The following is a 278,587-nucleotide window of genomic DNA, read 5'->3' as shown; positions in this document are numbered from 1 at the left end:
TGAGGGTCTCCCTCCATTACCATGCAATTTCCCTTTTCTCTCCCTTTCCCTCCCACCTAGTGTATCTGTTTAATGTTGATCTTTTCTTCCTGTTCTTCCTCCCTGCTCTGTTCTTGGTAGTTCTCATTATATCAAAGAGGACATTTGGTATTTGTTTTTTAGGGATTGGCTAGCTTCACTAAGCATAATCTGCTCTAGTGCCATCCATTTCCCTGCAAAATTCATAATTTTGTCATTTTTTAGTGCTGCGTAATATTCCATGGTGTATAAATGCCACATTTTTTTAATCCATTCATCTATTGAAGGGCATCTGGGTTGGTTCCACAGTCTAGCAATTGTGAATTGTGCCGCTATGAACATCGATGTGGCAGTATCCCTGTGGTAAGCTCTTTTAAGGTCTTCAGGGAATAGTCCGAGAAGGGCAATAGCTGGGTCAAATGGTGGTTCCATTCCCAGCTTTCCCAGGAATCTCCATACTGCTTTCCAAATTGGCCACACTAGTTTGCAGTCCCACCAGCAATGTACAAGAGTACCCTTTTCCCCACATCCTCGCCAGCACTTGTTGTTGTTTGACTTCATAATGGCTGCCAATCTTACTGGATTGAGATGGTATCTCGTGAATCAGGCGGTATAGCGATACCAGATTTCAAACTATATTACAGAGCAATAATAACAAAGACAGCATGGTACTGGTACCAAAACAGGCAGGTGGACCAATGGTACAGAATAGAGGACACAGAGACTAATCCACAAAGCTACAACTATCTTATATTTGATAAAGGAGCTAAAAGCATGCAATGGAGGAAGGATAGCATCTTCAACAAATGGTGCTGGGAAAACTGGAAATCCATTTGCAACAAAATGAATCTGAATCCCCTCCTCTCGCCATGCACAAAAGTTAACTCAAAGTGGATCAAGGAGCTTGATATCAAATCAGAGACTCTGCGTCTGATAGAAGAAAAAGTTGGCTTCGATCTACATATTGTGGGGTCGGGTTCCAAACTCCTTAACAGGACATCCATAGCACAAGAGTTAATAACAAGAATCAATAAATGGGACTTACTTAAACTGAAAAGTTTTTTCTCAGCAAGAGAAACAATAAGAGAGGTAAATAGGGAGCCTACATCATGGGAACAAATTTTTACTCCTCACACTTCAGATAGAGCCCTAATATCCAGAGTATACAAAGAACTCAAAAAATTAAACAACAAGATAACAAATAACCCAATCAACAAATGGGCCAAGGACCTGAACAGACACTTCTCAGAGGAGGACATACAATGAATCAACAAGTACATGAAAAAATGCTCACCATCGCTAGCAGTCAGAGAAATGCAAATCAAAACCACCCTAAGATACCAGACTGCAATTTATCCATGATCTCCCTGGCCTGGATGGGCAGCCACATCTGTATCTGAGGGTCCAGCATGGAGGGTGCTGACAGAGGGCTGTGGGCAGGAGACCACCAGTGAAGATGGAGGTGGAGGTCAAGAGACAGGGCGGAGACCAGGGGCTTGGTTCAAGAATTATCCTGGAATCCACTCAGAGATGGGTGCGGTGAAAGGAGCTCATGGGGAGAGGGCAACAGGATCAGCAGTGCTTAGAAGATGATGTTGGCCATATATCATGGATGCCACTGTGTGCAGTGCCTTGCCATTGTCACCTGTCACCCAGGAGATAAGCTCCCAGGGGCAACTCCCACTTTGTCTTGCCCTCCACTGTATTTTCAGTTTGGCATGTATTGGGTGCTTCATGGATGTTTTAATGAAGGAGTGGAAGCAAGGATAAGAAGCGAGAAAAGGACCTCCCTTAGGAGACTTGGCTATGCCAAAGTTCTCTTGGAACTTTATATACAGAGATTTATATACCAAATATATCCCCACATATTCTTGAAAAATGTAAGGTCCTTCAAGCTGGGGTAGTCTTATTCCTAAGTTTTGATTTCTTATAGTCTTATTCCTATTTGATTTCTAAATGACATGGTAGACCTGGCCAAAGGTTGAAAATGAATGAATGAATGAATAGAAGTTTCAGGGATAGATATTCTGGCTTACCATTACCTTGTTCCTCAGTATCCATTGGGGATTGGTTTTAGGATCCCCCAAGGATACCCAACTCTGCAGATGCTCAAATCCCTTATATAAAATGGCACAGTATTTACATATAACCTTCACACATCCTCCTGCATAGTTTAAATCATCTCTAGATTATTTATAATACATTGGAAATGGTAAAAAAAAATAGATGTTAGACTGTATTGTTTAGGGAATAAAGATAATAAAAAAGTCTGTACATGTTCATACAGACGTGTTTTTTAAAAGCTATTTTAATCAATCATTGGTTGAATGTGTGGATATGGAATCCACAGATATGGAGATTTATCTGTATTCATTATTTTAAGGCCATCCCTGAACCTTGGGCCCACAGTGATGGACAGTCTCTTAGATCAAGAAAGCCACAGTCCAGTATGAGGATCCTGACTGCAGTGCCTGCTTCATATGCCTTCTCAAGGAGGGGTCCCAGCCTCCCTCTTCAGCCTCCTGCCTTGGGCCCAGCAGTGCTTATGCTGCTTCTGCAGATCCCACTATTCTGCCCTGACCCACAGTCCTCCTGGCTTCTTGCCCCCTCACTTCACTCCTGGCTGCTTCACCACAAGAAGCCTGGCCCCAACCCTAACTTCTTCCAAGCTCTCTGGGTTTCAGCCCTGCATGTGATGTTGGGTAGTTATCTTCTGCTCTCCCCCAAACCCGCCAGAAGCTGCGTGCCAACAAAATATGTCACTGTTCAGTCACTCATGCCTTCACTGTAGGGACAGGCTTGGGGTACCTGAGGTCAAGACTAGGAGAACCGAAATAAAGAGAAATGGGGGGAGGACAAGAGTGAGGCCTATTATTATATCATCAGATCAATTCAGTGGATTGCAACAACTATTAAAGATAAATTAACTAAATAAACACACAGAGTAGAACATTAAAGAAAATAGGAATGCCTCACCTAGTGTAAGAGTCACGTTTTGTGAAACTTTTCTTCAGTTTTACGTATGCATGTATGTACTGGCCTCAGTGTGAACACTGGGCCTCAAGGTATAGTTAGCAATGAATAATTTTGGGGAAAGACCATCCATGTGGCTCCAATTTTGGTCTGTGGGCTCCTTTACCTTGCTGAGGTCCCCAGCTACCCACCTGAGGGAAAGAAAACTAAGTGAAGTTGATGCAATGTAATTGCTTGAAAGTTAGGCAGAGCAGTCGGGAGTTTCAGATCTAAACTTTGCCAACAGCAAGGTCACAGCTTCCAGAATAGCAATGGCCACACATGCTCAGCCAATCAGATTTCCTGGAGTAGCTGCCCGCAAAATCTGTCCAAAATGATGGGAAAGGAGTCCCCATAAATGGAGCACCTACTGAGTGCAGCACTGAGCTTCCCTACCTCTTATTAGATTGCGTTCCAAGGGTCAGGCCCACACTGTATTGCATATCATGGATGCTCCAAGCTACAGAGTGTAGTAGATAGTCCACACATGGGAGTTCAGTGTTTCTGGTCCTTGCAACAATCACACAAGGCTGTTCTATATGTTTGGGGTAAAAAAAAAAAAAAAAAAAAAAACCCACAGAGTTCATGAATTAGCAGAGCTAGGATCTGAACCCAAATGAGTCTCATACGAGGGCCTGGAACTTCTCTGCGATGACATACCTCTCCCAACATTGAGTGTTGGAGGGGGCACAACCCTTACCCAGGGCTTCCAAAAGGGTACTGCTTACAAGAAATTAAAAGTATAGTAAGAAAGAAAGGTTAGGGATATTATGAACACCGTTGTGGTTTGTTTGAGAGAGGGACAGATCAACGGCTTTCTTCTATCAAGCATCCGCCCCATGAGGACAGGCACTGTGTCTGCCCTGTCTACCACCAGATCCCTAGCTTCAAAGACAATGCCTGGAACCTACCAGCTCCATAAGTACTGTTTGGTTGGACAGAGGGTGGATGCACGGAGAGATGCGTGTACACATGCATGGATGGGAGAGGACTGTGTTATAGGTTTGGGCTTTACAATGGCTTTACAATGGCTCACCAAGCAGACTGCACCCCAGGCCTTAATTCTGCACCTGAGGGTCCAAGTCAGCCTGTGCATTCTGGAACCAACTCCTTTCAGGCAGGTTTGGCAACTACTCAGGGCAGTCTTGCTGGACTGGATCCTTTCCTCCTTCCATCCCCACCCCGGCTTGGAAAAGCACAAAATTTTCAGGCTGTCCAATTTTGCCTCCTTGGGTAGTCCAATTGGGTGTTTCTAGGAATTCATATAAATTATGAGTGTGATGAATTCCACCCTGGGTAGTGAGGGCTGCCTTGATTCAACATTTTACACACATACACACACATGCACGTGCACATATAGTCTGAAGTGAACTTGGCAAATATATTCTGAATCCTTCAGAGTAGAAAGCATGATGGTTAAATGTACACATCCCACAGCCAGATTTCCTTAGGTTCCATTCCCTGATGACAGTAAGGCAATGCCCTTGACTGAGCTTCTGCTTCTTCTCTGTAAACTGAGGATAACATCAGTCTTTCAAAATTGTTGTAAGGGTCAGATGACCACCTGAAGGACTGTCATTGCTGGAGCAAAACTCACCATGTACTGAGAGAGAAGTCAGTACAAATTGTACCAGCAGCAGGGTCTCTCCAGCACAAATTCAGTGCCATCCCACCAGAAATAGCAGTTTAGTGTCCAAGAGCATTGCGAAGGGGTGGCATATCACATGAGGAATTAGACTGGGTTCTGGGGCAGATGTGAGGGTTGCTCCTGCAGGGTATCCCAAAAGCAATAAAGCAAGGTGCTGCATTCTTTATGTGTGTGTGTGGTGCTGGGGATTGAACCCAGGGCCTTGTGCATGAGAGGCCAGCACTCTACCAACTGAGCTATATCCCAAATGCAAGGTGCTACATTCTGATATGCATTTTTACCCCTAAGTAATACTGACTTTCAAGCCAAAGGAAAGAGAGATATAAAGCCTGTATGGTCCCAGGCCATAGGACATGGGAAGTTCTTGAGCAAGACGGTCTGTCGAAAAATTAGCTGCCTTGCCATTTTTGGGTACTCACCTGCAGTCTTTCTAAGACCTTTGTCAGGTCCAAGTTCCTGGCTTTCCCCAGTAAGTTCTTTTCTCAGGTACCCCACTCCTTCTTTCCTCTAACATCCACCATCCTTTTTCTTCCTGCCTGTTTTTCTGAGAGATAGTCTGGCCCTTCCTTCAACCATCATTTCCTTAAACCTTGTCCTCCTCTTTTCCTTTCAAGTGAACTTTGGTGCTGCCTTACCCTACAGCCTGGGTTATTAGCAATGGGGAAAACAGTACCCCTCCCTAGAAGACAACGGTGGCTTACTTATTTTACCCTCCCCAAAGATGGGAGAACATGACAGTCGTGTAGTATAACAAAGAAAGGGAAGAAAATGATATTTGTGTAGCACTCACTGTTTTCTAGGCACTGCTCTAAGAGCTTCATTAATTCATTTAATCTCTGTTTCTGGAAGTAGGTGCAATAATTACTCTCAGGAAACAAGGCATGGAGAGGACAAATGTCTGTCTCTTCCAAGGTCACAGTCAGTGATTAGGCTGGAGGTAAACTCAGTCCAGTTTAAGAACTCTCTGTGCTGTGTCCTCAGTACTTCTGCTTTTCATACCCAAACCAAATATGTTTCCATATTTAAATACTTCAGTCACAACACATGGTGTTTCTCAGGTCTGACCCTGCAGTGGATTATGAAGACCTTCAAGACACTGAGTAGAATTCATTCCTCTCCTCATCTCCAGAGTCCAGCTAGATTCTGTCATGGAGCAAACACTCTAGAGTTATAGGCTGAGAAAAAGAATGGTGAGTGGCCATCCAGACTCTTGGTGGTGGTGTTGGTTTCTGTTCTGAGCTAAGAGAGACCATGAGACTTTCTGGAATGCATGCTTCATATATATCTGAGTAGATTCTAGACAGCACAGTAAGAAGCAGTCTTGTAAGGAGGAATCAAGGCAAGAATAGGCCTAGTCTCTATCAGTTTCTGAGTGCAACAAAGGCTGGTTCCTGAAGATTCCCCTTCACCCAGGGCCAAGATGAGTCACTGCATCTGATTGGAAACAAGGCTGCCAGTATACCCAGGCCCAAAATGTCTCCAGACCTAGCAGATTTTTTTCTAGTTTGGGGCTTCAGACCTTGGATTGGGTTCAGATCAGCTTTCTTTTGTAACTGGGAGAAACTCTGCAAATCCCTTTTCCAATGTTGCTATCTTGGTCTGTTGTGCTGCCATAATAAAATACTCAGGCTGGGTAACTTACAGAAATAGAAATTTATTTCTTACACATCTGGAGATTGGAAGTTCAAAATCAAGTTGCCATAAAGTTCAGTTATCTGGTGAAGGATGCTCTATACTACTAAAGGTATTGCATCCCCTGGAGGGAAGGAATACCCTGTCCTCACATGCTATAAGGTGGAATGACAAAAAGGGGACACATTCCCTGTCCAGTCCTATTATAAGGACACCTAATCTCCTTCATGAGAAGGCCACACCTTCTGATACTGTTGTTCTAGGGTTTAGATTTCAGCATGAACTTTGGAAAGGACAAAATATTCAAACAACAACCGCCTACATTCTTTTATTTAAACCCCATTGCGCAGTCCGGCTTCAGCAAAATAGCTGGGGGGTGACGAATACCTTGTGTAGGTTGATACAGCAGGAGTAGGAGCCGTTTATTGTAGGACAACAGAGCTATTTATACATTCCACACAGCTTATCTTAATTAGCATAAACTAGATACATCAGTCAACCAATAAGGAATCTCAACACTTAATGGCTCGCTTTTGCTACTTCTCAAACCACTCCCTCTGGCATTTTGCCAGGCACCATCCAGACTTGTTTACGAACTCTAACATTCCCCTGGCAAAATACCAAGTGTTATTTTGACTTGTTTACAGACCTTAACACCCCATTGGTGCAGAATTTTTGCACTCTTGTTCCATCCATTCTTGGCTCCAGTCCATGGAATTTGGAGATTTACTGATGCTACATGTGGAACAAAAATAGAGCAAGAATAACATCAGTCTTTCCCTGGGACAAAGAGGTACAGTGGTTTGTTGTTTTCAAACCTGGGTATACATTAAAGTAATTTCAGGGAGTCTAAAAAGAAATCCAGGAACTAGTTTCAGTATCATCAGAGAAATAAAATGGTCACATGAACCCCACCATATATAATAGTAATGCAAACTTGGTAGAAAGAATGTATTTTAAAGTATGTGAAAGTATCTTAACATGAGCAGAATACAAGCAGTGTTTGTCCACAATAAGCTGAACCCTTTTGAGTTTGTGGCTTTGTGGTCAGAGATTGTTCTCCAACCACACAGCCATGGCTGCAGAAAATGGCAGTGAAAAATTAAAATCTTATTAGATAGAGATTCTAAAGATCTGAGTTCCATCTTAAAAGTTTGAGGAGGGAAATCCTGGGAGTAGATCCTGTGTATATCTCCTCTCTCTCTTTCTCTCTCTCTCTCTCTCTCTCTCTCTCTCTCTCTCTCTCTCTCTCTCTCTCTCTCACACACACACACACACACACACACACACACACACACACGACAAAGGGATCCCAGAAAAAAGCAAAGAGAAATCACAGAGGAATATGCTCATGGAAGAAAGAGGTCCCCAGGAAAAGTCTGTGAATTTGATATTTTTAAATCAAGTACACACATCAATGTTTATAGTAGCTTGACTCACAATAGCTAAGCTATAGAACCAACCTAGAGGGTCCTTCAGCAGATGGATGGATAAAGAAAATGTGGTATATATACACATGGAATATTACTCAGCCACAAAGAAGAATGAAATTATGGCATTTGCCAATAAATGGATGGAAGCATGCATTCCATCCAGATTGTCATGATAAATGAAATAAGCTAATCACAAAAAACAAAGGCTAAATGTTCTCTCTAATATGTGAATGCTAACAAAAAACAGGGGAGGGGAGGAGAATGGAAGTTCATTAGATTAGACAAAGGGAAAGAATAAAAGGGCATGGGGATGGGAATGGGAAAAACAAAAGAATGAATTGGACATAACTTGCCTGTGTTCATATATGAATACACAACCAGTGTAACTCCATATAATGTTCAACCACAAGAATGGGATCCTAATTAGAATAAGTTATACTCCATGTATGTATAATATGTCAAAATACATTCTTTCATGTATATCTAAAAAGAACAAATTTAAATTAAGTGTACACCCTAGCCATGGACAGCTCAGGCAGGAACAGAATAAAGATGAAGCATTACAGATTCAAAGTGAGAGAGGTCAAAGCCTAAGACTGGCAAGATTTTGCACAGAAGAGAAATCCCTAGAAACAGTGAAACCAGACACCAGGTTAAAAATCACCTCACCTTTGCTAAAATCATTGGTTGACCACCAAATTACACAGGCAGAAGTGAGGGTACTCCAGGGTACCAGACCAAATGCCAGTGTAAGGGAGAAAAATAGATGGAATTTATTCTGTATAGAAGTACTGTGTATTATAGGGGAGTCAAAATTTGCAACCTGAGTCCAGAAAAATTAATACCAAGCATAATACAAATACATATACACATACACACATATAGAGATCTTCAAACAAACACAAAGGAATTAAAATTCACTAAAATTTATTATCTACAATGTCCAGTTTTCAATTCAAAATTACTAGACATATAAAAAAAAAAGGATAAAAAAACAGTCAATAGAAACTTTGACTTTATTTGACCCAGATGTTTGATTCAGCAAAGACTTTAAAGCAGATATTCTACATATATGAAAATTTAAAAAAAATGTTGAAAAATATAGCAAAAAGATAATGAATATTAACAGAGAAAACAATTTTTAAAAGAAATTCCAGAGCTAAAAAGTACAATAATTGAAAAATTTAAAAATTCATAATGTAAGCTCAAATGCATACTTTAACTGAAAGAAAATGTCAGCAAACTTGAAGATACATCCATAGAAATTAATATTAGATGCATAGAGAGAAACATCTGAAGTAAGTAAAAAGAAACTCAAGACACGTGTGAGACAATGTGTGTGGTCCAACCTGAACATCATTAGAATCCCAGAATTAAGTATGTGAACAAAAGGGAAAGAAAGTATTTATAGAAATAATGTTCCGGTAAGTCCTAATTGTGGTTGAAAACATTAATTTACAGATTTAAGAATTCAAAGAATCTGATGTACAGTAAAAAAAAAAAAAATCCCTTCTAGACATATTACAGTCAAAATTCTGAAAGTCAAAGAAAGAGAAAATCTTGAAGGCAATAAACAAAACAGTAGCTAAAGTCCAGAGGAAAAGTTAGTAAAAATAATGGCTAACTTCTCAGCCATGAACACCAAAAGAAGTAGAAATAATGTAATTAAAGTACTCCAGGGCAGGAAAGAACTGCCAACTAAGAGTGTTATTTTCAGAGAAATATCCCTCAAAAATGAATATAAAATAACGATACTTTTAGAAAATGAAAATTGTGATAATTTTCTACCAACACACCTGCACTACAAAAAATAGTGAAGGGTGTTCTTTAAGTTGCAGAAATACAAAGCTCTGGAAATAGTAGATATGTAAGTAAATATAAAAGATCACTTTTAACATTTTCCTCTTTTGAAAAATACATGACTATTTAAAACAAAAATTTGGATACTTCATTATAATATGTAGTTTATAATATATAGTGTGTATGTGTGTGAGAGCAAGCACACATGTACTTAAGAATAGGGCAAATGGAAACATACTGATAAAGTTTCCCATATTCTATGTAAAGTAACAATATCAATGGTAACATAAAGTGGGTTAACTTCAGGGTGGATATTATAATTCCTAGAGGACCCACCAAAAACATAATCCAGAACTACATGTGTTAGTTTTTCATCATCACTGTGATCAAAATACCTATCAGTGAAACAGAAGAGGAAAAGTTTATTTTGGCTCATTGTTTCACGGGTTCAGCCCAAGGTTGGCCACTCCATTGCTCTGAGTTCAAGGTGAGCCCGAACATCATGACAGAAGGGCAGGGTGGAGGAAAGTTGCTCAACCTGTGGCCGTCAGAAAGCACAGAGGACGTGAGGGTGGGAGGAGGAAGGGATAACATATACTCCTTAAATAGCCAGGCCCCTAGTGACCTACTTCCTGCAGCCTCACCCCACCTGCCCACAGTCATCACCTAGTAATTCATTCAGATTATTAATCAATGAAAGGGTCTAATCCACTGATGAGATCACAGTTCTTGTCATCAAATCATTCGACCTCTCAACATTCCTGCATTGCTCCCTTAGCTTTTGGGAGGCATCTTCAAATAGATAGAAATCCAAAGGGGGAATTTAGAGGGAGTACTAAAGTATTTTAACACAAAAGAAGGTAAGGAAATAAAAAAAGAAGAACAACAACGAAAAGATGGGGCAAATAGAAATTACATGGGAAAATGGCAGAACTTAACACAACCTGTTAATAATTATATTAACTCTAGAAAGAATATGCCCTCCAATTGAAGGACGGTATATACAGAACCAAGCAAATACTGTCTGCAAAAGACACACTTTAAATTTAAAAAGTAAGATAAGAAAGCTGAATGGCTCTAACAATATTAATCCAAATGGACTTCAAAACAAAGAGTATTACCAGATGCTATAGGTTAGATTAGACCCATGTGTTGAAGCCTTGGTCCTCAGTGTGGCACTACTGGGAAGTGGTGGAACCTTTAAAAAGGAGGCACTTGGAAAGATTTCAGGTCATTAAAGAGTATGTTCTTGAAGGAGATTTTTGGGACCCTAGTCTCTTCTTCTCTCTTTCTCTTCCTCTTCCCAGCCATGAGATGAACACCTTTATTCCACCATGATCTTACCACATATCCATAGGCAACAGGGCCAACTGGCCACGAACTCTCAAACTATGAGTTAAAATAAACTTTTTATCTTTATAAGTTGATTGTCTCAGGTATTTGATACAGTAACAGAAAGCTGACCAACAACAAAGTCAAAGAGGGATCTTCTGTTACTACAAAACAACCCATACAATGAGGAAAATAAGGGACTTAGGATTGTGTGCCTAAAAGAAGATCTACAAATTTTATGCATGAAAAGTTGACAAAATTCAAAGCAAATAGACAAAGCCACATGGCTTCCTGAGGAATTAATGAAACTACTAAATAAACAAACAAACAAAACCCAATAAAAATGGAATATCTGAAGAACATTATCAACCATCCTAACCTATTTGACATTTATAGAACACTACACCAAACTACTGTAGAATAGATGTTCTTTTTTAAGAACAAGTAGTTGTTCACCATAAAACAAATTTCAAGATTTGTTGAAATCTTACAAAGTATATTCTCTGATTAGGAAAGTAAATTAGAAATCCTAGCAGAATTCAGTTGGTAGCAGAAATCTTACACTATCAACATCCTTGGAACTTTGGGGGAATATTTTTCTCTGCTACAGCTTTCCAGTAATCTCTGAACTAGGGCACTTAAAAAAAAACATTTTTCTATTAAAAGTAACTGTCCTGTTTCTATTCTGATAAGCATATGGTTATCTATTCCCCACTTTGAGCTAATGTCAGGAAATGCAACTCCAACTGAGGTTAGGGAAAAAAAATGAATGCATCAGCTCATGTAACAGAAAACTCCAGCAAAAGGACACGATGTCACCCTCTTCCTCCCTGCACTGCTTTTCTCTGAGTGAGCTCTTTCTCACACAATGTCCCCTGGTGTGAAGATGGCCACCTTCCACTTTATGCTGGGCAGAAATAGAACAAAACAGAACTTCCACCTCCCAAGATGCACAGCGAGTCTTTTCAGGATCAGGGGCTCTGATAGGCTAAGTCTGGGTCACCTGACTGCTGTTGACTCTGGGATTGGAATCAGTCACTCCACCCATTGCAGAGCTTGATAGTGAGTTGATGTTTTTCCAAAGGAATATTGAGGTTAGGAGGACGGAATGAAAGGTGGGCAGCTAATAACAGCAAATATGTACTTCCTGCACCCACTGGGTTTAAAGGCAATGGAACCGGGTGAAGAGTTCAAATGCACAGAGAGCAAAACTTACCCCAGAGCCTGGCTCAAGCCCTACTGTCTTTCTTGGCAGTGACCATCTTGAAGTGGAGCACTGATTAGTAAATATATATACACACAAACACACAACTTTATGTTTTCCTTTATTCATAATGAATAAGAGTTACCTTTGAATAAATATTTTCTTTTGAAAGCACAAAGACTTATGACAAAAGTTATTTGGGGCTGGATATTTTTCTTTTGAGAGGACAAAGAGTCAAATATCGGAAGGGTGCTTATCTTTCAAGTCAGACATGTCTACTCTACAAGTGTTGCTATCAGCTGTAAAACATTTTGCAAGTCCCTTCTTTTAGCCTTAAAATAGGCATAAGCCTTCCTCTAATGACTTAATAAGCTGTGGACCAATACCTCACCAAAATGGGGAGGATTTGAGTTAGTGCAAGTAAATAGATTTTCTACTAGGTAATATTTTATAAATGGGGAAAACACTATTTGTATTTTGCTTCTGAAAGCCACAGGGAAGTAGCTCATGCCTTGTGCCTTTCAGGATAGATACTTTCCCACCCCTCCGCATCCCGCCTTTTCTCACCAAAGGGAGGAGACTTTCTTTACCTGTTCTGTCTCCAGGACTTAACTACTAAGCAAATAGAACTAAGAAGCCTAGCATGGAACCATACCGAGGGATAGAAGCAATTAAAAATAAATCAGGCATCTTGGAAAAAGTCATTTGCAGAAACAGTTGTGTCCACAGCATGAAATATGGAGGAAATACATTAAAGCAGAAATTAATTTAATAAACATTCACCCTCATTCTTTTTAAAGGAGAGAATACCATAAAATACTTCATTAGGCAAAGTCTCAGCAGGAAAATAAAAACTTTTTTCTTAAAAAAGAAGACTTCTTTGTAAATTAGAGATGGAAGTAAAAAAGAGAGAGAGAGAGAGAGAGAGAGAGAGAAATTGAGTGAGAGAGTGAATGTGTGTCCCAGCCAGACTGTGCAACTTTTTAAGAACAAAGCAAGAAGGTAAGAGTGCTTAGGATCCTTACCTCCTTGTTTATTGATATCCCAGTGGATCTACCATGCTGGACCTCACAAAGCCATGCGGACAGACAGTAAGAGTTTGTCTATTCAGAAAATCCACAGGGGTAAACTCAAACCTGACTCAAGAGGAGAGTGCCCTCTCCTACCCTTGGCTCTGATATTTGCTTTCTTCAAGTGACCAAGCATGCCACTGAAAAAGGAAATTGATTTCTCACCAGATGATCCCAGACCCTTACGTGGTGTTCTGGAAGACAATGCCAAACACCTGCTAATTGACATTTAGCTGGCATTGGAGGGGTGGTAACCTACAATTCTTTCTAGGTTCCTTTCCTTAAAATACCAAACTTTTTCTTCAGATATCCACTTTTAAGCTTATGGCTCCACCCATAATTCCAGACTGGAGTTACGAGTCATGTAAAATAAATCTGCTTAAATCTACACATTCTACTACCCAGTCCTGGCCTGGTTCTGAGGTGGCATATAAACAAATCCTATCCAATCATGACAATCTCTGGACCTCTCTTCAATATTGAGACAAAATACCCACCAACAGAACTATGTGTTGTGCAGGAAGGAAATCTAGAATCTGAGAATTTACTCTGTCTGTAAGAAGGAAGGTTAGCCCAGGGATAAAGCCAACGCACAGAAAAGGAACCAAAGAGAAGGGAAATAGAGCGCCCTGATCATGCCATTCCGGAAGCTATGGTTCTTTAGTTTGTTTTATAAACTGGGTGGAATGTGCACATTAAGAATTATGGCACCAAGTCAGATCAAATAACGGGAAAGACGAAGAAAAGAAGAGATGATGGGAGAAGGATTAAGAAAGAAAGAAGAAACCAGATTAAAAGATAAGAGGCAGAAAATAATAATAATAAAAATAAGGGCTGGAGATGTGGCTCAAGCGGTAGCGTGCTCGCCTGGCATGTACGGGGCGCTGGGTTCGATCTCTCAGCACCACATGAAAATCAAGATGTTATGTCCACCAAAAACTAAAAAAATAAATATTAAAAAATTATCTCTCTCAAAATAATAATAATAATAGAATAATAAGAGGAGCACAAAATAGTAGAGGGCTATACAGACTAGTATGTCCAACTTTCTCATTTTATAGATGAGGAAACTGAGGTCCCAGCAAGTGAAGTGACTCTCCTGGGGCCACACCAGCCAGTGTATGCCAGCATAACCCAAGGGTCCTGGTGCCCACCCACTCTTTTCCTTTCTGCAAGTTGTAATTATTTAAAAGCAGCTTTTATAACTAAAGTACCTCTTTTGGTTTGGGTTTTCCTTTGTTTGTTTGGTTGGGTTTGTTTTGGTATTGGGGGTTGAACCCAGGGAAACTTTGTCACAGAGTTGCCTCCCCAGCCCTTTTTTATTACCTACATATTTATTTATTTAGGCACAGGCTCTTGCTACCTGACCCAAGCTGGCCTTAAATTTGCAATCCTTCTGCCACAGCCTCCCAAGTCACTGAGATTACAGGCATGCACCAACTACACCCAGCCCAAGGAGCTCTGCTTGTTACAGAAAATTCTGGATGTGCATGAAAAGTAAGAAAAAATAAAAGCCATGATTTTACCATCCAGATACAACCATTCAATATTTTACCCATTTCCTTGTCAGATTTTTTTTAATTTAAGGATTTTTACAGAGTTTTAACCCTCTGTTTATGTAATCTTATTTTCCAGTTTGTTTTTCTTATAAGTATTATAACAATTCCCCATGTTATAATATATTCCTGGGAAAGATTGTTTTTATGACTATAATATTCAATCAAGTAGATATATCCTAATTTAATCATTTCCCTAACAGTGAGAATATTGTGTGTTTGTAATTTCAAGCATACATTTTTAAAACACTCTAAGGAAAATTTTCTTGCATAAAATTTCTCTGCATAAACGATTGTCTTAGAATTTATTTCCAGAACTGAAATCTCGGAGTCAAAGGGCAGGAATTGGGTTGCCAAATTTAGCAGCTAAAAAGGCAGGATGCTCATTTAAATTTTAATTTCAAATTATTTGTTGTTATCTGAAAATTCAAATTTAACTGGGAGTTCTGTGTTTTTATCTGGCAACCCTAGTAGGAATAGCTTAAAGGTTTCCATACAGATTTCCAGCGCCTCCAGGTTCGAAAGGAGGGGCAATGAGAGAATACTATCCAACATTTTATTCCACAGCATGCTCCATTTTAAACACTTTATGCATCGTACTTAATTTAAGTCTCATGTTGACCTTTGTGGTAAAGAATTATTTTTAGCCCTACTTTGCAGATGAGAAAGCTGAGGTCCCTGAGGTTAAGTAAATGTTCACGAGTTACATAACTAAGATTTGGGAGTATGGACCTTAAGTCAGCCTGCTTGGAGACTAGAGTGGACCCAAGAAGCCAAAGAATGAGCCATGGGAGAGAGATGCAGTCTATCTCCTGGGAATAGCTCCAGGAGACATCTGGCCTGGACCATCTCTAAGTCAAATTCAATTATTTGAGCAGCCTTCCCCATCTCCATAGACCAGAAACCTTCACGATGCATTAAAGAATATTAATAGTTCATTGAACATTTTGTGGCAAGAGAGTAGATAGACTTTGCATTGCACATAATGGAAACAATTTTATCGAGTTAATTTTAAAATTGGTCAAATCTTTAAACGCCTCTCCAGCTTCTCGCCTTGGTTCCTATTTCCTTCAATCTTCTCTCCCACCTGTGTCTTCATCCTCTCTCAGGATCTCCTTCTTTTTCCCAATTCTCTCATCCCCTGACCCCACTCCTCTTTGAAGTATGATGAACATTTGAAGCTCCTTCACCTTCTTTCACATCTTTATACCCTTTACTCCACTCAGCAAACAACACTCTGCCACCTAGACCCACCTTTCTTGGAAAGGAGGGGAGAGATTACACTTAATAAAATTTCCTTGCCTTCCCTCCCCCACTTCTCTGCAGTACTGGGGATTGAAACCAGGGTGCTTTACCACTGAGCCACATCCCCAGCCCTTTTAATTTTTTTTTTATTATTTTGAGATGGAGTCTCACTAAGTTGCTGAGACTAGCCTTGAATAGAGAATATTGTATGTTTGTAATTTCAAGCATATATTTTTAAAACACTCTAAGGAAAATTTTTCTCAGGCTCCTCCTGAGTGGCTGGGATTATAGATGTGTACACCATGCCCAGTTATATCTCTATTTAAAAAAAAAACAGTCAATAAAGGGTTTTATTTCTTCTCTCTTTTCTTTCTCTTATGCTCCCCTCTGACCTCCTTTCTTCCCAACGTGGCCCTTACCAAGCATCAAGTAGGAGTGGATCCCAGGTCAGTGTATCTATAAGTACCAGGTCCTCCTCAGTCCAGCAGGCAGGAGGGACATCCAGTCACAGTCCTACATAAACTCAAAGTGCTTCAAGATCCCAGAGGAGAAAGAACACCTGGGTATCAAAGAATGCTTCCTGACAGAAGATGTCATTTGGCTGGGTTCTGAAGGATGGATAGATTCTGCACAGGTGGAGATGGGTTGAAATGAGGGGCCTGCCCCTTCAGAGATAGAGCATTTTGAGGACACAGACACAGGAAAGAGACAGTGAGGCATGGGTCCAAAGCTTATTAAATTCTCTGGAACTTCCTCCATGGACTTACCAGGACTCCTCTTGGTTGATGTCGGAAGGGTCAGGGGCAAAGTTATGACTCTGGAATCCGATTTCTGGAATCTCCATTTGGGGAATATCCTGGCCCAGCCTGTGTTCCTGGCCATGGTTGGGACTGTCCACAATTGATAAGCACGGTTCACCCTGGCCTTATTTGAAATGATTCACAAAATGCAATTTCAAGAATTTAAAACTGCTCATAAAAATGGATCAATCAGCACAAGGCTGAAATAATTAGTTCCCTTTGCTAGGAAAAAATAGTGCTTCTTAATTATTGTACTGATTGCGTGAGAGGTTTTTAAATACAACAAAGAGGCCTCTGAAGGCTCTGTCCTTCTACCTGCCTATAGGGGAAAGAATCTAATTAAAACAAAGAAAATACATTAATATTTAATGGTGTGATGTTCCCCCACATCTTTGTACTCCTCAATTCAGTGACAGCTCGAAAAATCCTCCCCCCACCAAAAAAACCCACACAGAATCCCACCAGTGTGACGCTGTCAGAGCACAGCTTTAATAAATGGCTTTGTGGTTCAGAGCCCACAGAAGAGCTCTACCAGCCATGTCACCCTGCTCTCACAAGCCCTCGGAGGGGACCCTGACCTCCTGCTTCAGCCACCACAGACCCTCAGATGCACATTCGAGGGTCAGTCTTGATTCTGTTCCTTTGTTATGGGACCCCTTGTGAGGTAGTGGACAGGTGCATGTGAATGCATCACCTAGTGCCCAGCATGTAATAAGCATCAATAAATGTAACTTGATGTCATGGTTACTCTAACAGACTCAGAGACTAAGGTCCAGAGGAGGGAGAAGGTGGCTTTTTATGGAAGTCACACATAAGTTGGTGGCAGAGCCGGTGTGTGAATTCCCTGCTCATTGTCCCTCCTGGTAGTCTGGGTTGCCTCTCATGAATTGTCCTCCAGTGCTGGCTACTTGCTCCATCAGTGGTAGAAGGGTCCTTGCTGTCTGCACTCTGTGCTCATTGCTTTTAGCTACACAAACGCCTGTGGCCAGAGCTGGGTGGGATGGCACACACCTGTAATTCAGCAATTCAGGAGGCTGATGGAGGAGGATCATAAGTTCAAGGCCAGACTGGGCAACATAGCAAGACCCCCCCATCTAAAAAAAAATAATGCCTGTGGCCCTTCTGTATCTACCTTCATCCAATTCTAGATTTTTCACTTCTGTGACCAAAAGACCTGACAAGAACCATTGGAGGAGAAAAGTTTACTTTGAGGTATACAGTTTCAGAGGTCTTAGTCCACAGACGGCTGACTCCTTCCTTCCTTGGGGCCCAGGATGAGGCAGAAAGAACATCATGGTAGAGGAAAGCAGCTCAGGGCATGACACCAGGAATCAGAGAGGAAGGGGGGGGGCACCCTCACCAAGATCAAAATATAAACCCCAAAGGCAATATAAACCCCCAATTACCCACCTCCTCCAACCACATTCTGCCTGCCTACAGTTACCACCCAGTTAATTCCTAATAGGGGATTAATTCACTAGAATTAGGTTAAGGATCTTGTAATCTAATCATTTCATCTCTAAACTTTCTATTATTTTTTTCTATTATTTTTCCTTTTTTTTCCTACAAAAAAATGTAGAACACCCCTGGGTTCAATCCATAGCACTGCTGAAAAACAACAAAGGTGTTTAGTGTCACTATTGTTGGGCTCTCTCCTGCCCCACTGGGGCCACATCTCCATATAAACTTTTCTTGACCTCTAAATTTCTTGCATTGTTTCACACATGAGCTTTTGAGGGACACCTAATACCTAAACCATAACATTCCATATCTGCCAGTTTATTCTGAATCCCAAGAGATAGAAAGCTCAAATAAACAAAGCTCAGATAAACCAAAAGGGGACTTAGTCACTGCTATATCTGAGGGTTGGACTTCAGGCATAGCTGGATTCAAAAGTTAGACCAATGTCTTTAGAATTTGGCTTTTTTCCGCCTCTCTTCAATTCTCAGAGAAGCTGTCCTCTAAAAGTTGCAAGAAGCTCTCACTTCCCATCTAAGCTCATTCAGAGTGAATTTCACATATCAGGGTGCCCTGAGAAAACCTCATCGTATCTAACTGGCTCATGGAGAGTGGGTCACATGCTCATATCTTAAGCAATGACAGTGTCCAACTTCCTGTGAGTGTTGTTGATGCCTCCACTCATGAATCCCTCAGAAGGAAGAAAGAGTGGGTTGTTCGGGAGTAAGTCAGCCAGAACAAATTTCCACCAAATAATCTATATTTCAGTCCTGAAGAACAAGGAAATGTGACTTGAAGCAGTGACTTCAAATGGAGGCCCAGAGGCCAAATTCACCCTCTTCATATGGGCTGTGTTTGGTCTACATCAGTGTCTGAGTGTGAATCCATTGTCAATATTAAATATCAGCAGGGCTCACATACCCATTGAAGCTCCTAGTTTCCTTGGGAAAAATTGGACCTCTGGCCAGAGGGACATGCCCTGACCCTGCCTTGGCTAGTCCCCACAGTCAGCCTGGTTGCCGTGGTCAGCTGAGTTTGCAATCCCTGGTGTAAGTCTGCTAGAGATTAACATGTACCCCTCAACTTCAAGTGCCATTCACTCAGCTAGCTCCTCCTGTGAACCGAATCATACAGAAAGAAGAGTCAAAAGAGGGCCACAGCAGACCTGGGAAGTCATGGGTGGAGTCATTGGCCCACTCTTCAGGAAAGGAAGCTGAGTTTGAGGTTCAGGGGCACTGCAGGAGGAGCTGGGGTGAACCGAGTAGCCCGGCTAGTGGAGATTAGAGAGGGGTGAGCTTCCTCAGACCCTGTTTCTGTGCCTAAAACTGAAGAAATTCAGACACGGGGCCTAGAAAGTCCAAAGGACAAGTAACTAAAGGTGAAGAGGCAGTTTCTTCTTCTCTCCACCTTTCCCATTTCCCTGCCTTAGGGTGCGCTGGGGGAATCCAGATAAGGTATCTGCTCTTCAGGGTGGTTTTCACCTGGGGGTAAGGGACTCCCCTAAAAATCAAGTTCTCAGAGTGGGGAGACCGGCCTCTTACTAGAAGCCAAAAGAAGTTAGCATTTATAAGATAGGCTGTGGTTGACATTGCCTTGATATTGACTAGTCTTCAATTACTGCAAAAACAGGCATTTTGAACATAGCCACAGCTCTTTATATTTCTTCTACATTCACTTTTGAAAACTGCCCTTCCACTTTCTCTTTCTTGCCTTCTGAAGACAGGACAGTTTCGCTATTGTTTCAGAGGCGAATCTGGATTCCTTTTGTGTTTTAAAACAGAATGTGGCTGCGTGTGGTGGCATGTATCTGTAATCCCATGCCTGCAGGGAGGCCGAGGCAGGAGGATTGAAGTCGGAGGCCAGGTTAAAGCAATGTAGCAAAATAAAAATAAATAAATAAAAAGGGCTTGGGATGTAGCTCCGTGGTAGAACACACCATTCCGTATGTGTGTGGCAGGGTCGGGGGGTGGTCATCCATGTAAGCAGGCCCCATTCAGGTCAAAATGGAATCCATTTCTCTCTTGTGAAAGAGAGCCAGGAAAGAAGAGGAAAAGAAAAAGAGGTTGGGCCACCACATTGCCTCTGTGGCATTTTGCTTCTGTATACACCCCAAATCTGTCCACTCCTCTTTGCCTCCCTGGCCCTCAGCCCACCCTCAGCCCCAGCCCTTCATTCTTAGCTGCTCCTTTTTTTTTTCCTTCCTGTGGGGCTCCAGCACCCACCTGTCCTGCCTAAATCTGCCAGTGGCTTCCTATTTAATAGGGATGAAATCCAAACTCTTTGCGGAGGCCCCGAGAGACCTTTTTAGTGAAGTTTCCTCTTTCTCTCCATGGGACTTCATTTCAGCCATTCTCCTGCCCAGTGGCAGATGGGGTGGCTGTCACCACCTTAGGGAGGACCAGGGACGGTGCCCTACCCCACGCTCTATCCCCATAGCTAGAGTCATGCCGTCCCCATGGTCGGGTACCAAATGATGACTGAACAAAGGAACACGGTTTGAAAACAATCTGAACAGTCTGAGCTTCTGTTTATCAGTAGTTAAAGGCAACTATTTGTGAATCCCTATAGACTCCATTAAAAAATTTAACTGGGGTACAAGAATGGCAGAGGGAAAAGGGGGGAAAGTTCGCATTATTTTACAGTTTATTTAATTCACTCCTCCTGCTGGCACTAATTTAATTCATCTCCATGGCTAACGGAAGGACTGAATTGAAATATTAACCTCAAAGGCAGCGCTGGAACAGATAATGGAGCTGTGCCTGCGAGTGCCGAGCGGCAAGATAAAAGAGAAAGGAGCCTCTGCTTCCACAGGAGAATTAAAGCAAGCACGGAGCGGGGTGGGTGGAGGGGTAATAGAAGCCTTTTTTCTAATGGTTCATTTTCTTTCTCTTTAGTCCAAAGTGATAAAAGCAAATAAATTTGTGTTTAGAATCACAGACACAGTACAAGGCCATTATATAAAGATATTATCTTTGCAGTGAAACTTCGTCAGAAGTTCTAATGTCGAAAGCATGCAAAGTGGATTAAAATATCACAGGCAAGCAGCAGAGATTGTCAAAATGACAGAATATTATTAAACCTGTATATTTATCCCTTAATTTTCATCTCCACACGAGATCCCAGCGTGGTGCTGTTTCCGCACAACGATGACGGTCGCGTGGCCAGCGGATGGGTGGGAGGGGAACCCTCTTGGGCAGAGCCCCAGATGCCTTCCTGGCTCCCTGGCCAGTCTCTTGCTGGAACAGAGAGTCTAATCTAAGAGTCTAAATAAACAGAAAGGTGGCCCTTCTGCCTGGATGACATTTGCTGGCATTCACTCCCTCCTGAGACAGCTCTTGGGCAGCAACAGTAGAAAACTCTCCAGAGAGATGGGATCAGGGTACAAGGCCAGTTGCAAGAGTGCAGCTGTGTGTGGTGGGGAAGAAGAGCGGGAGGTCTCTGTCCCTCTTGGTCTCCAATTTCTCTGAGCAATCACTAGCAACTGCCACGGATGGGGTGTTCTCCGTGCCTGGCTGCATACCCGGGTTTTCCCCACATTTCCTCTGCTAATCTTCACAACAGTCCCAGAGGAGGGGGCTCTCATCCTCCTGGTTTTGTAGCTGAGGAAACCAAAGCCCAGAGACCAAACAGCTTGCCCAGATCCTACAGCTGGCACAGGATGTGGAACCCAGCTCTGCCAGATTCTAAAGCAAAGCAAAGCATTCCTCCACGGGGCCTCTGCCAAGGCAGCCCAGGGACAAAAAGACTTGAGTCCACTCACACACACTGATAGGGAACAGTCTTGATGGGTTGTTCAGGACACAGGGCAAAGGGTTCCTGTTGTATGAGGGAGCACAGACACATCTGCACACCTCAGCTCCAGAAAGTTGGACAGCATTTGCCTCTGGGGTGGGAAAGAGACCTATGTTCTGCTGTCAACTCTCCAGTGCTGTTTGACTATTTCTTTACATATGCACGGACTAAAAAGGAAAAAACAAAATGAAGATAACGTGGAAAAACAGCTTAGCCACAAGGGGAAAAAAGATCTGGAATTGTTACCTCCTCACCCAGCCCCCTCCAGCACACACAACACCTTCCTCATATATGTTGGGCTGGTGTCTTCAGGACCCCTGCCTTCTTCCTGGGCCAGAACCTACTCAGAGCTCTTCCTCTGTCCATATGAATGCCTGTTCCTTTCTCCCTTCCAATGCAAGTCCTGCTTTCCCTCAGCCTCAACTCCAGCTCTGCCTCCTCTGGGCAGTCTTCCCTGACCACTCTAAGCCCTCTGTACTCTCTCTCTAGAAGGTCTCCATTAAAGAGGGCTTTCCTTGCCACAACCCAGACCTGTCACCTTGCCATCATCCTGCCAGCTCATCAGGGTAAGCCAGACTCTACACCTTTCCTCCTCTGCATGGTGTACGGAGATGTTCAGGACAAACATCTGTTAAGGCTAAAAGGGGCATCTACCATGCACAGTACTCAACACACTGAGCTTAGTGTGTGCCAAGAGCAGGACTAGCGGAAGAGGGCTCCATGAGACAGGCAGGGTGGGGAGCATCCTGGGGACTCCCTCATTTATTACAGATGAACTGAGTCAAGTCAGGGCAAGGAAATCCAGGTTTGTGAGGCATGAACCTTAGACATTTTAGAAATCCACTCTAAGAAAAAAATAATTGTACAAAACCAAAATTGTGTTTAAATGAATAATCAGAAAAAGAACATGAAGCATAACAAATACTAAAGGTTTAGAAATTCAAGTCCCTTTTCATATTTCTTTAGGCGATTTGCCAGAAATGCTCTGTGCCCCTAACCCAGAGTGTTGCTCAAGTCCCAGGCTCCCTGCAGACAAGAGGGCCTGATGCTTCATTAGCTTTGCAATCAATTCATCTCCTTGGAGGAGACCCACAATGCCCTGCTGCCTTCCTGAGGAATGAAAATGACAAATCAACAAAAACCAACCACAACCAGTGAAAACAGCCTATATGATCAGCCCCATTCCCTCCTGACCTTGGGAGTGGGGGTGCATGGAGCAGCTCAAGGCAAGGGCCCCCTTTGAGAAGCCTGGGTTAGAGTCCCAGGCACCTAGGTCAGTCCCTGCCTCACAAGGAGTGATGCTCGAAAACAGGCTTGTGAATGGTTGTGGAGAAGAACTAGCTGACCGTAATCCCAGAAGAGATGAGGTCAGACCCAGGTATCTCCACCTGTGCATTGTATCAAACATGTAAAGAACAAATGCCTGCAATTGTATACAATGGATCAAAATGCATTCTGCTATCACATATACCTAATTAAAATAAATTAATCAATGAAAAAATAATAAAAATAAATAACAAATGCCAGATCTATACCTTGCACATGCTCTTCTAGAAAACACAAGGAGGGAACTTCTTAGGAGCATTCTTGCTCAGCTTTGTGAAACCAACCTGGTTTCATAGCCAACCAAAGATATTTTCAAAGAAAGATCAATATTATTCACAAAGTAAGCACTTTATACTTATCAGAATAGCTAACATTTAAAAATGCAAACTATTGGCAAGAATATGGAGCAACTGGAACTCTCACACTTCCCAGGGAGAGCACAAAATGGTGCAATCACTTTGGAAAGCAGTTTGACAGTTTCTTAAGAAGTGAAAAATACTGCATAACCCAGTAATTCCACTCTTGAGTATTTATCCAACAGAAATAAAAACATATGTCCACAAAAATGTTCCTATGAGCTCAAACTGGAACCCCTGTAACCTCCCATCAATAAATGGTCGGTAAACAAATTGTGGCATATCCACATAATGGAATGTTACCTGGTGTTTTAGTCAGCTTTTTTTGTTGCTGTGACCAAAAAGATAAACCTGACAAGAACAATTAGAGGAGGAAAATTTTATTTTGAGGCTCACTGTTTCCGAGGTGATGGTCAACTCCATTCCTTGGGGCCTGAAGGACATCATGGTGGAAGAGTGTGGTGGAGGGAAGCAGCTTAAGACATCAACCAGGAAGCAGAGAGACACTGCGCTCTGCTCACCAAATATATACCCCAAAGGCATAACCCCCCATGACCCACCTCCTCTAGCCACACCCTGCCTACCTACATCTACCACCCAGTTAATCCCTATCAGGGGAGTAATTCACTGATTGGATTGGGGCTCTCATAACTCAATCATTTCTGCTCTAAACCTTTTTGCATTGTCTCATGCATGAGCTTTTGGGGGTACCTCGTATCTAAACCATAACATTCGGCAATAAAAAGGGAAATACTGGAAATAGTGTGGAAGAGTCTCAAAAGCATTATGCTGAGTGAAAAAAAAAAGCCAGACCTAAAGAATGCAGAGTCATTGAATCCATTCACCCCAAATTGTAGAACAGGCATACTATCCTACAGTGACATACATGTATCAGCAGCTGCTCAGAGCCAGGAGCAGAAGGTGGGATTGTGAGGTGATGAAAATTCACTACATCTCACTGGGGGAAAGTGGCCACAAGGGGGTGTGTATTTGTCAATAATTAGCCAAATGTGCAATAAAGTTCAATTTAAATTTGAAAAAATACAATTAATAAATTAAAACAGGAGGAGCCTTGGCATTGATATCTTATATTATAACACTTCCCCAGGGCTTCCAGGGTAAGACCCAGGTAAGGGATGGACTTAAATTTTGGAAAGGATAGTCAGAGTATGTCACTCCCCCACTAAGATCTGTATCCTTGTGTCCCTTTTACTCCGCACATTCCGTCCCTCTCTCACTGTGCTTCTGTCACTTACTCCTCTCCTGCCCCTGGACCCTTCATGCTCCCGGCAGCTCACGTGGCTCACACTGCATGCTGTCCTCCTGCCTGTGATGCTCTTCTCTTCACTGCACAGGATCACGTGATTTCTGATGTTAGGCCTCCCTTGACCTCTCCATCTGTGGTCACCACCTTCAAGCCCCTGTTCTCCATCATTCTGCTTTATTTTTTTTTTCAGTGTTTAACCCTTTGTGAAATAATCTTCACTGCTTCAATACTTGCTTTTCTCTCTCCTTAGTTTAAAAACTCTCAGAAAGCAGAAGCGTTGTCGACCTGTCTGTCTTGTTCACTGCAGTACACAGCCATCCAAACTGGTGCCTAGGACATAGTAAGTACTCCATCAAATCTGATGGTGGGGAGGAGATAACCTTTAGGAGTAGCTGAAAGTAAAAGATTCACCACTGACCCACTGAAGAAAAATTATGGAAAGGTTGAATAAATTATAAAATGCTACAATAGGCGATGAAGGAAAATAAATGCTTCATATTTCCTCTTCCTCTCACCCTGGTATTTTTGATAAGTTTTTGCAAAGAGAAAAAATTGTCATGAACTCTTTTGGGCATATCTGTGCAGTCAGTGAGCTGCCTTTCCCTTCCCCAGGAAGATTTACAAGGAGAAATCTCAGGCAACATTATTGTACCCACGACGCTGCCTCCCTGGTCACATTGGAGGCATGGCAGACACTTGAGCCTACCTGGACCAGCCGGATCCTCTGCAGGTGGCTAGACTGCTAAGGTGGGAAGTCAGCTGTCTCCTTTTAGAGGAGGAAGAAGATATTTAGAAAGCTTGGCTGGGTTGCACCAGAGGGAGGCAGGAGAGCAAATACTGAGAACAGAGTTAGACCACTGTACTTTCCTGTTCCAGGACCTTCTTGGACTCCAACACATTCTCACCCTAGAATTCCCTTTCTTGGAAACCATTTATTCTGTTTTGCTTGCTTTGTTTTGTTTGTTTTCTTTATTGCTTGGGTTCACTTGAGTGTTTCTATTATTTGGTACAAGAAGGATCGTAACTAATCAAAACTGTATTGCTGTAATAATAGAAAAAGTAGCACTGTAAGAATTCAATTTGCATACAAAGATTTTCAATATGAATACCCACAGTTACAACCAGAATGTAGAGGTTCTCTTGCAGATTCTATCTGACCATTCTGGATTTCCAGGTTCTATCTCTTGTTCTCTCCCCTTTGTACAACCCAGACTCACTGCATCACTACCCTTCTGGCAGACTTCCTGGTCCAAGAGGCTCTTGGGAACTTCAGATTTGCTAACCAAAGTCAGAGTTCAAAGTGGGGTTGCTGATGGAGATGTGGGTGACTGTCCTGGGTCATCTCAACCATGCATCAGAGCAGCCGGCCCTGAAGACATCAGTGCCCCATGCCTGCTCAGCACTAATTTGAGCTGTGACACCATTTTCTAAGCTGTCACCATCTCAGGCCACAACAGAACCTCTCTTGGGAACAGGAACGGTTGGTATTCAATTTCCTTCCTCCACTTCTCAAGAGCTGAGTTCCCAAGTTCAAAGACATCTATCATGGTGAGTGATGGATTGTATTTCAGAGCAGGTTGGCAGCAGGAGGGAATTGGATTCAGAAACAACCATCTGGCTTTTGCAACTGTGTGCCCTTTGCCCCACTCAGCATCAAGCGGGCTGTCACACAATCCAAGTGGCCACAGGAGCAGAACCGGCCCTCTTGTCCAGCCCAGACAGGTCTCCTCTGTGCTAGAGAAGCAGAAGGCACTCAGGAAACCAGTGGTGACCTCTCTGGGAGTTGAGGGAGTTGAGGGCTGAGCATGGAGATCTGCTGTCAGATACACTGACAAAATCTCTGCCCACTAGAAGACTCATTCATTCATTCATTCATTCATTCATTTAAAAACTCTTAGATATTTTTGACGCCTAATTGGTTCAGTCATTGTCAGCTTATTTCCAATTGCAAAACAAAAGCTGTTAGTCTCTGAAATCACAAACTCAGGGGTTGGATCCCAGCTGATCAGCTGCTGGCTGCATAATGTGGATAAGTCCTACTTGCTTTGAGTCTTCTTTCTCTAAGGCTCTGAACCCTCACTCAAAAATTCAGGATAATAATACCATTCATAGAACTACAGTGACTAAAGCAATGTCTGTAAGGTATCTGTGAGTAGTAATTGCCCACAAATATTTGCTGCTACTAAATTTTTAGAGTTTTGTTGTTGTTGTTTCTATTTTTAGTGTTCATGCACTCTCTATTCAGGCATCATATTCTGAGAATTTTTAACTGATTGATCAAATGGTATAATATTCTTGTAGAGTCCATTTTAGTAGTCATGATTTTAATGCAATAGCCCACATGAAGGACTGTTCTTATTTGAATGTGATCTAACCAAAACCCTCATGAGTTGGGGGCTCTGGATGGTTCCAAATCCTCACAAACTAAGCATTCCAACACCATCTGTCTGATCAGGAGCTTGATCTCAGGTTGAGATTTCCATTTTATGAATAGATTGGGAGGCAACCAGTATAAACCCCAGTTTTTAGCCTACCTGGTTAGAGACTGTCTCTCCTTCCTGCTCCCACAGAGCTGGAGAGGCAACTGATCAATAAGCAACAGGCAATGACAGCACTTGCACCTGACAAGCAATGTCACTCTCTATCATGTTTTCAAAAACACTTCAGGGGTGGCAGGCTCTAGAGATTGTCAAGTTATATGTGTTTAATAGAAGAAACTTGGAGAAGCAAAGAACTTGTAGAGTGTGTGTGTTGGCCATTCATCCAGACAAATCTAAAAGGAAAAAAAAAAAAAACAAGCCAAAACAATTTGAGAGATTCTTTACCCTTGAGAAAATCTCTTCTAGGTCGTCAGAGAATACAATTATTTGAGAAAAAGTAAGAAATAAAAATTTAAGCCAGGCTGTGTGTGGAGGCCCTTGTACACGGGCACCTGAATGTGTGTCTAACAGAGACAGGGATAAACAATGGATGAGATCAGATGATATAATCCACACTGAATACAGAGTAATTACATTAGCTAACATTTATGGACTTTACTAAGTACTTTCATGTACATTACCCTCATTTACATATTACAACTGGTCCTGAGAGGGTAGCACTCTTATTATTGTTGTTGTTGTTTCAACCATAATTCCCAGTTTCCACATTAGGAATTAAGGTTCAGAGGTGCATGCTTTTTTTCTTTTTGGAATCTAAGATTGAACCCAGGGGCACTTTAACACTGAACCACATCTCCAGCCTTTTAAAAAAACTATTTTGAGACAGAGTCTCTCTAAATTGCTTAGGGTCTTGCTAATTTGCTGAGGCTGGCTTTGAACTCACAATCCTCCCGCCTTGGCCTCCTAAACTGGGATTATAAGCATACGCCATTGTGGTGGCTCCCTTGCTTTTTTTTTTTAAGTCATTGGTGGATCTTATTTATTTGTATATGGTGCTGAGAATTGAACCCAAGGCCTCACACATGCCAGGCAAGTGCTCTACCACTGAGCCACATCCCCAGCCCTTGCTTTTTTATTGTAAAAAGTTCTCAAAGATGGTGTGTGTGTGTGTGTGTGTGTGTGTGTGTGTGTGTGTGTGTGTGTGTGTTTTCTAATCTACGGGCAAAATGAATGGAAAATATTCATTCCTCCAATATCCTAGTGCTAAATACTGTGGTAGGCAATTATTCATTCATTCACTGCATTTTGTTTCTTTGCCTGAGATTACTGATCAGGACACAGGAGGATGGAGACCTCAAAAACTTCCCCAAGGTCACAGAGTGAGAAAAGTGAGAAGTTGAATTATAAGATGGGTAAGCGTGATTCAAAAAACCCCCTCTCTTGGTCCATTTATGCCCTTGGACTCAAGTTGCTCAACTATGGAGTAGGACTAACGTGACCCCTTAGCCCTCAGAACCATCAAAAGCCGGAAGAACCTATGCATGTAGACACTTTGGCAAGGACAGAGTGCTGTGTAGATGTCAGAGGGCTTGCTCGAGAAAGGCTGCTCCTGACAGCTGGACAGTTACAAAGCTCCAGTCCCCTGCCCTGTGCCCTGGAGGATGAATGTCCAAGTCCCCCCGTCACCCAGCAAAATGATTTTAATTTCACAATTAGAGGGAATGGAGAGGCTTCCTGGGTAAATACAAGAAGAGCTAATGGTTCATTTTCTGTCCTGGATCTCCCTCCTCCATGCATGTGGAACTCTGTCTACGGGTATCTTCCTGGCTTAGATGTATATTCTCATGTCTATGGGACACATTCCAGCCAGTTGGGACTGGGATTAGTTCTTTATGAGTAGATTGGGAGGTAACCAGTGTAAACACCAGTTTTTAGCCTACCTGGTTAGAAATTGGCACACAGTTTCTAATACACTCCTCTGCCACTCATGGCAAGGTTGCAGTTGCCACCAAATGATGGCTTTCCCTTTCCTTTGATACTGTCTGGGACCTAGCCAACTCCACACTTCGCTACTTCCTGCTTGCTGGTGATAAGAGCAGCAACCACAGCATCATTCCAAACCCCTCCAGGGTGAAGGATGGGGCAGATGTCACCTTGAACGCCAATCCCAGGCCTGGAAGCTATGGAATCAGTTTCAGCAACCATCCTTTGAAGAGCTCTAGTTGTGAAAGTCAAGGCCAGACTTTGTCCTGCTGGCTGAAATTAACATTCAGTTTCCTGGTCCAGTCTAGAAGGACTCGTCAACCCTCATGGTGATTCATTATCCCCATTTTGCAGATGAGAAAACAGAGGTAAATAATTGGCCCAAGACACTACTGTACTTGTTGTGCCCAAGCCAACCCCTCCAAATCTCTCTCTTGTTCCACAGTACTGCCTAACTGCTTAGATGTTCTACATCCTAACCTCCCAATGCTCCCTTTCCATGCCTTTTGTTTCAGTAAATACACCATTTGTATTCCCTTGGAAGTTTCTCTCTGGAGGGAGTATCTTTTGGCAGAGGCATGCTGCATACCCAAGATGCTGTTCTTCTTCTGCAGGCGTGGTGATGCGATCACTCATTAGCTCACTGATACATGGCATAAGGTCAGCTCCCTCCTAGCTTTCCACAAAGGAATTCCTCAGGGATGTAGCAACTGCACATCTAGACTTCCAAGCCAGGGAATTTCTGCCTTTGTGCCTCCGCCTGTATTAATTAATCATTCTTTTAATGCTGGCTGTGTCTACACGCATTACCATAACAGTCAATTCTGTTCTCCAAAATAAGCTAATTTAAACAAGTGATATGATGACCTTTTTTTTTTTTTTTTTTTTGCTAGGTTTTGGTCTGAAAATGGAATCACTCTTAAGAATGGAAAAGTCAGTGTGGCCAAAATCTTAGAAGTATCATTCATTCATTCAGCACATTAGGTGACAAGGCTGGGCTAGCACTATGGCAAGTGAATGAAATATAATTGATACCAAAGGTCCCCAAGTGAGTCTAGTGCAGAGAAGACGACAAAGACACACTCCCCATAAAATAGCGAAGAAACACATCACACAGGTGAAAAATTATTGCATGTTCCCATTCTTAACCCCTGGACCATAGGAAAAATAAATATGCATCTATCCTGCAGGGCTTGAAAAAGAAGTCTACTCAATTAGGAAACGTAGAGAACCTTGACAGTAGGGGCAGAATAGATGCCAATGGGTTTGCCATTAAGTGCTGAGTGATTAGGACAAACAGGAGGCACTTTGGGGAGTGGAGAGAGGGCTGGGATTAGCACCATCAGGGAAATGCAGCGGTGGCTTGCTTTCTTGCCAGTGAGTGAGCAGTTTTTAATTGGCATCCCCTAAACCTCAATTGTGAGAGGATATGGATAAGGTTAGGCTAGCATTTGCCTTTTCCCTATCTATAAAGAAAGAGCTCTTTAATAGTCCTTGTGTGTCTACAGGGTGTGACAGATTTAAACTAGTTAAGAGAATAGATTGTTTTCAAGGGCTAATTAAATGATAAAGCTATAGATATTATGAATCACTCTGAGCTATCATTAAAGGAGCCTTCTGATGTCACCCAGGAGGCCCAGCGGGCTGCTGCATGGCCCTGTGCACCAACTCTGTAGCCAGGCCACCGGGCCTCCCACCGGGACTCCGATTCTCACTGACTGAGAGTCTGCTCATGTTGCCAAACGTTGGTGTTGTCTTCTTGTATCAGAGAGCTATCTCCCTTCAGCTCCTGAGAGTGAGGTCACGCGTGTGATGTCATAGATAGTGCACAGTAAATGCTGTTGACAGTACACACAAGGTGTAATCAATCACACAATCTAATCTAATCATTCACTCAAGCCTGGGGTGGATGTACTTTGTCTGTGTCACCAATCCAGTGCCATGGTGACACATGATGGCCACCAACTCCCATTAGCCCCCAAGGTGTTCTGCTGTCAGTGGTCTCACTGCTTTTTGGAAGAGGCACAGAGCCCCAAAGGGAGAAAAGAAAGCCAGAGGACTTGTCAGGGAGAACAGACCATATCACATCTTGTAGGTCGTGCTTCTGAATATATCCACACTTGGGACCCAGAAGGAAGGAAAATCCCTGTTCTATGTCCTTCCCTTCTTACCCCCTCTACAGCTGGGTAGAGACATAGTCTTCCTGTCTCCTGAGGGTCCACCTCTCTAAAGGGAATCCATTCCTCCCAGACTGAGGTGTTGGAAAGAGTTTGCTCTCATCTTTGTGCATCTGAGACTCCTATATTTTGTCTCCCGCTTTGGCCTCTGTACAAAGGATGGTCTCTCTCACCTTGGTGTTCTGCCCGCCTGATGCACTTTTTTTGGTAAGTCTCCAACACACGGCCACTTATACAGCAAGGTAAGTGGTAGTTAGGACCCGACTGAGGGCCCCTATCCAGACTGTGCACTTCCTGGGGCAGGGCCTTTGGGGATGTCTCCTCTAGGGGCCCATGAACAGATCCAGCTCAAGTGAGGGTCCACAGCCAGTGCTCAAAATGTTGAATAAACACATGCACGAAGAGACTGAGATTCTTCCCTTGAACTTTCCTGAACTCAACCTCCATCCTCAAAGATGGGCCACCCTGTTCAAAAGGTCATCCTCAAGTCAAACTCTGTACCTCTTCAGGGACCCATTCCATTTCCTGCCCAGTGTGATTAATACGCATCCCACTGGCTGTTCCATTCGAAGCTGGGAGCTCACAGTGTCCCTGGAAACCACCCTGGCAGAGAATTTGTCACTGTCAGACAGGCGGTTCCTCCTCTGGCCTCAGATCCCAGCTGACTTGGAATGTGGTCTGCATCTGGCAGCAGAAGCCCCAGGACTCATCGTCAAGAAAATCCAGCCTTGTGAGTAAGTTTCCAGGAAACAACTCGATTCCCTGTTTTAGTGTAGAAATGTACCCAGTGCTGTGCTCAGAGAAGCAGCCTGTCTGCAGATTGAGGTTTCATCCATAGCAGGGGAGGTCCACAAAGCAGAGCCTGCAGTTCTGGAATCCACAGGGGGCCCTGACCTGCAGCCCTCTCTGCATTATGAGGTCACAGGACTATAGGTCCACGTCATGTGCCAAGTATTCTTTTGGGGTAAGTGATGCATATGTCAGCATATGTACATTAAGGCCCTAAGAAGCTCTAGCCAAATAACAATCCAGCACATCTCAGATGGTAAAAAGAGCGATGAAGAGCACCTAGAGTGGCTGGGTGCTCATAGACAAGCATCCTGAAGAGGAGACATCCCAGTTTGGCCAGATTGATGAAGGCAAATTGGCAGAGAGAAGGTCTCAATTATTGTGATCCAGCCAGAAAGAACAACACGGGCAAAGGTCCTGAGGCAGGAATCAGATTGTCACAGTCCAAAAACAGAGAGAAGCTGAGTGGCCAGAGCCCAGTGTACAACAGGAAGAGGATGGAAAAGGCTGGCAGATGCAGGCCTGTGAACCGCTAAAGGAATCTCAATTTTAGGCTGAACGTGGTTAGCCAAGACACACTATCTGATCCAGGATGTACAAAGATCCCTGGGCTACAGTGTAGGAAGTGAAGGACAGGACCCGACACAGAAAGTACAGAGATTCCTATCTACCATTGTGAGGGTGGCAGGTATTGATATGTAGGAGAGTGGTCATTTAAGACACTGTGGTGGCCGTCTTGGAGAAAGGAGTGGTGGCTGGGCCTCCAGTTATAGAGATGGACAGAATGTGACCCATGGGACAGACTAATATGGTGGCCGTGGAAAGTAAGGGCAAGAGAGAAATTAGGGGGACTCTGGTGTGACTAGTCTGAGCAGCCGGGTGAATGAGGCAGCCCTTCCTAACGCGGGATCTGCCTACAGGGAGGTGATTTCCACCCCATCACCAGGTCAGTTACTCTCCAACCAAAACCAGAGGAAAGAGCTCCCCAGCGTGAGGCTTCCAGGTGGGACAGGCAGCAACAAGCCATGGGACCCCCGGCAGATAGTTTTTTCCCTGTGTTTTTAGAAAACAATTTTTAGAAAGCAATTGCCTCCCTCCTTCTTACTGCCAGGAGGGAAGCATCTCAGCGAGGGCCCCAACACAAGCCCGTGGTGGTCACACGCTCCTGTTTTCTATGCATTGCTAGAATGCTGAATAGTCTTTAAAAACATGAATTGATGTTCTTGTCAGCAGCGACAATATTTACAGAATATACTGTTACATTATAGAGGGAAAGGGAAAGTGGCGATATGGCAGCTCTGTGCGAGCCGAGGGCACAGCATAAGGGCCTGGAGACCAGGTGGAAACTCCTTCTCCCTCCTCGCAGCCCCACCCAGCTCCCTCACTCCCAATTCTCCTGGTCCAGATATAGCCCTCTGGGTTCCATGCTCTGTGGGGAATGGGGAGGAAGGGGTTGTGGCCATGGTGACACTGCAGGCATCCTCCCAAAGCACTGGAGAGGAAACTGGAGGTCCCAGGGATCCCCTGGACCTGACACTGGGAAGCAGACTCCTGGCCCTGCAGGACATTTCCCTAGAGTGGAGGAAGCTCTGGGCTTTCTCTGAAGGTCACAGGCTCATTCAGCCCATGTGAAGGCTGGGAAAACTGCTTTGCCAGGTGAGGAGCTCCTCATCACTGGAAGCCAGCTGCCCCACTACCTTCCTCCAACAGGGACCCACTGGGCAAGTCCTGGTGCTATGCCTGGACTGGGAAAGACCAGGGACACAGTGCTAGCAAGAGTCTCTGCCCACAATCATGGCAGAGAAAGAGAATAAACAAGACAAGGGCCTGAAAACAAGAACAACAAAAAGGCCCTGTGACAGAGGCTGTGGGGAGAGGCAGGAGAGTTCTGTGGCTGAGTGGGCAGGAAGCGGAGACCCACATGGTGGGATGACCAGCCCTCACCAATGGGACTGGAGCAGAGCCACCCCACACAGAAGCACTGGCCACTCACAGGCTCGGCGATGGGACCTTTGACCACAATTTCCAAAACCCCACATTTGATGATACCAGGTTGACATCTGGGGCTTAAGGACCAGCAGGGAAGCGAGGGTGAGGGGCTGGGTGGCTCTTTCCGAGGATATTTCCAGGAACTGGACTGTGGCTGGGCAATGCCTTGATCATAATTTCCAAAACCAAGGGGTAGCCTCACCTCAGAATTCCCATTCGTTGGAGATGGTGAGCACCTTCCTCTCCAAATCCAGAGGAGGAGGTAGGGTCTCATGTGGGGGTCTCTTGTCCAGAAAGGAACCTCTCCAGGTGAGATTTTAGTCTGTGGCCAGGTAGGATAGGGATGGGGGAGACAGGCCAGAAGCCAACATAGAGCAAATGAAGGAGTTGGTCAAAACCAAACTTACAGTGGCAAGTGTGTGGTGCAGGACTTTCCCTCCAGCACCTCCCTGTGTGGCAGGTGAGTGGGGGACTCTGTCCTTCACCTCTCCTATCACCTTCTACGGTCACTGTCAGCTCATTGGACATAGGCTGCTGGGTCCTTATTTTAGATACTATGGAAATTCTTAAAAAGGCACCAAAGAATAGTCACAGAGGGGCAAACATCTAGTACTTACTGCTGGGAAGATGGGCACTGTTTCTTTCGTGCCTGTGCCAGGAGCAGAGTTTTAAGGTTGAAAGTTTAAAAACTGCCGCAGGACTTCACGAAGACCCTACACATAAGCACTTCAGCAGAAAGCGCCAAAGAAAAACTACAACAAAGATGGAGAACGAACTCTTTTGAGAGAAGGAAGAGTGTTAATTCAACAGTTGACCCAGAAAATGTTTGGGCTCATGGGTCTGGGATCCTGGGAGTCCAGATTCCCACAAGATCATGCTTGTGAATGGAGGCACAGCACATGTGTGGGAGCTTCATAAATTTAAAAATAAAGGTCCAATTTGAGTCACTAGAACCCCTTGATCGTGCTGGCACTACAACTCCTCTTCCAGGGTTGAGTTTTAGAATTCCTAGGCCACGCAAAGATCGGCAGGACCCTGGCTAGGATTCTACCAGCTCTGGTGACCTGTCCAAATAGATGCATGGGTAAGTCATGAGGACGCCGGCCTACACTTCTCCTGGGGCTTTCGAGGAGCACCACATCCAGACAGAAACCAGACGTTATACAGAACTGAAGCTTCCGCTCTGCTGCTGAGCCAGCAAACAGAGATAAAGACCCCACTTCAAGAGCCCCAGAGTCTTTCAAGGTGGTGGGCCTGGGCCCTGTGTGGCCCTTGGCACATACCAGCCAGGAAGTCACTGACAGAACATAGAGATACAGAAATTCCTCTAGTCATCTTGTCAGTGAAAGAAATTAGAAGAAAAGGCACTTTGCCCACCCAACTTGTGGTATTTGATGACCTCTCAGTTAACTGGTTTTTCCTTGAAACTCTGAAAGTCGAAGTTCTCCCAAGGTGGACCACTGAGCCTCCCACCCTCTTTCATTCCTAGAGAGTGGGAAAGAGGCTTTGAAGTCAAACAGCTGAGGTTCTTGTTGTCTGTGTAGCTTTGGGCAAGTTACTTAGCTTCTCTGGGCCTCAGTTTTCTCATAAAACAGAGACAAGGGTACTCTGTAGAACTATTGTGAAGACTGAATGTTCTAATCCACTTAAAACACTTAGCACAGGGTCTGGTACACAGTCAGCAACTGACACTTGTGATATGTTGATGTTATCTATCACGTTTCCAGGGAGGTCTTGAGGGGCGTGTATGTGTGCACACCATGTTTATGTGTGTTCTCATGTATATGTGTATGTACAGGAGTGCAGAATGTGGTCACAAGTGCATGCATTTCTCGCATGTGTGTGTGTGTATGCCTGTGTATAAGGGTGTGTATGTGCACAATTTCATGTGTGCATGTGTAGAAGGAAGGACACAAGGCCCAGACTCAAGAGGCCCCAGTCCAAGTTCAGCCATTAAGAAGACATTTGTACCTGGCATTCCCTGCATCTGGCATTCAAGCCCCTTCCATTTCTGGACCTCAATTTTATCATCTGCAAAATGAAGATTGGATTAGATTGTCCCTATGAGCACATGTATTGATAAAACTGCACTAGTTCATGTGGAGAGCTTCCAGAACTTTCTTCTTGTTGATTTAATAATTTGCCTACATATTTTTGTACACACCCATTAGGTTCTCCAAAGAAGCAGAACCAAAAGGGTGTATGTACATATACAGAAAGAGGTTTATCACAAAGAATTGGCTCATGCAATTATGGAGGCTGAGAGACATGATCCAGGTGAGCTGATGGTGTTAGTTCCAGTTTAAATATAAGTCCAAAGACAGGAAAAGATAAGTGTCTTGGCTTGAAGACAGACAAAAATAATTCTTTCTTTCTTAGCCTTTTATTCTATTTTTGTTTTCAACAGATTAGGTGAGACCCATCCCCCCTTGGAGGAGACAATCTGCTTGCTTTGGTCTACTGATTCAGGCGTTAATCTCATCCAGAGACACTCCCATAGACACACACAGAAATAATGCTTAACTAAATATCTGGGCACTCCATGGCCCAGTCAAGTTGGCACATAAAAATGAACCATCTCACATATGTTATATACATTTGTGTACACAAAAAGTACTATTTTTTAAAGATTCAAAAACAAGAGAATGCATTCAGTCACATTCATGGAGCCAACACTTGGTAAGAGGGCAGTCCCTGATGTGAAAGACCACCATCAAACCCTTTATAACACCCTCCCCAAGAACCTTCCTCTATTCTCTTGAATTACCATAGTTCTTGAGTCTTCCGATCTGAGACAATGGTCCCTATTTGAGGCAATCGGACATGATCTCAGACCATAATGTATTGTAGCTTTTAACTGTTCAGCCAGAGTTTCTGATTCAGCACATTTTAATCAATTTTATTTGCTAAGATCAGGGAGATGTCATCTGTAATAATCCCATCTGACCTCCCAAAGTCAGGCTGATAAAAATATTAATGTCAGCTTCTTGCAGCCCAGCAGAGAGCAACACCCAGCTTGACAAGCAAACAAATGGCTGCGAGCTGTCTGGGGACGCTGACGAACCCCTATTAATGAATAGCTTCATCAGTGAAAGCTGCCCTCTGGGCAACGCTGCTGCAGGCTGGAGGCTCACCAGAGGCTCAGCTGCCTTCCTGGGCGAGGTCCTCCTGCCCATCGACTGGGATGTAGTACATCAATCAGATGTGTCTGCTAGGCCGAGTCACCCTTCTGCATAACATGCTCCAGTGGGAGTGCGAGGACCACCCAACACAGCTCTCAACTTTATTTTCCCTCACTATTATTCACACAGGTATTTCCAGTGGTGAGTGACATCAGAGGCTTTGGGACCTCTAAGAATGATAAGCATTTCTAAATAGGAATAAAGCGTTATTTTCATGGGTCACACAGCCTTATGACCTCTGGCCCTACCCAGCCTTGGAGTGTTTATTTGATCATTTTATTTGCTCATGCAGCGTCTTAAAAGACAATTACCAGGTGCAGCTTGTGAGTCTTACAATATAAGCTGTTGAGCATCTGTATTCTAACTCATATCCATCTATGAATATTTATGCTTCTTGTCTGGCTACTGCAGGCTCTGAGTTTCTTGCTCTTTATTTAACTGGAGTCACAGTACAGCCAGGCAAGTGTCAATATTAGTACATCAAAGATGCCTGTCACTTGCCCAGAGCCAGGTTGGAGAAGCTGCACAGTGGTCTCTGGACTCCTGCTGCAGTAGTCATCACAATTTGTCCTCTTCCCTCAGTCCTCAGAGGTGACCACTTTCCATCAAGATGGAGGAGGAGACAAGCCAAACCCATGCAGCTGAGCGGGAAATCCAAGTAGCCACTCTTCACTCTACAAAAGTAGAAACGTTTTCATCTTGCTCCAAAGAGAAATGTGATCTGCAAATAAAAGAATCATTTGAGAAATTGTCAGCTCAAGAAGTGGCTCTGGTGTCATGTTGGTCACAGTGATGCAATGGCTTAATGGGTAGGTAACATAAGATACAACAGCCTCCCTGCAGAGAACACTCCCAAGTAGATCTGCTGCATCCAAGCCCACCCCACAGCCAATCTCCACAGCTACAGCTATTGGCTTTGCCCATTCAATCCCCCTCAATATGATCCATTTATAGAACTTGAGCACTAAACAGAGGCCTCAGAACAGCAAAGACATGGCCAAGGGGCTGCTGTTACTAAATTACTAAAATTTAATGCCTGACTGGGTTGGATGCCCTGCATTGGCAAGTTTGCTTAGCTTTTTGTTGCTGTTTGTTTAGCAAAATTAGCAACCAAAATGAAGACTACATCACTCTGATCAGCCAGAAACTTGAACAAGAAGACCATTGACCAGAGTTGAGCCTCTCCTTTGCAGAATTTTAGCAATGGAGAGGATGGGAGATGATCTAGGGCAGAAGGGGTCTTCTTTAGTCAGCACAAGGTTTTTATTCAGACCCAGGATTGGGAGATGAAAGAAAGCACGGCGACATCATGGTGTTTTCTTACTCTGCTTGGAACCTTAGTGAAGATGAGGAGGAAGGAGAAGGAAAGAAAGATCAAGGTCAGAGGAAGGGATAAGAAGGGGAAAGGAAGAAAGAAACATCTTAGAGAGTTTGTTGTCAACTCAAAAAGTGACCCAAAGAATACCTGAAGACCTGCACCTTCCCTGCTCCCTGAGGACCAAAGAACACTTCCAGACCCTGACAACCCCAGGCCCTATGGGTAGGTTGGGTAGGGTAATGTCATATTGAATTGTCTGTGAGGCAGGAAGGGAGCCGTTAGGAGCAGTCTCTGGAATCAGATCTCAGTCAAGTTACTGGATCTTTCTCTGCCTCTCTTTCATATTTATCTCAAGGATGATGATAATAGCTTATACCTCCTAGGTGGCTGAGAGAATTCAATAAAGACAAGTGTGTAACATACTTACCATGGAGACTGACTCATAGTTATATGCACAATGAATGCTAGCTGCGTTGGTGCCGTCTGTCAAATGTGAGATAAAGCTGGTTTGTCCCTGAAGGCCTCTACTCTTTCTAGGATGTGGCTCCCTTGGGCAATGAGTATTCCCAGTGCTGGTGCACAGTACCCCTGAACAGCCGGCAAGCAAGCTTGGATGAGCTCAGATTGCTTTCCCCACTTGCATTTGAAAAATCCCCTATTGCTCTCTATTAAAAGTAGAGCAGCTCGGGGAGAAGGAAGAGCACACTGCTACTCCAGAGCACAAGCCAGCTGTGCCCTGGTGGCTGTATGCCCATCATGCTACGATAAGAGACCCGAGACCCTGTGAATGCCTTCTTCTCCAGCAGTACCTGTACCATCTGATGACAGAGTGTTTGCCTTTAGCAAATGCCCCTCACTTGGTATTGTACCTCATTAATCTACTACTTTTTGCTTCCCCTTGAGGAGAGAAGGAGAGTTTCTCTCAGGTTGGGTAGAGGTTGGAGACCCTGGTCCCCAGAGGTAATTTGGGAGAAAGACTGGACCCTGGACCTCCCTGCCCTACCTGTTTCCTTTTTTAAATAGTGATATAGATAGACTCCAGGCATGAAGGGACCTCATAAGACAAGAAAATGCATCATAGAGGTAACCACGGTGAACTCTGGAGTCTTGATACCACATGAGATCCAAGGAATTTCCTATAATTCTGCAGAATAAGCGGGAAATAAGGAGGACAAAGTTAATATTTGAGGTTGCCTTTCCCCCCCAGCAAGAAGGTGGAAGTGGAACTTTTGGGGTGAAGTTTCAGTTGACTTAAAGAAAATTAAGAATTGTAATATTATTTCATGTCCGGGGTTGTGAACTGTATTTCATAACTCCTACCTCTCTAACCAGTTATATCTTCCTCTGAAGCCATCTGTAGTCCAACAGGAAATCTACTATAGTCACTGAGCTGGTCTTCCCATATTCTCTTTCTCCTTCAACCTATTCTGCATATGGCAGCCACAGTGGGGTTTTAAAATGCACATCTACTGGGCCTCTCCCTTGATAAGACCACCATATCTTGCCTGGCTTACAGGCCCTCCATGGTCAGCTCTCACCTAACTCTCACCTAACTCTCCAGCCATCCTCCCCTCCAACCTCGCATCTTCTGGGTCATGCTGCAGTTGTTTTCATCAGGGCCAATGCTAACGGAGTTCTCACCACGTATCAGGCACTTTCATACATATTTTATTGCCCCTTCCTACCTTAGGAAGTAGCTTCTATGATCATCCTTACTGTGCTAATTATGTCACTTGAGGAACAACAAAGTGACTTGGTAAGAGTTACTAAGCCAGGAGCCCCAAACCTTTTGGGAAATGGTACCACCTGTGACCCATTCCCATCAAGTCCTAGGAGCCATCCTTGGTCTCCTTCTTTCAAAATGCCTCAGGTTTTGACACTTCTTCTTTTCCCTGCCGTCACACAAGTCCAGCTTCCTGGACACAAGTCCTCTCACTGGAATACTCCAGTGACTTTCTCATTGGCTCGTCCAACTCATCCCCTGCATGCATTTCCTCTTCCTCTGTCTTTCCTTCCTTCCTTTCTCCCTCCCTTTTTTCCTATCTACTTCCACCTTTTTTTCTTCCTTCCCTTTTATTTTAAAATGTAGATTTTACTATCATTTGCATCTGATGAGATCAGGAGATAATTGCCATTAGAAAGATAGCTTGTCACTCACAATTCCCAAGAAAGGATATATTGTGCCCTGCAGGGCCACATAGGGATGTGCCTGGGTTGTTCAGGAGTCAGAGAGAGCAAAGGCAAAGGGGGACAAGGGCTTTTATTATGGTTTCTGTAGGAAGGAATAGGCACAGCAGGGTAGGCAGGATGCGGATTGACTAGTCTGAAGAATCTTAGCAGACTCTGGGGTACAGGGGTATCTCTGGTTGACTGGTGCCTGGTCTGGGGTGTCTGGAGTGACTAATGGCTAGAAATGCTGCAAGAGAAGTGACAGACCAATAAAGGAGGTGGCTGCAATGTGGGATGAGGATTGGTCAGTCCATATGTGCAAAGAGTGCTCTGCAGGTGAATTGTTCACCATCTCCAGGGCATGTCCAGCCCTAGGAGGAGCAGTCCCTCCAGGGTCTGCAAGGCCCCAAACTATCAAAGCATCAGAAACACCAAAAATGAAAAGCCATGATTTAAATTTCCCCCTACTTTTCTTCTTTACTTCAGAACAGTTTTTTAAGGAAATCATCTTTCTAAATACAGTTGAAATACATGCACATTCCTCCTACAAAAGGTTTCACTCCCCATACAATGTCTGCATGGTTTTAGACCTTGCAAAAGTGATATCATTAGTGTATGATTTAAATGTGTGTGTACATTTGTCTTTGTATGTGTGTGTGTGTGTGTGCACATGTGTGCGAGTCTCTGAATTACACATAAAAAAGGCAAAAATAGATGGTTTTGAATTGAACAATATTCAACTGAAGAGAAATTTCCAAAATTGAAGATTTGGATCTTCAGTCTAATAATGCATCCTGAAGAAACACTAAGGCAGTATTGAATGAGAATGAAGCCAACCCAACACCTCACAGTGAAAGCCAGAAGCCATGTGAAGGGGAACGATTAACCACACAGAATGACCATTGATTGGGTGAATAGCGGACTTCTGATTCGTCGGGAATAATCACCACAAACAAAGCGATAGTATTTCAGAGAACCAAGAGAAAATCTAAAATCAAATTAGAATTCTTTGACCAACAAAACTCTTTCAACATAAAAAAGTTTACTACTCAAGTACTCTTGCTAAAAACAAATGAAACCAATAAAATCTGCTAACCAATATACCCCAGCCTACAGAAACATGAATCCAGAAGAAAGTAGAGGTAGGTAAGAATAACAGTCAAAGTAATTTTTTTATTTATCACCTACTGATTAAAACATCTGTTTTCCCTAAATTAACAAAAGATGGGACTAAAACAAGGAAGAAAGGGAGAGGTATTCCACAAAGCTAAAATATGTTAAAAGCATGTTAGATAAAGTCTGATTTTTTTTAAGAGGATGTAAGCACATAAAGTATCTTTAGAGAATTTGTAAAAAAAAATATATGGCATATAAAATGTACATATGATATATGTAGCCATAAGTATGATTAAAATTTATGAATACATATACACGCTTTTCTTGCTTTTACAAAAAAAAAAAGGGTCATAACAAATTTATTGCTCTTCAGTGTAATGTTTCCCTTGATACAGGCTAGTCTATCTCTAGGATGATCATGATCTCCTAACGTGGATATTCTGGATTTTACAGTAAGAGTTCCTTGTTGAAGAACAGGCAAATTCTTTCCAATTTCCACATTTTAAGAAAGTTACTTTCACTGGGCATGTGGCCCACATCTATAATCCCAGCTATCGGGAGAATGAGGCAAGGATGATCATAGGTTCAAGGCCAGCCTAGATAACCTGTCTCAAAACAGAATTAAAAGGGCTGGGGATGGAGCTCAGTGGTCAAGCTCTTGCCTAACATGTGTGAGGCCATGGGTTGAATCTCCAGTGACACACATACAAACACACACAAACACACACACACTCATGTCCTTGCACATATGTTGTGCACATTTTAAGAAACAGATTCAAGTCGCATTCACTTTGAGGTTTGCTTGTGGAACAAAACAAAGCTAGTGAGCATATTTCCGTGAAATTCAGGATATTCCACATAGAAATCCAGGCTGCCATCTCTCCCTGGGCAACAATGATACTCAGAAACCCCCAGATATGGCATTTCCTGAGCGTTGCCAGCAGGGCACTGACAGCCGCTGTCCTTGAGAGGGACCAGCACACCCTTGTTTTCCTTGACCCATTTCTTTACCCATGCCCTAAGACCCATCTGACCAATATGTTGGGGCCTGTTCTCTTCATAATCATTTTACTTGAGTATTTCTAAGACTAATTTTTAGAAATAGTTAACGCAAAATGGAGTGATGAGATATCTCTCTCTCTCTCTCTCTCTCTCTCTCTCTCTCCCCCTCTCTGAAGAAATACAATAAATTCCTGCTCCCTGTGAATGTCCCTCACTCCAGAATGGCTTGTGTTCCTCTCTGGCCCAGTCACTTTGTGTTCTGCTGTAGCCAAGAGCCCTACATGTTCCCCCAGGACTTGGAGAGAGACTTCACTTTTCTGAAAATCTCTGGTCATCTTGCCCAGCATTTGGGAGTGGGATTCATGTCAGATTATTCAGTTATTGACTAAGTAATATGTTCACCTGGTTGAAAGCTCAATAAATTGATGCATTTTCAGGAAAATGGATGAGACCAGATACCATCATGTTAAGCAAAATAAGTCAAACTCTGAAGGTTAAGGGTCCTGTCATTTGCAGAAGCTAGAGAGGAAAACAAAGGTGGGGGTGGATCTCCTTAAAAATCAGAGGGAGAAGAGCAGAGAAAAAGGGACCAAAGGGTAAGAGGCAGGAGGGAGAGGAGAAATGCTAGGGAGTGATGTCAGCCAACTTAAATTGTTATATTGTGTGCTTATACAAATATGCAACAACAAATCCTATCAATATGAAAAAATATATAAGATAAAATAGTGAAAGTTATAAAATTATATAAAGTTATTCAGAGAATTTTCTTTCTCCCATCCTTATCACCCTCCCTACCACCATTCAGGTCCTGCTTCCCTAGAAAATAAATACATAGTTATTAGTTTTTCCTGTATCCTTCTAGAGATTTTTAAATTTACATACATAAAAAAGCATTGCAGTCTTTCCTTCATCTTTCACTCAAATGGTAGCATGGTGCATCCCTTTCTACAATTACAGAAAACACACAAGTTGCTGGGCATGGTGTTTAGGAAGCTGAGGCAGGAGGATCACAAGTTCAAAGCCAGCCTCGGCAATTTAGTGAAGCCCTAAATAATTTAGTGAGATTCCTTTTCAAAATTAAATTTGAAAAAAGAGGGGGCTGGAGATGTGGGAGATATATATATATATGATGAAGTATTTCCCTCTTTCTTTTAGATACAGCAAAAGAAGATTCCATTGCATGTCTGTTCACAACACATTCAACTGCTCCCTACTGATGGACTTGGCGGTTGTTTCCAGATGTTACCTATTACGAACACTGCTACAAGAAGTAACCTTGAACATATGGACTAATCTATTCACCTCATCAACGAGCCACCCTTCTGCAGAATCTAAACCAGCACAAAATTTCCATCCGTGTGCAATAAATAAACCCCATCTTCTCTATCGGTCATCTGTTTCTCCCCATTCACAGAAACAGCACCACAGAATATTGAGATGCTTGACATCTAAACAATGTGAAGACCTATTGCTTTTTCTGCTCTCCAGTGGCTTTTGCAGATTAAAGCAAGAAAAATTACTTAATCCATATCCCTCCCTATGGCGATGTTATAAAATGTGGGTCTGAGAGAGTATGGCAAATTAGATGATTTTTTTTATGTTAGTTGTCCTTTGAATTATTAGCAGTATTAATATAGTACAATATGCACATAATTAGCAAGCCTGGCGAATTTATTATATATACTTATTCTTGTTCTTTTTAATTACCCAGCAGTCTAGATGGAGGTAGCATGGTGATTCAAATGATGGTTAAATGTGTCAGATGATGACAAAATGCACCAACCTGCCAGAGTGGAGAGAAGCAAAGTCTAGAAATGCCATAAGATTTTTTTCATCCCATTAAATGCACAAAACTTTCTCAATGTATTATTCATGTTATAACCATGGCACAAACACAACATGATTTATTGAGTATTTTAATACAGGCTGCTAATGCTATGCAATAAAGTGTATTTTAATATTTAATATAATCTGTGAATTTTGAACTTTTTCAGGAAAGATTTTGTGGTTTTAAACTAAATTAAATACAGTAGGTGACAAATGAGTCCTTCTCAGCATCCCTAGAGGCAGGTTGAGCTTTTTTAGAAAAACCAGAAATCAGAAGCCAGTCTTTGTTTGGTGTTGAAATTATTGTGGAGTAGGGGGTCATGTGCCTATTATTTTAGAAGTGAGCTGATTAGAGAAGCTCATCTGTTTATGCAAATCAGATATTTGTGAGGTCAAGATCATGGGCCAGGTTTCTGGGTAAATCCTGTGACCACAAGAGTGAAGATCTGTCTTTTGGTTGTGAAGGATACATTCTTTGTTCTTTTGGTAATAGTATATCTGGGTTTTTTTTTTGTTGTTGTTGTTGTTGTTGTTGTTGCTGCTGCTGTTCCAGGGATTGAACCCAGAGCACTTAACCACTGACCTATATCCCCAGCCCTTTTCATTTTGTTATTTATTTACTTTGAGACAGGGCCTCAGCCTCCCAAGTCACTGGGATTACAGGTGTGTGCCACTGTGCCCAGCGTACATCCATTTTTTACGACATAATTAAATGTCTTCCATTGCATAGAGCTTAGTGGGACTATAGACATTCTGCTCTCCTCTAGGGGTGAACATATGACCCAAAGCAGGCAGTGAGTAGCCTCCTGTATCTGTCTTATTTGGTTTGATAATATAAGCAACTCCCAATTCTCAGTAGCTTAAAGTAACAGTTTATTTCTTTCTCATACCACGCATCCATCCTGAGTTAAAATGGGGCTTTGTTAATTGTTGTCTCTCAGTCCAGTTTGCTGCAGGTTGCATTTTAATACATGTTCTCATGAGGGCCAAGGCAACAGAAAGAAAACTCTGCAGGGTCTTCGCTCAGCATGAATGCCCCCAGTGTTCACAGGTCATTTCTGCTGTAAATTCACTGGACAGAACAATACAGAGAGCACCAATCAAACACAAAAGATCAAGAGGCACAAGCCGGGTGTGGTGGTGGACACCTGTAATCCCAGCAGCTCAGGAGGCTGAGGCAGGAGGATCTCGAGTTCAAAGCAAGAACCTGAGCAACTCAGAGAGACCCTGTCTCTAAACAAAATATATAAAAGGGCAGGGAATTTTGTTCAGTAGCTAAGCACCCCTGAGATCAATACCAGTACCACAATAAATAAAAGGAAGTACATACTCTTAAAATCACCCATGGCAGTAGAAAACAACATTTGGTCAATAACACTAACTCCTGACTGCCAGAAGAATTCCAAAAGAAAACCTCTCTTTGGAATCCATTTGTTCCATAGTGGTAGGTGCCTGGACCATTCTCCAGAGCATCTCCAGCTGCTGGAGCTCCCTGGTGCTGCTCTTCCTCCCAAATTCTTGCATAATACTATGTTCTTCCCATGAGTCCCATTTACACCTGAGTAAAGCAGAGTCAGATTCTATTTCTCACAACCAGAAAAACCCCAGGGTTTCCAGATATTTTGTCAACATGGCTCAGCATGGTCCTCCCTTCCATCTCTGGAGCTTGTAACACAAGCTTTTGTCCTAAAAAGCAGCCCTCATGGCACTAACTGAGCAAGGGGGAGAACAGAGCATTGTGGGGTTCACCTACAGACAGTCATTAGAACTTGTCCAAACCACCACAAGCTACCTCCAACAATTGCTGAGAGAATATCATTTAGACACAGGGAGGTTGAGGTCCCTGCACACACCCTGTTATGGAAATTGAAAAATATTTGAGTCAAGAGACCTAAGAGGTGATCTTTCCTAACACTTGTCAAGAGGGTGAAAGACATTTGATTAAAGCCACATGGTAGTTTAGTAGCCGAATCTTAACTTACATCAAAGAAGGGTATACCTAAGAGTAAAGTAGAACATAAAAAGTAGTCACACATCTGCGTATTCCCGGACTGCTGGTGCCTAGTAGGAAACTCCTTCAGCCTCAATCCGGCTTGAGCTAGTCCTACTTTGCCTCTTGCTTTTCTCAGAGAAGAACCAACATACAGCCAAGAAGCTCAGCATTCAGCTAAACCTCCCAGAGATTAGTTCCTTTCTGTCTGAACCAATGAGTATTAAGAAAGATCACAAAGTATAGCCCATCATCTTTCAAAATGAGAGGTCAAACACTTAGAAGTTAAACTTCTATTTAAGTCAAAGTTTACAACTTAGCCCTAAGAACAGGAAGAATCTTCTCTCCCAATGACAGAAGCTTATATATGTCAACCCAAAATATATTATTTCATGTTGCATGATGGGAAACTAGTTTATATACACATGTACACAAATTGCCACACATCAATCAACAAAAATAATGTGTTAGTTCTGAATATGAACAAATAATGAAAAATATAGATTTTCCCTGCATCTTCTGAGATGGGAACAGCAAAGTTCTTCTATTGCAAAATTAATCACTGTATTGGCACTTATGACTGCTTTTGATAGCACAAATTCCATTTCACACCCTGTCTTCTGGAAGGTGTGTCCCAGGTAGATCATAATATCTTGAGTTTCCTCCACAAACTACAAATTTTGCAAAGCTATATTTTTATTACTTCAATTAGTAAACCACCTGGTATTTCTTTTTAATTTGAAAAATATAAAACTGTAATGTTAAACATGAGGATCTTCATACCCCTTGATTTCAAGGAAAAAATATGCTAAATATTGTAAATATTTTTGGGGGGTTAAGCCAATTTCCAAATAATGAAGTGAATAGAGAAACTGAAGCTAGAGAAATTAAAATGTAAAGCTTTAAAAATTATTTTAAAGATATCATCAAGAAAATTAAACGATAACCAACAAAATGGGAGAAATATTTGCAAATCATATATTGTAACAAAGGTTTTACATCCAGAACCTATAAGGGATTCTTCCAACTCAACACTAAAAAGACAATCCAATTTAAAAATGGGCAAAAGATTTGAGTGAATATTTCTCCAAAGAGAATGACCATAATAAGCCCAGGAAAAGATAATCTACATCCTTAGTCATCAGGGAAGTATAAATCAAAATCACAATGAGATTCTACTTCATACCCAGAAGGAGGACTAAAAAAATAAAAAGACAGACAAAAGGTAGTATGATGAACATGTGAAGAAATCAGAACTCCCAGACATTGCTCATGGGAATGTAGAATGGGACAGTCACTCAGAAAACAGCTTGGTGGACCCTCAAAAAGTTTAACATAGATTTAATTCCAAGTAAACATAGGTTTTCTCCAAAAGCAAGAATTAACAACATGTACACACACAAAAGAACAATGAACGAATATTCATAGTGGTATTCATAATAGACAGAGGGGGAGTGACTCAAATGCTCATTAAATGCTTTGATGAGTGGACAAACAATATGGTGTCTATACCTTTGATTCAGCCCTAAAAGGATACAGTGCATACAGGTTACACCATAGGTGAATCTTGAAATCATGATGCTAAATGAAAGAAGGCAGACATGAAAGGTCACATATTGTAGCATTCAATTCACATGAAATATCCAGACTAGACAAATCCAGAGATAGAAAGTAGGTTAGTAGTAACCCAGGGCTAGTATAAGGAGAAAATGAGAGTGATTTCTAATAGATATGGTTTCTTGGGTGGGTGATTAAATGCTCTAGAATTAGTGATAACAGCAGTACAGCCTTATGATTCTACTAAAAACGACTGAACTGTAACCTTTAAAAGAGTGAATTTTGTACCATGTGAGTCATATCTCAATAAATCTGTTATTTAAAAAATAATTACAGTCACTTGCTCTGTCTCACATTATGGTGCCAGGGCCATGTTTTGATGCAGTGAGATCCTCAGCAGGTGCCAGAGCCTATATTTTGGACTCTCAGCTTCTAGAACTGTAAGCCAAATAAATGTCTATTCTTTATAAATTGATAATAATTTTTTTAAAAGGAAGAAGAAAGAGAGAAAGAGAAAGAGAAAGAAGAGTGAGAGGGAGGGAAGAGGCAAATAAGGACAGGGAAAAAGAAACAATTGCTCCCACTAGTTGATTCCAGAATATTCCAAAAAGTCTTGCACATCTGGAGGCTGATGCATCTTGCCCACAAAGGTCAGCTTCCTAGTAGAAGTGTGGTTGGGAGATGCCCACGCTACATGCTTCTGCAACTGGCTGACAAGCGCTCCTCCAACACCAGCTCTGGACAGGACCACTCCAGTATGGAGCACCACTGCTCCTCAGGAAACAGTGGCCACCAGCAAAATGCACCACTCACCAGCCTTTCTTTGCACATGGCTCCCCTTTGACTTTCTGCTGGGGGAGTTTGCACCTCTTTTCTCCTCCCTTTTGCATATCTAGTTGCACCTCCTCAGGAGTTATAGTCACTTTAAAATCCAGTAAACCCCTTGAAGTAGTCCTCAAAAAAGGGGGTCCTGTGTAGGGTTGCCAGACAAAACAGAGATGCCTGGTGAAATTAAACTTTCAGATAAACAATTAACATTTTTAGTAAAAGAAGGTTTGGGTTTTTTGGGGTTTTTTTTTCAAGATTTAGAGACATTAAATAATGCCAGTGAGCATTTCAAATTTCAGAGAGTGGTTTTGGTCCGAACACAATTGGGTAGTTTCCTTCTGTAATGGTTAATTTGAATTCTCAACTCTGTTGGAGTAAGAGATGTGGAAGATTAAGAGGCTTCTGGGTGTGTCTAGGAATGACTGGCATATGGGATATAGAACTGAATCGGAGACTCTCCCTAGGTGTGAGCAAACTATCCAATAGGATGGAATAAAAGTCAGAAATACAAGGAAGCAACAGTAGATGGATTCTTCCTGAAAGGTTCTTGATTGCTGCTGTGATATTCTGAGGCTATCAGACTCTGCCTCCTTCGCTCTTTCAAAGTGGACTCTGCCAGTGATTCTCAGGGGAGTTTCCAGAAGCCTTCGGTCTCCGACTGGGGTAGTACCATTGATCCCTCTTGTTCTGAGGCTTCAGCCTCTTGACTTATCCAGCTACTAGTTCCTCCAGCTCTCCAGCCTGCAGACGGCCTTTGTGGGCTCTCCAGCTTCTGGTCATGTAAGCCAATCTAATAAATCTCCCTTTTTATAATCACACTTTCTGTTGATTCTGTTCCTTTACAAAGTAAACCCCTTGAAATGCCCTGGGAAAAAAAAAAGTAAAACCCTTGAACCCTGACTAATACACCCTCAATATACCAGACCACAGGACTAGAGTTGCCAGATTAAGCAAATGAAAATACAAATAAAAATTTGAATTTCAGGTAAATTATATTTAAGTATGACTCAAATAATGTACAAAACATATTTGTACTAAAAATTATTTTTTTTATCTAATTTGACATTTTACTGCGTGAATTTTAATGGACAACCCTATTTAGGAGCTTAGTAATTTATATTTTGCTAGGTCTCAAGTAGAGGCACAAGAAACTATATTTGTAAAAAGGCCCTATTGCATGAACCTAAGAGTAATAAAATTAAAAAGGACTCCAGTGTGCGTGTGTAAACACATGCATCTGTGTGATGTGGGGATGGGGGTGGTGTTTGGGGTAAGGATTACCCAGAAATCCAGAGCTCTGATCCATAACTCCTAATTACTTCAGAATTACTGAAACCTCAGCCTCCTTTTCCAATAATTTATTCCACACAGATTCATCTTTCAGGAAGCCTTTTGACAGTCAGTGCTTAACCACTACCCACATTGTCCATGCTCATAACTAAAAGACAAGCCCCTGTCTACCATTCTGTAGCTTAGAAATGCACAAGTTATACAACATCTGGAATCTGCCCAAGGAAAAAAAAATGCCAGTCTACAAATCTAGTCTGCTGGAGGCAGAAACCATGTGCTTGGAATCATTAAAATTACATCTCACTTTGCCACAGTGCAGCTCAGTCCCCCTGCCAAGGGCCAGATAAGCTTGCTGGGAAAGATCCACTTTTGTGGTGCTGAATGAAGGGGCCACACACCTCTGGGTTGGTACCTGTCCAGGTTTAATACCTAATTACCGTCCTCAGATTGCCTCTCAACACTCATTACCAGCACGCAGCAGTTTCAGACAAGATGATGGGATTTAAGATTAGGACAAAAGAGAAGTCACTTTTTGGTTTCAAGTGCTGGTCTCCTTAGAACATTATCGTTCAGCAAGATTTGGGAAGCGGCATTCTTGCTTACTACAGAAGCCTCTCCTAAGAATCAGAGAAGTATTAAACATTTCAAAATACATCTGGGGGTGGTGGCACACATCTGTAATCCCAGCCACTCAGAAGCTGAGGCAGGAGGATCACAAGTTTTGATATCAGACTTGAAAACTTAGTGAGGCTCTAAGCCACTTAGTGACACCCTGTCTCAAAATGAAAAAAAAAAAGAAAAACTGGGGATGGGGCTCAGTGGTTAAGCATCCCTAGTTTAAATCTGCAGTACCAAAAAATAAACAATATAAATTTCATTTGCCCTATTAGAGTAAAAGGGGTTAATCTATTTGGGTTTGTGGGTTTTATTTTAGACCTGCTGTGAATTTAACTGTCCATCTTCAGTTCCAGGCCTAAAACTCACCCATGACCACTCCAAGCTACAGTAATGACTAATCTCAGAAGCGACAGGCTCATTTGGAACACAAGGTAGACTGTACAGAGTCCCAGGCCTGTCCTGGGGTGCCTTGAGTGGACTCCATTTCTACTGGTCTGTCCATGATGGAGTGAAAGGACTTTTCTTAATCATGATGATGTCTGTTGTGGGGAAATGAGGCAGGTCTCTTCCTCTCCCTGTCTGCCTGCTGGGTGAGCTGCTTCCCAGAAAGCTCGAAGGAAGGGGAGAAGAGAAGAAAGAGGGAGGGGCAAAGGAGAGGAGGACGGGAAGAAGGAAGATCACAGGGAAAGGAGGGGGACAGCGAGGAGGGAGAGACCAGCTGTAAGACAATAGAGAAGTGATCATTTAAAGTCATTATCAACTTACTGTGAATTCCAGATGGAGTTTCTGGAAGCTGCAGCCATTTTTCTTGTTAGGAATTCATTTGTGTAACAAATGCTCTATGGGACAGGGCACTGTTCTAGGGGATGCAGGTACACCCCTGAAAACAACAGTTTGCATTCTAATAAGGTGGAGCAAACAATAGACAAGTAAATAAACAAATAATACAATTTCAGACCCTGTTGTGCTGGAAGGAAATAGCACAGACATAAGATAGAATCAGGAGGGGAAAGAAACTTTGTTCAGGGAAGAGGGAGGCCACTTTGTGTGTGTGGGGGGGGGGGGGTCAGAGTACAAAGAAGAAGGCAGCTGTGTGTGGCCCTGGGAACCAAGAAAGGCCTGAAAGGAGTATATGCAAAGCCTCTTGGGAACTGAATAGCCTGGCAGATAGGGCAATGACACAGAGGTCAATGTGGCCAGAGGGTATTGTGCCAGAGGACCAGTTAGTTGTCCAGTTGTATGCAGCCTTAAAAGTGCTGACATGGAGCTTGGATTGCTTTAATTTGAGGTAATATGAAAAATATGCCTGTGACCAGACATATGGTCAGCCTCTCTTGATAGGAACACATTGGCCCTGATGTGACTTGTTCAATGAGGCCTCCAGTCTGGGATTTGTTTCTGAATGACTGTCATGGAAAAGGAAGAGGGAGAGGCTCTGCTTCGGTACAACATGTGTCTTTCCCCAACATCAGGGAACACCTGCTTCCATATGGCAGAGGAAAGGCTGGTCTGGGTGTGTGTTACAGATGATGAAATTCACACCTGCTGTTGCCTAGGGGGCTGCTTCCAAAGGGACATCAGGAGGCTGATGGCTGCCTAGACCAGGCCACAGAGGCAAGGAAAGGGGAGTCCACTCCTGTTGGGGTCACTCTGATTAGGCCAAACTATGATCCTCACCTCGAGGGTCCTCATGCTTGGTGAAATCCTTCAGCTATTAGGTGCTAGATGCCAACGATTTAAGTCTCCCAGGGTCAACCCTAGAGAATGGCTAAAACCAGAATTCTCTTGCCTCATGGGCAGGACAACCCCACCTACCCTAGGGATAGCTAGGAAACCATGTGGGAATTAGAAGGGCAAGGCCAAGAGACTGGCAGTCTCACAGATTTTAGTTAGTTCCAAATGGGTAAGAGTCTATTCCCCAGTGAAGTTTCACATCTTGAGTGGATATATGGAATTCCTACCCTTGGACTTTACACACACACTTACAGATTCACATCACCCAACCTCCTTTCTTATCAACCACTGCACGCAGCATTGCCTCCAAGGAAATATATTCTGCTGGAGAAGACACTCATGAGGACTCAGAGACCTGGGACTGCCTTTGAGCTTTACCATGTATTAGCTGTGTGACCTCAGACAAACAAATCACGTTCTCTCTCATTTTCTTTAACTATAAATTAGATCTAGCAATTCCCATCTCATAGGACTTGGCATTAGGATTAGATTTAATGTACACACTGTATTGAAGAGTATTTGCTAACTGCAATGTCCTGCCTCGGCTTTGTGGTCAGATGTGGAGAGAGAGCCCTCAGGCTTCTCAGCCATAGTTATCCTAGGGTATTGGGGATGAAAAAAAAAATAGAAGAAGTTTTGCAGATGTGAGAGTTCCAGTAGAGAATTTGATTGCCATAAGAATCTCTGAAGACTCAGCAAAGAGGACGTTCACTGTTTTAAAAGAACCCAGATGTACAGATACAGAGCCACTTCCCTGGTAGAATTTATGAGGCCAGGAGGTCCCTGACTGGGACAGGCATCTCATTCTGGGGGAAATTAAGTGTCAAAAGCAGTGTTGTAGAATTCTTCGGGCACCCATCGGCAGAGTTTTACAGTCATTCTGGCTCTGGGCCTTAGTTTGCTTGTCAAAACATTGACTTTCCTATGCGCCTCCTAACAGGGCAAGAACTGGGCAATACCAATGAGTAATGGATCTCTTAACACCTCGGTGGGAAAAGATTAGACACCTCAGATCCTGATTCTATTTGAGTTTGGGGGCAGTAATGTGACACTGAAGTCATTTGCTCCTTGTCACACCAGGAGAACTTTATGGGTTTTCAAGCTAGTAAAAGACTTTCCCCGGATGAATCAAGCTTCCAGAGTTGAGGTGTTTAACATCACGCTTCAGATGAGAGAGAAGATATACGGGCAGATCCATCACACTCGCCACTTGTCCCCACAGAAACAGGAGCCAGAAAGGTAGGAAATGGTCAGTGAAGTTCTGCAGAATGGCTTTAAACCAATGGGCAGCCGGCAGAGCCAAGCTCAGCAGCTGGAGTTATTATTAAAGGTAGCTAAACACATGACCACTGAGTACCCATAGTCGTTTGAGTCCCCTTCAAAACCTGTCCCTGAGACTGACTCCTAACTTGGACAACCCGTGGGGGTAGGTGGCTGATTTGGGATGTGATCCTAGGGAAAAGGAGTGAGGAAGCAGAAGAATATGGATGAGTATGATGGAACTGTTCACCATTGGGAGAAGTGAGGACCAGATCCTGTTGGGGACTTCGGGAGAACTGGGTAGGATGGATCTCAGAAATGCCCCTCTGACCCTTCTTGGTAGAGGGTCATCCCTGAGTGTCAACCCTCCTGCACTACCAGACTATCTGAGCATGGCTGATAAGATTCATAACTTAGAGGACACTTGAGTTAGAAAAGCAAATGCTCCATGATGCCTCCCTGAAGTGGGATCCTGGGGAAGTGCCTGCCAGGCATGGCAAACCAAAGTGCTGACGTTAGCTGGGCCTGGGAATGTGGCACTGAGCACAAGAATCATCTGCAATAGTATATGTGTCCCATGATGTGTTGAGCACTAAATGAGGGCAGAAGATAGTTTTAAAAAAAATGAAAAATAAAAGTTGAAAAAAAAAATCCCACAGTTTGACCAACTTTTAGGACAGTTTGGAATAGACAAGTAACCCTCAGGGCCCTAGATCATAGCCCAAGTTAGAACTGAGTAACAAGAAAAGAAAATGCTATTTTTTAAAACAAAAAATTGAATGCAATGGCTAAAACACTCTTAGGAAGAGGCCAATTCTTCTTAGGGGTGGGTGGCCTTTTTGTTTAGAAAAATACTTCAGAGGATCTTTTTGTGTGTGTGAAAATATAGGCCTCAGGCACAGCAGGAAGGAGAGAGAAAGAGAGAACTAAGCTCTATATTCACTGCGATTTTTGTCTTCTTTGTTTGAAAGGACCTTGGGATGGGAAGAATAGAGAACAGGAGAGGAGAAGATGAGGAGCTTGGGAGGTAAAGGATGACTGCACCCAGCTGGCAGGGATGGGTCAGATTTCAGAAGGAAGACAGCCAGGTAGATGGTCCCTGTTGAGGAGATGAACAGGAAAACTACAGGGCCGTGATAGCTAATGAAAGACCCATTTCAAGTTGATACTCATTCTGTGATATGCTGACATTAACTATCTAGTATTCCTAAACTGTCAGTGTGAGACATCCCAGCCTCTTGTTAGCAGTACTTTGGGGAACAAAGAACATTTAGAGTGATCTATTGCAGAAAGAAGGCTATGGATATGGGAAGAGCTAGAGTGGGCAGTAAGAACTCAGCAGGGCCAAGTACCCTGCAATTGTGGGTTCCTCTAAGAACCCTTAGAGAAGTTGTAACAACAACGGATATCTCACATTACAGGGAATAGGGGCTTGAATATTCTTGTTTGAAGTTGAGTAAAATCATGACCCTGTAAGCGTGAAGAAAACAGGACTCCTTAGGATATGATTCACATCACTTTGCACCACAAGTACTACTACTGAACACCCGGCCAAGTCAGACTCATGCCTAACGGTGAGAGTTCAGAGGGCGCCCGGTGTTGCCACTACCCTTAGGTGATACCAGTGTCCTGGGGTGCTAATGTCAGCACCTAACATGGTCAATAAGTCACTATGGAGGCCAGGAGGGAGGCTCAGTAGACTAGAATGATCATGGAAGACCTCTAGAAAAAGGGTCTTTGGATGAATGACAAGAAGAAATATCGACAGGCAGAGAATGAGACAGAAAAAACTATGTGGACAAAAGAAAGAGAACACCATCTGGAATGGAAATTCCCTTATGTGGTTTTCTCTAGTCCACTAATGACACACAGATGTCACCTTCTATCGCCATCTATCCTAGCTGGCAATGAACCTATGCTGGGTTCTTAAATCTGACTATTCCAATAACTTAAGAAAACGGCAAAGAAAGCACGCAAACACTCAGAAGTCCCTTTTCAAAATCTGGAACGGCTCTCTGACCTTAGGGGTCCATGAAAAGAGAGAGCCACTGGAATTCTTTATTCTTATACAGGGGACATACAAGGGAAGGTTTTATGAAACATTCTATCCCCAAAAGGGCAAAGGGGTAGGATTACAAAGGAACAGGTGAGTGTAACTCTACCCCACTGGGTGACACCTACTCCTGAAGCCACACCTCATTACCCCAGTGGAGATAAAGCCCAAGTTCTTGTGGGATGCGATGATTGTTCAGTATCTCTTGCTCAGGACTTAAGGGCATGTATTTCCAGAGCAGCTCCCTGAGAACTTTCTGAACCAGTCATGGGCCTGGGAGGAAAATGAGGCTCAAATAGTTCTTGAGAAAAGTTTAATGAAAGGACTACTCACATAAAGTAGGGAAGAGTAAAGAGATATGGGTAAGCACCCAAGGCCAGCAACTGTGCCAATTTCTACTGCCTAACCCCAGGGTACAAGGGCAGAAGATGTACCACTGGGGAAGAGGCTACTAGAAGCTGGAGATTTTATTCAGCCTAGCAGGAAGGGAGCAGAAGGAAGCCCCTGATCTCTCTCTCTCTCTCTTCTATCCTGTCAGTGCTGTCCACTGACCAAACCCAAACAGGAGGTGGAGGCCATGTGAGCCAGTCCATGCAGTCTTAAGACCTGGACTTAATGAGCAGGAGGGGCTTACACAGAAAATCCAGCTCACTTACTAATGAAACAGCCCTCACCCCTCTCCAAGTCGTTCAACAGGAGCTGGTCTCAAGCACTAAAGACCCATCCTGCTTTTAGGGAGGTGATCAGCACAGTTTTAGATTTTGGGAAGACTGTATTGGCTTTCACATGCTGTGACACCCTTTGTCCAACTCCTGCAGGAGACCATACTGCTCAGGGGAACCAAAAAAGAATCTCAGCCTGTGTTCTTAGACAGAAAACTAGGATTATGAAGAGAAAATGTATATGTGACTTGCACAGATTACAAGCAGCCTAGAATTTTAGAAGCCAATAGTAAAGCTTTAACATCAACTGAAAATTGTATCAGAGTCCGACTAGGGGTGCCCTTAAGGAAACCTGGGAGTCTATATGGCACCCAGAGCAAGCACACAAGTCTTACGGTAAGGTCAAGTTGCCCCAGAACTGACTCTGAGGTGACAATTTGTGAACTCTCATGAGAGAGAAAACAGTGGGCCAACAGGACAGCGACAGAGAAGAAACCAAGTGAGAGGCCAGTTTGGGTAGAGTCCCAGTCTTAGCCTGATCCCGTGGGGAGCTGTGGAGCATAAATTGCCCTTCACAGTTTGTGCCCCCTTAAAGCCAAATAGCTAACCTTTCTAGCCCTGCAGCAGTCAGTTGGCCACAGACCTGGGAAGGAAGGTATGGAAATCACTGGATACTTTAGGTACTTTTTTGCTTGCAACTGAAGGGCCTCCAGGAGCCCTTGGGGAATCCTTAGGAGGCTGGATGTGCTCTCGTTTGAAGCAATGCCCCCAGCTGCTGGAGGGTGGGTGCACAGCACTCAGAAGAATAAACCAAGGGAAGGAGACAGGAGGCTCCAAAGAGTGTCAGCTCTGAGGCCTGTCACCCTGGTGGCCTGGAAGCTGGGTTTGTTCTGCTAGGTTTATTTCTGCAGCCGTTTAAAAGGTGCTAAGAGGCCACAGTTTCACACTACCATCAAACTTATTAGGGAGGGAACTTGGGCAAGGACTTAACACTGGGCATCAATTTTCTCCTCCACTAAGCAAAGATCTACAATTTCTGCCTTATCTACCTTATGAGATGATTATAAACATCAAATGTGAAACTTCCATGAAGGACCAAAAACATATGTATGTGACTTTTTGGTCTGCATCATCAAAAGGTCACTTTAATGCCAGGATTCCCTGACTGCTCCAACTGCAAAAGAATCTACTGCATTGTAGAGCTTGTGGAAAGTCTTCCCATTCCACCCCACCCATCACCATCACTCAAAGAGGTACCAGAAGTATTTTGTTATAACACAATCTCACTCAAGAAGTCACTCAAAAATGCACACAGGATTCACTCAAATATTTGCTGAATTAAAAAAGAATGACTTGGCAGGACATTTCTGAACTATAAAGTCACTTCTTGAATGTCTAAACACTGATGATGTCCACAAAGGCCAAAATGTGTGAGAATTCTTCCCAAACCAGGCCAAAGTTTTCTTCTGTGCTCTGCATTAAAAAAGAGGATTTGCTCAAAAAACATGTAGTTTAACAAAGAAGTAGGATGACAGTTAACCCACTGGATTCTGGTCCCACAGTCCCTTTGTGCTGATTTCATTCTGCATACTTGTCTTCTACCTGGGACGGAAGAAGATCTCCGTGCACCTGTCAGTTTCATGGAGTCGATGACCTTGGGGAGCACTGCTGACTGATTGCAGAGTTGGAGACCGCCTCCAAGAACAACTGGTGCGTGAAGGCAGTTCTGACAAAAGTTGAGAACTTAAAAGTGTAAAAGATGAAGGAGATTTGCTGACTCAGCAGTGAGAACCAGCAGCATTTAGACACTGGCAGCCAATAGCCCACTGATGCCTGGGATCAGAAGGACAAACAGCCACCAATTTACTAATGGGACCAAATAAATCCCAGACTGGTACAACCTGGAATAAGATAATACCCTCCCCATAATTGTCTCCCCAGATAAAACCCTTCTGCATGTTGGCAATAAGATAAAAAGGGAATATCTGTATTTCTATTTAGCTCTTCAGATTGGAGACCTGGCTTATTAAACTGCAGATTTACTGTAGCCAGTCTTGGATATTGCCTACCACTTAAAATGAATTGTTACCAAAATGTTCAGAGAAAACCATAGATTACGTGTATTGACTATGTTTCTTCTTTAAGTAATAGTTAAAGGCAATAACAATGACAGAGCAGCCAAGTAGATATTTTCCCACCCATTATTAATAACAGCTTCTCAGCCAACTGATGGATGAGGATCCCCATGATGGAGAACCAGCAGCACTTGCTGTGTGGCAGGGATATGTTACTTGGAAGGCTTGCAAGATATTTGATTTGAGAGATGTCTGGCTGCTGATGGATGAGGACAGCCTGGAATAAACACAGGGGCATCGACACGGGACTATAAAAAGAGAAGAAGAGTATAATTATCTTGTTTGTCCCCTTTCTCCTCTCACTCCTGAAAGACCCAGAGAGGGGCAAACAGAAAAACCACAGAGGTCATTCTGTCTGCCTTCTGTCTCCTACTCCATCTAGTCACTAAAGTCATGGAGATGAAGGCAGGGAAACATGGACATTGAGAAGGAAGAGCTCCGTGCACCTGACAGTTTCAGGAAAGGAGGAAGGGGGCTGTGCTTCATCCACATGCTCACTCAGGATCCAGGCTTATGGAGGCTCCACCATATTATAGCAATGAGCAGCCTCCCTCTGCACAAGTGGGAAGTAAGAAGGTAATCTAGGGGTTTTCACTGTCTTAGTTCAGATTCGACACATTATTTACTTCCCATTCAATCTTCAATTGCTCCAATCTGGGTTGGTCTCTACCACTCATACCAACCAACATCCTTATTCCAAAAGTCAATGTTAATTCTCATTTTACCAAATCTCTGAGCAACATCAATCCCAAACAACTTTAAACACCACCCTTGCAAATCTATCCTGCTCTCAGCTTCTAGGACGCCACTCTAAATGTTGGTGTTTTCTCAGGACAGGTCTTGGTCCTCCTCTCCCTCTGTCTGCTCTCCCTCTAAATATCAGAGTTATAGCTTTACATACCAACTATATGATAATCCGTCTTAAACACAGACCCCAGGACAGGTTTCTGTTCTTAAGAGACCTCTCTGAGTCAATATTGCCTCATTGTCTGTTAGAAATCTAGATGAGACACTGGTGGATAACTCCCTTTTGCTCAGCCCCAAGTATAAACCATCCATCTATCTGGTCAAGCCAACCTCCAAATACATCAAAATAGATTTTGAATTACAATGCTTGTTTTTATCTCCACTGCTATAATCAGTACCAACATCCTGGCCTTAGAACACTAACTGCTGCCTAGGGTCTCCCTTCTCCCACAAGAGCTTTGTCAAATCCATCTTCCAGAAGCACCCAGGTTTTTCTTTAAAATGCAAACTGGACCATGCCAGTCCCTGTTTAAATCCCTGGGCCAACTTTTCAGTCCTCAAGTCTGAACTCCTTGCCATGTTCTGCCTGGCCCATATAACCTAAGTCCTTGACGCTGCTGCTGCCCAGCCTATTGCTCCAGCCACAGGGGCTCTGGACCCATCTCCACACATAGTGGCCCGTTTTTCTCATGGGGATTCATCACACTCATGGATGTATCATTGAGCATGGCTGGTTCCTTCCCATCATTAGGATCTCAGCTAAAACATCACCTCCTGGGTGAGCTGGCTGCACAAAGCTGTTAAGGTAGATTGTGGTGTCTTCCTCACAGTCTGCAGGAGCACACTGTCCCAGCTGCATTCACATTCATCATCCCAGCCAGAGTGGATCTTGTCACATGGTGGTCTCACCCACCACCCTGTCCAACTACTAGAAAGCAATGTGGTGGGTGGCAGCCCCTAGTGGCCTCTCTGGCATGAAAAGAGGCTCTTGACAGCCCTTCTGCCAAGTCAGGTAACTGTCCCTGTTTCCTCTTGGGACTCACATGACCTGTTTGATTCTGAATACTTGCCTCTTGTTCTGAGAACTGTTTCTATCTCAAGATCACAGACTCACTGATGGAGAAATTTTGGATTTAGAAATTGAGGTCAAAATTAAATTTCACCTTTCACTTAGTCTAATCCTCATGGTGATCAGAGGAGAAAAAAAAATGCGTCAAGTTGAACACTCCATCTGTCAGTGCAGCAACCTTTGGCATTTAGGATATTTTTGAGTATACAAACCATGTGTTCACTCAGAAATATCCCCAGAGAAGTTCTGGGGGATTTCTCAGGTCCTCTCCACACCGCAGATGCAAGGCAGCTGCCATGGTCACAAGAGCAATGCCCGCCTGCTGCCAGCCCCACTCACACAATCCACGCCAGGCTCCTGGCAGGAAGGGGGACTTCCACAGAAGCTTATGCATGCTCCATGTGCTGGGTTAGAAGGAGCTAGAGACACTGCAAAGGCCTCAGGCCAGCTGGCATTCCCAGGACTCAGTTCCCCTGGGGCAACTCATCTCCAATGCCAACAGGGTCATGTACCATCAGTAGGGCAAGCAGGGAGCACCGTTCCCAGAGCTCAGTGTAGACTGTCAGTCTGTTTTCCATTCCTGCACTCAGAGAAACAGAGAATAATAGCAGGCAGGCAGCAGCCTGAACTTGAAGCACAGGGAACTGGGAATAGGCATTGGGGGCCAACCCCCAGACATGTTTGTGCATACCACCATCCTAGTTCTCATTTCTCTGTTCTTAAAAGCAGCACCTAGCTTTCATTTGGGAACCTCTCTCCCCTGCCATCCTGCTCTGAGGTTTGGATACCTTGCCCTAACACGCTATCCCAACTTTTTTCCCAGGGTGGACCCAGGTCCCAAGACAGGCCAACAGGACAATTCATCCTTTGGCCAAACACTTAGAAGACAGAAAGGAACATGTGCTCAGGTGTAGAGACTAGTAGCTGCTACTTAGGAAAGAGTTAACTAGAATCCCTTGCAGATGGCTGTTCAGGCTGGGGTTTCCAGTGTTCACCACATGGAGGGACCCACCTGCATGGGAAGCTAACACGGAAGGAAGAAGAACCAAAAGAAGAAAAGAACTGAGTCACAGTTTTTTGAGTCCCTGGAGCCAGTCACATCTGGTAGAACTTTGGTGACATGTGCCAACATATTCCTTTCTTTGGCTCCTAATACCCCAGTAGTCCTTCACTCAGGGTAAAACAGGCCCATGCTGAAGCAGACTGGGTGCCATGAGCTGGGAAAACCAGGGCATCCTGGTACCAGGTATTGAGCCTGGCACTAAGAAAGATGCCTAGGGATTGAGGCTTGGGAAAGGCAAGTGAAGCCACAGCCCCAATCCCTGGCTGGCTGGGACCACAGGTGTGAGTCCAGGGTTTCACTGGACTCCCCGGCAGGAACCGAGAGAGTGGCACAGGCAGAATCATCCCTCTGTGCTCTGGCCCAATCTCTCATGTTCTCCTATAGCACCATGTTCGCATCCTTCCCTCCACCCCTGTGTTCACACTGGACCCCTAACCTCAAGAGCCCTCCATTTGCTTTCTACCTATTATACAAGATCTCCCATTTTTCTAGACATGGCTACCATGCCCCTTCCTCCAGGAAGCTTTCCCTGACTAGGAAGCCCCCATCAGGCAGGGGGGGCCCTTATAACTTTAGTCACTGGGACATTAGGATGATCACCTAAAACACACAGTGCACCTTGGTTTAGATTCTGCTCCAGCCTACGGTAGGCTGGTTCTCCTCTCCCCAGAGCAAGCAAGCTCAGTTAGCCGGCCAGAGCCAGAGAGAGGATTACTGTTTACAGGAAGAACAGTTCTGCCAATTCAAGGAAAAGTCTTCCCAAAGGTCAAGAGTCGTTCCCAGGACTTTTGTTACTATGAAGTATCATGTTCTGGAGGCAAGGAGAGTTAGGAATACAAGGAAGAGAAGAGAGAGCTCAGTCTCTGGAGCCATGCAGGCCTGAATTTGAATCCTGCCTCTGTCACTGGCTACTTGAATAACCTGGGTAATTTCTTGACATCTCTGAGCCCAGTTTTTCATCTATGAAATAAGGATGATAGTTTCTCAATGGCCTAATTGAGATAGTAGGACTGGAATATGACAGGTAATACATACATACTCCATGTTTTACTATTGGAAGTGCAACAATAGTCTAGTGGTGGAAAATTAACAGCACCTGATCATCTTGAGTATGGTCTATGTGCCTGGCACCATGCCAAATGCTTTACATTGCAACCTCATTTAACCTTCATTGCAATTCTATAAAGCAGCAAGATTCTTATTATTTTCAATGAAGATGGGGAACCTCAGGTTTAGGGTGACACCTAAATTCAAACTCCTAATGATGACAGAGCTCGTTTCAATTCTAAGCCGATGCTCCACCTGTCTTCTATTAGGAAGCTGAGCTTAATGACAGGGCCACCATTGTAGTGGCTTGGTAGTGAAGAGCCCCGACTCTAAAGTCAGACTCTCATACTTAACTACTGGGATCCTTAATCTCTGTGCCTCCGATGTTTTCATTTTCCTCTATAAAATGAAGATAATAACACAAGATGTTGTTGAACTCGAGACACCATCTATTGTAAGATGCAATATTGTTTTACATACCAATAAAAAATACACAATAGGTGTATCTAATAGGAGTTCCCACATAAAGCCAGAACACCATGAGTATATATATGAGTAAATGAGACATAAGACCATCTCCTAGAAAATGTGACAAAGAAACTAGCTTGTCTCAACCTTGGCACCAGATAAAGGGAGGGGAAAAACATTCTCCCCTGAGAGTTTGAACCATCAACTGGTCCTCAGACAGGTTTGTAATCTCAATTCATACTACTCAGTGTTGTCCAAAACACTTGAACCAGAGAATTTCATTTAAAGAGACCTCAAGTGGGCAGCAGCCTCAAGTAATGGAGGAAAAATGCAAATTAATTCTCTTAAAATTAGACTTCAATTGAGGCCAGCAGCAAGTAGAAGATGCTGGGGACTCTACAACCTAGCCCAATAATTTCAGAAATGTTCAAAAGTGGAAAAAACGTGTGCTATTTATTCATGAAGATATGGTAATATCTAGCTATACAAATTAAGAAAACGCTAAGCTGCTGGCTAAGCTGCTAATGTTGCAAATTGTTCCTGTCTCAGTGGATTCACACATCAGACTTTGCCTCTTGCTCAGGCAAAACCCAAGAGTTCCTAAATGGTGGGCAACTCAGGGAGCCAGGTTCCATCTATCCTATGGCACCACCATCTTCAGCACATGACTTCCCTGCCCTCTAATGAGGGGAAAAGATATAGGGTCATGAAGAGAGGATTTTTACATGCCAGTCTTGGATGTGACATCTGTCACTGTCACCCTCAATCCATTGGGCATAATTTAGTCCCATGGTCAGTCTCACTGAAAGGAAAGTTGTGAGATGTGATATAGTCCCATATGCCTGGGAAAAAGCATAAAGAGGTCTAGTAACCAGGAGCCAGCCCCTGCCACATCACCTCATGGAACCATTGAGCACTAGAAAATATTTGCTAGCATCAGTATATTAGTATAGTGTCTGACATCACGTCGGAACTAAATGAATAACTGTTCAAGTTCTGATTAATAAATAAGAACGTCTTTTGATTTGTCAAAGCAATGTATTTCTGAAGATGGAGCTCACTTAACAAAAGGCATTTCCCCATATTATCTAGTGACTTCCCATAATAGATGTCAAACAGATTTGAATTTCAAAAAAAGGAATTATTTGCAGAAGTATATATTTAGTAGGAGTTTAATATTTATATAAAAAATATAGCATTCATTTAAGCCAGTCATCCTCCAATTCAGTCTCCACAGAGAAGTGTGATACTTGAGTTCCAGAATTAGAGGAGTCAGCCTGGCTTTGAACCCCACTTCTGTCATTTACTAGTTCCATGTCCTTGAGCTGACCCCTTGGTTTCTTGCTAAGCTTTGGTTTCCACAGCCATAAACTAATAATGATATAGTTTTCTCAGAAGCTGTTGTGAGAATTAACACAGCACAATGTAGGGCACACCAGGGCTTCAGCAGATGGACCCTTTGTTTTTCTTGAAATTGTTACTACTGCCCTGGACACCATCTCTTTAAACCCAACGTTGGAAGCCACAGGTTGAGTCATCCAGAGTCCTGTGCATTCCCCAAAACAGCCTCAAGTTTTCAGAAACTGGTGGTGTGAGCATTTAAATGTCCATTTTTACCAACTCTATTAATAGTTTAATCCTGAGCCATAACTCAAAGAATTATAGAAGCCCTCATGTAAAACCTCATACCACTCACTTCTCTCAGCTGAGCGGAGGCGTTGGTTTATCCATCCGGTTTCTTTTCCTTAATGTCGAGCTGAGGCCCATGGAGACCAGCAAATGTCTCAGATTTATAACCAATTGTAAAATGCAGCTACGTCCTGTCTGTGATGCAAAACCCACAGCTTAATAGTTGGACAACCGCACCTTTCCAACAATGTCAAGAACCACTTCTGAATTCTGAAAATTCAGTGTTTAGTTTATGACTCCTTAATACATTTTTCCCATAGCTCCTGGGACAGAAGCCAGGAATGCTGCCCTGTAGATCCCAGCAAGGAAGAAAAGCTGATGACTGGGCTGACCCAGAATCAGCTTCCTGCTGTGCACAGTAGGGGAGAAGTTTCCAGCATCCCAGTCTTTCCTCATCCCACTCCTCTACTCAGAACCTTTGAAGGGGAGAAACCAATGTCAAGAACTCTGAGAGTAACATGCCACATTCCTCCATTCCAGATATAGGTCAGCTTCCTTTCCCTGCACCAGACAGCCATTGGCTTTCTCTCCCCAAATCCATTCACCTGAAAGTTTTCCTGGAGAAACACTCTCCTGACTCTTAATGTCTTGTTTGGGATGGGGGCATCACTCCCCACCACAATGATGATTGACTGAGATCATCATGATCAGCACAGGATCTGATAAAGCCACCCAGTACTTATTCTGGTGCCTTACTGGAGCATCCAGGAGAGAAAGGACCTCGTTTTGTCCTGCTGGACCTAGAAAGACAGGAGGTGTCTGCATTTGTGACAGCCATCTTTTCCATCCATCCAAGAGAGCAACAGAGAATGGTTCCCATCCAGAGGAAATGAAATATAGAGATGAAGGAAGGGAGACAGGAGAGTAGATAAGAGATTCAGATAAGGGGGGAGAGAGAGAGAGAGATGCCTGGTCCAGACCACATAACATTAATTGAGCCCTTACCTAGATGAACCTAGAGCTAAATGGACTTTCAAGTTTAGTGACCTGATAAAGTTCCTCAAAGACATCAATTGAGTTTTCTAAGCCATGAATTATGAAGGAGACCTGACGGATCCTGCTACAGACTGCTTGCTGATCATATTGACTCTTACACCTTCCACTGTACAGATCCCCCAATCCACCAAAACTCCTCCTACCTTTCTCTCTACTCTCATCACCAAAAGCAAGCATAGGGCAGGTGTCATAAGTCTAACGTTGTGTGAGGTTTGAGAGAAGCTCAGCTTCCATCAACCTCAACTTTAAGGAAGCTCAATATAGCCACAAAAAGACAAATAGAAGGATTTCCAGAAGGTAGAACTAGACATGTGCTAAGGGTACATGCAGGGTAGAGGAGGCCACTGTCATCCAGCCCGGGGAAGGCTTCTAGAGGAAGTGACACTGACATTTAAGGGTATATGAAAGTTTGGAGAGTAGGCATGGGGAGAGGCACAGGACATAGACACCCAGGGACCACAATCCCTTAGATGGCCCTTCTCCTGGATGGGCTGGGCTGGACACTTCATTCCTAAAGACACTCCTGCCTGGTTTCCTCCATGTTTCCTGGTGTCAGCCTGGTCTCCCCAGAATTTTCTATGAACTTCCTTAGGCTAGGTATAATGTGGTGTGTTTGAGAGATTGAAAGGGATTCCACAAGCACAGGAGATGTCCAAGCTCTGGCTTCTCCCGCACTCTGAAGACAGCAAGACTGAGAGGTGGGAGTTCAGGCCCGCTGTGGGGCTCCTCCTTCTTTGTGGCTCTCTTCTTTTAATTTTATTTTTATTTTTATTTTTTTTTTAGAAAGAGAGAGAGAGAGAGAGAGAGAGAGAAAATTTAATATTTATTTTTTAGTTCTCGGCGGACACAACATCTTTGTTGGTATGTGGTGCTGAGGATCGAACGCGGGCCGCATGCATGCCAGGCGAGCGCACTACCGCCTGAGCCACATTCCCAGCCCCTCTTCTTTTAATTTTAGAAATTTGAAATTTATTGAGATAAAGAAAACAATAACCATGTGCCTGCCATCCATGATTAACAAATGAAAATATGTCCTCAACTTTGCTAACACACACTTTTGGTGAAAGAAATAGAACTCTACAGATTTCATTAAAAATGCCACCCCACCCTGCAACCATCCTTCTCTTTTTATAAATATTTTAATTTTACTTTGGTGAAGAGAGATACTAGTCCTAATTTTAGATGGATGAATAGATAGATAGCTGACAGACATACAACAAATACATTGCTATATGGGTCTCCTCATTTACATAAAGGCTATCGTAGCTTATTTCTCAACTTGATTCTTTCCTCAGGATTAATTTTTTTGAGATGAATTCATGCTGGCATAGTTGCTACAGAATAGACCAAAACTTGAATAGACCACAAGTTTCTTGGGCCATTCTCCTATTCAGGGCCATTAAATGGTTTTTTATTTTTTTACTGAATCAAACAATACTGCAAGGAGTGCCCTTGTGCACATCTCCGAGACATGCTGAGGCACATAATCAAAAGCAAATATCTGAGTCATAGAGGACACCCGTCTTCAATTTTATCAGCTATTGCTACAGTGCTGCTGGCCACGCCTGTGCACATTCACCCTCTTGACAGCCAAGTAGGAGTTTTCCTGCTTCTCCTCTTCTCCACACTGAGGATGAATTGTCTGACTCTCTGAGTTTTTGCCCATTGAATGGGTGTGAAACAATATAGCACTTTTGTTTTGCTTGGTTTTCCTTTGATAAGCAATGTGGCTTTGCAATTTTCCTTTATTTTAGTCCACTGATGCTTTCCTCTTCTCTGAAACACCAAGTCTTTACCTTCTCCTTACTTTTCTTTTGGTTTATTTGTCCTCTGCCAAAAAAAATGCACATATAGGATTTCTTCCCTCATCTGCATGGCAATTGTCTTCTTCTACTCTGGTCTTGTAAGTTAACTTGGTTTACAGTGTCTTTTCCCATATAGATTGTGTATGTGCATGTGTGAGTGTGTATGTGTATGTGTGTGTTGTAGTAGTAGCTGTAGGAATAGTTGTAGTACCAGTAGTCACATAATAATCTTTTCCTTTTGGAACCGTGCTTTTTTTGCCTTGTCTACAAAGGCTCTCTCTACCGGAAATGATTAACACCGATCCTCTGGTACCTTTACAAGGTTATGAAGTTCTGTTTTTTGCATTTGGATCTTTAATCCACCTAGGATTTTCATTGTTGTTGTTGTTTAAAGAATGAGGTAAGAATCTAAGTTTAACTTTATTGGCAATTCCTTCCTGTCCACTAATTTGTAATTTGTAATAATACCATCTCCATCCTCTACCAATTCCTGTTAATGCTGGGGTCTCTTTCCACAGAAAGGATTGGCAAACACTTCCTACAAAGAACCAAATAGTAAAAATTTTAAGCTTTGCCAGTAAGATGACCTTAATCACAAAGACTCAATTCTGCATTTTGGGGTAAAAGTAACACTTAAGCAAATGTTCTACTAATATGTTTGAGATAATAATAAACTTTTTGCACTTATTATAACTTCATAATATATCTCAATACCTAATAGAAAAAGTACTATCCATTTCCTTTTCACTTTTTCAAATTGCGATCATATATATATATATTTTATATATATATATATATATATATATATATATATATATATATATTTCAAGTGAATTTTAGAAATGATCTGGATAAATTCCTTAAAATCTTACAATGGAATTTTTTTGTTTGGAATCATACTGAATTTCCAGATTAGCTGTGGTAGGAAGTGCCATCCCTCTCATGTACATGCATTTACACATGCAACAAATGATTGCTTGTGCCAACTGGGGACACACAGAGTTGTTTTGTTTTGTTTTATTCTTGTGGAGGGTCTTGTTAGACCTTTGCATCAGACAAAGTTCAGCCTCCTTAACATGACTTACAAGACCTTTTTCATCTAGTTTCTATCTTCCACTCTACCATCCCCACTCATCAACCCCAAAGGCACTTGATGCCCTAATTGTTCAACACCAGAAGGTCCTCGAGGGCCCCCACCTTTCTCATACTTCAGTGAGGCTACCCACCTGGAAAGTACCTGTGCACAAACACACACACACACACACACACACACACACACACACACACACACCTTTTTCTCTTTAAGTATCTCCCAAAGATAATTTCTATTCAAGACTCACCTGGCATCATTATCTTTATGAGCCCCCTCCCTTGACCTAGCTCCATCATCAGGCTCCCCCTGCTCTCCACACCACCTCCCACGTGCTGTGTCTGTCACCCATAAGAGAATGGTCTCCATAAGTACAAGTATAGCTCAGGTCCTAGACGCTAGCAGGCACTTATCAGAATGGGTTCCATACTTGAATGAAAGGACCAATGTAGTGATCATCAAAAACAGAGACAGGGCACAGAGGGGCAGGTGTCTTGTCCTGTGTCTTAGATGCACACGCTCCCTCCCATTTCTTCCCTTCTCTATGCCTCTACTGAACACCCCATCCCTCTTGCCCCTGAGTGAGCAGAATGGAGCTGACAGAGAACTGGAGGTAATGTCTGCCTGTGTGAAAAGAAGGCAGGCATAAAAATGCAAATGTAGCCTCCCTTCCTCCCCTCCTTCTGCTCATATATCCCTCTCAGACAGATAAAAAGGAAAATGTGCCGCTGAGGACAGAGCCCCTCTGGGTAAGAAAGCAATAGCAAAGTGACAAATGTCATGTGGGTTTAAGTAAAGTCCCCCACGGTTACAAACCCGTAGGGAAATAACACTGACAAATGCACCACCCCCCCCACACACACACACACCCTCTCTCTGCACCCTATTCCTTTGAAATAACTTTGGCCCTGAAAGGGGAGAAAGAAGGAAATAACTCAAAGACTTTAAAAGCAAAGTTTCTGTCTGCAAACCAAATGGGCTGAATTTTTATAGGCTCGTTTGGAAGAGCATGAAAAATCCAGTTGTCGCAGGAGCCTCTCTCTCTGGAGAGCCTCAGGCAGAGGCATGAAGGGACTACCTGAAATCTAAGTTCCTCTGCTCCTTCCTCTCTCTCCCAGAACTCAGTCTGCTCTCTGTGCCCTCTCCCTTGTCCTGGAGGCTGCTAAACCCAGGAGAGAGGGCTCTTGCCCAGGGCCTTGTCTTATGCAAGCTGCTGTGTTCAGACCTGTGGAGGGCCTCGTGGAGGCATGGGAGGAGGACAGGGAGCACCCCAAAGTTCTAGGGAAGCTCTAGCCCATTAAATGAACCAATCAAGGCAACCTGACCAAGTGCCAGACACTGCCCTAAACCCTTTGCACATCTTTCTTCCTTCAATCCTCACAGCAACTCTATGGGAGGCATTTTATTATGCCCATTTTACAGACGTGGAAACTGAAATAGAAAGAAGTTAAAGTTGTACTACTTCAAAGTGGAGGGTTTAAACTTAGTCTGGCTCCAAAGCCAACTACAGTAGATTCTACTGGGACTCTATCCAGATCCTCTTTCCTGGACCACAGTACCTCCCTCCTTCTGCCCCGAGTGGGCAGCTAACAGCTCATAGTTACCCCTTTTCCAAGAAACCAAGCTGCCCAAAGACACCTGGGAGATTATGGACCACTCTCTAAGGAACTTGCAGCTAAGGACTGACTGATGGGGGACACGAAAGTCCAGGCGCCATGCCTCAGGATGGAGAAAACTGAAAGTGCCACGCTTGCTCCTGAGTTCCCTGTGGTGAGATCAGGCAGAGCAGAGACTTCAGCAGAGCCCTCATCTTGGCCCACCTTCCACCTGCCCTGCCCTGCTTCCCTCACTCTCCTTCAGGTTTCTTTCTAAGGTCACTCCTCCCCCAATAAAACACCTGCATACGGCTCCCTGTCTCAGGGCCTGCTTCTAGAGAACTGGACCACTCAGCCACTCAGCCAGGACCACTCAGCCAGGCACATGATGAAATTAGACTAAAAACACTGTCCCTGGCACACGTGGGGGCTCACAGGAATATTTTGTGGGAGAGTCAGCTTTATTCTCTCTCCTCAAATGGTACACAGTCTGAAGTCCGACTTATCACACCTCACTCAAATGTGATGATACAAAGATTCAAAAAATACAGAAGCCACAGAATGCATCTGTAATACAAAGATATAAAGGGCACAGAACACATCCATGTGGCATCTCCTTTAGCCCCTTCAATAACATACACCAAGGTGAGGAATGAGGGATAAGAAATAAAAATAGAAATTGATGAGATTACTTTATTTTTTTTTTTACTATAAATACTTCAAAATTAAGAGACAGTGTGCTCCTGAGAGGCATAAGCCTGTGCTGGTTTTCTTCCTTCTTCACCCCAAGTTAAAGACCCCACCTCCAGAAAAGACATTTCCATGATTACCAGCCTAGACTACAGTTGAGGGTTTACAGTGAGCAGGTGTTTACCCGCCTTGAACAGTGAGGAATCCTGCTGATTGAGGGTTTCAGAGACCTGCTGCTCTTTCCTTTTGATCAAGTCTGTGCGGCAGAAATGAGAGTGCACCCAGCATCAGCATCCGGACTCAAACCCACGCTTCCCCATTGCCCTGCAGTGCGCGCCCTAATGAATCTCATTTACTAACAAAGACAATGAAATTCCCCACATGGCACCTGCAGGTCTAATAATGAATGTCCTCCCCCAACTGCTGGGATCAAGGCATCCAAGAACAGGGCTCAATCATTTGGCCAGCATTTACAAGAGAACCATTTCCACTGGGGGATATTGAAAGACAATTGTCCCAGGGATTTTGTAAGAGGTGGAAAAAAAGCTGTTTTCAAGGGAAATGAATAGTTCTTGACAGAGGGATATGAAGGCCTCATCTCCCAAAGCAAAGACTCTTAGCCAAAGCTCTGCCCACGGCAAATACCACAGCTGCACTGGCTTGGGACAGACAGTCCCCACAAACTCCTGGGAATATAGATGTTCTCCTAGAGAGGCACAGGACCACGTGGCTGAGGACAGTAGGAGTCTCCCACCACCACCCTCAGAGGCCTAGAATTGCAACATTAAGTGAGTCATCTCTTTGCAAGAGAAGCTTTGACAAGGCAACACCTCGCTTAGTTTAGCATGACGCTGGCCTGGGAACCAGATGACCTGATGGGAGGTCTATTTCAGCCCTGATCTGACAGTGGATTGGGGGGAATCTCTCTTCCTGGATTTCTCAGAGTGTGGCACCTACAGAGAGAAATACAGCACCAGGGCACTTGCTGCTACATCTGAAATCAACACAACACTCTATAGCTTGTAGAAAGGGCAAGGTCAGTGGAGTGGGATCTTCCAGCAAACAAAACTGTAAGTACAGGAGTCGATATGGACATGGCCAAGGTTTAAGGGTTCAGACATTGTACAGTTTGTTCTGATTGAATTTCTTCCCTGAAAGTTTCTTTTTCCTTAGTAGAAAAGATGGGCAGGCTCAGGTCCTATGAACAGAAAGGGACACTCCCCTTTCAGACACTTCAATCCAAGACTCTCATTGGCCCAATTTAAACTGCATAACCATCCCACAGTTGCTCACTGCATCAGGGAATCAAGCATTTTGGTAGCTAGAATGGGGGTCAAGGCAAAGGAGAGATGCCAGCCCCTCCCAGCTACATGTGTGGAGCATGAGAAAGGTGTTACTCTCAAAGAAAAATACTGAGAGTGAAGCAGAAACTGCTGGTCAGGGAGGAGCTGAGACGTCCACTGCTGGGCACTCAGTGAGGGCTGCCTAGAGGCATGCGTGAAGAGGCAGGAGTGGAATCTCAGGGCATCCTGGACCAGCTCCATCAGCTTCCAGTTGGCCATGGGACAGCTTTGTTCCAATCAGGTCTAATCTTTCTGAAATCACCCGTCACCCCAGCTGCCAAGCCACAAACTTTCCTATGATAGAACTTACTGTTTGAACGTCTTTACCTCAGTTGATACACACAGAAGGAAACCCTACTTTCAAATCAAATAGATTTGATTTAATTCAGCAGCTATGTGTACGGTGCCATTAAGTTCCAGGCAGTGGACAGAGGTAATGAGGGTGGCTTTTAGGAGACAGAGCTGCAAAGACATGAAACAGAGTTTTTCATCTCAGAGGACCCAGAACTGGGAGGGAGAAAGGGAGGACAGGAACTCAGTTAGAGAAGAGCTGGATCGTAACTCTGACACTGACTTACAGAATGGAGGGGCATGTATGTCTCTGGTGTTTCTCTGTGTGTTGGGGAGTGGGGATGGGGAGCACTAGGAGAAAGCATTGGCTGTTTGAAAAGAGCTATTTGGAAGCTGTTTCAATGTACAGGAGAAATAAGGTCTGGCTGAGAGCATCCAAAGTGCTAGAGAAAGGAAGGGAAAAGAAGAACATTTTAATATGGCCTCAGCATTCCAAAAATGCTTTCATACCCATCCTAAATCCCAGTGATACCAAAGTGCTAAGAGTGAAGCAGAATGAAGAGCAGAAATTTCTTTTTAAGGAAAAACTGAGATCAAGGGGGCAAGAGTAACAAGGGCCAATCCAGACCAAACTAGGGCCACCAAACCCCTTAGCCTCTGGGAAGCAGCAACTGAAGCCCAGTGGATGGCTCTTCTCCCCGTAGGATGCAAGCGTAGGAGGCCACCTCAAAACTTCTGATGAGCTACCAGATAAAGCAATCTGTGCTGCTAATACTAATATGAAGTATCGATTATCTCACTGCAGGAGTCCTGAGATGGTCATCTTAGGCTGCTGAGGCTGGCGGCAGCAGCTACTAAATTGTGTTTATGGGAAGCTTTTTACCTGAAGGGCTCATAATTCACTCTTGATCAATAACCGATCAATCCACCTGCTTTGCACATTGCAAATCCTCCAGATCCGTCCACAGAAAGGAAAGAGAGAGGAAGACAATTTGTTTATTGAAAAAAAAGATGACAGAAGAACAGGCTAATGCAACCACTTAGGCTAGTGATTAAATAACCTTTGTCTTTTTGTTGTTGTTCTAATTCAAGTGAAGTATTTTTGAGTGATATGCTAAGTCTGCTAAAGTTATAAAATAAAATAAAAACTAAAAGTCTTGGTTTGAAAGGACCAGGTAAGAAGGATCTCATATTCATCAAGCACCTGCTCTGTGCCTTACACTTCACAGGACTCTTGCATTTATCCTACAACCACAAAGAAGGTGTTATCATTCCCAAGTCCAAGGGGGAAATTTGAGACCCAGCAAGAGAAAGTAACTAGCTCAAGGTTAGGAGTCAAGTAGAAAATGAAAAACACAGTCTTCCAACAGAGAAGTATGTTGAATTCAAGGACAACTGGATTTGAAGATTTGCATCCCCTTCTGGGACAGGGATGAGGCCAGGTTGTGGCAGGAACTACTAAGGAATGAAGAGAGGCTCTTGGAGGCTGGCCTGAGCCCTTGCTACCATAACTCACCTCCCCTGCTGTTTGCTGATGGTGTAGTAGTCCTCAGATTTCTCCAGAATGAAATAAATAACTACCCAAAGCATGCAGCTTTACTCAGGCCAATGCCCAGTCCTCTGATGCCTGGTAGCATCCCAGGGTACAGAGGATGATATCATTGAGCTTGGTAAACCCCACTGTTTTTTACCAATCCAGAAACTTCCTGGCACAAACCCACCTGAGACAGCCCTGCCAGATCCTGCTGTAGCAGACTTTGTATGGACCCTAAGCCTAAGCCCTCTAAAAATGCTTTCTCCCTTCCTCTGTCAATGACCATGTTTCCCCAGCAAACAACTTTCAGAACCATCAGCTTAAGGAGTGTCTCCTGAGCACTTCACTCCTTGCTCGGAACTCCAGTTCACTTGATGCCTCACTTGGTAGAGTGGGTGGAGGAGGCTGGGTCCTGGCCAGCGGCATCCTGGTCCCCACGGTTCATGTGTCTGGGCACAACAGAGCTCCAGGGGCCAGCAGCTCCACCCCCTCCTCTGGGCATCAATATACATCTAAAAACACACCTCCCTCTGCAGCCATCAATAGATTATCTCTTGAACCAGTGCAGATGTCATTACAGGACTGTCCCATATGTGTCTCCATCACCACCTCATCTGGTCACCTCGGGCAGAATGTGAGTCCTCAGAGACAAAATGATGAGCTAGAGGCTAGGGTCATGTTCAAAGCAGGAGTTGCACTCACCCTGCTGAACCCTTGGACCTTACAAAGCTGATGTCTCAACTTAGAAGAACAGCTTTTTAACAGAACTTGGGAGGCAGCTGAGATGACAGTGTGCCAGGACTCAGGGACCTCTCCATTGTGAGAATTAGATGAAGAAAAACAGTTTTCCATTAACAACACCTTCTTCCTGCTTTTTACTGATTTGATGAAGATTATTTTCCCCCACTATTTCCCAGCCAATGCATTTTCCCTGTGGAGGTAACTACTCAGATTCCAGAGACAGTGACTAAACTTCCTAGGAAATGTCTCTATTTGGGTGTCTCTCTCTCTCTCTCTAATAAGTAATTGCACGTGGCATTGATCATCAAGAAATCCCACAGCACTGGCTCAATTAGCAAACAGTTAAAGGTGACATATTGTATTTAAATAGTCTCCGTGGGAGTGACAGATGTCTGCAGTAAACACAGGGAAATTACTCCCAGAGGCAGCAAAGGCAAGGCCCTACCATCCGCTGGTGGTTGGAGCAAATATTAAGGGGACTCAGGCCCCATTCTCTGCACAGGGAGGTGCCACCAGCTCCAATTTCCAAAGGGAACTTTTTACCTCCCCTGGGAAAATCTCGGAGACCAGGAAAGCTCTGTTTGTCCCAAAGAGTCTCAGGACAGTTGGAGGGAACCTTTCTCTGTAGAAGGCAAGGGCTGGAATATTGCCACAGATGTCTGTCCAATGGTCTGTACCTCTAGGCCATGCCTACCCTCCTGTGACAGCAGTATAGACAGCTGCAAGGTGACACTATCAACACTTTTCTGGTTAATTAACTAAATACGCACTGTCTATAGCCTCAGTGTGAGTAGATTTTAGGATGAAAAGTGCCAATTTTCTTACATTTGTGTGTCCAAACTACTTTTCTTAGCAGCTCTTACTCTCATTTTCTCATCCTTTAAGTCTGATAAATGTGTGCCTCAGCTGAAAGGCTCAGAATGACAGAGACATGGAACCATTAATTTAGGTAAATGACAGAGTTCCTGGTTCCTGGAGACATACCTCTCTGTGTCTTTCCAGAGCCCAAGGAACTAGGAAGAGGCTGACGGGAGGGGCTCCTGGCTCTCTCTTGAATAGGGAAATTAAGTACATTATCTGCTACACATTCCCCAGAGCCTCTTTAGATGGTGCTATGGTCTGAATGTTTGTGTCCCTCCACAGTCGATGAACTGAAACTTAATTCCCAATGTGTTGGTATTAAGAAGTGGGGCCTTTGCAGGGAGATAAGATGGTATCATGAGGGCAGAGGCCTTGTGAATGGGCCTATAAAAGAGGTCACTTCTATCAGGTGAGGACACCTATACAGTACAATTTATGAGAAACTGGCCCTCCCCAGACATGAAATCTGCTGGTACCTTTGACTTAGATTCTAGAACTATAAGAAATAAATGCCTACTATTTATAAATTACCCAACCTGAGATATTTGGGCACGGCAGTCCAAATGGACCAAGGTAGCTGTTTAGAGGACCTGACCTACAGGAAGTATCTAAGCACTCTAATATTTTCACCCAAGGGCATTTGGAAGGAAGTCTTCTGTTGGTTCCCATCTCTCCTCTATTCCGTGTCCTGTCCAACAAGACTGGGCTTCACCACCAGCATCCCCTTACTTGTTAGCTTTCACTCCCCAACAGGTCCCATGAGTGTCCAAAGTCAGGAAGAGTGGTCAACAAAGCTACCTGCTTGGATTGAGGTGGCTTATGTCCTAACTCTCACTGTTCCAATGGAAAGACCAGGTCCTGAGAAGGGAAAGGAGTCTCAAAAGAGATCAGAAGAAAGATTCTGGATTGAGCCTAAGATTGTCACAGATCAGAGGAAAGAACATACCCACCTCTCTGTGTACCACCTGCTTCAGCATTTCCTTTCCAAAGAGAAGTTACCTTCTGAAGAGTCCTCACTAGTTTTGATTTATCTCTTGCTCAAACTGTGATTTCCTTCATCTCTGCAGCAAGCAAATTCTAAGCCCAACCCCTCTTGGGCAGCAGATGTTGAAAAGTGCTGACTATAGAAACTCAGACCCTCACCTATAGTTAGAAATGATATAGTGAGGAGGCTTTTGCCCAGCTCGGAATAAACAGAAAGTATCAGAAGGAGTGGAGGAGATAACATTTTAAGAGGAAAAATTAAGAGCATTTATCTGCTATACACATTCCCTACAGCCTGTTTAATGTTAAGATACTTAGAGGATCTATCTGGATTTAACACAATTTTCAGCATTCCTGCTAAACATAAAAACATAAACTAGACCCCCCAAGCTGCTGTTTAAAAAAAAAAAAAACCCTCTTAAAATCCAAACACCAACCTCAGTTCAGATGCCAATGAGTAGTTTCTAACCAGTAAGGAGTAGAGAGGCTATGGAGGATGGGACAAAATTGTACATGTAGCAAGTGGTTATGCACCTGACAACACTGGACTAGGGTACTACTGTCTGCATTTTTGTGGGGAAGTATACCCACTCCCAGGGTATGGCTGCTAGGTCAGGTGAGGGCTGATGAACAGTGATTTGTATTCCATGCATCTGCAGAACAGTTCAACTTGGTGATGCTGGGCCTAATTCTGCATCTTGCAGGGAAGACAAGGTAGTTAAGTCTTGTGCAGACTTGAGACCCAAATCCTGGAAGGCACATGTAAGAATCTCACTGTGCTTCCAAGTTTACATTGAGAGACACCAACCTTTGCCTGGAAAGCTTAGCGTGATATCAGCAAACACCCTATTCAGCCAAGGAGAAAGAACTCTTGCTTCAGAAATCTGGGCAAGCATATCACAAAGGTCAGCTGTGAGCTCAGAGAACCAGGTTACAACCTTAACTCTGCCTCTAATGCAACATGTGACCCTGAGAATCCAGAGGCCCTGCTCAGACCCTCAGTCTATCCACCTTCAAGTATAGAACAACCTACTTTGCAGGGTCTTAAGCTGCATCATATCCTGATATCCCAAAGCCCTTTGGTTCCATTCTGCAAGGGTTTCAACCTTTAATTCCAAGTCAGAGCACCCAGCTTCCAATTCTGAAGGATGGTGCCTGTGTATAGAGAGCTTGGCCTGAGGGACCCCCAGCTTGATTTTTCTAATACTTCAGCAACAAGAATGGGTAATTTTAAATAAAATAGTTATAATAGCAATAAAAGAAGCATCTTTATTGTGCACTTACTGTGAACCGAGTACTATTCAAGTGCTTTCAACTGTTAATTTTATAACCCTCCAAGTATCTCCAGGTGACTGATGAGAAAACTAAAGCAGAGAAATTAGAGAATGGCCCAAGGGCAGGCAGCCAGCACTGGCAGAGCTAGGGTTAGGTGCCTATTAGTCTGACAGGACCCTTCGAGGCAGCAGTTATTATCCCCATTTTTAAAATGAGGCATTGAGCCCAAGAAAGTTCAGGTAGTTTGCTTGAGGTGGCACATGCCCTGGAGCCAGATCCAGGCTTACCCCATCACCTTGAGGTACCAGTTGTGCCTTAGTCATGTCCACACAGCAAGGCCATCCTGGATGTTAGAGGACCCAGCAATCAGTTGGTAACTTTCCCCTTCAGACCCACCCATCAGATCAAGCTGCTAAGTCATTGGCCTGTCCTACCCCACTGAAGCCCAAATGTCTGGGTTGTTGATTCTGCTACAATTCCCCAGGTAAATTCCTATCTTCTGTTCTTCTCTGGGGGTGCTGAGGATCCTGGATATTGTTTAACCCAAGACAACCCTTTTGTTCTTGGTGGAACTTCTATTTTCCCACTGATGACAACCCAACCATCCCATGCATCTTTTTAATCAAATATTTCTCAATGATTAATGCAACAATAGAGGATGTCCAAACAGGCTCCTTTGCCAGATTCCCCAGAAGGAAATTCTGTCTCTCTCCTCGAGCTTGGGGAAGATTAGGGACAATCCAACAAAATGAAAACTAAGACGCATCTAGTGCTGGCTTAGTGGCCAGCCCTGTGCTCAGTCTTACCACCTGCCACCTCCTATTATTTTCATAAACCCTGGAAGGCAGGCAGGATTGGTTTTAGTTTATGGGTAAGGATACCAAAAATATAGAGAAGTGAGATAATTTTCCCCAGATGCTGCAAAGGGAGAGGAGAAGCCAGAAGTAAACACCGGGACCACCAAATGTATCTAGCTTCAAGGCACCAGGTGTATTTTGAACATTGACTCTGTGCCAGTCGTGTGCAGATGGATTGCAGACAAACACCAGAAACAGCACCATTCCTTAGGAGCTGCCAGCTTAAATGAGAAGACAACACAAACAAGAACCCATAACACAGACAAGGTGTTACTGAGTTCTCACTGGAGAACAGCTGATGTGTGTCCTCAACTTCCCACGTGGACATTCCTAGAGGTCCCAGTCATGACTGGAAGACCATGATATCCACCATCAGCAAACCAGCCTTGTCCCTCAGTCCAGATCATAAGATCTGGTTACATAAGGTCTATTCCCACCACTATTGCAGGAGAGAAAGCTAGATGCCAGCATGAGTATCATTTCCAAAAGAAAGTTAGAGTCAACTTAAGGGGCCTATATATAGACAATCCATGAGCCATGACACTTTACATATGACCTGAATTTGCTTCAGCTCATGAAATGACCCTATTCCAGTCTATGCAGACCTATTTTTCTCTAATACATTTCAAAGACACGACTCTATGGGAAAAGTTCTTGGTGAGGCACATAGGGATGGGGTGAACAGGCAGCTCTGTTTTCTAAACTTGCTCCCAGGGCCGGATCACAGCAGTTTGATTCTGTCTCCTTGAAATCGCGTCCACAAACACAAGACAAAGTGGAGAGTTGAATGGAACATCTCACCTGCAGGTATCTGCAGCCAACACACATAACCCTCTGATGGAAATTTTCAAATAATAAAAGCCAAAGGTTAGCAGTGAGGATTTTCTCCGTTCAGTTCAAAATGAATTCCTTTGCCTCCTGCTCCCTGCTCAGTTTCCCATAATTAGATCCTGCAATGTGTTCTTTTTGAATTCCAAGGACTGGGCCTTGATTGCATCACAGACTGCAAGTCAGGAGTGTTTTACTTCCATTCAGTTACAATTGTATTGCCTGGGATAGTTGTATTGAAAATTAAGCAGTCATCTGGGGAAACCTCTGGAAAGTAGTCACAACAACCACATCTTAGCTCTAAAAGAAACCAAAAAAAAATAGAATGTAGCGAAAATGTCTCTATGTGATGTCTTCGGTACCCCCAAAATGCAATCCCTACCCCACATACACACACATACGCAACTATAGGCTCGCTCTTCTCTTTTTATTATAAAGATGATTTCCCCCAAAGTATTTTTAAGCTGGAGAGAGTTCCTAAAAGCTGCTGAAAAATCACTCACTGCAGGAGATCCAATTTATTGGCAGAAATCCAGCAACCCAATGTATTGGTAACTAGCTTGGTAATGAGTCTCTTCCTTGTAAATTGGCTCATTATTATCAATTTTTGTCAGCTCTAGAGTAAGTCTTGATCTGCTTCCCCACGTTGGCTCAGGTGCCGGCATGAGATGAACGGGAGTGTCCAGACCCACCTTCCACACCAGGTGCCTAAGACTTCACATCTTAGGAAAGAGAGAGACAGTAGAGATGACAGCCTCCATGTCATTAGAGCTTTGAATTTAACACTCGGAACAGAGAGATGTTAAGGAGACTTGTAATGAGGTGTTATAAAAACAGAGTTTGATTGAAAGAGCTGGCACGTAATGCAAATGAACACTTTGTCCCATGATTCATTGCTATCAGGAGAACTAAATTTGTACAGCCCAGAGGAGAGATGACTAATGGGAGGCATAATAATTGTCGATTTATACCTGCAAAGAATTAATCAAGAGGCCCAGAGGAGACAGTGCTCGGCGGCTACTACAGGTGTATGTGCTAGGGGTAGGCAGTGTGATGAGGAGCCAGAGAAATTAGACTAAATAGCAGGAATGGCTATAATAACACCAAAGCCCATTAGGTAGAGGCATCACTGCCACTGCAGGATGCAGAGGGATTACTGCCGGAGAAACCTGCATGGGATCTTTTTGCAAAGATCTGTGGATTTTATGATGCCTCTGGAAGATTTCCCCATCCTCGGACTCCTTCTCATGGGTCTCTGAGAAAACTCTTTTGTTTATACAGATAAAATTTCCTCCACTAATTCAATTCACCCCATCATAGAGCACAAATTGCAGAAAAGTCCCCCGTGCCCTGCATACTGTGGTGGACAGAGACTCTTCCTCCTTATGGTCAGCAAATATTTATTGAGTATCTAGTATATGCCACATGGTGAAGTGGCATGAGCTTGAAATATACCCCAGGGGGAGAAAATAACAACACAGGTTGGAAGAGACAAGCCCCAGGAGTGTGATACTATCATGCTAGAATTCAAATGGTGTCCAAAGAGAACCAAGTCAATGGTGCACATCTCTAGTCCAGGTTGGGAAAACGGGCCCTTCATAAATCAATCCCATTTCCTGTAAGAGATGGGCAATTACCCAAAGGTGATTGGAAAATTCAGAAAACCTAAGAGACCTCTCATCTGCTTTCCATATCTCTTCATTCTTGCAGTTCAGTTAACACACTCTGGTGGTTCACAGGCAAGTGGTTTGACCCACTCAGTAATGTATTAAGTTGACTCTCAATGTTCAAAAATTGGGAGATGTCACACAAATTCAAAGATTTCCAACTTCTTTGGAAAAGTCAGCTAGCTATGCTGAGCCTGCATCTCACATGACAATAATCAGCCATGGGTGGGTGGCAATAGCCCCTTGAAGCTCTTTAGTTTGCCATAGTTCCCACTGCTCCCTTTAGTAGTATAGCTAACTCTTTTATTCTCTTGCTTTCCCAGGTCAACTTCTATGGGAATTTTATTTATTTATTATTTATTTATTTATTTATTATTTTTGCTGCCTGAGCTAAATGACCATAAATGCAAGGTGGCTAGCCTGTGTTAACTTAGGTTCCAACAGAAATGCCTCCAACCAGTTATAATTCAGTGTTTTAATTTGGTGAATGTCCTCAATAAACAAAAACTAAGAAATCACAACTGTCTTTTGTAAAGGACTTGACTATTCTTATCTCTTCCCTTTGGCCCCAGGCTCCGAATTCTTCCTGCTCACTGGTAGCACAAATCAAATCAGTAATTTTAGAGGAGCTTGTTTGCTCTCACTTCACCTATTTCTCCCTTCACCTTGGCCACAGGAAGCCGAGACCCTCACGGGATTGTGTTGACTGCTGGTCACGATTCAGCTCAAGAGCTGGCTGCAGGTGTCCCTTGCCTTCTCCTGATTGATTTTTAACCTGTATTTCTGACAAGTAACTCTTGCATATTTATACAAATATTACAAGCTGGACTCAATTCTTTCAGGAAAACAAAAAAGCAAAGGGAAGAAGAATTGGAGCAGCAATGATGTCCAAGAACATGCCAGAAGAAAAGCTGGTGGTCCCTGCTCTACAGCTGGGTGGCACTTAGAGGAAGGGATGAGGCAGGACGCAGGCAGTGAGGCATCTTGGGGGAGATGAGCATGTGAGATAAAGAGGATGAAAGCACCATTGATGTGATTCATCCACTGAGGTGTTATCTACTGAGGACCTGCATTATGGGGCTGCAGGGAGTCCAGGGAAGAGTCAAACCAGGTTTCCATTCCCCAGAAGCCCAGTAGAAGAAAAATGTCCTTCACAAAGAAAGCTGATAGCCATTGCCTCAATGTACCATGCATTCCTTTGTTCACTAGATTTTAGCACTCTGCCTGACAGCGCTCCATATCAAGTATGAAGTACAGCTTCTCCAAATCTATAAAGGGCTGCTCATCTGTGCACGGGACTCCCAAGAAAATAGAGGGGAATTGATGTCAGAAAATAGCTTCAGCCACTAGGAATACAGCATCACCCTTTTGGTCTCCTGGTGGGATGATCCTGAGACACATTCTGCATGGTTGTTCCTCAATGGCTCAGAAAGTTGGACCCTAGGTGCCCACAGTGGTCACTTGCTCCTTAACACTCTTCTCCCTTTCCTATATCACTTTCTCCTCTTCTCCATTTCCACTCCCTGGGATCACCTCCAAAATAAACCACCTGCTTCCAGGTCTTTATTTCAGCATCTGCTTTCTGGGGAGCCCACACTGCCAGAGGAGTGTGAGACTAGATTATGAACTTAGGGATCAGGAAAGGCTTGAAGGATCAGGAGACGTCTGCCCTGCAGAAGGCTTTGTGGACAAGTGGAGAGAGACATTCCCAGTGGAGGCCCAACATGAGCTGCAGAAGGAAGGCACACAGCAGCAAAGGAAAGGTAAGAATCGTTTTGGTCAGATCATCGGCTGCCATGATGAATCATGGAAAATGGGCCTGGAAAAATAAGGCAGATCTTGAATCATCCGTGGGCGCAAATGTCCCACGGCGGTGTGTGGACTTCATTTTGTAAATGATGGTGATGACGTGATTTGGGGGAGGCAGATGAGGAAGCAAGAAGATATTGAATGAGAGATGAGCACAAAGGTTTTCTGAGAAATGTGGGTGAGAGCCCCGGATTGTTGCCATTCAAATGTACATTTGGGGGTATGCAATAAAATATTGTTGGTGTTCTTTGTCCTAGGTATCCCTGTCTCCAGGCTGGGCACTCACAAAATATCCATACAGATGGCAGGTATGCCCAGATCTTGCCAAGTTCATGGCTGTAAATCAGAATTGGTGAATAAAAAGCTGTTTCCTGCAGTCCCCAAGTGGGTGTGTGGGTGGTAGTTGGAGCAGGTCCAGAAAGACACATCCCACCATGCCACCAGCCTCCTGGGCTTCCCCATAACTCTTCAGTTGTGCCACTTGCTAGTCTTGGGATTAGAATTGTCTTCCCTGTCTAAGGGAGTACCTGAAGGTCCAGGAGGCCAGAATAAATAACTCTAAAAAGGGGTTAAGAGTTTAAAAAAAAAAAAGAAGAAGAAAAAGAAGAAGAAGAATAGACTTTTAGAAGCAAATCAACCACTTGCCTATATGACATCAAATGACTCTTCTGGCTTTTCTCTCTCTCCATTTAAATAAAGTGACCGTGTTTTGGAGCAGCCTGACTCCATGTGTGCCAGTGATGGAAATGCAGCACTGGGTCTGAGTCCAAGGTCAGCTTTTCTGACTGCCTGAATCCGCATACCCCTCCTGACTTCCGCAGCATGCATTCCTCAGAGAACTGAAGGATGACTTTAGGAACTCCAAATTAAATCTTCCTGTATTCACACATGCCCATTTCCAGCTGCTTTCATTTCAATAGCCTAGTTCTTACTTAAGGAGGCCTTTTATTTTAAAAAAAAGTGTCTTCTAAGTGGAAAAAAATTTTTCAAAGGTGATTAAATAGTTATTCCTAGAAAATAATGACTCAAATTTCCTTTGTACTGCATGTTTGAGTCCTCCAGAACAAATCACATGTTGAAATCCTAACGCTTTGTGATGTTGTTAGAAGGTAAGGACTTTGGGAGGTGATGAGATCATGAGGGTGGAGTTCCCATAATGAGATTAGTGAGGTTATAAGAAGAGCCACCTGAGAGGTTGCTTCTTCTCTCTGCTCTGATATATGAGGACACACAAAGAAGACGGCCATCAACAAACCAGTAAGTAAGCCCTTACCAGATCTCTATTTTTTTCTCTACATTTTTTATTGGTGTATTACAGTTGTACACAATGATGGGATTTGTTGTTACATATTTGTACATGCACACAATATAACAACATGACAATATGATTTGGCCAATATCACTCTCCACCTCTTCCCCGCCTAGTTCCTTTCCACTACTGATTTTCCTTTGATTTTCGCGAGATCCACTCCTACCTTTCTTTTCATTTTTCCTCTCTATCTTCCTCATATGAGAGAAAACATATGACCTTCTGAGTTTGATTTATTTCACTTAACATGAGGGTCTCTAGTTATATTAATTTTCCTGCAAATGACATACTTCCATTTTTCTTTAAGGCTGAATAAAATTCCATGGTATATATATTCCACATTTTCTTTATCCATTCATCTGTTGATGGACACCTAGGCTGGTTCCATAGTTTGGCTATTGTGAGTTGTGCTTCTATAAACATGGATATGCATATGTCACTGTAGAATGACTTTAATTCTTTAGGATAAATATGGAGGAGTAGCATAGCTGGGTCATATGGTGGTATCTTGCCTAGTCCTTTGAGGAACCGCCCTACTGATTTCCCCCACAGTGGTTGTGCTAATTTACAATCCTACCAACCATGGAAAAATGTTCCTTTTTCTCCACATCCTATCCAGCATTTAATATTATTTCTATTCTTGATGACTGTTATTCTAACTGGTGCCTTACTTGATGTCTTGATCTTGGACATTGTAGCCTCAAAACCTATGAGAAATAAATGTCTGCTACTTAGGCCACTGGGTCTCTGTTACCTTATTATAACAGCACAAACTGACAAAGACAAAATTCAGAAGACTTCCGGGAAATGGTATGTTGAGCAAAATTAGGTGTGTTTTGACCTCTCGGATCCCTCAGTGTGCTCTGATTTAGCTTTATAATTTGTGGACTCTGGTGCCAAATGAAAACACAGTACCGCTTGTTCAAAAATTAAGAATTACAGGATAGCAAGAGCAGAGCATGACAACATAAATATAAAAAGTTGCTACCCCCAAGCAGGTTCACTACTAGGCAGTACTTTGAACAGATCCTAGAAGGGCACTTCCCCACCATCTCACCAGACTGCTGGACTCCCCCAGATTTCTTTAGTCCCCAGAATAGCATGTGACACCTCTAAAGTTGGACTCCTTGTCTGAAGTGGCAGCTGAAAGGTTTAGGAGCCAAAATAAACAACCCCCAAAGGGTGGAGCCCTGTGGACTGCACACATGTTAAAGTCATTGAGCATCCCAAAGGGTGCACAGGGATGCAAGGGCAGGACAGAGGTCCTGTGTTCCCAACATACTCCACCATGCAATTAGAGTTTAGGAAATCCTGCTTTAAAATGAATTCCCATCTTCCTCTTATCTCCAAGCTCCCTCACCCCATTACTCCATTACTCTCTCCATACGGGGAGAATGTGTAATTTACAAGGCACCTCTTGGGACAATTGTACTTTCTAAGAGAAGACCCTCTTTTCTTTGCTAGGCCTCTTTGATTTATTAGGTCAGTTCAAGTTTTTGTATTTGTTTTTGTTTTTTTATTTTTTTTATAAAGTGAAGTCCACTAATAATTCTGCTTATTGCTTATTTTCTTCCATCCTTTTAAATAAAGCCCAACATCCCTGAACTACAAAAACAAATTTTAAGCAATAATGGCAGGCAATTTACAGTGATAGATGAACATAATGAAAAATGGTACTCTTCCACCAGGGGTGGTGGGTAATATTTGTACGTAGAATGCCAGCATTGTTAAAGAGCTGTCAAGCCTCTCTGCTTTATTCCGCCTCCCCAGGAGGCCCCCCCATGCACAAGGAGGGCACTCATTTCCCAGATTTCTCCTCTCTTGGCTTATTTATGACTAAAGAGGGAGTTGGGGGAGGAGGTAGGAAACCCAACGCTCAGCTCTGTGAGAGTGGGTGAAGCAAGGATTGCCCCATTAACTCCTGCCCCCCCCACCAGCCCTGCCTGGCTGAAGGGCCCCAGGCCCACACTATCTTGGCTGCTATGACTCAGAATTGCTATGTTGTCACCACTGTGATTTCTGCCCCCCCCCTTCCTGCAGTCCTCTGGGCCTCAGGGCTGATTTGCATATCAAGCATCTCCACCCCCTCTTTCTTCCCCACTTTCTTTGTTAGGATGTCTTGGCTCAAGAAACCCCCACCCCCTCCATACTGCTCCTGCAGAAAGTCTACTCTCCAGCTCTGAGCAGCACAAATGCTGGCTCTGGTTCTGCCAGCTCTTTGCATCTGGAGTGTTAACCCTTGACATGCACTGTGCTAAATGGATATGCTGTGCCTTTACCCTTAGGTCACCGGCAGGCAAGGTTTTGCAGAGGAGCCTCACATAAAGTACACAGCTTCTTCCCTTCCAGAGAAACTCAAGTCTGGTCAGTGGAAAGAAGGTGACTCCCCATAGAGCCAGAAAACAAAGCAACCGAAACCCAGATCTGCCCACAGCACACACCTACCTCTGTTTTGGTCAGCTTTTTCACTGTTGTAACTAAAAGACCAATTGTAGAGGAGGAAGGGTTTATCTGAGGGCTCATGGTTTTAGAGGTCTCAATCCACAGACAGCAGGCTCCATTTCTTAGAGCTAGAGTGAGGCAGGACATCATAGCAGAATAGTGATGTGGAAGGAAGCAGCTCACATGATGGTCAGAAAGCAGAGAGAGAGACTTCACTATCAGATACAAATACATATCCCATAGCCACAGCCCCTATGAACCACTTCCTCCAGCCACACCCCACCTGCCTCCAGTTAGGACTTAGTTAATCCCATCAGGGACTAATTCACTGATTGAGTTCAGGCTATAACCCAATCATTTCTCCTCTGAACCTTCTTGCATTGTCTCCTATGTGAACTTATAGGGGACTCCACATCTAAACCATAACACCTACTTAACCCTTTCAATGGCTCCTCACGTCTTCTTTAAATCTACAACTCTTCAGAGGGCCTCTTCTAGGCTTTTCAAGATCTGGCCTTGTCTGTCATTGCTTTTTCCTTAACCTCATTTTTACGCATTCCACCCCACACAAAAGGTACTCCAGTGAGGATTTTGCCAATTCTCTTCCCTTGACTGCATGCCTAGAAGACACCCTCTCGAATATCAAGGCACACATCAAGCATCAACTCCTCTAGGAAGACTTTTTACTCTCTCCACCTCCCAGCCAGGGGAAACTAATCACTTCCTTCCACCTTTGTACTCTGCTGGGTCCAATACAGACCCAGCCAGCTTCATCCAGCAAAAGTGTGTTCCTCCCACCAGACCATCAGCAGCCTGAAGGCTGTTTGTACTTCTTTCCCCAGGACAGGGCTCAGCACACAGCAAATACTCATATATAATGGTACCATGAAGCTCCATGGCCTTAGTCCTAAGGGAATGGAGTGGTTTCCCCAAGCTGAACCCCAATCTGGGTAGTCGCAACTATGACCCTCTTTCTCCTCCCTCCCATGCCCTCTTGGCAGTCTCCCTTCCTCTCCCTTCCCTGCTTAGTTTTCATGATGGTAATCTCAGAGTCAACATCAGTGTGTGAGAAGGCAAAGAGAAAAAGGAAATTGCGATCTTAAGGGTGACAGCCCTGAAATGTGGAGTTTGAAAACTGCCTGGGGATTCAACTTCACAGACTTGGCAAAATAGATGCAAATACATATTCAAATTCAATGCAAATTCACTGGTGAACTTCCTCACTCACTGCTGGTAGCTGGTGAGCCTGGCAGTGCTTGGATGGCAGGACCAGCCCTCCTCCTTGCAGCTCCCTCCATGGTCCCACAGCTGAACTCCATACAGTAAGAGATCAAAAAGGAAGAGCTCCCAGGGAGGGGTCCTCAGGGAATCACTCTGGAGGCCCCACCTGGAGTTCAGTCTTTGGGGGCTGGGGCCAAGGGCACAGAGAAGTTGGGAGAGCATTGACAGAGGGATCCTTTGTCATCCTGAGGAGTCATCCTTCATTGCAGGGAGCAGACATTGCAGGGTGCATCTCAGAGGACAGAGGATGGGACGATGGTACAAAATTGAAAAAAATGAGGCAGACTAGCTCCAGGACCCAGCAATGGGGGAAAAAAAAGAGAGAAAATTCCCGTTTACTCAGGCTCCTCCTGGAATTTCTGCAGTTATCTAAGGAACCTGTGCATCACTAAGTCTGGGAGAGTTTAACCTTAGCTCAGCCCCAAGCACAGGGATAAATAACATTACTCCAGGTGGAGACCATGGACCCCAGAGCCACAGACCTCGTGTTCAGGAGGGGTAGACACCGTTCTCTCAGGTTCCTCTGAGAGTCAAGCCCTCGTGGCTAAGAGCCTGGCAGGCATGTTGTACTCTTCTGCTGACTTAGCACAGCAGGGTCACTCAGCTGGGCTCACAATAAAGCCCAGCTCCTAGCAAAATGTCTCAAAGAAGGCAAATGCTTGGCTCACGTTTGAGTCCTGCACTCCAGAGGATTGCCTGCTTCAGCATCCAAGACGGCTCTGTCCCTGGTCTAGAGGCAGTGAGGGTGCCAGAGTGTGAAATCACGCTTAATCCAAGAGGTCTCTGGGAAACTGGAGCCAAACTGGAGGGGGCATATCTTAATTAGGAACTTCTAGGCTCAGCTGGGTTCCTTTTTCTAAGTCTAAGCATCACTCAGCTGGAACATCCCTCCACCAAGTATGTATATATGTTTGTGTATATATGTGTGTGTGTGTGTGTGTGTGTGTGTTTGTGTGTGTGTGTGTGTGTATATATATACACAACCAGGGTGCTTTAAAAATTGAGCCACATCCCCAGCCCTTTTTATTTTTTATTTTGAGACAGGGTTTCACTGAGTTGCTTAGAGCCTTGCTAAGTTGCTGAGGCTGGCTTTGAACCTGCGATCCTCCTACCTCAGCCTCGGAAGACGCTAGGTTTACAGGCATATGCCACCATGCGTGGCTCCATATTTTCTTAATGGCAGAATAAACATGATTATCACTTGCCAAGCACTAACTACAGGCTGAGCATTGTTCTAACTATTGCTACAACCCTATAAGTTAGACATCATGGTTATTCTCATTTCACAAACAAGGAGACCAAAGCTCAGAGTGATTAAGGGACATATCTAATGTCACACTACAAAGAAAGAGGTTCCATAGACCTATCCAAAGATTATTGGCAGGGAAAGGGGGTATGGAATCTTTCCTGTCCTACTCCCTCAAGGTGGCGCATAGACCTACCTCAAACAGAGTTTTTGGAAGTCGTGGGAAAGAAACATTTCCAACATTAGCAGTAAGAGAAAACTTTTATCCCATCTGAGCACAGCAGCCATAGCCTTAGGATGCCATTGCAAAGACTCAATAAAGGATAATATTCTTTCCAGGGTACAATTAAATACTTGGTCATTTTCATTTTTACACTGAAAAGGAAAGGGGAGGATAGCACCCAATGAACTTGGTTTATTGGGATAATTGTTGAAATTATTAATTATTGGAATACAGATGACCCACTGCCGTGAGAGGCAGTAGGCTTCGGCTCTCAGAGTTCTGGAGACATTAGAAGAGGAAGCACATTTCCTGTGAGACTGCTTGCTGAAGGACACCATGATAACCGAGAACATGAATGAAAGCAGAACCAATAGGCAATCCTGGTGGCTCTGCTTGAGCTTTCGCACCCAGCTTCCCCAATGCCATGCATACTGGGCTTTCCAAGAATGTGAACCAATGAAATCTCCTGGTTTGATTGCACTGTCTCAAGCTTGGTTTCTATCAAAGGCAGAAAAAATATTTTGAGAAAGACCCTTTTCAGGCATTTGCTCCTGTTGTTGTTGGTTTGTTCTACTCTAAATTTCTAGGATACATAGATCCTATTACTTCCACGGCATACTTTCTACCTTCTCTATTATCTCAACTGCTACCAGAAAGTCTGGGTCTTCCTCTGTGCATCTTGTTCCCGCATCTGAGACCCCATATCTCCCTTCTCTACCTTGACTACAGCACCCAGTCCAATGTCTGTCATAGCAGTTATGCAAACATGACTTAATTGTGCTTCCAGACCTCCACCTTTCTCTCATTCTTTCCCTCTCCCTGCCCCCTACCCGGAGATAGTAGGTGAAGATCATGGAATATAAGCTCTTTTTAGGGAATGAAACTCTCTCCAGACCACCTGGCCTTTCCTTCATACCTACAATCTACTCAAAGGTAAGCATGATACATAGTGACATCCCACTTTATCTCTCTTTATTAGTGGAATAAGAGGGCATATCTGAAGACCTATAGAGAAAGACTCCCTTCAAAGACTCCAAACATGCAGGAAATAACTTACCTTCCATCTATAATAAGCTGTTTCCCCCAGAGGGACTTTGCCAGCTACTAGGATATTCTCTCTCTCTCTCTCTCTCTCTCTCTCTCTCTCTCTCTCTCTCTCTCTCTCTCTCTCTCTCTCCCTCCCTCCCTCCCACCCTCCCTCTCTCTCCCTCCCCCACTTCATTCTCTTCTTGGGGTGGGGAAGAAGAGGAAAGAGACAATAAAAGATTAGAGGATTGTGTATACCAACACATTCAATACATTTAAAGTTACCAATTCACCACCAATTATGCAAGTTTCCATTATAATGGAATACAAACCAATTCCTTTGTGTGTATATTCAATTTAAAGAAAAAATCTTTTTTTAAATATTCATTTAGTTGTAGATGAACATACAGTATCTTTATTTATTTTTATGTGGTGCTGAGGATCGAACCTAGTGCCTCACACTTTTGAGGCAAGCACTTTACCACTGAGCTACAGCCCCAGCCCCAAGAAAAATTCTTAAATAAAGAACAGCACAGATTTGGACTGATTATGATGGAAAGAGAAGCCTGGACCCAGAGATCCACAAACTATTCTCACTTCCTTGCTGAGTGGCCTGGGATGAGTAACTTAACCCCTGAGCCTTAGTTTATCTGTAAAGCAAAAATAATGCAGCTTCCCCACCCATTTCTGAACTAATAGGATGAGCTAGGCACTATGTTGCCAGAGGAGCTATGAAATGATTTCTAAGCCTTGACCCTAGACCACTACCAGAAAAATCAAGGTTCAGTCAAGTAGTGAGATTCTTATTCGTGAGGTTTTATGGTCTCCTTTGGGCTCTGTGCCAAATGACTACAATTAATTAATCTCATGAAGTTTTTTTTCCCAAAATTATCTTAAATTTATGCCACTGCTTATGATAGAGGACAAATATTCAAATGCCTACAGGATTAGGTGGTCCCATAAATGAGTAGAGATGGCAAGGTGTGAAGCAATGGGAGGAGAGGAGAGGAAAATGTTTGAGTGCCTATGTACGCCTCATGGGGGGGGGGTGAATGGCCACTGAGCTCTAGGAGAAGGCTGCCATGTGGAACTGAGGCTCAATATTGACAAAGAAATTAATACTTTTAGTAGGAAAAAGGAGTGCTGATTTTTATGTGAAATCTCTGATGGATTATTTTTTTTGTTTTGTTTTGTTTGTTTGTTTGACAGCCACTGTTTAAAAGAAACACTTTGTGAGCACCAAAACACTGTCTCTGCAGGCTGGGTTTCACCCACAGTTCACCTAACTCTGTGTAGCAATATTGCATTTTTCCTGCTTTGATGCCTTTTCGAAAGTTTATAGGTCATGCTGATTTTGAGCCAAAAATAAAAACAAATAACCCAATAAGTGCTCCCAATTTGAGCAGGGGCTTCTCCTGTCACCCTACACCTGCACACCATTAGCCACCTGCAGAGGCAGTGACTTCTGCTAATTTCCAGGCCAGTAACCACAGTTGGCTGCATTGTTCCTGCAACTCTCTGTCCCCAGCCAGCTCTGCTGAATCACCTAGTCCTTCCAGCAAAGATCTTCAGAGATGAAGAGGAACACTGGGATATAATTTACATGCTGTCCTGAGGTAATATTGGATGTTTGTGGTCAATTCTTGTTTCCTGAATTTTACAAGCTCTGCAAATTAAGGGCAGAATACACCATTGCTGCCTGCCTGGTTCTGTGACAAGAAAGCCAGAACTGCTGGACCTCAATACGCCACTGGGGACAAAAAAATATTAATCGAAACCACATGCACTGCTTGTCCTCAAGTCCCTGCATGGACACAAACAAATCAATGCATCCTGCCTTGACTCTGTCACTACTATCAAACCCGCCTTCAGGTGAATGGATCCCTTTTTCCTGGACCCGCTGCTGAACTGTAGCCCCAAATCCTACTCCTGCAGCATCTCAAGAGAGAAGAGAAGCCCCATTTGGGCAAATGTTCAGATCCAGGGACATGTTTATAAGAAGATTTCCCAGATAAAATTTTTACTCCTTTCTTTAAATGTCAGCAAAAACAACAAATTGTCCTTAGAAAGAAAAAAATTATAAAACAGATCAGAACCTTAATACCATTTCAAACAGCAGGATGCAGAATGACTGAAGCAAGACTCTTAGCATCAGACTGTTAGCAAAGTTCATGATGCTAGTTGGCAGATCTCTTGAGACCAGCATCACACCTGTGCCTCAGGCAGCACCTGGGTCCTCAGCACCCAGCACAGTCTAGTTCCCTGCCCTGGGTCAGCAGAAACACAATCGACATCAAAGAAATGAATACTTCAATGGAGAGAGGAGGGTTTCTGAGAGCACCACATCTAGCCCACCTGTCTCGGCAGATTAGGCATAAATTTAGGGTCCAGGTGAATTGCCGTGGTCGCTGCAGAAGACAGTAATCACTAGAGATGCTTTCTCTTCTTTGCACATAGAATGATTGCACCCATCTGCCCCCATGTCGCTTGCTTAGAGCAATCAAATATGAAGGTATCACCTCTGGGCAGAAAGTTTAAGGACCAGTGTGTGATTTAACACATTTTCTTTTATGATCTCTGTGCTGTGGTGACTATAATTGCTCTATATTGTGGGTGAATTGTCCTCCTGGATAACAGAGGACAATGTAGAACAGAATCCCCAGAATCCATGATGGACATGAAGCAAATCAAGGAATAATTCTTTGTGGTTGTTTCTTGATCTTGCTGTTTCCCACATTCTCCCTTGCATGTGTCTCCTTTCCTAAATAAATCTGTCTGTACCTAAAAAGAAAGAAAGAGAGAGAGAGAGGAAGAAGAAAGAAAAGAAAGAAGGAAGGAAGGGAGAGAGAGAGGGAGAAATAAGCTGGCTTTGTTATTTTAAAACAGGGAGATGATTTGGGGTGCTCATGGCCACATTATTTGTCTTATCTTGACTGACAGGAAGATCTGTTTGGCACTATCAGAATTTAAAATGTTAATACTTTTCACTTTGTAATTGAACTCTTATGATTTTTTTTTGAAATTTCTTTTTCATGTCATCAAAGCATATACATTTTTATTTCTACACAAGCCAGCTTGGTTTGTTTTACCACAAAACGTGAAATCTTGGGCAAGTTTCTTAACGTGTCTGAGTCTCTGATTTTTCATCTATAAAATGGAATTAACTGATTAGTGTAATACAATGACTCATATAGCCCAGGTCTGAAAAAAGTTGCATTTTTGAAGAAGTACAGGGCTGATAGAAATTGAAAACTTTTGCTTTATTCTTTCCCAGATACCTCAAAGACTGTGTTCCAACCAGGAGGAAGTGCCTGCTATAGACTAGAGTGAGGAAGGGAAATCCCTGATTGTCTCCCTGTTCGTCATCTGGCTGAATCCCTTGAGGGTCTCAGTTCCTGCCAGCTGTGCTCTCCAAACCATCCTCCCTGCCCCTACTCCAGATATGGAGCTGATGACTATGGAGAACTGTTCTTTCTAGATGCGGCCCCTACCCTATTGCTGGGGTTTCCCTACACCTTTGAAAACATTCCCTATTAAAATCTCTTCATATAACCCAGATTTGAGTGTTCCAAGTGTCTTCAGCTGAGCCCTGATTGACAGGACTCTCATATATCAGGCCTAGGGCTAGTACCTGGGGATACAATGAAGAGGAATAAAAAGATTGTTACCCGACCCTGTTCAAGATACCCTTATCTTATGGGAGAAACAGAAATGCAAAAGAAAATTACAGCATAAAATCTCAGGTGACACAATAAATATGCACTCAGAGCGACAACCACATAGAAGAAGCAGATACCATGGTAGAAATGAATCTGGGTAAAATACCAGGACAGGCTTCTTGAAGAAAGCGATCTCTGTCTGAGTCTTGAAGGGTGAATACAAATCCCCTTATTTGCCCCCAGCAAATAAATCACTTTTAAATACATGAAAGTTCAAGAGTACTACGGAAACGTTTGCCCAGGACCCACATCGGGGACAGGAGTGGCCAGAGAGCACTGAAGTAAATTATGGACTGGCATCAAGTTGCTCACTACTTCGACTCTGCTAATCCAATATTTTTTTTAAGTTGCTATCTATTATCACTCACCACCAGAATATTATCTTGACATAAAGGAAAGTTCTTTATAGCAAATTTAGCTTTACATGTGTAAGCTCTACTTGTTCTTGTTTTCCTTATTTGGAAAGCTCTGATCCCATCTGACCCTCTAATTCTGCCCACGAAGAAGCCGTGTCATTTAAAAATGAGTTTAATTCTTGTAAGTATTTATTTACTGCTAGTCCCTTCGTGGCTCCCCCACAAACAGAGCCCTGAGCCACCTCAGGTCCTGTTAGGCACTTGGGCTCAGACCACACTCGGTCCAAATACTATAGGGAAAAGCACTAAAGTTCCCAGATTATTTTTTTTTCCCGTAAGTGATTAGATAATATTTTCTGCTCCTAATGACTATTATGACAAGCAGCAAATTGGTAATTGCAGCCATCTAAGAATAGACACATTTACAGGATTAATGACCAAAAAAATTCTTAAATTTAAATAATACTACCAATTGGCAATCATTCGTGCATTATGTTCAGCTTTATTTGCCTCTAGGGAGGGAAAAAAAGCAAAGGAGAACATGGAGGTAGGGAAGATCTGGATAAATTAGCTGCCTTCTCCTCCCACCCCACCCCCTGCCACCTTCTCCTCCTCCTGCTCTCCGTTCTTCTTTTCTCTCTCTCCTCCCTCTCCTCCACTATTATTTTAGACATGATATAGGTCATTTCTTTGTTCACATGGATAATAAGAGGGCAGGTGCTCAGGGTCCAAGATTGTGTCAAATAATTTCCATAGAGCTATACCTTAAATGGCAGTTAGATGCTAAAGTCATCGCAGAAGGTGAAAACTGATGTCACCATGATCTTTGAAAACTTCCGGCAGATGTTGAAATACAGGGTACTTCTGTGAAGCACCGGAATGTTGGTTTATACTCAGAAGTCACTTTATACAGAAAACACAAAGATTCAAATGCAAGAGTCACCCTCTGCTCAACCAGGGGATCACACAGTGAGAGGGCTGGGAGGAGGGGGTGAGAGGTTTCATTTCATCCCCTGCCCACTCTGGGGTCTGCCCAGGCTGAGCATAGCTGCAGGGAAACCCCTAACTCTCTTTACATTGCTCACCTTATGGCTTCTCTCCCTCCCTTTCCCCTCCCACCCACCCACTCCAAGAGTGAGTGAAGTACACATGTGAAACTGCCCTATATGTCTACTCAATGCCAAAGGAAAGGGAATTTTCTTATTTATTTATTTTTTTTATTGACAGCACCTTCTACAGATAGGGTTGCATTGATGGGAGAAGCACCGTGATCTGATACAGGGTCAGAGAGCCCCTCCATCCTGTTCTCCAAAGACCGGGCCTCCATCAAGAGAAGAAAGAGCAAGATGAGGAGAAAGAAGAGGATCAGGAAGAAGGAATGAAGAGGAAGGAGGACGAGGAAGGGAAGAAGGAAGAGGAGAAGAGGGAGAAGGAGAAGAGCTACCATCAAGATCAAATGAAGCCCTGGTGTTAGGTCTTGAGGGCAATAGTGACTGCGGCCCCATATATCTAGGCCCATTGTAGCTGCAGTGATTGAGAAGGAAAGTCCAACCCACACTGCCCTTCAGCACTGCACCCTGTGATGTGGTTGCATGTTTGAAAGTCATTACAAATCTCGCGATGCTTGCAGTTTGGAGATTAATTTTTCCTGAAATGAATTCATCTTTGAAGATTATCCCTCTAGGGCAAAGAAAGCACATCTTTGCAAGCTAGAAGACCCAAGTTCAAGCTGAAATTTATCCTGAGCTACCATACGGCTTGGCAAGCCCACCTGACTTGTGCCACGGTTTCATGCCCTATTATTGCCTTAGCCATGGAGAATTCTTTTACCTTGTGCAGCTCCAACCAATGTGAACTCTTCAGGAAAGGCCTTGTCAGTTAGTGTAACTTTAGTACCAGGACGTTCACCCAGTGTATAATAAGAAAATTGAAAATGGGATGTAAGCAAGCACAAGGAGGCAGGAAGGTAAACCTCGTGACCTTTCTGAGGAGACTTTGGACTCCCAGAGGTCAGCAAGAAGACCAAATATTTGATCATTAGATAGTTCTTCAAAATTAAGGATTGGGAGAGATATTTTATCAGTCTGTACTAGAACATACCAATAAAAAAAAAAATGGGTATTGATTCTTCCCCTAACATACATGCTGAGTGAGATGGTCTTAGGGGATTTGAAAAGCTCTGACATATTCCTGGAAAACTGAAGGCCACACACATGCCAGGGCTGAGCATGTTCTTAAGAAGGACTTGAGAGGGGCTAACTCTTACTTCTAGCCAACCATGAGGCTTTGCAGAAGCAGGAATGATTTGGAGAACAGCCTTCAGGTTTATACCCTCACCTCCTCCAGGAAGCCTTCCTTTCCTTCTTTGGCCCATCCCAGGCTTGCTCTGCAGATTTCTGAGTCATTTATATCCAAGCTGGCATTGGCCAATTCTGTGACTGAGTCTTACTTCTCAGAGTCCACATGTTCCACAGATGCCCACAAGACATCAGGCCCAGAGTGAAGGGCCAGAAAGAGCTAGCAATAAAGCACATCACACTCACTGGCCTCCTCATTTGTCCCTCTGACATCTCAGACAGGGCCTTTCCTTGGGGTCTTGGCACATGCATCTAAACCACTTTCCCAGACGCATCTGCTTGGCTCATAACTTCAGCAACCTTCAGGCCTTTTTCAAATATTTCTTCTCTCTAAAAAAAAAAAAAAAAAAAAAAAAATTAAAATAGTACCAGAACGTTCACCCGTTGACACACTCCATCCCTTTTCCTTGCCTCATTTTTCTCCTTAAAACCCATTGCCAAAATGATGTCACCAACAACGGTAGAGTAAAAACCTCCAAGAATTTTCTCCTCCATAAAAAGAGTGAAAAAAATCCAAGTCAACTTGTTCAGAGCTCTGGAAATTAACCAAGAAGTTGCAGGAACCTAGGGAGTATTTATTCATGAAAACTGGCAGAATCTCGGCAAGAATAGCAAACTTTATGGCATTTTTTACTTACCTTATTCCCATGCCCTACTCTCCAGCTCAGTGGTAACCTGGAAAAAAATCATAGGCCACGTACCCAGTGCAGCCTGGCAGGAGGAAGAAAAAGAGAACTGGAACTCTTTCAAAGCCTCATTCCCTCACGTAGTCAATATTTGACCTGGGTGAAGGTTCACAGAAAGTATCCACTTGCGTAGCTGTCTGCATTTGACCTGACTTGAAGCTTGCTCAGTGTGAAAAGACTTACCCCCTGGGGATATTTGTTGAAAACAATTTAGAGACAAGTGTTTTACAGCTCTCTGAAGTGATGGATACGAATTAGGGCAAAAGATAGATTAATCATAAAGCTTAAAACAGCAATGTGAGGAGAGGGAAGTGAGATGCTCCTAGGGGATTTGAAAAGCTCTGACATATTCCTGAAAAACACACGTGCATGTTCTCAGGAAGGACTTGAGAGGGGCTAACTCTTAACTTCTAGCCAATCATGAGGCTTTGCAGAAGCAGGAAGCGAAGGAACATTTGTCATTTGCCTGGCTGAGTGCTGAGGGCATAGAATTCCTTGGCACACACTGGAAGTTTTACTGGTCTCAGAAGTTTAAGGATCATTTTCGGATCTCAAAGCTAAGTGGGCAGAGACTTCAGTAGCCACACACAGTGAGAATACAGACTCTACAGATTTCAGTCAGAAAAATTCATTAAAAAAAAGCAACAACTTCAACAAACAGCAACAACAAATCTTGGAAAGTAGAGAATCTTATTTACAAAATATAAGATATATTGTATTATTATAGTATATATATATTCATAGTATATATAATACATATACATGTATTATATATGTATGCATATTATATATGTATACAGATTATATATACATAGTATAAATAAAATATATAATACATATATATTATATAATATAATATACATAGTATATATTATGTTATTCAGTATTCAAGGAAAAAATTATGTTACATACAAAGAAGTAAGAAAATTGGCCAATATACAGAAAAAAAAGTAATCAAAAGAAACTATCCCTGAGGAAGCCTAGATATAGGACTTAAGACAAATATTTTAAGTCAGCTATGTTAAATATTCAGAGTAGTTAAATAAAACTATGTTTAAACACAAAGGAAAGTCTGAGAACAATGTCTTAAAAATAGATAATATTAATAAAGAGATAGAAATGATAAAATTAATCAAATATAATATTTAAAAGCACAAAGACAAAAAATAACAAGTGCTGGCAAGAATGCAGAGAGAAGGGAACTCACATGTAGGAAGGCAAATTACTATAGCCATTATGGAAAACAACATGGAGGCTCCTTAAAAAAAAAAAAAAAGGCTAAAAATAACTACTATGTGGTAGAGCATTCCCACTCCTGGATATATACCAGATGAAATAAAATCAACATGCTAAAGAGACCCCTGCACTCCCATGTTTATAGCAGCTTTAGTCACAGTAGCCAGAATATGGAATCAACCTAAATGACCATCAATGGATGAAGGAATAAAGAAAGTGTGGTGTAGATGAACAATGGAATATTATTCAGAAATAAAAAGCGTGGAATCTTATAATTTGCAACAACATAGATGGACCTGGAGGTCATTGTTTTCTAAAGTCATTCAGGAACAGAAAAACAAATACTGCGTGAGCTCACTCATATGTGAAATCTAAAGGGGTTAATGCTGTAGGAGTTGAAAGTAGGACAGTGATTACCAGAGACTTGGGAGAGTAAAGGGAAAGAAAATGGAAAGGTTGGTCAATGGGTACAATGGTACAGTTAGATAGGAAGAATAGGCTCTAGTGTTTTATGGCAAAGTAGGGTGAATATAGTTAACGGTAATGCTGTGTACATCTCAGAACAGTTAAAGAAAAGATTTTGAATGTATTTACCCTAAAGAAATGACAAAAGTTTAAAACAATATGTTAATTACCCTGAGTTGATTATTATCCAATGTACACAAAAATGAAAGCATCACATTATACTTCATAAATATATACAAATGTATGTGTTAAGCAAAAACATAAAATTAATTTTTAAATTATCTGTTAGGTAGGATTTTTGCTACTTAACAGAAATCTATTTCTTCCTTTATTATTTTTAACTTATTTATTCATGATATCCACATATGTGCATAAATAACAAAGATATAATTTAGAGCTATTTAAGAAAAAAAGTACAACTGATATGTAAAATAGAATTTAGAATGCTAAAGAAAAATCAGCCTTCAATAGAGATTACCTAATCTGAGGAAAAGAAAGGCGGGGGAAAAATGAAGTACAACAGCCAAAGAGCCCTGAGGGATACTAACAGGAATACCATCTTATGCATAATGGGAATCTCAGAGTGGAAAGAGATAAAGGGACAGAAGAGATAACTGAAAAATATGAACAACATCATCCTAAATTTGATAGAGAACATTAAGGTATACATATGAGAAGCTCAATGAACTCCAAATAGAATCAACTCAGATAGATCAGATCCTAAGCACATCATAAGGCACTTGTCAAAAGACAAAGATAAAGAAAAAATTTTGAAAATAGCAAAAGAAAAGTGACTCATGTTGTACAAAGGATTCTCAATATAGTTGACAGCTGATTTTTCATCAGAAGGCCACAAGACGACAGGTTCAAAATAAGGGGGTGGGGAGGGGGAAACCTGACAGTTGAGAATTCTATATCCACCAAAATTATCCTTCAACAGGAAGGAGAAATTAAGACATACCTAAAACAGCTATATGCAAATGAATTAGATAACTTGGATGAACTTGACAATTTTTTAGAAATACTCAAACTACCAAAATTGACTTGAGAGAGAATAGAAAATCTAGTATGCCTCTAACAAGCCAAGATATTCAGGTAATAAATAAATACATAAATTTGCCACCAAATAAAGCACAGGACCCAGTAGATTTAGAGGTGATTTCTGTCAAAGATTAAAAAAAAAAAATACCAATTTTTCACAAACTCTCCCAAAAAGGGAGAAGGATCAGGAACACTTCTGAATTTTTTCTATGAAGACAGTATTATACTCTTGTCCAAAAACTAGACAAAGACATAACAAGAAAACTATAGACTGAAATTTCTTATGAATAGAGATGCAAAAACCTCAACAAAATTCTGGTATGTGAAATTCTGTAGCATACAAAAAGAACCATATAGAAGAATTCTAGAAATGCTAAAGTAGAAAGCACCAGAAATACGTCTTCCCACTGGAACAGCAATTGCATTGACAGAATCTGTCTGAAGCAACAATTTTGGAACTCTGGAGCCCATTGAAGACTTACAACTTCCAAATAATCTCAACAAACTCCAAATAAAATGAACTCAAAAGTGACTCTCATCAAGACACATTATAATCCAACTGCTGAAGGCCAAAGGCATCAGAAACTTTGAGGCCCCAAAGACAGCAGGCTGATGTATCAACATGTTAAAACAGGCAAACACCAACAAAAACCTACAGGAATTATGAGACACTATCGAGAGATCAAACATTTGCATAATAGGAAGGAGAAGGGAAGGGAAAAAAATGACTAGAAAAGGTATTTTTAAAAGTCATGGCTAAAATCTGGGGATACATTCTAAAATCCAAGTATAGAAAGTGCAGAGGACTCCAGTAAAATCAACCAAAAGAGGGGTTCACCAAGACACATAATAATCAAACTACCAAAAATCATAGAAAAAGAAAAAATTCTCAAAGCAGCAAGAGATAAGAAATACATCAGAAACAAAGGGTGCCAATGTGACCATCAGTGGATTTCTCAGAAATTCTGCAGGTCGGGAGAAGGTGGGATGATACATTCAAAGGGCTGAAGGAAAAAACTGTCAATGAAGAATACTTTGCATAGCAAAGCTGCCCTTCAGAAATGAAGGAGAAATAAAAATTTCCCCAACAAACAAGTGCTAAGGGAGTTGACTTGCCTCCCAGGAATTGCTAAAGGGAGTTCTTTAAGCTGAATCCTGCTAATTAATAACATAATACACAGGAAGGCACAAAACTTAATAAAGAATAAGTAAAACTGACTCATACTCAGAAAATGCTACGACTGTCATGATGGTGTGTAAAGCTCCCTTATCCCTACAGTGGTTGAAAGACAAAACTATTAATAACTACAGCTAAAATAATTGTCAAGGGATATACATTAAAAATTAATGCAACTTCCAACATCAGAAATTTAAAACGTAGGGGAAAGTAAGTGTTGAGTTGTGTGCAAGCAAAGTTAAGTTTTTAAGCCTGAAATAAAGTAAGTAAAGGATGTTCCATATAAGTCTCACAGTAATCACAAGGCAAAAATCTTTAGCAGATGCACAAAACAAAAATAGAAATGATTTAAAGCATACCACTACATAAACCATCAAACCACAGCGGAAGACCCAATAAAAGAAGAAATAAACAAAGCATCTACAAAACAACCAACAATTGACAAAATGGCAGCAATAAGTCCTTGCCGATTGATAATTACCTTAAATGTAAATTGATTAGTTCTTCATTAAGAAGACAGGGTATCTGAGTGGATAAAAAATGAGACCTAAGTCTGTATTGCCTTTTAGAGATTCACCTCACTTTTAAGGACATATATAGACTAAAGAGAAGGGATTTAAAAAAAGGTATTCTACATAAATGGAAACCAAAGGCCATCAGAGATGGTACATGGAAATCACACAAAATCAATTTTAAGTCAAACACTTTTAAAGAGGTAAGGACAGTGTATAAATGATAAAGGGGTCAATTCATCAAGAAGATACAAAAATTGTAAATACATGTGCACCTAAATATGTAAAACGAATATTGAAAAATCTTGAAAGAAAGCGCAAGAGAGCAATACAATAATGTAAGGGAGTTCAATACCCCACTTTCAACAATGGACAGATTACCCAGATACATAATTAAAGAGGAAACATTGGATTTGAACCACACTTTAAACCAAATGCATTTAATAGATATACAGAGACCATTCCATCCAAAAGCAACAGAATACATGTTCTTCTCAAGGACACACAGAACATTCTCCAGGACAGACTACCTGTTGGTGCATGAAACAAGCCTTAGAAAGTTTAAAAGAGAACTGAAGTCATACCAAGTATCTTTTCTAATCACTGTGGTATGGAACCAGAAATCAATAACAAGTGAAATTTTGGGAAATTCATAAATAGTTGAAAACTAAACCACATGCTCCTGAACAGTCAACGGGGTCAATGAACAAATAAAAAGGGAAATTAGAAAATATCTTCAGATACATGAAAATGGAAACAAAACATGCCAAAATTTATTGGATATAGAAAAAGCAGTTCTAAGAGAAATATTTATAGCAATAAATGCCTATGCTAGAAAAGAATTCATAATTTCATATAAACAACTCAACATTACTCTTTAAGGTAGTAGAAGAAAATACTAAGCCCAAAGTTAGCAGTTGGAAGAACTTAATAAAAATCACAGGAAAAACTTGATATAGAGACTAAAAAAAAATACAAAAGAGAAATAAAACTAAGAGTTGGCCTTATGATAAGACAAACAAAACTGATAAACCTTTAGCTTGACTAAGAAAAATAGAAGGCCCAAATAAAATCAATAATGAAAGATATTACAACTGATACCAAAGGAATACAAAACATCATAGGAGACTACTTTGAAATATGCCAACAAATTGAATAACCTAGAAGAAACAGATTCTTAGACACAGACAATCTACCAAAATAGAATCATGAAGAAATAGAAAATCTGAACAAACCAATGAATAAGGAGTTTGTAATAAGGTCACCCATCAAAGAAAAGCCCAGGATCACATAACTTCATGTTTGAATTTTACCAAACATAAAAAACTAATATCCTCAAACTTCTCCCAAAAAATTGAAAAGGAATACTTCCAAACTCTATTTATAAGATCAGCATAACCTTGAAACAAAATCCAAACAAGGACATAAGAAGAAAAGAAAATTATAAGCTAATATTATTGAACAAAGATGCAAAAATCCTCAACAAAACACTACTAACCAAATTCAACAACACAATAAAAGGGTCATCCACTATTATCCCTGCAATGCATGGATGGTTCAACATATGCAAATTAATGCATGTAATCCATCATATTAACAGAAGGAGGAACAAAAACCATACAATCATCTGACTTGATGCAGAAAAAGAGTTTGACGAAAATCTTTTCAAAAGGATAGTCTCTTCAAGGATAGTAGATTAAAGGATAATCCCTTCAACCCTATTAAGAGATAGTCTCTTTAACAAATGGTGTTGGGAAAACTGAGTATTTACATGCAGAAGAATGAAATTGAACCCTATCTCACACCATATACAAAACTCCACTCAATATGTATTAAATATTTAAGACCTGAAACTATGCAACTATAAAAGAAAATTTAATAGAAAAAACTACATGCCATTGGTGTTGGGGCAATGATTTATTTTTTTTAATCTGACCCCAAGAGCATAGGCAAAATGGGCAAAAGTAAGTAAATGGTAAATGGGATTGCATAAAACTGAAAAGATTATGCACAACAACGAAACAATGGTGTAAAGAGACTTACTAAGATTGAGAGAAAATAATTCTAGGTTACATATCCAACAACGGAGTTATATTCAAAATATATAGGGAACTCAACTCAAAACAAGAAAGTAAATTATCCAATTTAAAAGTAGACAAGGGACCTGAATAGACATTTCTCAATAGAAGACATATAAATAGTTAACAGATATTTGAAAAAAAAAATTATCAACATTGCTAGTCATTACAGAAATGCAAATTAAAACAAAAAATCATCATTTCACATCTTTAAGAATGACTATTATCAAAGATGAGTTATAGCTGAGTTGTGGTGGTGCACACCTGTAATCCCAGCAGCTCAGGAGGCTGAGGCAGTAGGATCATGAGCTCAAAGCCAGCCTTAGCAAGAGAGGTAGGTGCTCCACAACTCAGTGAGACCCTGTCTCTAAATAAAAAATTTTAAAAAGGGATGGGGATGTGGCTCAATGGTCAAGTGCCTCTGAGTTCAATCCCTGGTACCCACCCTGCCAAGAAACAAAGATTAGTTGTAACAAGTTTTGGTGAGGAGAGAGAGGAAAGAGAACCCTTATTCACTATTTATGAGATTATAAATTAGTATCACCATTATAGAAAACTGTAAGGCAATTCCTTTAAAAACTTTAAAGAGAGCTACCATATGATTCAGTAATCTCCCTTCTGGGTATTTATCCTAAAGATTTGAAATCAGTCTGTGAAAAGATGTCTGTCTCCTGTGTTTATTGCATCACTATTCAGTCACCAAGCTATGAAAACAACATAAGTGTCCATCAACAGATGCATGGATAAACAAAAGGAGGTCTTTCATGCAGTAGAATACTATTCAACATTTAAAAAGAAGAGTATTTGTCATTTGCAATAATGAATAGAATTGGAGCCATTATGTTAAGTCAGTGTATAATAATAATTTTTAAAATGTTAAATTTGTTTTTAAAATTTTTAAAGATCAATTCAGAATCAATGAAAGACTCACATGTAAGATCTAAACTATGAAACTACTAGATGTAAACATAAAGAAGTTCTTTGACGTCTGTCTTAGCAAAGATTATTTGAGTTTGATCCCAAAAGTAAATACAACCAAAGCAAAAGCAAGCAAACTGCATTCATCAAAATAAAAAGCTTGTGCACAGCAAAGTAAATAATCTATAGAATGAAAAGACATCCAATAAAATAGGAGAAAATATTTTCTTTTTTCATATTTTTATTGATGAATTATAGTTGTACATAATGGTAGGATTTGTTGCTATACTTTGGTACAGTGCACATAATATAACAATATAATTTGGCCAATATCATTCCCCAGTATTTCTCCTTTCCCTCAAGAAAATATTTTCAAGTCATCTGTCCAATAATGGGTTCATATCCATAAAATGTAAGAAGTTCAAATAAATCAATAGCAAGGAAACAAATAGTTTGATTTAAAAAATAGATAAAGAACCCAAAAAGTCATTTCTCAACAGACACGGTATACATGGCCAACAAGTATGTGAAAAGGTGGTCAACATCACTAATCATCAGAGAAACACAAGTTAAGTCCACAATGAGATATCATCTGTTAAAATGACTATTATCAAAAATGCAAGAGGTAAGCCAAATTGGCCAAACTATATTGTTCTATTGTGTGCATGGACTGATATGTAACAACAAATCCCACAATTATATATAACTGTTATGCATCAATTAAGAATGTAGAAAAATTGTAAGAGGTAACTAATGTTGTAGATGATGTGGAGAAAAGAAAACACTATTAGTGGGAATATAAATTAATATAGACATCATGAAACCTTTGTGGAGTTTCTCTTAAAAATTACAATTAAAATTGCCTTATGATCCAACAATTCCCCTTGTAGGTATCGCCAAAGAAAATTAAAGTAGCGACAAGGAGATATCTGCATTGTTATATTCATCGAAGTATTATTCATATGAGCCAAGGTATGGAACCCACCTAAGTGTTCATCAACGAATGGACAGATAATGAAAATGTGGATGTATACACCATGGAATACTATTTTTACCTTAAAAAAATGAAAGAAGAAAATCCTGTCACTTGTGACAACATGATTGAACCTGGAGGTCATAGGCTAAGGGATATAAGCCAGGCACAGAAATAATCAGTTCTATGTAGAATCCAAAAAAACAGTGGAACTACTGGAAGCAGAGAGTAGAATGGTGATTACCAAGGGCTGATGTGGGGTGGAGAAAGGTAGGAGATAGGGATTTGGGATAGATGTTAATCAAAGGACACAAAATTTAATCTAGACAGGAGGGAAACATTCAGGAGATCTATTGTATGATATGGCAATTATAGTATGTATACTCAAAAACTGCTGAGAGCAGATCTTGAATGTTCTGTTACAGAAACAAGGTGATAAGTATGGAGATGACAGTTAATTAGCTTGATTTCATCATCCTACCATGTATCCATATATCTAAACATTATTCCATACATATGTATTGTCAATTGAAAAATAAATAACAGTAAAATATAAATAAATTAATAGATAAATTCACATGACATTTCATTTAGTTCTACTTGGGAAAGAGGGAAGGAAGGAAGGAAGGAAGGAAGGAAGGAAGGAAGGAAGGAAGGAAGGAAGGAAGGAAGGAAGGAAGAAGGGAGGGAGGGAGGGAAGAGGGAAGAAGGAGGGCAGGAGAGAGATTTTTGTGCTCCTGGGTGGCAAGAAGACAAACTTACTACTGAAAGGGTAAAGTTTCTAAGCTGCAAAGCCTGAGTTAAAATGTAAAGGACCAGGCATTGTAAACCTGCTTCTAAACTGCAAAGCATGGGTTAAATTCCTGAGGCAGTTAAGACAAGGCCCTACTGGCCATTTAGTTGATTTATGGCCTGGGATCCTGTGTAACTCCTCACGTAAGCATTCAAGACCCTCTGCTGCTTGTCACGTAGACATTCAGGGTCCGAACCAATCAGTTTAAATGTAACCCCCTCCTTAGGAAAGACCTATCACTCCAGCCAGCCCTGTTCCCGCCAATGAATGTACTAATCAAGTCTAAGAATTGTTGTTTGATTTCCCCGAGGTGTAAGGTGATTTGTTGAAGGAGACTATGATGTATGCAAAGCCCCCGCCCTCCCCAAAAAGTGTACTTAAGCATTGTTCAACCCCTGCTCTTGGCTCTGGGCTGCTTTCCCTTCCTGAGTGAGCCTGGAGTCTCAGCGCGCTGAATCAGGATCCTCAATAAAAATCCCCTTATGCTTATTGCATGAAGCCAGTCTCTTGTGGTCTCTTCCTCCAACGTTTCGCTAGTCCCTTACACTACATATCATGGTTAGGCTCCAAATTGGGTCTAAAAGTCACCACTAGCACATAGTAGAGATTCAGGAAAGTTCTGTTGAAGGAAGGACTTAGTGAGCAATCTTCTCCCACTTCTTTTCTTAGCTAAGGCCACTTTCCTTTTATTCCCTACCCGTAGGGGGCTGATAATGGGGTTCTTGTGTATTCACCGAACTGCAGTTAAGAACTACTTCCTTATCTCCATTTCCTCCTGAGAAGAAGGTGGAGCAAATCCTCTGTGCATTCCAAATCCTCACTCAGATGTACCTTGTCAGGGTTAACACAGGCAGGCTGGTGCCCTGAAGAGACCAGTAAGCCGCAAGATAATAGCTCCAGTTCTTGGAACGTAGAATAGCTGTTCAAATAGCTAAGTCAGGAACTTTTTTACAAAAATAAACTTCCATCAATTCTGGTTTTATTTTACTTTGTCTGTAAGCTCAAGGATGGTGTTTGTTTTGTTCAAAGCAGCTGTCCTAGGTATCCATAGAAGGACAAAAATGTGGATTTGAACATTTTGTTTTCTATGCTTGCCTAAATTAGGGAATCACAAGTTCAAACAACCTCAAGGACCCGTCGTGATGTGTGGGGAGGAGATTGTCATGAATTAGGCCATCACCCAGCTCCACTGATGGTATTACAGTAGGGGTCTTCATGTACAGTTGCCAGAGTTGCTAGATACCTCCCTCTTTGTCCCCTCCTTCCTTTTCCTTATTCCACTGTGGTTTGAAGGTGTCCCCCAAAGTTCACAGAAAGTTAATTCCCCAGGCAACAGTGTTGGGAGATGGCCCTAATATTAGGTCATGATGGCTGTGCATGGGTTAGTCATTATCACAGAAGTGTGTTAGGTATCAAGAAAGTGGATTTGATTATAAAGGCTAGATTAGCCCTCTCTCGCTTTCACCCTCTTTACTCCTTCCAGCTTCTACCATAGGATAATTCGGTCCAAAGAACCCTCACCAGTTGCCAGGGCCATACTTTGGGAATTCCCAGCCTTCAGAACCATGAGCCAAATAAATCTCCATTCTTTATAAATTATTGAGTCTCGAGTATTCTGAGATACAATACAAAACAGATTAAGGCTCTCTTCCTTCAAGATAAGCTGAGTATCCAGATTTTCTTTGTGAAATATAATTTTAAGTGCTACAAAAAGATCCAGTTTGCTTTTTAAATATCTTTATTGAGATATGACTTAGATTCCATATCATTCATGTATTTACGTTATAAAATACAGTTGGGCAACCATCACTGTGATCAAATTTTAAAACATTTACATCATCCCAATAAGAAATCATGTGCCCATTAGCAGTCACCACCTCATTCTCCTTCCCCTCATCCAGCCCAGACAGCCACTACTGTGCATTCTGTCTGTAGATTTTCCAATACTGAACATTTCATGTAAACAGAATTGTACAATAAATGGTCATTTTTAACTGGCTCCTTTCATTCACACGGTATTTTCAAAGTTCATCCATGTCCCAGTATGTATCAAAAATTCACCTTTTATGACATAGTTGTTAAATAGTATTCTGTCAAATGACCACATCACATTTTGTTTATCAAGTCACCACACATAGAACACCCACACCGCTCAGCCTAAGTAACCCATTTGTCCTCCTGTATCAGTCTCCTGGCTGGTCCTCCTGTTTAATACTCCCTACCTCCTGCTGACAGGGGACGTGGATGCAACCAATCATATGGCCCAGGTTGGAAACTTTGAGATAATTTTTCTAAGATAAGGTTCTGAGCAGGTCACTCCTCTATATTCTCCCAGTGAGGAAATTGCCCTCCTCCCTGGCTTTCAGATCGAGTCTTGTCCTCTAGGTCCAGCACATAAACTCCTTCAAGACTTGGCCACCCCATCCTCCCCTGGTCACAACCCTCCCCATCACTCTCTGCCTTTGAACACTGAGGATCTCCATTCCTCCATTCCTTTGCTCATTCTGTGACATTAGAGTGGTGCTTCCTTCATGCTGGTTCTTCTCCTCCATTGGGTGGTAAACTCCTTCTGACCAGTAGCTGCTCCTCCCTATTAGAGTCTCTATTCTCAGGGCTTGGGACACAGTAAATACGGGATAAACATCTGATCATGGAACACACCCAGACTGTTCCTCCATCTAAATTACCCTTCGGTGCACAGTCCAGCTCATATTTCACAGTAGCTCTTCTTGACTTCCCACCATTTAAAGCAACACTGATTAGTTAGTCTCCTCCTGTGCCCAGATGGCACTTAGTTCCATTGTGTTATACTCATACCACAACTGTCATCATGGTATCACCCCAGAAAGTCGCATTGTGCTCCTTGCAGTCAATATCCTCACGCCCACCTGAGGCAACCAGCAGTCCTTCTGACAGCACAGTGTTGGCTGTTGTCAAACTTCATGTCATTGGGCCGAGGCAGAACACACTGTTTCCTATCTGTCTTCATTTGCTCAGCAGAACATCTCAAAGATTCATCCATGCAGTTGGGTTTATCATGAATTCACTCCTTTTGTCCCATTTCCAGCTCAGTGACTGGGGAATCAAGTAGAATCAATTAAACAGATTCGCTTATTAAAAGTGCTTTAAAACAAGGAGACTGATAACAAGTCGTGCATTATTCATTAGGAAAATAAGATAAAAAAAAAAAAGAAGCCTTGTTATTTGTCAACAGTGCTCTGGGAGATGAAAAAAGAAAAGGACCTACCACCGTCTTGCATGTTGTAGGTCTCAAGATCAAGAAAGAAAGGAGTGAGCCGGGCATGGTGCTGCAAGCCTGTAATCCTAGCAACTCAGGAGTCTGAAGCAGGAGGATCACAAGTTCAAAGCCAACCTCAGCAACTCGGTGAGACCCTAGGTCAAAATAAAAAATAAGAAGGGATACAGTGAGTGGTTAAGTACTCTGGGTCCAATCCCCAGTACCAAAAGAGAAAAGAAAAGAACAAACTGTGGAGGTAAATAGGCACCTCCAGCTCAAACTGAAATGAACTATCAAAACTTCTGGCTTAAATCAAAAATTAATAACACTTCCCTAGGTAAACATCACATTTAAAAGTGAGTTCATTTCATTTTAGATAATTAGGTTAGTAAAAACTAAATTTGCAGCCTGAGCTGTTTTGCATTACCTTGGAATTGTAGAAATTATGCAACCTAATGCCTAATGGAATTAAACAGGAATCTGTATTTTTCTCAAATTTTTGTTAAATGAATGGAACCCTACTCTATGGTTTCCAAATTTTTTTACAAATCAATTTCTCAAAGGTACATATGTGGTAGTTGAATTAATGAAAGCAAGTTATTTTTAGGGTGTGTGGAGTATACCTTACCTCCTTGAATGTTTCCTTTCTCCCAATAGTATACTCAAACAGAGAAACCAAAATCTTCCCCTTTTTCCTCACTCCCTACCTCCTCCTTCTGCTTTAATCAAAAGGGAGGTCTGTTTTCTCCAATGTCTGCATGTCATTAAGTTTGGAATTCATCTCTGTTTATTGCCCTAATATGAATTCCACCACCTCCCCCAACTTATTTTTTACAAGTAAAAGTCTTTGAGAGCCGTGCATCCAAATGTCATATTTCAAAACATGTTGTGAACTAAAGAGTCAAAATCAAGAGCATCAAAGCCAGGCATTCTGATTGATAGCCCCTTAATTAAGATCTTTAAATATACACAGTCACTTACTGGGTCCAGGCTTTCAGAGGAAAACTCCTGCTTAACTGGTTGAAAATGTGAACAGTGGGGTGTAATTCCCTAAGCTGCAAGGAGCCCCAGATCAGAGAGAATGCGAGAGAAGCTCTAAAGATGCTTGAGTATGAATTTTATCTTTTGCAGATGCTATCAAAACTGCAAGAGGTGAGACCACCAAGACAAGGAGAAACAAATGTTGTTTGTGCTCCAAACTGACACACAGTTTATTTGCCCGTGTTTGGACTGGTTTGAAAGAAAAGATAGCAAAGGAATAATAGGTTTATGCACTCGGGCAGGATGTGCAAGCTGGTAAGGGAGAGGTGACTCAAACAGGGTTAGACAGAAACAGCACAGTCAGTGGAACACAGACTCCCGTTACCCCAGCGGTGACAGACGCCATTTTTCCCATGGCTGACACATCGTGCCAGGAGGCCTGTGTCGAAGAGACTCCTCCTTGAAGCTCCCAGAAGCAGGATGTGCTCTCATGGGTGGTGCAAAAGTACATGCAGGTCACTTCTCCTCCACCAAATTTCCAACAGCCTTTGATGGGTGGCTCTACTCCATGTTGAGGTCTGAGACCTCATTTCTGTATTCCCACCATGTTCTCAGTTAACAAGAATGACAAATTGGTATTTTTGATACCACAGCTCCAGTTTGACAAGGAGGAGTCACCCTGAGGTGTAGTTCAGTGACCAATTGAGCAGGAAATTCAGCACAAAACCAGCAAAACAACCACATCAGAGCAGATTTAAGTCCTGACACTGCCAATTAATATTCGTCTGGTTGTGACCTTGGGCTAGAGTTGCCAAATAAAATACAGAACATCCAGTTCAGTGCGAACTGCAGGTAAACAGCATTTTTTTAAACATATTTCAGGTAGTAAGAAATAATCCAATTTTTTTTTTCTGAAATTCAAACTGATCTGGGTGTCCTATATTTTATTTGCTATATCTGGCAAATGTTTTCCCTCCCTATACTTCAATTTCCTCCTTCATTTCCAAGTGGATAGAAATGCCTTTCTCAAAGAGTGACTGAGGATCAACTAAGATTACCTCACCTCAGTACAGTGTCCATACACTTGACTGTAAGAGATCGTGATCGTGATAAAGAACTCTTAATTACTCCTCTCTTGCCTCGTGGTCTTTGTCTGCCTTTTAGCTGTTTCTAAATGTTAAACTTTTTCATAGAGGCCATTCATTGTATGTTTTCCTCCGGGTTGACCATTTCTTTGCTCATCTTAGAAATAGTAAGGAACTCGGGGTCAGATGTAGAAAAGGAAAGTGGGGTTTAAAAGTGGCCACTGTGTCTCAAGGCTCATCTGGTGCTGCTGCCCTTCCCTCTCTAGCTGTCAAACAGTATTCTTTATTTCTCAGCCAGAAGGTATGACCAGGGCAGTCATAGTGTACCTCTATCTAATGCCCCTGCTTTCTAAAGGACTGAGGAAGGAAATACTGTTGACCTAAGGGTATCGGTTCAGAAGTCAGAAGCAGAAATAGGCACTGACTTTGTTTAGTCCACTCATCCCGTACCTTTAGGCCAGGGAGTCCCATTAACCACAGTCGGCAAAAATATGCTTCGGAAAAGCTCCTGCTGCATTTGTATGCCATTCTGCTGCATCCAACATAATGTCTAACTGCATATGTGCATCAATAATCTTTTATTATGTCATAATGCATTTTAGTGTGCGGATGGCTATTATCTTTTAGAGGCCCCCATTTAGATTTATGGAGCAAAAGAGAAAAGTTTTTTAAAAATGTAATCTAATTAATCTGAGTGCATTTGTATGCCTATTAAAATTCACCTGTCCAGGATTTTCCATTTATCATGATTACAAGGGAACAGCCATACTGAGAAAGGGGGCTGCCTTTGCATTCAATGTGAAATAATGATTTATTATCCAGGATGCTTTTTGTAATGGTTTAGATCTAATGGACAGTTCTATGTGATAAACCCTCCATCTACACTGTGAAGTTAGACATGTTGTCTTTTCGTGTAGAATGTGTCCCAGTGAAGCCTTAGAGACGTTCATCATGCACTGGGGACATACTGACCACATGGATCCTGGGGACCATCCTTTAGGTAGTCAACAAATGGGCAATTCCACTCTGACTGCAGATGCCAGGGCCATTAGTCTCCAGAACAGCAGCCTGAATCCATCTATGGAGTTTGAAACCACTACAGGATGGTCCAGGGATAAGTGCTCCCTTGGAGTCATCGGTGTCTCATGGTATGTCCCAGTTCTATTGGAGGTCCAAGAGAAGTTTCCAGGTAGTCCTTCCCAGGTCCTCTTCTTGATTTTTGACTGACAGCAGGATGACATCAGACTTTAAAGTCCCCATTGTGCATAACAACTCTAGGTCATTTTGGTCCATGCTGACTGGTTCTGATTGGAACCTGTCCTTACAGATTTTATGGTTAGGGGGAATTATTCTTATCTCCCTGAGTTCTGAGATCTGTGCTATGTAAGGGTCAAAAAAGATCTTCCCTTCAGAGTAACCTGTTTTCTTCTTATCAGCATTTTGGTACCTAAATTTCTCCTGCAGATAACAGGTAGTTTGCTGAGGAAACTTCTTGTTGACTACCTACAGGGAAATAGCATGTGGGTGGAGAGTCAGCAAAGTGAGTCCAGTTTATAGAACTATTCCCTTAACCTCATGTTCCCACTGCTCACATCTGTCTGTTACCTACCAGTTGGTACCCCTTGCTCTGGGGAGAAGTGCTCTTCCCCTTTATGAGTACAAGCAGTACAAACTTGACCTGGGGCCTTCCTCCCATATGAACCTAGGGAGCAATTTTTCTATTCAATCCAGACCCGAGGACAGCGTTGCCACACACTCACCCCAACCTGCAGTCCCCACAACTGGAAAACAGGAAGCTGATACTAGATTAAGCAAAGCTACCAAAATAATTCTAGTGAGAGGCACTGGGCTCCTGGGAAGACCTGCCCCCCATGGTAAGACATCTGACTGCACTGACATTCTCATTCTCCATCCAGATCTCTGTAGAATTCTAAATCCCCCTGATAAACACAGCAAGGTCAGGGTGGGCAGAGGAAAGGGCCTGGAGCTGGCCACCTGCCCAGTTCCACTGGCCCAGTAGAGGAGTTTCTTGGAGGGATGGCCTCACTTTTTTCTGGCTGTTAGTTCTCCCCTGTGACACTGCAGGGGTGCATGCTTGGTAATTACAGCCTGAGGAGTGTGTGAGTCTTGCTCCTCACACTCCACCCACAATGAGCTCCTCATGGCTGATTTTTCTGTGAAAATCAGGATTCTCTCAACCCCGGGGAGCATAGGCTGGATCACCAAGAAAGGCAGAAAGCGCAGAACATTCTAGCTTCAACTGTGGCCCCCACCAAGTGTGACTCCAGAGGACCAAGCACCCAACTCCCAACTCAAGTTCAGTTCATGGTAATTTCTACCCATGACTCTGAGCCACTTTGAAGCGGGAAGATTTCCTAAAGAGGGGGAAATGTAGAAATCCCTCTTGGGGTCTGAGATAATTGAGGTAGAGATGGAGAAAATTTGGGTCAATAAAAAAAAAAAACTTTAAATAACATAAATCATCAGATGGAGAAAGTTTCTCCCCTTTTGAAGTTCTTATAGCTGCATCAAGGATCTCAGCTGGGTGCTAGTGAGTCCTTAGCAGCTCTTTAGCACTTGCTAAATGAGAGAGAGAAAGAGAGATTAAGTCCACTTAAGAAACTTACTAAGTAAATCACTGAGCTAATAGGACAGAGTGGTAAACTCTGAAGTTACTGAGCTCTGGGAATTATCATGAGTTCTGACCCTGGAGCTTTCCTTGAGAACTCTGACCCAGAATCAGGAGGTGCTGGTGAGGAATGGGAGGGGTAAAAGCAAAGGGGATGACTCTAATCTGCTAGAGGGCAACCTCCACTGAGCCATTGTCAGGAAGGGGGTTTGGGGGGAAACCCAAAGAACCATTGTTGGGTTTTGGGACTCGTTTCAAATAATCCCAGTTACCAATACAGAAATTACACCCATCCACATGGCAGATTCCCTGCATGGCGATGGCTTGATTATGTTTAGGAAAGATATGAGTTTTCCCTCTGAGAAGGTGATGAGAAAAGCTCAGATATGTTCTTCTACACTCTCCCAGATCTTGCCACAAGGCCCCCAGGAATCAGGTCAGCCCAGACTCCAACACCTGGATCCACATGTAGCTGCTAAAATGCGAAGGAGACAGAAAAACCCCCAGTGACTGAAACTCTTGGCTCTATGTGCTGCTCAGACAAGACTCAGTGGAAAGAAGGTGAACAGAGTGTCAGTAAAAAATAGTGCCCTCTCCTAAGAGGCCTGGCCCCCTTGCCTCCCTGAACATGTGCCTAAGTCAGGGACAAGGGACAGAATCTTTCCACTGAGGTTCCTTCCTCACTGTAGTCCCTTAACTCTTTCCGTCATCACAATCAAACTGTTAGAACACACCCTGTCTAGCAGGGACTGTTGGGTCTTGGGGCCACAGTGTGTTGAAGAGACAAAACCTCCGCCCTTAGAAATGAAAACTGCACCTTCATTTGGTTCAACACCCAGCCCATGGTGTTCTGAGTTTACGAGGCCCTGTTTTTTCTTTCTTTTCAATTGAAACCTAGGTGAGCTCTGTTTCCTAAAGTCAATATTTTGGCAATGTCCAGATGATGAAGTAGAGAGGAAAGATTCCATGAACTCAGGAATCAAGGTTTTCTACGTATGATGATGGAGACTCATCACCAATCAATTAGTTATAGAGTTTACCTCTGCATCTTTGAGAGTTGACTAGTCCTGTATTACTGACAGTAAACTCCAAACATTCTTAAAGAAATTCAGCACATTCATAGTTCTTGACAGGCAGAGATAGCCTGTCAAGACGGTTCATCTTGCTCATCTTGACGGGATCAAAGGATCATTTCTGAGCATTGACTAATTGAGTAATTAGTCTTCTCACTGTTTAGCCTGGAGACTTGGATCCAACACAAATTTGGGGGACCTTAAATTGAGATCTGGTTTAATCCTCTCAATGCTTTGCTGACTCTCATCAAAGAATTAAGGGCTCCTTGTTCCCTTTATATACCACTACGTCAAAGTCCGGGGCCTGAAGGTCTCCTTGCTGACCTTGGACCTTGGTTAGCAACAGAGCATCTACCTTCTATATCCTACCCCTGACCTCAGAGTTATACCAGTAGGATGAATGCAGGCTTTGCCAAGGGAAGGTCTTAGGAAAGTCAAATGCCATCATTATTAATTCCCTGCTGTTTGGCTGGGATGGAAGCCACTGGTACACCGATGGGAGAGGCTTGACTCCAAATAAATAAACACATGTCCTTTGGGCAGATGTCAGGCCAGCTCCGGCTGGTAACTGATGGCCCCTCACCACAGCAGCGGGCGCAGCACAGGGAGGTGAGGTGATGCTGGCAGCCCGGAGTCTTCCGCCTCATCACAACAAGCAGTCTGGAACCTTAGCCATGTTTGAATATCCATCTCTTTGAGCGGATGCAGACAGCTTAATGAAGCAATATTTATGGAACTGATACCACGGGGGATGGTTGCTCCTTTTCTCCATCTTCTATTTTTAATATTTGATCTGGCAAACATATTATTAAAGGAATATTTCAAATCTGATTACTCTTCTGTTTGACTGTGTGTGTTATTCATGCACAGAGGGTGTCAGGGGAAATTATACCGACCAGTTTGGGAGCTTTATTATGTCATTCTTTCAACCAGCCCTTTGCTCCAAGTATAATTACCATTCACATGCAGGGCTGAGGGCTAATCGCAGCCACCTTGCCTTAATTAAGTGGCCTCCTCCTTCCCCTCCAGTCTCACTCTTGGCCCATCCAGACTCCTCTACTAGGGATCAGGAACTTACTTTCAGAGAGGTGCTATCTCTGGATGTCTGAAAAGTTGTTTTGTTTTATATCTCTGAGCTGTTTATTAAGCTGCAGGTTTCTTTATAAAAGACAAGTTGCCCTGTGGTGTGCCCTGTCCTTAGTTATGAGCCCTTGGTCCAGCCATAGCATGAGATTCACTCTCCCAAAGACCACAGAAATTCTGCCACTCAGCCTTTCCTTTCAATAGATACTAGCTCTATCTTGAACCACCTAATCAATCTCCCCTCCCCCAGGATGGAGGGGCTGGCCCTGTTTCTAACTTGGCCTCTAACAGGGAGACTTTGAACCATGCAGGTAGGGCAAAACGTGGATCCAACAAGCCAGCCATGGCCCAAAGCAGAAGGCTGTGTCTCCAAGGAATGGAGCACAGAGGTCAAGTACTGAAGGGTGTGGTCTAGATCTTCACCAAACTAAGCCTGCAAATTTCAAAGATTTTTGTCAATTATCTGCTATTTGTTCTTCCTATAAGGGCCAGAAGTAAATATTTTAGTCTTTGCAGGCAATGTATCACTGACACAACTATTTAGCTCTGCCATTATAGCCTCCAAACTATATAACCACAGTTAATATGAAAACTAATGAGCATGATTTCATCCCAATAAATTTTTATGTAACAAAACAGGCAGTGGATTATATTCCTGCTTTAGACTTTTTCTTGAATTAGGCATGTTTTTTTAAAAAAGAAAATATTCAGTACAGGAGAACAAAATGAACCAAATTATACTGCTATATCATGTGCATGTACAAATATGTAATAATTCCATTATTATATATAAGTATAATGCACTAATACAAAAGAAAAAAATACTGACAAGTATAATAATCTTCACAACAAATGCCTCCCCATCAAAAAAAAAAAAACCCTCAAATCTTTTAGCTTGATAAAGCTAGAGAATCAATCTGTGAGTTGATGTATTTCTACTTAATAAAATAAAATGATTAACTCTCAAAATATTTTCCTTCTTTCCTGTTCCACTTGAGTCCACTTGGGAAATGCCAGGTCACATCCTGGGTGAATGTGAAAACACACAGTGTCCTCAAGCAGATCATTCCTTTTAGGTTTTATCAGACAAAAAAAAAAAAAAATGGGTCTCTGTGGCCCAAGCCTGCTCCCATGCTCTGCTCTCTTGACACTGCAGGGTTCCTTCGTCCTGATTCCAGGGGTCCTAGCCCAACTCCCAGTAACAACAGCCTTGTATACACCTCTCATGGGACACATGCCCACCGGGAGGCAGAGGAGCCTACCATGCTAACAGTAGTGTACAACAAGCAAGTAAGTAATAGAGGTGTAATTGTAGATAATGATAACTGCAGGGGAGGAAAAGTAGACAGGGTAAAAGGCCAGAGGAGTGGGAGCTCTTTTAGACAACCCAGCAAGGGGAGGGTCTCTCTGAGGAAGTGACACAGAGTTGAGACTGGAAGGATGAGGAAAAAAAAAATTATGTCAAAGGCAGGGCAGGTATAATCCAGGTAGAAGAACAGCAGATACAAAAAGAAACAGGGGACCTGCCATGGTCCAGACACACAGCAGCCAGGAGAGCAAGAGGGCATACGTGATTGGAGAGGAAGATGGCTGGAGAAGAAGTTAGACATCCCTCAGGCCAAGACCCACAGGTAAGGTTGGAGGTCAAGCCTGCATGCCAGGTCCTCCCCGAGACTCAGCCCACCTTTCTTCCCTCTCTAGCTGCTGTCAGAGCACATCCTCTTGGCCCTGAAAACTGTGGACCCACAACTTCTATCCTTGTCCTTCTTAAGCATTTGCTCAAACGTTACTTTTTAATCCTTGGAATAAAAATAAAGTTGTATGAATTTCAGAACATCAAACACCAGGGCTCAGAAGGATAGCTAGATAAATTCCCCAGCTGACCAGCAACAGACAGTGCTCCACCTAATGAAATCTTCAGCAAGGATTAGCTCAACGTCTCCTTTGGCAGACAGTCTGACTTAACATAGAGTTGATGCCCGAGTGTAATTTCCACAGACTTGCAGCATCACAGATATTTTTGATTTCCCAACAGCTGCCATTATACAAAATTTAAATGTAAAATGGACAATACGCCAAAACAGATGTTCTTGAAAATCTGATTAATTCCAAAGAGTTTGGGAAAGCTTGGAGGAGGCTGGTGTCTTCAGCACATTTGCAAGCCGAGCTGTTTTTAGGTTCCCTTGGTGTGTTTGGATGCAGCTTTATTGCATTTCATATCATTTGCTCGGCTCTAATGCCAGAAAACCAAATGCTGCAGAAATGAACACCGACACATTACATCCTTAAAAGCACCATGAGCTCCTTCATTCGGGCTGAGGTCTCCTGCAAACAATCTTATTCATTTACCCTAGAGTAGCACCTGACAATTAAATATAAAACAGATCACCCAGCCCCAGAGTCTCTGGTAGAGTTTGTGAGAGGCCTGGGTATGAGGGGGAAAAAAATGTGATGGAAATGGGGGAGGGCTTGCACCTTTCTGGGCCCATGGACTTGAACCTCTCAAAGATTCCTTCTGCCTCAGTTTGTTCCTCAGGTGTTAAATGGAGGGTGTCAGCAGAACCATGTAAGCATCAGGTGAGATGATGGCCGTCCTGTTGGCTATGGAAAGCATCCAAACAAGACAAAGGTGACCATGATGGTGGTAACAGTGGCCACATCCCATTCATTGCCCTGAACTTCCTCCATGCTTATTGTAGTTCTGACTCCTGGGAGCTCATTCCCTAGGTTTTGCCCACTCTGAGGAATAAAAACAGATGCAGTAATGAGCTCTGGCCTCAAGGGCTACAGGAAGATATTGTAAGAAGAAAGGTGACCTCAAACTGAAGATAGGCCCCTTTGCAGGAGGGGTTTCTGAGCCTGCGCATGGAGCCAGTTTCCAGGCAGGATCATCCCTTTTTCTCTGATTCAGCCTCCAATTAGCATATCCTCTACCTATACCTATAGGGCTCCCATCTTCTGCCCTTCCCAGGTCACAGTGCCATTTTCTCTTTGTTCCTGCCTCTCTCCTCCTCAGCTCACCTCCTGTTTCTAGGCTGTCTGCAGTGGGTTCCAAGTCTGTTACTGAAAGATGGTGCATGAGGTAGACAGTGTCTCTCAGGCCCCAGTTTTCATTTCCACTGTCTCCTGGCTCTGCTCCTCTGAGACGGAGGGGTGGCTCTACATGGACACACACTGAGCACCCACTTCCTTCTGAATAAAAGCAAAGAAGCCAAAAGCAGGTGGCCTGATGCAACCTACCCAGGCCTCTCTCCCAAGAATAAAAACCCAGGGGGATATTGAGTCTCTTATACTCTCCAGAAAACATGAAAAACCTATAGTTGTATCTTTGCAGAAATTAAACTTTACCAATATGGCTAATAATGTTCATGTAGAGCATTAAGGCAATTTTTGTCTCTACATGATTCATGTGATATAATGATTTGTCCAGTGCCTATGAGAGCAGCTAAGATAAGCTGAGGTGTTGTAGTAGGTTGGAAGAAGATTTGATTTAGGACACCAACAGGAACGGTGAAGCAGAGTTAAATCTAGTCAGTTATTGGAACCTCCATGACTCTCGGTCCCTTTTCTGTGCTTTCTTTCACTTGTCCCTCCTGTCATTATCCCCTAGAAAATAAAGACCTGATTCTTGAATGCATCAACATCACCTGCCCAAGTAGCCCTGGGCTGTCTCTCTGCTGCAAATTGGACTCTGGAAACACTTCTAGGAGCAACCTATAAGTGTGAGTCTACCTGATCTGCTTCCTGCAGAAATGCCATATGGGAATCCCACAGCCTGGCTAACACCAAAGGTATCCTGGAACCTTTACCTTCAAGGCTGAGGTATGACCCATAACTCACAATATATTACTCCTTTGAGTGCTTGGGTAGGTTACTAGCCCCTTTGGCATTTCATTCACTCTCCTATAATGGAGTCAAAGATGAGATCACTTGCTGGGGCTCTGACTTAGCTACATGAGGCATGCCTGCTGTTTGACAGGTCACCCAAGATGGTTATAGGTGGATGGGTCTATATTTGTGCTGTCCCTGATCACAGGACTCCTTGAGAGCCATAGACCTGTCCCCTGTTCATCAATGTCTCCCTAGCACTGGCAGAGATCCTTGCACACAGTAGGTGCTCACTTACTAACTGTTAAAGTACCTCAATGCAACACAATTAGTACAACCAATGTTTACCTTGGCATTTCTGCCTAGCATGGTTTCCCCCATGGGCTCTTCTGATCCTGCAAATTCCAACTCAATATCTCCCTCTTAGAGACGTCTTCCCAGGGTATTGATCTATAAAAGCTCTCTCCACGCATATCTCTTTATCCTATCATATCATTTTATTACCTTAATATCAGAATTTTCCCCTAATGACTATTTGTGTGGTTTCTTGTGTCCTGTTGTCACTGAACTCTTGGGAAGGAGTTGGCCCCTGACTTGAAGCTGTAGGAAAAGTCACCCCTATAATTCCGATGTGAGTTTGTAGTCCCTGTAAACACCGTTCATGTAACCATGGGGTTACTCAGAGGGAAGTGCAATTATCATGGTGAGCCTCATTACCAAGCACTCTTCACTGTTCGAGGATTCTAAGCACAGAGCCAAGATCTTCTGCTTCCAAGTTGACAATTACAGTATCCATCAGAGTAGGCTGAGTCAAACTCAGTAACAAACATCCCCAACATCTTCAATATGTCTTAATGTAATGAAGATTATTCCTCTTTTCCTGTGTCCCAAGTGGGTAAGCCAGAGGACTCTGGTCCTTCTTACGCTCAGGGGCTCAGTCTCATGGATACTCTATCCCAACATAAAGGCATGATGCAGCAAAACATTCAATGGCTTTGAAATTCTACCAAGGTAATGCATATTGCTTTCCTACAGAACTGTGGACCATAATCGGTCACCTGGCCCCACCCACCATTTACAGAGGCTGGAAGTACAGCCTACCCACTGTCCAAGGAGCAGGAATTTGGGCATACAGCACAAGTCACCACCCTTGCTGCATTACTATCTACACTGGAAAAACTGGAAAGAAGGATAACAAAAGATAAACTTATAAGGCACACCATGCCCCCAAATTTTAATTCCATCATTATTATCCACATGGCAGGAGAAGAAACATGCCCAGAGAGGGAGTTGCTCAGCTGGGATCTTGATGGACAAATATAAGAACCAGAACCCCCAGTACAAGGTCCTTTTCTCTCAACTGCAGGACTCTGTCCCCTGAGTTCTGCAGACTTAGACACTAGACTCTTGTCTTCCCTTTGTCTTCACCAAAAAAACTCTAGGTATGAGGCTTCACCTCTCAGACCTTTACTCCTCCATTTATAAGACTAGGAACTTAGGAACTAGGAACTTCCTTCCCTATTCACTATCTCAGAATCAGGAATAAATATTGTAAACTTGCACAAGAGAGAAAAAAAAAGAAGAAGACCTACCCAGCTGGGAGGTCTCCTCCTCCCCCATCACGCCCCTTAGGGACTGGAGAGGGATGTCCTGTATCCCATTCCACAGGCAAGAGGAGACCTGGGGAAGTCTGCCTGATCCAAGAAGAACTATGTCCTGCCAACAGTGGCATATGGATGTCAGGATTTTAGAAGGTTAAGGGGATGGACCAAATCATTGAAAGCTTTTTATTTTGTCAAGTCAACAACTATTTATAATCACTATTATTTCACAACAGAAGGTGAGATGTAAGACTGAAGGCACGGGAAACATATAATTTCAGAATTTTTAAAAACCCTTTAAATTAAATCTGTATCATCATACAAAATATCACACATGTCGGTTTTCCTTACTTTGAAGGTCAGGGTACAAGTCAGCACAAAAGAGCATTTGCCCATGAACACCAAAGAACAGTGTTATCATAGAATTTGGAGGCAGGAGGTCTGGTGGCCATAACCAAGGAACTCCCCTCTGGCAAGGAGGAAGATGGTGTCCAGCCATGAGCATCTGACCACATTCCACAAATAAAATAGCAGAATCGAGTTTTCCTTTGTCCAGTGTTTACCTGGCATCACCTGCTCCCCTCCCTCCATATGCCAAACTCATAGCTCCATCCTTCCTGAGATGGGTTAGATATGGGATAGAGATGCTCTGTTTTCTCTCCTCTACTGGCTCTGAAAGCCCAGGCTGCTGCTGTTGCTGTGATCTGAGGCTGCCAGCCTCCTAGAATCTTTGAACTGGAGGCACCCACAGCCTCCTCCGTGAACAGTAGGTGGAGCCTTCTTTGTAAAATATCCCTGAGCTCCTTCTTGTTTATTTGCTCTTGATTAAACGGCCATAAAGAAATGATCTGTCAAAGACTTAATAACCAGGTGCAATGGACATGTATGTAATTTAATGATGGCTCCAGATCCATCTTTCATGGCAGCAATTGTCCCACAGCTGCCGAGTAGATGACAGAGCGGAGACAAAAAGCCCTGTTAGCACTATGATAATTGCTTCCAAGTTCAACCTTCTGCCTTCCTCTCTGGCCAGGCTTGGACTAGTACTGCAGACTCTGTAGTCTAAAAGAAGAATGAGGCAGGTGCAGAGCTGGTTTCCAGCAACCGGGAAAGGAGGTAGGGTTGCTCTCTTCAGGATCCAGCTACGTTTCCATGCAGCCAAAGCACTTACCAAAGATCCCTGAATGAGCCAGGATGTTCTGGTGGAAAGTGACAGAAGCTTACCTCCAATTGGATCAAGTAATAATAGAATTATATTGATGTTTGCAAACAAAAAGAGGCTGATCTAAGCTTCAGGTAAGCTAGATTGAAAGACCAGATGACATCACTGGGAATCTATATTTTCTGTCTTTGAACTTCCTCTTGATTGTCTTCCTTCCCAAGAAGACTTGTCCCTTCCTCATGGTTGAGGGACACAGGCAGTCTCGGGTTTTGTCTCCAGCTGAACCAACACAGCTGTACTACTAACTTCAGAAAATGTTGGCTTGGTTTGCATTGGGTACCATCTCTGGTGTTTTTGTCACTTAGTAGGTTCTAGACACTGTGCTCAGTTCTGAAGACATAACTACAAATAAGACATGCCAACTTTATTTGAGTAACTCACAGCCTTGCAGGAGGAAAAAAAAAATTCAACTTAGCCGTTAGCAAATAATGTGAGTAACCCATGTACAGGGTTGTCCCTGTGAGAGGCTGGGGGATTAATTATAAGGCACAGCCTCTACAATAAATGTATTTTTTTTCTTTCAACTCAAGCATCCTCCAAATCTCTAACCCAAATATACTTTTCCTAGGAGAGTAGTTAAGAGTTCAGAGTCCTGCAGTTTGATAGATCTGCATTTGAATCCTTACCCTGTAATGTAGGAAGTCTGGAAACTCAGAAAGGGAATTAAATTCTCTGTGCCTCTGAACAATGGGAATAATAATAACCCCAAACTAATAAGTTTATTCTGAAGATTCAACAAAATGATGCATATGCGGCAGTTAATTCAGTACCGACATAAAATAAGGGCTGAATAAATGGCATTTGTTACTATTTCTAGTCTCTGATGGCTACTGGACTGGTTATGAGGGCTTAAAGCCCTTCTCTGGTGGGAGGGGCAGGATTCTTGAGTGTCTAACCCAGCACAAAGGGCCACTGTGGAGGCAGGGCTCCACCAAAGAGGACTTTGGGGTGGAAGTTGTCACCCTGGACAAAACAGGGATCTGATGTTTCTTAATGATTGAATGCAGAAGTCCCAGTGCCGGGGAAGGGGTCCAGGTGAACAGAGGCACTGGAGGGGCCGGAAATGGGCCTCAAAACTTAGGTTCTGGCAGCAAAATATAGTCCTGAGCCAAGGAGTTGGATGGGGGTGTGCAGGGAGGGGGATGTCACTTGGTGGAAGGAGTTCACAGGGATGAGAGTCAGCCTACCTAGCACACTGCCAGAGTAGCTTGCCCATGGCATCCTGATCATCAGGGATTATAACCCTGAAGGAGGGCAGGAGAGAGGAAAAGGACCATCAAACCCAGCAGGTACCTAGAGGAACACCCAGACAACCCAATTTACATATCATATCCATTGGGACCACCACACAGTGTTCTGAAAGTTAAATCAGAGCCTTGAGAGAACCTGTTGGAACTCTAGTACTGGGTGGGTTATTCTGCCTCCTAAACTACTGTTTTCCACATACCTGCTGCCAACTGGATAAAATCCAATTTTCTTAGGCTGCCATTCAAGGCCATTCACTGCCTCTGGCCACAGTCAACACAGCACAGGTTCCCAGGCAGCGTCCTCAGCCCCCTCCATGACTTATCCCTCTCTCTGATTGGGGTGGGGAGGTGAGCCTCCGTTTTAACTTCCTCTAAAATCAGCAAGATCTTTACATGAACACCTAGGCCAATCTCAGAGAATATTTTTAAAGTTTTGACTTACAAAATAATTACAGATGTATAATCCTTTACCACCAATTAGAGTTTTCAAGCACTCTGTCCTATATGAGGTGAGTAGTCACTCTGCCTGGTCCAAGAAGCAGACATTTCCCATTATCTCTCAGAATTCTGGGGAAAATAATAGGGATGGGGCTGATTACATAAGAGTGGAGGAAGAACCACATGTGCCTCTGCTCTACCTGAGCCCTCTCTCTGGGATCTGTTCACCTGCATTGCCCTATAAGGTGCTATTTTCCAAAGCCCCAAGAAAACCCGGCTTCTGCTTCCAACCATGTGCCATCCCGAGAGTCAAAACGAAACCTCTCTTTTCTAAAACTCACTGCGTGTGGTTGATGCTGGTAAAATGTTCTTTAAATGGTCCTGAATTACAAGAGAAGTAGCTCAGGAAAAACAGAGACTCTCTTCAACTGGAGAGTCTCAGAGTTATAGACCAAAACCCTAAACATGTGGCCTCAGGTGTGTCCCCTTGCCCTCTCCAGCAAAGCCTTCCTGATGGGCCCACCCAGTACTCAAGGAATCCAGAACACAGGACAGGAAAACTGCCTTGATTCACTGGGGAAGCCAGCTTGGAGAATTTTTTCAACGCAGGAGGCAGATCCTTTATGAGTCCCATTGCCTGAGAGCAGGGTACATGCAGAGATGAGAACTGGGAAAGCCCAGGATGCAAAAGTACATCCACTGGTCATACCTAACTGGACTCTCAAGATTATAGGACATGAGGGAATTCAAAGAGGAGATAATCCATTTCTGTTCTACAAGTCCCTTATTAGGAGAACTTGGGGCATTTGAATCCCTGATCAGTCTTTCTTGTACTTGACCAAAGAGGCATAAAAGGCTGATGCATTCATTTTCCACTTTGGAAAGGTAGAGCCGAGAAGGTCAGCCTGCAGTGAGAGATGAAAACTAGAAGCAGAGGGGAAGAGAGAAGGAAGGATGGAGACAGCAGCTGCTTTGCTGAGTCCCATCTAGTGAAGCCAGCTGTGTGCCCATCTCCACAGGGATCCCAGGCTACCCCAGAGACCTTCCTGGGTGAAATAGTCCTAGCCATTTTTTGTCCTCTGCCCTAAATATCCTGAAGATAAATCCCAACTATTTCCACAGCCCTCACCAGTTATCTGGGAATATCCAAGACAGGAATGAGCATCTACTACCACTTTAAGTAATTCTACAGTCCTTTCTTCATATGCTGCTTCCTCAAAGACCCCAAGTTTAGCACCACTTGGGATGGGCCTAGTCCAAGGCTGGGGGAATGAGACCCGGCTCTCTGCCTGCCTAGAATGTGAGATGCTCAAGGAAATGCTTCCTCTGCCTGTGCCATTGGCTCCTTGATTAACGCTGGACTTAGCTATTAGCATATTTCATTGCCATTTACTGAGCACATCTGTGTGTGCTCTAGTCCAATAAACAGGCATGGTTTATTTCTTGGACCAGTATTTCTTTTGTATTTACTGTTTTGGTTTGGTTTGGTTTTTGGTTTTTTTTAGCTTAAAAAAAATCAGCTCATCAATTTGCCTTGTGTTGATCTACTTAATGTCGACCAACTTCCACGCCCCCACCCTGCCTCTGCTCCTCTGTGAGTATTTGCCATTCATCCTCTTATTGGAAGAGAAACTCATCCTGCTCATCACAATCCAGCCGCATTGTGATTCCTCTTCTCTGCGGCCAGCCTGGGTCCCCTCTGGTTCCACTGACAGTCTTTCCTTATCTTTTTCTTACCAGGAGTAGCTTCTGAAAGACACCCCCTTGGAAAAGGAGCATTGCACAGGAGGAAACTCTGGACATCCCCATCCCCTGTAACTCACTGTGTGACCTGATGCATATCCCTTCTTCCTCTGAGCCTCAGTTTCCTGATTTATTGGATGAAGGCACTGGCCAAAGCACCTCCAGGTTCCTGAAGGCCTGATGAGCCATGTGGCTGCCTCCCTGAACTCCCACAGCTCCACAAGGGTGGGCCCAGCCAGGGCAGGTGCTTTTCCTGTCAAATCACTTCCACCTTCACTGCAGACACTCTCCCGTCAATAGCTGGTTCAGAAGTATAGACAAGCCTCCCAGCCTAGGGCCTGCCTGTCTGGATTCCTCAACTCCACAGTGCAGCCACCCATGCTGTTGAAACTCTCTGATATGTTATTGTCATTTTCCTGCCTTAGGTGGTTCAAGTGGGCTGTCCTTTGCCACCCACGGCTTCTCCCTGGACCTAAGGGCTTCTTTCTTCCATATTGGAGTCATAAAAAGAGAATGTGTAAAAGGGTGGTGTTTTGTTTGGGTTTGGTTTGATTTTTTAATCTATATAGTGGCGTTTAAATATACCCACAAATACTTTTAACAACCTTCCTTCAAAATATGAAGTCTAACCCTCTTCCCCCTAAATGTAAGCTATACTTAATGACACTTCTAACAAATAAAATGTGGTGGAAGTACTGCTGTAATGATTTCTAAAGCCCAGTCATTAAAAAAAAAAAAAATCTAGCTTCTGTTTGAGTCTCTATCTCTATCTGTTTCTCTATCTTTATCTTTATCTCGATCTCTATATCTATCCCAGATTGCTTCCCCTGAAGGAAGCCAGGACACACAAAGCATCCTATAGAGCTACAGCCATGAGAAAAGGAACTAGAGGAACTGAGGTTCTCCAACTAACACCCCAAATCAACTTGTTCTGGGAGTGAGACACCTTGGAAGTGCATCTTGCAGCCTCAGTTCATGAGAAACCCTGAGCCTCAATTCATGAAAGACTTTGAATCATAACCATCTGGCTAAGTATACCAAATTCTTGAGCCAGAAACTTCTGACTCAGAAACTCCAAGGATAATAAATGTTGACAGTTGTTTTAAGCCATTAACTTTGGGGTCATAGGTCATGTAGCAAGAGATAATTAATACAAACTGAATCCTTCATTGCAGTTAAGTTTGTGTTACACATCTCTTTATTTGCACCTTGAAAACAAAAGAGTGCTATCGGGCACAGTGTTGCATGCCTGTAATCTCAGCAGCACGTGAGGCTGAGGCAGGAGGATTGCAAGTTCAAAACCAGCCTTAGCAAATTAGGAGGTCCCAAGCAACTTAGCAAGATCTTGTCTCAAAATTTAAAAATGACCTAGGGATGTATGTGGCTTAATAGTTGAGCCACCCTGAGTTCATCCCCGGTACAAAAGAAAAGAAAACAAGAGTCCTTTTATTGTTGAGTTGATTTTGATAGTATATTGTGTAGATAATGCTTAAAAACTGTATTGTTTTGCCAGTGCAATGAATTAGTTTTGGTCCACGTAGCCAGGTACATTCACACACATTCACAGCCTTTAGCTAAACAAGGTCTTATGGGGACTAGGTAGCCACCATTGTGTAGGGCTTGTCTAGGACTCATGGTTACCATCCACTATGGGAAGAACATGACTGAGCCCAGAGATTTCCCTGTCACCAGGTACACAAATACCAACATTGTATTGTCCCTAAGCATCTTATTGCAAAAAAGATTTCCCTCTACTGCAGGGTCAGGACCTGATCTATGGCTTATGCTCTGAGGACCACAGCAAGAGGATTATACTGGCAGCCAGGGGCTATTGCTAATGCAACCTCCTGGCTTCCCTAGGGCATATCTGGGCCAAGGTGTGTGTGAGGCAGCCTCATTCCCTCCTGACATGGGCTCTGGATGCCAAGAGCTGGGGGAGAGTGAGAGGGATCACATTTGTGTTGAGCCCAGGCCTCCAGCCAAGAGTGCTGGAGGCAGCCCAGTCTCTCATCCTCATGGGCAATGACAGATCCATCATCTAAGCACTAAGCATGGAGTACAGCACTGCCAGGGATGTCTGCCAGCTCTTGATGTGTGCTTATGGGCCTCCCATTATAAGAGGACAGATATTCAAGTCAATCCAGTTTAGCAAACATTGTCTGACCATCTACTACATGTGGGAAACAGGAATAGTAACTAGAAGAAAGAGGAAGTAAACGTAGCATCTGCTTTCAAAAGCTGCACTATCTAAGTGGAGCGATGCAGGGTCATTAAGGCAAAATGTGGATCCAATTAGAACTGAAGTACTAGCAGCCTCTGCCTCTTCTGAGCATTAAGAACAGTTCTGTGAAAGGTGTACACTTAGCCTGGCTCTGAAGATGTCATTAAAAAAAAAGGCTTTTAAGAAGGGGCAATGACATGGAAACATGAAGGAGCAGTGTATACCAAGTATCTGTGGTCACAACTCTATCATGGAGGTAGGTTATCTAGGTTAGCTAGTGCCACCATAATGCTGTGTGACGAACAACTCCAAAGTAGCAGCAGCTACAACAGCAGGCATTTATATCTCTCTAACAGTTTTGCTGATTGACCAACGCATCTCCACTCTAGACTGTTGATCAAGGTCAAGACCATTTACCTGTCTTTTCTTCGAGGACTCAGGTTGAAGGAGCAGCTGCTCGGGCTGGGATTGTAGCTCAGCAGTAGAGCACTCCCCTAGCACGCGTGGGACCCGGGTTCAATCCTCAGCACCACGTAAAAATAAAGGCATTGTGTTGTATCCATCTACACCTAAAAAAAAAAATATTAAAAAAAGAGGAGCAGCTGCTATCTAGAAAATACTTTTCTCAAAGTCCAAGGCAATTGTTCAAGAGTGTACCTTGGAAGCCTCAGATTGGATATGCCTATATCTGCTCACATTCCATTAGCTACGGCAAGTCACCTGGCTGAGACCAAAGTTAGGGAGGCAGGAAGGAATATGGTGCCCCTAATGACCCTTGGCAAGGGTGGGGAGGGAAGGAAAGATTGTGAACAAATAATATAATCTTCTTAACAGATGGTGGCCACGAAGAAGTCATACAGCATCAAGCTGCAGAACCCATGGAATCTTGTATGGGAGAGACTATTTGGTTGTTTACCAAACTATTGCTCTTACCCTCCTGAACACAAAATCAATTTGCCATTAGTGTCTGAATTCCAGCCAATGAAATATGGTAGAACTGACAGCCTCCAGTTCAATAATACCCTCCACTCTTTCCCGGTCTTCTGGGGAGATATACAGAATCCACCAAACAAACCTGAGGCCCAAGGTGATTGCAGAGCCACAAAGTAGAAGGAACCTGGGTCCCTAAGTCACTGCTTGAAGGACAGCCATCTGGGAAAGCCACTTGACCAGTAATAGTCAGGTTAGTCTAAGCAAACTTATTTTAAGCCTCAGGAATTTGGAAATTATTTGTTACAGCAGTTAATCTACTATTAGCCAATGTCACCGTCACACTTGATAGGTGGCTAAGTGAAACGCACACAGAATTGAAGTCAGACAAGCTTAGATTAAAATGGCCCCAGCACTGTACAGTAAGATCTCTTTGAACAAATTGCTGTAACTCTCTAGGCCTTAGTTTTTTTATTTTTAAATAAAATTCATAGTTCCTACCCTTTTTTACTGAACAGGGTGGAGCCCTGCCAGGTTTACCCTCTCAATCCAGAAGTTTAGGAGTGACTTTAATGACGTCCAATGTCAGCAACATGATGTATCAAGGATTAAGTCTTCCCGAGTGTTACTCTGCTAGGGGAAAGGTGATGGACATGTCCCCCACTGGGTGGGGCCGGGGAAGATCTACACTGGAAGGTAGGCAGGATCTTCAATTTTCCCAGAGGATTCACTAGAAGCCTGGCAGGAAAAAGAGGCTTCTCAGCTTGCCACCTGCTCCTGGTCCCCCAAACCACCCAAAATTACAAAGGGAACTTTGAACCTCAGATTCTGATGCTCAAGCCTAACTTGGTATAGAGGGGACTGGCAGAGTCCTGCTACCCTCAATGTAAGTCCCCAGGGACAAGCACCAGCAGAAAGGATCAGTGACTAAGAATCTAGATGGTCAGACTTTTCTTTGATTTTATTTAGTTTTTCCTCCTTCCTTCCTTCCTTCCTTCCTTCCTTCCTTCCTTCCTTCCTTCCTTCCTTCCTTCCTTCCTTCCTTCCTTCCTTCCCTCTGAGAGATACAAAGGAAGAGAGCTTAGATTCTCAAATCCCAGCTTTGCCACTCACTTCCTGCATGACCTGAAGGAAGTCACTTACCTTTCCTTGCCTCAGTTTTCTCAACCGCACAATAAAGACAATCTCGGCATTCTGCTTTTTTTGGTTTTGTTTTTTTTTTTTAATGACGTGGGTTAATATTAGAGCCGTGTGAGTGTTCCTTAAATGAATAATTCAAATGGAAGAGCATGGGGCAGGAGGAAAGACAGGAAATGAGAGGGAAAGGTGGGAGATCACATGGGGACAGGGTAGGACAGAGAGAGCAGACAGATGAACTCAGGTGGCCAGACCTGACAGGGGAGGGGGGAAACCAAATGTCTCAAGGAAAACAGGAGAAAGAGACTCAGTGAGAAAAGGAGATTCCATCCACAAAATGCAATTAGAATGGAATTCAAACACAGTGTTCCTGGACTAATTAGGAAGCACCAGATCACCAGGTGGCCTTCTGAAGCCATCTCAGGTCAAAAACAAACACCTCCCAGAAGTCATCCCCTGAGCAGAGGGAGCAGCAGCCCAATTTAGAAAATGACCCAGGGGTGAAAACCCAGAAGCCTCGGGGAAGCCTATGGGTTGAGTGTGCACAAGAAAATGAACAGATTTCACAGGTTCCCCAGCCCTAGGAACTCTGGGACCCACCATCCACAGGGAACTGGGTCAGGTTCTACCCATGACCTGACCCCCTCATCCCATAAAAAGCTCCCGAGAAAAGCTTGGGACAAATCAGAAATTCCATTCCCATCTTTATTACCAAATACAGCCAGGCTGACAACCTCTCAAGTTGCAACCTAATGTGATTTCAAATGGCAACATTATACACCCTCTGAAAAAAAAAAAAAAAAAAAAAAACCTGTGCTTATAATCAAAGCACCAGCAGCTCCTTAACTCTAGGGGCACTCCTGGGCTTGGCAGTAATGACATTAGCGTGTTTGGAGCTGTCAGAGGCAATGTCACTAATCTGGGTCTAGGAGGGAAGAAGCGGTGATGAATGAATGGAGTCTCCAGCCATAATGGGCTTCCCCGGTGGTCTGGGAGCTGCCCTGCCTGGCAAGCAGCTAAACCGGATTAATGGAGCCCCCCTGCTAGGCAGAACAATGGCCCTTTCCCTGGAGTCTGGGTCTGCCTGGTGGGTGTGGGCAATACCGAACCTGGGCAAAAAAAAAAAAAAAGAATGCTTTGTGGGGCACTGCAGAGACCTGGAAAATACCTGGGCTAAAAAAAAAATACAACAGCACCTGGCGAGAATTCAAGAAAATGACCTGCCTGTATTTCACAAATACTACCCTGAAAATTAAGACTGCAATCCCCTGCTCTCCTGACAAGCCACACACTCGCTCTTGATTTCATCTTATAAATGATGTAATCATATGAACCGACATATAGCTCCGTTTTCTCATTTATAAAATGGAGTAGTAACAGCCAAACTCATGGGGTTGTTACCAGGACGATGAGAAATAATGGATTACAGTAATGCAAATAACTCAGAGGCTGACACACAGGAGGCACTATGTTAGCTGCTGTTGCAGCTGTTATTATTACTAATTGTGAGTATTATCTGCTGTTCATACAGATAATAAAACAAAGTCATGTGGCATGTTCTTCCCCCAGAATGTGAGTCTATTCCTACTTTTGTCTCGAACTTCAGGTGCAACTAGAAAATGCAACTCAAAATTTAATCCTCCCAGCACTCATACCAGAACACACATTCAGTGTGCTGCAGCAGAAGGAATCAAAAGGAGCATTTCCAGAAATTCTGCCCTGTGCTTAACAAGGTGCTACAGCTTAACTCTACTACCTTCCTCATCAGCATATGAATCTGATTACAATGATACGTGAATCCCCATTTTTATAGATGACAAAACAAAAGATCAGAAAAGTGAAGTGGGTTGAGAGACTGACTTGAACCTGGAAATTCAGGAAGCAAAGATGCTTCTCCCCTCCCGCTCCCCCTCCCCCTCTGGCCTTTCAGACCTTCATCACAACAAACAACTTGCTTCTTCAGGCAAAGTCAGCTTCCCATGGAGACAGAAAATGCATTCCCATATTGGATTAGAGTTGGTGGGGAAAAGATAAATTAGCAAGGGGAGGAGGGTGCAGGAAAGACAACTTCCTGAAGAGAGGGCAGCTGTGTTCAGATTTCAGGGAACAGGATTCACAGAAAAACACACAGGCATAAACACACATAAGGATGCACACAGAGGCTAGGGATTTGACTAAATGGTAGAAAGAGAGGTCCTGGGATCAATCTCCAGCACTTCAAATTCCACAGGAATGCCCATACACAGGGATATACAAAACCCACACATAGGGAGTCTTGCATGCATATAGATGCTCACAGATGTGAGAATACACGTGCTTACACATGGGTGTAAGCATGCCCAGAGACACAGGCATAAGAACACACACACAGACATACAGGGACACACACACATGTGCTCACTGTGAGTGTCTCTCTCTCTCTCTCTCTCTCTCTCTCTCTCTCTCTCTCTCACACACACACACACACACACACACACACACACACACATACACATACACAATCTCAAAACCCAGTATAAAAGGTGTAGACTCTTGGAGAGACCCTTCTGGAGGGTCTTTTCAGAAGCCAGAGGAACTTTCTTGGACCCAATTGGCACGTCTTCCACTTCCCTCCCCACCCACACAGGCCCCTGCCTCAGACTTGGAAGAAGTGCACTCTGCCCCTTAACCTCTTTGTCCCTGCAGCTGGAACCTTGAGCCCTCTAGATTCCAGCCACCAGGGTGGCATCTAGGAATCCAGAGGGGCAAGGACTGGCCAGAAACCAGAAAACCCTACAGCATAGCCAGAGGGCCCCTAGTCTGGCCTTTCCTCCTTTCTTCCCCTAGGGACAGGGAAGCAGGTCTAGGGTGGGCTGAACAGTTGGCAGATGGGGAAGTGAGGCCAGGGAGGGGATCTTTGACCCTATGGCTATTTCTCCTTGTATCTTACAGTCTGACCACTAAAACTGTGATTCCATATTTCACGCAACTTGTAAATTTATTTCTTTGCCCTTGACTATCAGCATTTTACTTTAATGCTGCTGCAAGCTGACCTACCCTAGCCAGATCTCTGCTCTGTGCCAGCCTGTCTGCATGAGTGTGTGCCCTTCCCTGGAGGGGACCTGGCATTCCTCTGCTCATTTCTCCTAGAGATGAGGAAGGAATGGAAATTATCAAAAACCACCTGGGAGTTGAAGAGAACACCACCTACAGAGGCATTTGTCATTTCAACACACCTTTTCTCTCCTTCAGAGGGGTGAGGGCTAAAAACTGGACTCTATCAGCCCAAAGGAGTGTGGTGAAGGCAAGGAGTCTGCTATCAACACCCTCCTCCCTCCTGGACCCCAGGAACCGGGTCTTACCTGCCCAGAATGTGCTAATCACTCATTCATTCAACAAACATCCTGGAGCAGCTAGGCCCTGGGCACCCTGGTGCAGAGATGAAAGGCCAGTGTCAGTCCTGGGGATAGACTCTGGAGGGAGAGATAAGACGCCACCAGACATTCCACAGACACCCTGGAAGATCTGCATTTTAAGAGAAATCCGAACAAGAACTTGCTTCACCCCAGGGTTGAATCTCAAACCTCCAATTGGAGGCCTCAGTGAGGGAGATATTCATGAGTTTAAATCCAGTTTCCCACTCATGCCTTATCAAATAGCAACATGCCGCCTGCTCCATCAATGCAAGGCCTGTCCACTAGACTGCCTCTCCTTGCCATCCTCCCTGCCTGGCCCTGGCCCCACACGGTAGCCTGGGGTCCAGCCATTTCCCTCAGGACAGCAGGGTCCCCTGCTTTCACCCTCCAGAGTGGCCCGGCTAAACTCACACTGTCTGCAAAGCTAGGGGCTGGTACACTACTGCGATCTGCTGCTATCTCAGCCACTGTTCTGGCCCTCTCCATCTGAGAGCCATGGCAGTCTTGTAAGGTGGAGGGCTTAGGAGTCTGCGAGGCCTGAGTTCAAATCCTTCCTCAGCTATCTGTCCTTTAGCAGGAATCCTTACAAACCTGCTGCTGGACCACTGAGAAAAAGCACATGTGCAGGCACCAACCTTGCTTAGGACCTGTTTAGAGCCCTCTCCTATCCACAAGGAGGGCATGCAGTCCAACCTGGCCAGGCCAGTTCACCAGGCCTCCCAGGGTACCCCCTCCTCTCTTCTCCCCTGGGAATGCCTTCTCTTGCCAAGTCCCAGCAATTACTCAAGTTCAACAAGCGCTTGTGGTAATGAAGTTGGATGTGTCTGAGTCCATTTAATGATATTTAATTATGCACCGCTTTCCTTGACAGGCTCAGGAAGATCTACACTGGCTGCTGACCCTCAGTGGGCTGTATCCTTATATATGTCCCATGCAGACCTCTAGGCCATTTGTCGAGATTGCACTTTTGCTCAGAGGAGGAAAAACTCTCTTAATAAAGAGGGAAATGAAGTGCTATGGTTAGGATGTGAGATGTCCCCCAAGAGCTCATGTGTGAGACAATCAAAAAGGTTCAGAGGAGAAATGATTGGGTTGTGAGAGTCTTGACCCAATCAGTGAATAACTACTGAGTGGTAATGAAGTGGTAGGGTGCAGCTGGAGAGGTGGGAATCGAGGCGCGGCTTTGGGGTGTATATTTGTATCTGGCGAGTGGAGACCTCTCTCTCTGCTTCCTGATCACCATGAGAGCTGCTTCCTTCTGCCATACTCTTCCGCTATGATGTCCTGCCTCAGCTTGAGCCCCGAGGAACAGAGTCTGCTGTCTATGGATTGAGAATCCTAAACCACGAGCCCCCCAAGTATATTTTTCCTCCTCTAGGGTTGTTCTGGCTGGGTCCTTTTAGTCACAGCAGTGAAAAGGCTGACTAAAACATGGAGAAACTACAGGAATGACATTCGGCATATCCAAGAGGAGCGTAGGAAGTGTCCACCTGCCTGGTTTCCTAACTCAACAGTATTTACGGATCACTTCCTATAGACAAGACACTGTGCCAGGTACAAGGTACAAGTGAACAAGTGAACACTTGTTTGCCAAAACCTCTGGCCATGAGGTTTCCAGCAATGTCTTGGTGGGCAGACCCGGACATGAACATGGGAGCAGGCAGGGATCTGGGGGAAGAGGAGAAACAGAAGCAGGATTCAGAGGCCTGTGAGCTCTCTGTCAAAGAGGACCCCTTCTCCCCAGTCCTGTGCACCACCTGCCTACACTCATCTGAGTGCTACTGGCCCCAGTACCTGGGTGTCAGACAGCAGAAATTTGGCTCTTTGTCCAAGCTTCTTAAGGTTCACATCCAGGAGGACTGCCGATATAGAGTCTCTCCAAAGGAGAAGACTCATCCATACCGTGCATGAATCCATGACAATCAGCCAAGCCGTAGGGTGAGATGAAGCACTGAAGAGCCCAGCGAACCCTTCAGAAGGAAGACCCCAAGCCCACTGCCCAGACAGAACTCCATCATGTGACACCAAAGACCCAACCTTCCCAGGAGTTAGTGTTATGATCCTTTATTTCTTTACTCTTACAAAGAAGGGAAAGAAAGAATGTGGGAAGGGAAAAAGGCAAGAAAGGTGAACACAGATCAGCCCCTTTACTGGGTCCTATTGTTTTTTTAGGATGACACTAATAATTCTATATTTAGGAAGCTGAGCTTTGGCCTTGTCCAGCTCCCCAGGGCTTGTGGCTGTTTTCCAAGCTGGTCCCAGAGGCTGAGGACAGGGCAGGCCTCCCGTGGAAGAGCTCTTGCTGGAAGACACCAAGATGTACAATCCCTCTCCCCACATGGGTATTGACATCTGCTTAGTCAATCTAATTGAAAGTGCATTTGCAATCACTGTTTTGTTTTTAAGAATTGCTTTTCCTCGACTATTGATCTCTAGGCCTGAGGTACCGCTTCTTTATTGTATCAGAGCCCATCCGTCAGGACAATGAAATGGCTGGTATGTCACCTGCCAATAGTGATATGACTCACCCCTCGGAATTCTACCAGATTGAGGCAGCACAATGAGATTCACAGTCATGGGAGACTCCTTGGGGAGTCTTCTAAGAAAAAAAATGTTCTTGTGTTCTTCCCAAAATACACTGGATTTCTAGAACCCTCAAAAAGCACTAGTGGACCAAGTGTGGTAGCACATTCCTGTCTATCCCAGCAACTCAGGAGGATTGCAAGTTTCAGGCCAGCCTCAGAAATTTAGCAAGACCTTTGGCAACTTAGCAAGACCCTGTCTCAAAATTTAAAAAGGGCTGGGGTTGAACCTCAATGGCAAAGCATCCCTCGCTTCAATCCACAATACCACACACACACACACACACACAAAAAAAAAAAAAAAAAAAAACCAAAAAAACAGAAAGACAAGAAAGGAAGGATGAGTTGAAGCCAAGCACCAGAGTTTCTGGGAACGGCCAAGAAAATTGGAATGCATTTGTGCTGAACTGTCATCAGATCATGTCCCAGATAAGGGAGGGCCTACAAGGCTGAGGAGGATCTAACATTCGGGGGACATCGTCACTGACCCCAGAGGGCAGGGCTTGCATAATGCCTTTCAAAATGGCGTCCAATTTTCACCCCTGCCCCCCGCATTCAGCCAGCTCCCCAGACCCTGATGAAAGGACCTGGATGCAAGCACGTTGCTGGCCAGGTGATCCTGGGAAGCATTCACTCAGGCAGGGGACAGCTGCCAGAAAAGGGCCAGCATCCAGAACTGTGTGACAATGAGGAGGTTGCCACTGGGGATGTAACAGAGATGAGGTAGAATAGGCCTCAGGCAGTGAGCAGGCTGGGCATGATACACAACCCAGCCCTGGCTCCTAGGTGCACTGACTCCAGCCAAGCCCACTCTGCTCCTGTCCCAGAGAAGGCCCTTAGGAGAAGGACCACAGTGGGCATGGGAAAGGTAGATGCCAAGCAGATGGCCTGGTGGGGATAGGGTCTGCTGGGTGCTGACTGCTCGGCTGTAGGATTAAGATGAGCCACACCATCTCTGCCCTCAAGGAGCTCCCAGTTGGCACAAGGGTTCAGCAGGGGATGGACCAGAGCCTCCCTTGCCTTCCCCACAACAGCAACATTACCCCATAAAACAGTCCTGGCAGTCAGCCTGGCCTCTGGACACAGGAGCGGGCAGAAATCCATATCTTCTGGCCTGGGCTGCTGTCACCAGCAGGAGACAATAACAGCAAAGCCATGCCACAAACAGAGTCCACATACTTGCACCTCCCACACACCAAACCCTGTCTCTGGGGATGACAGAGAGTAGGTGGAGAAACGTGCTTCTCACATTGGGAGACAGAAACAGGAGGCAGGGTGCTGCTCTTTCTGAGTCTCTTCGATGATTCATATTCATCACACACACACAGAGAACCCTGGAAGAGAGAAAGGGAGCAGCTCCCCGTCTCTTTAGGTTGGTATCTCTCCTCTGGCTGTGTGACCCTGCACTGGTCACTCAACCACTCTGGTTGGATTTTCCCAAGGAAAAGCCCCATGCCCATTAAGCTCCCAGATGGCCCAGAACGGGAGGCAGCAGAGCAAACTGGAGCCCATGCTGAACTGTGGTCATGTAGCAACTGAGCCATTCCCTGCCCCCTCTGTGCTGACTCATCCTGAGGGGCTTCCAGCCATGTCACTGATTATCCTGAGCACAGAGCTCAAGGGAGCTGTCCAAGCCTTCTGCAGGGCCCAGCGTTAACAGGCTCTCCTTCCATTATCCCTCCCATCCTGCATGATAAAATAGATTAAATCAGAAATCCTCGGATGAAGTGTCTAAGGGCTGTGTGGCCAGAATACAGATCCCTGCTGGCTGGGCGCCCGTCCCCACAGGCTGACTCAGCTCTCCTGATTGCAGAAGACACATTGTGTGGGTCTCCCATCTCATCAGCCCTGCCCTCCTCCTCCTTGTCCTCCACCTCCTGACAGAGACAGAACCTCCAAAATCCTCCCCCCACCCACCAGCTCGGCCAGCAACTAAAGCATGAAGGCACATCCAGCCAGGGCCAGACAGGAGTCCGCCTTCCTCAAACATCCTCCTGCCTCCGCCGAGGGAGAGGGTCCTCCAGGGAGCTGCCAATCCACAGCCTGAGCCTCGCTCACCTCCCCACTCCGGGAGGGAGGACCTGTAGGGACGCTTGGTGTTGGGGTGGGGGGGGCATGGGGGCACCTTGGTCATCCTGGCTTTTCTTCCCACCGCCATCACTTTTGCCTCCAAAGACCTCCAGAGAGATCTTCCACAGAGGGCCACCATCAGGAAGTCTTCATGGACCTCACCCACGCCCATTAAGCTGTAAGACAGCCTCCGTACTTCCCTGCCAAGAGCAGAGATGGACTGGAGCAGACGTCCGGTCTCCGAATGAGAGCTGCTGTGGGCCAGTCACAGCTGCACTCTGCCCGAGGGGACCTGTCAGTGAGAATATGAATAACAGAAATGGCAGCCGTTCACTGAGGGTTTCCTGTACCCAGGCGCCGGGCTAAGTGAAGGATTTCACTTACGAGGTGATTACTGGCTTCCCCTGGGTCAATAAGGAGGCCAGGGCAGTTAAGAAAGTTGGCCAAGGCCCAACAGGGGGTGAGCACAGAGGCAGGATGCAGAGCAGCCCCCGCGCCCCCACCCCTCCCCCTTGCCAGTTGGACACCTGCCCCCTCTACAGGGTCCTCAGCTTTGGGTATTAGGATGGAACAAATGAGTCTCCACCCACTAACCATGATGGCCTTCTTCTTCTGTCCATGCAGTGACCCCCCCCAGAGACCCCTCAAAAGCCCAGTGACATCCAAGGGAGGACTATTTTGCAGTGACAGACTGAGGAACTGCAGCCCTGCCTACTCTTCCTCTGAACTGCCCTGCGCTCCTAGCTACTCCTCAGCCAAATTCCAGAAAAAGAGGATGCGCCCCGGCACAGCCGTCACCACCCTATCCAACCCAGCTCTCCAAGCCTGCGGGCCTGACCCCTGCCCACTCCAGGCCAGAGTCCTTCTGTCATGTGATGAAGGTCAGAGCTCCAGGTCATGGCAGAGCTGGCAGGTAAGAGGCAGTGTCACCTTCCTGTCCAGGCCCATTATCCCCAAGACGCAGCCAGTGAGCCACACATTCCAATTTATGCCAAGGCTCTGTGGGGCACCAGGCCACAGCCGGCACAGGTAGGTGGCACTGGGGATGTGAGTTGTCCTGATGAGAGAACACAGCCTGGGGACACTTGGGCAGTCCCTCTGCCCCAAGCTGCAGGCTGGGGAGACTCTTCCAGCCCAAGCCAGCTTCCTTGGATCTGTTTCCCCTTCTCTGGAGCAGTGGCCCCATGTCAGCAAGGCTAACAGGGATCTTGGCAAAGTTCAGCCACACCAACAGCAGCATTCTACCATCTTGGAGGGGCTGTGTAAATAAACAGATCTCCTGTCTGTCGCCACTGTGTTACAAGACAGCTAGATGAGTCTTATTTAGATCAGAGAGCAAGCACATCACGGCACTCCCACTCACAACAGCCGGGGTGCTCTGTGCTGCCCACACCACCCTGCGAGGGCCCCTTGTAGGTGCCTCAGAGAGAGACAGCTGCCCTCTTTCAAGCAGCTGAAACTCAAGAGTGTCACACCATTCTTGCAAAGACCCCATAGAAAAAGTGCAGAAAAGCTAAGGTGGTTTCAGTCGTGAGCCCCAGTCAAGGGGTCCAGGGACAGGCTGGGGCTTCCTCTGCCTGTGCAGCTCTCCCTGGTAGGCTGCAGCAGCAGGAGCAACTTGTCAGTGATGTGTGACTCCCCTGAGCAGGACCGGGTAAGTCAGGGAGCTACACCTGAGGGATCCACACCTGAGGAAACCAGGCTCACTCCCCACATGCTCCCTTTCAGTGGAGGCAGGGAACTGATCGCCAGCAGTTCCGTGGGAGTTCCTCCAGCTCTGGGGTTCCGCAGTGTTTAATTCTTGCTTCCTGGGGCCCACTGGGGTTGGTTTGTGCATGAGGGAGGGGTATGAGTTCAACCATGGCACCCAAGTGCTTCTTTGGGAAGAACTGACTTTGTGCTAGGAACAGACTTGGATCATTGGTGTCTGCTCTGCACATGGAAGGTGAGGCAGGAGCCACTGGGAAGGTGCATCCCACCCCACCCTGAGCAGCCCTTGACAATGACCCCGCCAGATGGATACCAGGAAGCAAGAAGAAGGCCTCAGGGTGCACAGATTTGGACAGGCACAGGGGTGGGGGGGCATTCTAAGTGAGCCCAGGGCTGGAAGCAGACCTGGGAACAGCGGTTGGAGACCTGTGGACACACCTGCTGCCAGATAGGAGTGCAAGGGGCCATGGTGGGGGGGGGGCAGGAGGGAATGAGTGGAGGAGGGAAGAGGAGGGGACGCCTGGACCCCAGGCCTGAGGAAGGAGAGATAGGCCTGACACTCCCACTGGAGAAGAGCAGAGAGGCAGACAAGGCAGGAGACATGGGGAGGGCAGAGAGTTTGGAGGCAATGACACGGCTAGGAGTGATGGAAGTGAAGGCAGAAAAACCAGGAAGAGAGACAGGAAGGGGCCAGCACAGTGACAGGAAGAGAAGGAAACGGAGGTCTAATGCAAAAGGGGAGCCAGTGTCACACAAATCCCAACAGGAGCCCCAATGAATGGTGCCCCCGTCCTCCCTGGGATTCTCTGAGAATCTTGGGGAGCTCAGCCATAAGCCCAGGATCAAATGCCCGGCTGTGAGCCCCACATTTCTGGGCATAACAAGCTGCACAGCCTCCTCCGGGTCCTGTAGCAGTAGCCAGAAGATGGATCTGGTCACAGCCTCTTGCCTGTGCAAGGAACAGGTCAGGATGCTACAGTCTGTGATGCACAGGCCACTGAAGGGCTCTCCACTGCCTGACCATGGATCCAGACGCCCCATCACACAGTGGCACAGACCCTTCTGGAAAGCCTGGTTGATCCCTCTGCCTTGAGTCCAGGGCTGGCTGCAGCCCCATACTCTGCACAAAGAGGCACCTGCATGAGCCCTACCAGGGCCCAAAGAATGGACCCTCTGCCCCTATCCACAAGGTGGGAGGGAAAGGTCACATTTAACAATGGGACCATCTGCTTTATTGCTTTCCAACTATCTGAATATCCCTCTCTACACCATCCTCAATAACATTCCTGTATCAGATGCCAAGAAGAGAGAAAACTTTGGACTCACAACCACAGGCTTAAATGCCTAATTAAGCTCATTCTTTGAACCAAACCATATTTGAGTGCATCTGTCGGCCCTCCTTCATCTCAGCCGCCGAGGGGTAGTGGGACAGCATTAACAGAGGGAGGGTGGGAGGGAGACAGCCCAGGCTGGCAGGCAGGCCCCTGAGCCATCCCCAACCTCTCCTTATTTCTGAATTACGCTGACTGTACTATTTGATCTCTTTTTCTCCAGGGTCTTACATCACCTGGAGCCCCTTCCTCCTGGACCCGCTGGTCCCCCACCCATGCTGTGGTCAGCTGGACTGGGTATTTGCCTGCCTCTTGTCTCTGCCACTTCCCGCCTTGTTGGGCAAGTCCCTGTCATCTATGTCCGTTTTCTTTATTCTGGACCAGGAATGGAAATGCTCTCCTTTATCAGGACCCTCCCTTATAGCTACTCACAGCAGCCACAACACATCAGAGGGTGCTGGTCACTGATCAGTGCTTGGAGGAGGGTGGACAGAGTAAACCAGGGCCCATGTGCATGAGTTTAATCCCACCTATGCTGCCACCTCACTAGGTAAGGGCAACAATTCTCCACCCTTAACTCCTCTCCATGCCTGAGTTTGCCCAGAGAGTTAGATGATCTAAGACTACAGCTTGGTCTTCAGGGGCCAGGTGCCCCCCAAGAGCACCTGTCAGCTCCTGCCATATTCTGGTCTCTATTTATACAACCAGAGGGTCTGAAGTGTGCCCTGGCCTGAGGAAACCAGCTCAAAGCCCTCCCTGGGACTGACATGGAGGGGTCTACATCCTCAAGTGACCTGACAGGTGCTCATCAGGGGAGGGCGCAAACCCCTATCATGTCATCACCCTGCGCCATACTTCTCAGTCCTTCCTCGATGCTTACAGGACCAAGACAATGTGTTTACCCAGGCCACTGGTAGCCAGACCCACACACCCACCCTTCCTGCCCCACTTTATAATTCTTCCTGGTGCTCTCTCAGCAGGATACGATGATCTCCTGTAGGACACTCCCCCCGCCCCCCATGGGTAGTGCTGCTCCTGCCCTGGAGCATGCCATCCCTTTTCCAGAAATGTTTGCTCCCTCTTCCTCATTGCCTGTCGCCCCTCAGACAATGAGAAGAGCACCACCTCACCCCTGCTCCAGTGCAGCACATCCTTGGTGCTTCATGCTATGGGTGCCAACTGACCACTCACTGCTAGAACAGTGCTGGTCAGCTCCTGCAGCCTTTCTCCATTTTGCATGATGGCTTTGTGGTTTCTTCCCTGACCCTAGGACTCTGCAGGGGTGTTAGCTTTCCCTGATTCTGGCTGGCTTCCCCCAGTCTCCCATTGACCCCTCCCACCTCAACTCTTGTCAAATGGAACTTCTATTCCCGAATGTCTGGCCCAGCTCTCCGGCTGGCCCACAGGTTCTGCAAAGGCAAGGACTTCAGCTAACTTCCTGACCACTGGGTCCCCAGCACCCAGTTCTGGGCCAGCCTTGGGCTAAGTGCTGCATTCATATCTGCAGAGTGAATGAGGGATTGAATGGATGCTGTGAACCATGGGCCCCACCAACCTCCATCTTTCATACATTTCGACTCCAGGAAAAGCTTGCCCCCATACTGGGCCTCCTGCTGCCCAAGGCAGAGCCTGTGGCACCAGAAGGCAAAGGGATGCCCTCCCAGCATGTCTCTAGGGAAAAATTCCCCCCCCCCCCACACACACCCCACTGCTCCTTCACTTTGCAAGCATATTCAAATGTTTAAATTCTCTTTGGGGAACAATTAGCCCAACATATGGTCTAATCACATTTTGTCTTCTGATGAAAAAATACACAGAAAACTTGGAAAATGATGACTGACGAGGGTTTATCGTGTTTCTTCTTTTTTTAAGTGGTGATTTTTTTTATGAACATAAGCATGTCCTAGATGAAAGAGCTCTTAGCAACCATGTTGCTCAACTCTCTCATCCTTCTCGGGGGAAACTGAGGCCTAATAAGGAGAAGGGATCAGTCCAAGTTCCCCAGATCTAAAATCCAGATCTCTTGGCAGTTCCTTCTCAATAATCTTGAGAGAGATAGACCTAGTTTTCTTAGGGGTCTTGTAGGACAAACTTGCAAGAATTCTCTTGTCTAGGATTCTGTGTCTATATCCCTCACCTGTGAGATGATGGCAGAGTGGGAGAAGATGAAGGCCGCTGTCCAGAGACCCCTCTCTGACATTCCTGTCAGTCAATGGAAGGGCAGCCAGGTCCCTATCTCCATGCCCAGCAATGTCTAGAACTTATCATCGTCCCCCTACCCCAGCCCTTAAGAATCCAGATGGCATTCACCAGGAAGATGACAAAAACCTGTTTAAAATCTGGTAGCACCTAGAGAACACCTAGAGAGAGCTCACTTCCTGCTCCCTACTCCCCTGTGCCCTCTGCTTCCCTGGGACAGAATGAAATGGCCAAGCATTAGTTCTCTGGACCCTCAAAACTCCATTTGGACATAGACTGACTTGTTTAAATGTGTCTGGGTCCATTTGTTGAGCATCTGTTCCCTCCCCCACTACATCCATCCCACCAGCAAAAGCAGTCAGCACTACCTCACCCCTGCTCCATGCTATCTATGGGTGCTTCATGCTATGGGTGCCAACTGATCTCTCACTGCTAGAACAGTGCTGGACAGCTCATGCAGCCTTTCTCCATTTCGCATTATGGCTTTGTGGTTTCTTTCCTACAACAACTTAGGTGGTGTTGTTATTGTCCCTAGTTTGTGAATGGGAAAACAGAGACTCAGAGATGAAAGGTGACACATCCAAGCAAAAGTAGGCGGGCCAAGACATCATCTATGCTGTCACAGCTCTAAGGAGTTTAAGCATGCTCACTCTTAAAGAGATGGGTCCCTGCAGATGACAAAGTACATGCCTGACCTTGAGTTGAGTGAAAATAATTCTCCCCCTTTATTCTAGTGGCAGGGAGAGTCACCAGGAACTATATCCATTGCCAGGGTTCAGAAAAGATGGAAGTTTGGCCAAAAGATGGCCTTCTGAGCACTGTCACCTGTCCAAGCACTGAGGATCCTGTAGGAAGGCCACCACACTAAAGGACATAATTGAACCCTCATTACAAAGGCCTGACTATATAGAGACTTAAAGGAAGAGGGCCCCAGGTGAGGAACTTAAAGGAAGAGGCCCAGAGGGAGTGAGAATCAGTCAAGGGAAAGCAGAGCAGCCTGTGTCCCACCCTAGGACTTTGCTCTTCTCTTCTCGGGTTGCAGAGACCCCACCCGATGGCTCTGCTGGGGAACTTGCAGATGGGCCTTCATAGAGAGTGGAGGCTAGACAGGCACTCAGCCGGCATGCCCCACCTCCCCCAGAAGCTCTGCACAGACAGCCACAGGCTGAGCCTCCAGCTGCCAGGACATGGCCCTGACAGCACTGACCAGCTGGGGGACCATGGCTCATTAGTTTCTAATTAAGAGAAAATGTATGTCTTGACCTTCCTCCCTGAGCTGTACCCCCTACAGCCTGGGCTGGTAGTTTGAACATCAAGATGCTTGTGGGTCCACGGCTACAGGAGGAGCTGTCTGGCCAGAGGGCTAGGAGGCCACTGTGCTGAGGGGTAGTAGAAAGCATGCTGGGCTCTGCAGAAACATGTGGACAAATGGGAGGACATTGGGAAGCTCCTGTTGCTACAAGATGATGGTCAGTTCATTCATCCAAAGTTTACTGCTTCCAGCTCTGGGGGCCCTCCAGAGGGCAAAGACATAGCCTCCAACCTTGGAAGCATGTGGGGGAAGAGAACTAGTCCACAGGAACCTGAGTGGTCCATGCATTTGGCCCAGAGCACACAGGATACAATGCCAAGGGAACTGGAAGGCTTCCTAAAAGAGGTGACTCCTGACATCTGGGTCTTAAAAGGTGAGTAGGATTTTGCCTCCCAGGGTAGAATAAGAGAGAAATATTTCAGACCAAAAAACAACAGCCCTGCCCAGAGTCTCAGAGCTAGGACCCCTTCAAAGCCCAGTCTTTCTGCTTTCAAAGCTGGTACCCTTAGACACTGTGCCCTGCTACTCAATGTGTGAGGAGCCTGAATGCCATGCCAAGACTCAGGGAACTCAGGGAAGGGGGCACATTCAGAAGGTGTCTTAATCCATTCAGGCTGATATGAATAGCATAGCACAGACAGGATGACTTATAAACATCAGAAATTTGCTTCTTACAGTTCTGGAGCTGGAGAGGTATGAGATCAGGGTGCCATCAGGTTCTGTACCAAGTGAAGGCCCATTGGTCAAGACAGCTGTCTTCACTCTAACCAATGGTGGCAGAAAGGGCAAGGGCTCTCTCTTGAGCCTCTGTTATTAGTGTATAAATCACATTCATGAACCTCCTCCCCCCATGACCTAATCATGGCCCCAAGGCCTCTCCCCCTAAAGCCATCACCTGGGGGAATTAGAATTTTAACATATGGATTTTAGAAGGTGAGTGGAAAGCCCTGCCAAGAATATTTTGGATAAAGGGGGAGATTTGGGAGACATGTCTAAGGTGGAATCTACAAAATTTTGCAGACCAACTGGTTACAGGGAAAGTCACCTCACTTTTCTGAATCTGAGTTGGGCGTCCCCTGCCCTGCCTCCTGGGAAGCTGAGTAACCTCTGAGGCCAAATGCTCAGACTGGAGTCTCTGAGAGGCCCTGTGCCTGTTATGTGCCCTTGGGCAAGCCACGTGCCTCACAAAGTCTTCTTTCTATCATTCTAAATACCTCCAGAGCTACATCCTGGCAGTATGATGGAAACTTGATGACATGATCGTGTGGCCCAGAGTGTGGCACTCAGTACACGCCAGCGGTTCCCTGAAGGGCCCCACCCTATAAAGCGGCTCACGTGCCACAAGGAGGCACAGTAACCACGGAATGTGGGAAGGAGCATCAAATTGGCAGAGCAGTTTTATGAAGCAAGGGGACTTAGGGAACTTCTCTCTATTCTCTTTTGTCCACACTGTGTATATCATTAAGATTTTTAAATAATTTTTAGGAAGTCTTAGAACATGATGTAAATAATTATTATCATCCAAAAGCTCTGGTTTTGAATAAAATTGAGTTTGTCAACAAGAAAAAACACCCAAGGAAAAATTCCTGGCCCTTGGTTAACTTCAGGAGTCCCAGGTCCCCTTTTTAGGACTGATCCCTGCAGGAGGTCATAATACTAAACTTTCACTATCCACCTAACTTTGTTCACATCCTGTTCTCACCTGTCGGTCCCCAGTCCAGAAAACACAGAGGAGGAATGAAGGACAGAGGATCACGGGGTGCTGGACCCTGGGTGGAGCTCTCTGTTTAGACCGGGATATCTGATCTTCTCATATCCTCTGAGTGAAGGTATCACCTGGTCCCATCTTACCAGTGGGGTCACCCCCATGACACCTTCCCTGAGCATAAGCCCCCAACTTGCTGAGAAAGGTGAGTTTGACAAGCCTCATGCATACTGGACTCTATCCCAGGATCCTCTAAATATCAGTGGCAGAATTCAGGACTGAACCCACGTTGTTCTGACCACTGAACATGGCATAACTTCTTAGCCCCATCCTGCAGATTGGAAGACCATAACCCTTGGAGTAAAGTGACAAACTCCCTCTTCTTCAATCACTCAGATGATGGAGCAGGAGATTCCACTTGTGAGGAAGACACAGAAGAGAGTGCACATCACTTCAGACTGACTCTCAAGGAATGCCATGGTGCTATCTCTCGGAAATGGGGTATAGATAAGGGTGGCCTATTAGACAGGAATAGGTGGGGTGTAAAAAGCTGGAGAGGATGAGGAGAACACACCCCTGAGAAGTGTGGTACACGCAAACCCAGCAGTTCAGCCGCAGGAACTAGAGGAGACCATCTGTGAATGTCACACTGCTGACAGATATGATCCATGAAATTGACATGAAAAGAGCAAAAAAATGAGAAAAATTAACACAGTCACGGTACAGTCAGAAAACATACAATTCAGGAAAGGACTGGAAAGAGAAAGAGGCTCTTAAATTCAGTTCTTGGACTCAAAAATACAACTGATTCTCTGAGTCCTGAATCAAAGAAAGTCAAGACCTCACTCCCGGCCTCTCAGAACTCTGAAAACTCGGGAAGTTTCAAAACCCACAGAGCCACCACTTCTTCCATCTTTCAAGCCAGAGAAACCCTCTCCCATGTACCAGGTTGTGTGACTGTGATCACAGTGGTCCCCAAGGCAAAGAGCAATGAGAAGAGCTTTCAAAGTTATGAAGTATGGTCTGTGGGCACACGTTAACGCCTGTGCGTGCATGTATACACACACACACACACACACACACACACACACACACACACAGAAGCTTCGCAGTGGTGGGCATCGTCTGCTATCAATTGAGACAACAAAGAGACAGCATGAAATGCAGCCAGCAGATGGGAGCCCACTGAAATGTCAGCCAGAAGAAATAGCCCACGTCTGAAAAACAAAATTCCAGTTTAGCAAAATCCTTTCCTCCTTCCCCCTTCCTCTGAGAAAAATTCCTGTGGAGGCCCCTGGAACTCTGGCAATCCAAGATGAGTTATTTATTCTGGACCACCACACCATCGTGCATGTTAAGTACAAAAAGGAAAAATGCTTTCGGATTTGGAAATGGGGTTGTAGTCGCAGATGGTGCCTGAACATGCATAAATTTGGTTGCTGCGTGAACAGATGGAAACTTGAAAGGAAAAATTTTAAAAAATAAAAATGCTTTAACATTCATCTGCCAGACCACTCCCAGGCTGGAGAAGAGGGAGTTTGTCACTTGACTAGAAGGGTTTTGGTCTTCCGATCTGCAGGATGGGGCTCAGAAGTTATGTCATGTTCAATGGTCAGAAGTCCTGGATTCTGCCACTTATTAGCTGGGGGATGTTAGCATATTGCTTCACCTGTTTCCTTTGAGCAAGGGGATCATGAGGAGGACTTCCCAGGGGTGCAGTGTAAATACTATACATAGAGCACTCATCCGTGCCTAGTACTCCATGAACGGTTGACTCTCCAGGCAGGTGTGGCAGAGCCTTATTTGCCTTATAAAACTTATTGTAGTCTGGATGGAAAGCTAAGGCATCAAAAAAAACTTCCAGGGGTGCCGCAGTCTGGCTGGGCACAAATCACAAGCCAATGAAGCAGGAACAAACTTTATTTCTGAACTCCACCAGCACACTCCACACACACGCTCCCCGGGGAACTCTCCGGAACACCACGCATGCAGTTCCTCTAGGAACCACCAACCGGAAATTCCTCCTCTGGCACTTCCTCCACCAATGAGAACTCTCCGGGAATCCCCCGCCAGAACTCCAAAGTACTATGAGAATTCCAAAGTAGCAGGCCCGAGGCGGACAGCAGGGGTCTAATATACACAGCTTAACATAACCATTAGCATCTCAATGGCTTGCTGGCATCACCTCTCAACCACTCTGTTCTGGCAAAAATGTCATGCATGGCTCTCAGCACAGAGGTTGACTCCTCAGGGAAGGGGATGGAGAGAGAGAGTGAGGAAGTGGACTGAGCCTCCCACCAGCTTCTCTTTTCCAGAAGACTCTTGGGTCTGATCAGGGCAAGAGATACGAAGGCTTCCTAGAACTGACATCAGGCTGGGGCCTGCCAAGACTGTGCCTTGATGGGTTGTTCAGGGAGGCCAAGTGGGAAGGTCTATTGGGAAGAATGAGGACAAAGGGAAGGTTCTGTCCATCCTGCCCATAGAGCCTTATGTAGGAGTCAGGTCTGTCTTCAGGCTCTGCTCCATGCTGGGAAGCCCACCTATGGTATATTGACTGCAAAATTGTCCACAATTTTCTCTGCCTCAGACCTCTTGCATAGTAGACTGCATAGTGACTCCTATGAAGAAATGGTGTCTACCTCTCTAGCCTGACCCTGTGATCTGCATTGACCAGCAGAATGCAATGGAAATAAAGATGTGTCCTTCCAAGGCCAGGCTGTCATTCCCATTGGTTCTTCTGTCTTTACCAGCAGAACAAGGCTGGCCCAGCTACTGGAGGAGGAGTCACATGGAGCAGAGTCCTGTTGGTTCCATAGGTCTAGCTGCAGGCCCAGACATAAAAGAAGGTCATTGAAACCACTAATCAACCTGCAAGTGACCACATGCAATGAGTCTTGCCAAGCCAGGTTCAGGTCAGCAGAGCTACCAGCTGACCCACTGATGCATGGGCAAAAATACGTGTTTACAGTTGCTTGCTACAGAGGTTTGATGTTTGCTTGCCTTCAAGACTTTTTTTTTGTGGCAATTAACACTGACCTTCCCCTTTCATTATTCTCATCCTCTATGATTTTAGATATATATACACCTTTTTTTTTATCCACAGTTCCTAGTTCATAACTCCCTCCTGAAGGAAGGCCATAGAAACTAGAATTTCTCTTCCCTAAGACAGATCATAGAAATTCTAATCTTCTCCCAGCTTGGCCATAAAGACATTCTCTGTTCTCCCTTTATCTGACAGTGGATCTAGTATATGGCCATAAAGACATTCTCTGGCCTCCCTTTATCTGACAGTAGATCATATTACCCACTTCATTCCCAGAGGATCTTGTCTTGTACCCATGCTGCATGGCGAGACCAAGAAGTTGGCTGGACAGATAGGCCTTGCAGAGTTTTCCCACCCAGCCTATTAACAATCATGTCTATTCAATGAAGCCTCCATGAAGACCCAAAAGGATAAGGTTAAGTGAACTTCCAGGCAGATGAACATGTGGAAGTTGTTGAAGGGTGGTGCATCATCCAGAGAGGACACACAAGCTATGCATCCCTTCCCCCATTCCTCACCTTATATAGCTCTTCATCTATATCTTTTGTAATACCCCTTTTAATAAACTGGTAAATGTAAGTGTTTCCCTGAGTTCACTCAAACAAATCAATCAAGCCTAAGAAAGGGGTTTTAGAAATCAAAGTCCATCATACACATAGGTAAAAATAACCCGGGGCTTGCAGCTGGCATCTGAAGTGGAGGGGACCAGTCTTAGGATCTGAGCCCTGACTGGAAGTGGACACTATCTGCAGGTCAACAGTGTTGGAACTGACTTGGAGTAGAGGACACACAGCTGGTGTCTGCTGTAGAATTGATTGTTTTCTCTATTATTTGGGGGGAAATCCTACACACATCTAGTGTTGGTGTTGATTGTGGTGTGAGAACAGAGGAAAAACAAAGATATTTTGTCCCTGAACATACTCCAAACCAACTTCGTTGCTGTGCGGAGAGTAGAGAGGGAATGGTCTTGGTAGATGGTGAGAACTGTAATTCAAAACTCAGGAACTGTCGATTCAAAGACAAGGAGCTCCCTACCCCACAGACCATGGTGCCAGCACATAGCTAAGGGCAGGGAACCAGGCATCGGAAACCTCTTGGCTAGCAGAGCTGGTTCCCTGATGAATGGTGGAAATTCTAACCATATTCTTCATGGGGTCAGTGGAGAGCTCCTGGCCCTTAACTGCTGGTCTGGTGCCAAGCTCCTACATGTGAAGGAAGCATGCACAGTGGGCCTGAGGCATGGGCTGGAGACCCTGCAGCTGGCAGGAAGACTGGACCCTGCAGCTTTCCCCCTTCCAACGTGGCTGATGCTCTCTAGGAAATGCTCCCCCAACTGGCCCCACATGTCCTGTTGTGGCATAGAATCGGGACCATCCCAGTTCCAGGGGCCCAGCAGGGCTCTGGCTAATACCAGCATGAATAGCTATGACCCATCATGCAGGAGGCTGAGCCGGGCCACACAGTGGGTTCTATGAGACAGAGGCGGAGTTCTGAGAGTCCTGCCCACACCAGCCCTGGGCAGGTCATCTAGACCATCTAAGGGCTCTAGGGAGGAGATTCCCAACACAAAAAGAAGGAGCCATCTTCTCCCAGTATATTCTACTTTTAAAATTGCCTGTTTTTCTCATCTGAAATTATTTTCTGAAAAAAATCTTGCCTTAAATTTATTAGTGGTGGATGTTACTTTCTTCTAGGAACATTCAACTTTCCTTCCTCCACAATTTATGTAAAGTTTTCTTCCGAGTCACTCATGCAAGGTGCTTACTCAGGCAGTTACCTGTCTGGAATGACTTTCACCTTCCTTTTCCATCCAGCAAATTCCTACTCTTCCTTCAAAAACTGGTCAGTATGTCACAGATCTGCAAGCTCTGTCTCAAGGACCAAATGTGGCCTGTCCCTTGTTTGGTAAATAAAGTTTATTGGAATACAACCACTCCCATTCATTTATACATGGTCTGTGGCTGCTTCCAGGCTACACCAGTGGAGACTGTATGACCCACAGTGCTAGAAATATTAAATGTCTTTTCCTTTGTAGAAAAATGGGGGGGGGGCATTTTCCCAGACTATGAACCTCTCCAAGAGTAGACCAAAGAAGAGTGCTGTTTGCCTCAGTCCTGCTGCATTGGCCTGGAGTCTGGCCCTTAGAAGTCACTAGAAGAAAATTTGCTGAATTAACAAATGCCTGAGTGAATGAGTGAATGAAGATGTTATAGATGCCACAAAAAAGACCATGTTTTTGATTTTATGCAGTTTCCCCGAGGTCCCAGTGGCATTTCTGTTGACCCCACATGCCTTAGGGTTTCAATGTATACTAACAAGAAAAAAAGATGTCCAGGCTTCAAGAGGTGGCAGCAACCTTACTGTGGTGGACATTATCCTTTGCCAGTCACAGCTGGTCTTTTTGCTCTACTGTTGGACAAGAAACCAGCTGCAGGCAGGAGTGGCTGGCAGTACCTTCCTCCCTCCACAGTCCTCCTCATCACTAGTTCTCTGCTCTGGAACCCTCTACTTCTGCCCAGGAAAGGATGCCTCCTGGCCATTCTCATGCATGCTCATCTTTGGAGCTTCAAGGGATTTATCACCCCAAGTAACTCCTGATGGATGGACAATGAGCACCCAGCAAAGAGCAGATAAATTCTTTCCTCTTCTCCCGTCTCAGGTGACCAATTCTGATTTGCACTCTATTCAGCGCCTCAGAGGGTCCATAGGAGAGAGAGCCCTGAGTGGCCACAACAATTTCCCTCCTCCCCTCTTCACCTTTCATAGTAGCACACTCCTGTTCCTGGTACCACATCCCTCAAATCGGTCACCTGCACACAAGCCATTGTCTAGGGCTCTGCTCTCTGGGGGGATGTAAATCTCGGACACTTGGCTTAGACAGTCCCACCCTTATGACCAGCACTTGTCTGATCTTTAGTATATTTATTACTCTACCTCTGAAAAGAAGATGTATGGTAAATCAGTTTCCTAGAGCTGCAGAGACAAAGTACCTCACATGGGGTCACTTGAAACAATAGAAATCTATCCTCTCATAATTCTGGAGGCCAGAAGTCCAAAATAAGGTGTTTGCCAGGCTGCACTCCCTCTAGGAGTGCTTTAAAAAGCAGGACTCTTCCTGCCTCTTCTGCTTCTTGATGGCTGCAGGCAGGCCTGGGCTCAGGGTAACATCACCCCAATCTCTGCCTCCACCTTCACACTGCCACCTTCTCTAGGTATGTCAAATCTCTTTTTGTTTTCTCTTATGACACCAGTCGTTGAATTTAGGACCAATCCTAACTCCAGAATGATCTCATCTTGAACTCCTTAGCTCAATGGTCTGCAAAGACCATTTCCAAAAATGTTCCCACTCATGGGTACTGGGAATTAGGACTTCTATATCTCTTGTGGAGACCCAATTCAACCCACTAGATATGGTAAGCAGTTTTTCCTAAGCTTCTTCAACTATAAAATTCTTTTTGCCCCAAGAGTACCTCTCAGGACTGGTGCTTCTCAGAAAGATATGTGTGAGCCTGTGCTCTCCCAGAGGACAAAAGGCATACCCACGCAATTCAAGGCTGTCCAGGAGCAGGTGAAGGCTGGCATGGTCACCAAGTGGGCTATATGCAGACTGTCCAGGACAGGGAAGAGCTAGAAGTGCCTCTGAGGCAGGACCAAAAGAGAAACCCCAGAGGTTTGTCCATGATCCCTTGAGGGCACCAGAGGACAAGGTGGCTAAGACTTGGGCTGACCTCCACCCTTAACCCAGATCATCCCAACTGTTACAACCTGTTGGCTGGGCTCAGGTCCTTCCTGCTAGAGGCAATGCCTCATTAGTCGCGACTGAGAATTCCACAGTGGGTCCTGCCAAGCCCTCCACTTCACTCCACTCCACTCCACTCCCTGAACACTTGGAAAGGAGACTAGTGGAGACGTATCAGTGAGTGGGATCGTCCACTTTTCCCGTCCTCAGAGTTCTTGCCCCTTGGCCCTAAGCCTTCAGGACAAGTGCGAACATTGCCCCCAAATGCTCCAGTGAATGAGAGTCTCCAACCTTCTAATTAATTCATGGGGTGGAGAGAGCTTCAAGGCCCATCTTCCAGTCCAGGTGCCAGTAACCCCTGGCTCTTGGCTCATGTCAGGCAGTGACAAAATTGTCCGTGAACTCTTCAAACTCTCTGCAGGACAGTGAGCCTTACGGAACATAGGGCTGGGCCAACAACTCTCAGTAAGCCACCTGTGAAGGAGCACGTGACTTCAACTTGCGCATGATCAGTTTCTTCCTCCCTGGGCACCCCTGTCCAGGGCTGATGGAGCATCCCTTCCCCTCAACAAATCCTCCTGACCCTGCAGCCTTCCCTGATTCACTGGCTCATGGAGAGCAAGATCTTACAAAGAAAGGGGACCAAAGGCCTCCACACACACCACAACCATACACCAAGATGGACAAGGCAATGGTGGAGAGCGTGAGACACTCCCCAGGGAGTGAGTTCCCCACAGAATCTTGATAGGTGTTGGTGATGGTCAAAGGGAAATGCCTTGCTCTCCACTGAGCCTCCTCCAGTCACTGACCAGCAGGGTCCTGTACACAGGAGGAGCTCGGTACAGGTATGCTGATCCTTTGAATGTGGCCAGCTTGTTGATTTTCCAGGTTCTGCCTCAGAACGCAGCCCCAGATGGATCTGCTGGCCACTCTCACAGAAAGAGAACCCCGAGCAGAGGAAACAGACATTTGTATTGGATTAGGTTTTCACTCCTGGCCCAGCCTGCGAACAGCAAACATTTAATTTCTTGTCTCACAATTACATTAAAAGGTAGCTAAACCCCTATAAGCTTACATTTGGCATTTCGGTTTCTAATCCAACAAATCGCCTTTTATCCTCCCTCTCTCTCTCTCTCTCTCCCACACACATGCATGTTTGCACATGTTGGGTTTCTGTGGCAGGCAGAAGGATAGGCAGGGAACCTGGCCCAGCTCTCATCTCTGGCAGAAGACCCCAGCTCTGGGCCACAGAAACCTCCACCTGGGGCAGGGCAGGAGGGCCGCATGCCTGGCTTCCTGGGTCCAAGCTCTAACAAAAACCTTGGTTTGCAGGAATTCTCAGGATCCTCATACTCTGTAGCTATCCAAAGAAGCTATATGGTGAGCAACTTTTCTAGATATCTTTGATGGTAAAAGTCCTAGCCAATGTGACCCAAAGAAGGAGGGACCCATCTGCCACTGCAAGAGTCAATGGCATCCCATGGTGACATCCCTGTCCTGCCCTGGTGAGAAGCAGAACAGGTGCCGAGCAAAACCTGGGATCTTCCTTCAGGACAGCCAGAGCCAGGGGAAGCTCTGAGCCCCCATGGAGGGCAGGGGCACAGGCTGGAGTCAGAATAGCTTCTTTCTGAACCGACTGGAGTCTTCACCACTGTGTGACCTCAGCCCAATCTTAATTGTCTCTGGGCCTCCCCCACCGTCCCTGGGATACAAGGACAGCAAGCATCAGATCGGTAGCCTATCCAGTCATTTCTCTATCACCACAAGCCAGTTCCTTGGGGAAAAAACCCAACAGACATTCAAGCAGGTTCCCAGAAGATACCACACCATTGTGGGGGCACTATAGCCTGCTGGTGGCAGACCATCAGCCCTGGCCTGTCCAGGCCTCCTTTTCCTTGCCCCATGACTCACATATCCAGGTCTCACTTCTCTTTCCATAAAAGAAGGTCCAGTCCCTCTGCATTAGGGACCCTCTCTTCCCAGCACCTTCCCCACTCTGTCCCTCCTCCTTTCCTATGTCCGGCCTTCCTTCCCCAGACAACTGATTGAAAAACTGAGAAAGTCCAGGTTCCCTGCTTGCAGGGTGGGACAGGCAGGATCCTGCAACTGTGGCCATGTGTGCCTGAAGCTACATGTGTAGTCTTACAGGCCTGCATTTGCTCTGAAGGAACATGCATGCCGCGGGGCTGCCGTTTCCATCTGATCTGCTCACATCCCCAGTCTTGATCCCTCCAAACGAAGAGTTCATTTTAGGACTTCCCATCATCAACCCCTGAAGCCACGTGACCTGAGTCAGACCAATTAGACTTCTTTCCTAAAGTTTTTCTCACTGAAACTAGGGAAGAGAAGCCACGTGACCCTTCTGAGCTATGTCATCCAAAGCTCTCAGGGGAGGGATATGTGAGGAAGAGGGGGAAGGAAGAGGAGCAAGCAGGGAAGCTGAGGCCTAAGACCACCCCAAACCTGGTCCCAGCTGTCCCTGGAGCTCAGAAGTCCCCCGATCGTGCAGCTCTGCTTGTATGTACTGGGCTCTGCTGCTGTTGGGGAGCCCAGGTGTTCCCTCTAATACCCTCGCCTTCCTGTTTCCACCCACCAGCACAGCCGGGAAAGGGACAGAGGAGGCGGGTGACGCCCATCTCACCCAGAAACTTCACCAGCCCAGGATCTTCCATCAGGTGCAGTTTCCCCATTCACCATATGGTCATAAGGCACTGGGTGGTCCCTGGGTGCCTTTCAAACTCAGAGAGCTGTAGAGCATGGTCCATGGCATGGTCCTATGCAACCCTGGCTCCCACGTTGCACCGCTGTGGGGCCATGAGTAAACGGCTTGCCCTCTCTGAATTTTGGCTTCAAACTTTAGATAATAGGGGATCTGATGGGCTCAGAGTCCTAACCTTGGAGTTCAAGGACAGGATGAGCCCAGCATGTTTAGCACAGCATGAGCTGTGATTCTAAGACCTCCACCAGGAGCTGGCAGCTCCCAAAGTCTGGGGGCATCCTCTTTCCCAAATAAAGAAAGACTCCTGGAACCGGTGCACTGCATTTTCACTGAAATAGGCATGAGAATATTAAAAATCTGTCCCCAGTGACAACCACTGTAACATGCATGAGCATATCACACACACCCTCACACATCTATGCTCACCCACTCATTTGCTCATACACATGCACAATCCACATACATGTACATGGTCTCTCTCACACACAAGCTTATATATGAACACTCGCATAGAAGCTCACATGCACACTTACATATTTGTGTGCTTGCACAGATGCAACTCACATACATACTCTTTCACACATGTATACACATTCACACACACAGACACACCCACCTGCTCACACACACGCACATATACCACAATGCTCTCAAGTGAATACATACGCACATGATCACACATGTTCACAATCATACATACATATGCACACTGACATTTAATGCACACTCACACCCTCACATAGACTCAAGAATACATGGACCTCGGGCTGGGGATGTGGCTCAAGCGGTAGCGCGCTTGCCTGCCATGCGTGCGACCTGGGTTCGGTCCTCAGCACCACATACCAACAAAGATGTTGTGTCCGCCGAGAACTAAACAATACATATTGAAAATTCTCTCTCTCTCTCTCTCCTCTCTCTTAAAAAAAAAAAAAAAAGAATACATGGACCTCTCTGCTCCTCAGAACATATTTGTTGTCTTTTCAGCCAATAAATCCACTTTTTAAGTCCCTAGATGGAAGGACATTGGACATCATCAGATTGAGACCTCAGATGCCAAGTCCCAGCCCTGGAGCCAGATTTAATGACCGAGTTATAAACCTCCAATAATGGAGGTTGATGGTGGAAGTGCAGACACACCCTGAGCAGTGGCCGGCAGGCAGGCCATGCGGCAGGCGGCTGGAGCGGAGGAGGCAGAGGGCTGGGGCCCCGGCCAGCTCGTAACTCATAGAACACGCGGCATTAGGGGAATTATGAATGTCAGCCCTAATGATTTTCTATCCCTCATATAAAAACCATCATATATTCTTCTAATATCTGGTCTCAATTTCCTCTCAAATTAATGGTATTTCCATCCATAATGTATAGATTTGGTTTTCTGCTTGTGCTCTCCAAAAGCAGGAAAGGAGCGGCAGTGGCTGGCTCCCTCCATCATGGGGGAAGGGGGGGCACCCGCACCATTTGTTGTTGTTGTTGTTGTTGTTTTTCTTCACTCCTTTATAAATCCTCAAACTCATTATTCCTCCTGATGCCTGCAGAAACACTGGATTCACTAAGAAGTTGGAAGCAGAAAGCCTCTGCCCCACTAAGAAAGAAGGGTGAGGTTTGCTGGTCCCCCGCAAATACTGATCTAGTGCCCAGGAACACACTGTCAGAGCAAGGGAGAGCCCTAGTGGTGGTGTGGCTGAGCAGTTCCCTCTCAGGTCTGGGACCTCAGGAGAGCAGTGCTCAGGGTGCTTCCCTCTGATGTGGGCCGGGGAGGAAGCTGGCTAATCCTGGAGCCAGAGCACCTTAGGACAAGTAGAGGCCATAATTTGTAGGATGGAGGCATGACAAGGAACCACCAGAGAGGTACTCTGTGGCATGGCCGCTCTCTTGACCTTATTTTTAAAGTTCCAGAGAAGGCACAGGCTGGAAGTTCTGACATCTTACTGGCAATGAGCTGAGGAGTCACTAAGCTGAGGTTGGGGTGCGATCCCTGAGCAGTGTGAGGTCAAGACAATGGGGAATGTGGGGTGCCGGCTCAGAAGCACCATGCCGCTCATGGAGGTTCCCTCCTCAATCAGGGTATGTTGGTCCCAGCCCCTCACTGGAGAGAAGAAGTTGAAACCTGTGATCTTGGCAGGTTAGTGACAGAAATGACCACCTCATGGAGAGTCCCACACCCCAGGCCAACCCAGTGGCCTGGCCCTAGAACATGCACCAACCACCAAGCTGCAGGCAAGGAAGACACCCCACATGAAAGCCATTTTCAGATGGAAGGCTGCACTCAAGCCCCTGCTGCCCTGGCCATGACCAGGCCCACATCCTTGCAAACTGTCAGGCAGCAAAGAGCCAGATTCAGCCTGCAAATGCATGACTTTTGCCCTATACGTCTATTTTTAATTATTGGAATTCATCTTCAGAATTAAATTTTTACACACACACTCGACTTTCTCTTGAACCACTGGAAGAGCCCAATGTAGAGGTTTGTATCATGAGCCCTCCCAGTCCAGTGTAGGTGGCACGTACCCAGCATCCCATGGACACATCCCTGGGACTACCCAGAACTTCCACTCTCCTACCCAAGAGCCAGCAAAGGAAGGGCAAGCCACAAGGCCATGAGGCAAATCCTGCCCATCACCTTCCTTCCTTCCCTCCCCTGAAATTGAGCGTGCACTCCACACTTCAACTTTTCATCATGGGCACAGTCATGCCCACACCTACACAGATACACACTATGCACTCACCTCTCATCTCGCTCAGCCTCCTGCCTGCAGCACCTGCCATCACATCCTGAGCCTGCCTCTGCATAGCCTCTCTCCCAGGCAGCCTTTGAAGGCCTCCCTGCTCCCTCCTCTCTGCTAACTGGCAGACAGGCCCTATAACCAGCTTACTTTTTAACACTACCTCAGTCTCCTGATGACACATAAGACAGATGCTGCAAAGGACACCGACTGCCATTTTTGAGATCAGAGGATATACCCCTGACCCAAACTCATGCAGGAGGAGATGATAGAGCCAGGATCTGAACCCAGATCTGAGTGCTAGCTCACAGCCCTGTGTCCTGAGGCCTCCACTCCCTGCTTGTTCATGCTTCGTTTCTGGCTCCTGCCACTGTGCTCCTCCAACTCAGCTAACTAGAAGCCGGCCTCTAATCCTCACCAGCAACACCACCAACGCCCACCTAGCCCCTAACCTGGCCAGGCCTGGCCCGGGTACTTTACCTGCATGGTGACAGCTGGACTTCCCATGTTCTGCGAACAGAGCCATCATCATCCTCCTGAGAGGTCATGCCTGGTCAAAAGGGCTGATGTTTCTCCCACCACCTCTGGCCAGACTGCAACCTTGGAGAGTGGGCAGGTGCAGCTGGGAGGCCTCCCGCTCTGACATCTCCCAACCCACCGCAGTCACTCTTCAACATGAAGCATTGCTGTCTCCTGTGTCTTTACTAATCACACAGCCCCCAGGCCCCTTGTGTGTGAAAGCTGAGGTGGGCTCAGAGAGTGCCATTTTCTAAGTCTTCACATCGTTGAAGAGCTGAGACAGTTCAGAGACCTCTTCTAAGGGCATGGTCCCTTTCATAAGAGCCCCACCACATAATCCAGTCACCTCTCAAAGGCCCCCACCACCTAAATCTGTCACCGAGGGGGTTAGAATGTCAACATGCAGTTTGCGGGGGACACAAACATCAGCCCATAGCACCCTCAAGGAGGGAACAAAGAGTCACTGGTCTGTCCAGAGTCCTGCAATGTGCCCTTGGACTCTGGTGTTTACAGCCTTTTGAATTACCCCCCGCCCAGCTCCCCACAGACACCATCAGGCCTCTTCTTCCTCTACCGTGTTAGTGAGCTTTTTGTCACTGTGACCAGTTCAACTTAGAGAAGAAAAGTTTATTTTGCTTGTAGTTTCAGAGATTTAGTCCATGGTCAGCTGACTTCATTGCTCTGGGCCCAAGGTGAGGCAAAACATCATGGCAGATGTGTGTGGAAGAGGAGTGCTGCTCACTTCTGGCAGCTAGGAAGCAGAGAGGGGCAGGGAAGGCAGGGAAGATGAACCCATTCAGTGTCACGCCCCATGGCCCACCTCCTCGAGCCATGCTCCATCTGCCTACGGTCACCACTCTGTCCATTCCAACTAGGATGACTGATGAGGTCACAGTGCTCGTAATCTAACCATTGCACCTCCGAATATTCCTGCATTCCTACAGGAACTTTTGTTCAAACCATAACTCTTATTCAGATCCTAACCCTCACCCATCCTTGGCAGCACCTGAAGACCAGGGGTTAGCCTTCCCAGTTCAGTCTGAGTAGCTGGCCCACCTCCTGCCTCCCCTCACCCACTACTCCCAGCCCTGATCCCCAAGGAAATGCTTTGAAGCTTACAGGAGACTCTCCTTTTTCTTCCAGAACAGCTGCCAGGAGCTGCTGGTGGGGCCTCAGAGCATTTGGGCCACTGTAGACCCAGATCCCTGCCCAGTCACTGTTGTGCCTCTCACTATAGCCACTTGGCTCTTTTCCAGCCACACCGGCCTCCTTGGGGCTCCTCTGAAAGCCAGAGGCTCTTTTGCCCAGAACCTTGGAACACCTGCTTCCCCACCCCTGAGCCTTCCTGTTCCTCTGTTTGCTCATGGCTCTCAGCCAGGGGACATTTGGCAATGTCTGGAGCCATTTTTGTTGTCACAACTAGGGGAATATTCCTGGCATCTAGTGGGTGAGCTCAGGGAGGCTGGTAAGTGTCTTCCAACATGGAGGACCACACCCACAATGAAGCATTGTCCAGTCCAGAAGGTCAAGAAACCCTAGTTCCAAGCTGCTGTTCAGGTCCCCGCAGACCCCCTATCTAGCCCCGCTCATCCTCTTGGCCCCTTAGCAGGCATCCTCTGGCCACACCACTCCCAGCACAGCAGGTGGACACTGAGGACTGGTGGGGCAGGGAAGGCTTCCCAGGGGCAGCTGCTGTCGCTGCCTCTGAACTGTGTCTGATGGAACAGGAAGTGGTGTCCCATGCACAGGGGGATAGGAGCCAGCAAGGGGAGGCCGGAGGTTGGACCAGGCACACACGGACACTTAGAAAGACATTTTCAAAGAGATATATTGTCACAGGAGTACTATAAAGTGTCTCTGTGCCAGACACTGACCTAAGTACATGTGTTAGCTTACTCTGTCTTACAACAACCCTACAAAGTGGTTGTTATTATTATTATCCTTATTTTCAAACTAAAAAATCAGAAGCACACAGAGGCTAAGTGGCTTGTCCGAGGTCACACAGTCAGTAAGTGATAGGACCTGGATTGGAAGCTAGGTATTCTGGCTTCAGATCCCAGGACACTAACTTCCATGCTCAGTGCTTCTTAGAAGGTAACATCTGCTCATGGTCTTGAATGATGGTGCGATAGTATGGATCTTGCATGTTGCACAGAGGTCTGTGACTTGAAGGCTTGGTCCCCAGCCTGCAACCCAATTAGGAAGTAGTGAAACCTTTGGAAATGGGACCTAGTGGGGGAAGTGAGGTTATTGGGAGATATTGGAACACTGGTCTCTTTGCTTTTTAGCATCAGATGTAAACAGGCCTTCTCTACCCCACACTCCTGCCATGATGGACTGTGATACCATGGGTCCAAGGTAATGGGGCCAAGTGACTATGAACTGAAATCACTGAAACTGTGAGCCAAAATAAACCTTTTTCCGTATCAAGTTAATTAGCTCAAGTATTTCATCATAGTGACTGAAAGCTGACTAACACAGAGGTGTAAGATTTTTGACACGGAGCCCAGTCTGCCAGAAAGAATAAGATACAATCCAGAGAGCAGAGCCAGTGTGGGCAAGGGTTCTGAGATGGGAAAGTCCACATGTGGATGCATCTGAGTGGGAGACACAGGCTCAGGCTCTCCAAGACAGTAACAATGGCCTGTTCTGAAAGAACTGTCAGCAATGAGGCTCTCTGGGGCCAAGGCCTGATTGTCTATGGCACCCCATGGGATCCTATTGCCCCTCCCTGATTTACCAGTGGTTTCTGCCATCAGTAACAGTCACAGCAGCCACACTCATTACCTGCAAGTGTTCTGCCAAACCTGCCCTTTGAACCCTCAGAACAGCTTGACTATGAAGGTGCTGTAACCATGCCTGCCTTACGGGTGAAGAAACTGAGACTCAGGAAGGCAAAGAAACTTGCCCCAAGTCACATGTCTACTACACAGCTAGCCTGGACACTTGCCCTGTGCTCTCAGGCTACAGAGCAGGTGCTCACAGGACAGTCCATCACCTCCCTCTGTCCTGCCTCCTGGGATCCTTTCAAAGCCCCCAGCCCACCCAAGTTTCCTCTGCCTGTGCCCACCCCTCCCCCTCACAGCACACAAAGCCAGGTCACTGCTTACAAAGCTTCTCACCGCCTTAATAGCTCCAGCCTGCAGAAATGGAGCAAACTGATGGCCGTGTGCATCACTTTTATGATGCTTATAAGAGAGTCATAATTAATTTCCCAAATGCACACAGGACTCAGGGGATAGACTGGGTGCTATTCACAGACTGCACAATCGAGTGACGGTTTTAGGCAAATGAGGAGTGAGTATTATTTGCTTTTCTAACTACTGCCTGGTGCATTTTGGTCTTGATGATGGCATTTCCAAAGCAATTTCAGAAGCAGATTAGAGAAGTAACATTTTTAATCTTTAGCAAAAATCCAAGACGCAAGGGAGACTGTAATTTCTATTTTTTTTAGCACTGTGTTTTCTAGAGTTAGGGCAAAATGCAGCACAAAATAAAACAACAATATCACTTACTGTGTAAACAGCTACATTATCTCCATTTACTCTTACTCAGTGATGCATGTCCCCTGACTCAAGGAAGCAAGAAAGGAAGTCTACCTATCGACATCTTCCAGGATGTGCTGAAGACCACCACCCACCAAGGGGATCTGGGGCCCAAAGCAAGCCCCAACTCTACCTCTGAACCCCACTGTTAAAGACACACTTCCCATGTGGTGCACATTCTTCAGGGACAGTGAAACATAGAAATTTAACTTGATGGAGGAGGTAGGAGAGAGAAATCCAGAATGCACCCTGAAAATACAGAAGGGAGACAAAGTCATAGCATTGCAGAAAATAAGGACAGTCAAGCAGACCATGTATGGCAGATGCTGGAAAGACAGGCATTGTGCCAAGAGCATCAGGGTAGAAAAGCATGAGAGGTCAGCAGACACCCAGGACACTGGTAGAGCCTGGCCCCTATCCTCACTCAGCCAGCGTTCACCATCTAGCCAATGCATATCTTCCAAAAAGCTGTTTCTGATTACAGGAGCAAAGTAGATTAGTGCTCAGAGAACAATACAGAAGGGCACTAGCATTCATTTCTCTAGGTGCAGCCCTAAACCAACAATGAACAGAAGCCAGTGGACAAATACCCAGCTTCCTGGCCCTGCAGCCTCTCTGAGTTGCATTCTGCAACAGCTCCCAGAGGGGCTCAGCCAGGCAGAGCCTCCGCTGCCCAGTGTCGTCATCTCCTTACCAGCTTCTTTCCCATCACTGTCTCACTCTTCCTCTTCCCTGACACTGAGTCTTGAGATCAACTCCAAAGTCAATTCCTTGCGTTGAGATTTTCCTCTCTGATTCTTCTTGGGGGACATAGCTGGAAACAGCCTCTCTCATTGGCCCATGTCGGGCAATTATAGGAAGGATGTGGGAGCTTCCCTACTCCATTCAGATTCATTGTGAGGGGCTCCCACATCCTTCCTATAATTTGGATAAATGTCCCATAAAAGTTCATATGTTAAAAAGTCTTGCTCTCCAGGGAGGTGCTATTGGGAAGCATTCAGCTTGTAAAAGATGAGGCAGAGTGGGAGTTCTTTAAGACACTGAGGGCATGCTCTTGAAGACGGTTGTAGCAACTCAGGTCCCACTCACTCTTTTGCTCCCTAGCCATGAGGTGAGTAGTTTTATTCTACCACATGTTCCCACCATGACATGCTGCTTCTCCACAGGCCCAAAGGTGGCGGGGCAAATCAATCATGAACTGGAACCTCCAAAACTAAAAAAATGAGATAAAGTTTTTCTTTATAAGTTAGTTGTCTCGGGGTATTTATTATATATAGTACAGCAAGCTGACTGACACAACCACCTACCTCTGGCTCCAATGTTTCTGTATCCCAGGTTGGAATAAGGAAGCCCATGGAGTATGAGCTCCCTGGAGATTTATGGGGGATACTTGCCATGTCATTATGCATAGAACAGGGTACTGTAGGCCCTCAGAGATTACCACTGTTTGCATCACTAGGCCCTGCCTGGTAACAAGAAACCTGGGAATGTCTTTCTCAACATCTCTACCTTAGAGCTCCAAATTCTGCAGAAGGTTCTCATACATGACCAAGATGGGCAGGAGGTGTTGGTGTGATTATATCATCAAGAAAATATGAGGGAGGGGATTGAATCCAGTTGAACAAGGGTCAAGCACAGGACCTCTTGAGCCCTCACCATATGATTCTATCAGTGATCATGGAGATCCATCACATGTGGTGTTTCCCAAACTTAAATGACCTTGGAACACCTTTCTTTAAAGCATGTTTCCAAACCAGGATTTGATGGAACCCACTTTGAGATCAACTCCAAAAGTCAATTTCCAAACCAGGACTTGGTTTGGAAATTGACTTTTGGAGTTGATCTCAAAATGCTGAACCAGCTCCCATTCCCCAGGGGAAGGCTGGCCTTAAAAGCCATTCTAGATATTCTGACAAACAGCACCCACCTCCCCAACTGTGGCTCACACTCACCTATCACCTCCCACCCTCAACCCTATCAGGAAATGAAATGAAAAAGCTAAGCTAGCAAAGTCAGATGCTTGAATAAATCAGTTTAACTTCCTAGATACAGCAGAGACTTGTGTGCTGCTATGTTGAACGGGTCCTCAGACTTTTCAAAATATAGTGTCCATAATTAAGAGACTACTGTGGCTGAGAGTGAGATGCATATAACCCTGGATACATATTTATGTCGAAGATCGCCAGCAGTAAACATCTCTTGTCATTAACTGGGTAGAACATCTTATTACAAAAAACTGCAGCAGAATCTTAATTGTTTTCTTTCTATTCCCACCATTATAAAAATTTGTTTTAAAGGATTCTTTTCTTCCTTTTTGCTTTTTTGGTGTGCACAGTTGTCTAATGGCTCATCTCATCTCCAATAAAATGTTATCCTCACATAATCATTCTTCCAGGAGCATGCTGGGTTTACATTCTTTATAGTAGGTACATTTCTCACAAATTAAGTGCTGGTGATATATGCCTGCTTGTCTAGTGAAGTCACCATAAACAGCCTGTAACTGTCACCCCAGCACTCCCCAGGGACACTGCTAAACTGTGTGTCATCACAGCATTTTGTCTTGATGAGCATAGGACTCACAAGTATATGTCCTTGCAAGTTGAGGAATGTACATAGAGATTCCCTCTCAACGCAGCACTGTCCACACAAATCTGCTTGGGGTGTTCTAACCTCTCATTCAGGGTCTCAAATTTTCAGATCAGGACCAGACACTATTTTGCCTCTTGTTATCCGACAAAATTGTCTGTATTTGATCCCTTCAAAACCCAAGTGTAGAATCTCACCCAAATATTTGTGGAAAATAAGCAGGGAATTTAACCAGCCCACAGCCACGTTTACCAGCCTGCTCCTATCACTCGTATGTACAAGATACATTACCATTTTCAACATTTTTCATATCTGGTGTCTAGTATTTAATTTTATCCATATTATGGGTTTTTCAGACAAGTTCATTATTTCTAAGGTATAGAGGAGAAAAAAAAAAAGGCTCAGAAATGGGTGGGATCTTGCTCAGGAGCATTAACAGGAAGAGAACAAAACTCTTCTACATCCTCAAATGTGATTATATGATTATGTGTGATTATGTCGTCAAGAAAATGTGAGGGAGGGGAATGAATCTAGTTGAACAGGGGTCTAGCCCAGGGCCTCTTGAGCCCTCACCACATGATTCCATCAGTGATCATGGAGATCCATCACATGTGGTGTTTCCCAAACTTAAATGACCTTGGAACACCTTTCTTTAAAGCATGTCTCCAAACCAGGATTCAACGAAACCCACTTTGGAAAATGCTGAACCAGCTCCCATTCCCCGGGGCAGGCTGCCCTTAAAAGCCATTCTAGATATTCTGACAAACAGCACCCACTTCTGCTGAAGAAGCTCAGGGACAGGTGAACTGGATGATGGAACTCTGAGAACTCCACATTCCAGCAGAAAGGAGAGTCTGAGGCCTTGCAGGCAGCCACATTATGCTCCTGAGCCAGGTCAGAGTGCCCCCATCTTCTCTAGAGAGAAGAAAGATCTCTCTGCACGAGGGAAGCCAGGTACCTCCTGACAAGGGGCTGGCAGGGGGAGCTGAGTGTAGGGCCAAATGCCTCAAGCTACAAGACCTTGAGAATCTCAGGTGGGGCCAGGGATATAGCCTTCCCTCTTCTCTCCGGGCCTGCAGAGAGAGGTCATGGTGAGGAGCGAAGCTGAGAAGTTGCACAGAGCACTGGAGGCCCCAGCTCACGGGCCGAGAAGCCCTGTAACCACCTCTCTGCAGGGGAGCCTCCAGCTGCTCCTGCCCCAATCCACAGCCACGGACCATGAATCCTGGCCAAGCATCACCCTGTGAAAATATCCAGTACATTACTCTTGAATTCCTGGTGCCAGACCAAGACCCTTATTCTTCGGGAGAGCACAGAAGAATTCTGTTGGTCAGCTTCAGCAGGACCTGTAACATGCTGCCACTTCACTCCAGTGGCTGACACCCGCCTCGCACAATTCAGACCCTGGGAAGTGTCACAGCTGTCACTGAATCCTCTCAGCCGATAAGACCTATGCCCTGCAGCCCACTCCAGCCAGCTCCTTGAAGTACTTCTGGGCATAAGTGAGCTCAGTGCTTTACAAACCTCAGATCCCACTAGAGCCACATCCTTCCTGTTACTGGCTACGGGCTTTCTGTCTCCATTACCCAATAATCTCAGGGTTCTGCCATTTTTGTTTGTTTGTTTGTTTGTTTTCTTGCCTTCAGTGCTCCAAGCTCCAGCTATAGGACTTCCCCTTCACTTTTCCCAACTTAGGTGGACCCCAGAGTCACAAAGAATGTCTTCTCAAATTTTGGCTCATACCAGACCCTGATGGTCATTTTATCAGGGGATGGATAAGGATTATGGTTGGCTTTGAGGTTGGATAATTCTAATTGTGAATTCTCCCATTCAGCTATGTGACCTTGGGCAGTCCCCCTAACCCTGAACCTCAGTTGCATTGTCTGTAAAATGGACATAATTCATACTTCTGGACTTCATCGCTGGATAATAGGATGGCATTGGAAAGTACCAGGCCCATAAGATGGCTCACAAGGGTGAGTCCCCTTTCCCATCTCTTCTGAGCAGCCTCCCTCACCAGTATGTGAGCTGATGCCTGAGGGTGGCTCTGGCTTTTTTCTTGAGGCTCAAGCTGGGCCTAAGTTCTCACTCCTCCCTATTCCAAGCCATGCTCAGCCCTCGCTCCTGCCGTTGTCCTAGGAGAGCTCCACTGGTCCAGTCATACTCTCATCCCACATTTGAGCCATGTCAAGAAGCAATGACCATGGGGATCTTTAAAGGATGTGACTTGTAACTCCTACTTCTACCCTAGTAAGTTCCTAGTGCCACCCAAGCCCCACAACATTGCAGAGTTAGAGGATGACTCGCCGTCATCGATCTGACACCTACACACGCTGTTCCCATTCCCTCCAGGTGAGACTGAGGCCAGATGCAACCTGATTGTCAGCCCAGGCCTCTCTTTGTCATAAACTTATTCTCTGCCATCACCCAGGACTTGACCCTTGAATTCTTGGTGCCATTCCTCACCTCTACACCCTTGATTGCTCTAAATGGTCTGGTTGGATCTTTCTCACCCAATAAATTCCTAGTTCTTCCTCACTGGGTTTTTAAAATTTTGTTTTTTTTGTTTTGTTTTTGCAGTGTTTTGGATAGAACCCAGGGCCACCCACCTGCTAGGTAATAGTTCCACCACCCCAACCTGCTCAACAGGGAATCATAAGCCACATGTGGCCAGTGAGAAGTTCAAATGTGATCAGTATGAATCGAGATTCGCTGCACATATGAAATCAACAGATTTAAAGAATTTTAGGATAGAAAAAAGAATGTAAAATATCTCCTTATTAATTTTTTGTGATGATTATATGATTAAATGATAACATTTTTACTGTATTGAGATAAGGAAAATATATTATGAAAATTAATTTCACCTGTTTCTTTCTCCTTTTTTTTTCCAAATATAGCTGCCAGAAATTTTTAAATCCCACATGCACTTGGTAGTATATTTCAGAAAATTTTAAATCCCACATGCAACTGGTAATATATTTCTATTGCTTAGCACTGTGCTAGAAAGCTCTGCACAGATATAGTGTAAAAATGACTCCAGAGCCCACAGCAAGACTAGACCAGTACATACCCTGTGGGTTTCACAAGGAATTTGGTCTTCAGCCAGCTGTAAGCCACTGAACGGCATCTGGGACACAGACTCTTGCAGCTCCTAGGGGTACAGTCATCAAGAAGGAAAGAGGGGTTCCTTCCTTTATAGCTAATGTTCTGGTAGGGGAGTAAGATCACCAGCAACTAGACAAGTAAATGAGCAAGGCATTGTCAGATCATGGTTTATAGACCTGTGTTAGTCAGCTTTCCATGACTGTAACAAAATACCCAAGATAATCCACTTAAAGGGAGGAAAGATTTATTTTGGCTCATCATTTCAGAGGTTTCAATCCATGGTTGGTTGGCTTCATTGCTTTCAGGCCTATGGTGAGGCAGAATATCATGCAGGGACCAGGTGGTAGTGGAAAGCTGTTGACCTTATAGGAACAGGGAGCAAAAAGAGAGAGCATGGGGTTGGTGTCCCAATATCCTCTTCAAGGTCATGACTCAGTGACCTAACTTCCTTATGATAGGCAACACTTCTGTAAGTGTGTACCACCTCCTAATAGCACCATGGTCTGGTGAACAAGGCCTTTATCATATGGGCAATTGAGAGAGATGTGAGATCCAAACCAAAGCTGGCTAGGTTGATTCTAAATAATAAAAAGGGTTGTAGATGTAGCTCCGTGGTAATGTGCTACTGAGTTCAATCTCCAGTACCATTAAAAAAAAAAATCCAAATGATGGCAGGACCATAAAAAAATAAACCTTGGTGATGTGAGACAGAGTGATTTGAGAGCCTCTTAGCCACCGGGGTGTTCAGGGAGGTCCTCTCACAGGAGGTAGCATTTAAGCTGAGTTTAAATGAAGACTTGGAGCCAACTAAACGAGAAGTTGGGCAGGAGATGCCACAAATGGAGTGCCTGGCAGGGGTGAAGAAATGAGAAGTCGATGTCCAACTTTGGAGTATTTTGGAGTCAGAGTAGACAAGGCTGATAAACTGAATGGACTTCACAGGGTTCCATGTCTCAGGAGGAAGGACCATCCACGGACACTGCAGGATTCTTTTCCTGTTATCAGGTAGTCAGGGTAGCTGGGGTCCTGACCACTTTCCGGCTATGACTCTGAACTAACCTCTCTCCTCTCTGTGTTCTCACCTCTGAAATGGAACAGAAACCCTGGGTGGGCTCCCTCGGAGCAGGGTCTTGAGGACCAAGTAAAGCAGCAGCCATGGATATTTCATCAATTCTAACCTGAAGGAGCTCTCCCCAGCACCTGGGATGGGGGGATTGAGCACTGGATTGAAATTCTACATGGAGGTCAGAAAGCAAAATGTGCTATGGCACCACCACACACGACCCACAGGAAGAAGACAGAGTTTGGATCAGGGGTGGGGAGGCCATTTTGGAAGGACTGCCTTTTAATCTGGGCCTTGAGGCCCATCTCACAGCAAGCAGAAATGAGAGATAACACCCCCAGAGGCGGAAAACAGAGCACATGGTCTAGACTGGCCGTGGCAAGGCACCATGATCACACAAAACCACAATCATCTCCTGGGAAAAGTCTCTTTCGTTACCCAAGATGGCCCCCGACTGGCTCCCCAAACTCTCCAAAACAGCGCCACTAGCTCGTTGGTAAGAGAAGACAACCCCAAACGTGAAGACCAGAAACGTATCATGAATAAACATTATTTAAAGGGATTGTGTAATGACATGAATTTTTCAGTGGCAAAAACAGTCGAAAACTTATTAAAAAATGCATGACTTTCATATTTGATTATAAGTCAGGAGCAGCCAAAAAGAAAGTGGTGGTGGGGGGGGAGGTGGTAAAAGACACCAGCAGCCCTGCAGACTGGAATTAATGAGGTTGTTCCTAACGGCGAAGGAGTGACATGGTGATTAGTTAATTACTATTCAGCTGCCTGTAATTAATGCACAACTGAAATTGGTGTACAATGAATTAAACTACCACATAAAGCTGCTACCCAAATTGAGCCCAAGACCTTGATTACTGATTGAGGAGGCTATTACTGCGCTTCACCATTGTGATTTCCACAGTGTCTCCCGCAGACGTGGTGTCCAACTACTGGCAGAGTTGAGCTGAAGAAGTCTGTGGCCTGGTACAGCCCGTGATCCTGACGCTCACCCTCTAGGCATGACAGAACCAGGCTCTGACTGAGGCCCAGGCTCCCACATCTGACCCAGGCCCTGGCCTGAAGAAGATCCTCAAGGACTGTACAGAGAAGGGAGGCAGAGGACTGAAAGAGGAGGAGAGGTGGGAAGGAGACAGGAAAGATGCTAAGAAGGAGGACAAGAATCTGTTTTCTTCTGAGAGTACTGCTGTCATCCCAGGCTCCATGTCACCCTTGCCCTCCACTAGAACCACAGCAACCAGAGGAGATATTATTGTAATAATCCAGGCACCAGCTGTCCCCTCCAGTACGTTCTCCACAAAGCAGCCAGAGGGAGCTTTCGTAAAGTGAAATCAAACCATGACACTCCCCTGTTCAGAACCTTTCTCTGGGTTTCTATGAGGGGATAAAATTCACTTTCTTCCTGACTTACTAAACCTAGGGCAGTCTGATCCCCTCTGCCTGCCTATCTCATCTCCCCTTCTCCCCTCATTTATATGGTTCAGCCATCCTGGTCTTTCTGTGCCACAAAATCTCCCTGCTTAATTCTTCCCCAGGGCCTTTGCATGTGATATTCTAGCAGCTTAGAACACTCCCTCCCCTTGGTGTTTTCCAGTGATGAGGTCTCAGGTCAAATGTCACCATCTCTAAAATTCTGTCCAGACTTCCCTGTCTAAACTAGACCCACCCCCACCACAGCATGGCCACCACTATTCTCCCTCATATGATACTTCCTTCATGGCATACCCTTCAGATCTGGGTATTTTATTAGGTATGCTGACCCTGTTTTGCTCTTCCCTGTTACAACACAGGCTCTATAAGGGAAGAAAAGTGTCTGTTCTCTCCCATGTGTACCCAGGGCCCCAGGAGTAGTGTTGAACAAGGCAAAGAGGTAGACCCCAAAGGCCTCATGGGGCAGGAAGGATTTGGTTTAAATCCTTCCTGATTGTGGAGGCTGAAACCCAAGGTAGCCCAAGCCTCTGACCCACACAGAGCCTTTACCACTCAGCTGGTAATGGAGGTCTCTGGGGGTAGCTTCTGACTTCCCCTCTGAATCCCACTCCTCCATGCCAAAACATGGTCCCCGCTGCGTCTTCCTCCCCACAGTCAGGTCCTGTGTATCTGGAGTCTGTACACCCTGCCATGCCAGGGAGTATTGCCATTGCCTGTTCCAAACGGCCCTGAGGACCCATACTATGCTCTGCAACCCATTCAAGGTGGCCCATCGCTGGCTGGGCTCACTGAAGGTATCTTGTGCATACTAATTATGCCAGTAAGAACCTCTATGATTAACAAACAAGACCTAACTTAAATGAGCTCCACCCGAAAAAGGAATTTATTGAGTCACAGACTAAAAAGTCCAGGAGTATTTCAGGCATGGATGGATCCAGGACTCAGTGCTGTCATCAGGATATCATCTCTCCTTACTTCTCAGTCCTGCTTTATCCTCTCAACCAGGTTCTCCTTAACCAGAAGCCATCTACCGTTTTTGAGCTATCAACTTCTATGTCAATCTGGTAAAGACTATGTATGCTTTTTAGAATAATATCTTAATTCATTATACATATATGTATCTATGTATACATGTATACATATGAGAAAATAAAATATATAGATTTATGCAATTAAAATATAAAATATATTTTAATCTTAATTAAAATACATATGTATAGAATAAAATACATAGAGAGTAAAACAATAATACTAAAGTTCTACCCTTGCACTCAGGTCCAGAACCCCTGCCCTAAGTGGCGGTTTCTAATAGCTGTATATCTACAGCAGCCCCAGGATTGCTCCTCACTGGCCCCCCTCCACCCTAGGTCACATGCCCATCTCTGCACCAATCACAACGGTGGAGGGGGATCAACTGTGCTGATTGGCCAGATCTTGACCCAGATCCATGATCCCACATGGAGATGGGAGGATAAGGTTGGGTCCAGACTTTTAAACCACAGCAACTAGAAGGAAGATGTGGCCCCAAAGTAGTAATGGAGGGAAACACAGGTGCCCACTGGCCTGGAGGCAAGGGACCGGGAGGAGGAGGCAGAATGTTTGCTGCAAAAAGGACAGTGCTCATGAGCAACGGGTCCCTCACACAGCCTGGGTGGTGGCTGCTGTCTTAATTGGGAAATCACAAGACTCAGATCTAAGTCTCAGTTTCTATCCTACCAGCAATGACTTTGGGCAAGTCTTTCTGCTCAGTGGACAGGTTCTGTGGGCGTGGGCCAGGCCTGAGGTCACCCTGGGTCCCTGCAGACAAACTGCCCTCAGGGTCACCTTTCCCTATGGGGCTCACACATAGGAAGGCAGACCCTCACCCCAACCTTCATCCACAGCGGAAGAAAAGAGCCAGCTCCACTCTCCAGTCCAATGCCAACACGGGAGCCTAACTCGGATCCCAGGACACATTGGGGCCGAGCAGGTAAATGAGCAGTTGGCCGATCCTTCCCTTCACCCTGGTTCTGGCATAGTAGAAGAGAAGTCGTTGTCCCCTCCCCTTCAGCCTTAATAGTAAACAACAGCTAATCCTAAGCAAAATCCTCATGGGGGTGGGGGGATCTGGGAGAAGTCCCTTGGTCTTTCCCAGCCTCACTTTTCCCATCTATAAAATGGGAACAAGAATCCTGACCTCCTGATGTTATCCTGTAATCCCACAGACCTGTGGTAAGGTGGTCGCCATGGAGTGCTCCAGTCATTCAAGATAGTGGAAATGGTCCAGTGAAGGGGGAGGGTCTCGGGCCTTCGTCCTTGGGCACCCTCTAGGGAAGTGTGCCCTCACTAGCACCATCAGGCCCTGCTTCCTTCTGCTCTGTAGTCAGTGGACAGGTTCTGTGGTCTTCCAGCTGTCACCCTTGGTTACAGCCAAAGCTTACTTCAGGCCAGAATTGCAAGATTTCCTAAGGAGGAGACTAGACCTTTTTTCCTAGGTTTAACTCCCCCCAGCCTCTCCTTTCTAAAGTCCACGAGTATGCTCCAATGTCTGCAGAGGGGCTAACTCAGACTCCACTGCCTCCTACAACAGTGACTGGGCCCTACACGATGATGACGTGGGAAGGCCCTAAGGGAGCTGGCTGCTGGGCGCATCCTTCCTTCCCTCCTGTCTCTGCAGGGGACCTATGGGTCATGGTCTTACAGAAGAGATTCCTCAGTCCGTAGATGGGTAGGGACCATGCCCTGACCCCAACTCTGCTACTCAGCAGCTGTGAGGCCTTGGGCACAGCTTTTTACCTCTCTGGGCCTCAGTTTCCAGTCCTAAAAATGGGTGCACTTATTCCTATCCTGACAGGCCCTCAAGGGGAACTCACAGCTAAAAATGGAGTCCTCCGTGGTGTCCTGGATCTGAGGAAGCAGATAGCCCTGCCTGGACCTGAAAGGCTCAAGGACCTAGCCAAATGCCTCTTACCCACCTGGAGGGAGTGGAGGATAACCCCAGAGGAACAAGGGATCTCACCTGGTCTGAAGAATGGGAATAAATGCTTGGGGTTCAGTCTCTCTCCCATCTGAGTAGCATGGCAAGGAGCTGGAGCCAGGCAAACTGTTCCAGCCATCACCTTAGCCTTAGGGAGCTCTCCATGCCGGAAGCTTCCAGTGGCCTGGAGCTCCTAGGACAGTGGTTAGGATTTAGTCCTCTCATCCCTCCAGGACCTGGTGACATGGGCCATGTTGCCAGACTAATAGCCGCAATAGAGGCTGCAGTGAGGTGTTCCCAGGGGTTCTGCCTGGGGAACAGGGAGTGGGGTGTCTGGCATGTTCCTAGGAGCTCAGAAGAGAGATCCAGGGGGTTAGCGTGAGGTCAGGAACATCCCCAGGGGTACAGTGGGGGAGAGGCCACAGGACCACATCTGTGACTTGAATTTTGTTTTTGTTTTGTTTTGTTTTTTTAGATATGTATATCCAGTAAAGTATTTCGAGTGTCCATCTCAACTAACTTTAACCCAGGTAACCACCACTCAGATCACGATAGAGAATATTTCCAGCACCTACCAGGTTCCCCCCTGACCCTATCCATTCACTGACTCCACTGCCTGTCAAGCTAACCAGTATTCTAACTTCTATCACCATTGATTAGTTTCACCTAGTTTTGAACTTCATTTAAATTATTTTGTTTTATCTTACAGACACTTCGCCAAAGAAGAAATACAAATGACCAACAAATATATGAACAAACGTTCAACATCTTTAGCAATTAGGGAAGTGCAAATCAAAACTACACTGAGATTTCATCTCACTCCAGTTAGAATGACAGTCATCAAGGATACGAACAATAATAAACACTGGATAGGATGTGGGGAAAAAGAACTTTTTACACTGTTGGTGGGATTATAAATTAGTATAACCACCATGGAAAACAGTATGGAGGCTCCTCAAAAGACTAGGCATGGAACCACCGTATGACCCAGTATTTATCCTAAAGCATTAAAGTTAGCGTACCATAGTGATTCACACGTACTCGTGTTTATAACAGCACAATTCACAACAGCCAAAAAATGAAACCAGTCCAGGTATCCATCAATGGATGAATGAATAAAGAAAAATGTGGTATATATATATAAACAATGGATTTTATTTAGCCATAAAGGAGAATAAAATTATATCATTTGCAGGAAAAAAATGGATGGAACTTGAGCCATTATGTTAAGCAAATAAGCTAAACTCAGAAAGTCAAAGGTTGTATGTTTTCTCTCATGTGGAAAACAGAGAGGAAAAAAGAAAAAGAATGGTGTGGGATAAATTTCATGAAAATCAAAGGGAGATCAGTAGAGTAGAGGACAGGGACCAAGAGGACAGAGGGAAGGGAAAGGGGAAGTACTGGGAAATGATACTGGCCAAATTATATTGTTATATTATTATATATTATATATTGTTATATATTTCATACACGTGTACATGTATGAAAATGTAACAACAAATCCCACCACTAGATACAATTATGCAGCAATAAAAAATAAGGAAAAATGGTTTGGTTTGGTGTTTTTTCCCACCTTGATATTTTTGAAATCTCATATGCTGATGCACCCCATTTGTTTATCCACCCACCATCTGATAAGCATCCGGGTGGTTTTCCAGTTTGGAACTATTACAAATACAGTTTCTATGAACATTTTGTTTGTCTCTAGAGCACATAGTCTTTTGTATTTCCTAGTATCTGCCTAGGCATGCAATTGATGGGTTACACAGTGAACATGTGTTCAGCCTAGGAGAAAATGCCAGTTTTCCAAAGTGGTTGTGCTATTCTACATCCCCACTCACAACACATGAGAGTTCCAGTTGCTCCACATCCTCACTGATACTATTTTCAGGGTTTTAAATTTTAGCTGTTCTGGTATCTATCAGATATTGTGTTCTTGCTTTGCATTTCCCTGATGACTAATGATGTCAAATATCTTTTTATGTACTATTGCTCATTTGTACATATTATTTTGTGAAGTGCCTGTTCAAATGTTTTGCCCATTTTCTTGAGTTGTCCTACCCGTGATTTATAATCAATCTTCAAGTATTCCAGTCACCAAAGTCCTTTGTCAAATGTATGTACAGCACTCAAAATATTTTCTCACTCAAAATAATTTATGGATTACCTTTTCCATTTCTTTTTGGTGTCCTTTGAGGAACAGAAGTTCCTAATCTTAAGGAAGTTGGTTATCAATATTTCTGCTTACAGCTAGTTCTTCCAATGTCCTATTTAAGGGAATCTTTATCTTTCACAAGATGTGACCTGAAATTTATTTATTTATTTATTTATTTGTTTGTTTCTTTGTTTGTTTGTTTATCAGCACTGAGTGTGTCCCTTCTATGAGCAAATCACCTACCAGTTATTCCTGAGTTTCGTCCTCCAACTTTCATGGGCAAAGGAGTCAACTGAGAAGTTGGATCAAGTGGCCATTTCCTTGCACCCCTGGAAATTTAACCTTGGCCTCCCCCTCCTCTGCTGCTCTGCTCCTACTGGGCTTCAAGAACTCTGCTGAGATGCAGAGTTGGAGAGCAAGGCACAGGATAAAGCCCCATGCTGACTGAGTAAGTGTGCCGACTTGTGGAAGGTGGGCTGAGGGTCTCTTCAAGATCTCTGTGTACACAAACGTTCCAAAGGATATGATTTCAACTTCCAGTGTTCTGGAGTTCTGTTTGTTCTCCCCATCCCTGCCTCCCTCCACTGTGTATGTGGCAAGGTGGGAGGAGGCTCTAGGGACAGCAAATGTCCAGATTCTGCAGTTTCTGGAGTCAGCAGACATGGGTTAGAGGCCTCTAACTCTGCAATTCACAAACCCCCATTATGTCTCAGTTTCCTTATCTATAAAATGGGGATCACAATAATAAATGCTTCATAGGGCCATTGGATGAATTAGGTGAGATAATGCATGGGACTTGCTTCACCTGGTATGCAGTCAGGGTTTAGTAAGTGGTAGACAATTTTATTTATTAGCTCTTCAGTAGAAGGAGGCTCCATGTCACTTTCCAGCTTTAAATGACCACCTGTTGTCCCAATAAGGGTTCAACTTTTCTTTCAGGAGGATCCCAGCCTGCCTACTTGCATCCACACTTCCACACCCGTTTTTGGAGACCTAAACAAATCAGAGCACCAAGTCCCAGTAGCCCTACCCTCTGGGCTTCTGTCCCCATTGCTTTTTACTAAAGTACCACAAAAATGGATGAAGGCTCTGGATCCTCCCCCCTACAGCTCCCAGCTGCCAGACCATCCTTCTCCCCGACACTCCTATCCCACCCCTTCCCAGGCAGGGGCTCTGTCCTTATTTGTGCAGGTTCTGTTTCATTGATGGCTCCAGCTGCCTACTGACAGCAATTTCAGCCATGAACCTTACCCATCATAATAAAATAGCCATTTCCCAGGAAGGTGGCAATAGGATAAAGGCATGCAGGCTCTTTAGGTTTCAGAGAGCTCCTCAATTACTTTGCCAAACTGAGAGACACTCACCCAAGAACCAAGGCCCATGTCAGAGAATCATGCCCTGACCTGCCCACAGCACGGGGTCTGGGCTTTTCTGTCATCGGGTCTGTGCATGTGGAATGAAATGGATTAACTAATGACAAGTCTCCAATTGTCGTGGATTCATTCATGCATGCACTCAATTTCCATTCGGCAAGCATCGTGGAGCAGCTACTGTTCTCAATCAATGTTTGTGATCAGAACGGAATTCTTTATGTAAAACAGAGTCACTCCCCCAGCTGATGGTGAAGATGGAGTGGGAGTGGGAACTGGCAGAGCTGTTCACCTGCTAGAGGGATGCCTTTTGTCTTCTCAAGAGCCTCAGAATTCACAACTACAGTGAGAAGTTGTTCTGTTTTACGGATCTCAACCCAGTCTTCTCTGGCTTCACTGAACACGTTCTGTGAATCTGTATTCTGGACACCTGGAAAAAACTGCCTGGTACATCCTTCAGAGCACCAAGTCCCGGTAGCCCTACCCTCTGGACTTCTGTCCCCATTACTTTTTACTAAAGTACCACAAAAAAATGGGTGAAAGCTCTGGATCCTCCCCCCTACAGCTCCACCTCTATTGACAGCACTTCTTCCCCGTCTCAGGAGCATCTAACCTTGGGAATCAGGACCCATGAAAACCCAGGCCTGGGCCAGGAGGTATGAGGGACAGAGTTTCCTACCCCAGCCCCCCACTGTAACAGGGTCCCAAAGTAAGACTCAAAAGCATTTCTCCCTGCTCCCTGAATCTTCTCTCCTCTCCTTTCCCCTCCCCTCCCCTCCCCTCCCCTTTTCTTTGTTTCTCTATCTCTATTTCCTCTTTTCCTCTCTTCTTCTCTCAGCCTCTTGGGCCTCAGGTGAAACAGATTGCAGAGTATAATGCTCAAATCAGCTAATGCTCCTAGTCTACATGCTCTGGGATACTGGTTCCAACTCCCAGCTGGTGTTTCAGAATCCCCTCATATTCAGTGACCAAAGGTGGGACAGGGAAAGGTCCTGTTCTGGTATTCAACAGATTCAATGCCTAGCTCAGCACAGTGATGCACATCTGTAATCTCAGTGCTGCAGGAGGCTAAGGCAGGAGGATCGAGAGTTCAAAGCCAGTCTCAGCAAAAGCAAGGCACTCAGCAACTCATTGAGACACTGGCTCTATATAAAATAAAAAATAGGACAAGGGATGTGGCTCATTGGTTGAATGCCTCTGAGTTCAATCCCTGGTAACCAACCCCCTCCACACACACAATAAAAAAGAATACCACCTATGTGGACCACCTCCTGAAACAGAATGAATTCATTTATTGTAACACCCAACGAAAGATAGCTCCGGCACCAAGCCTATGTATCAATCCTGATATCACCAGCCACCAGCCCTCCACTGTGGACACTATATTGTGATTGAACTTGAGTCCTCAAGGTTCTAGCCTCCTTCAAGCATCTAAAGATGAATTCCACAGAAATTTCTGGAGGGTTGGGCTGGTCTGTTACCAGGCACATCTGGAGGGTTGGGCTGGTCTGTTACCAGCCACATCTGGCCCTTTCCTCCTCAATCCTCTCAATACCCAGTCTCTCCAATCAGAAGCCTGTTGGCATGGTATAAGTGGCCAGAAAGGACAATGTGTAGATTCCCCTCTTGGCCCAAAGGTACAATATATCTCGTGGCAGAAGCCCCCTCCTGTAAGTTCTCTGACACGGTGAACCATGACTGTCGTGCACAGCATGTTGGGCCATGTGGTCACTTCCAAGACCCAAGTAGCCTCATGAAAGCATTTTAATACAAGTAACCAGAAGAGACTTAGTATATTTCCCTTGGTCAAGGGATGGCCATTATCTGACTTAGCACCAGAGATCCATGCAGATATGTGCCATCTCTGGATATCAGAGTCAAGTCCCAGGTACGCTGACCTATTAGACATGGTTCCTTTCCCTAGGAAGCAACAGCTACAGGATACTGACAATGTGCTGATACTTTCTTCAGTCCCCCTGCCTCTCCAACTTCAGAAGCCCTTTGATTTTCAGGCTTATCCATAGAGGATTACATATCCTCTATGTAATCTGCTTGATGCAAAAACCCTTAACTGCCATTATGTCTGTTCCCTGTATGATCTTTGAAACGCCTTGGTCATTGTTACACACATTCATAGGCAGAAGGTTTTGCAGGGAATGAGAACACAGCCAGCCATCGGTTGATGATTTGTTCACTTCCCAACACGCACCTCCTTTAAGCATCTTGTAATACCAACTAATAGGGGGAAAAATGGCATCTACAAATAATGCAGTCAGCAGACCTGAGGGGTCAGTGCTTATTCAAAGAGCTTTACTCCATGGCAGTGGGAAGGCCAAACCAGTGGTGACTCTCCCAGGTACAGTGTCAAGAGCCAGACTTCCAAGATGTCCTCAGAAAGAAGGTAGCAAGATCCATAGAGAGATAATGTCCCCTCTCAGGAAAACAAGAGGGACGATGCAATTGTCATGATGCGATATAAAAACCCCGTAGGAAACACAAGTGAAAATAATGAAACTAACCACTGGAGCTCACTGGGTACTTCTTCTACGTCGGGCAGGAGGCTAAGAATTTTGCACTTGGCATCTCAGTAATCCTTCCACTTACACCATGAGACTATCACTAAACTTGTCTCCATGTTATAGCCGAGGATATTGACACCCAGAAAAGTTAAAGAACTTTCTCGGTACCACAGAGTTAATAATTAAGTAGGCTTATACTACTTTAAAAATTCATTTGGTCCACTTACCTTATCTAGGCCATGCCCGGCAGTATGTCCTCCTTCTTAGGAGGCCCTGGAGAAGTAAAGGACTCAGCCTAGGCCTGCCTGTGAAATGCTGGGCTAGAACATGCCTCTGAAGCAATCTTGACACATCTTCCATCTATTCTGAAAAAAATTCCCACCCAGATAATGAGTGGGTCTGAGGTCCTGGTCCCTATAGTTCTTCTGACCTCCTCTGGCTTGGGTATCTAGACATCTAGACCAAAGCACCATCAACTGTGCCACCTCCCCAGAGCTCCATTCAGCTGAAGAATCTTCTCTCCTCCTTTATTTAATTATAAAGACCATGTTTCCATTAACCTCAAAATTTGCCTTGGCCCCACACTCAAGTTAAGAAGCCAAAGATGAAATTGTATTTACAGTCCTCCCCAAGACCAACCAACCCACTACAGCCCTTCTTACTTCTTCATCCAGGTCTGGGAGTGCTGGATTTCTAGTTGTGCCACCAACATTGTCCTGGTGCACACCAAAGCAAGGCCTACCATCCTCTTCCCTCCATGAAGACAGACTGTCTTGGTTCACTATATGGAGGGTGCTTCCAGCCTACTCCACCATCTGCAGGCAATGAGGCAAGGTACTCGGCAAGTGAGTACTCGCCAGACAATTGCAGAGAATGATCTCCTCTCCTGTGCATGAGAAGTCTCACTCCACCAGCAATAGCTCCAGGTAAATTTTCATGAGTCTCACTTGAGAAATTATGTATACAAATCCTATTATTAGTCATGTTGCCCCCCCCAATTTAGCTCTGAGAGCTCTCTGTGGGACCTCAGTCAATATTTGCTGAAAATCAAATATAGACCTTATTATGATTCAATGCAAACAATATACTGAACTCCACCAAGGCATGCCCCAGGCTCAAGAGAGGGAACATTAAATTAACTTGCATGAGTGTCCATGGAACAAAAAAGCATCTCCTGACCCCTTGCCAATTACCAGAACTCAGGCTCCATCCAGGCATTCTCAAAAACTCAAGGATTCCACTATAACTGCAGTGATTCAGCACCAACACACTTAGAAAGTACCACACACAGAGGTTAGCACACTGTTGATATTCAAGACAGAAAGTAAGTAAATGAGTGAGTGAATGAATTGAGAGACAGAGGAGTAGGAAGAGCACTAGACTTAGAGTCACAAAATGTTTGGGTTCTATCCTCCTTTTCCATTTGCTTTCTATTAATTTCTGGCTTACCTTCAGAGTCTCCATTCTCTCATCCATGAAAGTGGATGCAGTAAGAATTAAGCGAAATAATATTTGTAAAATGCTCAGCAGAGTGCCTGGCCTATAGGTTCTCAAAAAATAGTATAAAAAAACACCCCACGATAATGACAAAGTTACATATCAAAAAAGCACAATTAAGAATATGGTACCTTCAGCTGGACATGGTGGTGTACACCTATAATCCCAGAGGCTTGGATGGCTAAGGCAGGAGAATCGCAAACTCAAAGTCAGCCTCAGCAATGACGAGCAACTCAGTGAGACACTGTCTCTAAATAAAATTCAAAATAGGGCTGGGGATGTGGCTCAGTTGTTGAGTGCCCCTAAGTTAAATTCCCCAGTCCCCTCGCCCCACTAAATAAAAAAGTATTAGATACCTTCAAGGCATCCCCTATTTTAAAAAATAGATATAGAAAAGACTGACTGAGACTACTCAGTATTGGTTTATAAGTTCCACCCCTGCTTCAAGAACATGCCAGTATGATACATAAAATGTAATTTTAAAAATTGTAAAATTTATCACTACCTTCAAAAATAAGGTAAACATTACAAGAAAAGAATATGAGTTTAAAAAAAAAAAAGAGGCAGGCTGGGCATGGTGGCACATGCTTATAATCCCAGCATCTTGAAAAGCTAAGGCAGGAGGATCACAAGTTCAAAGCCAAACTCTGAACTTAGCAAGATCTTATGCAACTTAACAAGAACCCGTCCTAAAATAAAAAAGGTTGGGGATGTGGCTAAATGGTTAAGCACCCCTGGTTTCAAGTTCTAGTACCATCCCCCCCAAAAAAGTGGCAAAACTCCAGTGTCTGAACCTTTGGAAACCACTTTGTGAGGGGTAGTAGGGACTAAGAGTGTTTTTATTGAGCTAGGGACATTACTGAAAACCACTATTTGAACCCATTAACTGAAACTGTGCCCCTAATTTATTAAGAGTAGCTAAGGAAAAAATGTGACCAACTGTTGCAGGTGAAAGGGGATGCACTAAATGATGGACACATCTAGAACTTGGGATATATGAATAAAGTAGCAATTATAAAATCTACATAACTCATTGGATGCTGTTGAATGCTCTGGCTGCACTGAAGACAGAAATGACAATACAAGTCAGCCAACTACTAATTTAAGGCAGGGTTGATAGTCAGAAGGTGACCTTAGCAATGTCTAAAGTGATCATTCCTCACATAGTAGGGAAGAAGACCATGCTGAAGATGAGACCTAGCATCTGATAATAAGTGAAACAAAACTTCATAGAAAACTGAGGTCTCTATGCCAAAGTCAAAGTCTTAAGAGGAAACAATGGGATCCTGAGACTTGGAATAAAAACATCTGAGTGTATACCTGGAAACACTGAATCATCAGATTGCCCTGATCCCTCTCTGCCTAGAGTACAGAAAAGTATTCTAGTAATCCTTTCTAGAATAGAGTAGACTGCTCTGCCTAAGGTATATTAAGAGATTTAAATGGTGACCAATCTCTTACAAGACAATGTCTTCTCGATATCCGCTCTCACCTTCCCTACTGGCCACTAGAACAATAACCAGGATTGATTCTCAGCAGGATCCAACTGGAAAAATGCTGGCCCTTCTAAGAGAAAAGATGGGCTATTCACCAAGGGACCTGATCAATAAGAACACATAGGAATCAGGAATGTTTTCTTGGAAGCAGATCTTGCTGTTGTTGAACCAAGGATGAATGAGAAAGCAAACAGAATGTAAAACTAGATAAGGGATTAGAACTTTGTCAAGGTACTGGAAGCCAGCCCTAATAACTCCTAAATAGCCCCTAGAACCTTGTTGGGGGAATGTCCTACTATAAAGAAAAGTTGGAGATATGAGAGCAGCCTGGTTGGAGTGTTAGATAAGGAATTCAGATCTTTTGATTTTGGAGAAGTGGGCATGTCTCATAATGGATCTATCACATAAGATCTGAGTTCTCTTGTTCCTCAAGAGAATCCAAAAGAAACTTCCTTCACTGAGGAGTTGGTAAGAAATGGAGAGGTGAGAAGAACTGGGGATCAAGGAGAGTTGGGCAGCATTCAGAAGCTCCGTGGTGGCTGTTTTCTCTGCTGATAATTGATCTTGTCATGGATCCAGGCTGTCTAGCGTCCTGAAGACAGAAGGATTCTGAAACAACAGAAGTCAGAGAGCAACACTTTATCATCGGAGGCAAGGTAGACACTAAAGTCAGGATGACAACCAGGAGAAATTGACATACAGGAATGGGTGGTAATACCCAACACACCATGGTGTATCTATGAGCAAGATATATGTGTGACTGACAAAGATATTGATTAAGAATGGATAAAAATGAGCATAAAATGGAGATTAACCACACCAATGGGCGTTTACATGTCATGTCAGTTCTTAGAGCCATCAATCAAAGGAGAAGTTCTCTTGAGGAAAATATCCTGCAAAGCCACAGGAAACATAAACAATAGCAATTACCCCAGGGCTGAGTAATAGTACATTCCTGAAAGGCGGGGGAGCCTGTATTTTGCAAATACTGTTAAATACAGCATCAGATCTGACCAGGGGATTCAAAGCACAGTCACCTCCACCTCCATTAAAGAATAAAGGTGTATGGGTGCAAGCAATTAGTGGAATCTCTCTCAGGGAGTTCAGTAGGTCCACAGACCCACCAAGTGGGTCACTTCTTCAGTTCTGAAGGTATATTAGTACGTACATACTTACAAGCTAACATAGTAGGAAAGGCCAGGCCCTGAAATTTCCCCCAGATCCCTTGACCCAAGCAATCAAAAATAATACCATATTCCGGATATAGAAAGATGAGTGTTATTCACAAAGACTTGAAGAATGTACTAGTAAAGGGGTTCATTTATGTTCCTCCATTTAATTTACACATTTGAAACCTGCAAAATCCACGTGAATCATGGTAGACGATGGTGAACTGCCTCAGAGTTAACCACGCTTATAAAGCTTAAGCACAGCTACTTGCTAAACATGATCACTTTGCCTAAAACAGACCAACAGAGCCTCTGCTATATAGTTTAAAGCTATTGATCTAGTGATTTTTTAAAAAAATCTCCATAGGAAAGGAGAACCAGAGGCAGTTTTTATTCAGATGGGATGGATGTCTGTATACATCCATGGCTTTTCCCAGAATTAATTCACCCTTCTTTCTTCCATCAAATACAGCCTAAAGTGACCTCAAAGATCTGGATATCCCACAGAAGATCACACAGGTCCACATTCCTCAAACAGAGTGTGGAAGGTATACTCTACAAAGATCCTAAGGACAGTCACACTGGCCCAGTAGTCGTGGGCACATTTTTGCCACTTACCCCTCCAACCACCAAGGAAGAGCACAGTGCTTTTAAGGTTCCGAAAACAGCACAATCTTCACTCAGAATACTGCTTGACTCATTTAACAAGAAATTTGGAGTAGGGTCTAGAGTAAGAGAAGACTCTGTGGCAGGTCTATGATATAGTATAAGCAGACCTGACACTTGAGTCATATGATTCAGCAGATTTTATGGTGCTAGAAATACCTGTGGAAGATAAAGTTACGGTCATTGTGGAGTCTCTGGACAGCTACAGGAGGAGAATTACAGCCCAGGTGTCTAAGATTTTGAATCAAGCTATGCTATCTGCTGCATTAAGAAAATATCTCCTATATAAGAATCAGCTTCTATAATGCAAAAACTACATAAAGGTTGGACTCCTGACCATAGAACATCAAGTTACTCCAACAGAGCTTCCCATACCAAGCTGAGTACTCTCTGAACCAACAAGGCATAAATTGGTTGGACACAACAATCCATCATCTTCAGAGGCTATAAACCCAGGACCAAGTACATGCAAGTCCAAAAACTCAAGCAAGCCATACAAACTGGTGACCCCAAACCTTCATGTCTCCCACCTATGTTATGGAAATGCATATCCTTCTCACACCAATGACCTCATTGGAGGTGGGAGAAGGTGATCTCTGTAACCAGCTGACAGAGGAGAGAAAACCAGGAAGGGTCCACTTATAATGGGAGTGAAAGATGAGAGTGAATTTCTATTACACTACAACTACACTGCACTGCATTTAGGGGTGGCCCTCCAAGTTCAGGCTGTCTCTGGTCATCTTCTTTGCATGGAGAGAGAAATAGCTCAAGGTAAGGATATACATATATTCCTGGGTAGTGTGAATTGTCAGTTTTCTCGATGTGGTCAGTTTCATAAAAGCAAGATTGGAAAATAAGGAGATCTTGGCAAGAGTCATGTGGACAGAACTATGGGAACCAAGGGTATGGATTTATGCATCCCATGCCAGTGCCCACCATAAGCAGCCATTGTAGGGTGAGTACTGAACAATCCCAGACAGGAAGTGTCAAGCAAAAGCATCAACCATCAACCACCTTAATATACCTGCCCTGTAAATATTCAGCTGGTCAGCGGAGGCCTTCAATAAAGTGTCAATCTCAAGGAGAACAACAAGGCAATTTGTGGTAAGTTACTTTTATCCAACTCTTTCCACCCTGGAAAAAGCAGTGATTTATCCTATGAGGGATTAATACATGTTTCTGGTATGGTTTTGCCCATAATGTCTTGGCCTGGACCCCTATCCAAAGGAAACAATGTATGATTTATTACCATTGAATTCCACATAGCATTGCCTTGCACCAAGTTACTCACTTGTGACAAGTGAGGTCCAGGCAGACACAGGGCCCACTGGGTCTCTCATGTCCCTTATCACCCAGGGGTTGCCAGCTTGAGGCATTAGCTTGGAGGTGACATTCTATAAGTTTCAGACGCAGAATATACCTCTACACTAAGAAGACATTGTTATGGTTTGGATGTGAGGTATCCTCCAAAAGCTCATATGTAAGGAAATGCAAGAAGGTTCAGAGGAGAAATGATCGAATTATGAGAGTCTTAACCCACAATTAAATTAAATTAAATTAAATCAGCGAATTAATCCTCTGAGAAGTATTAACTGAGTGGTAAATGAAGTGGTAGAGTATGGATATGGGGTGGAGGAGGTGGGAATTGGGGGTGTGGCTTTGGGGTATATATTTGTATCTGGCAAGTGGAGACCTTGCTCTCTCCTTTCTGATCACCCTATGAGCTGCTTCGCTCTGCCACACTCTTCCACCATGATGTTTTGCCTCATCTGGAGCCAGCTCTCTATGCACTAAGACCTCTAAAACCATGAGTCCCTAAATAAAGCTTTCCTCTTTTACAGTTTTTCTGGTCAGTCCTTTAATCACAGCAGCGAAAAAGCTTTCTAAAACAGACATTTTATGATGTTTTGCCTTCAATAGATAATATATGGATCCAAGAAATAACACATTGAAATGTCTATGGCCAGCTATTTGTTACTCCCAGTGGCCCCCACCCCTGTCCGTCTACTTTAGAGGTCTCATTCCACTGAAAGGGAAGAGTTGCCTGCAGGAGACACAGTAAGAATCCCACTAAACTAAAAAGTATAGTTGCTACTTGATCATTTGGGACTGCCCATGTAAGCCACCAAGACCTCCATAGGGTAATCTAGAAAGGGTAGCTGAGGATGGGGATTATGAGTATCCATTATGGCCTCACAGCCAACCGCAGTATAGAAGATCATGGTTTTTCCTCTTCATCTTCTTCTTTTAAGTCTTTTCCCAGAAATTATAACCTATTATTCTCTTAATAAATCCATAATAGTATGGAGTAGTGTGAAAGGATCTGAGTGGTGCAGCTAACATATGATTCCACCCCCTCTCTACTCTCTGGGCACTGATGGCCCATCTCCTGGGCCCCAGTCTAAACAATACGGAGGCATAGCTTCTACTCCAGAGCTCCCTGGTGGAGTAAGCTGAGCCCCCGTCTGGGGACACTGCCTGGGTTTGCACCTGCTGGCTTCCTCCCTTCCCATCCCACCTTCAAGCCAGTCTCCCTAGAAGTGCTGCCTTAATAAATCACCTGCATCCCTGTCCTTATCCTGGGGATTTTCCAAAAAAAACCTTGCCTAAAACCATCTTTGTCTACTTTTTTCTCCCCTTCTTACTTGAAAAGAATGGAAAAAATATTTTTGAGGAGGATTGGGAGAGCAAACAGGGCTGAGACTCCAATAGAAATGAAGGCTCCAGGGCCACCTACTGAATGGGGAAATGACCCACAGGCCAGGGTATCCCCGCCATGAGTAAATGGTCCACATTCTCGCCTAGGTGCATTAAACCCCATAAAATCTCAGGAGAGGATGCAAGCCTGTACACCCTCAAGAGCAATCTCAGCCTCCCTTTACTGTCCCTGACACAGCAGATGAAGGCAAACAGTGCAGCCATCACACCGTGGCTAAGAGGACTCACCACGAGGCTCCAGGTATAATGGTGAGAGCAGAAAGGGGTACACAAACAGAGCTGCCACAGGTGAGCAAGATGAAATGTGTCCATAAGGAAACCAGGAAAGCACCAAAGAGAAAGAAGAGAGAAGGGAACACAACAGCACAGAGACAAAGAATCCAAACTGACAAAGACATTACTCAAGAAACACAAGAAAATCACCATAATTGCTTAAAATGAGAGAAAAATTTAATAGAAACATGAATTCAGGATAATTAAAATTCAAAGATGAAATGATAAAAGCACAGAATGAGATGGCAAAAAAAGATTAAAAACCTTGGGAAACAAAATTAGATCTCAAATAGCATTATTATAGAGAAACAGAATAGATGCTATAGATAATCTAATTACCGACATAGATAAAATTATACAGTATATAATGGACATAATAAAAATAAATACATGTAAAAAAAGAAACTAAAAACCATTAGAGACTGACTATAAAAAAAGACAAAGACAGTTTATCTTAAGAACAACTGGTGTTCCCAAGAAGAAAACCCAATAAATGGAATAAAATATGTATTCAAAGATATAATGCAAGAAATTTTCCCTGTATTGAAAAAAACAATGAATGAACCTGAACCCCCCCACCCCCGGCAAAAAAAAGCAACACAAAGAAGTTCAAAGTGTTTCAGGAAAATTTGATACTGAAATCTCAATACAAGACATTTACCATGCAATTAAGTTATTAAACTTCAAAGTTAAGAGAAATTTTTACATATCGAAGCAGAAATCTCAAATCACACATGACAGGAAATTTGAGGCAGGTTCTGACTTCTCTACAGTAATATGCAGAGTCAGACAAAAAATGTTAACGTCTTAGTGTTCAGAGGGAAAGAAAAAAGTGAGCAAAGACCAAGCTCAGGTCATTCATGCATGGAGGCAAGATGCATCCGTTCTGCCATCATTAAATACATCCAGAAATAGAACACAGGGGCCTCTTCTCCGGGGGATGGGGAAAGAAGATTGTTCACAATTAAATCCAGCCAATTAACCAGATGAACAATCAAGATAATAATAAACATAAACTGAAGAATTGAGTAAAAGAGTTAGAAATGAGCTGAGAATTTATTTCAATGAAGATAAACACTATGTAACTAGAGGAACTATGATTACAGAACTAAGCATGAAATTAACTGACCTGAACAAGGTAAAGTGTTACTGTAAGTAACAGCTCTCAAGGGAAAAGACCAGGCGTCCACCAGTCACCTTTCAAAAAAGAAGTCAATAGGCTGAATTTGAAACTTTTAAACGAATGACACTTGAAGTAGTTTTTCTAAAATGACTCTAAACCCCTGATATTATTCATAATCTTTTTATTGTTAAGGAGTCTTCTAGGAAATATTATTTTATATATTAAAAAAAATTGAAGTTCAGTTCCATGTTCTTCTATTAATTTCTAGAAAATTTAATTTCTTGTACTAATTTTCTAATAAAATTAAATATAATACTTTATATTTTGAAGTAATATACATATATTATTTTTCTGCATTTATGGTTACATTTTTAAAAGGGAAATATCTATAAATATCTATATTACCTTATATAGATGTATAGAAAATGTCTAGAATATGTTTCCTTAAGGAAATGGGACTTATGAGGTTTTTTTAAAACCTTTCTAAATTAAATATTGTGCTTTGTTTGAATCCTTTATAACAGGCATGTTTGATTTCTATAAAAACAGTAGAATGATTTTCCGGAAGCAAATGTGAAACTATCAAGTGATTAATTTCTGGTGGTGAGAATTCTGATGATTTGGGGGCTTTGTTGTAATTTTATGTAATACAATATTCAAAAATACATGAAGAAAAATCAGGATAATCATATAAAAGTAGAAATAAAATCTCCAGTTTCCAAATTGACAGAGGAGCATCACAAAAAGCTCTAATAATCAAATATAAAACAAAAAGGAAGTTGAAGAGAGAAAAGGAAAGCCAGTAAACATATAAAAGAAGACAATAAAAAAGTTCAAGTTTCTCATATTATCTCATATAGAATGAATTTCATATTGTAAATATTTCATATTCATAATAAATGTAAACAGGTTTAAGTAGCAAATTAGAACATGGAATCTCACAGATTGGATTCTTCTTAATCTAATGATTTGCTGCTTGCTACAAATCATTAGATTAAGAAGACAGACTGATACAAACAATCCAGAAAGCCTGAAAATAGAGGAATGAAAAAGAATATTGCTGGCACAACAATCGCAACAGCACAAGACAGCTACACACAGAAACAGAACAGGACAGCAATTTTAGTAGCAGATAAAAATCAAACTTAAGGCCAAAAGCATTTATGGAGATAAAGAACTCTATGTAGTTATAAAAGGAAAAGACTCACTGAGCAGATATAACAGTCATGAATTTTATGTACCTCACAGAAACACAGCCTCAAAAATACACAAAGCAAAACTGACCGAATTACAAGAAGAAACTGATAAATCTCTAATCAGAACGGGAGATCCTAACTCACTGTATTAGAAACTGCTCCTGCAGAAAAAAACAAAATTACTTATGACACAGAAATCTGTAGAATATTGCAGCAATCTTGATCTAATAGATATATAGAGAGAATAATGCAGTCAACAGAGAGTGTGCATTATTTTCAATAAAATAAGGAAGATTTACAAATAACCAACTATACCGTAGATCACAACAGAAGTCACAACAAGTTTCAAAAATCAAATATCAATAAATATTATTTTTGGACCTAAATGCAATTAAAAGCTAACTATTAAAAGAGAAAAATATAGGACATTTTGAAATGAGATTCCAAAATTAGTCGAAAGTGCAAATCACCAAAAAAAAACACTAAAATATGTATGGCTAAATGTAAACAAGAATTCTACACAGCCTGAGCAGGGGGATAAATTCAATAGAGTTCTACATAAATACATTTACATAAAAATAGAAGATATGAAAATAAATGTCATAAACTCAAGAAGGTTAAACTCAAATATGGAAAAGGAGAAAAATAATCTTAATTAAGGACTAGAATATGAGTCACTTGTTAAATAAGTACTCCCAAAGTGGGGGGACATTATGGAAATAGAGATATACAATAAAGACAGAAGAGTTGTTCTTTCTAAGGGCAAATGGCAGAGAGGTACTTCCAACTAGACAGTTATTGGCTACAGGCTGCCTGAGGATAGCAAGGATGTAGACCCCCAAGCACTTCCAGCTCTACATACCAACAGGTAGCTCCAAGGCCCAACAGCAGTTCTTGGAAGATTTCAAGTATAAATCTTTAAAGCAAAGTCAACAGAAGGTGTATGGGAGGTATGCTGAGTTGACCCATAGAATGCAAAGTCTTCTGATAGTGACTAGAAGAATCCAAAAGTCACCTGTTGGAACAGAACAGTTAAGTAAATAGATCTCTATACAAACAGAAGAACAGTAGCCAAGATAGCCTATCTCACCCACCCATTTCTGAACAAAATACAAAAAGCAACTACCTGAGGGTTTTGAGAAGCTAACAATTCCAGAGCAAGCACGAAGAAGAAGAAGGAGAAGGAGAGGAGGAGGAGGAGGAGGAGGAGGAGGAGAAGGTGAAGGCGAAGGCGAAGGCAATAGATTATTTCAAAAGAAATATAACTTCCTCAAATCCAAAAGATGGCGGAAAAGGAGGACGAGGAAAAAGTAGAGAAGTCACCAGATCATATAGACCTAAATCCAAATATATCCATAACTGTATTCAGTGTAAATGGTCTAGCATACCAAGTAAAAGACAGATTATCAATTTAGATATTTTTCAAAAGCACAACTATAAGTTGAGCAAACACTTAAGGGACAAATAGTAACAACTCTACCAAATATATTACACATTATAGAAAAGGAAATAATATTTCCCAACTCATTTCATAAGGCCTTGATTCAAAAATCTGATAAATTAATAACTTAAAAAACTGTAGACCAATATTTCTCCTAAGCACTAAAATCCTCAAAAATATTAGCAAATCAATTTCAATAATATTTAGAAAGAATGATATGTCATGATCACATAAAGTATATCCCTGGAATGCAAAGTTAGTTCAGTTTTGCAATCAGTGTAAATCACAGTATTAACAAACAAAAGAAGAAAAACCAAGTGATCATCTTCACAGATACAAAAGAAGCATTCAACGAAAGTCAACCCTTATGATTTTTAAAATTTTTCAGAAGACTGAGAATTTAAGGGGATTTCTTTAACCCTATGAAATTCAACTATTAAAAAACTAATAAATGAGTTTAATAGGGTTACAGGTTATAAGGTCAATATAAAAAATATTTCTTTTTAAAAAATTTTTTGGTTTTATTTTTAATCGTTGATAGACCTTTATTTTATTTATTTATATGTGGTGCTGAGAATAGAACCCAGTCTCTCACACATGCCAGGCAAGTGCACTACTGCTAAGCCACAGCCCCAGTCCCCAATAAATTGTATTTCTATATACTAGAAATGAAAAATGTATTTTCAAAATGTTTATACACTATTTATCAAAAAAGAAAGAATAGAAACATGTATAAATCTGACAAAGTACATACAGGACCTATAGCCTGAAAACCACAAAACATTGATAAAAGAGAATAAAAGACCTAACTAAATAGAGGGATAAATTTGTGTTCATGGATTGGATATTCAGCATTGCTCTCAATTCTTCCTAAAACTGTCTATAGAGTCAACTCAATTACAACAACTCAATTACAAAATCTTAGCAGAAATTTTTGCAGACATCAACAAACTATGTCTAAAGTTTACTTGGAAAGGCAAAGGACATAGAAGACAATTTTTTTTAAAAAAAATATATATAAGGACATCCTGATGTTAGTGGTACATGCCTGTAATCCCAGCAGCTCAGGAGGCTGAGGCAGGAGGATTGTGAGTTCAAAGCCAGCCTCAGCAAAAGCAAGGAACTAAGAAATTCAGTGAGACCCTGTCTCTAAATAAAATACAAAATAAAGCTGAGGATGTGGCTCAGTGGTTGAGTGTCCCTGAGTTCAATCTCTGGTACCAAAACATAAAATAAAATATAAGGACAAAATTGGAAGACTCTTACTATTCGATATTTTCCTAGAGTTCATAAATATATTTTTAATTGAAACATAGTAATTGTACATATTTATGGGAAACAGTGTGACATTTTGATACATATATATATATAATATGTAATAATCAGATCAGGGTAACTGACATATTATCACCTCAGATAGGACATTTATTTCTGTTGGTAACATTCCAAATCCTCCCTCTAGCTATTTGGAAATATTCAATCAATAGTTGTCAATATTCTGCTACACACAGCATTATCAGTTATTCCTCCTATCCAAATGTACCATTAATATCCATTAACCATCCTCTCTCCATCTCTCCTGGCCCCATACTCTTTCCAAAGTCTGGTAACTACTATTCTGTTCTCCACTTCTTTGATATCAGCTTTTTAGCTCCTATATATAATTGAGAATGTGTGGTACTTGTCTTCCTATTCCTGACTTATGACACTTAACACAATGTCCTCCAATTCCATCCATGTTGCTACAAATGACAGAATATTATTCTTTATGAATAATCACATTCCATTGTGTATGTACACCACATTTTCTTTATTAACTCATGTGTAGATAGATGCCATTATTGATTCCTTACTAATTTTAATACTTACCATAAAGATACAGTAATCAAGACAGTGTGATATTGGTGGTAAGATAGACATAGGAATCTATGGGAAAAAAACAGAGTCTAGAAATAGACCTGATTTAGTCAGCATGTTCTCCATTGTGACTAAAAGACCCCACCAGCACAAATGAAAAGGAGAAAAAGTTTATTTGGAGGCTCACAGTTTCAGAGGTCTTAGTCCATAGACAGCAGGCTCCATTCCCAAGGCTCAAGGCAAGGCTGAACATCAGGGTGGAAAAATGTGACAGAGGAAAATGGCTCACATGATGATCAGGTGGAGGGGGTGGTAGAGAAAGACAAACAGACAGACTGACTCCACTTGCCAGATACAAATATGTACCTTAAAGCCACACCCACAATGCCCCACCCCCTCTAACGACACCCCACTCAATCTCATCAGGTGATTGATTCACTGATTAGCTCATGGCTTTCATAACCCATTTCTTCTCTGAATCTTTTTGCATTGTCTCACACAAGCTTCTTGGGGACACCTCACAACCAAACCATAACAGACCCAGACTATTTTTTACAATAATGCCCAACTTTCTGAAGAGAAAAGCAATGTTTTCAACAAATAGTGACCATATTATTGGATTAACAAAAGAAAAAAATATCCATCCATACCTTACACCTTATGCAAATATTAACTCAAAATGTATTATAGAAATAAATGTGAGCCGGGAGCAATGGCCTATGCCTGTAATCCCAGCGTCTCAGGAGGCTGAGGTAGGAGTTCAGAGCCAGCCTCAGCAATGGCAAGGCACTAAGCAACTCAGTAAGACCCTGTTTCTAAACAAAATACAAAAGAGGGCTGGGATGTGGCTCAGGAGTCAAGCGCCCCTGAGTTCAATCAGCAGTAAAGAAAGGAAGAAGGGGCGTGGCTCTCGGCACAGACAAAGGCAGCACAGAATGCAGAGGCTTTGCTTGTGGGTCACCAGACCGAGCCCTGGATACAGCACCCCTCACCTCACCAAACATCCTACATGGGAAACAGACGGGATCCATCTTGGAAAACCTTACCCGCCATCTATCCGTGGGCATGGCTATCAGAGCAGTTCTGCGGCTGATCAGGTACCCAGTTTCCAACTCCCCCACCCACAGCTGGGATAACTCAAAATTTTTCTCACAAGCTTTTGGGGGGTGTAGCTATCAACACGGAACAGCAACTGTACAGACACCTGGTTTCAAACTCAGAGACTAAGAGTAGGGAAGCTCCAGCCCTCTCACACTGGCTACCTCTACCACCTTTAGCACAGAGACTCAAGCTAGGAATAGACAACTCCATCTACTGCAAGAAAAGGAAACAAAGTTCTGAGAGACTTTTTTTCTTTCTTACTTTTCTTTTCTTGCTCTTCTCATCCATTCTCCTCTACACTTCCCCCTCTGGTCCTCACAATCTCAACATATCTGAAGCCAAGAACTTTGCATGAAAAAGGACTTTAAGAACTGAATCACCAGAATAGTATAATATATAGAGGAATTGCATATGCCCCACCTCCCCCCCCTTTTTTTAATTTTCTTTCTCCCCCTCTCTTTTGTTTCTTTCTTTCCTTGTTATCTTTTTTCTTTTTCTTTTTTCTTCCTCCCTCTATCCCACTTTCAACCTCCTAACTTTTACTATTTATTCTTAGTGTAATTTTCTAAATACAGGGAGGAGTTTGAATTTATGCATTCTTACATAAATTACCTCCTGTCTATTCATTAGAGTTCTCCTCCGAAGTTGCTAAGTTAGATTAACCCCATACCCTATCTCCATTCCCCCTTAACATAATGTCCTATACCTGACCCTCAGTTCTCTATACACCACCAGAAATGGTATGCCTTTTATGAAACTAATGACTATGTTCTAAATAATAATTGAAACCAACATCTGTAGACATAGAGTCTAACTATAAATGTATTAATAATGAAAACTTGCTCATAGATGATGTATTATTGATATTGGGACCTGTTAATATTGTCTTTCTCCACAAAAGAGAAATTTTTTTTGGAACTATACAAGAGCAATATAAATATATAGGGGGAAAACATTAACATAACAATCACACAGAGCTGGAAAGAAACGTTAGCAGCATGAAAAGACAAGAAAAGAAAGGACCACAAACAATGCAGGACAATTCAACACTAGAAGAGGTAACATCTACAGCAGAAGGAATGTCAGATAAAGATTTCAGGATATACATGGTTCAGATGATCTGGAGTCTCAAGCAAGACATTAGACACCAAATGCAGACAATGAAAGATCACTTTGACAATTAATTACATAAACAAATCCAAGAAGCAAAAGATCAACTCTACAGGGAGATAGAGGTATACAAAAAAATAAATAAATAAACAGAAATCCTGGAAATGAAGGAAATAATAAACCAAATTAAAAACTCAATGAGAGTGTCACCAGCAGAGTAGACCACTTAGAAGATAGAACATCAGACAATGAAGACAAAGTATATCATCTCGAAAAGAGTGTAGACAGCACACCGAGACTTATAAGAAACCACAAACAGAACATCCAAGAAATATGGGATGGCATAAAGAGACCAAATTTAAGAGTATTGGGATACAGGAAGGTATGGAGGTCCAAACCAAACGAATAAGCAATCTGTTCAATGAAATACAATTAGAAAACCTTCCAGACATGAAGAATGATACAGAAATCAAAATTCTAGAAGCCTACAGGATGCTGAATGTGCAAAATCACAAGAGACCCATACCAAGACACATTATAATGAAGATGCCCAGCATACAGAACAAGGAGAGAATTTTAAAAGCCACAAGAGAAAGAAAGCAGACTACATTTGGGGTAAAACAATTAGGTTAATGGCTGATCTTTCAACACAAACTCTGAAAGCTAGAAGATCCTGGAACAACATATTTCAAACACTGAAAGATAATGGGTTTCAACCAAGAATCTGTATCCAGCAAAATTAAGCTTCAGGTTTGAAGATGAAATAAAAACCTTCCACAATAAATAAAAGCTAAAAGAATTTGCAACTAGAAAACTGGCACTTCAAAACATTCTTGGCAAAACATTACACAAGGAGGAAATGAAAAAAAAAAAACAATGAAAACCAACAGTGGGAGGTAGTACAGTAAAGGAAAAACTAATCAAAGAGGAAAAACAAATCAACATAAATAAACAAATATGACTGGAAATACAAACCATATCTCAATAGCAACCCTAAATGTTAATGGCTTAAACTCACCAATCAAAAGACATAGGCTAGTAGACTGGATTAAAAAAAAAAGATACAACAATATGCTGCCTATAGGAGACTCATCTGATAGGAAAAGACATACACAGATTGAAGGTGAAAGTTTGGGAAAAATCATACCACTCACATGGACCTCGGAAGCAAGCAGGAGTGTCCATACTCATATCAAATAAAATAGACTTCAAGCCAAAGTTAATCAAAAGGGATAAAGAAGGATAATACATACTGCTAAAGGGAACCATTCACCAAAAGACATAACAATCATTAATATATATGCCCCAAACAATGGTGCAGCTATGTTCATCAAACAAACTCTTCTCAAGTTCAAGAGTCAAATAGACCACAACACAATAATCATGGGTGATTTTAACACATCTCTCTCACCACTGGACAGATCTTCCAAACAAAAGTTGAATAAAAAAACTATGGAAATCAATAACACAATTAATAACTTAGGCTTAATTGACATATATAGAATATATCAACCAGCATCAAGCAGATACACTTTTATCTCAGCAGCACCTGGATCCTTCTCAAAAATAGACCATATATTATGTCACAGGGCAACTCTTAGTGATTACAAAGATGTAGAGATACTACCATGCATTTTATCTGATCATAATGGAAGGAAATTGGAACTCAATGATAAAATAAGGAAAAATCCTACAAAACATGGAGAATGAACAATATGCTACTGAATGAACAATGGGTTACAGAAGACATCAAGAAGGAAATTTAAAAATTCTTAGAGGTAAATGAAAACTCAGACACAACATATCAAAATCTCTGGAAAACTATGAAAGCAGTACTAAGAGGAAATTCATTTCATGGAGTTCATTCCTTAAAAGAAGAAAAAGTCAACAAATAAATGACCTCACACTACATCTCAAAGCCCTAGAAAAATAAGAACAAATCATCAGCAAATGCAGTAGAAGGCAAGAAATGATTAAAATTAGAGATGAAATCAATGGAATCAAAACAAAAGAAAAAATTGACAAAACTAAAAGTTGGTTCTTTGAAAAAATAAATAAGATTGACAGACCCTTAGCCATACTAATGAAGAGAAAAGAGAGAACCCAAATTACTAGCACACCGGATGAAAAAGGCAATATCAGAACAGACACTGCAGAAATACAGAAGATAACTAGAAATTATTTTGAAACCTTATACTCTAATAAAATAGAAAAAAGTGAAGGCTTCGATAAATTCCTTAAGTCATATGATCTGCTCAGATTAAGTCAGAAGATATACACTATTTAAACAGACCAATATCAAGTGAGGAAATAGAAGAAGCCATCAAAAGATTACCAACCAAGAAAAGCCCAGAATCAGACAGATAAACAGCCGAGTTTTACAAGACCTTTAAAGAAGAACTAATTCCAATAATCTACAATCTATTTCAGGAAATAGAAAAAGAGGGAGTACTTCCAAATTCATTCTTCAAAGCCATCATTACCCTGATTCCAATACCAGACAAAGACACCCCAAAGAAAGAAAATTTCAGACAAATATCTCTAATGAATATAGATGCAAAAATCCTCAATAAAATTCTGGCAAATTGGTTACAAAAACATCAAAAAGATCGTGCACCATGATCAAGTGGGATTCATCCCTGGGATGCAAGGTTGGTTCAATATACGGAAATCAATAAATCTAATTCATCACATCGATAGACTTAAAGATAAAAACCATAAGATCATCTCAATAGATGCAGAAAAAGCATTTGACAAAATACAGCACCCCTTTATGTTCAAAACACTAGAAAAACCAGGGATACAAGGAACTTAGCTCAACATTGCAAAAGCTATCTATGGTAAGCCTCAGGCCAGCATCATTCTAAATGGAGAAAAACTGAAGGCATTCCCTCTAAAATCTGGAACAAGACAGGGATGCCCTCTCTCACCACTTCTATTCAACATAGTTCTTGAAACATTGGCCAGAGCAATTAGACAGATGAAAAAATTAAAGGAATAACTATAGGAAAAGAAGAACTTAAACTAGCACTATTTGCTGAAGATATGATTCTATACCTATAAGACCCAAAAAAACTCTACCAAGAAACTTCTAGAACTAGTAAATGAATTCAGCAAAGTGGCAGGATATAAAGTCAACACCCATAAATCAAAGGCATTTCTGTATATCAGTGACAAATCCTCTGAAAAGAAATGAGGAAAACTACCCCATTCACAATATCCTCAAAAAAATAAATAAATAAATAAAATACTTGGGAATCAACCTAACAAAAGAGGTGAAAGATCTTACAATGAAAACTATATTACCCTAAAGAGAGAAATAGAGTAAGACCTTAGAAGATGGAAAGATCTATCTTGCTCATGGATAGGCAGAATTAATATTATTAAAATGACCCATACTACCAAAAGCACTATGCAGGTTCAATGCAATTGTGATCAAAATCCCAATGGCATTCCGCACAGAAATAGAAAAAGCAATCATGAAATTCATCTGGAAAAATAAGAGACCCAGGATAGCTAAAGCAATTCTAAGTAGGAAGAGTAAAATAGGTGGTATCGCTATACCAGAGCTTAAACTATACTACAGAGCAATAGTAACAAAAACAGCATGGTACTGGCACCAAAACAGGCTGGAGAACAATGGTACAGAATAGAGGACACAGAGACTAACCCACAAAAATTACAACTACCTTATATTAGACAAAGGTGCCCAAAGTATGCACTAGAGAAAGGATAGCATCTTCAACAAATGATGCTGGGTGAACTGGAAATCCATATGCAACAAAATGAAATTGAATCCCTATCTCTCACCATGCACAAAAGTTAACTCAAAATGGATCAAGGATCTAGGGATTAAACCAGAGACTCTACGTCTAATAGAAGAAAAAGTAGGCCCTAATCTCCATCACGTGGGGCTTGGCCCCAACTTCCTCAATAAGACACCTATAGCACAAGAATTAAAACCAAGAATCAACAAATAGGATGGATTCAAACTAAAAAGTTTTTCTCAGCAAAAGAAATAATATGTGAGGTGAATAGGGAGCCTACATCCTGGGAACAAATTTTTACTCCTCATACATCAGATAGAGCTCTAATCTCTAGGGTATACAAAGAGCTCAACAAGATAAGCACCAAAAAAACAAATAATCCAATCAATAAATGGGCCAAGGACCTGAACAGACACTTCTCAGAAGAGGATATACAATCAATCAACAAATACATGAAAAAATGCTCATCATCTCTAGCAATCAGAGAAATAAATGCAATTAAAACCACTCTAAGATACCATCTTACTCCAGTCAGAATGGCAGCTATTATGAAGACAAACAAAACAAGTGTTGGCGAGGATGCAGGGGAAAAGGTACATTCATACACTGCTGGTGGGACTGCAAATTGGTACATCTAATTTGGAAAGCAGTATGGAGATTGATTCCTTGGAAAACTGGAAATGGAACCACTATTTGACCCAGCTATTCCTCTTCGCAGACTATACCCAAAGGACCTAAAAACAGCATACTACAGGGACACAGCCACATCAATGTTTATAGCAGCACAATTCACAATAGCTAAACTGTGGAACCAACCTAGATGCCCTTCAGTGGATTAATGGATAAAAAAATGTGACATTTATACACAATGGAATAATACTCAGCAATAAAAAAGAATAAGATCATGGCATTTGCAGGGAAAAGGATGGCATTGGAGAAGATTATGCTAAGTGAAGTTAGCCAATCCCAATAAAACAAATGCCAAGTGTCTTCTCTGCTATAAGGGGGATGACTCAAAATGGGTTGGGAGGGAGAGCAAGGGAGGAAGATTATCTCTAGATAGGGAATAGAGGTGAGAGGGTATAGGGCATGATGTAACATGTGGGACATGTTGCATCAGAAAAGAGGAAACCTAACTTGCTGGCTGCTACCCACTTCCCAGTCCTGGGGCCACATGTGGCTAAGATAGCGCCTGGCGATCAGCCAGAAGGTGTTGCCGTGCGTCTGATGAAGAATCGGACCACCTCTAGGATAGGCTCAGAACCCTTCAGCCCTCGTAGACAGCTCACGTCTCCCATTATGGCCTGTAGGATGAGTGTACATGTGAACTCGCCCTACCCTGCTGACCTTTATCCTGATTGGCTCCTGTACATTATATTAGCTGTGTGTGTTTTCTCAATAAACTGAGATCCTGCTTTGACTGGTCTCCCTGGCGTGTGCTCTCCCCATCTCTCCTGCAGGTCAGGAGGGAACGAGGGCTAAAAACCTCAACAGGAGAGAAAGGGAAGGAGAAGGGAAGTAGCATAGATGGTGAAAGGAGACCCTCAACGTTATACAAAATACATGTATGAAAATGTGAATCTGGTGTCAACATACCTTATGTACAATCATAGATTGTGGTATCAGGGTGTATTAAGAATTGTAATGCAAAAATTAATAAATAAATAATTTTGAAACAGAAAAAAAGAAAGAAGGGAAGGAAGGGAGGGAGGGAAGGAGGGGAAATATAAACCTTCTAGAAAAAAAGAAAATCTTTGTTAACTTTGAGTTAGAAAATGAATTCTTATATGCATCACTATAATTTATCTGTAATAGATAAAAAAGTAAAACTGAACTTCATGAAAATCAAAAAATTTACTCTCTGAAATACATTGCTGATAAAATTAAGTGACAAGCCATAGACTGGTAGAAAACATTTTCACATCACCTATTTACAAAAGACAAAGTGGATAAAGAATCTATCTCAAAACTCAACAAGAGGAAAATAAACAACCCAATTCAAAGTGAACAAATGATCTGAAAAGACACTTTGCCTAAGGACATATACAGATAGCATTTGAACACATTTAAAGGTACTTGATATTATTGGTCTTTAGGGAAATGCATATTAAAATCATAAGGAGGTACTTATACATACCTATTAAAAGAAATAAAAATTATTTTTAAAAGCTCATAGTCCCAATTGCTTACTGGGATTCAGTTCTAAAGGAATTTTCAAATATCACTAATGGAGATGAAAATGATAGAGATACTGTGAAAAAAAAAAACATTTAGCAGTTTCTTATAAAGTTAAACATGTCATATGAACCAGCAATCCCAGGCTTAGCGAAATGAACACTTATGTCCACAAGAAATCCCAAACACAAATATCTATAGCAACTCGATTCATAATCACAAAAAAACCTGAAAACAAAGTGCATGTTTTCAACTGTTAATGGATACACAGATCATGGTGTGTATTCAGTGAACATTGCACAACCAAATGGAAAAAAAAGTGAACTATTAGAAATACAGAACGAATGAACCTCAGATATAGTATACTGTGGTAATGCCTTCTGAAGTACATACTGTAAGATTCTACTTATATGTCATTTCTGAAAAGGATGGTTGCCAGAAGGTGAAGGTAGGGAAAAGGTATTATGAGGAAAGATGGGGCAGGGTGAGGTGGGGCTATTGAATCTCTACTACGTATCTTGAATGTGATAGTGGGTACATTTATCAAAACTCATAAAACCAGTCAGGTCCAGTAGTACACACCTGTAATCCCAGAAACTCAGGAGACTGAGGAGGAGGATTGCAAGTTCAAAGCCAAACTCAGCAATTTAGCGAGGCCCTAAGCAACTTAGTGAGACCATGTCAAAATTTAAAAATCAAAAGGACTCTGGATGTGGCTCAGTAGTTAATCGCCCCTGGGTTCAATTCCCAGTACAAAACAAAACAAAACAAACAAACAAAAACAAAAAAAACACCAAAAGTGGAAGATTTTGCTGCATATAAATTATAAATAAACAAAAATAATTTCAAAAAATAAAATTGGGAATTAACGTAAGGATAATGTAAATGCAGTAGAGTCTTTTTCAACCATAAGAAAATGTGAAAGACTTCATGCTAGTAAATTTGTAAACATGATTGACATCAACAATTTTTAAGAGAAATATAAATTATTAATATTGAATCACATAACTAGAATGTATAAATTGCATGTTACCAGCCAAACAATCTCCTTCCTAAATACACAGCAAGCTCCCAAATTTTATAGATTCTAAACTACCTCATATTACTAAAAATAAAGAAGCAAAAACCTATTTCAGTGAACAGGAAAAAACAATACTATCCAATTTATGTTATGGGAATACTTTAAATTAAATACTAAATTCAGATAAAGATAATATTTTAAAAAGTGTGTATGTGTGTGTGTGTGAGGGTGTGTGTGTACTGTCAAAAAGCCTGATTCAAAATCAATAAAGATCAACACACAAAATTAGTACTTTTTGTAGAATCCAACATTAGAAAATATCATTTTGTAAATGCCATTCATAGTAGCTGTATACACCAGCAAACATATGAAGAAAATGTTTAACATAATTATGAAAAAAAACTACAAAGTATGTAAAAATACAAAAATGAATGAAGATACATATTATGTTCATGAATGAGAAGACTCACTATCTTAAATATGTCAGACTTTCCCACATTTGAAACCAAAACCATTCCTACTAAAATTCCAACACTATTTTTATGGAACTTGGCAATCCATTCCTAATATTCATATTGTAAGGGGCGGGTAGAAAAAAGAATGCTCTATATCTTGTGCAACTTATTTTTGTTTTTATTCTTCTGTGGCGCTGGATATCAAACCCAGGGCCTCACACAGACTAGGCAAGTGCTCTACCACTAAGATACAGCCCCATTCCCAATTACTGAGCAAGAACCATTTTTAAAAGAAAGAGTACTGGGCTGGGGATGTGGCTCAAGCGGTAGCGCACTCGCCTGGCATGTGTGCGGCCCTGGGTTCAATCCTCAGCACCACATACAGACAAAGATGTTCTGTCTGCCAACAACTAAAAAATAAATATTAAAAAAAATTCTCTCTCTCTCTCTAAAAGTGTTATGAAGCTAGCACCATTGAAACAATGTGTTATTTTACAGGAAGAGACAAAGAGATGGGTGAAACAAGGAGAAAGCACCAAAACAGACCCGGATGAATATAGAAACTTGTTAGATAGCAGAAATGGAATTTAAAACTAGAAGGAATAGGTGAATGGTTTAATAAATGGTCCTCAGATAAAAAGGCATTCTAGGAATTATAAATGTGGAAATGTAAAATTATTTAGAGAATCTTTTCCCCCCACCTTTATTGAGGTGTAATTGACAAATAAAATTTTATATATATATATATATATATATATATTATACATGATGCCTTGGTATGCACAAGGGTTGTGAAATAATTATCACACTCAAGTCAGGTAACACATTTATCACCTCACATATTTACCTTCTTTTTTGTTGTGGTGAGAACGTTTAAGATCTACTTTCTTAGCAAATTCCAAGTATATGAGCCAGTTTTATTGTTGCTGTTTTGTTTTGAATACTGGGGACTAAACCCAGAGGTGCTTAGCCACTGAGCCACATCCTCAGTATCCCCACCAGGTGTTTTGGTTGTTTGTTTGTTTGTTTGTTTGTTTTGTTGAGACAGGTTCTCACTAAGTTGCTCAGAGCCTCACTAAGTTGCTGAGGCTGCCTTTGAACTTGCAATCCTCCTGCCTCATCTTCCTGAGTCACTGGGAAGATGAGCATGTGCCACTGCTCCCTGCTACCAGCCAATATTACTACCTAAGCACTCGTTATATGCTGCTCGTTATATGCCTAAAACTTATTCATCTTATAATTGAAATTCTGTACACCATGACCAGCATTGCTGTTTCTCCCACCTCCCTACCTCCTAGCAACCACAATTCAATTTTTTTGTTTCTGAGTTTGACTTTTTTACATTCTACATATAAGTGAAATCATGCAGTATTTGTCTTTTTCTGCCTGATTTATTTCACTTAGCATAATTCTCTCAAGTTTTACCCATGTTGTCAAAAATGTCAGGACTTCCTTCTTTTTATGGCTGAATTATTTTTCTCTGTGTGTGTACCATATTTTCTTTATCCATTCACCCACTGATGAACATTTGTGTTGCTTCCACCATTTGGCTATTGTGAATAATGCTGCATTGAACTTGGGAGTCCGGATATCTCTTCAACATATCAATTTCATTTTCTTCAGGTATATTTATAAAAATGGGATTTCTGGATCATATGGCAGTTCTACCTTTAAGTTTTTGAGGAGACTCCATACTGTTTTCCATAATGGCCATACCAGTTTACATTGTGATCCACAGCCCATGCCCACAAGCGTTCTCTTTTCCCTACATCCTCACCAATCCTGATATCTCTTTTTGTTAACAGTCATCTTAACGCATGTCAGGTGATATCTCATTGGGATTTTGACTTGCATTTCTTTGGTCATTAGTGGTTTGGAGAATTTTTTCATACACCTATTGGCCATTTGTATGTCTTCTTTGAGAAAGTCTATTCGCAAAGTCCTTTGCCCTTTTACAATTCAGTTATTTGCTTTTTTTGTTATTTAGTTATATAAGTTCCTTTTATATTTTGGGTATAGGGATTGCAGATATTTTCTCCCATTCTGAAGGTCACCTTTACATTTTATGGATTATTTCCTTTACTGTGGTTTCATGCAGTTCTCCTTGTTTACTTTTGCTTCTGTTGACTGTGCTTTGGGTATCCTATCACAATATCTTTAACACAACAGCAAGTGTACCCACTATCAAAAAGAATAAAATGATAAATGCAATAATGTTAAAGTTATAAGACTTCCATGAGCCAAAGATATCGCTAACAAAGTTAAAAGACAAGTCATCACTTAGAACTGTGCATCCGACACATGTAACCAACATCTTGCTAGTATTGAGACTATGTAAAGAACTTCTACAAAACAGTTGGAAACAAAAAGTTTAATGGTCAAATTCATGAAAGTTGAAACCCTAATGGAGCATAAGCATATTAAATACTGCCAAATTTCACTTATATTCAGAAAAAAATGCTAATCAAAATGAGAAGCAGTTCACATCAGAGCATATCACCAGACTAGTTAAAAATTTTAAATCTAGAGATACCAAGTGGTGGTTATACTTGTTGTAACTGTCAAGAAATAAAAAACATTCACAAATTGTTGGTGGAAATTTAAATGGATACAATAATTTGGCAAACAAGACTAACGTTGAAAGTAGGCACACCTGATGTTTCAGCAATTTAATTTCCAGCTATATATTGAAGAGGAACATAGCAAACAAATTCAAGAAGACCTGATCAAGACATACATTACTACAAGATAAAATATATTTAAAAAGGAATAAATAAATTACTGTGTTCTATACATAAAGTTGAATACAACCCCACCAGGAAAATGAACAACCTGAACGTATACATCTCAACATCTCCCTTTGAGGGATAAATTCTAAACATATAACATTTCATTTAAAAAAAAAATAGTAAAGTGCCCCAATCACTGAGCCTCCCAGGACTCAGCAGCCTCCTGGCTTCCCCAACACTCCATTCCTCTGCCAGCCTTCTCCCACAGCAGACTTCCGCCGGCTGTTTTCACCAAGGGAAAGGAATCATATCTTATGTCCGCTATGCAGAACTTCCACTCTGTTTTTTTTTTATTATTGATTTTTTAAAAAATAAATAAATGACAGCAGAATGCATTACAATTCTTATTATACGTATACAGCACAATTTTTCATATCTCCGGTTATATATAAAGTATGTTGACACCAATTCGTGTCTTCATACATGTACTTTGGGTAATGATGTCTATCACATTCCACCTGACTCATAGTGGGGTAGGGAGGGGGTGCATGGGAGGAATAGATGAATTCTAGATATGGCAGAGGGGTGGGAGAGAAAGGGAGGGAACAGGAGATTAGCAAGGATGGTGGAATGTGATAGAACTTCCACTCTTTCAACTCTTCTGCTGATGCAAGTAAGGATGATGACCTGCTTCCTGCTGGCTCTGAGGATTCTATCCATATAAAAAAGATTTCAACAAATGGCAGGAAGATCCTTACTACTTACTGCCCAAGGGATCACTTATTATTGCAATAAAAATAAATTAGTGCTGGGTGCAGTGGCTCACCCTCGTACGCCTGTAATCCCCAGCAGCTCAGCTCCAGAGGCTGAGGCAGGAGGATCGGAAGTTCAAAGCCAGCCTCAGCAATTTAGGGAGACCCTAAGCGACTTAGAGATACTCTGTCTCAAAATAAAAAATAAAAAGGGCCGGGGATGTAGCTGAGAGATTAAGCACCCCTGGGTTTCAATCCCCAATACCAAAAAGAAAGTAGTGAAGGTGTTCAAAAAGAAATTTGCCTGCAATGGTAATATATAATTGACCATCCAGAATATGGAGAAGTAATTTAGCTACAGGGTGACCAGCACAAGAATATGTGCCAGCTCCTGGTAGAGATTGGACTGGCTAAGGATCATCCGCTGAAGGTTCATAGGTTCTAAGTGCTATGGATCGCTGAAATGTCAGTGAGAATTTCCTTGCAATGAGTTGACGTTCCCTTCTGTCCCTTGTCACAAGTGTAAATCCTCATGCCTTGCATAATGTAACCATGTGGGGTTCACTTTTAACTTGGACTTTCAGAGTAACTCCTTCCTGCAATAAACTGAAAAGATCTATGCAAAAGAAATAAAACTTTAAATTGAAATTAAAATTGTTTTAAAATCCAATAAAGTGACAGATCCATATGTATTACATAACACCATTTCCACAAAGCGTGGGATCACAAACAGCAATTTTATAAATTGCTCATGGATACATATTCATGAGGAAAAAGTATAAAAGCTTGATAAGGAAGTATGTGCTCCATTGCAGGGAGTGGCCCTGGTAACGATGTAGTAAGAAGGGCTTCGAAACTGTCTGCAACCATTTTCCTTTAAAAAAGAAACAGGAGAGAAGGAGAGAGGAAGGGAGGGAAGGAAAGAGACCCAAAGACGAATGGATGATGGGAACATGAGTTATTGCTATATTTTCTCCCACATATTGTTTTGTTTTTGTTTGAATTATAACAAAAAAATATTTAAAAGGAGAAAGAAAGGAGAGAAAGAAGGAAAGAGGGAGGGAAGAAGTCTAAATAGAGATTCACCATAATGTTTAGAGCTACTACCTCAAGGTAGGGCATTATAGAGGATCATATTCTTTTATTTATAGTTTTTTTTACATTCTCCAAATTATCCAGAGTAAACACGGATGATTTTTGTAAGCTGAACAAAAACAATAAATGCTCTTTTTAAAAGCACCCTGCTAAGCTGTTGTGATTTAAAAGCCTGTATTGTGGGAGAGACGTTGATATTTTGGACATCCAGGCTGGCTCCCAGAGCACCTTGTCCAAGACAGATTTCTGGGGGAACTGATAAGGAAAGGAGTAAATTTAAATTTCAGTATCAGTACCACCACCTCAGGCCTCAGGAGGTAAGAGCTCCAGGAGACTCCATCCCTCTGCCAGCCTCCCAGACAACAGGGCTGCAGCAAGAGATAAAATCCAGCATTGTTCTCTCTGAAAGTCGTTCTTGGAAAAATCAGGGTGACTGTCCCAATAGCCAGATTATCATAGGGTAAGTCCCCTTGATGTCCTTGAAGACATGAACAGGTATTCCCTAAAATGCCCAATATATCAGCATGGTTCTATGTGCTTTGTGTGGACACCCTGCTCAATAACTTAAAAAGCTCATCCCCAGCAGCTTCCACATTTATTCCTTAAAACAGCTCCAGGAAGTCTTATGGGTCTTGTCTTCGTTTCACAGTGAAAAAAAAAAAATTAGAAGTTAATTAACTTGAACAGGGCCTCCCAACTAATATGCAGGGTAGAGTCAATCCCCTTGGAGGACACAAGGTGAATGCTAGGCCAAGGAGAGAAATAATATTGGATATAAGAGTACAGCATTCCCCAAAGAGAGCAGTCCCAAGTGTCGGCATGGGAAATGATCTATTTGGAGAGCAGATTCAGCATCCTGGGCTCTGACAGAGTTCTCCAATCCGGCTCAGGCAATGGGGGTTCCTGTAAGTAAGAGAAGCTGCCAGATTCATTGTGCCGCCCCATCCTCCCACTTCCCATTTCCCAGGCTTAATTATCAAGCACTTAATGTTAATATATGAGAAGTTTAAGTACCTTAGAAAGAGCTAAATGAATGGGAATGAGAAAAATCCCTGTGTTTTCTTCCATCAGTCTTTCTGATTGCTCTTAACTCTATTTCCTGGACAGGATCTGTTGCAGTCAAGCTCCAGACTAGTCATTTTTTACCACCATCAGAAAAAACACACAGTACTTAGAGCAGCAGGGGCCCTCTTAAGCTCTAAGCAGGAGGCAACCCATAGGGCAACTATTCCAAAAAAAAAAAAAAAAAAGGGAAATGGCTCTGGTAGGCCCTGCAGGTTTCTGAACACCAACCAAACCTCTGAGCTCCCAGGAGGGAGAGGAGGAAGACTGGAACTTTCCGACCAGTCTCCTGACTTTCCCCCCTGGACCCCTGGATTATCAACCCCAAGCCTTAGCCCAGATCCCACACCTGGCAACTTCTTCGCCTACCCCATGGGGCAAGTTCCAGAAAAACTAGAACTCCCTGTTTCTTTATAAAAATGTCCAAATTTCTTAATAGTTGCAATTAATTTTAAAAGACTCTAAATACTCTCTGGAGAAAATTATACAAGTCTGTATGTTGTATTTGGCCTCTGGGCTACCATTTGGTCTATGGGCTGGCTAGCAGCTTGTATGAATGATAGAATAAAATAATCACAACGATTGCAATGATAGAAAACAACTCTTATTTATCATGCCCTTACTGCACGCCAGACAGCCCTTGCTAAAGCCATTGACATGAGCTTATGCTAAACAAACTCAATGAGATAGAGCTGCGGGTGGTTTTCATGCCCTGGACCCATCCTAGTACCAACAACCACTATGGTGGCAGGTCCATGTGCGCAGACAGCAGCCCACCCTAAGGGCTTGCCTAACCTTCCACACTCTAAACACTGGAATTCCTTCCTTCCATGGATGGAGGATGCTTCCAACCTGAGAGCTGGGCCCAGGTGGGGGACACCCACCCAGAAACAGGGACACCTGGTGGCAACCCTCAACCCAAAGAGGATAGGTATCACTGGACAAATACTTCAAATGGTGCCCCTTAGAGGGACAATTCTGGGAGACACTCTGTCTGCTACCTCAGCAAGACTGAGCCCCTGTTGCCCTCAACAATGCCATGTTTACTTGCCTTTCTTCCTCCTCCACCCTACCCAACACTGCTTTCACTTCTGCCTACAGTCATCACCTCCCCATTAAATTGCCTGCAACCAAGTTCTCTAGTCAGCCTCTGCTTCCAGAGGATCCCAAATTAAGACAGTTTGCAGATAAGGGCAGAGAAGCACAGAGAGGTTAAAGAACTGGCCCAGGGCTGCTCAGCTGATAAAGGACAGACTGGAATGGAATCAGGACTGGCTGACCCTCACTTCCTACTCTTAAACAGTGCCCTGCCACCTACTTAGGGAAACCAGTCTGTCCCTCTCAGATTCTGATCCGTTACTGCTCTCTGATCTGAACCTCTCAATGAGTCCAGGGGAAAGTATGCCACAAATGTCACCACCTGCCAAAAAAAACCACAAGTGTCTACCCTGGAACCAGGCAAAGTTGCTCCATTATATGCCACAGATGGTCCCAAGAAAAGTCCAGTAGACCATCCCTCCCCACCCTCAATAATATGACCTCAGGACCCTGCCTTAGTTACCCTTAGGAAGGGTCAGCACAGCTGCGGGGCCTTTGAGTGCCCCCTAGAGGCTAAGAATAGCCCTTCCCTCTACCAGTGAGAAAGTGGAGGGAGCCACACCTCTTAAGTACCCCCAGGGGTCTGAGATCAACAGAAGGCACACACACACACCAAGTTGAAGGAGTTCCAGGGGCTCTGCCATTCCCAGGCCCCAGAGCATTACCCTTTTTCTCCAGTGGGAGGGAGGAGTTTGGGACCATCCACTACCTGATATGCTCAGGGCAGATCAGGAGGAAGTCAGGAGGTTCTTGGTACTAAAGAAGTCACATGTGTGAGGTTTGCCTCTCCAACATGCAGCCAGCACTGGGGGGTCAGGGCCTCAGACCCCTTCTCCTGGTAGGGGTCTCCTCTCCCAGGAGAGTGGACTCAGGCCAAGACTCTGGGTCTGGCTGCAGCCTCGACTCTGTCACCCTCTTTCCGAGGTCTCAGTTTATCATGCCTGCTCACTGGGACAGTGAGGAGAAGCCCATCCAAGGGTCCTGGGACTCACAGGAAGAACCAACCAGCTCCTCTAGGAATCAGGGTCCCTCAGAACAAGAACCCCTAGGCATGAGCCCTGAGCTTGTCTTCAAGTGCTCACCAGACCACTCCTTGACCCATGCCCCAGAAAGACCCACTGATGGGCCCCAGCTCCAGCTCCTGCTGTGAAGATTTAGGGGCCACGTGAAGGCAGGAAAATCATGGCATCTGCCTGAGAAGGAAGCGACCATACTCCTCAGGGAGCAGTGGTTCCTGCTTAGCCCCTGAGTCTGCCCCTTCTCACACAGACCCAGCTTCACAGCCTCAGTGAGGTTTTTAAGAGTGAATAGATTCCCCAAGCAAGCTCAGCATCTCAGAGGACAGGAGGAGGTCACGGTCATGGGCCCCCATCCTTGCACGCCTTACACAACTGCAGCAAAGTAGAGCTGTTCCCAGTCACACTGGTCCATGTGCTGAGTGGCAAATGACCTCAACAGTCTTTCCCCACAGGGATGGTGACCCAGGAGGGGCGTCTCTTCACAGCCACGGGCATGTGGCCAACCACAGCACACTGACCTCAGGGTCCCAAATGTAGCCACTGACCTCAGGAGAGAAGCCAGCCCAACCCTCACCCTCTGCCTACCTTCCCATCCCCTGCCGTAGCCCCATAGAACTTTTAGTCTCCTTGCAATCCTCCCCAAATCTGACCTCCTTTGGGATCCTGACCCTGGAGCAGAGGAGGTGCCATCCTTTTCAGCCGTGTCTGACTTTTCCACCAGAGGAACAGGAGGGATGCAGGTAAAACATGGAAGAGCCCAGGCCTTAACAGGAGCCAGCACTCTTCACTACTCGGGCTAAAATCCCATGTGTTTCCCTCTGGCCTGGAATGCTATTATAAATAAATGGTTTCCTCCCTCATGACCTTAGTCACGGTAGAGGAAGGACAGCACCTGGAGTCCAGATAAAAAGAAGGGTCATTGGAAATCCATCCACTCACATCCACCCTGATGCAGGCCCCTTGACTGGTCAGGGCCACTGTGCTGTCCCCATGTTCCTGGTGAGGAACTTGAGCCTGACGCAGCCCCAGCAAGCCAGGCCTGGAGTTTAGTCTCCTGACACCGCACCCTTCATCTCTGCATCCCACATGCACCTTGCTGTCCACACATCCATCCCACAAGAGCACAAAGCCCAGGCCTTCCTGCTGAGGTTGTCTGGAACATCCATGGCTTCGACACAGGACTCTGGATCCAGGGCTCCCTGGGGTCACAAAGAGCTCATACTTCACAGACCCCTCTCACAGGCCCAGAAATGCAGGCATGGTGGACTCCAGCCTGGAATTCTCTTCCATGGGGCCCAGGAGAAGGTAGGGCCACCCAAGGAGGAGCATCAGAAAGTAGTCGTAGGAACAATGTGGAAAAGTGACATAGGATCCACACTCATAGTACCAATGACAAGTTCCTGGTTTTGACACAGTGATGAAGATACATGATATGTAACCATGGAGGCAACTGGGTGAAGTTACAGGACCTTCCTTACTACCTCTGTAGCTGCCTGTCAATTTATAATTATAATCAAAATTAAAAAGTGACTTTAAAAGTACTTATAGGGAAGTAAGAATGTACAGATGTCTCCAAGGGATCGGTGACATCTTCAGGAATGGCTGTTCCAAAGTCACCCTGCCCCACACAGGTCTTAACACCCAGCACACCCAGCCTGGCTGTACTTTGCCTACCGTTTGCAGAGTTAACCCCCAGGAGAAGTTCGGCACCTCGATATGAGTGGGAGAGACCCTGATTTATTTCCTGGGCTGGGAAAAAACCTTGGAGGTGCTGCAGGGACTTTCGGAAGGAGAGCAGGGGAAACGATTAAATGTCAGGGTGTTTCATTGACTGAGGCTGCGGCAGCCCGATTTACTGTTCCAGGAAGGACCCAACAGGGGCCATGATAAACTGAGGGTAGGAGGTGACCAGGAGAGGGTGTGGAGGCAGCCTAGCAGCAGTGGAGATTTGTGAAAATGGCTTGAAATGGGAAAAAAAAAAAAAAGTCTCTAGTTAAAATATACTAAAATAATTCCCAACAGCCCATTTCTTTCCCCTCTGTGTTCCCCCAGGGAACAGTCCCACAGGTCATTATGAAATCTGGGGAAAGAGAAATTACAGTGGGCTCCCCACCTCCCCAGGGCCATCACTGCAGTGGGCTGGGGAAACTGACGCCAAGGGCCCTCTACCAGCAGAGCCTCTGGTATACTACCTGCCGTCCTAAGCCCTTTCTGCATGGTACCCCGTGTGTGGCCCACATCAACGCTCTCCAGGACGACCCTGGGGAAACTGAGGCTAAGAGAGGTGAGGAGCTCTTTCGAGGTTCCAGGAGCAGGTCTATCTGATCCCAAACTGATTATTTGAAATTCTGTGTCTGGCTACCCCTAGCAATAACAAAGGTGACCCAGGATGGGGACACATCCCTTTGAGTCTACTGATGCCTCCATGTCAGAAAGGATACACGGGTGAGGAATGTAGGCAACCTACCCCCCACAAAGCCCAAGAAGCTTTCTCCGCCATTACTCAGAGCCCCTGGATGTCCCCACTAACCCTTTCCAAAGTCCCATCTCAGCTACTATCACATTTGATCCTGAGGAAGAAGAATCAATCTATCCAGGCCCACTTTGCAGATGATGAAGCTAAGGCCAAGGTCAGCGTAACTGGCCAAAGACTCACAGCAAAACAGATACTACCAGGCCCTCCAACTCTGGCCATGGAGAGGCTTGGCAGAAAAGAGGTGTAGGGAGAATTCCCATGAGATCTGGTAAGAGAGAAAGTAGATTGGGTCTCCCTCTTACATGTGCCCCAGGCTGCAGGCAGGAGAGGAAGGAAAAGCCTGATCTGAGCCCAGGAGGGCTCCAGGAGCACCTGTCTCCTCTCTGGTCTTCGTGCCATGAGCATGCCATTATATTAGCTGTACTCCTGACCTTACAGGGCTGCCAGCTGACTCCACCTGATATGGCCAGTGGGAGCAGGGAGGAGTCAAAAGGCCTCTCCCGGACCTTCACCCACTGAGCATCTACCCTTTCCCCTCCACGGGGCCAGGAGTTTAGAGAGGGAAGTGGACTAGGAGAAGTAGGACAGCCCCAGCCCATAGGCCTGGGCACAGGGACTTGGGTTCCTGTTTCTCCAGGACCACTGGCTGGCTATGTCCTCTTCCCACACCCACAAACCCTCCACTGGTGTCGTGAATGCTGGACCAGGCATCCTGCTGGGACTTGTGCCTGACTCCCACCTTCAGAGCAGGTTTTCCGGAGCAGATTGAAGGCCTTGGCCCAGTCAGACTGGCCTAGGCAGGACCCACTAAGACAAAGTCAGGTTCTCTATCAGAAGACTGCCTGGTAGAGCTGAAAGGCATTGCCAGAAGGGCCCTGGTGACCACCCAGATGTACCTGAAAATGCATGCAGTAGGTGTCAGACCCCCAGTCACCCTCTCGGGAAGGAGTCCAGTGTCATCCCACCTCCAGTGGTGTCTATTCTTAGCAGAGTGTAAGGAGCAATCCCAAGAGAGGCATAGTGTGGGAGCAGAGGAGCCATTCAGACTGGGATGGGGTAGGGACATTCTTCCTTATTCATGCCTTCCCTAAATCTCCCTGCATCCCTGTCAGGTCTGTGCTCCTATTCCCAATTCCCACATGGCCACAATGGTGAAAGGGCAGCCACAGCCAGGGTTCAAGTCCATGCCGTACATCTCCTGAATGCTTTTGCCACACAGGACTGCAAGGAATGAAGGATGACAGGCCCATGCTCTGGTCAGTCCAACACCATGGGCCTGCAGAACCCAGAACCCTCTCCCAGCCCAGCTGGTCTGCTGGCAGAATGAGTTAGCAAAAAACAAAATGCACAAAAATATGGAAAACCTGACTAGAAATTAATAAACTTGATTTCTTGGAGGAAATATACATACTTCTCCAGCACCCCAACCTAGGTTTAAAAAATATATATTTTTTTGACAACAAAAAAACCTCCATAATTTCCAAAATTATATAAAATCATATGCACCACATTCTTTTATCACAATACAATAAAACTAGAAGTGATAATAAATACTTAATTTTTAAAACCTAATAAAGGTCTTTAATTTTAAAATTTTACAAGTCTTTTGCAAAACTATTGGATTGCATAAAATTTGCATGCCTTTAAGAGAAGAACACAAGGAAAACGATATATATATATATACATACATACATACAATGGAGTATTATTTAGCCATAAAGAGGAATGAAATCCTGTAATCTGCAAGAAAATGGATGAAATTGGAGATCAGTGAGTTAACTTGAATATGACAAATTCAGAAAGACAAGTATTGCATTTTTTTCTTTCATAAATGAAATCTAAAAAATCAAAGAAAAAATGACATTAAAAGTTGAAAAAAAAGACATGAAAGTAGAAAGCGAATTTTTAGGGAAGGGGAAAAAGACTAGGGAGGTGGGAGAGAGGGTGATAAGAGAGAGCAGTAGTGAGAAGGAATTGTTTTATTTTATTTAACACAGCATATACATGCACACAAATGTCACAATGAAACCCATTAATCTGTACAACTAATATATGCTAATAATTTTTAAAAAACATGAAAATTAGAAAAAAGAACAGAACAATGATCCATTCATATTACAGCAAAGAATTCAAAAGTAGTTCAGAATAACTTTCTTTGCTCTACGTTACTAAACAAGAATAAAATCAAATGAGCCAAGTTATTGTTATGACCTAGACATTAGGTGACCCCCAAAATGCTCATGTGTGAGACAATGCAGGAAAGCTTAGAGGTAAATGAAAGGGTTATGAGAGCCTTAATCTAATCAGTGCATAAATCCTCTGATAACTAGGTGGTGGCAGGTAGGGTGTGCCTGAAGAAGGTGGGTCAATGGGGTGTGCTTTGGGGGTATATATTTTGTCTGTAGTGAGGGGAGTCTCTCCCCTGCCCTTCCTGGTGCCATGCTCCCAGCTGTTTTCCTCCAACATGCTCTCTGCCATGTTGTTCTGCCTCTGTCCAGCTCAGAGCTATGGCCACCTCTGAAACTATAAGCCTTAAAATAAACAGGTCGTTCCTTAAAACTGTTGGTCTTAAAATAGTTGGTCTTGTCAGTTCTTTTGGTCACAGCAGCATAAAGTTGACTAAAACGGTCGTCAACTCAATAGGAGGAGAATTTTCCAGATTCCTGCTTCATTTACACATGGACAGTTTGCACAAAAAAGACAGTCAAGTTGCTTGACAGTCTTTTTGTTGTTGTTATTTTTTTTTTTTTTGGTAGTTGTAGATTTAGAGATTTTGTAGTTGTAGACTTAGACCTTTATTTCATTTGTTTATTTTTAGGTGGTGCTGAGGATAGAACCCAGTGCCTCACACATGTTAGGCAAGCGCTCTGCCAACAAGCTACAACCCCAGCCCCGTTTGACAGTCTTGTAGAATGTTTTACGTCTAGAGTCTGTTGAAATAAACACTGTAGGATATTTTCTTAAATAAAAATACTTCTTGTGTAAAACCATTTTCTATGAACAACACTTAATGGATGCAGTGCAATTTCAATGCAAAAGTCACAACAGAACTTGTGAACGAGCATCATCAGCCTGGATTTAGAATGACCCACTGTGAGCAAATTCAGCCAGTGGGGAAAACCCGGATGCATACAGCATGTCTCTTTCTCTTCCCTTCCCACCTCTATCTCTAACTCTCTATCTCTATCTCTCTATCTTCCCATTTTTAACTCCAGCTACCAGATTCACACATCGTGGCTTGTTATAACCTACACAGATCATTTTGTAAGGTGGAATTGATGATGATGATGTTAAGGTGAGCCCACACCAGTAATTTGTGACAGCCAATTTTTGAGTCAACTGGCCTGGATAAAGGGATACCTACGCAACTGGTAAAGCATGATTTTTTGATGTATCTGAAGGTGTTTCCAGAGGATATTGGCATGTGAATCCGGGTGAACTAAGCGGGGTAGAGGGGTCCTCACTATGGGTGGGCACCACCCAATTGACAGAGGGGCTGGGTAGAACAGAAACAGAGAAAAGGTGAGTTGGCTTCTCTCCTAGAGCTGGGACATACTCTTCTCCTTCCCTTCAAGTTCTCTAGTGTTTGGACTCCAGGATTTACACCAGAGACCCTCAATGTTCTAGGATCTTCTGCCTCCAACCAAGAGTCACACCATTGTTTTCTCTGATGCTGAACTTGGACTGAGTCATGATCTCTGCATCCCTGGCCAGTTGTGGGACCTCGCTTCCATCATCACCTCACCAATGCCTGTTTCTCAAATCTGTACGTTAATTATAGTGTTTCTGTGTCTCTGGCAAATTCTGACTAAAAATCAATAATTGTTAAATACTAAAGTGGGTTTTTTTTAAATGCCTCTGAATAGAAAAGATCATGATGAGAACAACAAAAAAAAAAAAATTGAGTCAGGTTCCAGAAAATATACAGTGGGTGTCTTTGAGAACATGCATCCATTTTGGTAAAGGATCTCACCAGCTCCAGAGCTGCCCCCAGCTGAGGGCTGGCCTCCCAACACTCTAGTCCTGTCCTCAGGAATGCAGGACAAGATGATTCCCTCACAGCTAGGATACCTGTCATGGTTTGGATATGAAGTGTCCCCAAAAAGCTCATGTGTGAGACACTGCAAGAACATTCAGAGCTGCAATGATTTGATTATGAAAGTGTTAACCTCATCAATGGACGAATCCACTGATGTGGATTAACTGGATGGTAACTGTAGGCTGGTAGGGTGTGGCTGGAGGAGGTAGCCACTGGGGACTTTCAGGTTTATGTTTTGTCCCTGGTGCTCTGCTTCCTGATTGCCATGTCCTGAGCTGCTTTCCTTCTCCACACCCTTCCTCCACAATGTTCTGTCTCATCTTGTGCCCAGAGGAACGGAGTCAGCTGTCTATGAACTGAGACTCTGGAACTGTGAGTGTTGAAAAAACTTTTCCTCCTCTAAAATTGCCTTGTCGGATCTTTTGGTCACAGCAATGAAAAAGCCGACTAACACAACACCTATGACTCCAGCTAGAACAACTAAAATTCCAGGGTCCCCTCTAGCGACTTCAGTGTTTGTGACATTGGCCCCCTCTGCCGGGACTCCAGGAACACTCAGGGAACAGAGGCCAGAACACGGGGCTCATGGCACCCTCCAGGAAGTCCAGTGCTGTGTTGGGTCTAACATGAAGGCATCCCTGAAATAAGGGATGGAGAGGGTGTAAGAAAGGAGAAGGAAAAAGAAGAGGGAAAGTGGGAAGGAAGAAAAAAAGGCGGGAGGAAAAGGGAACAGCTTAACTCAGTACAGAAAAATGCCTACCATCCTTCAATTTCCACACATCTGCTAATTAAATTTTTGCATCAGTCAGTGTCCTCCTCAAGACTCTTCAGGTTACTCAGTTCTCATATAACCTCCCCTTAGCCCACAGCAGTGATTACCTCTGTGATACACACGATTCTGTCTTTGATTATAATTAACTTAGTAACTACTTTATTTTTAAACAGCTTTATTGAGGTGCAATTTGCAAACTACAAATTCACTCAAAACTATGTCACAGAATGCATCATGAGCAATTAGGAGCTTAGCAGTTATGGGGAGAAAAGGACCTCCACGGAGTTGTTTGGGGACCTGCAACTTCAACAGGCACAGATTTGGACCTTCCAGGGAGTGACTCCAGTGGACCTTCCCTTTGTCCCTTTCTAAGAGCGAGCCAAGGGCAAATGGATTCCAGGAGACAGGGCTGACTACGTGTGCCCAGATGTGGGACCTTCCTGCAGCCTGAAGAGCCCCCATTTCATTGCACAAATTATGTCTCGGGAAAGCTGCTGAAAAGGATTGCAGGCTATAATTAGAATAATGCCCTGCAGGATTACATTCACAAATGTAATTACATAATCATTTAGAGCTAAATGGCACCGTGAAACGACATAGTTTCCTGAGGAGTCGGGTGAGGGGAGGTGCCAGGCACCTCTTGTGGAGCTGGGGATTCTAACTCCTCTTCCTGAGTCCAGCTTAGCCCAGAAATAGTTAAAGATGAACATGAAGACCCTTAATTCCTCAGTGGATTTCTCTTGGGCATCCGTTGACCGCAAACTGAATGGGTAACGTGGAAGCGGCCCAAGCTGGAATTCTCAACCAGCTCCCGTGGAACACGCCAGGAAAGAGATGGTGGGTTTGGGATCCAAACTTCTTGTTTGTTTCATAGAAATCCTGTCTGTGTGGCACATATGTGTGTGCAAACACAGTGAGCCAGCCACGCTGGGAAAGTGCATACAGTCTGTTGTTTTACTCTCCTGAAACCTGAGTATCGCCCAACATTTTGGAGAGTTTCCAGCATTTTCCAGATAAAGATACTGATCTGTTCCTATCGCACACCTAAGATCAACATGGCAACATACACTCAGCTTACCGGAGATGGTCTGATCTCTTACCATTTTGCTCTATCAGACATCAGCGATCTATTCAATGTGCTGTGCTTTCTGAAACTTTGTGCGATGTTCCATATGTTTACATGCACAGTGGAGAGAAAAATATCTTTTGTCAGCCCAACTGCCCTAAATTTGGGACCAGAAAAAAAAAAAAAAAGATAGCTGTATAAGTAGCCCACAGCTTTTGAAAGCCATGACGATAAATCACATTAATTTGGACCCCATTAATCTGAAGTATGTGCTAATCCCGTAGGCCTAGGGGGAAGCTTAGCTTTGAAGAAAGAGTTTGCTTTCTAAGCAAAGAAGGATGCAAACAAGCCACAGTGAGTGTAACCTACTTAGAAGCAGATGTTGTCCTTAAAGAAAAAGGTGCACAATAAGCCACGTCGGCTAGCGAGTCTTGATCCCCAGCTCGCCCTCCACTTTAGACATCAACCGACCAACTTACCACACAGTATGGAACTCAGGCCCCTCACTCATTCTAGCAACCACAGCGCTTCCTCCAATACTCACATCAGAAATGGAAATGCTCCTGGAGATCCACGGGCCCCACAGCATTTGTGGGGAAACTGAGACCCTGATAAGGGAAGGAACCAGCCCAAGCTTACACCTCCAGCAGTTCAGCCTGCTGATTAATTAATTAACCCTTGATTAATCATCTAGATGCTCCAGCTTTGCCTCCCACAGATCAGGGTTCTGATCTCAGCTCCACCTCTTCCTGGGAGACTTTGGACAAGTTACTTGACCTTGTTGGTCTAGCCTCTCCTTGTTCTCTATGTAATACAGGTGAAGGCTGGCATCTCCCCCACCCACTGCAGTCTAGATAAGATTGGTCCAGACTGCACTACATTCTCTGCGAGTGCAATGCCCTCTCCTAGATCTCTGCCCTATAATCCTGCTTCCCTGCACAATGTCTCTGTTCCTCACTTCACGGACTCAGATGGGACACCCAGACCCATCCTCAACCTACACACTCACACACACCTCTGTGAATGAGGTAGTCTCAGGATTGGTCCCTAGCTGAGGAAGAGAGCCAGTCTTTGCAATCCCCTTGTCAGTCAGTCATGGGCTATAGGGATGGGATAGGGGAGGGGGAAGGGCTACAACCAACACTTAGCAGCACTGGGAGTGGGAGAAGCAGCAGCCATAACCACCTTAGAAAGCAGGGGAGGGGAGATGTTGCTCAGAAACTTCCATGCACTCAGCATCGGGTACCACGGTTCCTAAAATGTCCTTGGTCAACACATCAGGGTGCACCTTGCCCACATCGACTTGACCTTTGTGCCCTCTTGCTTCTCACTATATCATCTCTGCCCCCTTCTCCTTTTAGTTCTCCTTCCCTCTCTGGAACTTATTTAAATCTCTTTTTCTTCTGCACAACAGTTTAATCATTCTTCCATTCTTCTATTGCCTGAGCTGCCACCAACACCCTCCGTACAACCCAGCTTGCAAGTTTTAACACTGAAAGTCCCACATCCCAGGAAGACCCTCCAACCCAAGGAGACTGGACTCCTCCCCCATGGCTCTCTCAGCCCCTCTGGCATCTCAAATCTCCCTCCTAAATGGACAATAAGTATGATATTGGCTAAGGTGGCCAATCATCTTTTCTTCTTTAACGATAATGTGTGTTAAATTGCATCAAATGCTGCTCAGCCTCTATTAAGAGACTCACAAGGATTAATCTACCAATGGAGTAAATTACATTAGAATATTATCGTATTTTTGATCATCATTTGTGCTGGGAAAAAAGCCACATTTGAACACACAGTATGTTTCTTCTGCCCTCATGCTTGATTTGATATCCTAATATTTCATAGATAACGTTTGTTCCTAAGTGAGTTTCATTCACAGTTTCCTTTTGCCACTTTTGTGTTAGTGCTGGAATAGGCTCGCATTGTAAAATGAGTTTGAGAATGTTTCCACTTTTTTCACACCTATTTCCTTCCTGCCTGGCCTGACTACATGAGTGAAAAATGAAAGAAGAAAGGCATTCCAAGTCGTCACACGGAAAACTTGCCTCAAGGTGAAGGACTTCATCTTTACATCCAAAAAGCACAACATGTTCAGGGAAAAAAAATGTGTTCAAAGTGACGGACATCAAGAAATATAATGGTTAAATAAAGAAAATAATTCTTCATGCACTCACAGAGGGAAAAGACGCATTTTCCAGGGTAGGGAGACCTCGTGAAAGCACAATGCTTTCAGATTCTTCCTCAGCCAGCTTCCAGCCGGAAAATATGGACCTGAAATGTTATGACCATTCACCTTGTCATTTAAGCAAAAAAGCAACAAGCAAACATTCTCAAAGAATGTGAAAGAACTCAGTGAACAGAGCAGCCACGAACTCGTCTTTGGAATCTCATTGACAGTTAAATCCAGGCAAATTATATCAAAAGGAAAAGGAAATTGGAGCAGCCCTGGAATTAGGGTAAAGAAGGAGAGGTGGGGAGATGATTAGAGTTGGGGGAGAGGAGAGGGGGAGGGGGGAAGTTGGGGAAGGGATAAGGAAAGGGGAGGGCTAAAGAGGGGGAAATCCTCAATACTAGAGCACAATGCAAAAAGGTAGTTATTTTTTTTTAATTTGTTCTAATTAGTTATACATGGCAGTGCATTTTTTTTTTTTTTTTTTGGACTGGGAATTGCACTCAGGGGCACTCAACCACTGAGCCACATCCCCAGCCCTATTTTGAATTTTATTTAGAGACAGGGTCTCACTGAGTTGCTTAGCACCTTGCCGTTGCTGAGGCTAAGCCGCTGAGATTACAGATGTGCATTATCATGCCTGGCTAATAGAATACATTTTGACACATCATACATAAAATGGAGTATAACTTCTCATTCTCGTTGTACATGATGTAGAGTCACACCAATCGTGTATTCATTCTATTACCATGCCTACTCCCATATCCCTCCCCTCCTTTCACTCTCCTCTGCCTAATCCAAAGAACTTCTATTCTTCCCTAGCCCCACCTTTTATTATGAATTAGCATTCAAATATCAAGAGAAAAAATTCCTCCGCCTTTGGTTCTTTGGAATTGGCTTCTTTTGCTTAGCCAATTCCATCCATTTACTGGCAAATGCCATAATTTCATTCTTTTTTAAAGTTGAGTAATATTCCATTGTGTATATATACCACATGTTTTAAATCCATTCATCTGTTGAAGGGCATCTAGGTTGGTTCCATAGTTTAGCTATTGTAAGTTGAGCTGCTATAAACATTGATGTGAGAAATGAATTACAGTAGATGGGGTAGAGAGAGAAGATGAGAGGGGAGGGGAGGGGGGATAGTAGAGAATAGGAAAGGTAGCAGAATACAATAGTAATTAATAGGGCATTATGTAAAAATGTGGATGTGTAACCGATGTGATTCTGCAATCTGTATTTGAGGTAAAATTGGGAGTTCATAACCAACTTGAATCTAATGTATGAAATATGATATGTCAAGAGCTTTGTAATGTTTTGAACAACCAATAAAAAATAAATAAAAAATAAACATTGATGTGGCTGCGTCACTGAAGTATGCTGATTTTTCAGTCCTTTAGTATAAAATGAGGAGTGGGATAACTGGGTCAAATGGTGTTCCATCCTAAGTTTTCTAAGGAATCTCCATACTGCTTTCCATAATGGTTGCACCAATTTGCAGACCTACGAGCAATGTATGAGTGTACCTTTTTCCCCACATCCTCACCAACATTTATTGTTGTTTGTATTCTTGATAATTGCCATTCTGACTGGAATGAGATGAAATCTTAGAGTGGTTTTGATTTGCATTTCTCTAATTGCTAGAGATGTTGAACATTATTAAAGGGAACACCATATATGTTTCAAGTTGTTCTTAAAACAGAAAACTCAAGAGACAAATATTCTCCAGCACAAAAAAGACAGGCAACACAGCACCCATGATTCTTAGAAGGAAAAAAAAAAAAACTATTACACAACAAAATACAGCATCAAAATAGAAAAAAAATTTGAAATGCAAAGGTCATGAAAAAATTAAGAAGCAGCAAATACAACAATGTGTGGACTCAGAGGAAACCCCACATAAGAGAATCCAAATGTTTTAAACTCAAAGTAAGTCTCATCTAGGGAAAAAATAAAAATCAGATGAGAACCTTCAAAAACAAAAAAACCTGCTAAATTCCTCAGCTTTCACAGTACAGAGCTAGTCAAAATTGTCTAGAATTGGAAATATGCCTAATCAAAATGATACCCAGAACATACTGTTTTTCCTAACCTCCTTTTTTTCTTAATTTTAGCAACTCTTTTAAGAAGGATTTTTTTTGAGGTGATAAAACATTGGTCTGAAGTTCAACCATTGTTTCAGTTTCACTTTAGGTTTTTCATTGCTGCTATGAAAATCAAACAAAACGTAACAATTCTATTTTAAAATACCAAGTGCAAAATGTTCAGCTGTTCCTATTTGTGTACCTGTGCATATTCCTAGAGAGACATCTGGAACGGCTACCACCTACTTTTAACAATGAATTCTGGATGGTGAGATGTTGGACTGTGTATTCTCTTTTACTTTCCCACATCGCTCACTTGAATTATTTACAAGGATGTATTAGTTTTATAAAATCAGTGAAGTCATTATTCTTAAAAGGGGAGGCCAGGCCAGAGGTGCACATCTATAATCCCAGCGGCTCCAGACGCTGAAGCAAGAGGAACGCAAGTTTTAAGCCAGGCTCAGCAACTTAGTGAGGCCCTGAGCAACTTAGCAAGACTCTGTCTCAAAATAATAATAATAATGATGAACTGCGAATATGGTTCATCATCTCACCATCACTTCCCTGGGCTCAAAACCTGGTACCAATTAAAAGCGGGAGGGGAGAAAAAAGAAGGGAAGGAAGAAGGGAGGAGGGTGAGTTGGGGTCAGAACATGACAGCCCAAAGTGTGGCCCCTTGGCTTGCTGAGAGCTTTGAACTAAGGCCTCACAGGAAACCTATTGTTACGTTTTGTTTGATTTTCTGACCTCCTCCTATCCTCCTGTCTCTCACCCTTTTCTCCCCCAAAATGAGTCGAAGAAACCAGAATTCTCTCCCCTGGGTGTGTCATGGAAACTAGAACTTCTCTCTCTCTCTCTCTCTCTCTCTCTCTCTCTCTCTCTCTCTCTCTCTCTCTCAAAGCCAGCCATAAAACCTCAAAAGATCACTCTCTCTTCCATTGTCTTCCAAAAAGGCCTGCCCCAGACCCAGAAGGAAAGAAGGCCACACGCAGAAACTAAAAAGAATCTGAACGGACAGGCCTTGCTGGGTCCCCTTAGTCTGTTACCATCAATTCAGACCCTTTGTCCCATCATTTCTACATGGACATTTATTCTTCATGGAATAAAAGCATAAAAATGGAGTCTTCCCTGGGTCTTTGAGTCTTTTTTTTTTTTCCTGAAGGCTCTTATAACACAAAAACTTTGATTTAATGAATTTAAGATTTTCTCTTATTAACCTATCTTTTGTTATGGTCGCGGGGGGCATGACCAATGCATTATAGTGGGTAAGAAAAAGTACCACACCTTTCCACCCTCATGGAAGGAAAAAAGAAAAATCCTCAAAGCCATTAGACCCTATGGTCTCATCCACCATCCTCAAAGGAAATCAGGAAATCAGCGTGTCCTACCCTAGCATCGGCCACCTTCCCAAATTCACACATCCCCAGCAGCAGTGTGGTGACAGCCCCAGCCATGTGCTGTTCTGACTGATGGACATTCCTCCAGAGGTGGAAGGACATTTGGCAGAATTGACTCTATTGAGCTTTGATTTTACCCTCAAGAGGGTTGAGATTTCCTCTCCCATTTCTTTCCCATTGATCTCCAATCCCTTCAGAAACAAATGCAAAATCTGCAGATGCCAATCACACTCACTGAGGTCAAAGTGCTCAGAACTCTGGACGGGAAGCAGAAGACCAGGCATTCCATAATCTCACTATATCATCTTGGATAGGCCTATCCTAGTCTTGGGGCCTCATTTTTCCCCTTGGTTAAGGAGAGGTTCTCCAAGAGATCTACCTACTCTGAGGTTTTAGGGAACAGTGAACTCTCAGTAACAAGGGCAGAATAAAAGCAGGCAGATGTTTGGGATTGCAACCCATTGCTGATATCGCCAGGTACAATCCCATGTCATATTCCCATCTCTGATGTTCACATTTGTGAAAAAGCTCACATGGCTGCAGTAATTAGTCCAAGGGCACCCAGCTAATAATGAGTAAGAGCCAGAATTTAAGCCCTATTCTGCCTTGCTCTGAAGCCTGGCTCTCTGGCATTTGTGTGTGTGGTTTGTTTGTTTATTTGTTTGTTTTGGTACCAGGGACTGATCCCAGGGGCACTTAACCACTGAGCCACATCCACAGCCCTTTTTATTTTCAGACAGGAGCTTGCTAAGTTGCTGAGGCTGGCTTTGAATTTGTGATCCTCCTATCTCAGCCTCCTAGGCCCCTGGGATTACAGGTTTGTTTATTTTTGAGACCGGATCTCACTGTATTGCCCAGATTGACTTCAAACTCCTGGGCTTAAGGGACCCTCCTGTCTCAGTCTCCCGAGTAGCTGCAACTACAGGCATTTGCCACAGCACCCTGAAGCCTTGCTCTCAATCGCTCCCCAGTCATCCTTCCCTGCAATATCACTGGCCCTGAGCTGAGTTGGAGCAATAGCACAAAGGTGGACTTTTTCACATCAAGGTCTATGCCCTTGGACAGGGTGAAAGACCAGTCCCTCTCTAGAGCCAAGCAGCTTGCTGCTTCCCAGGAAGAACTTGGAGGAGGCAAGAACAAGGCGGGAGGGACCTGCCTTGGCAGGCTGGAGAGGCGGCAGCTCAGGAAAGTCACCATTTTCCACTCCAGAGTCTTTCAATAAGGAAGGGCCTAGAAAGTAAAGATCCTGAGGTCCAGCCAGGACAGTGGCAAATGAAAAGAGCCAAGGTCAGGGCAGCACCAGGTAGGACATGCACGCAATGAGGACGGCCCAGAGAGGTGCCCCATCACTCAAATGTCAAGGGGGCTATGCTGTGGAAGGGACTCCTGCCATCGGGGAGGGTAGGTTCATTTCCCCTGCAGAGCATACCAGTTCTTTCAGGCATCTCACTTCTCAAAACAACACTGTGGTGTTCCTTTGGGTCAGCACACTTCCTCACCCTCAAGTTCTAGTGGTTCTAAAGGAAGCATGACCCAAACCTGGACAGTTGATGCCACCCAGATCTCTGGACACTGCCAGAGGTTCAGGTGAAGAAACATGACTCAAACTGATTGATGATACTCATTTCTAAGACTTTTGCAAGAATCACTAGGGAAGGAACCTGTAGATAGCCTGTAGACAGAGGGCATCCACATGGCAGGGACTGCAAGATGATTAAGCTCAAAAAGGAAAGCAAAAAGACATATTTAAAAAGAAAGAGAGAGATTGAACCGCTGGATCCAGCCATGCCTAAAGTTTAAGTTTTTGGGTTACTGAGTGAGTTGCCCTCCTGGTTTTTATCAAGTATCTGATGATTTTCTGTCATTTGCCATTACATGAAGTCCAATGAAGCAGCCCCTAAAGACCCTTTCAGTTGGGAATGAAGTCTTGGGAATTATCAAGTAAAGCAGTTAGCAAATGGCAGAGGCCTCCTGAGCTGACATCTAGGGGAAACCAAATGTTGCATGTGGCCACTTCCCACGGGACAAAAATGCATGCACAGCCATTCACCAACCTCTTCCTTTGTAGAAGTCACCTCTGGCTTTGGGATAGAGGCTGCCCTCATCATCCCTGGCCTACTTCTGCTTCAGAAGTCTGGAAGGGAAGGCTTTGGCTCTCCCCTAATATCCTGGAAGGAAAATTCTCGGGTGGAAAGAAGAAGGGGCTGAGCTAAGCATCAGTTTACAGGGGACCTTGATAGAGGACCCCGCTGACTTCCCCAAAGAGATGGTCTCATGGAGAAGCTGTGGATGCTCAGCCTCAAGTGCTGCTGTTGGTGAGGACAGGGGTTAGAAGGAGCCTGAGGTTCCTAAGGACCTCAGGAAACAAGGTGAAGGTAAGGGTGAGAGGCACTGATGAGCCTGGGCATTCCCACTGGGCATCCTGTAGCTTCCAGCTTCTCCTGGCCTCCAGTCTCCTACCCACCAGGAGCTGGTAGCCCACCTCTGAACTCCAGCCCAGCCCAGGGTTCAGAACTGAAAGAACAAATGCACGAGTGAATGAATGAAGCAGCTTCCATGCCCCTGGCCCTATATTTGCTCTGGTGGCCTGCATGTTCCTTCAGCACATGTGCCTCTGAACAGTACCTCTAACCAGGGAAAGCAGAGGTCATCTTGGCAGAGCCGGCCATTCGGCAACATCAGACTGCCTGGAGCACTCCTTGCCAGTTAGGGCTGCCTGATCTTTTAACTAGCACTAAATATCTCCCATCCAGGCTGATTTCTTCAGGAGTCTGCACCAGGCAGAGCGTTTTCAATTTCCCCGAACAGAACTGTCACAGAGAAGCATGGTGAAGTCTTGAGTGATGGGAAGCCCCACAGAGGAAGCTCCCCTCTCCTCTCTTCCATTCATACAGTGACTGACATCAGCCTCCTTCCCAGCTGCCCCCTTCTGCAGTGCTTTTCCCACAGTTGTGACATCACCAACCATTTGGATTCTAGAACCCCTTGCTATGCAGACCTGGGTGCATACATAGCTCAAGGGCCTGAGAGCAGGGCGGCTTATGACAATAAGTTCCCTCCTGCCCAGACACCATCCCTGGGGCTCTGTGAGGTCAGAGGGCTTGAAGGACTCCTTGTGCAGGGTAACGGGATCCCCCTCATTGTCTATTTGTACCTTGAACACTCAGGTATTTTACTTGGTTAAATAAATCCAAGTGACATTCCGTGCTGGCTGACTCTCCCACTGAAAGCAATTAAGTATAGAAGGGAAACCAATAGAGAAGAAGGGGACTGAGAGGGAGAGAGGGAAAAGGTTCTAGGGAATGAAATCTACCAAATTATGCTGTACAAATATACCCAGAGAGTCCTGCTTATGTATATAATGATAATGTTCAATTAAAGTAGTAGTGGTAGTAGTAGTAGTAGTAGTAGTAGTAGTAGTAGGGAGATCACTAGAGCAAAGCAAGCAGATCAGGGGAATAAGGAAGGCAGAGTAAAGTAGGTACTGGGGGAAAAGATGGAGGAAATCATGTGCATGTACAATGTGGCATAATGAATTTTACCATTATGTATAATTAGAATGCACCAATAAAAAAATTTTTTAAGCAGTTAAGTAAAACTGAAAGTGTAGCTCAATGGTAGAGCACATGCTTAGTCTGCAGGAGGCACTAGGTTCAATCCCCATCACCAAAAAAGGGAAAAATCAATTAAGTCATTCATCCAGGCCACAGGCACTCCCTCTGCCTAATCCTGAGATGCAGGGAGGAAAGAGAACATGCTCCCCACTTTTCCAGTTGAGAAACTGAGGCGCAAAGAGGAGAAATGACTTGCCCAAAGACACAGAGAACTAACAGAAAAGCCATCACCAGAGCCACCTCTGCAGATTCCTGGTCCAGGGTTCTTCCCCTCTACAATGGGACACAGAAGCTGGAAAACCTGTTCTCCTCCTCATCCCGAGGTTACTGACATACAACCAAAGTGTCAAAAATGTCAGATGTAAGAAATAAGATCACATTCAAAACAGGAGCAACCATTGGGCGATTCACCAAAAATTCTCCAAATGCCTGAAAAACAATCCATTCTCTAAAATTCCCTCAATGCCTAATATGTTACCAAATATTTTTTTAAAGCTGCAGATCAAATGGTTTCTGATTCTTCAGAAGCTCCATGTCAATAGCTGATGTTAATATTTTGTGAGAGACAGGCAGAGTGGAACAAATGCAAAATCAATGCCATCTGTCTCCAGGAAACTACTCGAGATTCCAGACATCAGAGAGCCCTGACGCAAGCAGATTTGGGAGCAATAGACCCCACAGAGGCAGACAGAGATGGGAAGCGAAAAGATCCATTTCTAGTCAAAAGAAATCTCTTTTTGATTGTTTAAAAAAAAATTGGTAAGATTGGGCCATTTCTGATTGATTCTTCCTTCTTTTAAACCCTTGGTCTGAACACAAATTTAGAATACAATCATCCAGACTTGGCAGAAAGATAGCATATGGTCAGATAGCATGGGGGACTTCCTTGATAAGAGATTTGGAGCTCTGGAAGAGGCCGACCAGTAAGGCTGGTCTGTGTGAATGTCCCTTAGAACTATTCACTTGTCTAGAAGCAGAGGCCTGGAGAAGATAGCCTCCAAAGGCACTTGGAAGACTGATCATCAGGTTCACCATCAGGAGCTGGAGCTGGGGACTCAGGATTGTTAGGAAGGACACCAATGTCCCACAGACTCACCAGGCAGAAAACCAACTGAGCTTGGGAAATTGGCCAAGGCAGCTTCAGAAATCCAGGCCTTAGTATGGTGCATGTGATCGCAGGTTCCTGGCATGCTCAGCCAGGTGACCATGTGCATAGCAGAGCCAAAAGCGCATAGCAGAGCTCAGGCAGGAGCTCAGAGCCATTCCAATTAGGGAGTCCCCAAAGACTTCTGAGCCCCATGAAGGGTGAGCATCTCTTTAAGCTACCTGGCACCAAGATGGGCACCCTCTTTCCCAAACCCAGATCAGGACCCAAGGTCTGATAAGAACATGTCTGTGAATGAGGTACGAAGGACAGAATTGAATTCGGGAGAACTCAGGCCCATGGCTGGTTCTTCTCCCTGCTGTGGACCACCCCCATCACACCAGAGGCAACCAACCCTGGGCTCTTTAGCTTTCCTGGGCATCAGTGATGTTAGCTGAGCCAACGTACATGGGGCATCCCCACCCACCATTGGGCCTCCTCCCTCTTCCCAGACATGCTGAATGGGCACCAGGGCACTGGGAGGGTGCTGACAGCTCACTCTGGCACCATTTCCTCTAACCAGTGTGTGTCCACTGCAGCTGACGGGCCACGGCTCTCATCCCTTTCCTTCTCTCCTCAGCCTGGTTTCCCTGAGGACCGCGTTGATCTCCATCTCTTGATTTGATCGCGTACTCCCTTAGATGCTCTAGTGAAAGTGACATTCAGTGAATGCTTGAATTGGAGCAGATATGCCAAAGGACAGGCTTCTATGCCAGACATTAGGATTACAATGAGCCAGGGGCTTCGGCGTCTGAACAAATACATCTTAATGAGGGTATGACAGTCAGGACCCTTGGTGACAAGTGACAGAAACACAAACCAAGCCAGATGAGGCATAAAGGGAGGATTCGTGGTTTCCAACCCCAGAAAAGACAGGCATTCTCTGTGGGTGGCTGGGGATGTGGGGGGTGTCTCCCTCTCTCCTCGCCATCTTTCCCAAGGCTGTCTCTGAAACTGGACGGTGGCAGCCACAACCCCAGGTTTACAAGTCCCAAACTGCCATAGGGTTTAGAGACAGCAAAGGGGGAGGGTCTTCTCCTGATTCCAAATTTAAAATTCCTGCTGATTTTCCTGCCTCGAATTTGAGTCACATGGTCCCATTGGCCACAGCCTGACCTCCACCCCCAGGAAGTTCAGGGTGAGTGAAGGAAGAAGTTCTCCCAAAGTAGAAGCACGCTGCTGATACAGAGGAGACAGACAGCACGGAACAAAGGGAAGGACACCCGTGACTGGGCCATGACCTCTGCAAAGTGCATTTAGCTGCCATTTCTCTCAGACTCTTCTATAGCAAAGGGCTCACCTTGTATGGGGTGGCAGGTGCTTTAATATCTGAGTGGGGGCTTCTTGACTTCACCCTAAACTGCAAAGCACTGTAGAGGGGATGGTGGGCAGAGCACCACTCTACACAGATGTGCCCTGCAACAAGGCCCTCCAAGCCTTAGCCTCAGAGCAGCACATGGTCACCTGGCTGAGCATGCCAGGAAGCCATGAGAAGTGGAGCCCAAAGAGCGGCCTGCAGGAAATGTGCCCTTTTAGTACCCTCCAAGTCCCCAGGCACTGCCAACCCTGGGTACCTGCCATCAGGTCCCTTGTTCCCATGCTACAAGACACCCTCTTCCCTCTCTGCCATTGTGATCACCCCATCCCCAACCACAGGAGCTGATCCTGATATAGCCCATTAATATAGTGGGAAGTGAGACAGAAGAAATCATGCAGGATGTGGTCATGAGCAAGTTACAGCTATAAGCTCAAGCTCCTGGGGCACCACTGGACCATGGTGCAGAAAAGGCCTGAGAGCTGTCCCACCCAAGAGGGGAGGAAGCAGGTATTTAAATAATCCATCAACTCTCCTTTATCACCAGCTGAAGGCTGCTCCTGGGGAAATGGACTCCCCCTAACCCTAGGCCCCTGCTGCATGCTACCGAGTCTGCAAGGAGAGTGCCACATACCCAGGATAAAGAGCAACTGTGTGCAGGGCAACCGTGAGTGATGGGGGAGGGGAGTGGCACACCCATGGCATTTGCTGCAGTTCCAAGCAGCTCCTTTATGGGACTGAGACAAGCCCCAGGTGACAGGGAGAGGGTTTTAATCCCATAGAGAAGAGCAAGCCTCATTCCAAGTCACAAGTCACCCAGGGAAGCTGGGTACCTCCTGCTGGCTCCTGCCTGCCTGCGCTGAGTGTCTAAAGCTGCGTGTCCTAGCAGGCTGCCCCAGAGTAGGCTTCTCCTCGAGGTGTGTGCAGACAACAGGGAGGGGGCCACTGTTGCGACCAACCATGTTAAATTAAGTCAGTAACTCTCTCGTCTGCATCATAATTAACTTGACTTTCTTCAAAGGGAGACATTAAGGCAAAATGTTGGGGATTTTTTTAAAAAAAGAAAAGCCATTTTCCTCACTCATATTATTTTTGATGAGCTAAGTGGTGTTAGCTTTTAAATTGCAATTGAGAGAGAAGATACGCACACACAGAGTAATGGACAATTTTAATTTTCAACAATTGTGATTGTGAATAATGCTGCTAATGCTACTAATAGCTTCCACGGTGGTTTATATTCATTTCCCCCAAATGCTCAACTCCAGACTTCTATATTGAAGAATAAAAAGATGACTTGGGCCAATTAGTACACATCGGTGTGTGTTCCACATCCTCTTATCCAGAAGAGCCTTCTGTGATGTACCCATTTATCAGAATCACGGGGTGTTTCTGCAGCCCTTACCGGGAAACGGAACGATTTGGAGGAAGAGGTTCAATGTGACCCGCTGAATCACCACCTGAGTGGAGCATCAGGAAGGCCTGGCCATCTCCTGAAAATGACTCTCCACCAGCAAGAAAACGAAACACTCCCTTCACAAAACATCCCCATGGTCAGCGGCAACTGACGAGCTATAGGCGCCTTTAAAAATAAGCCCCATTGTTCCCCAACTGCCTATTAATAGCTCGAAAAGACATCTGTTCCTAATTTGGTCTTCTCAAATCAAGAAATCTTCCTTTCACTTTCCTCCAGGGCCAGGATGAAATCAATCAAGCGACAAAATTTATCAAGCACCAGGCACATTCCCAGCCCAGAATTTTGAAGCCAAATCTGCAGTCTCACCCAGGCACCCAGAGACCTAGGGAGCTCATGCCCTTTCTCCAGTGCTGACGCCCTTCCACACACAGACAGCACAGAGACCACTGAGAGAGAGCCCAGAGTCAGGCTGGCACACCCCTCAGCACCCCAGCCTCCTCTACTCTGCCGGCAAGGGCCAGCTGTTTTACCAGATTCTGCCGCCATGCATAGCTCCCTCGGAATCCACTACTCTCGGTAACTCTTCCCATCTCTGAATATCTGTGACTGCTTAATTCTCCTGAGTGTGCCTGCCAAGGGCTGGGGATGTGGCTCAGTGATAGAGCACTTGCTTATTACGAAGCCAGGGGTTCAATCCCCAGTATAAAAAACCAAAAAATTAAATCCTCTTCCCACAATAGGTTTTACTCTGCTCTCTGGGCCTTTATGCAGCAGGGTGACCCTTTTTTCCCATGACAAACCTTCAGCTACATGGGAAGAGATGTCTCTCTGTCCCACAGGTCCTTCTCAGCTTTGGCACCTGAGAAACAGGGCTGTTGTGGACCCAATGCTCAGACAGAAAATTGAGTCCAGTGACATAAAGTCACATGCAGACACATTCCTGGCAGCAGTGTGGCCTAAGTGTTTGTGGGTCCCCCTCCACCACCACCCCTGCCCTCATTTCTTGCTGTTCCACATAGGCGATAATTCCTCTAGTCTCTGTGCTCACCCCAGAACCTTTGCTCAGCCTTCCTCTGCCTGGTAGCCTCTACTCTGAGTTCTGCAAAGCTGATTCCTATCTTGTCATCCAGGTCCTTAGGGTGCCCTACTCTGACCTCACTACTAAAGCCCACCCCTAGCCATATCCCAGAACAACCTTTCTACAGAGAAGCTAGCACTATGCAATTTTTTTTCTTCCTTTTTATTCACATGTTTATGAGCTGTGTCACCCTCTGGAATGTAAAAGCATGAATAACCACAGGGTAGGAACCTCATAAATGGTTGTCATCTGAATAAAGAAAATAGTTTCCCAGGCCAGGTAGGGTGGCACACACCTGTAATCCCAGCGACTCAGGAGGCTGAGGCAGGAGAATCACAAGGACAGGCTTGGCAACTTAAAGAGACCTCAGCAACTTAGCAAGACCCTGTCTCTAAACCCAAAAGGGCTAGGATACAAAAGGGCTCAGTGGTAAAGCATCTTTAGGTCCAATCCCTAGTACAAAAAAAAAAAAAAAGAAAGAAAAGAAAAGAAAAGATAAAAGTTTCCCAAGCCAAAAACACAGCAGCTGGAGTACAGACACACAGAGAAGCTATGGAAACTTCTGGATCTGAGCACGAGACTTGGAGTGAAACAGGTGCAGGCTGGCCAGCTGTGTGGCCTTGGGCAAGTTTCTTAACTACCCTGAGTCTTGGCTTGAACAATTTGCAAAATGAGTGCAGTCAGAGCACATGGCCTATGGCCGGTGTGAGGTGGTACTTGCACACCCCATGGAATATTAGTGGGTTCAGAACAAATGCTCTGTCTATGAGCTACAGCTTTGAGTGGGGGAAACTGGGATCAGAGCCCAGGGGTGGCCACAGAGGGAGAGGAGGCTGGGTGGCAGGGGAGGAGGTGGCCTTGAATGTTATGACAAGGCTCCTGCCCTGGTGAGAGCACAGTGGTTAGAGCTTCCCAGGGCCCAGCAAGCTCATGGAGGCCAAGAGAGGGAAGCTGCTCCTGGCTGGGTTGTTTCCCAGCATTCTCCTCTTTTGTACCCACAGAAGAGCCTCCAGCCCACTGGGGGGCACAGCTCAGGGGAGGGCAGCTCGAGGGGCAGCAGGTGGGCAGAGATTTTCATCTGCAGCTCACATCCTCTGAGAGCCCACTGAGAAAGGAACCAGGCCCAAGGTTTCAGGCTGGGCCTGTAGCAGCCCTCCCTGCCGACAGAACTCACGCCCTTGGAGCGTGACGGCAAGCCGGAGGCCCCAGGAAAGCGGGCTCCTTGTGGGCCTCAGCCTCAGCCTCAGCCTCCTGGGCCCCAGCCTCAGCTTCATAAGCTCCACGCCCCCTGCAGCTCCTGGTTTCCAGCCAACCCGCTTCCTTCATCCCCTGGGTCCCCAGGACACAGCCGGAATTGTCTGGCCTGTGGCAGGCGACGAGCCACAGCTGAAGGGACAAGGCCCAGCTGTTCCGGGAGACAAGTGCACAGCTTTCTTCCCACATGAAAAGGGAACCTGTGTCCCCTGGAAGAGGGAGAAGAGGAGGAGGGAAGGGCCAGGGAAGGCCCAGGAGCAGTTATATATATATCCCTCCTCTAGGGCCCCCGTCCCCTGGAGTGGGCCCACGTCCCCAGGAAGGGTGACGCAGTTCTGACTCCTGAGCACACTGCCCAGCCTCCTCTGGATGCCCTGGCAGAATCCGAGGCCTGGCCTCTGCGGAAAACCCTTGTGGGACCCTGGGCCAGCCCCTTCCCAGTGAGGTTTCCGTCTTCTCCCCTGAGAAAGTGGACATTGGAGAATTTTCCCTGTGGTTCTTACAGAGGAACAGCTTCAAGGAAGGAAGGGGCCATTTCCTAGAAAAGTCAGGGCCCCCTGGAGAAAAAAGGAAGTATGACCCTGGACATGATAGGGATGAAGACCCAGACAGGGCCATCAGACCCCCCCCCCCGTGTGTTTGGAAGGCAGACCCCAGCGTGCCCTTCCTGGCCCGGGCAGTCTCCCACATTTGTTCTCCGAGGCCCCAGGAAATTACCAAAGAGGAGGTGCTGGGGCTGGGTTAGGATAGTCTGCCCAGTGGAGCCTAAATCTATCGTCACTATGGGAAGTTCCTTCAAACCCTCCTCTGAAAGAGTACAGGACTAAAAACTAGCTAAGGAGTGTCTCTTTTTTTATATGTCCTGTTCCCTGGGCTTTGTCATCAATCATAACCTTATTCTTGGGAAATAAGAAATCATTTCTGCACCAGTCTTGATACACACATCCCCCAGGAACAGGACCCCTCCCCACTGACTCCACTTCAGTCTCCAGAGCTGGATAAAGGCAGGACCTCCCTGAGCATCAGCCCTTTGAGATTTAGCTTCAGAGCACCTGGGACTCCCTTCCCAGGAGGGCCAAGTCCTTGGCTTCGAAGAGGGGCAGACAGTGTGCCGACAGGGCTGGACAATAATAAAGGCACCGTGGATCAGTAAGGGCTAGTACAAGGTGTAGAGAGGCTCATTTAACCTCAGCCTTATTTAAAATATCAATGTCTGCTATTAATGACATGCTATTTAATTTTTAATCAGGGGTGGTAGAAACCTGGACAGATCCTGCCAGATCCTCTCTAGTGGTAACTGACAGAAAACTGAGCTCCAACTGGAGTTTAAAGAAAAAAAAGGGGGTGGGGACCAGAGGTCACTGTATGGGGTACACTTCCCTCCAAGTGTGATGGCAACTAAGATGCAAACATTATAGAAGTCTTTTCTCTGTGACTCGGTCCTGACTCCTCACCCACATGGTAAAAGATGGCTCCAGCCATCATCCTCAATGCCTGCCTTGCTGGAGCACTACTTTCCTGGTAACCAGACCAGACTCTTCGTTATGATGTGTTAGGTCCCATGAGACCCCATTCCCCTGGACCTCTTTTACTGGGCTCAGGCACAGGAGTGTCCTTATCAGCAAGGACTGGGTCACATTTCCCAGTCCCCTGAAGCTGGGGAATGGGACCAGGCACAACTGTCCAATAAAAACCAGTTGGAGGAAAGGTTTATCATCTCCATGTCAAAAGTCCCACCGCATTCCTGGGATTCAGGTGAGTTTCCCCCATTCTACAGAAGAATGAAGGCCAAGGAAACTAACTCGCCCATCTTTCCTCAAGGATTGCCATTTGTGGCATTTTGATTGAGATGTTTCTGAGAGGCCCATTCATGTTACTAGGGAGCCACCTTTAGGACAGGTGGTGTCCATGCCTCCTCAGAGTTTGTTCCCTCTCCAAGATCACCCCACAGAGCTGTGGATGCAACCCAGGCACCCACTGATGTGACGCAGGGCCTCTGCAAAGCCGAGCAGGCAAAGGCTCGGACATGTTTTAACAGTGAGATGGAAGTCGTTAGCTCCCTTTTTAATTTAACAAGCCCAATTTTATAAATAAGAGTGAATTTTCCCAGGCTATTATTTCTAATTATGCATTTACATCAATTCACATTATGCGGTTGATGAAATGTTAATACCAAAGGCAATTTTCTGCTGACGGGTGGCATGGAGAAGAGCTTTCTTCACATTACAAGTCAATATTTTTGGAAATAATTACCCAGTTGCTCACCAGAGTCTGCACTGACTAACCCAGTGGCTGCGTCTATACAGCCCCCAACTTGAGACACTAAGGAAATGCTCCAACAGGGAAAGAGGACAGAGGAGACCCCATGCACACTGAGTGGCATCTGGACAGCTCTGACTGGTAGCCCCCACCAGGGCTAGCTTCAATTCAACTGTGTACCTGGTAGCCCCCACCAGGGCTAGCTTCAATTCAACTGTGTCCTTGGATTCTTTACTAAATGTCTTTAGAACTCAGTTTTTTTTTATCTACAAGATGAGAATGATAAAAGTCTCATAGAGTAAGTTAATACATTTATGTCTTCATTGTTGATTAACTTATGAAATATTTATTGCAGTCCTACACTGTCAGGCATACTATAGGTGCTCAATAAATGATAGGGAGTTTAGGAGGAGGAGAAGGTAAAAGCACACAGATATTCTAACAGATGAGGTCAGCAAGTGCCTCCTTGCCCTGTGTGACAATGCCCCTTGGGACTGAATGGCAACAGCAGCCACAGAGACAGAGAGGTCTGGCTCCAGACACAGTCCAAATTCTGAGGGAAAGCACCAGAGGACCCGTCCTTCAGCACAAGGAACATTCCTCCACAGCCAAGTGCCAGGGCTCAGGGAGACCTTGGCATCATCCAGGAAGTGATGAGTTGGTGACTGAGGCCATGAAGAGAAAAGGACACAACTGAGAGAAAGGTCACAGCAATGGGCCTCAGGGCAAGTGAGAGAAAGGGTCAGGATTCCTCCCATTGGTCTTCCTGGCTGTCAGGAAAAGCACTAAGACTGGGAAGGTTGGTGGTGGACCAGGTTTCACAGGGTGCTGTGTTCATGAAGACAAACCATGAACCCGGTGTGGACATTGTGAGGTTCCCTTGAGACACATACGCTGAGGCCCACAAAGACGGAGCTAGAGAAAAGGCTTACGCTGAGCAGCAAGGAACCCCGGCACTCAGTGGTTTGGCAGACATGATTATAACAGGGGTACTAGGGTGTGCAGCCAGAGCAGCTAGAGTCAGTAAAGAGACTGTCAGGGGAAGCCAGCGCTTCAGGGAGCGGAGTATGCTCGATGGTGCTGAATGTTCTAGAAGGCCAAGCTCAGGACATGTGAGACTTACCCTGATCTGATCAGGATATATTGTATACATGCATTGACATGTCATGCTGCACTCCATAAATATGAACAATTCTGTGCTCATTCGATTTTTTAAAAATTTTTTTCTTTAAATCTTCGAGAACAATGAAGTATTGAGGTATCTTACCAGGAGACATTTCAGTAAATAAATAGGTGGAAGCCAGGCGAAGAAACTAAAGGGCAGGTGAAAACAGACATAGAGAAGACATCCTTGCTGTGAAAGAAAAGAGGGAGAGAGGTGGGTGCCTCTATCAGCCTCTGTAAGAAGATCCTGGAATAAGACCAGCTGTGTTCTCCCCAGCCTCAAGCCCAGGAGCCAGGAGCAAAGTAGGCCAGGGCAGAAACCTGAGAGCAGAGCAGACCAACCTAGGCTTGTTTCTCCTTCTGTTGAGCTCAGTTTCCTTGTCTGTGGGGGTGCGGGGGAGTCATTCTGGATACAGGGTGTTGTTGAGGGTGGAAAGATAGCTCAGAGCCTGGCCAGCAGCCGCTGCACAACTCACCCCGCAAGAGCAATGTGCAGATGATTCCCTGGGGCCAGCACCATCACTTCCCTGAAGTGGCTGCCATATGCATGCCACACGATAGCAACAGCCCCAGAACTGAGCAGTGACCACCCCAGGTGGGGCATAGGGTTGCAGGTCAGAAATGAGGCCTCCATCACCTCCCACATCATGGCCCCTGGCCTTCCATATAAAAGAAGCCCCATAAATAGTTCTTGGAGAAATGCTTCTTGTGCTGAAGGGTGGGTCCTTCTGGGGCTTTCCCCCAGGGCTCAGGCTGCATGTGCAGACAAACATCTCTGATTTCTCTGCCACTCATCAGCATCTCTCCCTTCCCCTTTTATATGTCTGCCTGGCCCTCAAGAGCTTGGGAGTCCAGTGGTGGGCTCCACAGATCTCCAGAGATCTCAGAAGGAAAGGGAGAGGGAAGGGAGCCTATGTGCTGCATAAACAAGTTGATCCCTCTGCTGTGCTAGGGTACAGGTCCTCAGGTCACCTGAGCCTGTCCAGAGGGGAAAGGAAGAGAAACCAACCATTCTTCCCCAAGAGCAGGACAGCAGGAGAAGGAGGACAGCCCTGGAGGAGGAGGCAGGGAGGGAAGTCAGGCTTAAATTTGTGGTCCCAGGAAGAAAAGTGGGCTATTAGAAAGAGATGGGAAGAGAGGACAGGAAAGGCAGGAGAGGGAACAAGAGAAGAAGGAAGAGAGGAGGAGGAGGAAGAAGAAGAAATATAAAAGGAGGAAGACAAGGAGAAAAGGGCCTTTTCCTAATGCAGTCTCCAGTTTCCTTTTCCCTTTCAGCACCCCAACACCCCAAAGAGGACACTCTTGGGAGAGCAAGCCACGAGGCTGAAAACTGCCTCACTGTGATGTGTGTACACACACAATCTGTGCACCCACATACACACACACACACACACACACACACACACATGGCCTGCACACACACACTGTCTGGGTATTTTCACATCTTTGTGTGCACCTGTGTTGTCTGTTCACACGGCTGTCACTCTGTCTGTATGAACAAATTACCTGTGCACACACATAGATACACAGAAGGTAACCAATCTGAACATACTACACCCACACTCTGGGTAAGTCATCCACACAGTTATAGTGACTGCACACATGTGCATGTGCACACATATACCTCCTCTACATACCCTCTATCTGAGTGCATGCCCACCACCTACGTCCTGAGGGTACATCCCTCAGACCCCGGTCCCCAAGAAGAAGGGTGGTAGAAGGCTGGAGCCCATCTGGAGAGCATGCCTGCACCAGATTGTCTTTGAGAGGAGAATCTGCAGGTGAGAGAATATGCAAAGAATGGGGGTTGGTGATGCTTGAAGCTGCAATCCAGGGCAGTCGAACTCCCAGCCCCAACTTGCCTAGGTAGGTGTGGGCAGAAGCTACAACTCCTTAACAGGTGTACTCCAGAGGCACTTCTGCTACTCTTCCTTATCCCAAAATGCACATCAGTTTGTGGCTCATCCCTGCCCATCAGGCCACCCTGATCTCCCTCTGCCCACCCCCAGCTGGGGGGCTCTGAAAGCCACACTGCATGCCTGACCCCTACTGCCACAGTGCAGGCCAGTATTGTTGCTGCAATCTCATGGGACAACTCTTCCTCAGCAAGGGAGAGTCCTGAACCCACCAGGGCCTGGTCCTTTGTCAATAACTGGGACAACTGGGCCCTGAGCTACCCCAGGCCACTCATACAGCAGGTGCTCCCTAAAGGCTCACTACACTGGGGCTACCTCAAAACTTGACAAAAATGTTTATACCTATTCTCCCCTATTGCTGGCCACCTGGTCCTGGAAAGAGCAGGACAGTATGTTGTTCCCCAGGATCAGAGGACGGGGCTAAGCCAGGGGAAGGACAGGGGCACAGGCCAGCATGGTCTAGCACCAAAGCCTTTCCCAGAGAATCTCACTTGATAGGTTTTTTTTTTCCCTAGGAGGGGAAAAATGATATTTTGAAACATTATTGTGAAAAAAAAAAATAAGTTAGATCTGAAGCATCAAAGACATTTTGCAAATAAAACCAGATCTTTCTGTGGCTAGCAACTACAGAGTTTAAACCTCCAGGCGCCTAGGCCCAGCCAACAGGCCCCACGGGGCGCAGCACTGTGTCCACCTGACATTGCACTCCTGGGAGAAAGTGGGCCTGCCTCCAGAGAGCTGGGGCAGCAGAGAAATCCCATGTGTGCATGGCCGTGGCAGCCGGCCGTTCCTCAGGCAGGGTGACCTTTTGTCAACTTCGGACAGGAACACAAATCTACCATCACTCTGGATTGGCCTTGATTGGATCAAAATCCCATCGGAAAACTGGGGGGGGGGGAGGCAATAAAACCTCCAGAATTGATATTAAACCACTGACATTTCACAAACCTAGCAGCGCTGGCAGCTGCCAGTCTATCGGCAGAAGAAACTCTAAAGGGGCAAGTCAGGCGTGAAGGTCATGGCAGTGCCAGAAAGCCACTCCCAGGCCTCGGCATCAGCGCCAAGGGGAGCAAGAGCTTAGATGGCAGAATTCAGCCTACTCAGACCAGGATGGGAGTCCCCATAGAAACACCCTGTCCATTTTGGACCCTGTCTACACATTTGCATATTTATATTGAAGCAGGGGTAATGAACTGACCTTCAGGGTGGCCCAGACCTAACGGGGTTCTGAAGCTAAAGATGATCTTAAATCAGGAGCTCGTCCCTACCTTCTGACCCCCATACTATAGCTCCACAGCCAGCACCCAGGACAGGACCAAGAAAGACCAAGGTTACTTTTAGAGAATGGCAGGGACCTGGGAATTCACTGAAAGTTGTATAATTGCCTTGGCTTCCTGCCACCCAGCACCCATTGAGCATCTGCCACATGCCAGACAAGGTGTCCAGGTAGGTACAAGGATGAACTGGGCATAGCTTCTGTCCTGGAAAGACTCAGACTGTGCACATTTTTCCCCAGGTGAACCCTCCTGGGCAGAAGCAGGGAGCTGGGCTGAAATAAGGCACTGCCAGGAGCCAGTCCTCCCTCTTAAACACCTGCCTCTACACTGAAAGTGAACAGTGAAAGTCTCCTCAAGTCTGCCAACTCCAGGCACAGATCTACCTGTGCCTACGGACTAGCCCTATGCTGGCCTTGAGAGGAAAGCACGAGAAGGTCAAGAAGGCGGAAGCCCTGTCCAGTTCCCAAGGAGGTCCAGGAAGCCACTGTGGAGGTGGCAAATCCTGCCCCTTTCCTCTTCACCCCTGCCCCAGGCCAATGGAAGACATCACTAATCACCTGATGTGGTCTCAGAGAACCCAACACAGAGTCCCCATAGTCACCACCTCTTCCTGGAAGTTGAACTGTGAAATGAAAGTAAGACTGAGCTCTCCTGGAACAAGAGCTTAAAGTCATACCTGAGGGCCACTCGGTATGGGAACAACACCACCACCAACACCAACAACAACAAAGGCAGACAAATGTGGAGGGAGAAAGAGATTATGTGGAAGATTTCCTAGAGGAAAAATAGACTCCAGCTGGGCAGAGTTAGTCACAGTGCTGGGTGAACAGGCCATCTGTCCAGGGCTGGCCTGACAGGGTGGACCATCTGGGACTAGAGACAGACTCCTGAACCCAACCTTGAAACTCCTAGGTAGAGCCAGAGATGAGTCTTCTGCTGGAACTGCAGGAGCTCCTCAGCCCAGGACAGTACTGATGGGATCAAGGATCTATCTACTTTGCTTTCACCTTTGGAGCCACCATCAGGGCATGGAGATGAGTTATCAAGTGCCCCAGAGCCTCTTGTGTCCCTCAGTGCCTGGCATCCTGTTAGGGTGCTCTGGTCAGAAACCTACCATGGTGGCCCAGAATGTTACAGAGGGATGCCAGAGTCCTGAGGTCCTGAATCCTCAATGTGATTGGCATTTTCTGAGCCACTTCTAGAATCCAGAAATGCAAGGGACACCTGTCCATAATCATTGACATAAATCTACCTCATGATGATTTACAAAGTCACTTTCTAGACATCAGTTCATTGACCCCATATCAGCCCTGGGAGGCAAGGTCCTGGTGCCCTCCAACAGGAGGAGCTGAGTTCAGCATAGTGGAGACTCAGTGAAAATCCCTCAATAGCAGCATCCATCCCTAAGCTAGGACTTCCCCCCACCTCACACACACACACACACACACACACACACACACACACACACACACACACTGCTACCTCCATAGCACCATGCCCCAGACCTTATGCTCACACTGGTCCCTTGATGGATTGAGGCTGAATTTTCAGGAAGCCAGTCAGTCCCAGAGAGACCAAGACCAGCAGGAGTAAACACGAGGATCGAGCGGAACCATAGATGCCTCTATCCCCCACAAAAGCATCTCCACAGGAATCATCAGACAGTGTCCTGAAGGAGGTCTGGAGAAAGCATCAGAGCAAGAGCCCTGACCCTCTGGGCTGACCCCTAGTCATTAATAGCCAGCTTTGTGTTTTCCAATCACCGTCCTTGCCATTAAGGTGAAGAAAGCACATGGGGAAATAACAGAGTTTATCTCAAACAGATCGATCTGCTCAGATCCATCTGGCCCCAGCCTCTTAATTCTCCATAATGTCAAAGCAATTTTTGGTTAAGTATACAGACTGTCCTCTACTAAATTAAACTAATAGATCTAGTGGGAAATAAAACCCCGAGTGTATTGAGAATATTAAAAATAAAAAAAAATAAACTCTCCATGGGTCTGTAAGATTTATTTTGGCAAATGATTAAATAACACACACACACACACACACACACACACACACACACACACCCACACACATACACACAGAGACTATAATAAAATCCATTAGGGGATGCGCAGCTCCATTGATCACCTCCAAGTTCTGACTCCCCTTCTCCTCTAATAGCACCTTCCCTCCCCAGTACCCAGGTGCAAAGGCAGGCAGAAAGGACCCCAAAATGCCCATCCTCCATCCTCATAACACCAAAGGCAGCAAACACATGTGCTTTAAAATGTGTGCTGCTACCCTGCTAATACTACACCCCAGCTGCTGAGCAAGCTGCTCTCAAAATGGATCCTCCTGTCCACCCTTTGCACTCAACAATGTTAGCACACCCTTCCTACAGATGTGAAAGCTGAGGCTCTGAAAGGCCAAGACAAGGCCAGGATCTGAAACCAGGTCCATCCGACTCTAGAGCTCTGGACACCACCTTGTTCTGCTTTGTTTCACTTTACTTTTTACTTAATTGTCCCATGATCCACAGACAACCCAGGCCATGGAGACAAGACCTTGCTCAGATGACACTCATCAGAATCATTGTTGATGTTTTCCCAACTAAATCCAGAATTTTGAGGAACCAGGAAGGATAAGGCAAAGACTTGAGCACTGCCAAACTTGGGCACCATGGGGCTCACCCCCAAACCTTCACACTTAAATTGTGCTGGGTGTGCTGCTATTTGTGAGTGTCAGCTCCCAAGGTCAAGGAGAACAGAGAACCAAAAAAGGTGAGAGGTAAGGACATTTCTCAGAGCTGGGTCCAAATAAGGAGGTGTCTGTGGCAACCACCTTGCCTCTGCTCTGGACTCCCAGCCTACAGTCTTGCACCTTGGATGGGATGGCCAGTTTCCTTGCTTCCAAGCCCACCCCACCCTGCAGATCATCAAGACCTCCTCAGCACTGAGTTCAGAGTCTTAGCCTATCCTGTCCCTCAACCCCACTGATGATCCTGTCACCCTAGGCTTTTCTTTCTGTCCCTGCCACAACCCAAGATCTCCTACTTCCACAGGATTGCACAGTCAGCTGCTTATTTGAGATGCTGACACACACACTGACCCCACCCCAGCTAAGCCAATCACCTTCTCCTGTGTGTTCAGGACTCAGCTTGAAGTCAGGCAGCCTTCCTGGATAGGATCTACCTCTTTCCTCCCTGAAGGTCTCCTGCTAGAGGCCGGATCAGTACGTGCTGGATTTGCTCACCCACTAGGCTCCATGCACCGTGACCAGGGCCATATCTTGTTCAATCTGAGCCTCTCTCTTCTTGGCACAGAAATCCTCATGTTAACCACCCAGCCCCAATGTACTGTCCCTGCCTCACCTCACCATGCCTCTGAAACTCAGTATGTTCTACCACATTTACCCTCTACCCTAACCTTGGCACTTGCTGCTCCTGATGCTAAGCCCTCTTCTTCTCCCATGTCTCTGCCTGGCTGGCCCCCCCCCCAGATCTCCCCCTGATCACTTAGTGCAGAGGGAGGGGAGCTGGGTGTTGTTACCCACCACTGGATGAAATGATCGGGCTGTTTTGGTTTCCTCTTTGAGGGTCTTTCTCTTCCCCTTCTCTGGCTTAATGCAGGTTCTCGGCAAGCAGAAAATTTCCCTGGCTCACTACAAAAGCCCCAGCACCTACACCATAGAGTAGGTGGCCATAGGTATGCGCTGGCCAATGAGGAAATCGGGTGCTCAGGACACGTTGGCTTGAATGAATGTCTGAAGTGAAACAGGCTCTGCCTGGAGCTTCTCCCTCTTCATTTCCCTTCTCTAGACAATTCCCAAGCCCAATCAATCCTGACTCTGACAAGCAAACACAGCCCCAGGCTCTGGGGACTCAGGGAGGGGACACTGACAAGGCAATGAAAATGACGACAGGCCAGATCCTGGGGCCTGGCAGCTGTGGGTCTCCTCCCTGAGCCAGCTGAGCCCAGGCTGACTGAGAGCCAGGCTCACGTTGCCAAGGGCACACAAACAGGGCCAGGCCCTAAACCCTGAGAGAACAGAGACGCCCTCTCCTGACTCTGCAGTACAGGGGCTAGAACCCAGCTTGGCACTCCAAGCTGATGACAGGTGGGACCAAAGAAGGCCAAAGGAACCCAATATGAGCCCTGTCACTTGCCCTCCCCCTGACTCAGGAGCACTCTGCCATCTCTTCCTTATCAATCCCCAGCAGTTTTTACAGGGCACCGAGAAGGCCTGCCCTCCCACCCAATCCCTCACTGACGTGACATGTGTCCTTGGAGGGCAAGTCTTCCTGCTGCCAGACTCCAGGCCTTTATCCCCTGACACTGATGGCAAGTGAGTGACTAAATTGGCCAAAAATAAAAGTCCTATAAATCTGATATTTTGCTTTAAGCTGTCGGGTACACAGGGTGTGCTGGGATTATTGATAGAAAAGTTTATGGATGGGCTGCATCTTAAAATCAAAATACATTACCCAAAATCAATGTTGCTGTACGTGGTACAGGGAGGACGGGAAAGGTCAGCCGAGACAAGAATATCGAAACCCCAACTCCAAGAGGACCTGAGCATTAAAATAAATAAATTTTGAAAGTGAGTTCCAAGGAACGACATCTTCACTTAGGGCTGTAATTTAAGGTCGCTTTCACAAGTGACTGGGCAGGCTTTTTCTAAATAGTGCTATTTGAGGTACCTCTGAGAGCCCTGCGAAACCGTCCACAAAATGATATTGACAAGCGCCACGCATCCCAAGTCCAAGCCCAACAAGAGCAGTGGGTGATGGCAGGAAAGTGACAGAGCACTGAGGCCGGGCACACGGAAACCAGGGCATGACAGGGGCAAGCCCAAACCTGGGCCAGATAAACTAAAACCCCACTGGTCACCTTACCGGAGTATTCACTACCAGGTCCCTTTACACAATGACCCCACAGGCATTTCAGAGCTGTGCCTGGAGGGAGAGAAGGAGGATAAATGCTTGTCACCACCCACTGATGAGCAATCAGGTCTGGAAACAAGACAGTTGTGAACTGTGCTCACAAGTCTATCAGCAGGAAACCCGCTTCACTTGAGGAAAGCAAGATTCACTCTAAACAGGGTATCTCTGTGGGAGTCCAAAGGACATTTGCAGTTGGTAGGGCTGAATAGCTCTGTCCCCAGAGAGAAGCATCCCTTTGGGAGAAGCAACACTCCACCACAGACACCTTCTTCTAGAACCTCCAGCTGAGAGACCACCAGGATGTGTGAAGAGGGAGCCAGCTCCTCCCAGGGAGTGGGTGGCCAGGCACTGGCAAGGTCCAGTGGGAACCACTGCCTGGTTTCAGCATCCTGATCCTCCAACTGGCAAAAGGACTGAGTCAAAATCCCTGCCCTGCCCACAGGAAACCCTAGGAAAAGGGGTAAAGTGCCCCTTCCCCAACACCCCTAACAGTGCTCCTAGTTTAAACATTTTCTGGGTCTAAAGATGGATCAGACCCAGATAGGAGTTAAGGACACAGAGAAGAAGGTCCAACAGCTGCTTGCACCAGTTACAAGAGGGGACAAAAGAGCAAACAGCCCCTTTCCATACAGCTGAATGGTCAGGGAAGAGACTGCAAGGCTCTACCAGGATGCCCCTGACTGCCCTCAGTCCAAGGCAGGAAGCCCTGCTCTCTTCACCAACTCCAGGTGTGGGGACCACAGTCCTACCTGCAGTAGGGAAGAGCTGGGTGTTTTTGATTAAGAACAAGGACCTCAGAGTAAAACAGACCTGGGTGGAAGTCTCACTTGGCCCTTACTAGTTGTGTGAACTCAGGGAATTTTCATAAGCTCTCTGAGCTTCAGCCGCATCACCCATAAAATTAGGTGAAATCACAATGTCTCCCCTACAGGGCTGTTACTGGGATAAAATGACAACCCCATTCATGCACTCCACAAATATTTACTGAGCATCTATTCTGTGCCAGGCCCTGTTGTAGGGGCTTGGAGATGCATCAGGGAACAAAGCAAAGAGTTTTATAAACCTTGAACAATTGTACAATACTTTGGAAGGTAAAAAGGGAGATGTGGATGAGAAGTTGGGACTGCTGGGCAGGAAGCTGCAGATTGCAATATTAAATATGTAGACCAGGTGGGGCCTCATTGAGAAGGTGACTTTCTGGGGGAAAAAAAAAAAAACAGAACATAATGGGGTTAGCCAAGCAGGTGGTTGGGGGAGGGGCATCCAAGCCAGATGGTATAGCTGGTGCAAAGACCCTGAGGTGGGAGCATACCCAGTATAATGCATTACAGAAAGGAAGACAATGTGGTAAGAGAAGTGTGAACCAGAGAGAGGATAGAAAACACAAAGAGTTGAAGGCAGAGGAGAAAGCAGGGATTGGAAAGGTGAATCACTTGACCTTGTCAAGCCACTGGTATTTATGCCAAGTGAAATAGGAACCACTGAAGGGTTTTGAGCATGAGAAAGTAATGTGATTTCTGTTTGAGAAGGATATCAGCTGTCCTGTTGAGAACCAAAGCGTGGAAAGTGAGTAGCCAGTTATCTGCTACATGAAAACCATGTGATAATATATGGCTCTTACTCTTACTAATAAAAATAACCCCATCATGCCATGAGCAAGAAACAACTTACCCCACAAGGTGATAAGGACATAGAAGATCCACAAACCCTAAAGGTAATCAAGACATGACTCCCTCTAGCTGCAGGAATTCTCCCCTTGCACATCCCTGATCACTGGTCATCAGCCCTTGCTTGGAGGGGTCCTGCTTGGATCTGGAGAGGAGACTGCAGCTCCTTCAGGCAAGCCACTGCACTGTGAGCTAGCTCTTGCCATGGGAATCCTGTTTGTAATTAGTCCCCAAATGAAATCTGCTTTCCTAGAATTCCACTATGGTCCTGAATCAGTGTGGCACAGTGCAAGTCTGCCCCCTCCCTTCAGAAGCTGAGGACAGCAATGGGCCCTGCAGGGTCTTACATTCATCAATCCATAGTGGTTTCTAGGGGCAAATGGAATTTCCAAGGGAAAGCTGGTAAGTGGCACAGTGACAGAAGGAGTTAGCAACTGCATCTTTGGAGACCCTAGGAGGGACTTTGGTAACCAAGGGCTTAATAGATGAGCAACAGTGACCCAGGGTATAGAAATGACTCCTTGGCCATAGATGAGGAAACTGAAACCCAGGCCCAGGAAGGAGGCAGGGCGATGCCCAGGGGCACCCCTCTGGCGAGGACAAGGCTTAGAAAGAGCTTGCAGCTTCTTCCTCTTGGAGGCTGTGCCCCTGGCAGCCAGGACCAGGGTGGCTGCTGGAAAGTATTTTCCCTCTGGTTTCCTTCTCCTTGGCTCTCTGGGAACCCTCTGGCGGTGCCTCCCCGGAGAGTAGTGAGTAGGAAAAGCAGATACAGAATCCACTAGGTTGCTGCACCCCAACCTCGAGTCAGGGCTGCAGGACAGGGCTGGGGCATTGACAGAGAAACTGAAATTCACTGGCTGGGGACTCCCAAGAGGAAGGAGAATAGACCCATAGACCGGAGACTATGTACCCGGTCCCAACCATATGTCAGCCCTATATTTCCTTTCGGGGACCAGACCGCACTCCCTCAAATGTCTGAGGAGATGGCAGGCTCAGATGAAGTCTGGGGGAGACCAGGATGCAGGGGCTGCAAGAGCGGGGGATGGGCCCCCAGATAGCGGCTGTGGACTCGACCTCTGCCTCCAGTCGCCCGGATTTTCCTTTGCACTGAGTAAAGAGGGGGTAACCGCTGGCTAGGAACGTGTGGGTACGCAGGGACCGGCTATCGAGGGACAAGAACCCCGCCCCCGCCCAGAAACCTCCCGAGCCCTGAGTCGTGCCCGGCGCTCCCTACCCCACCCCACCCCCGCCGCCTCTGCCGTCACTCACGGCCGCTGCTTGCTGGCTCGCTGGTGCGCTCTCCGCGCCACAGGCACCTGCTCGCCGGGCGCTGTGCGCTCACTCTCGCTCACACACTGCAGACTCTCGGCGTCGCCGCCGTCACCCGGCCTCATCCCCTGTCCGGCACAGCGCTCCGCCCTTCTCCCAGGCCCTCGGCGCCCACCCACCCGCCATGTCCCGGGCCTGGGCCAAAGAGTGGTGCAGCTCATTGCCCAAACTGGGGTAAGGAGTTGAGGCCTGGGGGCTGCAGAAAGGGCCGAGGGACACATAGGAAACAGGGATGAGCGACCGTCTCGAGGGATGGAGACTGGGAAGAAACCTGGGAGAGTTTCGGTGGGAGGACCCCCAAGCAAAGCGGGTGTGGGGCGGGGCTGCGCTCCAACCTGAGAGATGGTGGTCCCTCTGAGCGACCCCCGAGGAGAGAGAGGGTGCGCTCCAGGGCGGGCGGGGGGGGCAGTGTGAGCTGTGGCAGAGGAGGGGAGGGCGGGGGTGATGCAGCGGTGGAGGCGGCTCCGGCTCGGCGCCCAGCCACTGACCGCCCCCTCCCTGTCCTCCCCTCCCCCTCTCCCCGCCTCTCTCCGGCTCCGGGTCCGCCACGCCGGACCCGCTCTCCTCGCGCGGCGCTGGGTCGGACGCCAGGTCTGCGCGCCACGGCTGAGCGCCCACTCGCCTTGCGGAGAGAGTCGCGGAGAAACCAGCGGGGGCGGCGGCGGGAGAACTGGGCGAGGGCTGGAGGAGGTGGCAGTCGGAGCTGAACCAGGAGACCCGGAGGCAGAAGCTCTCGGCTCTGAGGCGCGCACTCCCTTGGCCAGGGATGGGTCCTGGCGCAGCCCGGCCCCTGCCCGGCCAGCCGGGCAGAGACTGAATCGCACATCCCCAATATCCTGTGGACCTCCGACAGAGAGAAACACTGACCGATCGCCAGTAGCCTTCCGGCGGCGGGACCTCACCTCCTGCCCACCCCGCGCAGCGCCCCCAGCCGCAGCAGCGCTGGGCAAGCCGGCAAGGGAGAGGGGCTGATTGGCGGCCGCCGGCGGCCAGGGGAGGGAGCGCCGTGCGGGGCCATGGCAGGCTCCGAGGCGTCCTAGCCCAAGCCGGAGCCGAGCTCACGCTGCTGCTACCGCTGCCTCTCCGCGCCCGGGCCCCCGCCGCCGCCGCGCCCCCTGCGGGAGATGGAACAGCGGAACCGGCTCGGTGCCCTCGGATACCTGCCGCCTTTGCTGCTGCACGCCCTGCTGCTCTTCGTGGCCAACGGTGAGCGCGGGAACTTCGCTGCCGCGGTGGGCTCGGGGAATTCTTTGCTCGGTCCACCGGAGCCAGCCTTCCCCGGCTGCCATGAAGGAGAAAGAGGAAGAAAAGGGGAAGCATTCACGGTCTCCAGTAATCCCTGTGTGCAGTCTGGGCCCGGAGGGGTAGGGGGAGGAAAGCAGCGAAGGGTCGCGGCAACCGCGGCGTCCGCGCGGGAGTCGTTCCGAGTCCGGCCGGGATCCGGCTACTGAGAGGAGGCCTGCGGGGAGCGAGAGTTAACGCACCCAGCCTGGCTCTGATGGTGCGGCCCAGAGCTGGCGAGAAGCGTGAACCGCCCCTGCCGTCCCACCGGATCTGGAGCGAAGCAGCCTGCGGCCGGCGGCCAGTCCCTGCTGCCGCCCTGCAGCTGCTGGACTGAACTTTGCTAGCGCCTCCGGCCGTGGGCCACGAAGTAACTGGGGGGTGGGGAGCCCAAGGCCAGTGAGCGAGCGGGGGAACCTACCGCCTCGCCTCGGGTTGCCCCAAGCCCCCGCCCTACAACTGGTCACGCCTCTCTCTCCCCCCGCCCCCAGCTACATTCACCGAAGTCCCCAAAGATGTGACAGTACGGGAGGGAGACGACATCGAAATGCCCTGCGCGTTCCGGGCCAGCGGAGCCACATCGTATTCGCTGGAAATTCAGTGGTGGTATCTCAAAGAGCCTCCCCGGGAGCTGCTACACGAGCTGGCGCTGAGCGTGCCAGGCTCTCGGAGCAAGGTACCCCGCCACCCACGCGTCAATGGAGCTCCTGGGTCTCAGGGCTAGGGCAGCGGAGAGTTAACCCCTGGAAGAAGGCAACAGGGTTCATGGACTCAGTGTGCCGCCCTGTCACGCAACCCATCTCCCACTACATCTTCGAAGTCAACAGTTAACTCAAAACCCTATCAATTCTTTTGATAATTTCCCTTTTCCTGCAACCTCCTGGAATTCTAATCCCTCCCAGCCCCTAAGAAGCCACGCCTGGTCCAGTTGGCCTGCTCTTCTTGATGAGGGTCGAGCATTCGATAGGTGCTGGCTGGTGAGGGAAGACCACTATGGTTCCATCAGGCTCTCCTTGCCTCTGCCACTCCGAGGTCCCCAGGGCACAGGGCCAATGAGTTAAGCTCCTCCGGGCTGCGTTCCAGAGGCCAACAGAAAACCGTATTTGGGGAAGCCAGCAGGTCACCTCTAGAGCCTCCACAGGATCAGAGGGATTGCCTTCCTGTGGCTGCAAACCGACTCAGGCTGCCCTTCTGCCTCATAACCCACTCTCTTAAAAGCGCTCCAACACACACACACACACACACACACACACACACACACACACACCTTACACACATACCTGCATTCTCCCCAGGTTCCCTCCCAAAGTTATTCATGTCTCTCACTGGGTCCTGTCCAGACAGCCCGGCCAGCCCCTCCATTGAATTTTTCATGGTTCCAAATTAAGAGAGAAGGGAATGAGGATGCTCCGGAGGAGGGACATGGGCCTTCCTAGCAATGCATTCTCCCCTCTTCAGCCGGCAGGTGTGTGCTAGGACAGCCACTCCTTGACAGGCACCATGTTAGCTCTAAACCCAGCTTTCTTCCAGTCAAACTGCCGGAAATTCCGACGTCCTCCATGCCCTCAACCCTCGCCATACCCCAGGCAGTTTCGGGTCGCAGCCTGAGCGTGGAAGGTCCCTCGGCCAAAGGCAGATCTGAGTTTCCCGAGCCTGAATGCCAACAGCCTAATGTGTCTCTCCCTTTGCATTTTAGGTAACAAATAAGGATGCAACTAAAATCAGCGTAAGTGTGGAGCCCAGCATGGGCCGCGGGAGACCCCTTCTGGCCGCTTCGCGCCCCGCAGCTCCCTCCCCTTTAGAAAGTCTAGGCAGCCGCGCGGTGTACAGCCGCACTCGCAGCTTTGCATTGTCGGCCGCTTGGCGTGTCTGGGCGCCATCTGTCGCTGGTAGCAGGATCGGTTCTCTTTTGTGTAAATCAAGGGTCCAAGGCCTGAGTCTCCCAAGTCGGCTAGGCTCTCACCTGTAAAACTCTCCTTCCTCCGGACCGCGCTCTTAGCCCTCTTGGGCCTCTGCTGGCTTTTCTTCTGCTGTCATTTCTCCCAGCACCGCGACCCCGCGGCTGCCTGCCCTCGCCGAGACCAGTGCTCCTTTTCCCACCCCTCTCTGCTCCGCCCAGCACACAGGCCCCGCGGCCCGGCAGCGCCCGCCGCTGCAGCCCTGCCCTCCGCCTGAGCGCAGTATTGTTGGGGGCGGGGTGACCGGTATTCTTGCCCAGCTGCGCGGGGTCGGGGTCCTGGGGTTCGTAAAGCTGGGAGAAGCGCCCGAGCTTCCGCAGTCGGAGCGTGGAAGTAGCTGGGCCTGAAGACAGCGAGAGCCTCCCCGTGGGCTCGGTTCAGAGGTGAGGGTTCCCTGGGTGTTTGGTGAGTGCCTCTGAGCGGTTCCTTCCCGAGGACTCCACCAGGCCGCAGGGAGGAGCGCTTTGTCGCCAGCTTCAGGCGCCCTCGCGGAAAGGCGGGTTCGTACCTGGAGTCCAGAGAGTCAGGCAGCAGCCTCAGGGTCTCCTACCTCCTTGAGAGAGCCAGGGTTAGCTGCGACGGGCGGGGATCACAGTAGGCACCGAGGCTTTCCCTAAGACTCTACCCAGGCCCTCCCAACTCCAGATAAAAGGGAGCGTGAATGCGGGTCTGAGTAGTGGGCTAGACTTAAGGCGATGCCTCAGAGCTGATGCGGTTGGTTGGAGCACCTGCAGCAGTAAAGACGTGGACGGTTAGCGATCAGGAGACCCAGTCTTCTTTCTTGAAGGTGCAGGAGGAAGGAAGGAGAGAATGATTGCTATTCTGAAGCAAAAGCTAGGGGAAGACAAGGTGTGTGGGAACGGAGCAGGGGGTTCAAGAAGAGGAGTTGGGGACCTGGGAGCCTGATGACTCAATGGACATAGCAACAAGGCCCTCCAAACGGAGTTGGGAGCCTCATGCCACTGGGGAGATATGGATTGAAAGGAAAGCCAGACTCTGATGGCGGGCATTCCGGGGTCAAGGAAGTATTGGAAATATTGGGGTGCTCTGGCAAGGAGACTCGATAGCAGCACCAGTAAGAAGAGCAGGTTTGGGACTTCCCCAGACAGGCCTCTAACCCCACTCTTTTGCAGACCGTGCGTGTCCAGGGTAATGACATCTCGCACCGGCTTCGGCTCTCGGCCGTGCGACTGCAGGATGAGGGCGTATACGAGTGCCGCGTGTCAGACTACAGCGACGACGACACGCAGGAGCACAAGGCCCAGGCGTTGCTACGCGTGCTCTCGCGCTTCGCACCGCCCAACATGCAGGCTGCTGAGGCCGTGTCCCATATCCAGAGCAGCGGCCCACGCCGCCACGGATCCCCCAGCGCCGCCAACACCAACAACGCGGGCGCCACGGGCCGCACCACTTCTGAACCTGGCCGAGGCGACAAGAGCTCACCACCCGGGAGTCCCCCTGCAGTTTCTGGACCCGGAGTTCCAGAATCCGCTGCCGCCTCCGCAGCCCACACAGCCACCACTACCGTCGCATCTGCTGCGGCTGCTTCGTCAGCGTCGCCACCACTGGGCCAGGCTGTCCTTCTGCGCCAGAGGCATGGCTCCGGTAAGAAATCGCGTGGAGAGGGGACGCGCACACTGGAGGGGTGGGGTGTGAATGCCCCAGCGGGCTCAGTTGGAGTGGCCACCGCACCAGGATAATTTGCATGTGCCTAGTGTGCCAAGCTAAGTTGCCCTGAGCTCAACTCTCTCCGCTGTTCTCTGTCTTTACTGTTGGGCTTTTGGAGCTTTCACAATGTGTATTTATGAATGCGGGGGCTGCCCCGCCAGGACCAAGTCTGGAGTGTGGGGAGCCCTCTCGAATGTGGAGGACTGGGCCCAGAGAGTTACACTCCTGGAGAGGTGCGGGGGGGGGGGTGGTCAGCTTTACTCAGTGAGCACTAAGCATAGAGAGGAGCATTCCTCAGGTGGGATATTAATACCCTGTTGCAGAGTGGGAGGAGTCAGTTAAAATTTAGGACCTGTTCCTTTTTATGCAGGTTGGATTGATTGGACAAACACACATTGTCTTAGTGTGGACCCGCCTGTGTAACCTCCATTCTCTTTGGCTAAGGGCAAGATGGGTGTAGGCATCAGATCTGCACCCTGCTAGAAATTTTGCCTCTTGTTCCTGTTGGGTCCTTGGTGTGGGGGAGAGTGTGTTAAGGATCAAGCTCTTCCTCATTATTAGAAAGAGGCTCAGAAGTTAAGGACTGCTTTCCTAGAGCTGAGAAACTGAAAAGGACAGGATTCAGAGAAGTGGGTGTTGGAGAACAGGACAGGAAAATGAACTGAAGGTCATGACAGGCAAGTCCGGGAAGGGCTGATTAGCAGTAGAGTGGGCAGAAAGGCCAAGTGCCCAGTGTGCTCCTTCCCCCAAGACACTCCCCACTCCCTCCCCCTACTCAAAGGTGGGCCTCAGAGATGGGCTTAACTCTGATTTTAAATAAGTCACTCTCTGTCTGAATTCTACCCCTCAGTCTTGTATGATGCTGAGAGCTTCTCTACTAGAATTAAAGCATTGGGAGGCTGGGACAGTCACATGTAAAAAAACCATCCAGGTGTGCTCCATGTAAAACACTTCCAGGTGTGATGGAGCACATGTCCCTACCATGGCAGTTCTCAAAGTGAGTTCCACTACTGCCACCTAAGGATGAAGGCTCCTGGACCATGCTGCTGAATCCAAGGTGACAGGCCTCATATCACCATATTCTTCTACTTCCTTGATTGATTGTTAAACCCTTGAACAGTTAGGAGCTGCTGGTCCATCTTACAAATAAATTCTGTTTCTTGCTTAGCTATTCCCACATGGGAGCTTCCACTGTGTCTCACGCTGTTGCCTGAATCTGGAGGCCCACCCCTCTTAGTTCCACAAAGAGACCCACAAGACTTTCCCCAGGCCATGGGGAAGGTGGGTCAACTGGAACCTCTCCCAAAAGACTCCAAGTTCTCCTACCTGGCTTGGAACTTTCTACCCCTGTAATAATTTAAGATAAATTTGGTGCTGATATAAACCACAAAATGAAAGGGGCTTGATAAATTTCAAATATATTATTTCTTGTTCACATCAAGTCCTGCCCCCTGGAATGAGGAGTATGATAGGGACCCAAACTGACATAGACTTTACCATCTTCAGCAAGTGGTTCCCCAAGTCACTCAGGATTGACATGTGGCTAACAGATGAGGGGAGACAAATGGAAGCAGCCCATCTGAAACCAGTTCGAAGGTAACAGAGCTCTAGGCTTTAAGTCACACTGTATGTAGTGACTCAACTTCTTTCCTAAGCTTTTAGAATTGCCCAAAGGATGTATCACTCTTGAGAAATCAAGAAAACAGCCATTCAAACCATTTTGTAGTGCCTAATTCTCTCAGATAAAAGCTGATGTAGAAAATAGCAAGGTGGGTGTTTAAGGACCAGGCTTAGATGTGGTAAATAATACTCCTTCCTTCATCCAATAACCATCACATGGTCCAGTTTAGATGTTGGAAAATGTAGTTGATGGCTTGGCAACTGCTTTTCAACTTCATCTCTTCACAGGGGAAGGGAAACATGAATCTAGGGAAATTAACCATCTTTATGTTGTGCACATTACGTGTTGGAAAAGTGTTTATTGACTTATACAGTGCTTTAATTGATACTGATTGATAAAAAGACTCTTCTCCCTATCATCTCAGGCCCAGCAAGTAAACATTTGTGTCACAGGCTGAAACCTTGGTAACCTCTGGGTTGTTCCCCAGACCGTTAATACAGTAGCAAAGCAAAGGATTTGAAAGACAAAAGCCTAGATTTGAGTTGTGCTTCTAACACTTCTTGACTGTATGACTTTAAGCAAGAGGTTTAACACCTCTGAGTCATCTATAAACATGGAGAGGGTGATCCCTGACCACAGAAGAAGTTTGGTATGGACATTGCTGCAAAGATATGTTTATTATTATCACTATGGTCATTAGCTGCTCTGTAAGAGAGGAGAGGATAGAAGAAATAAAACTAAGTACTTGGTAGTTGGAGGCCAAGCTAAAAAAAGGGCTTTAAAAGTCAAGTGGAATCAACAGGGTTGGTTGAAGGATTTGGTCAAGGAAGTGCCAAATGAAAGAGATCTATGAGAGTGAACTCAGTCACACCCACAAGATGGGAAAGAGGTGAAGGTCATGAGCTCATTTCTATTAGAATCTCCATTTTCTCCTGGCCAGAGTCTGATGCTTGAGCCCAAGACCCATCTGACAGCCTGTCATAGCCATTCAGATCTCTAATCTGTCCTGGCCACAGGGCCTGAATAAGGGAGTGGGAATGTTCTAGGGCCTTTCATCCCACAGCAGAAAACACATCCATGGAAGGTGGGATGGAGAGCACCCTTCTTCCTAGAAGATATGGGGTCATTGCATCAGCTCAATTCTGATGGTTCAGTGCCCAGGAGTTGGGGCCTTGGGGATCTGCCAGCCACAGAACAATATAGTAATGCTTATGTAGATCAGAGCAGCAGCCCAGGCTGAGGGCTTCTATCTGTGTTTCCTGGGGTCCGGTGCAGGGTTCACTGCCATCCAGAAAGTACAGCCAGCTGGGCTCCCAGCAGGACATTACCACTGGGATAAGTTAAGGTGGCCCCTGAGATCTCTGTCACCTAATCAATAACCCTTGGAGGAGTCAGGTAGACACATCTCAGAAAGAACCCTGAGTTCCTCCCCAGCTCTCCTAGAAGGTGTATCTTCATCTTCAAGGTCAGAACAGTTGTGTCCCTTACTCCTTGTGAAGTTCTAAGAATGTTATTTTGCTGTAGACACCTCTGTGTATCACCTGAGCATGGAAAAGTGAGTTATATGACCCGTAATCCACAAACACACCTGATCAGCCTTGTCCCAAGGAAGGAACCATGCCAGTTTTGTTTTTGTTGTTGTTGTTTATTTGTTTGTGTGGTGCTGAGGATCAAACCAGTGCTTCGCACATGCTAGGCAAGCACTCTACCACTGAGCTACAACCTCTACCACTGAGCTACAACCTCAGCCCTCATGCCAGTTTGTGTCCCATCTTGCCCCTGCCACCCAAAGCCACCTAGGCTCTGGTCTTCCATGTGGATGAGAGTAAAAGCTTCAGACGAATTCTTCTATTTTTATGATTGACTTTTTATTGCAGTAAGATACACAAACATGAAGTTTACCACTTTAGCCTTTTGTAGATGTTCAGTTCAGGCAAGAAAACCCTTCCCATGCCCATGTATGCCTAGCACAGCCAATACATATTTGCACTAAAAATTTATGTGCAAAACTCATTCATTTCACATCTCATTTGTCAGGAGACATTTTGGTATTTGTGCTTAAAAATAAACATGGACTGAATTAGAAAAGCAGAGCAGGCAGAGAAGGCTGGGCCCCTTCTTAGCCATGTTCATAAATCTGGCTCCTAATTAATCTGAACATTTGTCATGAAAACTCCATTGCTGGTTGCCATTGAGAGAGAAAGAGACAGAGACAGAAAGAAACAAACAAAGTACCTTACAGACAAACACTTCCCACCAGAAAAGGCACTGCAGAGTGGGGCTCCAATGATAAGAGTCTGCAACTGATTGGCTTGCGTGTTGGCAAGAGTTTCACCTCTGTAGGGACCTCGGGATCAGATCATATTGTGTGAACCTCTAATTAACCTCAGGGTTTCGGCTACAAGGAAAGGCACCATGACCCCTACAGAGAGCCAACTGGATGTGGCAAACTGCTGCCTGGTGCCCACACAAAGAACTGGCTCTCAATATTTCAATTAATAATGAGAGAAAGACAGCAATGGCCATGGTTTTGAGAGGCAGTTACTGTTGGGAGTCACCAAGGGCGGGTGTCCTTGGATGTTGCCATGGGAACCATAAACCATAACCAAAGGGGGCTCTGGGCAAGGTGAAGACACTCACTATGTCTCAACCCATGCCCCAGCTAGATGTCAAAACCGTAAGAAATGGTACCAGTGTGACCTTGGTGAATCACAACACAACAGAGAGTCTCCAACCACACCAGCAAGGCCAGGGACCCTGGGCTAGGAGGACCCCAGAAATGGCTGCCTTAAATAAACAATTCAGTCTTCCTTCAAGTTCTGATGTGACATGAGGTTCATAATTAAGTAGAAAATAAATGTGGCAAAAGATATCCCAGAAAAGAGAAGGCGAGGCCCTTTGAGCATCCTGAAGGAGAAAATTAAAGGATTTCATAAAGGAAATGGCTGAGCTTCACAGCTGGCAAGAGCTGCCTGCCTCATCCCTGACGGCAGCAAAGGCCTGTGATTATCAGCAACAGGGCGTCCTCTCCATTAAATGCCACTCACTGGGGTCCTATTGGCTCAGCCTCATGCTGGTGCTAAGGGGAAGTGGAGGTGGCAACTGTGGACTCATGATTAAGGAAGTCAGGGCACCCAGGTAATTTCAGGACAGAGATATCTAGGCCATCCCCAGTGGGGATAGCCCTGATCCAGCTGAGACAACCCGAGGAGGCTCTCTGTAGGCAGGGTGGGGTTTTAGGCTTGAAAGAATCACCCAGGGCTGATATCCTCCCAGCTTCCGTCAATTCTGGGAAAGCTCCTTCCACTCCACTCCCAGTGCCCCATGGACTGAGGTCACACCAAATGGAATGACCTCTGTCCATCACGGCCATCACTGAGTGGTCAATCAGCTCACTACACAATTACTCTCTCAGCATCAGAGAGGCCCCAAACTAGGGATAAAACAGCTGCTCTTGGATTATAATAATGATATATAATCACACTTGCCTTTTAGTGAGCATGCATCATGTGCTGCGCTCGCTTCTTGCAGGGTTCCCCCTTTCTGCAGCTCTCCCTAATTCTGCCTGCCCTACTGCATTCCCAGAAGACACAGCCCCTCCCCTGCTCATAGCCAGAGCCCAGACCGTTTCTTCAGCTGGAGTGGCAGCCCCCAGGAGAAGATCTGAAAGCCAGCCTTTCTAAATGTCACCTGGAGCCAAACCCACCACGGAGCTTCTCATTAAATACGCCCGGCGCACATTTTTAAAGCTGTGCATATTAAGGATTCCCCAAGCATCGGTGGGGATAAATGAGGTCAAGTGCTTTTGTAATATGATATTGATTAGTTCTGCTCCATGTGGACAGTGGCAAGGGCTTGGCTGTGGTCTAAACCCTCAGCATTATGGGAGATGCCAGCATGGTTTTAAGACATTTTTCCTGCAGCACAGAGGAATTTTAAAAAGTATTTCTACTCCCCCATGCTTTGCTGACTCTTACCAGGCATCTCTTGGAAACAAGCCGTTGAGAAGTTTCACTTTGTCTTATGTAAGGGCTGCAGGAAAGTTGAAGACCCAGCCCCTGGAACTCCTGGTTCCTACCTATTCATTATGAAGGATGGCAAGCCTCCTTCCCTGGGGTGGTGCTTCCGGGGAAATTAGCCTGCTTGTCGAAGGCTTTGTTGCTTTCAGGCAAGATGCGCTATAAATACTAAGATGGATTACCGTATTTGGCCTCCTCCTGCCTAGGGTTTAGCTGCTGTTGAACACTGAGCGATGGAGGAAATGGTAGGAGGTGCTGGATGCTACCAAGGTGCCCTCAATGGATGCTGGAGTCTGAAGCCCAGGCTACCATTGGGCAGCTTCTTCTGCCTATGTCCTCTATGAAATGGCCCCTGAGAGTCAAGACTTGTGAAGCCTGGCCCTGCTGCCAATCCTAGGTAGAAACTGTTTCCAACTATTATTAGTTGTTCAGTACTATCATCACCGCTACTGAAATCTCAAAGATACTTCGGACTGGATGGAGTTGGCTCTGGTTTTATGATTGTCTAAGCAGAGTTCATTGGAAGACTACTATTGACTCAAAATATAAATCCAAAGTGGACATTTTGGAAGTTGTTCCCTGCTCCTCTTCCCAGCTACTCTTCCGTGCTCATGGGTCCTGCTCTGTGTAGCTCATTCTAAAATGACCAGAAAGATGCCATGAGGGAGATCATCAACAGTCCTTGAAGGTGGATTGGACACTTTCAAAGAACACAAAGCTGAACACCCCCATTAGGGAGTGAGGTCGGGGGAAATGACCCAGAAAAGTCACTCTTTTGGAGAGTGGCCCATTCTGGTTGACACACTAAAACATAAACCCAAAAGACACTCAGGACAGTTTAGAAGAAGTTACGGTGGCCACCATTTCTAGCCATTTCCCTTTCTCTCCTGACATTTTAAACACTCCTCACTGTTTAGCCAGGTATGCTTATACGTAAGCCAGGATCTGAATGCCAACAAATTCTTCTCATTTTTGGGCCTTAGAGCTCCAGCCACCCAGAAATCTCAGTATGTACCGTATCTTTCTTGCCTTTGTCCTTCATAAGTACCAGGCTGCCCATTTTCCAGATGTGTCCAACCCCTTAGATTTGAATCCTGACTCCTTCACTCCCCATGTGCAAGTTCCCTCCTCTGTTTATCATCTCACTGATACCAGTTCTCATGCCACAGCATGGTTGACAGGATCAGAGATGATCCTTAATCGTCTCTTAGCTCAACACAGAGCCTGACACCTAGCGAATGCTTAGTGGATGTTGGCTCTTGTCATCAGTTGTTTTCATGGGAACGGCATTAAGTGTCCAGGATCAGTAAATAAACTGGATAGGGTGCCCTGATTGGAGACGTCAGTCACCAGTGGAGCTAAAGAGGATAGCAGGAAGCCAATGGAGCTTCAGAACAGAAAGTGCTGTGAGTTTGCAAATGGCTCAGTGACTTGCTATTTTTGTACATTCCATGCCATTTTGGGGGCTGGGGTAAGAAACGGGGTTGATGCTATGTCCTCATCTTCGTCTAGCAGGGACTATTTTCCATGAGTCAGGAGCTCCTTGGTGAGCAAGGACAGCTTCATTATAGTTTCTGATGTTCCACCAACAAATTAAATCAGCGTGTTTGCACATGTGCCCCGTAGGCCTGGCTATGCCAACTGGGTTCCGTGGGAAAGCCACGCCTGTGTTGTGCCTGGTCCTGCTTTGTCGTGCAGGCTACCATCAGGGGGTGGGGGGTCCACTGTGATGCAAGGAGGTAGAGCCCAAGCAGCAAAGGAGCTGATTTTTGCAGCACTACATGGGAGAGGGAAGCAGACCGAAGAAAGCTCCTTCCTGTTGTCAGGTAGTTGAGGAGACTCTTGGGAAGACCTGGGCTGGCAGAGTTCCCTTCCATGGGACTTTTACCACAAGAGAGAGAAAAGAGAGCCACTTGTGCTGGGAAGCACCATGCCCCTCAGGGATGGGCATGTGAGATGATGGAGCTTGGAGCCACCTCTACGGGCTCCGGGCATGTGCTAGCTCTTCCCTTTGTGTTCCTACATTTTTCTTGCCCACCTTCCTTCACTGTGGCTTCTGTAACTGGTGATTGCCACTAAAGGTTGCTACTTGGCACCTAGTAACTGGTCAGAGGGATGCAAGACAAATACACCACCTCCAAGTTGAGTGCAGTTGCACACACCTGTAATCCCAGCTACTCAGGAGGCTGAGGTAGGAGGATCACAAATTCAAGGTCAGCCTCAGCCACTTAGTGAGACTCTGTCTAAAATTTAAAAATTAAAAGGACTGGGGATATAGCTTAGTGGTAAAGCCCCCTTGGGTTCAATCCCCTGTACCACAAAAGACAAAACAAAACACCTCAACCAACAAAAAGAAGCCACCCCAGGAGGCACTGGGAGGCACTGCATACTAGGCTATCTGCAGGTGTAGGAGGCCAGGATGCCTCCTGCCCAGCCTTACTGCTCCATGTCCCATATGGACCTACCCTACCACCACCACCTAGCATTGAGACCACTACAGACTCCCCAAGGTCAGTCCCCTACCTAAAACTGGATAGCTCCAAATACAAGAGAGCCCTTCCCTCTGCTGATCCCTGGCCCCTCCCATCAGCTCTCCTGGAGAGGAGGAAGCCTTGGTGTGCTTTAAGCATGTCAGTATCCTTATAACAACTTTTATTACCATTGATTCTCCCATTCAAATGCTGCTTAGTCCAGAGGGACTTGGGGGAGGGTGATCTGAGCTAGGGATGGGGTTTCTGGATAACTCCATCTAGTCTGGCCAAGGCCAAGGAGCAGAGTAATGCTCAGAGCATCACCTGGGCTTAGCCGCAACCTCAGGGAGGAGCTTGTGGTTGAACCATGGGTGGCAAGACCAGGAGGAAGTGCTCTAGAATGAACATGAACTGTGGCTGGAATACAGAGGGGCTCAGGAAAGGCAGGGCTACGGTAGGCTGGTATTTGGAAGAACAGCTTCCATGACCTTGAAACCAAAGAGATCTCATCTAGTCTGAGCTTCCAGAAGTCTCTGGCTGTGCTTTGCAGGTTCTCCAGCTTTTCCTTGCTGAGTACCCCACTGAGAATGATGGCCCTGAAGGACAAGCCTTGTTCAGTCTCATTTCTGTATCTCTAGTACCCCACATTCATTAGGCCTGGAACTAGTTCATTCATTTATTCAGGAAATGTCCATCAAGCATATTTTATAAGTAGGAACTGTTCTAGATACGGAAGGCACCATACGAATATGAGCAGTGAGGTCCTAAGAATCTGACAGGGAGAAACAGACATCAGACAAATCAACACATAACAAGTGGAAATTTGCAGCCATAACTGGTGTGTCAAAGGGGAGACTCATGGGCTAAGGGATCTAAGAATAGGAGGACCCCAAGGAAGTGATGTTTGAGCCATAATCCTCTGGAAGAGAGCTGAGTTGACTAGGTAAAGAGAGAGGGGAGAAACTTCTAAGAAGAGGGAATAACATGTAAATGTCCTATAGTAGGATGGAAGCAGGGGAAATTGAAAGGCCTGACAAAAGGTCACTGTGGCTGGGGCAGAGAAAGCAAGAAGGAGAAGTAAGGGGCAAATTAAGTTCAAGACGAATTCACTGGTCAAACAGGATCAAACTGAGAGACCTTGTGAGGCGGGTAGGGAGCTTTGGCTTTGCTTGCCCACTTTCAAATCTAAAACTCTTGTGGGTTCTGGAGTGCTGGTATCCCCATTAAATAGACTGGGGAATAGGGGAACATTGGGCTTTATCCTAAGATTGGTTGGGTGAGGAGCAACCGAGATGGGGCAGGGCATGATGCTTTTGGAAATGACCACACTGGCTGCAATGTGGAGATTAGAGAGGCAGGGATAGAGCAGACGAGGAAACATCACTTCAGAGACAGTGATCCAGGTGGAAAGATAATGAGTTTGGGCTAATTAGATGGATGGGTCCGTGGGTGTCTGAATGAGTGGTGGATGGATGAGTGGAAAAACAAGTAGCTGGTAGGTGGGTGGATGTAAGGCTGTATGAATCAATGAACAGAGGATGGGGCATGGGTGAAAGGAAGGATGGATGGATGGGTAGATGGATGGAAGAATGGAATGGGTAGGTAGAAGGAAAGATGAGTGGATAGATGGATGGATAGATGGATGGAAGGAAGGAAGGAAGGCTGAATGGATAGGTGAGAGCATAGGTGGATTGGAATGGGAGAGCAAGTAGTTGGTGAATGGGTAGAGGAAGGATGTGTGACTAGGTGGAGGAGGAGATGAATGATGGGCAGAAGGAAAGATAAGTGGATATGGATAGGGATGGTTGGAAGGATGAGTGGTATGGGAATAAATGGGAAAATAGTTGATAGATGGGTGGGAGGATGGATAGAAGGGTGAATGGGGGATATGGATATGGGACACAGGTTGAGCCTTGAAGGATGAGTGCAGTCAGATCTGTGGACATGCCTACATTTGGAATCCCTGGCACCAACACAGCACATTCAGGCCATGTCTTCTAGACATGGAGGCCATAGAGAGAAAAGGTCCCAGGTAGTGGGATGGCCCAGAATTTCATGCCAGCCCATGTTCTGAGCCTCTGAACATAGACAGAAGGTATGAGTAGAGCAAGTAGACACAGCCAATCTGCAGCTAGCTTCCAGCTCCCCCACTGGGACAGGAGCAGGGGAACCCCTCCACCTGCTGGACTCTTGGCACTCTGATAGATACAAGCTGGTCCAGATTTACCGATTATTGTCCATGTAAAAGTTAATGGAGATATGTTTTTTTCAGGCATTTAGAAAAATCAAATCTCCAGATGGGCAGATGAATAACTGTATTCACATTAAACACTAATATAACAAAAAAAATACACAAGGCAATAAATCATAATGCTTTTTCTATTCTACAGAGTCATATTTTAATGCGTGACATATCCTGGGCAGCTCCTCCGTGCTAATTTTATTTAATGAGCACATGTTATAGAATTTTCAGAGCACTATCCCTGGGCAATCAAAATGTGCTAACCTTTTCAGTTAAGTTGGACTTCTAAGGAAAAGTCCTTAGTGAGCAACAGGAAGAAATATCCAAGCATCATGGAGGCAGAACCTAGAGGAAGGTTGTAAGAGGGATGAACTGCTGTTGAGTCTGGAATGCGCAGGCCTCAGGGACCTTCCACCCTCCTCCCCCACCCAAGGACCGTGTGTTCCTGATTCCTGATTTTGCTTGGCTACTCCAGTGAGTTGGAGGAAGAGACCATGGCCTGCACCCCGTGCTGAACAGCCTTCATTGAAAAGGCATTGAGAGCGCACTGTGTGGATGAGGCACACTCTAATTGGGATGGGAAGACTGTAGAGGGAAGGCAAGGATCCTAGACAACTGGGATTTAAATAGACTGGGACAGACGACTTCTAGGAGGAGCAGGGTCCCCTTATTCAAAGCCCAGTGTTCCCCCATTCCCCAATCTGTGTAATGGGGATACCAGCACTCTAGAACCCACAGTCTGAGAGTTTTAGATTTGAATGTGGACTAGCAAGGTGGGGCAGGGCCAGTAACCTGGTGAGAAGACTGAGATCTTCCATCTGAAAGAACCTGGGTGGGAAGGAGGGGCTAACACAGAGAGGGAAGGTGTTCTGGTGAAGGCAACAGCATGTTGCCTTGAGACAGGATCAGTGGTTCTCAAACTGTGTTCTTTCGAATCCTGGGCATCCCACCCCCAGTTTTGGCCAGTGTTCTGGCTCTAATGGCTTTATTCAATGTGGGATCATGCAGCAATTAGCTTGATAAAGAGATTCTATGCTTTAAAATATTTTAAAATAATTTATGTTTCAAATCACATACGCAAATTTATAATTTATATGAAACATACAAAATCTACAAATGCTTTACGTATTTGCAACACCGAAAAGAGAAATTTGAAGTGGCTTTTAAAACAGTGTGCAGCATAATAGAATAAAAATTTATAAAAGAAACTGGAATAAAAGGAAAATGAATGTAAAATGATAAAATTAGTTAAAGAAAATGTTAGTCAAGGGCTGGGTTGTAGCTTAGGGATAGAACGTTTGCTTAGCAAGCAGGAGGCACTGAAAAAAATTAAAGGAAAAGAAAAAAAAAATCAAGTTAGTCCAAAGGATGTGTGCTGAGTCTCAGCCAATTGAAAGGTCAGATCACTGTGATAGCCCCGTGCTCCCCTGAGGATCCTCGAGACAGACTTCCCAGCCTCAGCTGGTATTTGAAGGATAAAAATGCAATGCTGCATATGAAGAATCTGACCTAAATAGCTGGCATGTTGTGGACCAGGTGGAGTGTCTAAGAAAGACCTTTATTTATTCATTCAACAAACATTTTGTGAGCATCCCACAGTGTAGGCTTTACCAGGTGATGGGAAAATACACAGCTGAGACCACGGTGGTTTCTGCTCTCCTGAACCACCCTCTGGCAGAGGAGACAGGTGTCAGAAGGTAAACACACCCAAGTTGCCCAAATACAGCCCAGAAGAAAGGGAACTTGCTCTGGAGTCCATGGGACAAAGGAAGCCAGTGGACCTGGTGTCTGAAGGAGACTCATGGGTGGAAGGAGGAAGATGGGTGGCCGGAAGGGCACAGAGACCAGCAGTGTAGATGGAAATTAAGCTGGGAGGGAGGCGTGGGGGTGCAAGGTGGGCTAGTCAGGTGAAGTAGGGCGGCAGGGTGAGAAATGTGAGGTCTTCCATCTGAAGGAACTTGGATGGGAAGGAGGGGCTAACACAGAGAGGGAAGGATGTTCTGGTGAAGGGAACAGCATGTGCCAAGAAAGGCCTGGAGGCAGGAGAGTTTGGGTACACATGGTCTCCATGCAGGAGTCCAACTTGCCTAGAGCTTGAGGCACTCAAAGGTATGTGGAGGCAGGTAGAGAATTGTGTGTCCCCTGGCTAGAGAGCCTGGTGTCTTTCATAGGAAGTCACTTGACCTTACTCTCTACTACCTACCAGCTGTGCAACCTCAGGCAAGTCACTTAATCTCTCTGGACCTTACCTATGAAATGGGAAAATAGCTTCTGTATCCTAAGGCAGCTGAGAGGATATTAAGGGATAGAATTCTCACAAAAGGCTGAATACAGCTCCTGGCACTGAGAATCTTTAGAGTGCCTATTAGCACCCTACAGCCCGTAAGGCTGTCAAATCCAGATGGGTCAGGAGGTGAGGGGCTACCAGGTAAGGACTGGGCCCCCGCAGTGAGGGAGGCAGCCCCACCCTCCCCACCTGGTGAGCACCCTGATGCCCACTGTGGTCAGCGTTGCCCATGGCCCCACTGAGAGCAGCCACCTGACCACAGAGACAGGGCCTGATTACCATTTTCTTTAAGTGACACTATGGAAGGATCTTTTGGTGCAAGAATCCACTTGTAAAGAAATAGGAAGCTGGAAAGGAGCTAGCAACAAAGTTGGCCACATTAAAAAGCGATTCTGAAAGTTGAAATTCAAAGAAAAAAATTCCCTCCCCTGTCCCTCTCCGCAGGGTCCAGCTGAGGCACATGGGGAAGGACAGCCCTTGTTCTTTGGGGGTTCACTATGTGAACAGAAACCAGACTGCCTTGGTTCAAGTCCCAGGCCTGCTTTTTAATCCTAGAGTGGCCTTGGCAGGACTGCTCAATTTAGCAATTTGGATTTCAGATAGAAAAATAAAAACAATGACACCTCAATATAAGTATGATCCCTGCAGTGTTTGGGATATATTTGTACTAAACACTATCCATTATTGACCTGAAACACAAATTTTACTGGGTATCCTGTTGTATTTTATCTGTCTGAATAGGCCTTAGGCAAATCACTTCACCTCCCTGGATCTCATTTTCCCCATCTGTAAAACAGGAGTAAATGATTACCTCCTCCATTAGGAAGGTTGTATTTAACATGGATAACACACTGCCACAACCCCTGCCTACTAAGGGCAGGTCACCTTTGTCACTGATACAGTGAAAGGGCTCAGACCTGTCTGGGCTCCACTGTGCCTGCTGCCTGCCATTCGCTCCTGTTGTCAATCATCTCTAATGTCATAAGACTGGTGTTCTGGCTGTGGGGAGAGCTGCTTGCAACCCTCTAGTGCAAAGGCATCCACCTCCAACAGAAAGGTGGGACGTGTGAGAAAGACACGTCAAGGGCCACATGAACAGCAGGCATTGGTGTCAAGCATTCTGTCCCCAAGTGCACAGGGCGTGCTCCCTGGGGGAGAAAGCACATGTGCAACACTGAAGGGGGCAGGTGGGCCCTAGACCTAAGGAGAGGGTGGCTAGTCATTCCCGCAGGGTCAGCCTGCAGTTGCTTGCAGGTAGCAGTGGACCAAAGCACACAGCTGGTGGCAAAGGAGCCGTGAGAGCGGGGTGACTGGGGAGGACCATGGATAATCCCCAACAGTGGCACTGAGACAGTTTCTTCCTCTTGTGAGCAGAAGGGACCCATCAGGGAGAGTTCTCCAGGAGGAGTTCTGCATCTGAAGGAGGAGGAAGGGCACAGTGGTCATGAAGGCAGGAAAATGCTTTAATAGGCCACTGTTTTCAATGAGCTGTGGCAGAGAGGGACAAGGAATAGCTAGGATAGGCGTTGACACCACCTCTGCCCCCATTCACCCCAAGAGCACCCAGGCTCCTCCCACTGCCTGGACACTGAGCTGCCATCTGAACATCATCCCCAGCAGACGTGATGTCCATCGGGCAATTTGTTATCAAAACCAGGAGCTAGTTACTCAGGGTTAGGGGGCAAGAAGAACTGGGCAGAAGCAGGAGGCACTGTGAGCCCGGGTAGGACAGATCAGCAGAGCACAATGAGAACAGACAGATGGTCCCACATCTCACCCACTGTCCATGGCTCCCTAGGGCCTTTGTTCTGGACTTTTCTTTAAAATATCACCATTTCCTTTAAACACCAACAATGTTAGTCACTCCTAGTTTTGTCCCCGTTACCAGCACACGAGAATTTTATGGAAGAAATTAATTCTACCCAAACAAATTCTGTTAGTGCTCAATTATTCCTCACTAACTCCCTTTAATGAATATCTAGGAAGAGGCTTTAATTAAAATGTGAACAAGGGAAATAGCCCTGCAAGGTGGTATCTTCTCTCAGCAGCAAGCTGGACCATGAGCATCCAGGGAGAGCAGAGGGCTGGGCTCGCTGGCAGGACCAGTCCTGCATGTCAGGAAAGGGGTTTCCTTGGCACACACTGCATGGGGACAGGTGGGATGCAAGCCAAGCCTCCCAGATCTTCACCAGGGATGACTCAGAGGCTGAAAACTCAGGCACCAACAAAGGGGAGTGTGTGGGTGATGGGTGAGTAACACACCTGTGCAGAGTCCCAACTGCACAGGTCGGGGGCTGGGACTGGCAGCTCACCCTGGGCCTGGGTTGGGAGTCAGAAGGGAGTGGGGAAAGGGAGATTCCTGCCGAGAAGAGCAGCCAGCCACAGGTTCGCCCCAGCAGGTAAAACAGGAGCAGTGTTATGGTTCTTGGGCCTTTCCAGAATCTATGCCTTCATGTGGATGTCTCCCAACTTTAATATTCAGATTAGAATTTATTATTTTTAAACTGTGAGGGCACCCAACTAGAGCCTTGTGCAAACTAGGCTCAACCCTTAGGCATGCAGTTTGTGCCCTGGACTCTGTAGAAGATGGCATTTTGTAACCTCTGAGGCAGGAAGTTGGGAAGGTAGGAAAATAGGAAGGAGAGTGAGGGGCCAATGATGCCTCTGACGCTGTCCTTGGCACTGGCCTGGGCTTCTGAACTTATGCAGAGGAAGGGATGCTATTGGTCCGTGGGCAGGATGACTCATAATTGCCCCCTCTCTGTTCTCATTCTACAAGGCCCTGTAAGCCCAGGGAAACTCATTGCACCCTGGCCCCTGGAAGCTCAGAAAGGGAACCTTCTCCTCCAGAATCGAGGGATGTTCGTCTGCTGCACTCACAGAGTGGGGTTCAGAGTGCTGCTGAGGTGGATGGTGGCCCAGGGCAGGTGATGTGAGCAGTGGGTAAGAGCCAGCCTGTTCGCAGCTGCCCTAGAAAGACAGACCGCTGTCCAGCCCTGAATGAATGCTCAAGTCCAGTTAAGGCCATCGTTGCCTCTCAGGAGCAGCCCTCTTGTCTCATTCTCAAAAGGCTGCAAAGGAGGAAAAAAAAAAGATAAAGAATTGACCATCAGTGCCCAAAAGGCCCCCATCCCCACCACTCAGCTTGGTTCCCTAGGTCTTCTAGCCAAGGAGCCCTTGTTCAAAGATCTGTTATGACATACAAAATGCAGAGCAGATGTGAGTGGCCTTGATCTGCTCAAGACAGGAGGGGCCTGACCTTGAGACCCCCGAGGTAGTCCTCCATGGATGGATGCTTAGACACCCGAGCTCATGGTTAGAATGGCTTTGCCCCCTCACGACAGGACAGTATCTATGCTTGGCTGCAGCTTGGGAATATTCTGCACAACCCTGGAGGGAGCAAGTCACAGGCAGGCAGAGCATTACAGTGCCAGCCTACGAAATGAGCTTCCAACTTAGCCAGGCTGCAGGAGCCAAAACCAGCCTGCTGACCTTAAAATATCTTCATTCTACTTACTCTTTTCAAACCTGGAAAAAAAAAATGTAGCCTGTGAGCAACTCTATAAAAACCCCTGGACTCTCAGTGACGTTTATTTGCAAATCGCTGACCCAAGCTCCCAAGTAGAGCCAGCTGGGCCCAGAGGCTCCTCAGTCCGCCCCAGTGGGTGGTCCCCCAACCCTCTTTTCCACAGAATAAAGCAGATGCCCCATGTGCAAGAAAGGACAGACCAGAGTGTGGGTGACCGGATACCACCTCCCTTGACCCTACTACCACCAGTCAGGAACCTAACTCGTGGCTGACCCCTGGACAGTGTGGCCTGAACAGAGTCTCCTCATTTACTTTTATCTCAATGCATTAAAGGGCCTCAAAACTTCTATATTCTTTTCTGTAGGGCTTTAGAATTCTGCAATTATTGAATAAATGGAAATAAGGAATTTCCCAGGCAGAAGCTTCTTGGACCGAGAGGGAGGGAAAAGAGGGGAATAAATGTCCCCATTGTGTTCTTTCGGGTTCTCTTTTAAATGGCTCCAGTGTGTCTCTTGTCCTCGCTATCTAAATGATAAAAATTAATATCTTGATGGATGTCTTAATCTTAAGCCAAAGAGGCTTTGATTTCTGTAAGAATGATTAGCAAAGTGGAGAGGCTGGTTTCATGTACAGAGTGAATCAGCGACTCTCTCTGTCAGAGGACTTCCCTCACCTCCCAAGCAGCTCATTTTCCAGCTTCATCGTGACCAACTCCTGCCTGCTCCAGCGCTCTTCCAGGCTATTCCTGGCACTCCTTGGGAAAGGAGGAGATAGATAAGGAGACAGTTAGCATCCAATCAACACAGCAGCCTCCACCAGCAGCCGGTCTGCTCAGCCTCATGCCCTGGAGCACAGATGTCTCCATGCCATATTGGAAAAGAGGCCACGGGGTAAAAAGGAGACCCCACTTCAGCTCAGCCAAACCTCAGCTGGCCCCAGAGGGGTAAGGTGAGCTGGGACCTGTCAGCCCAAGTATTGCTGATAGCCCTAGCTGCCTTCAGGAAATTCACTATTTCCTGGAATCAGGATCCAAATGCAGAGGGGACCCCCATAGCCAAGTGCTAGACAACAGTCAATCTCCCTCAAAGAAAGAAGCAACACCCCACTTCCTTCAGGGAGGCCCCAAAGCCAGTCTTCCTTGTTTGCCCTGGTTCTTTGGGGAAACTTAAAGACAGTGTCTGTTTGCCTGGTGAATGAGGTAGGAGAAGGTTCCACATCCAGGGTTTGTCTTTCACCAGAGAACCAGGGATGTCTCAAAATTAGTGATCGAGGAGATAGTCTGCCTGCCTGTTCTATCTTAGAATAAAGTTTCCTCTTGAGAGAAGGACATCACCAAAAGTAGTTTTTCTCCAACCCTTTACAGAGAAGTAATTACGTCACCCTTTTCTACAACATTGATTGGTGTGGCTTTTTATCCTATTTGAGGCTCTTTTGCTTCCATGCTTGTATGGGTTAGCCTTTGCTGTGTAACAAAGAACCCCAAAATTCAGTGGCTTGGGCACAACACTGTAACTATTTATTTAGCTCACAGTGCTGAAGTTCAGTGACTTGGGATGAGCTCCCTGGTCTTATATTGAGTTCATCCATGCAATTGGTATCGAGTCAACTGGGGGATGGTTGGTCTAGAGGGACCTCAGCTAGGACACCTGATGGCTCTTATCCTTCATCAGCTGATCCAGGCTTCATCTCATGGCAGCGGGTTTCAAGAGCTGTGAGTGAGAGGGGAGTCCTCAATGCACGAGCATTTTTCAAGTTTTTGCTTGCTTCATACTTGATCATATTTTTTTGGCTAAAGCAGATCCTATAGTCAAACCCAGAGTGAGCACAGGAGGGCACTATCAGAGGGGTTCTTGTGGCCATCTTGCAATTTACTGCTAAAATATGGCTTATTCTGACACTTGGCCCATACACATCCTCATTTTATGGAGTGTGACACTAGAACCAGAGAGATGAAGAGAGTTTCCTGGGATTACACAGCAAGCTGGCAACAAGGCTAGGCTTAGAAGCCCCTCTACCCAGGACAAGCCTACTGCCCCACACCACCTCTCTTGCCAACCCCCATGGCAACACTAGGCCAGGAAGTGAATGAGGTTCTATCCAGGAGCCAAACTGTAGTCATCCTGTGACAGACATAGCAAAGAACCCATAGATCCTAGTGTCCCCTCCCGGGGGTTCTGGAGCCACCACTGGCCCTGCTGCTTCCTCCTTGTTTCAGAGAAGAGTGGCAGGCTGGTTGTTTAAGGTCTTTGGAAAGTCTTGCACAATTTTCAAACTTTTAAGCTTGCGTAGGTGAGACTATAATAGTGGCAGTGACTAGTCAGTGGTACTTGGAGGCAAATATGAATGTCTCCTTGCCTCTCTTATGCCCATCACTCCAACCAGGCCACCCGGCCAGCTTTACCTTGCGGGCTCACTATTTTACTGCCACTGCGTACCTTGAGAGTCGAGAGTGCTATGCATAAGCATCCACCTTTAAATACCTCACATGAGTTATTTCTGTCTCACCTGCACCTGCTCAAGTGTCAGGGTTTTGCAGGAGCATAAAGATCTGAGCCAGGAAGAAGATCAGGGAGACCCCTTGGGCTTGGTCTGATCTCACAGGCCTTATGTGCCCACGAGGCAGCGCTCTGCTTTTCTGGCCAGATCCCTGTTTTCTGTACATCTGAGCCTCGGTGAATTCCACCCAGGCACCTGGCCATCCATCAACTCGCCCATCACCTCGTCCTTCCCAGTGATGCGTGACAGTGAGGAGCAGCAAAGCAGAATCAGAGTCTTTGGAGTGACCACCGCACTGCGATTCTTTCTGCTGATGGATGGCCAGAGGCAGAGTGGCATCCTGAGCCAAGCTGTAGGAGGGCCAGGAGTGACAACTGTCTGGAAAATTAAGATCTGAAGAGGAAGGTTAGCACATTTGGATCTGTCCTGTCCTTGCACTTCTCAGCGGGAGCTCAGAGCTGTGCACAGAAGCAATTAGCTCTGGATGAGACATGTGCAAAGTGGATAGCCCCTATCCCCTTTTCATTCAGAGGTTTGAAAACAGCCCCTACTTACCAAAATGGACAGAGGGAATCCTGGAATTTCAAGCTAGAACATTTGTCCAACCCTCTCCTTTTACAAAGGGGAAACAAGAGGCTCAAGGCATGAACTCCATGACACAGCCAGCCATGGGCAGAGCAAGAATGATTAGGGAGTGGAGGAAACATGTTGGATAGAAAAGACCAGTAATGCTTTTACCTGCAGAAGAGAGAAAGTCATACTTCCAGGCCCAGGGTTTTTAGGGAAGCCACAAATTCACACTGAGTGAGACTGGAGGGACAGGCCACCCTGGCAGCAGCTTCCACAGGCAGCTGAGTGAAGGTGGTCGCACCCTCTGCACCATACGATGTTTATACAAAAAAGGGCCTTCTGCACCCCCTCCTAGGTACAGAGCTCCAGCCCCTCTGGCTGAGTGGGTGAAGGAAAGAGAAAGGCCTCCAGGTGGCACAGGTGAGAAGGGTGGAGCAGGAAATCGCTTCCCTTAATTGGGCCGGACGCTGAGTCAGTTAGCAGTGAGGCTCCCTAGGGTTTAGACAGCACCCAAGAGCAGTGTGTATGGTGCTTGTACTCTTGCTACTCTCAACCCTGGAGGGAGCATCCCACTTCCTAGGTGAGAAGCCTGAGGTTCATGGGTGGGCTTTCCCTGGTTCACAGGAGGCCTTGCAACACTGGAGACGCTGAGGACTAATAGGGAGCCGGGCAAGTGGCCCTGGTGAGGCAGGATGAACGTGTGGTGTTAAGGCCTCAGAGGCAGGCCAGGGACCCAGGTTAATGGTTGCATTGGAGAAGTAGGTAGAAGTGCTAAGAGTGCTAGGGTCATTTTTCAAAGACGGTAGCTCACTCACCTTCACCATCCAGTGATTTCTGAGTTCCCCATTGCTGCTCGAGGGATGGACTGACAATGTGGTTATGGAAAGAAGATTCACACATAAAACTCAGGTTGCCTATGGCAGGGCCTCTGGGAACACTGAGCTGTGTAGTTTAGGCAGGGAACTAGAGTGGAGTCACAGCAAGGGTAGAATTGTGTGCAATCATGGCATCTTCCCGGAAGAGGAGGGGAAGCTAGGTTTTCATTATTGAGGACATTTTGCAGCATAGATAGTACTCAGTGCAGAGAAAGCAAACTATTAAAATAAGATAATGACTTGGACTTTAGAGCTATAATCTAGCACATCCCCCTTAGGCCAGGGGCACCTTGTGTCTGACCACAGTAGGCTCCTGAAATGTGTGGTCTATAAATAACAAGCAGTGGCAGCAACAAAATGCTTTATCATGAAATTGAAGCAGCCACATGTGCAGCCTCCGGCCAGGAGCTGAGATCAAAAAGCCTTGGAAGTTTCACTCTCTCCTGGTCTGCTTATGAGATGCCAGATTCCTGTGAATCCAGGGTTAACCGAGCCTGTTTTCTCATTTCCTGCAGGAACCGGCCCCAGCTACGCCACAGACCCGCTCCTGTCCCTGCTCCTGTTAGCCCTGCATAGGTGCCTGCACTTGCTCCTGGGGCACTGACAGACGTGGCACCCAAAGACCTCAGCAGGCACACACCACCTGCCTGCACCCCTAGGGAGGACCACGTCGCCAGATGGACACAGAGAGACTGAGAAAAGCATGAAGAAGTCCACGCAGAAAATAAATAAATCATATTTTTGGGAAAGTCACACAAATGTAGAATACCCAAAATAATGCATCTAGTTTCCAAATAAGATGGAGTTTGGACCATGCAGTGAGCATGGGATCAATGATTTCTCTACTTCAACATATTTTTCTTTTCTACACCTTCCCTCCAAGTCTTCATTTTGCACGAACTGTTGAGCAGTTATCTTTAGGATAATATGTAAAAATGTTGGGTTAAAGCCTTTCTGACAAAGCAAAATATTTTTAGTAGATTATTGTGTTTAGGATTTTTTTTAATTTACTTTTTCTTTGGGGGCTTTTCTTTTTTATTAAATTATTTCTTTTGAGACATTTTGATTAAAAAAAGACGTCATAATTAAAATTCACTGTCAATAATATTTATTTTTAAATAAAGATTGGAAACAAGGCCAGACACTTGTTTATAAACTGTATTGTATATTGCTAAATAACAGTTGAATAAAAAACACCTTTGAAATAACCTTTCTACAGCCATGTATGAGTGTTCAGCCTCGGTGCCCACTGCAGCGTGGATGCCAAGGCTCCTGCTCCCTCACACCAGCTGTACTCTTGACTGGATGTCTCCCAGCATGGAGGATAGCCCAGGGCACCTGGCTGAGGCCACAGTGAACAGAGAAAACCACTTGCGCAGCCTCCCCTACAGACAAAAGGATTTCACAGTGGCAAGAGTAAAAGGAGCCGATGCCTGGATCCTGATAGAGAGGTGGTCGTTGTATAAACAAGAACTATGCTCTCCCCTCTTGCTTTAAATTAACTGCACAATGCATTTGTCTACTTGGAGATTAAACATCAAGGTGCACTTACTATTGCTGGCTTTGCAGCAGCTAGTTTGAAGAGAGAATTTCAAGAGAAGCTGTGGCCCTCTACCCTCTTTCTTCAAAGATTCCTTAGAGTCTTTCTTAGAAATCTATGGGTTTGGGGGCAAGTTGCATGTCTTAAAGAAACTGACATATCCTGGGAGCTTTCTGTTTTTTGTTTTTTTGGTTTTTTGATTTTTTTTTTTTTGTGTGTGTGTGTGTATGTGTGTGTGTGTGTTGGTTTTTTTGTTTGTTTGTTTGTTTTTGTTTTGTTTGGGGTTTTTTTGGGGGGGGGTGTTTGTTTTTGTTTTTGCATTACTGGGAATTGAACCTAGGAGCACTCTACTACCAAGCTACATCCCCAGACCTTTATATTTTTTTATTTTTTATTTTGAGACAGTATCTTGCTTAATTGTCAGGGTTCAAACTTGTGCTTCTCCCACCCCAGCCTCCAGAGTTGCTGGGATTGCAGGTGTGCATTAACACACTCACCTATTATTCTTCATTCTCTGACAGGATCCCATTAAATAGCCAGATCCCATAGATTTGTTTAAAATCTAGCCATATTTTTATACCTGAAGTTCAAACAAATGTGGTTGCCAATGATACTGTTCACCAAATACCTCTATTCTCCACTGACCAGGCACAAGATAGACTGTACTTTCTGGCATCCTATGACAGTTTGGAGTCATAGCTTTGGCCCATGAGTTGCAGACAGAAAGGACATGCACCACTTCTAGTCTGAGATTATTTATTTATTTGGTACTGGGGATCAAACTGCCACTGAACTATGCCCCCAGTTTTTTTTTTTTATTTTGAGGCAGGGTCTCACAAAATTGCTTAGGTCCTCCCTAAGTTTCTGAGGGCAGCTAGTCCAAGACTTGATTGCCAGCACAAGGCCCTTCAAAGTACTCTTTTCCTCTACTATGAAGACCAGCAACATTCAAAATAGTGAGCATTCTGCCAGCTCAGTTCCTGAGTGTCTCTGATGGGAGCCTTCCTGTTGGCCAGCACTAAACATGCAGCACAATGAGGAATCAACTTTTGCCAATTCAAGCCACTGAACTTGGGGGTTGTTTGTTATTGCTGCATAACCCAGCTGATCCTGACTCAATATTTAGTTTGAAAGGAAAGAGAAATGGTGCACTTAGATAATCTCACAAGTACAGAGACTCCCTAGTGTGGAGCTGATGTCTTGGGATGCCTGTGTGAAGACAACCTCAGGACTGATGTTTCTGGAGGAAACATTAAATTGTTTCACATTTCATTTATATTGATCAGCACCAATTG

General features: G+C 44.8%; 1 protein-coding gene and 1 long non-coding RNA gene across 13 annotated transcripts; one reads left to right on the top strand and one right to left on the bottom strand.

Annotated features, from left to right (window-relative positions):
• Positions 1–36,641: 36,641 nt before the first annotated feature.
• On the bottom strand, positions 36,642–253,176 carry LOC110598691 (uncharacterized). 8 transcript variants are annotated; one of them, XR_013430841.1, is made up of 9 exons: positions 250,676–250,796; positions 247,281–247,367; positions 192,548–192,700; positions 182,997–185,149; positions 130,103–130,254; positions 110,544–110,689; positions 110,185–110,371; positions 97,398–97,747; positions 36,642–38,171 (listed from the first exon to the last, which is right to left on the bottom strand). It is a non-coding gene; the product is annotated as an uncharacterized LOC110598691 (long non-coding RNA). The 8 variants fall into 8 exon arrangements; XR_013430838.1 differs by lacking the exons at positions 36,642–38,171; positions 97,398–97,747 and having other exon boundaries at positions 109,017–110,371; positions 182,997–183,294; positions 184,537–185,149; positions 250,676–250,837; XR_013430835.1 differs by lacking the exons at positions 36,642–38,171; positions 97,398–97,747; positions 250,676–250,796 and adding an exon at positions 251,896–253,176 and having other exon boundaries at positions 109,017–110,371.
• Vstm2b (V-set and transmembrane domain containing 2B) lies at positions 250,769–276,960 on the top strand. Of its 5 annotated transcripts, XM_078032239.1 has the most exons (7): positions 250,769–250,909; positions 251,327–251,941; positions 252,508–252,692; positions 253,713–253,742; positions 255,108–255,579; positions 274,499–274,712; positions 276,268–276,373. In XM_078032239.1, exons 2-6 carry the CDS (start codon positions 251,860–251,862, stop codon positions 274,702–274,704), a joined length of 975 nt encoding a protein of 324 aa, XP_077888365.1. In that variant the 5' UTR covers positions 250,769–250,909; positions 251,327–251,859; the 3' UTR covers positions 274,705–274,712; positions 276,268–276,373. The 5 variants fall into 5 exon arrangements, with proteins under 5 accessions (XP_077888365.1, XP_005330706.1, XP_077888366.1 ...); XM_005330649.5 differs by lacking the exon at positions 274,499–274,712 and having other exon boundaries at positions 276,268–276,960; XM_078032240.1 differs by lacking the exon at positions 253,713–253,742.
• The last annotated feature ends 1,627 nt before the right edge of the window (positions 276,961–278,587 follow it).

Source organism: Ictidomys tridecemlineatus, chromosome 15 (genome assembly GCF_052094955.1).
Source record: "Ictidomys tridecemlineatus isolate mIctTri1 chromosome 15, mIctTri1.hap1, whole genome shotgun sequence".
In the NCBI taxonomy this organism is placed as follows: Eukaryota; Metazoa; Chordata; class Mammalia; order Rodentia; family Sciuridae; genus Ictidomys; species Ictidomys tridecemlineatus.
This window is presented reverse-complemented; position numbering and strand designations above follow the sequence as displayed.

Coding starts and splice junctions, on each gene's coding strand:
- Vstm2b (XM_078032239.1), top strand. CDS start 251,860: ATGGAACAGCGGAACCGGCTCGGTGCCCTCGGATACCTGCCGCCTTTG. Junction 252,693..253,712: donor TGCCAGGCTCTCGGAGCAAG/GTACCCCGCCAC, acceptor TTTGCATTTTAG/GTAACAAATAAGGATGCAAC. Junction 255,580..274,498: donor GCGCCAGAGGCATGGCTCCG/GTAAGAAATCGC, acceptor AATTCCACCCAG/GCACCTGGCCATCCATCAAC.